This window comes from Notamacropus eugenii, chromosome 6 (assembly GCF_028372415.1).
Source record: "Notamacropus eugenii isolate mMacEug1 chromosome 6, mMacEug1.pri_v2, whole genome shotgun sequence".
Lineage (NCBI taxonomy): Eukaryota > Metazoa > Chordata > Mammalia > Diprotodontia > Macropodidae > Notamacropus > Notamacropus eugenii.
This window is the reverse complement of record NC_092877.1, coordinates 121379365-121667722: the sequence shown is the minus strand read 5'-3', so window position 1 is coordinate 121667722 and position 288358 is coordinate 121379365. Positions and strand designations below refer to the sequence as shown.

The 288358-nt window shown below is 37.9% G+C and overlaps 3 protein-coding genes, 2 long non-coding RNA genes and 3 pseudogenes across 15 annotated transcripts; 4 read left to right on the top strand and 4 right to left on the bottom strand.

The window, feature by feature from the left end:
* Window positions 1-976: 976 nt before the first annotated feature.
* LOC140511748 (UDP-glucuronosyltransferase 2B15-like) lies at window positions 977-7465 on the bottom strand. Its single transcript, XM_072620929.1, has one exon. The coding sequence runs from the start codon at window positions 2224-2226 to the stop codon at window positions 1504-1506; it is 723 nt and encodes a 240-aa protein (XP_072477030.1). The 5' UTR covers window positions 2227-7465; the 3' UTR covers window positions 977-1503.
* Window positions 7466-43056: 35591 nt separating this feature from the next.
* On the bottom strand, window positions 43057-46301 carry LOC140511747 (uncharacterized). The gene is made up of 3 exons (XR_011969658.1): window positions 46124-46301; window positions 45373-45524; window positions 43057-43937 (listed from the first exon to the last, which is right to left on the bottom strand). It is a non-coding gene; the product is annotated as an uncharacterized lncRNA (long non-coding RNA).
* A 39180-nt stretch (window positions 46302-85481) lies between these two features.
* On the top strand, window positions 85482-230229 carry LOC140511743 (UDP-glucuronosyltransferase 2A2-like). Of its 5 annotated transcripts, none has more exons than XM_072620924.1 (6): window positions 85482-86250; window positions 136143-136291; window positions 141130-141261; window positions 146590-146677; window positions 148392-148611; window positions 155445-158693. In XM_072620924.1, the coding sequence occupies exons 1-6, from the start codon at window positions 85497-85499 to the stop codon at window positions 155722-155724; spliced, it is 1623 nt and encodes a 540-aa protein (XP_072477025.1). In that variant the 5' UTR covers window positions 85482-85496; the 3' UTR covers window positions 155725-158693. The 5 variants fall into 5 exon arrangements, with proteins under 5 accessions (XP_072477025.1, XP_072477026.1, XP_072477028.1 ...); XM_072620925.1 differs by lacking the exons at window positions 136143-136291; window positions 141130-141261; window positions 146590-146677; window positions 148392-148611; window positions 155445-158693 and adding exons at window positions 212240-212388; window positions 217346-217477; window positions 223732-223819; window positions 225674-225893; window positions 227753-230229 and having other exon boundaries at window positions 85491-86250; XM_072620927.1 differs by lacking the exon at window positions 85482-86250 and adding an exon at window positions 94864-95431.
* Window positions 123625-127556, top strand: LOC140510813 (UDP-glucuronosyltransferase 2B31-like; annotated as a pseudogene).
* Window positions 159678-180836, bottom strand: LOC140511746 (uncharacterized). Of its 2 annotated transcripts, XR_011969657.1 has the most exons (5): window positions 180342-180836; window positions 176786-176946; window positions 171388-171541; window positions 170655-170780; window positions 159678-162504 (listed from the first exon to the last, which is right to left on the bottom strand). It is a non-coding gene; the product is annotated as an uncharacterized lncRNA (long non-coding RNA). The 2 variants fall into 2 exon arrangements; XR_011969656.1 differs by lacking the exon at window positions 159678-162504 and having other exon boundaries at window positions 168745-170780.
* On the top strand, window positions 201491-204182 carry LOC140511744 (UDP-glucuronosyltransferase 2B31 pseudogene; annotated as a pseudogene).
* Window positions 205835-211567, top strand: LOC140510812 (UDP-glucuronosyltransferase 2B31-like; annotated as a pseudogene).
* A 24138-nt stretch (window positions 230230-254367) lies between the features above and the next one.
* On the bottom strand, window positions 254368-287211 carry YTHDC1 (YTH N6-methyladenosine RNA binding protein C1). Of its 6 annotated transcripts, none has more exons than XM_072620916.1 (17): window positions 286860-287211; window positions 275729-275830; window positions 275047-275351; window positions 274537-274906; window positions 270277-270366; window positions 269714-269767; window positions 269086-269180; window positions 266713-266821; window positions 266520-266637; window positions 264847-264931; window positions 263442-263608; window positions 260751-260833; window positions 259391-259427; window positions 259256-259319; window positions 259082-259144; window positions 257609-257743; window positions 254368-255462 (listed from the first exon to the last, which is right to left on the bottom strand). In XM_072620916.1, exons 1-17 carry the CDS (start codon window positions 286885-286887, stop codon window positions 255220-255222), a joined length of 2148 nt encoding a protein of 715 aa, XP_072477017.1. In that variant the 5' UTR covers window positions 286888-287211; the 3' UTR covers window positions 254368-255219. The 6 variants fall into 6 exon arrangements, with proteins under 6 accessions (XP_072477017.1, XP_072477018.1, XP_072477019.1 ...); XM_072620917.1 differs by having other exon boundaries at window positions 254368-255444; XM_072620918.1 differs by having other exon boundaries at window positions 259256-259295.
* Window positions 287212-288358: the final 1147 nt, after the last annotated feature.

The window sequence follows — 288358 nt, the reverse complement described above, 5'->3', positions numbered from 1 at the left end:
ATACTTTCATGTCTATTAAAAAAAACAAATTAAAAACAAAAAGCAAAACCAAACCTATTAACTAGATTAAACAGTTTCTGGAAATAGCACCTAGAATAAGGAGAACTTTTCCTTTGGAAAACCAAATGCCCTCGACAGGGCTGGCAAGCCAGTTTAGCTGAAGCAGCAAAGAACTTTGAGAGAGGACCAGGGCATGGGCATGTAGGTAAACTTCTCACCTCCACTGTGACCACTACCTCTCCTCAGCCCATGATGGAGACAGCCTAGGACTGAGAGACCAAGAGTCCCAGGATTAGCAGCATCCCCTGCCTTTGAGAGCACTGGTAGTACATCCACTCTGCCCTCCAGCCCTGACTCTCAGCTTTCCCTGAGGGGAACAACCCCTGTGAAGAAGAGACCCACCATGCTTGCCATTATCAGCATCAATGGAAGCTTAATTGCCATCAACACACAGAGAAGCCCAAGACATAAGAACAGGAATGCATGCCACACCAGCTCCAACAACCACTGTCCAGGAAACCAATTTCTGTGGAGATGCAAGCTGGTGATGGGGGGCAGGCAGGTGTCTCAGTGGATAGAGTGCCAAGCCTGAAGTCACAAAGTCTCATATTACTGGGTTCAAATCTGGTCCCAGACGCTTATTAGCTGTTTGACCTTGGGTAAGTCATTAATGCTATTCTCCTCAGTTTCCTCATCTGTAAAATGAGCTGAAGAAGGAATTGGCAGATCACCCGTATCTTGGCCAAGAAAATCCCAAATGGGATCACAAAGAATTGGACATGACTGAACGACTCAACAACAACAAAAAAACTGGTGTCTGCCCCTGCAGGAGCTCTAATCCCTGCCTCCTCAAAGGCCACAGCTACTGAGGACCTCAGAGAGTAAGTGGTAAAGTGATTCCAGAGGGTTCAATATCAGAAATGGATTTGTTTTATATCAGTGGTAGTAACATCAAAGAGGATGCATTATCATCTGCTTTGCCACTAAACTTTGATCTCACTAGAAGCATGAGTCCTCTCTGTGGGACTTACAACTGAAACTTACTCTGGACACTATGTCCCTCACTGAAATGCTCCTGGAGGACAAGGGGCTGTGTGCTTTTCTATTTAGACTCCAGAACTAGCACAGTGTAATAGACATGTACAAGGTGCTTCATGAATGCTTTTACCCTCATTCATTGATTCATTATGCTAATTTCCCTGCTTTTCTGTTTTGACTGAAGATTCAAACTTTATTCTATTTAGCAACCATTAGATGGCAGTTTTCATGTTTTACGGACAAGATGGTCATTTTGTCACAAAACTTTCCATATCTGGTTGTAGTTTTTAAAATAAGCATCTGATTGTTTTCATGACATTAATTTTTTGTCTATTTACAATAAGATGTATAAAGACATCAGAGAATCACTGAACAGTTTTGACCTGTAAACCATAAAGGGAACTCTATGTCTTATCTTGAATAATGACTTGACTAACAAATCACTGTAAAACAGAACCCAGTCCTTCATATCAACAATCTGAAACCAAAAGTCAAATAAATGAAGAAAAGTATATTTTTCACCTGCTCCATAAACATCATCTTGTCAGTCAGTGTTGTCAGGGGTACAGGCACATAGGAAGGAGGCAATGAGAGTCCTCCACAGTATTTGCCATATGTATTGCTCATTGTGAGGCTGAGACTATAGATGAAGGGTATTCCAACTATCTCTGCTATGAGCTCAGCATAAGGAGAGAAGGCATCCTCAAGAACAACTTCATATTTGGCTTTCTTCAATGTCTTCCTAAGGTCTTTGCTGAAAACAGCACTCTCACATTTCAGTTTTGCAAGTCTTGAATACTCAAAAAACTGTTTTTGTAAGGCTGCACCATACTCTAATGCCAAAAGCATTCGAAGTTCATAACTCCAAAGCAAGACTGAGTTTTCAAAAACTGAAACCAAATCCTCTTGACTTATCTCCACAGGAAAAACCTCAACATGGAAACCTGATGAATGATCAGGATCAAAAAAAACAGTAGCTGAGGGTGTCAGCACAGTCACCTCATGGCCCCTCTGTACCAGCCCATCCAGGATGTTCTTTAAATTCATCCAGTGACTATACTCCATGGGCCATACCAAGACCTTCCCACAGGACTCACAACTAAAGCACCAGAGCTGCAGAAGCAAAAGAGCTGAAATCCATTTCTCCAAGTTCATGGTTGTTCCTGCCTCATCCCTTACTAGGTTCATTTCCTCATAAGTTCCTCCTTATATCATCAATAAAGATTAAAGAGTTAAAATTTAACTCATGTATAAACTTCATATCAGAAAGCCAGGGAAATTATCTTATCAAATAAAAGCAATTATCTGGTATTATCAAAGTTCATGTTTTGCACAACATTCATGGTTTTTTGCATTATTGATACTTTAATAATGGGAATTCTCCAGGGTCCAAAGAACAGTTATTAATCACTCTGAATTAAAATAGGAATAGTATTTTATATCTTTATGGAATATAGCTTTTATAGCAAAATGTTCTCCTTTCATTCTATCTCAGTTGTATCTCAAGCTTCCTTGACCTCAAATTTCAAAATGGGGCCTCTTACCATCATTGTCCTCTGAGGGGTAGCTGATGAAAAAGAGTTACGGATTGTCTCAGTAAGTTGTACATTATTGGGTTCCAAAGGAGGCCAATTCCTAATCCCACTGGGAAGAGTGCTATTATAAATTATTCCTCCACCATCATTGTTTTGAATCTCAGACTAGGAATGATTTTCTTCCAAGTGATTATGATGAAGCACATGGGCTTGGTGGCAGCTAAGTGGCACAGTGAGGAGAATGCCAGGCCTGGAGTTAGGAAGACTGACCTTGACTTCGTATGTGACTTCAGACACTTAGTAGCTATGTGATCCTGGGCAACTCTGCCTTGGTATACTAGATCCTTTCTGGCTAATTGCAGTATTTTTTTTTCCTTCACTTAGGAGTTCTCAATTTTGGTTGTAATATTCCTGGGAGTTTTCATTTTAGGTTTCTTTTCAGAGATGACCAATGACTTCTTTTAATTTCTACTTTACTCTGTAGTTCTAAGATATTTGAACTATTTCTTCATGTATATTCCTGGTGATCTACTGATTCTTAAACTATCTCTCCTGGATCTATTTTTTCCAGGTCAGTTGTTTTTTTTTTTTTTTATCCGATATTTAACTTTTTCTTCTATGTTTTCACTTTGGTTTTTTTTTTACTACATTTTATTGTATCTTGATATTTCATGGAGTCATTTACTTCCACTTGGCCAATTCTAATTTTATGGAATTATTTTTTTCAGTAATAGTTTCAGCCTCCTTTAGCAATCTATTCATCCTCTTTTCACAACTTTCTTCAATAGCATATTCCCACTATTTTTCCTCCCTCGTCAATACTTGTTTTAAATCCTTTTCTCTTTTTTTCATGTCTTTCTTTTACTCATCTGAGAATTCTCATCAAGTTTGTGTCTAATTTACATTTTTCTTTGAGGCTCTTCTTGTAAATGTTTTCAAGTTATTGTTGTCTGTGTTTTCAGTGTTTCATGTGATCTTCCCTGTCATCAGAGGAGTTCTTTAGGGTTGGGTTCTATTTTTGTTTACTCATTCTTCCAGCCCACTTCTTGCCTTTGGATTTTATATTAATGATAGGCCCTGCTTCTTTCTGGGGACAGTGTTGGGGAACGTCTGATCTGAGTTACTATCTTTTTATGTCCTTCTGTTGCTTTCAGACCTGAGCCTAAGGTCCTGCACATTTTCAGTGCTTCCATATGGTGGAATTCTTAAATTTTCTCTCCTGGATCTATTTTCCAGGTCAGTTGTTTTTCCAGTTAGATATTTTATATTTTCTTCTGTCTTTTCATTCTTTAGATTTTGTTTGACTGATTCTTGCTGTCTCACTGAGTCATTAGTTTCTACTTGCCCAATTCTAATCTTTATCAAATTGTTTTCTTCAGTTAACTTTTGCATCTCCTTTTCCATCTGTCCAATTTTTCCTTTTAAGGAGCTATTTTCTCCAGTTAATTTTTGTACTTCCTTTTCCATTTGACTGATTTTCCCAATTAGGTTTTAGGTTTCCTTTTCAATTTGACCAACTGTTCCTTTTAGGGAGTTATTTTCTTCAGTTAATTTTTGAACTTCCTTTTCCATTTGTTCAATTTTCCTTTTCAAAGAGATGTACTCATCAGTGAATTCTTTTTTCATAATTTTAAAACCATTAGCCAGTTTATCTTCTATTTCCTTCTTCAGCTGTTCCAGGAGAGCTGCTTGTGCTTACGAGCAGTTTGTAGTCTCTTCTGAAGTTTCAGATGGAAGTACAGTCTCAGCTCTGACCTCTTTGGTGTTTGTGTTTTGGTCCTTATTCCCATAGAAAGATTCTACAGTTTTTTCACCCTTCTACTTTTTCTTGTTCATGATGTTGATTGATTGTTGTGGCTTCTGGTTCTTTTAGTCAGAAGCTACAGAACTTTGTGTTGAGCTGATGTGTGAAAAAGCTAAAATCAGGTTTTTGTTTTGTGTTTCCCCAATCAACGCTGGGATTAGCTAGTTAAGTCTGGGGGAGGAGTGGTCTGGTCACAGGAGATCTTCTCAGCTGAAATGAGGGAAAGGCAAACTCAGGGGATGGTGATCCCAGCTTCCCTATTCACTTCCTGTTTCCTCTGGAGTGCTGAGGCATGCCTAGATGCTAATGCATGTTCCCACCCCTCCTAGGGCTCCTGTCCTGGCGCTGAGGCTTGTCTGGGTCCTAGTGGGAGTTTTCTCTACCCTGGGTACTCTGTCCTTCTGGTTTGCCTCTGCCACAGTAGGCGGAATCCCCCTTAGCTATTTTCCCTAGCCTCAAGTGTTATAAGACTATTGGCCACTTCTGCTGTTCCTGCTAATCCAGAATTTTTCTGTGCAAATATTTTATGGTTCTTTCACCGTCACCAAGGTGGGAGGAGAGAGCATTTACTGATCACTGCACCATCCTGGCTCCCAGAAGTTCAGGTAGGTGACTTACCAATGTTTAATCTGCAGGCTGAAAGTCTCAGGAGCTGCTGCACTGATACCTGGCGCTCAGCAGCACTCACTGGCTCAGCTAGGCTTGTCTCGCACCCTGGAGTGCTGCTCTGCCAGTTCAGCCCGCCTCTCTCGGGTTTCCCGGGCCACTCCCGCTGCGCTGCGATGGGTGCACTTCACCGTGCACTGGGGGCTCACCCCCGTGGAACAGATCCTTCCTGTGGATCTTGCAGTCTGTCCTGGGCTCCAAATCCATCACAATCTGTCTCCCACTGGATTCCACACCTCCAAACTTTGGTCAGATTCTCCTTTCAGAGGTATCTGAAGGAGTTTGTCCAAGAGCTTAGGTGAGTCATTGCTCTCACTCTGTCATCTTGGCTTCTCCCCCCTCAAAAATCTTAGTGTAGGTTTAAGCTTTGATAGTTTAAAACTCAGGCTTTAAATTTTAATAGCTTAAAACTTCATTAAGATTTTCTGACCCACATGCACATAAACATATACATATACTTCTAAATAGCAAACATATCCACATCAGGATATATGTACATGTATATGCCCATATATCAATATATGGATATGTTTGCTAATTACATTATTTTTATTTGCAGCTTCAGTCCTTCCACAACCAAACTAAATGAATCTATACTGCTTGTTGCAAGAGAACTCTCAAAGAGGCATTTTCAAGAAGATGGGGGTGAAACAAGGGTGTCCATTATCACCACTGTTGTTCAATATGGAACTAGAAACATTAGCTTTACCAATGAGAGAAAAAAAAATTGAAGGAGTGAGAAGAGCAAAGAAGAAATCTTAAGTTACCACTCTTTGCAGAGGGTATGATGATCTAATTAGAGAATCAAGAAAAAAACTACATGAAACAATAAACAACTTCAGCAAAGTTGCAGGATACAAAATAAACCCACAGAAATCACCTGCATTTCCATATGTCACCAACAAACTCCAACAGTATGAGATAGAAAGGGAAATTCCATATAAAGCTACTGTAGACATTATAAAATACTTGAGAGTCTACCCGCCAAAACCAACCCAGGGACTATATGAACACCAATACAAAACACTTTTCACACAAATAAAGCCAGATAGATGCAGTAGAGAGCACAACTGAGATGGCCTGAGGAGCAGCTAAAATTACCTCCTCTTCTCTAACAACTCTCCTCATTGCAAAGAATATTTTTTAGAAATCCTTATTAGCTCATGTTAAATTCTGAGCCTATGACCTGTGTCGTTTCTTAGGGACAGCTGAGTAGCACAGGACTGGAGTCATCAGACTTGTGTTTGAATAAAACCTCAGAAAGTTACTAGCTGTGTGAACTTCGGTAAGTCATTTAACCTCTAGTTACCTCAGCTTCCTAATCTGTAAAATGGAGGTAATAATAGCATGTACCTTTCAGGGTCATTGCAAGGGAAAAATGAGATAATATCTGTGAAGTATTTAGCACAGTGCCTGGCACACAGTAGGTACTATATTGGAGATTATTTAGTTTTACTATTATTCCTTTCTATGGTCAGAATAAGTAGAATAAACACTGTACTATGAGCTTTACAAATATTATGTCATCCAATCCTCACAATGATCCTCTAAGGCAAGTGGTATTATTATCCTCATTTTACAATTGAGGAAACTGAGGCAGAGAGGGGTTAAGTTTCTAATAATTGTCCAAGGCCTGATTTGAATTCAGGTTTTCATGACTGTAAGAGTCAGGGATCTACCCCACTGCACCTGACTACCTCAAAATCATTCATTTAGAGTAGGGGTTCTTAACCTGGGATCCCTGCATCCCCACTCTTCCAGAAACAGATTTATTTCATGGGGATGGTCTGTGAACTTGGATGGGGAAAAATGCATCTTTATTTTACTAATCTCTAACTGAAATTTAGTATATCCTTCAAGCATGAATTTAAAAGCAGTAACAAAATCATTCTGAAAACTCCATGTTTTGCACAAGATTTTCAAAGAATCCATGACACAAAAATGGCTAAGAATCTCTAATTTAAAGGGTATCTCTAGGTTAATGTAGGAAGCAATATGGGTAGGAAAACGTATTTCACTTTTTCAATTATTTCTTTTAGACTGCCAAAATAATCATAACTAAAAGGTAAAAGAGGTGAGATGTGAAAAAGGCATTTGTGCCAAAATCTTGGTTGTCTACTATGCAATGAACTTGTACTGGTAAGGGAAAAGCAAACTTGTCAACACAAATGTTTGCAATCACATTGCTTAAATACATTTCCACATGGATAAACAAAACAGAGTCAATAGTCTCCTAAAACAGGGTGACTATCCATCAAACAAGTCAATAAACTTTGCTAACAATCAACCTAAGGAGAATAAGTAGGTTCTGGAAACATCATCCAGAACTACAGGAAATCAGACTTTAGAAACCCTTTCCTGTGACATTCATGTAAATCTGCTTTTTTTCTGTCTTGTATGGATTCAAATTATACATTGTGAAGCAAAAGTATACCTCAGTTACATACATTTCATGGAAAGCAACGTCATTTTGACACAAATTTTCTGTCTCTGACTGGCTGCTGACCAGTATAACTCCTCACAACACTAAACTTCTACTCTTTCGCATAGGTCAGGCAATCATTGAGCAGGTTTGACATGGAAACTAGACCACGGGCTTACCTAACACATCACTGTAAAATGGATCCCAGTCCTTCACATCAAAATTCTGAAACTAAATGAAGAAAAGCAAATTTTTCATCTGTTCCATAAATATCATCTTGTCAGTCAAAAATGTTAAGGCTACAAGTACATAGGATGGAGTGGATAGGAGACCTCCACAATATTTTTCAATGGTATTGCCTATACTGAAGCACAGATTACAGACAAAGAGTATTCTAAGAATCTCTACGACAAACTCAGCACAAGAACACATAGCATCTGCAAGAATAACTTCATATTTGGCTTTCTTCAATTTCCTCACAAGGTCTTTAATCAAAACAACATTCTCACAATGCTGTTTCATAAGCCTTGAACCCTTCCAAAGCATTTCTTGCATTTCAGTCTTGCATGACTGAGCCATATTTTAATGCTGAACATTGACAACTAATAATGAAGCCAAATCCTCTTGATTTTTTACTGAAGGAAAAACCTCAGCATGGAAACCTGATGAATTATCAGGCTCAACAGAAACAGCAGCTGAGGGTGTCAGCACAGTCACCTCATGGCTCCTCTGTACCAGCTGATCCAGGATGGTCTTTAAAGTGATCCAGTGACTGTTTTTCATGGACCATACCAGAATCTTTCCATGAGACCCACACCTAAAGCAACAGAAAGAACTGCAGCAGCAAAAGAACTGAAACCCACTTAGACCTCAAAGTTATCCCTGCTTTATCCCCTACTAAGTTTATTCCATCATGAATTCCTGGTGCTATCACCAAAGGAATCACAAAAATAAAAAAATAGGTGATATCTCTAACTTCTTTAACCAAATAAGGAACCCATGTAAGGAGTCAATAGATGGCATAGCTTTAGCATCATTGGAGGATGACAGTGTGGAAATATGTCCCAGGCCCTCATTTTTCAGCTAAGGAAACTGAGGCTTAAATAACTTGCCCACCGGTTTCAGCCCCATTATTCATCTTAGACGTTTCCTTCTTCCCCAACAACGTCATAAACAAGTCTGTGCTGTACTCAGATATCTGATGGAGGGCCAGTGTGAAACAGGTCTGAGTAGCATCTCATCTCATCGCATGTTCTGTATGCTGCCTTCAAGCTGTAAAGAGTATTCTTTATTAAACTGCATTAGGATACCTTAACTTCTTTCCCTATGGCCTATTTGTTTGTTCTGTTGGCAAGGTGGTAGGTTTATCACAAAGTCATTCATTTAGAAGGTAACTGCTGCTAAATGTACAAGTGGAATGTGATTAAAACCATTTTTGCTTTACTTCTCGCAGATTCTCAAAGTAACTCCAACTCATTTTTTCAAATGAGTAGGGTGATAACAAAATCTCTCAGGTAGCTTCTAGAACAAAAGTTAAGTAATTCTGCTCCAATTTCCCTTGTTTCTAGCCTCCAATCAACCTTGACCATAGCAGTTAAGGCCTGGAACTGCTGGATGCCACAGATCCAACTAGGCATTTCTAATGGTCTAGTACAAATACCTGTGGACTGAACACCCTCAGATCAAGGCAAAGGGGGTTGTCCACAATGGGGGAGAAGGACAAACACAAGGACATTGTTATTATATTGATTAAATGTTTTGCCCCAGATGTACAAATATGCTATACTTTCATGTCTATTAAAAAAAACAAATTAAAAACAAAAAGCAAAACCAAACCTATTAACTAGATTAAACAGTTTCTGGAAATAGCACCTAGAATAAGGAGAACTTTTCCTTTGGAAAACCAAATGCCCTCGACAGGGCTGGCAAGCCAGTTTAGCTGAAGCAGCAAAGAACTTTGAGAGAGGACCAGGGCATGGGCATGTAGGTAAACTTCTCACCTCCACTGTGACCACTACCTCTCCTCAGCCCATGATGGAGACAGCCTAGGACTGAGAGACCAAGAGTCCCAGGATTAGCAGCATCCCCTGCCTTTGAGAGCACTGGTAGTACCTCCACTCTGCCCTCCAGCCCTGACTCTCAGCTTTCCCTGAGGGGAACAACCCCTGTGAAGAAGAGACCCACCATGCTTGCCATTATCAGCATCAATGGAAGCTTAATTGCCATCAACACACAGAGAAGCCCAAGACATAAGAACAGGAATGCATGCCACACCAGCTCCAACAACCACTGTCCAGGAAATCAATTTCTGTGGAGATGCAAGCTGGTGATGGGGAGCAGGCAGGTGTCTCAGTGGATAGAGTGCCAAGCCTGAAGTCACAAAGTCTCATATTACTGGGTTCAAATCTGGTCCCAGACACTTACTAGCTGTGTGACCTTGGGCAAGTCATTAATGCTATTCTCCTCAGTTTCCTCATCTGTAAAATGAGCTGAAGAAGGAATTGGCAGATCACCCGTATCTTGGCCAAGAAAATCCCAAATGGGATCACAAAGAATTGGACGTGACTGAACGACTCAACAACAACAAAAAAACTGGTGTCTGCCCCTGCAGGAGCTCTAATCCCTGCCTCCTCAAAGGCCACAGCTACTGAGGACCTCAGAGAGTAAGTGGTAAAGTGATTCCAGAGGGTTCAATATCAGAAATGGATTTGTTTTATGTCAGCGGCAGTAACATCAAAGAGGATGCTTTATCATCTGCTTTTCCACTAAACTTCCATCTCACTAGAAGCAGGAGTCCTCTCTGTGGGACTTACAACTGAAACTTACTCTGGACACTATCTCCCTCACTGAAATGCACCTGGAGGACAAGGGGCTGTGTGCTTTTCTATTTAGACTCCAGAACTAGCAGAGTGCAATAGACATGTACAAGGTGCTTCATGAATGCTTTTACCCTCATTCATTGATTCATTATGCTAATTTCCCTGCTTTTCTGTTTTGACTGAAGATTCAAACTTTATTCTATTTAGCAACCATTAGATGGCAGTTTTCATGTTTTATGGACAAGATGGTCATTTTGTCACAAAACTTTCCATATCTGGTTGTAATTTTTAAAATAAGCATCTCATTTTTTCATGACATTAATTTTCTGTCTATTTACAATAAGATGTATAAAGACATCAGAGAATCACTGAATAGTTTTGACCTGTAAACCATAAAGGGAACTCTATTTCTTATCTTGAATAATGACTTGACTAACAAATCACTGTAAAACAGAACCCAGTCCTTCATATCAACAATCTGAAACCAAAAGTCAAATAAATGAAGAAAAGTATATTTTTCACCTGCTCCATAAACATCATCTTGTCAGTCAGTGTTGTCAGGGGTACAGGCACATAGGAAGGAGGCAATGAGAGTCCTCTACAGTATTTGTCATATGTATTGCTCATTGTGAGGTTGAGACTATAGATGAAGGGTATTCCAACTATCTCTGCTATGAGCTCAGCACAAAGAGAGAAAGCATCCGAAAAAAACAACTTCATATTTGGCTTTCTTCAATGTCTTCCTAGGGTCTTTGCTGAAAACAGCACTCTCACATTTCAGTTTTGCAAGTCTTGAATACTCAAAAAACTGTTTTTGTAAGGCTGCACCATACTCTAATGCCAAAAGCATTCGAAGTTCATAACTCCAAAGCAAGACTGAGTTTTCAAAAACTGAAACCAAATCCTCTTGACTTATCTCCACAGGAAAAACCTCAACATGGAAACCTGATGAATGATCAGGATCAAAAAAAACAGTAGCTGAGGGTGTCAGCACAGTCACCTCATGGCCCCTCTGTACCAGCCCATCCAGGATGTTCTTTAAATTCATCCAGTGACTATACTCCATGGGCCATACCAAGACCTTCCCACAGGACTCACAACTAAAGCACCAGAGCTGCAGAAGCAAAAGAGCTGAAATCCATTTCTCCAAGTTCATGGTTGTTCCTGCCTCATCCCTTACTAGGTTCATTTCCTCATAAGTTCCTCCTTATATCATCAATAAAGATTAAAGAGTTAAAATTTAACTCATGTATAAACTTCATATCAGAAAGCCAGGGAAATTATCTTATCAAATAAAAGCAATTATCTGGTATTATCAAAGTTCATGTTTTGCACAACATTCATGGTTTTTTGCATTATTGATACTTTAATAATGGGAATTCTCCAGGGTCCAAAGAACAGTTATTAATCACTCTGAATTAAAATAGGAATAGTATTTTATATCTTTATGGAATATAGCTTTTATAGCAAAATGTTCTCCTTTCATTCTATCTCAGTTGTATCTCAAGCTTCCTTGATCTCAAATTTCAAAATGGGGCCTCTTACCATCGTTGTCCTCTGAGGGGTAGCTGATGAAAAAGAGTTACTGATTGTCTCAGTAAGTTGTACATTATTGGGTTCCAAAGGAGGCCAATTCCTAATCCCACTGGGAAGAGTGCTATTATAAGTTATTCCTCCACCATCATTGCTTTGGATCTCAGACTAGGAATGATTTTCTTCCAAGTGATTATGATGAAGCACATGGGCTTGGTGGCAGCTAAGTGGCACAGTGGGGAGAATGCCAGGCCTGGAGTTAGGAAGACTGACCTTGACTTCGTATGTGACTTCAGACACTTAGTAGCTATGTGATCCTGGGCAACTCTGCCTTGGTATACTAGATCCTTTCTGGCTAATTGCAGTATTTTTTTTTCCTTCACTTAGGAGTTCTCAATTTTGGTTGTAATATTCCTGGGAGTTTTCATTTTAGGTTTCTTTTCAGAGATGACCAATGACTTCTTTTAATTTCTACTTTACTCTGTAGTTCTAAGATATTTGAACTATTTCTTCATGTATATTCCTGGTGATCTACTGATTCTTAAACTATCTCTCTTGGATCTATTTTTTCCAGGTCAGTTGTTTTTTTTTTATCAGATATTTAACTTTTTCTTCTATGTTCTCAGTTTGTTTGTTTTTTACTACACTTTATTACATCTTGATATTTCATGGAGTCATTTACTTCCACTTGGCCAATTCTAATTTTAAGGAATTATTTTCTTCTATAATAGTTTTAACCGTCTTTAGCAATCTATTGATTCTCTTTTCACAACTTTCTTCAATAGCATATTCCCACTATTTTTCCTCCCTTGTCAATACTTGTTTTAAATGTTTTTCCCTTTTTTTCATGTTTTTCTTTTACTCATCTGAGAATTCTCATCAAGTTTGTGTCTAATTTACATTTTTCTTTGAGGCTCTTCTTGTAAATGTTTTCAAGTTATTGTTGTCTGTATTTTCAGTGTTCCATGTGATCTTCCCTGTCATCAGAGGAGCTCTTTAGGGTTGGGTTCTATTTTTGTTTACTCATTCTTCCAGCCCACTTCTTGACTTTGGATTTTATATTAATGATAGGACCTGCTCCTTTCTGGGGACAGTGTTGGGGAACGTCTGAGCTAAGTCACTATCTTTTTATGTCCTTCTGTTGCTTTCAGACCTAAGCCTAAGGTCCTGCACATTTTCAGTGCTTCCATATGGTGGGATCTTGAGAGAAGTTTGTTCACTGCCCTTCTGGCATGAACTTTGTAAGTTTCTGATCCAGATTTGAACCTGTTGAATTATGTGTAGTTGTGTTTCAGTAGCCTGCTGCTGGACTGAGTTATGTTATTCCGATGGGAGGTTGTATAGGTTCAATGACTAAAGGGCTTAATTCTCCTTCTGTATTAATTTCCTATCCTGGTTGTTCCAACTGTAAGTTTATGTGATGGGCTAAAGGTTAGATTGGATATCCTTTTCTGCTCTTGGGCTCAGACCCACACAGCTAAACTTTTGGAACTTGCTTTTTTCTCTGAACACAGCTAAGGTCTCCCTTGCTTATGACCTTGACCTCTCCTCTCTGCCCTAAAACACTGACCTGAAACTGGGCAGTGTGGGACCAATAGAGCCACCAGCTGGCACCTCTTCTGGTTCACAGTGTTGGTTCAGGTGTATTCTGGGATTTCTCTTTACTTCTATCCCTGATTCAGTCCTCTTCTCCTTGCCATCCCTGAATGACAGAATACTCCCCACTCTTGCCATGGGGAGGGAGAAAAATATTTAGAATGCATAATCTTATCCAAGTGAATTTTGGAAACTATCTTGCAATGGGATGTGGGAAAAAAATACTATTAATTGGGTAAAAAGCAATGACATGCAGAATGATGTCACAAAAACCTGGATAGACTTCCATGCGTTGATATATAGTGATGTGAACAGAACCAGGAGAATGTTGTACTTCTGAAAGTTATTATTGGATGAAGAATGGTGAATGACTTACCTCTTCGTAGCACTACATTGATTGGGTTGTTTTTTCTATGCCTTTTCCAGTTCATTTTACAGATAAGAAAATGTGGGCACATAGAGTTAAGGAACTTGCCCACAGTCACATTGTAAATAAGTTTCTGAGACCAAATTTGAACCCAGGAAGATGAGTCATCCTGACTAGAGACCTGGAACTCTTTCCACTGTGCTATCCAGCTACTCCTAGTTTATCATAAATTTACTTGGAAAAATGAAGATTCAAATCAAATGCATAACAAATTCAAGTCTCGAAAAGTACATTCTATGGAGAGTGGCAAGAGGCTGCATGGTGCAGTAGATGGGGTGGCTTGGAGTCAGGAACACCCTGCATGGAATCTCACCTCCAGTTCTTACTGGCTGTCTGGCTTGGAGAAAGTAGGTTAATCTCTTTGGGCTTCTGGTTCCTGTTCTGTAGAAATCAGTGAGGTAGATTCCATTTCCTCTAAGGTCCCTTCTACATGTAAATCATTGCTTTTTCTGAGGGGGTGGGTGGAATACAAAAAATCAATGAATGTATGAAATGATGAGGAGCCAGCTTAAACAGCGGGAAGACTAACATGGAGATGTATTTGTCTACAAGGCTATGGAGACATTGATGATTCTCCTGCGGTTATGACATTTGCCATGACTTCTGGCACACTGTAAAATTTGCAATCAGCCCTAGAGAGTTTGACTATTTCTTCCTAGCTACTAAGAGTGCTTGTAGATAGCACCCAACAGGCCAAAAACAGAGGCTGCGGGATAGAGGGGAAAGAACATTGCTGGGGTTAGAACACTTTGACTCAGATACTGACTCAGCTACTTGCTCCCTGGGTGACAATGACCAGGTACTTCTCTGCAAGTTGAGGGAATTGGAAGAGAGCAAGGAACCTTGGGATCTCTGAGAGAGAAGCTCAATCACAATCCAGTCCAATTTAGACACCAAAGGAACCTTTAGTATAACAGCCAGGGTGTTATCACACAACCTCTCCTTTAAGACATCCAAGGACAGGGAATCCACCACCTCCTAAGGCTGGTTATCAAGTTTGGAGCAGCTCTCATTGTTAGGAAGCATTTTGCCACACCAAGCCTAAATTTTCCTGCTTATAATTTCTACCCATTGGTTCTCTCAGTTCTCCTTTCTGGGGTCCAGCAGAAAAGGTCTAATCCCTCATCCATGTTAGCTCCTCCAACACTTGTACAAATGTATCAGGGCCTCCGTGAAACATGCACCTATGCTCTAGGACAAATATGCCCAGTTACTTCAATTGATCCTTTTTTGTCAAGGACCCAAGGATCTTCACCATCCTGGTTTCCTTCCCCTGATCACTCTCTAATTTGTCAATGTATTTATGGTACCCACAAAATAAAATAGATGATTGTAATTCTATGAAATTATTCATTTTTTCCCGAATAAATTAACATAGCAACAATTGAAAGAGAAACAGGTAAAAAACAATTTAGCAGTAGCAGACCAGAACTTCATTTTTCAGACCTCTGCATGTCTGTATATTTTTGTCCACAATACTTTGACTGGTTTCCTAGCACCAAAGGGATGCCAAAAAATTAACAAAAGATCACCCTCTACTTAAAATTTTCTGACAGGCATAAAGAATGTGCATTGTCATTGTGTTTGTTGGATTTTTAAGAAATCCCCCCAAAAGCAGTTAACCAAGTTGAAAAAAAAATGCCACTTTACAAGTTTTTGTAACCAGGTTTCTCTTGCCATAGATTAAAAGTAAGATTCTTTGGAAGATATAGCCAAGGGAAAGAAAAGATCATAGGAGAATGAATTAACAATTTTAAAAATTATTTTAATTTTGCAAAGCAATTGGGGGTAAGTAACTTGTCCAGGGTCATACAGTTAGAGTATGTGCCAAATATTAGAACAGATTTGAACTCAGGTCCTCCTGAATCCAGGGCATGTACTCTATCCATTGAGCCATCCACCTGCCCCAACAATTTTAATTACATAAAATTCAAAAGTTTTCCCACAATCAAATCCAATATAGCTAAGATGAGATGTGAAATATAACTGGAGAAAAATATTTGCAACATTTCTCTGACAAACGTTCCAGGATAGATAAGGAACTTACTAAAATGCAGCATTTTCCTGTGACTGTGTGCTATATGTATAGAAATGCTGTAGCATTTAGCGCAAGGTGAGATGATTCTGGATAGAAATGAAAGGGCTTCAGAGGGACCATGTTCAGGTTGGTGTTAGTCCCAACACAGCCAGAGAGAGGTTCTGCAAAGAACACTGGATATATAGTCAGAGAACCTGGGTCAAAATCCTGGCTCTTCTATGGACTATTCCTGTGACTTTAGGAAAGGCTCCATACTTCTCTGGGGCTGAGTTTCCTCATTTTACAAAAAAATGGATTGGGTTAGCTGTTCTATAAAGTTGTCTTCCAGTCCTGGAGCCTATGAAGAGAGTACAGATTTTGAATAGGAAAAGATGTTGAGTTTGCAGTGGGAGGGTTTATGTAAAGCAGGCAAGAGATAATCAGGTTCAAGGATCATGAAGGCCCAGAATACACAAGCTTGGGCCACATTCTTTTCAGAGACAGGTTCAGATGCAGGCTAGGATATAGTTGGAGCAGGCAATTTTTACACCAAAGACGGAACCAACCATTTACACTACTAATGATTTACTTCAGAAAAATTGCCCAGGACACAAAGGAATGCAATGAAAATAAATGAAAAGGCAGCAGCCAGAATCATTGAAATTGTACCTGACTGTCAGATCAACACAGGAAGGCCTGAAGCATGGGGAAGACCTTGAGAGAACTGGCACTGAAGGTTCTTATTTAGGAAGGCAAGGCAAAGGGAAGGCTGAAAGGACATAAGACTTCAACAGATTAGATAAGAATGCATGAATCACTGCTGCACAGATTAAACAGTGTTGCACCAAGCCCAGATTCCTATGCCATTCTTCTGAGGAATCCTTTGAAAGTTGCCTTGAAATCATCATACTTGTTCAGTTCTTTCCATTTCAAGTAGGTTTCTCTTGGACAGAGATTACATGCGCAGATCACTCAGGTACTAAGTGTCTGATGTACTAGGTATCTCATGAAATGTTTATGTTCACTCTCCAGATTGATCTGTCCCTCTTCAAAATTCCTAGAGCATTTGCACGAATACCCTATGTTGCCACAGGGAAATCATTTTATTAATATCTTATGTGTGTCTTTTTTCCTTCCCTATATTCATTCCAAACCTTACCCCTGTCCCAAGTCTCCAAATCTATATCCTCAGCTTGCTCATCTTATTTTATTTATTTAAATTGAAGGCACTTGTTTTCAATTTTCTCAACTCTTTTCTTCCACATTATTGCCCATTGCTTCCACTGACCCAGATTAAATCTCCCTCTATGCCCCTGAGACTACACTCTCTGACCCCTAGAATATTGTTTCATCAAATACCTTTCTCTTTCATTTTCCATATCTTCCATTTTACTCAATCTTTCGACAGTTACCCATCTCATCTATTGCCTCCCTTTTTTTGACTTTTTTTAAATTAATAAACACTTAGAACAGTTAGCCCACATAAGCTGTCTCTGCTTTCTCACCTATCACTTTATCCTCAAGTCATTGAAATCTGACTTCTTTCTCCAGTGTTCAAGTAACACTGATCTCTCTACTGTCCCTACTCTCTACATGTTATGGTGCTTTCCTCATGTTAAGACTGAAGAGCTAAGTCCTCTGCTTCAGTGCTTCATTGATTGTTTGGCTTGGACTGGACACTTCTAACCCTGGAATCTATGTTTTAGGATCCTGCAACCATCAAACCCTATTGACTAGCACAGGGGGGCTGAACCTGTGGCCTCAAGGCCATACGTGGTCCTCTAGTTCCTCAGGTGCAGCCCTTTGAATCCAAATTCCACAAAACAAATTACCTTAATAAAAGGATAGAGGCCACAGGTTCTCAACCCCTGCATTAGCTTCACCAGGCACTCAAGCACCTCCCATTGGAGGGAGCTTTTCTCTCCACAATGCCACCTGCTGGTTCCAGTGGGAAAGGGACTAGAATAGGATTTTGTCTTCTAGTTCCGCAAATAATCTGGGAGCCAAATTCCATCCCAGAAACAAGAAATTATCGTTCCAGTAGCAGTCAGAGTGGTGTTGCAAATAGACCACTGGATTTATAGTCAGAGAACCTGGGTCAAAATCCTAACTGTGCTGTGGTAACACTCCTATGACCTTTTTCTTTAGTTGTTTTTCAGGCATTTCTAACTCTTCAAGACCCCTTTTGGGTTTTCTTAGTAAAGACCACTGGAAGCATAAATAGGATTACGTGACTTGCCCAGGATCAACTCTTCCTGACTCCAATTCAGGCATTCTATCCACTGTGCCCTCTAACTTCCCTTGGACTTTAGGAAAGATTATAACCTCTGTGGACCTTAGTTTCTTCATCTATAGAAAGAGAAGTTTGGGTTGTATGATTTTAATGTTTTGGCAAACATTTCCCAATTATGTTTTATTCCTTTAAGGGAATTTCATAAGACTTGGGATCATGAATTTGACAGCTCTGCTCTGGGCAACTCTCCAGGAATATAAATTGCTGAGAGGTTGTCATTCAGTATGGATAGAGGGTGTTTACTCAACTGACAATTCCCTATACCACTGAAATCACAGTCCAGTCTCCATTCCCAGCCCAAATATTTGTACAGAACTTTCAGATTTACAAAGCACTTTGCTCCTGGTGAGCCTGGGAGGTGAATGATAATAATTATCTCAACATATTTATGGAGCACCTTAAGACTTGCAAATCCCCTTTTCCATAGCTTACAAGGTTGATATAAAAGATCTTTTGTATCTATTATCATTGTCAGCAACATTATTCCTCAACACTCAGCTCTGAGAATTTTCTCTATCTTCCATACCAGAAATACTCTCCCTCTTCATCTCTGCCTACTGCCTTCCCTGGCTTTCTTTGAGTCTCATCTAAAACCCCATATTCTACAGGAAACTTTTGCCAACACTTGTTACTTCTAGTATCTTCCATCTCTTAATTGTTTTGCAGTTTGTTTGTACATCTTTGTTGGCTTGTTTTCTCTCTCATCAGATTCTGAGTTCTTTGAAGGCAAGAACTGTCTTGTTACTTCTTTTTGTATCCCCGGTGTTTATCACAACATCCAGCACAGAGAAGGCATTTAATAAATGCTAACTGACAAACTAGTTTATAGATGCAGGACCAAAGTGGTTAAGTGTCCAAGGTCATGTATGAGTAACACAGCCAGGATTTCCTGGACCTTATGTTTAACATGCGTTTCATCATAATACACAACTGTTCCATGGAAAGTACATCGAACTCATTTTGCCAAAAATATGTATGTATTTGGCACATACCAGAGGAGATATAGGACTAGATTTGGAGTCAGGAATAATTGCATTTAAATCCCACCTCAGGCAATTATTGTGTGCTACCAGGAAGACACTGTCAACTGGAGAATCAATATATAATAGCACCAATCTCCCAGGGCATTAGGAAAATAGAATGGGAGAATACAAAGTTCTTTAAAAACTTCAAGAATGATATGTGTTAACTATTAAAGAACAGTGTAATTTTCTAGAATTAAGACAGACCAATACATGTATAATATCAACTCTGTTACAAAATTATCCCTAGATGGACTTTTATACTTTGCACTTTCTAGATACCTGTTTACTTTGGCAGCTCTCAATCCTGATTCTGGTTTTGAACTCTAATAACCCTAAAAAGCTGACTTTATCTCAGCTAGATTACATAGAGGAGGAAGATGGGGTCCTCTAATGTCATTGGCTAAATCTGGACAAAAAGATTCACCATGAAAGTAACAATTAAATGAGATGCATTAACATGTAGTCCTTTTGCAAACTGCATGGAAGACCTGGGCAACAGGAAGACTGGTGACACCTTTAACCTCTTCCTGTCTTTCTTATTTTCAATTCCAGGCTCATGTTATTTGTCATAAAAAGAATACAAAAATTTAAAGAAGACATGAAAAGTGATTTCAGAGAGCTGAGTAGGAGGAAAAGAACAAAAGCTCCGCACTCTTCATAGGTTAGGTTCAATGTCAAGGATTCTCAATTTAAAATTAGGTTCAATGTCAAGGATTCTCAATTTAAAGTTTTAGCATTTGGAGGTGGGTGATGGGGAGGTGGGTTAAGTGGTGACACAGAGGCACCAATAAAAGAATGAGTGATCCAAACCTGAGAATTAGCTCGTGGAATGAAAAATGGTCTATTTAGGGATCATAAAGCTGTATATTAGGACAGTTGAAACACAAGGACTCTGGTACTGAGAAGTGATTTCCATCAAGGATTTTTCTAATGAAAATGACTGGTTCTTGACTGGTAAATAAATAGCCCAGTTCTGCTAGATAAAGTTAATCTATGTCAGGAGTTTGCTTCCCTGCACTAAGAAAGCCTTCCCTTGAAACTTTTCCACCTCTCTGTATATTCTCAAATGAGAAAGTCATAGCATGGATTAGTGAACAGTAATCCACTTGAAAGACAGAGCTAAAAAGTGTTACTTTGTGCAGAACTCCTCTGAAAACAATCAGTCTTACCTAATGCTTCAGTAAAAAGCTTCTCCCATACTTTAATGACTGGAACTCAAAATCAAAGAGAAAGGAAAGCATCGTATTCTTCACCCTCTCCATAAAAGTCATCTTGTGTGTCAGTCGTCCTAGGGGAACAGGTACATAGGAAAGTGGAAGTGGAAGCCTTGCACAATATTTCTCCCAATTGTTCCCCAGCTGAACCAGGGACTGTGCCCAAAAGGAAGTTCAAGCTTCTCAGCTGTCAGACTCCCACAAGGACACAGAGCATCTGAGATCATTAAGTTATAACCAGTTTCTTGGAGCTTCTGCATGAGTTTCTGGTTGAAGACTGCACTTTCACAAAGTGATTTCAAAAGCTGATGAACAGAGCTTTTCTGCTCGTGGAGCTTCATCATTGCTTTCCAGTATGGAATATTTGGTGTCATATGAATCAAATCCTTCACAACAATTTCAAAAAGGTTTTTTTATTTCCTTTTCTTCACACAGTTCAGCCCAGAAGATGTTGTGGGTTCAATGAGAAGGGTAGCAGATGGCCTCGAAGGGGCGGCCCGTCGGGAGAACATGCGGCCTCGAGGCCACCGAAGCCGAACTTCATAGAACAAGCCTCCTTCCTAAAAGGATCTGTTCTGTCAAAAGCCCGCACCCGAGGACCCAGAGCGAGCGGGGCGGAGGCAGGGGGCTGGGAGGTGGAAGAAGATCAGGCCAGGGCCGCCGGCTCGCCCAGCAGGTGAAGGTGAGCCTAGAACTGCGGGAAAGGGAGGGAGGGGCCCTTCTGCGGACTGAGCACGGGGTGGGGGACTCGGGCCGGCCGAGTTTCCCTAACGGCGGGCGCCCGGGGGAGGGTCTTTACTTCGCAGGGGTGCGCTTCCTCACCTGCTGAGCGGGGATGGGCTCTCCGATTAGGGTCACTCCGGGGTCCCCCAAGGAATGGGAAGCAGGGGCGGCCCGCGGGGTCGGACTCCGCCTCGGGGGCACTAGGAGGCTACGGGCCCCAGCCAGCGTTCCCGCTCCGCCCCCGCTCTGTCATCGGGAGGGTAAAGGAGCCCTGGGCTGCCGGCTCTGGACGCGATGCCTGGAAACCCGCGCCCCAAGCCCGGGGTCCGAGGCCCAGAGCCCAGGGGGCGAGGGACGCGCGGCGGTCCCCCTGACGCGATGGCGCCCACCCTCCAAGAGAGGGCTTCGCTTGTTCCTCTGCCCCGGGGGATGCCTCTCTTCTGATATTAATTTCGTTTTGCATTGTGCATGATCCGACGTTCGTATTTCCTATGCTGACTCTTCCCTGTAGGAATATAAACGGAGGGCAGGGACCTCAGCTCAGTGCTTTGGTCCTAAATGCTTGTTGTCTGGCTGACAGACCGAAACTCAGCGCAGAAAAAAAGCTGTATTTCTCTCTACCTGTGGCTTTCTCTGTCTCTTCACGCACCTTGTGAGGGAAGATAGAAAGGTCAGAAAAAGCCGGGTACCTGGTGTCAAGGCATTTGCAGATCAGGAGACAGAGGAGACACCCAAGACGGGTAGCTCTTAGTAGTCTTAAGTAAACATTTATTAAGCATCAGCTAGGCACTGTGCAAAGTGTTGGGAATACAGATGCAAAGAAACAGGCGTAGCCTTCCAGGAGCTTAGAGGTGGTGGAAGAGAACATACAAAAGGGGCTTCTGCAGTCAAAGGTACTGATATGGCGACATGAAGGGAGAAATCCAAGAAGTCCCCAAACACTTCATCCCCCTAAGGAAGATGTTCTGAGTCCTTAAATGGAGGTTTTGGAGTTCTAGGCTCTACCCTCCAACCGGGGGGACAGAGCGTGGTGATGAGGTGAGTCCCAAGGCTTTTGGGATCTCTCAGGATGATGAGATTTTTCCCAATAATGAACTTCTTGGAGCAGTCCCAGCTAGGTGTGGAAAATGTCATTTGAATTGGCATTTAAAGGACTGGAGCTGTAGGTAGGAATTCAACTAATGAATAGGAAGGGTAGATAGTCCAGGCAAAGGCCCAGCTGGCAGGAAAGCACAATGTAGTTTAAGCAGCCTCTAAAATATATTAGAAAGAAGATTGGGACTTCACTCCAGGATGTGTACTTCAGTGGGTAAGGGATCAGAAAGGCCGGACTATGGGCTTACCTTTTACATAATTCCTTCCGAAATGATTACATCAGTGCCATATCTCATCTCTATTAGTATTTCCTCTACCGTCATTGACTGAAGCTCCTTAATATACACCCTATGCTGTGTGACCCTAGTTCAGAACTTCACATACATTCTCCTTTGAGACTCAACTAACACATTGGAGGATTTCCTTTTGTCTCTTTTCATATTTTGAAAGTATCTGGGCAGCTAGGGGTCTCAGTGCATAGAACATTAGCTCTGGAGACAGGAGGACCTGAGTTCAGATTTGCCCTCAAACACCTATGTGTGTGACCATGGGCAAATCATTTAGCCCTGAAAAAAAAGTAGCAGTTTAGCACTTGGGTCATCACTGTTACTCCTTGGCTGGCTCACCTTTTGTCCCTGACTATGTCATTCAAATAGTAATTGTTTCTTTTTGTTCTAGGAACCCTGAGGGTCTTCCCCGCCCAATTTGATTTTTTTTTTAATTAAATGGGCCATCCCTTGAGTAACTTAAAAAGCCTATTTATTCATTGAATGGGTGTATCTCACTCAAAGTGAGAATGTGATAAGACCTTTGCCTGAAAGGGCCAGGGTCTCACATTGCCTCCTGGGCCATCTCCAGTTGTCCTGATGAATATCATGCCACTGAACCCAAATGGCTCAGGAGAAGAAGGTGATGTTGGTGACCTTGTACAGCCCTCCCTCACTCAAATCAAAGTCAACTACAAGTCATGTCATCATCTTGATGTCATGGTCCTGTTGTAGAACAAAGGACAAACACAACAACAAAACAGAAGGCACCAACATAGTCACCATATGTCCCCTCTGGGCAAATTCATCTAAGATGCTCTTTAAATTAATCCAAGGACTATTTTCCATAGGCCACACCAGCACTTTCCCACAAAAAGAAAAGCTGAAGCAACAAGTATTCAACAAGCAGAACAGAAACCAACTTTTCAGACATGATGCTTGCATGCTTGTACATATTTTCCATGCTCTTCTGCCTTTAGAGCTAACAGGAGAAAATCTAGAGATAAGTCAATAAGGAAGCTAAAAATTAATCTTAATTCAATAGTTACCTGAGAGACATGGAAAATGTATGATCCCACTGTGCTTATTTTTTTTTATCATGAAGAATCATTTACTTTAGTAGGACAACAACAACAACAACAACGACAAAAAACCTTACAGGCTCTCTTGTCACAATGTGCCTCCCACCTATATGTAAAAATAGTTCAAATGTCCTGAGAAAATATAAGATAGATAGTATCACAGAAGATTAAAATGACACTTTGATTAAATAAGATTATTAAGATTTTCCATAAACAAATTTAACATAGATAAGATTAGAAGGGAAATATGTTAGAAGGGGGCTCTCAGAGACATCATTTCTCTGAAAAAGGTTCCAAGATATAAAAAGAACTGATTAACCTTTGTAAAATATTAGCCTTTTCCCAAGTGATGCTGTCAAAAGATATAAACAGACATATTACTTTCTTTCAATTTTTAAAAATTTTCTTTCCAAATTAATTAGTTCAGTTCCAATTCCATATTAGCCATGTCAACAGGCATTTTTAAAGGAAGAAATTCAAGGTTTTAATTTTTTTTCAAATGCAATCTTATAAAAAAAATCCAAAATACTAAGAATAAGAGAAATTCAAATATAATCAAACCTGAGGTTCCACTTGATATGCATCAGACTCACATAAGAAGACCAAAAATGAAAGTTAAAACGTTGGAAGGTCTATGGGAAAAGAGGCAGGAGCTGTTCATTGGTCCAAACACTTTGGAAAACATAAGCATGCCCCTGAAGTCACAAAACTGTGCATATGCTTTAAAATTCAGTGAAGCCACTATGAGAAGGAGAAAAAAAAGATTCGTATCTACAGAACTTTTTAGAGCAGCTTTATAGTGACAAAGAACTGGCAATGAGGGGGTTCCCATCATTTGGGAAATGACTGAAGAAATCATAGGATATAAATATATAAGGATATAAATATATAAGTGTAATAGGAGAATATTGTCCTATAAGAAGTGATCAAAGGGAGAGTTTCATAGAAACCTGCGTCTAAGAAATGATGGAGAATAAAAGAAGCCAAATTGGGGGAACAATTTTGTGACAAAAGCAACAGCATTATAAAGAGAAAATACTTTGAAAATCTTAATAATGAAGATCACTAATATGGCCAACCATAATTCATAGGACAAATGAAGTACGCAACCCACCTCTGGCCAGAGAGGTGATGGACTCAAGATGCAGAGCACATTTTTGGACATGGCCAGTATGGAAATTTGTTTTACTTGATTTTGTATATTTTACAATGGTTTTATCTTTTTTGTTTTTTCATTAGGTGAGTAGTGGGAAAAAGAGAAAAATATATTCATTGAAAAAAATGTAAAAAGATTTAACATTGAAAATAGCTTTTTTAATCATCCCTTGATAATGAAAATCAATTAAATTATAAAAACTAGGGAGATTTTGCTTCCCAAACATAGTCATTCCACTTTTGAAAAGTCCCAGAATAATTTCCAAATTAGAGGAATTGGTATCGTCCTGATTCAATTAAGTCCTAGGATACTGCAGAGCCTTCTGGGAGAAACCTCTAATGACTTAACAGAATTTGGACAATCCAAACATACAGGAAACTTCAAATGGATGAACAATGTCTATTGCCTAGATTTCAACTTGTATTTGAAATCTATAGAGTGTGTGTATCTGGGACAGAATTTTTCAGTCCTTGCAGTTAAGTCCAACTCTTCATGACTCTGTCTGGGGTTTTCTTGTAAAAGATATGAGAATGGTTTTCTATTGCATTTTCCAGTTCATTTTACAGATGAGGAAACTGAGGCAAAGTGTTACATGACTTGCTTAAAGTCATATAGCTAGTTTGTGGCTGAGGCTGGATTCACTCTTTCCACTGTACCAACAGAGTACAGGTGAAGAATGAGTTGGCCTCAGATTAATAGGCAAAAGAGAAAAGTCTAGATGGCTTTAGAGAAATTGTAGAACTACTATATTGACTAAAATCTTCGAGAACCATGGTCAATTTTTTCAGGATTAACATTCTACCAGTTTTGCTACATGGCAGAGAAATTCAGAATTCAACTGCCTCCAAAGAAGTTAAGACAACTATCTCACATGGTAAAGGAGACACTCATGGTAGATGTGGCAAGACCGCAACCTGTAACCAGAAAGGTACTCCAAAGAAGAATGGAGGTAAATACATTATCAGGGAAGCAGCATGAAAAGATTAGAACATGGGTTGGTCATGAAACAAGAATGAAGGATGATGACTGGAAGCTGGCAGGCTTCCTCTACAGAAGTACATCAGCAGGTTTAGGGTGACTAGACTAGATGGCCTTTGAGGTCTCTTCCAGGCCTAGATCTATGATCTTATGAATTTATAGAGTCGCCTGAGGACTTTCATTGAAAGGTTAAGTGTCTTGTCCAAGGTAACACAACAAGTGCTTCAGAGGCAGAGTTAGATCCTGAGTTTCTGGTAAAATAGAGAAGACTATCAAAGGCTAGTGGTGTCCTGAGGCTTCTGCACCCCATCTCAAATCCCTAAGGCCTAGTGTAGCACATCACATCTCATCTGCCTTCAGCATTTGCTCATGCAGCAATGACCTAATTGAGGTACTGGTCAAATCAATCAGTAAATTACTTTGGGCCTACTCATTGTGGAAAAGTAGCTTTAAAAACTGGTAAGCTACGGCTAAGCAATGTAATGAGACATCCAGAGTGGGTGTGGAATTAGTGAACACACAGGATAATCAAGTCAGTCTCTTTCTTTAACTATTAGATTCAACTGACTGGCTAGCAGGCCCATTTCCTCTTCATTTTGCAGAATAGAGACATAAAAGATGTAGTTAATTCACATTCCCATGGTGCAAATCACATATATCTGATAGCAATCCCAGACTTCATTTTTCACACTTTCAGCAAGGCCAGATAGAGGACAATATATCAGTTATTTATTGTGGGTTGTGGGCATGTGACAGTCATGACTCTAATGAAGCTTTGGTGTAAAATGAAAATCAAATGGGTAGAAAAGCTGTGCCATGAAAAAATGAACACCATGTAAGTCACATGGAAGAGAAGGATCTTTCTTAGGTCAGGGGTGGGAGTTGTTAGAGAACTGTTCTTTCTAACTGAGAGAACAGGCAGGAGCAATTTTGTAACTACCCTCTAGATCCTGGATCAGTATGACAGAGGTCTTATGTCATAAATCTGTCACATCGATGCCACACAAGGTATATAACATGCAAACATCTGGTAAGGGCCTCTTGAGTTTGTCCTTCTAGGTTGCCATATTTTCTAGAAACACTGGACTCAGAGCATTCAGGAAATTCTGAATATGTCAAGGACAAATCCCACCTTCCTACCTCCCCACTATCCAACGCAATTTGTTGTTTGTATCCCCAAATGGATTCGCTATGTGCTCTTAGGAGACAGGACAAATGTTACTCAGTCTGCACTAATCTTCGAAACTTTTGTGCAGTTGGGACCTTTGTACAGAACGCAGCTAAAATAATGGATTGAACAGGCAGAGGCAATGTAAGTCAGGCAGTTGAGCAGATAGGAAAATCGGTGGCTAAGTACTGCCTTGTGTGCCTTGACATCTTAGGCACAAGCAGTCCTTTGGGGTCTTTCAGAGTATAAGTCCTAACATGGGGAGTGAGTACTCTTAAAACCACGGTACCTGAGAGAGAATGAATAAATTTCTGGGTATTCCTTTGAAAGCTCATTTGAAGCAATGCTGGCTACATTCCTGCATCTGTCTGGTGGAGAGAGAGAGAGAGCGAGAGAGAGCGAGAGAGAGAGCGAGAGAGAGAGAGAGAGAGAGAGAGAGAGAGAGAGAGAGAGAGAGAGAGGAGAGAAAGAGGGGGCAGGGAGAATCTAGATTCTGGGAAGGATCCTTTTGAAATTGACTTGTAATCAGTCAGAGTAAATTGACATGAATAGCTGAATTTTGACCTGTCAAATCTAAAATTAGTTTATTTCCTAAAAAGAAAGAAAATGCATTGCTCTATCTGTTCTCTGTGTGTTTGTGAAGTGTTTTGTTAAATTGTAAATACAGTCATGCAGCGAGCCTGAGTAGCAAGGGCTGTGGTTGGACTTTCCCTTGGAATTCTGCTATCTCTTAATCTCCCCCTCTTGGTCCTTCCCTGATTACAGCAGCCTCAAAGGAGTGACTGGGCTGGAGGGAGAGAGAAAAGATGTTTTATTCTGTGGCTTGATTATGGTGTTAATAGAAAGTTTGAAATCTTTAAAGAAGTTGTTAAAAAGTCTTTCTTTCTGCATTCTAGAAACATGGCCAGGTTCTGTGAGGGTGAAAAAGAAATTTTTTTTTCTCTTTGTAGAGTATACACCTTAAAAAATGTGGTTCTACTGATAAGTTAAATTGTTTGGCTCTTAACCTCTAAGTCTCTATTTAAGGAACAAAGAAACTGGAGGAAATGGTGAGTATTTGGTTTATTTTGAAGGGGAGCATTTGGGTAGGATGGGGAAGTATTCCATGTGTTTGGACCTTGTACTCCCTTTCCCCTCGCTCATCCCACTTAAGAAAATATTTGGCCTGAGTAGGAAACCAATAGACAAAGTTATGGAATGTTATTGGATTTAAAAATTTTTAAATCATTTACTGTGATTTGTAGTTGTTACAATTTTTTATTAAGCTCCCAAACTTCATGCTTGGAAGTCACACTTTGTCAGTATGAAATTATTTAGGTCCTTTTGCCTGGGCAAGGAGGTTTGTTAATTAATCTGATTCAAACCTTTTTGAATCTGGGAAAGTCTTTCTCCCTCTGGGGAGTGGCAGACCTCACTTAAAGGAGGATCTCTTTTGTAATAGAAATTAGCAGAGTATAAATCAGGCAATCTGGAATGGAAAGCTGAGTTTTAATTTGATGAGACCTCAATGTTAAAATCTGTACTTTAGGTTTAAATTGGGGCAATGTATCTGATACCAGACTATGTGTGTAAAACTGAAATTCACTTTAGAATTTCAGTGATGTTTTCAGAAGCATTAATTCTATCCATGTGCTCAGACACTGTGGACAATGGGAAGGTTACCCATCCCAAAAGACTTACAGGCTAGAATGAGACTAGGAGAGCTGGTCTGGTGGACCTTGGAAGGGGGAGGGCAACTGGAGGATGACCTTTCAGTTCTTTAAGGAAGTACAGTAAAAAGAGACTATGGGAAGTTATAAATAAAGTTTTCTTCCAGTAGCAAGAGTATTTGGGGAAGAAAGGAGGGTTAAAATGTTTATCATTAATGATTAGAAATCCAGGTTTGATATGATTCAAGTTAAAATCTGTCCTTAAGGAATACAGAGCAGCATCTGAGAATGCTCTTCCTATCAGGGTTAAGCAGAAAGATATTGTTATTTGGCATTTATGATTGTAAAGTGTTTAATATAAGGGTGGGCATGTGTTAGATGCAACATTAATCTAAAGTAATTGTTACACAATATTTAAATTTAGAGTTTGTTATATAAAGCTTCGGGATTTAAAAAGGGCGTGATAAAAATTTAATAAGTTGTAACTTATATTTGGTTATAAATAAGCAGTGAAAATGCTGATGTTTGCTTTATAAAGAATTTTGCTTTATAAAGAATTAACTTCTTTGCTTTAAGCTAGAAGAGGAAACCAGTGTAGACAGTTGTGGAAGAACTGGATAATCTGATTAATGGGACTGAAAGACTTGGAAAGATGAGTAAGGGTTTTTTGATTGAAGATGGAAGTCAGATAAGAAGGTCTGAATAGTTCTGCATGGGTCAGTTTCAGATGGTTTTAGTAAGAAGTGAAGGTATGAGAAAGTATTTTAAGAAGAGAAAAAAAAATCACGTAGCTTGACTGGATAATTAATAGTTCAATCAAATTTGGGATGACTCCATCTGATCAGGATGATAAAGTGTGCCCACGTGGTGGTAAGGAGATGAATTACTGTGCAAGGTGATGTGGAAATGCATTCAGCTGAATGAGTAATGGCTTATTTTAAGTTTTCAGTAAATTTAAATAAGTTTAAATTTTTAGGTAATTCATCAAAATGTTGCTATATTAGGAACTACATTGTTAAATTAATGATGAATTAGTTTAAAAAGCTTTTATTAATTCTGTGTAAGAGATTCTGTGTTGCAGAATTCCCATTGAGAAAATGAGAATCCTTGGAAAAAATATGTAAATACATACCTATCTTTCTAAATCTATATCTATTTATCTATCTATCTATATTTATATATGAGGGTGATTTTCCATCCTGTTCCATCTAGAGATGTAATAAATATGTTAAAAAGCTTATATTTGCTGTTAAGAAAATGTTTTTTGTTATGAATCAAGTATTTACAAAAGTATGTTTGTAAAGGGAAACATGGACAAATGTGAAAAGGTCTTGGGTTTTTAGATCTTGTAATTTTTGTCAATTAGGTTCATGAGGGTTTTGTGATAAATTGTAAACTGTCCTTAAAAGAGAAAGATATTTGTTGTATGAAGAAATGTTTTTTAAAATCTTTTGTATGACTTTTGAAAGGCCTACCTACCTCATTTATATTTGTAAGTTAATTTGTTTTAATAACTAAAGGTTTTATGGAGGGGAGGGTTGGAAGATAAGGGACAAGATAAGAGAGACCAAGAATTTTATGGCTCCAGGAAGCTCTGTCATAATTGAAAGACAAAAAACCTTCTGGTCCCATCCCCCTTTCCTTTTGAAGTCCAGTCATCATAGAATGACTTCTTAAGATCTAATCTGAACTGAAGATGCTCAGAGAAGAGATGTTAACTCTTTCTATTGTCAAAGAAGAGGAGTGGCACCAGCCCCACCCAGGGCTTGAAGAGTGTAAAATGATCACCCAAGTGGTGAGACCCTTCACTTTGTAAAGATGTAATCTCAAAGTAAAGCGTAAACTGTACATGGAGCTCCTAAACCAGGAATTTGTTTAGGTGATAAATAATCTCTAGTGATTGGTTTTTAAAGCAAATATAAGATTTAAGATGCAAGTCCTGGTAAAATTTTTGATTAGTGAAACCTGTCATTTGGTGAAAGCTTCTAGGACCATTACTTATTGTGTCCTCAGTATGGGTTGGAATCCTTCTGTCTCAGTTTCCCCATTGTGTTCCTTTGAAAAGGAATGTTTTTCCACTTGATTATTTCTGAGTCTGACTATAAAGTGGAGATGTTATCCTATCAGGTCTTTGCTTTTCATCTACATGGCATCTTTCTACAATCAAGCAGATAATTTAAAATGTAAGCACAATGTAAGTAGTGGAATCTTGGTGTTTTCACTTAATTGAGTAAATGGGTATTCTGCTATGGTCTCGTGAAAGATAAAATCCCTGACAACATTCTTTCTGAGTTTTATGGAAACCAAAGTATAAATGTGATGTTGTATCATTGTTCCATAGAACAAGACAGGCATTTAAAGTTAACTGTAATTGTGTCTTATCTACAGAGGGACTGAGGAAGGAGTCCAGGGTGACCCAAAGTGGTCTGGGGATTCCAGGCATGGTCTTGATGGGAGTGTCCAGTAACCTGGAGAATTGGATTGATAGGGCATAGTGACATGCCTCTATGGGCCTCTAGAGAGCCAATTCACTTAGGACAAGGTGGGTTTTCTAAGGCCCTTTTAGACAATTGGGACTAAAACTCCTTGGGGGTAATGGACAAATGCCCCAAACTGGAATAAGGTTTCAACATGTTACAAAGACCAACTGGGTAAAAACAATTAACTGAATGAATTACTGAGACTAAGTCAGAGACATCTTTAGTTTGGAGAAAAGTATTTCATTCTAAGTTACTTAGAAGCAGGTAACCTCTGGTAACATTTGGCACTGATGGAAAAGTTCAGTGTTTCTGTTCTGATTTGAATTCATTTCATGAACATAAGTTGAAGTTAGTGTTTGAACTTATCATGTGTGTAGCTCATTCTTTTAGACTGAGCAGGGTTAGAAAGGTACAGAGTAGTCTGGAAAACAGATGTGAATCCATTAGAGAAATAACTTAAGGTTTTAATGCCAAATGTGATTTTATGATTATTATTTAATTAGGAATTTTAAAAAGTATAGAAAGCCATACAAGCTGCTGAAGACTTGCTTCAAAAGATATTCCTTAGCCAATGTGAAATTATAGTCGTATCTGAAACTGATTATTAGAGCTTGCTATTTTAAGATTTTATGGGACTATTAACTGACTGTTCTTCTGATCTAACTCCAGGTGTGGATAGCAAGAGAGATGGTCTGAGCCACTGATTCAAGGTGTCAGCATGCCTGTGAGATGCTGGTATGAACTGCAAGAAGGTGATCTCATGGGAATGTTGGGAGAGTGACTGTTCAGCCTGGGGTGAGGTACGATTCTCCTGACTCAGTTTCCCTACAGGCACCTAGCAAACTTTAAGCCTGGCTGAATGCCAGTTGACAGTCTACTCCTGCCTGGAATTGACATGAAGTTAGGAATGATTGAAATGAAGTTAGTGAAGACTTCTCACTGTTAAGAAAAGACTTTTAGTAGGTGATTAGGCCTAAGTTTTGGTTTCGCAGAAATTGTGGGACTTTTGGGAATATGAAACTTAAGCTACTCCCCTTGGGTTGCCATATCAGCATAACACAACCTCCCTTGGTTTGCCATATCAATATCCACATCAACATAATGCCTATTGGTTACTCCACTGATACCTTGTTCCCTATTCACAGGCTAGACTGTTGCATTTAGATTGTGAGCCTGCCTCCTAGCCAATGGGAGGAAAAGGCCAGCAGGAGGGTGGAATCTGCGTTAGGGCTATATAATCTCTATTTTTCCTTTCTGTAATTGCCTCACTCTCCTGATTACTTATCAGAGAGGAGATGTCCTTTCTAGGGAGATCGTAATGAAATCTTACTCCTTTCATCTACCTTCAGAAGTCTCTGATTTTTATTTGAGTTGGTGGTCTCTGACCCATACAGGGAGATGTTGCTTCCCTGAAATGTGGCAATTTCCTGTAATCAAACGTTTTGTAAGCATAATACCAGATCTATTAAATAATAGATTGTTGGTAGGGGAACATCTGAGGTTAAGTCTAAAATTAAGCTGTTAGGCTTAGGGCTTTAGACCAACAACAATAAGTCAGGGTCCTTTAATTCTTTGCAATACTGTGGTGACAATCAGGTCAAGGACTTGTGAAGTTAGTATACGTAGTTATTATTTTGTCTCAGTTGGTTAATGTTAAAAGAAAAAAGGTTTGTAGTCTATACTGTTAATACTTTAAAAGAAGCATCACATGACCAGAAGTTGGAATTGTTTTATGATGTGATATGTACTGTGTCAAAAATGATTATTTATTATATTTTTTTAAGTCCTGGAGCCTGTTATTAAATCCATAGTGAAATCTCACCTTCCTGATGAGGAAGTGAATAGTGAATTAACATAAAATGTTAAAACTAGATTCTAATATGAATTTCTTAAACACAACAATTGACCACAGTTCCAATTTTGATTTTGTAAGAGTGATAATTGAATAAAGCTTAGAAATGGTGATCTAAATTGCATTAAGGTCAGTTTTGTAGGAGAGTGGACATCTGGATGTCTACAAGAAGATAAAGGGAAGAAGATGGTGAGATGCTGTGCTGAAGATGGCTTGAATGAGCATCCAGATCAGAAAACTGCATCAGGTGATGTTCCTCCTCAGACTGCGGTATGAGATGGAACATCTGAATGGATAATTCATTGATCTACCTTTGCAATTTGCATCTCTATATCTGTACTTATAACAAGGGGACTGCCCCCTTGAAATTTGTCAAGGCATCAGTCAACTTTGCTCTCTTCCCATATTCATACAAAGCATGACAGATGAAGGGAAGAATTCATAGGGGAAAGAATTGGATTTAAGTGTGGAAACAGAAATTTTAATAAAGAAAAAGAGGGGGAATTTTGTGGGAAGTAAGAAAGTTGTGTTGTCCACATTCCTAAGTGACCTAGCACGAATAGATTAGAGATCAGAAACTAATGCACAAGTCCAAGGAGCTGTGTGAGGAAGGGCCTATCAAAAAGGAGAACAGGGAGACACATAGCTAGAGGAAGGTGTTGCAGGAAATCCAAAGTTGAGAAAACAGTATAAGGAGCTCCATCTTCCTGCATGTGTTGTCATCTTCCTGTAACCTTACTGGGGAGGCTACCCATGCATTCAGGGGGAATGGACATAGGATCAATAAAAGCTTTCTTGACTTCACAACAGGCATTGTTCTTTATTTAAGGTGAGCATGTTGCTCACTGTTGAGGGCTTGTAAATGGGCTTACTTCTAAAAGAAAACTTGTTAGGAATACACTAATATTATACCAGGTATATATAAGAATCTCTAAGGGAGAAGAAGTAAGATGGGGAATCCAAAAAGTAAGACACCAGGAAAGCAGAAATGAAATACCCCAGGAAGCATTCCTCAAAAATAGTCCTGTGGGAGGCTATGTGGGAATATCCCAGCATGTCAGTGGTACTGGAGGGTTTGGGAAGGATACCCTTTGTAAATTCACTAGAATTCAGTCAGAGTAAATTGGCATATGAAAGTCTGAGTTCTGGCCGGTCTAATCTTAATCCTAAATTGGTTTATTTCCTTAAAAGAGAAGATCTGCATTGCTCTGTCTATATCTGTTCTGTGTATGCCTCTGCGTGTTTGTGAAATAGTTAGTGTAGGTGGATTACGGTTTAAAATCAGCCAGTCACAAGAGTAGCAAGGACTACAGTTGGACGTTCCCTTGGAATTCTGCTTTCTCTCCCCATCTGTCTCCCTCTCTGTTTACAGCAGTCTCAGAGGAGTGGATGGATAGAAGAGAGAAAGAGAGAAAAATATTTTGCTGTTTATATGAAATGTTTTGAGTAAGAGTTGAAGTTGAAGTGAGTAAGAGAAATGTCAGGTCAGAATGAGAAAGAAATAAGGTATGTGCAGTTTTAAAAGGGCTTCAATCAAAGTCCACTAGAGAGAGGAGCAAATGAAAAAAAGGCTAGAAAGTTTTTAATATAGAGAGAAATAAGAAAGAAAGGGGGAATCTTTTGCCCTCAGGTCAATGAGGGGCAATGTTGTTTGTGTGTGCGTGTGTGTATGTGTATGTGTATAACAGGACACAACTGAAAGGTAATTTACTTCATTCTGATGATATTTGGAAGTGTAAGAAGTGAAGTGTCTCACTCCTAATTTAATGTTTAAGATAAGTTATAATTTATTATACTATTTGACACTAGAGCGTATGGGAAAAAGCAGGGAGAGATTCTGCTAGAAATTAGTGGAAGATTAGCAAACAAAAATCTCAAGGAGGCAGCCTTAAATGAAAGCCTGAGAGGATTTGATTTATAGATAGTTGGATGGCAGCTCCCCCTAGGTTCTAAGAATTGCTGAGAAGTAGAACAAAATTGAGTTTTGTTTTTTTTTTAATTTGGAATATAAAGGAAAGTGGAGGCAGTCTGAGTTTGAAAGATTAGGAGAGATAAAAGATTGAGTGAAAATATGGAAGATAAATATATATTTATGTATGATTTGGAGAAAGATGGGGTTCAGCAACCGGGGCCCATGTGCTTTCAGTCACTTTCTCTCCCTTCTTACTTTAGAGGATTTGGGTATGTTGAAAGAGTACAGGGAAATTATGTTGTTTAAGTACAAGGGGCTGAAGAGGAAATGTGAACCTGAATGTGCATTGAAATGTTAAGAGAGTATATGAATTTGTGGATTTCTCTTTTAAAAGGTCAAAGCTATTGGACTTAGAAATGTATGTTTATATAACTGAAAAGTACTTATTGTTATCTGGCATTAAGAAATTTATTAACTGCATAGCTACAGGAAAATTCTATTTATTTTAGTTTCCCATTCAGTAAGGTGCTGTTGGTGGAATTCACTCCTAGGGATATTATAAGGATCCCATGATTGTAAAAAGTGTTTAGCACAGTGCTTAGCATAGAACAAATGTTTTTTGAATGTAAATGGTTTAAGTTAAATATAATTGTTTTATGTTTGTTAACTTTATGTGGATTTTCTTAGATGTGAAATTTATGCCAATGGTGATGAGATGAATGATGCTCTGTATAAAGCAACATGGAAATACATCCGATGAAATTAAGGTTCCCAGATTGGTAATTAATTGATTTTGGTTTCAAAGTTTAAGTCCATGACAATTGTTTATGGTATTATTTCTAAAATTTTCTTTTATTGTTTAATTTGATAAACAACTTTATCATTTGTTTTGTTAGAAAAGGAATTTCTCTTTTTTATTAATTTATTTATTTTCAGTGTTAAATAATCACTACCATATAACTTAGATTTTATTCCCTCCCTCCCCTTCCTTTTCTGCTCACTCCCTCCTCTGTCCCCAAGATGGCATACAATTTTATATAGGATCTACACATACATTCCTATTAAATACATTTTCACCACAGTCATGTTGCATAAAGGAATTAAAATGAATGGGAGAAATCATATAACAAACCAAAACATAACACTAAAGAAAATGATCTGCTATATTCTGCTATTGAATTCCATAGATATTTGTCTGGATGTGGAAGGCATTTTGCCTTAAAAGACCACTGAGAAGTTTTTAGGTCCTTACATTGCAATGAAGCTCTAAGTCAAACAGAAAAAAAATCCTCCCACACTGTGGTTGTTGCTGTGTACAGATTTCTCCTGGTTCTGCTCCTTACACTTAGCATCAGATCATGAGTCTCTCGAAGCCTCTCTGAAGTCTTATTGTTCATTATTTCTTATAGCACAAAAGTATTCTATTACATTCATATACCATAATTCATTCTGCCATTCCACAATTGATGGGGATCCCCTTGATTTCCAGTTTTTGGCCACCAAAAAGAGTGCTGTTATAAATATTTTTGTACATGTGGGACCCTTTCCATTTTTATGATCACTTGGGGATACAGTCCTAGAAGTGATATTGTTGGGTCAAAGGGTGTGCACATTTTTGTAGCCCTTTGGGCATGGTTCCAAATCACTCTCCAGAATGGTGGGATCAGCTCATAGCTCCACCAACAATGAATCAGTGTTCCAACTCCCCCACATCTGCTCCAACATTTATCATATTCCTGTTGTGCCATGTTAGCCAATCTGATAGGTGTGATGTGGTATCTCAGAGGTGTTTTGATTTGCATCTATCTAATCAATAGTGATTTAGAGCATTTTTTCATGTGATTTTAATATCTTCCTCTGAAAACTGCCTGTTGATATCCTTTGACCACTTATCAATTAGGGAATGACTTGTATTCTTGTACATTTCACTCAGTTCTCTATATATTTTAGAAATGAGACCTTTATCACAGATACTAGTTGCAAAATTTCTTTCCCAGTTTTCTGCTTCCCTCCTAATCTTGGTTGCATTGGTTTTGGATGTGCAAAAACTTTTTAATGTGATCAAAATTATTCATTTTGTACTTCATAATGCTTTCTATGTCTTCTTTAGTCAAAAATTCTTCCCTTCTCCATGAATCTGATAAATACACTATTCCTTCCTCCACTAATTTGTTTATAGTATCAATTTTTATATGTGGATCTTGTACCCATTTGGACTTAATTCTTGCGTACAGTGGCAGGCATTGGTCTATGCCTAGTTTCCACCACAATGTCATCCAATTTTCCCAGCAATTTTTGTCTAAAAGTGAGTTCTTCTTCCAGAAGCTGGCGTCCTTGGGTTTATCAAATAGTAGATTGCTATATTCATTGCCTACTGTGTCTTGAATACGTAGCATATTCCACTAGTCTACCCTTCTGTTTCTTAGCCAGTACCAAGTGGTATTGATAATTTTTGCTTTGTAATGCAATTTGAGATATGGTAGAGCTAGGCCACCTTCCCTAGCATGTCTTTTCATTAGTTCCCTTGATATTCTGGAACTTTCTTTCTTCCAGTTGAATTTTGATATTATTTTTTCCAGCTTTTGAAATAATTATCTGATACTTTGATTGGGATGGCACTAAATAGGTAAATTAATTTACATAGAATTGTCATTTTTATTATATTGGCTCAGCCTACCCATGAGCAACTGATGTTTTTCCACTTACGTATGACTTTATTTCTGCAAAAAGTATCTTGTTGTTGTGTTCATATAGTCCCTGGATTTATTTTGTAAGGTGCACTCCCAAATATTTTACAGTGTCTACCCTAGCTTTAAATGAGATTTCTCTTTCTATCTCTTGCTGTTGGGCTTTGTTACTAATATATAGAAATGCAGAAGATTTCTGTGGGTTTATTTTGTAACCTGCAACTTTGCTAGAGTTGTTTATTATTTCAAGTAGTTTTTTGTTGAATCTCAGGGATTCTCTACGTATGTCATCATATCATCAGCAAAGAGTGATAACTTAATTACTTCTTTGCCTATTCTAATTCCTTCAATTTCTTTTTCTTCTTTTATTCTTACAGCTAACATTTCTAGTACCATATTGAATAATAATGGTCATAATGGGCATCCTTGTTTCACCACTGATCTTACTGGAAATGCATCTAGCTTATCACCTTTGCTTATAATGCTTACTGAAGGTTTTAGGTAGATACTGCTTATTATTTTATGGAAAGTTATTTTTATTCCTATGCTCTCCAGTGTTTTTAATAGGAATGGGTGCTATATTTTGTCAAAAACTTTTTCTACATAAATTGAGATGATCATGTGGTTTCTGTTAGGTTTGTGGCTGATATGATCAATAATGCTAATAGTTTTCCTAATATTGAACCAGCTCTGCATTCCTGGTATGAATCTTAGCTGATCAAAATGTATTATTCTTGTAATAAGTTGCTGTATTCTTTTTGCTAAACTCATTTAAAATTTTTGCATCCATATTTATTAGAGAAATGGGTCTATAATTTTCTTTCTCTGTTTTGGTTCTTCCTGGTTTAGGCATCAAAATCATACTTTTATCATAAAAGAATTCTGGAGGACTCCTTCTTCCTCAATTTTCCCAAGTAGTCTATGTAATATTGGAATTAACTGTTCTTTAAATGTTTGATAGAATTCACTTGTAAATTCATCCAGCTCTGGAGATTTTTCTCTAAGGAGTTTGTTGATGGCTTGTTCAATTTCTTTTTCTGAGAAGGGGTTATTTAAGTATTCAACTTCCTCTTCTGTTGATCTGAGAAATTCTTATTTTTTAAAATAATCATCCACCTCATTTAGATTGTCGAATTTATGGGCATAAAATTGGGCAAAGTAGCTTCTAATTATGGTTCCAATTTTCTCTTTTTTGGAGGTGAGTTCACCTCTTTCATTTCTGATATTGATAATTTGGTTTTCTTCTTTCTTTTTTTATCAAATTAACAGTGGTTTTGTCAATTTTATTTTTTTTCATAAAACCCACTCTTAGTTTTATTTAATAGTTCCAGAGTTTCCTTAATTTCAACTTTATTAATCTCTCCTTCGATTTTCAGTATTTCTAATTTGGTATTTGCTTGGGAATTTTCAATTTGTTCCTTTTCAAGCTCTTTCAGCTGCATGCCCAATTTATTGATCTCCTTTTTCTTTATTTGATTCATGTAGGCCTTCAAAGATATAAAGTTTTCCCTAAGAACTGCTTTTGCAGTGTCCTGTAAGATTTGGTCAGTTCTCTCATTATTGTCATTCTCTTGAATGAAGTTGTTGATTGTTTCTGTGATTGGTTGTTTAATGCATTCCTTCTTTAGGATTAGATTATTTAGTATCCAATTAATTTTATGTCTTTCTTTCCATGGCTTTTTACTACACATAATTTTTATTGCATAATGATCTGAGAAGGATGCATTGACTATCTCTCCTTTTCTACACAGAACTGTGAGGATTTATGCCCTAGTACATGGTCAATTTTTGTATATGTGCCATGTACTGCTGAGAAAGAGGTATATTCCTTTCTATCGTCATTCAATTTTTTCCAGAGATCTGTTGTATCTACCTTATCCAGAGTTTTATTCACCTTCTTATTTCTTGTTTATTTTAATGTTAGATTTATCAAGTTCAGAGAATGGGTGATTGAGGTCCCCCACTAGTATAATTTGGCCATCTGTTTCTTCCTGTAACTCCCTTAACTTCCCCTCTAAGAATGTGGATGCTATACCACTTGGAGCATATATGTTTAGTAATGATATTGCTTCATTGTCTATGGTGCCTTTTAGCAGGATATAGTTTCTTCCGTATCTCTTTTAATTAGATCTCTTTCTGCTTTTGCTTTGTTTGAGATTAGAATTGCTACACCTGCTTTTCTTACATCAGCTGAAGCACAATATATTCTGCTCCAACCTTTTACCTTTACCCTGTGTATATCCCCCAGTTTCAAATGTGTTTCTTTTAAACAATATAGTGTTAGATTATGGCTTTTAATCCATTCTGCCATCTGTCTCGTTTTATGGAAGAGTTCATCCCATTCACAGTTAGGATTATTATCTATGTCTTTCCCTCCATCCTCTTTCCCACCATTTGTATTTTTAGTTCTCCTTTCTCCCTTCCCCTCCACAATAGAGTTTTACTTTTTGACCACCACCTCCTGTGGTCTTCCCTTCCTTCTTTCAGCCCCCCTCATTTTAATCTCCTTTACCCTTACTACTTCCCTCCCTTTTGCCCTCCCCTACATTTTTTTTCCTTCTTCTCCTCCTACTGCCTATAGAGCTAGTCAGATTTATGTACTTAATTGTTTGTTCTTCCCTCCTTGAACCAAATCAGATGAAAGGACCTCTCAAACAATACTCATCTCCATCCTCTCTTTCCCTATACTGTAATATAATTTTGTACTTCTTCCTGTGATGTAATTTACCTTTTTCTACTTCCTCCTTTTCACATCTCCTGATATAATCCCTTTGCATACTTAAATCACAATTTTACCATCACATCATTTACTTTATATCCATTTCCTCTATCTATGTATATCCCTTTTATATTGCATAATATATGTACAATTCTCAAGATTAACAGGTGTCATTTTCCCTTATATGGAGGAAAACAGTTTGCCCAAATTGAGTAATAAGTTTTTCTTTCCCCTGTTTACCTTTTCATGCCTCTTTTGAGACCTGTGTTTGAAGACTGAATTTTCTATTGAGTTCTGGCCTTTCATCAGGAAGGTCTGGAAATCCACTATTTTATTGAATATCCATCTTCTTGCATGAAATGTTATGTGAACTTTGCTAACTGATCCTTGCCTGTTTTCCCAGCTTCTTTGCCTTGTGGAATATCATATTGCAATTCCTTTGATCTTTTAATGTAGAAACCGCAAATTCCTGTAGCTCCTCGATATTTGAATGGTTTCTTTCTGGCTGCCTGTAGTATTTTCTGCTTCACATGATACTTCTGGAATTTGGCAACAATATTTCTTGGGGTTTTTAGTTTGGGATCCCTTTCAGGCGGTGAACAGTGGATTCTTTTGATGATTATTTTGCCCTCTGGATCTAGCACTTCTGGGCAGTTTTCCTTGATGATTTCTTGGAAGATATTTTCCAGGCTCTTTTTTTTTTCATCATGGCTTTCTGGTAGGTCAATAATTCTTAAATTTTCTCTCCTGGATCTATTTTCCACACCAGTTGTTTTTCCAGTTAGATACTTTATATTTTCTCCTGTCTCTTCATTCTTTAGAGTTTGTGTGACTGATTCTTGATGTATCATAGAGTCATTACCTTCTACTTATCCAATTGTAATTTTCAACAAATTGTTTTCTTCAATTAACTTTTGCATCTCCTTTTCCATCTGTCCAATTATTCCTTTTAAGGAATTCTTTTCTTCAATTAGTTTTTGTACTTCCTTTTCCATTTGCCCAATTCTCCCACTTAGGTTTTGTGCTTCTTTTTCCATTTGTCCAATTTTCCTTCTTAAAAAGCTGTTCTCTTCAGTGAATTCTTTTTTTCATACTTTTAAAATCATTAGCCATTTTTTCTTCTATTTCCTTCTTCACTCTTCCAAGAGTGCTCTTTCTGCATGAAAACAATTCACAATCCCTTCTGAAGTTTGAGATGGGAGTAAAATCTCAATACTGACCTCTTTGCTATTCGTATGTTGGTCCCTGTCCCCATGGAAGTATTCTATGGTCTTTTCCTTACTCCTATGCTTCTTGCTCATAATGGTGAGGCTTTGTGTTTTGGCCTCTGGTTCTTTCAACTACAAACTAAAGAACATGGTGCTCAGTTGGCTGCTCTGAGAAAGCAAAGGACAGGTGAATTCTATTTGTGTTTGTGGATTGGCCCTGAAGCTAACTTTTTAAGTGTGGGGGAGAGGTGGTCTGGTCATTGTAGATCTCCTCAGCTGAGTTAGAGCAAAGGCAAGCTCAGTGCTTGGTGATCTGAGGCTGCATTAGTGTCTTTGAATATAAAAAAATGAAAAATGATTGTTACAATATGTGTATTTTTTAAAGAATATTTGTTCCATGTTGGGGAGAGTATGGGGAGTATCCTATGGGGACAATAACAGTCAACGACCTAGAATTCTGCCTACTTTGCTAATGGGGTTCTACCTAAAACCAATAAAAAATAGATTCATTCCAGAAAGCATCCTGGATTTGAGCACTTCCAGTATCAGAATGGTTTGGCATATACAGATGTCAAGGGTGTTTGACATACATTGGATTTGGTTCCTCTATGGCAAGAAAATCCTTCTACACCTCCCTAATCCAGCCACTATCCCACTCACCATAGTTCTTTCAAATCTATTCATCCTTTCAAAAACCTCCAAATTTCCCTCTTCCTCTCCCACAGATGAGATCCTTGACTTATATTTTATTGAAAAAATCGAAGCCAGTAGCTCAACCCCTTTTCTCCCCTCCTCCTCATTTCATATTACTCAACTGCCTTCCCCCACTATCTCCTCCACCCCAGTATTCCAGAAGAGATGGCCTTTCTCAAGGCAAACCCCTTTACATACACATATACATAAGAAATACTAAATCATCCTGTCTTCTCTTAACTTCAGTCTCTCCCTGTATACTGTATACTTTCTTACTGCCTACAGAAAAGACTCTATTCCCTCTACCCACAAAAAATCCTCATTTGATCCATCTATCGCTGTTGTCATCCTATCTTTCTTTTTTGTGGGCATATTTCTTGAGAAAGCCATCTACAATCAATGCCTACACTTCCTTCTCTTTCTTTTATGGACTTCTGCAAGCTGCCTTCCCACCTAATGAGTCAACTAAAAATGTTATCCATTGATACCAATGATCTCTTAATTGACACAGCTAATTGCCACTTATCAATACTCATCCTTACTGACCTCTCTGCACTATTTATCACTCACTTCTTGATATTCTTTTTTCTCTTGTGATAATTAAAAAATTTGAGAGACATAGTTTCTGGGTAACACAATTCCAAGGAAAAGTCCAACTGCATGCAGTCCTTGCTACTCTTGTGACTGGGTGCATTTTAAACCTTACACCACCAACATGAAATTCTTCACAAACACACAGAGACATACACAGAACAGATATATAGACTGAGCAATGCCAATCTTCCCTTTTAAGGAAAGAAACTAATTTAGGATTAAGATTACACTGATCAAAACTCAGACTTTCACATGCCAATTTACTCTGTCTGACTTCTAGTGAATTTAGGAAGGATATCCTTCCCAAACACTGCAGCACTACTGACATGCTCAGACATTCCCACATATCCTTCCAAAGGACTATTTCAGAGGAACATTTCCTAGAGAATTTCATTTTTGCTCTCCTAGTACCTTACTTTTTTGGATTTCCCCATCCTACTTCTTCTGCCTTAGAGTTTTTTTTATATATATCCTCTTTAATATTATTCTATTCCTGACATGTTTTCTATTACAAATAAGCCTGTTTAAAAAGCTCCCAACAGTGAGAAACATGCTCACCTTAAATAAAGAACAATGCTGGTTGTGAAATCAGGAATGCTTTCAAGAATTTTTACATCCATTCTCCCTAAATAGATGGGTAGCCTCCCCAGTAACGTTGCAGGAAGACTACAACACAACCAAGAAGATGGGGCTTCTTATACTATTTTCTGAACTTTGGATCTCCCATGACACCGTCCCCTGGTCATGCGACTCCATGTTCTCCTCTCTGATAGGCCCTTCCTCACACAGTTCCTTGGGCCTGCACATTAGTTTCTGACCTCTATGATGTCCATGCTAGGTCACAACTCTTATCACCTAGGAATAAGGACAATAGGACTTTCTTACTTCCTACAAAATTCCCCCTGTTTGTCTTTATTAAAATTTCTATTTTCACACCTAAACCCAATCAATAAGTACTTCCTCACATTCTTTCCCCTATGAATTCTTCCCTTCATTTATTACCCTTTGTATGAATATGGGAGGGGAATAAATTTGACCGATACCTTGACAAATTACAAGGAGGCAGTCCCCTTGTTATAAGTACAGATATACAGAATCAAAATACAAAGGTAGATCAATGAATTATCCATTCAGAGGTTCCATCTCATAGAGTATTCTGGGGAGGAATATTATCTGATGCAGTTATCTAGTCTGGATGTTCATTCAAGCTGTCTTCACCACAGCATCTCAGCATCTTCTTCCCTTTATCTTCTTGTAGAAATTCAGATGTCCACTCTCCTAAAAAACTGACATTAATACCATTTTAGATGACCATTCCTAAACTTTATACACTTATCACTCTTAGAAAATCATAATTGGAACTTTGGTCAATTGTCATGCTTACGAAATTCACATTAGAACCTGGTTTTTACATTTTATATTAATTCATATTCATTTCCCCCATCAGGAAGATGGAATTTCACTGCAGAATTAATAACAGGTCTCAGCACTTGCATAAATACAATAAATAAGCCTTTTAACACTGTACGTATAATATCATGAAACAATTCCAACTTCTGCTTATGTGATGCTTCATTTAAAGCGTTTGCAATACCGACCACAAACCATTTCTCTTTTAACATTAACCAACTGAGACAAAATAACTACATATGCTAACCTCACAAGTCCTTAACCTGATTGTCTCCACATTATTGCTAAGAATTAAAGGATCCTAATTTTTTGTTGTTGGTCTAAAATCCTAAGCCTAATACCTTAATTTTACACTCAACCTCAGATGTTTCCCTACCAGCAATCAATTATTTAATAGATCTGGTATTATGTTACAAAGCTTTTGATTATAAGAAATTGCCATTAAGAGTAGGGACATTTCAGGAAAGAAATATCTCCCTAATTTCATGTCAATTCCAGGCAGGAGTAGATTGTCAATTGCCATTCAGCCAGGCTTAAATTCTGCCAGGTGTCAGTAGGGAAACTGAGTAAGGAGAATCCTTCCTCAGACCACACTGTACAGACACTCTCCCAAACTTCCCAAGAGATCACCTTTTTGCAATTCATACCAGCATCTCACAGACTTTCTGGCACCATGGATCAACAACTCAGACCATCTCTCTTGCTATCCACACCTGGAGTTAGACTCAGAATAACAGTCAGTTAATAGTCCCATAAAATCTTAAAATAGCAATCTCCAATAATCAGTTTCAGATATGACTATAATTTCACATTGTCTAAAGAGCATCTTTTGAAGCAAGTCTTAGGTAGCTTGCATGCCTTTTCTAATTCCTGATTAAATAAAAATCATAAAATCAAATTTACCATTAAAACCTTGTTATTGCTCTAATTGGTTTCCATCTGTTTTCCAAACTACTCTGTCCTTTTCTAATCCTGCTCAATCTAAAAGAATGAGCCACACATATGATAAGTTCAAACAGTAGCTTCAACTTACGTTCACGAAATGAGTTCAAGTCAAAACAGAAACATTTAAGTTTTCCAAAAATGCCAAATTTTACCAGAAGTTACCTGCCTCTAAGAAACTTAGACTGAAATTTTTTTCCCTGAATTAAAGATGTCTCTGATTTAGTCTCAATAATTAATTCAGTCAATTGCTCTTACCAATGGTCTTTGTTGTAACATATAAAAACTTTATTCCAAGTTGCTGCATTGGTCCCTTAACCCCAAAGAGTTTTAGTCCCATTTGTCTGAAATGACGCTGCAAAACCTCACCTCATCCCACGTGAGCTGGCTCTCTGGAGGACCATAGAAGCATATCACTATGCCCTATCAATCCAATTCTCCAGGTTAATAGCCACTCCCATCAAGACCATGCTTGGAATATCCAGACTGCCTGGGATCACCCCAGACTCCTTTCTCATTCCCTGTGTACATAGGATACAATTACACATTGAACAATGATACAACATCACATTTATACTTTGGTTTCCTTTCCTTTATCAAATTATTCCCATAAAATTCAGAAAGAATGTTCTCAGGGATTTTGTCTTTCACAAGACCATACCATACCAGAGTATCCATTTACCCAATTAATTGAAAACAGCAAGATTCCACTACTTGCCTTGTGCTTACATTTTAAATTATCTGCTTAGATTGTAGAAACATGCCATGTAGACAAAAAGCAAGGTCCTAATTGGATATCATCTCCACTTTATAGTCAGACTCAGAAATAGTCAAGTTGGGAAACATTCCTTTTCAAAGGAATACAATGAGGAAACTGAGCTACAAGGATTCCATCCCAGGCTGAGGAGACAATGAGCAATGGTCCCAGAAGCTTCCACCAAATGGCAGGTTTTATTAATCAAAAATTTTACCAGGATTGACAACTTTGATTTTATATTTGTCCTAAAAATCAATCACCTAGTGGTTATTTATCACCTAAACAAATTCCTGATTTAGGAACTCCATATGCAGTTTACATTTTACATAGAGATTGCAACTTTAACAAAGAGAATTTTCATACCACTTGGGAGATCATTGTAGACTTTTCAGCCCCTGGGTGGGGCTGGTGCCACTCCTCTGCTTTGACAATAGAAAGAGTTAACATCTCTTCTCTGAGCATCTTCAGTTCAGATTAGATCTTAAGAAGTCCTTCCTTAATGACTAGAATTCAAAAGGAAAGAGGGATGGGACCAGGAGGCTTTTTGTCTTAAAAATATCACAGAGCTTCCTGGAGTCATAAAATTCTTGGCCTCTCTCATCTTCTCCCTTATTCTCCAATCCCCCATAAAACCTTTAGTTACTATAACAAATTTACTTACAAATATAAATTTGGTAGGTAGGCCTTTCAAAAATCATACAAACAATTTTTATAAACATTTCTTCATGCAACAAATATCTACATTTTAGAACAATTTACAATTTATCACAAACTCTCATGAACCTAATTTGAACTCAGGTCTTCCTGACTCCAGGCCCAGAACTCTAGCTCTCCCAGTCCACCTGCCCTTAGTGCCTGAGGCAGGACTTGAACAAGTCTTCCTAAATCCAGGCCCAGCACTCTATCTAGTACACAACATTGCCACTCTAAGGGAGGTATGTCAGCTTGGTGGGGGTGTATTAAAATACAAGAAGGGATGAAGCAGGCCTGAACTATAATGACTACAAGAGATGCTCAGAAAATGGAAAGAGATAAAACTTGACATAAGATTGGATTGGGAAAAGTCATGGATGAGTAGGAAATGTAAGAGTGAAAATGATGAAGAATGTGAAATTACTTTGGACTTATTGAAATTCTACCTCCTACTCTTATTAATATGTGACTGAAGTATGTGATTTAAAATGAAGTCAATAGTACCTCAGTGTTGTGGAGGTAAAAGATTTGCAAATATAAAGAATCAAATAAACACTAGCTGTCATTATAATCTACAGAAATTGGGGTAAAGGTAGGGTTTAGTGGGAGGTGATAAGATATTGAGTTTTTTGGACATATTAAGTTTGAAAGACTTCATACCCATGTGATTGGCAAAGACAACGAGAAGAAAATAACACATTTTTTCTAAGGGCTAAGGGAATTCAGAGACATTGATGAACTGCTGATTAAGCTGTGAAATTGGTCATTATGGAAAGCAACTCAAAACCATGCCCTTATATTAAACTGCTAGGACTATCCCCAAAATGATCAGAGAGAAAAGAAGTCATATGTACAAAAATATAAGTGCCCACGCAATACCTAATTAATGCTGTATAAAACATTATTTTGACATTAGAAACAGGTGAAAATGGAGGTTCAGAGGAAACTGGGAAGATTTCTATAAACTAATATAGAGTGAAGTGAACAGAATTAGAACAAATTATATAATAACAAGATTCAAAGAAAAATAACTTTGGATAAACCATGAGTCAAAAACACTTAATGGAAAGAAAACATTTACATAGCGTCTGTGTCCGACACTGTTCAAAGTGCTTTTTACAAATACTCATTGGATCACAAAATATGCATGTTTGGAGTATGCATGCTTATTATGGTTTGTTTTTGTTGTTTTAATTGTTAAGTGGGGATAGGGGATGGAGAGAAATAATCCTTAAATTTTTTTACTGTTTGAGGGGACCAGTCAGTCCATCCAAGTGGCCATATCTAGTAGTCAGAAATGCTGGAGTAAAACTATGGGGAAATAGTGAGAAATATAGATTTGGCAGTTATCTGCATAGAGGTGATTGGACAAAATCACAAAGGGAAAGCACACAAAGAAGGCAGCCACAAAAAAAAAAACCATTAAGGAATCATATTGCATGCATATTAAGGAGTCAGAAAGAGCCTAAAATTAGTATCATGGAGGTAGGAGAATGGCAGCCAGGAAGAGTGAGGCTATCTAGAAAAGTCCAAGGGACATGAGGGCAGAAAATGTCATTAGACTGAGTAAGAAGGTCATTAACCTTGGACAGAGATGATAAGACTGCAAAACATTACAGTCACAAGAGATTTGAATGAATGGAGGTGAGAAAGTGAGTTTGGGCTATATTAAAAAATTGAGAGTGAAGCAGAGAAATAGGGAAATTACTTGATAATGTGGCAGGTTCAAACAAAGATTTTTGAGCTCAGGTAAACTCAGCATGTTTAGCTTCAAAACAATTCGACAGTGGTAGGTTCTGGAGAGGATAAAAAGGGGAACAGGATTAAGAACTTAAGACAAGATCTCCAATATTTTGATACTGTTCTGGTCCAGTAAGGGCTACCTGGTTGACAACACAGGGAACTATATCAAACTAACATTTCTTTTCCTTTCCCTCTTGTGTTTACTCACTGCTCACAAATGAATGATTTCCACTTCAGTTTCTTACATAAATGCTTTTTTCCTTCCATCTTGCCTGCCTTCCAACCTCTGCTAAAGAAAATCCATTCCTTTTTCTAAGTCAAAGTGAGGCTGAGCATAACTAAAGAATATGTAATATCAAAAAAACAGGAAGCTTTAAGTTTGTGGAAATAGATAAAAGAACCAAAGGAATGCTATCAACTTCTAAAGCTCTCCTAAATCCCCCAAATTCCTAAAGTACCTCCATAACAGAGATAGAGTACCTCATACCCTCTTTGTTCCCAAGAATCAGCAACTTTGATAAAAACAAGAAAATTAACAAGAGTCAACATAACCTCTTCAGTTTTCCAGGTTTGAAAAGTAAAAACCTTTGAATTGACTCCGTCACCCAGGGTTAGTTTCTTTCTGCCCTTTCTTCCTCTCACACCACCAGATTTTTAGAAAGAGCTCATTGTTCCTGCAGCTTGCTGGGCTTCTCATTTAACCTCACTGGCTTTTGCTCTTGGCACTTAACCAGTTCTCCTCAAGGTGGCTCTTACCTCATTGCTAAAAATCCAATGTTGTTTTTGCTGTCCTCTTGCATTTCTACAGCAGAAGAGCATTCCATTCTCCTTGACACCCTCTTTTTTCTTCAGGACATCATCTGGGAAATGGAAGTGGAATAGATCAAGTGCCCAACAAGCAGCCTATAACGCCCATGAGTGTGACTTGGACCAGATTAAAATGTAAACCAGAAATATTTAACAAAGTAAATAAAAATGATAGGCAATAATAAAATTTAAAACCAAGTCAATATGCATCCCACAGAGATCCTAATATGTGGTTTAGTGACCCATTTCTAAGTTTGAGACCACTGGACTAGATGATCAATGGTTATCCAAGAAAAAAAGACAACCTGTTCATTTGTCAATATGGCTGCAGCATTGGAAATCTGACAATTAAAAACAAAAACTATTGATACTATTAGCAGGAGTGAAAAGACAAGAATGCTATTTTAGGTGGAAAGACCACAGAATATGAAGTCAGAAAACAAAGTTCAAGTTGCAGATTTATAGTTTATTATCTTCATGACCTCGGGCTAGTAATAGCTAATTCTTTGAGACTGTTTCAACATTTGTGAAAATGGGGACAATAATATTTGCACTATGTTACTCAGTTACAAATAAAGTGTAGCATAAATATGTGTTTTTATGTCAAGAAGTTATTACAAATTTAGGATATGGAAAATAAGGATCTATCTGACAAATCAGAAAGGTCTGTTAGGAAAGAGCTTTAAGCAATTGTACTTACCAAAGCAAGGAAGGAAAGCTACAAGAAAACTATCTTGGGAACATACTGTACCATATATTAGTCTGCAATGCAGCAGTTTTCCAAAACACATCAAACTTCAGATAAAGGGCACTCTCTCCTTACTCCTGATCTTGGTAGATAAAAGAACCAGCCTGGGTTACATTTCTAGTGTTGGAAACAGAAGAGGCAAGAAAAGGTTCCTGACGCAGGAAATTAAAATAGCAAACTTAGAAAATCTAACCTCTAAGATATGTTCTTTTAATGTCAAAAAATAACTTTCAAAAAGCTAAGAAATAAACACAACGGAAGTGTCAAATTTTACCAATTTATTTTTTGCATAAACCAAAACAAAAACCAAAAATCAAAAAATCAAAAACAAATAAACAACCAAACTCGGTAGCCATGCCGAATGTAGGAGTTTCTTCCGCTTCTGTCTTTTTGATATGCTAATTTAAGGCTAAATGAACAATTTTTAGTACTATTCCATGAAAATGATGAAATAATCTAACCAAGTTAACTAAATTTTTGGTACTTCTTATTGCATTTCTATTAGTACTGTCTGTAAGCATAATCAAAAACTGGCTTTAATATTGAATTTAGAAAAGCTTAGAAGCAGCTTGGAAGAGTAGAAATTAAGTAGCTTTAATGAAGGTTCATCATAGAAGAAATTCTGAACTAACCTTAGTCTAAGCAATTATTTAGCTTGCATTTTATCATGCTTGACAAATATGTCTAAAAATCACTTCTGGGGAATTGAAGGTCATCTATCTTATTAAAAATAAGAATTGCTTTGAACAAATTCTACAGTGGAAATATGAAATGGCTTGAAGCTGAATAATATCTGATATAATGAAAGGTTAAAATTACCCACAACCCAGAGAATTCAAAGCCATCCAGCCCCTCACATATTTGCTTTCAAGTGTACTTACTACTCGTTTATCTCTGTATCTTTCAGCAAGATATAGTTTCCTTCCTTAGTTTTTAATCAGATCTCTTTTTTTGCTTTTCCATTATCTGACATCATGATTACTACCCTTGCTTTCTTTGCTTCATTTGGAGCATAATCAATTCTACTTAAGCCCTTTACCTTTACCCTGAAATTATCTCCCTGCTTCAAATGTGCTTCTTATCAACAACATTTTGTAAGATTCTTGTTTTTAATCAATTCCCTTATCCGCTTCTATTTTATTGGTGAATTCATTCCATTCACATTTACATTTATGAGAACTGTGTATTTCCCTTCATACTGTGTCCCCCTGATTTATCCCTCTCTTTCCCTTACCCCCATCCTTTACCTTCTCACAAGGAGGTAATTTTTCTGATCAGTGCCTTCCCCCGTTGAACCTCCCTTTTATCAGTCCCCTTCCCCTTTCTCTTATCCTTGTCCCTTTTAATTTTCTTATATAGGAATACATATATTTCTGCATCTGACTGTGTGTGTATGTTATTCACTCTTTTATTAGAGTACAGTTTTATCTTTGCCCATCACCCCTATAAAACATCTCCCCCTCCATTGTAATAGCTCTTTCATGTCTCTTTTATGTGGGATAATCTACTCCATTCAATCTTCTCTCTCCTTGTTCTTCCAATGCAATCTTCTTTCTTACCCCATTTTTTTTGGAGGGAGGGTGTATCATCCTATCAAAGTCACCTTACATTCACATCCTCTGTCTACATATATGCCTTCTGCTTGCTCTCATAGTAATAATATTCTTAAGAGTTATAAATGTTGTCTTGTCGTATAGAAATTTAAACAGTTTAACCTTATTAAATTTCTTATGCTTTTTCTTGCTTGTTTCTTTTTTTAACCTTTTTATGTTTCCCTTGAGTCTAGTTTTTGGAGGTCAAATTAATTATTTTGCTCTTGTCTTTTAACTGGAAATGCTTGAAAGTCCTCTATTTCATTAGATAACCTTTTTTCCCCACTGAAAGATTATGTTCAATTTTTCTGGTTATGTGATAATCTTAACTCCTTTGCCTTCCAGTATTTCGTATTCCATGTCCTCTGGTTCTTTAATATGGAAGCTGCCAGATCATGCATAAATATGACTGTAGCTCCACAACATTTGAATTCTTTATATTTGCTTCTTGCCATACTTTCTCCTTGGTAAGTGAGTTCTAGAATTCGCCTATGATGTTTCTGGGAGTTTTCATTTTAAAATCTCTATCAGCCAGTGGTCAGTGGATTCTTTCCATTTCTATTTTGCCCTCAGGTTCTAATACACAAAAGTATTTTTCTTTGATAATTACTTGAAAGATGTTGTTCAGGGTTTTTTTGTTATTATTTTTCATCATGGTTTTCTGGAAGTATAATAATTTTTCCCCCAGTGGTTCTCTTACATTACTCTTATTTCATTACCCAAATTTTCTTCTGATTTTCTAATTTTTTTTTTGAATTTTCTAATTTTTAAAATCTTTTTAAAGCTCTTCCAGGAATTCTTTTTGTGGCTAAGACCAAATTACATTTTTCTTTGAGGATTTACATGTGGCTATGTTGACTCTATTGTCCTCTTCTAAGTTTATGCCTTGATCTTCCCTATTACCATAATAACTATCTATAGTCAAGTTCTTTTTTTTTTGTTTGTTTCATTTTCTTGACTCATTGTTTGCCTAATCGGTAACCAAGTATTCTTATATGAAATTTGGGTTCTTGTCCTGCACTATCTGGAGCTTTTAGTGCTGGGACTCAATTTCTTACTGCTGCCTTTCACTGTGTTCAGGACCTAACTCCTTACTTTCCCTGGTATGCTGTCTTTCATTCTAACTTGCACAAGGGGTGGAGTCTCCCTCTTAACATTTCCTGTGTGTAAAGATTTGCTGCTGGCCTGCCCAATGGGTGGGATCTTGCTGCTGGTTTGCTCTGGTAACAGTCTTTCTGGAGGCTGACCTTAGAAGAGGGATCCTGTTGCTGACCTACCCCAAGATGGGTCCCTGCTGCTGAACTGCTATGGAAACAGGGTCTCTCTGCTGGAAGGTCCCAGGACCAGGGTCTCACTGTTGGCTAGCCCAAGGGTGGTCCTTCACTGCTGGTCAACAGTGGAGTTAATGCCCTGCTAGTGGCTTGCGTTGAGGGATAAAAACCTCTCTGGCATGAGATTTTATTGCTTTGCACAGTTGGCTCACTTGCCTAGGGGGTTGCTGGCTTGCTGGAGCCAGGGATTAGCTGGTGGATGGCCTCAGGCTGGAGCCTTGCTGCCGGACCCTTGCTATGAGTCTGGCTGCTGCTGCTGTTGGACCTCACTCTCTTCCCATACTAAGAAAGACCTTTCCTCCTGTGCTGCTGAGCTGTTTCCCTGCTCCTAGATCAATTCTGAGTTGATTTTCAAATTGTTTGGAAGGGAATTTGGGAGGGCTTCTAGGGGTCCTTCCTCCTTCCACCATCTTGGTTCCACATGTCCCAATCTATTATTCAAGACTTATTTGAATTCAAATATATAAAATGCCTAAAATTGAATAAAAATATATTTGAATACAAATACATTCAAATACAGTAGATTCATATAATCTACTTGCCATTTCCCACTGGTAAACTTTCAGCAGAAAGCTGATATTTTTTTCTATTTCGCTACCACTGAAGAAAAAAGATTGAAGTAGGTGAGTGGCATGGAGTGAGGGATTAGGAGGAGGAGGGGGAGGTATTTTTTCTAAGGCTGGCCCTCTCATAATTCCATGCTGATCTATTTGTCATTGACATCATCAGAGATATTTGGCTGACTTTTTTTCAGTATTTTGAGTAATCTGTATTTAACTATTAAGTCTCACATGCCATGCTCTAGGTTCTAAAGTATTTCCTTTTATTATTAAAAACATTATTCTGTGGAGTAGTTCATTGGTTTTCCCAAAGTGTCAAAGAAGTCTTGACACACAGAAAGCTTAAGAACCTCTGTTACATTGCTATGAAAGTCTTGTTTACGCTGAGCCTAATTATTTCCTTCCACAATGTCCACCCAAAGTCTACAGATACTCAAAGATCTGATTGATTGCCAAGGATAGCTTTCAGAAAACTATAAACTTGATGAAGAATAATAATAATAAATTTTTAGCTTCACTAACCTCTAACTGAAATTGAGCAATTACTTTATTTATGTGTTAAAAAACAACAAACTGTTCTGAGAATGATGAAGGAGGCCATGAGTTTCACCAGTCTATCAAAAAGGTATATGAAATTAAAAAAAAAAAAAAAAAGTTAAGATTCCCTGCACTAAAGGCTGTCTGAGAAACTGAATGTTTGCTGTTTGGGTAAACCTATGTCACTAACTCTGACTACCATTTCTAAGAGGAATTTCTTTAACGAGAGCAAAACTCACAACAAAGGTACAAAAACAGCTCAGAAAACACATTCCAACTAATATCCTTACCAAGAGAGGAAATTGGCAGCAAAGAGAAAGGGTCAAGAGTACAAGTTCATTCACAAACTATTACAGAGGAAAATGAAAAAAAAATTGCCAGCATTGCCTAACAACAATTATAAAAATAGCAAAATGCAGTTGAAGGAAGGACAAGCTTGGTGCGGCATCCTGCTGAACTTGATCATGCCAAGACCTTTTGTAAATAACCCTAGAAGAAGGACAACAAAGAGATAGAAAATAGAGTAGACATGTCATAATTTCTACAGCAATTTTTTCTCAAGAGCCATAAGAGATAAATCAATGATTGGGAGATCTAACCTCTTAGTACTCATTGTTTATGAGAAGAAAATGCCAAAAGATCTTAGGAAGATGAAAACAGCAGCTTTACCAAGTAATTGGATATAATCTACCTTGGAGGTAAAAGAAATTATAAAGGGACTTGAGAAGCAATTGTCATGATCTCTCAGAAAAAGGGTAGGAAACACCACGGACAATATTTATTTTTCTAAAAAAACAACTGAGAAGACAACAGTGGTACGGTAGAGAGAATGCTGGATTTAAAGAGTCTGGATAGACTTTGGTTTGTTTCCCTCTGATACTTGTGTATTTTATAACTGTGGGCTAGTCACTCAACCTGTCTGAGCACCATTTTACTCACAAAATAAGATAATGCTGTAGTACCTACCTTTCAGAGTTGTTCTGACAGATCAAAGGAGACACTATATGCAAAGCCCTCTTTCCAAACTTTAAGCACTTATAGTGAAGTTGATTATGCCTGTTTTCTTCCCTCTATTAAATCTTTATGAGAATGTTCTATGTATGTACCAAAGTATCCTGGATTCAAAACAATATACATGAGAATGAACCAAGTAAGATTTTGTAGATGAGGAGTCAAGAAGGCAATAGGAACTGAAAATGAAGATGTCAGTAAGAGCATTCAGAGGCCAGGAAAGATTCAACAGCTCTATCCTGGAGCCCTCTGATTAGAGTAGGAGCATTGTTTGGCAGATGGAAGAAAAGGCTGGGAACCAGTGGGTTAGATGAGCACTGAATTCTATTTCAGTTTGACTACTGATCTTCAGCACTGGAAGGCACTCTAAGTTACGGGTGAGTTACTAAATTGCATTGCAGGGGGGCTTTTCTGCACTGGCATTCAATATACCTGTGAAGTCTCAGCTCCTGACCAAGTGTGGGAGGAGGTCGAGGAGGTGGGGAGATGATTCAAAGGGGCAAGAGTTAATCCCACTATTCTTCATTTAAATAATTTTGAATTATTTCAAAAATATGGTGGCTAGAGATGTACATGGGGGTCTCTAACACTACTCTCTGTGATAAGGAAGGCAGTAGCTATTCAAATTATAGGAAAATTTTTCTGAAGGAGTAATTGGTAGAATATATAAAAAATCATTTTGCAAGGAATTATTAGTTTCAGGGAAATTCCTGGCACCCAACTCAGCAGAGCTGGAGTTGTCCCAGATCCAGGAGATAAAGGGCATATAAAAGATCATCTGCACCCTGATCCTTAACAATCAGGTAGCTATATGGTGCAGCACAAATAGTATCAGATCTAAATTCAGGTCTGGGTTCAAATCGTGCCTCTGCTGTTTGTCATCTGTGTGACCTTGTACCAGTCACCTGACCTCTCTTTCCTCACTTTCATCATCTACAAAATGAAGGAAATGAATTAAATGATCACTAAGATCCCTTATAACTCTAAATCAGTAATTCTATGGCATATTGTTGACACACCAAGCAGTTACTCTTTCTCTAAATACCAATTCTAAGACACTTCTCCTTCTCCCCCTCTTCCTGTCACCAAGGATTTATAACCATTTGTCTGTTCCTGTATCATTTTTCTCAGACATCAAGCCCTGTACTGACTCCTTTTTGTGAATCTGTCTTAAAGGGAGAGACCTCTCGCTGTTCTGGTCCTGATATATGAGCTATACAATGAACTATAGGAAGAAAAAAAATATCAATAGGAAAGAGCTGCTTTTTGGTTTGACGTGCATCATGTAAGTCACTACCCTTCTCCCCAACCCCACCCCTGCCAGGAGATGACTATTTCTCAGTTAGCTGGTGAAAAAACCCTTCCCCCTTGAGGTGAAGAACATTGAAACTTCAAGCTCCTGTTGCCCATGAAAAGCCATGATACTTCTAAAGCTGTCAAGTACTGCTAGAGCAAAGGCAACAGACTTACAGTCAGTAGACACCTTGCCAGTATCTACTCCAACCTGTTCACTGCTGTGTGACCCCTATTAAGTCATGTAAGTGCTTGGTGCCTTAGTTTTCTCATCTTTATAAGCAAGGAGGTAGACTCAAAGGTTCCTTGAAGCTCTGGATTCCATGGTCCTATGATCCTTTCTTTTACAGATCAAGAAATTGAGGGCAAGAAAGATTGAATGATTTGCCCAATGTCACACAGGTCACAAGGGACAAGGCCAGGATCTGAACTCAGGTTTATGACTGACTCTACTAATCCTTCCATTGTGCCACTCTGTCTCACTTAGTTGAATATGACTTTCATTCTAATTTTTTTGGTCTGGTTTGCATTCATAACCTTCATTCTCTCAGGGCTGTAAGAAAAAACTGATTCTTTAAACTGGCCTCAGAATGCCTTACAATGAAATATACAAGACATGCTTCTTTCTAAGAGTTCATAGAAGGTTCTGGATATTCTCAGAGTATTCAGTCTCCACCCTCCCCTGCCCCCTACCTTCACTTAAATTAGACCAGAAATAGCCAAATTCCACATGGTTAGAGTGTAAAACTAAGGAAGACAAAAAAACACAAAAAGAAGGAAGTAGGATCAGAGTAGGGTTGCAACTCATCAACTCCTGAGGGCCTCTGTGTCTAATCATGGCGGTGCCATACTCAGATAGACACAGAGGTCAATAAATTGTCTGTGATGGGAGGCCATGTAAGGACTTGGAAAACCACATGTTAATGTTCTCATTTTTTATTGCATTTTTTTCACTTCCCAATTATATTTTCATCTGGTCCAGGTGCACTCAGGAGTATTATGGACCACATATGGTGTGCTGAAGTGTGAATATGGTATAATAGAATAATTCATGCTTATGGGTTGTTAACAGGCAACCATTTGGTATACCACAAAAGAAATGAACATGCAGGTGGAACTCAAATGGTTCGTAATCCATACAAAAGTTTCATTTTTATAACAACAGGGCAAAGGAAAAAGGAAATATTAGAAAAAGATGTGGCATGGGAGGGGGAAAGGTATAATATAGGTTGGAAAAGGACAAAACTCCTCCCCATGGAGAAGAGCAAGGTGATGGCAAAGGCCACATTTTTCTCCCTTGGGAACTGCTAGATTATGAAGATAGGATGGTCTGCTTATAGACAAGGATCCAAGATGCACAAAAGTTTCTCAACCTAGTGCAGACTGACTGACACCTGTCCTGTCTCCTAGGAACACGTAGGGAATCCAGTTTGGGATGCAACAATGCACTGTGTTGAATAGTGAGGAAGTGGAAGGGTGGGGTTTGTCCTTACATTCAGAATTTTCTGCATGTTGAGTCCAGTGTTTCTAGAAAATATGGCAACCTAGAAAGACAAGTTCAAGAGACCCCTTACCAGTTGTTGAAAAGTTATATAGCTTGTCTGGCATCGATGTGACAGATTTATGACATAGGGCTTCTGTCATAGTCATCCAGCATTTAGACGGTAGTTACAAAATGGGTCCTCCCTATTCTCTCAGAAAGCACAGTTATCCAATAATGACTCCCACTCCTGACCTAAGAAAGATCCTTCTCTTCTATGTTACTCACATGGTGGTCATTTTTTCAAGGCACAGCTTATCTACCCATTCCACTTTCATTTTACACCAAAGCTTCATTAGAGCCATGACTTTCACATGAACACAGCCCACAATAAATAACTGATATATTGCTCTCTCTCTGGCCTTGCTGAACGTGTGAAAAATGAAGTCTGAGATTGCTATCAGATATATGTGATTTGCACCATGGGAATGTGAATTAACTATATCTGCTGTGTCTCTACTCCACAAAATGAAGAGGAAATGGGACTGTTAGTCAGTCAGCTGATTCTGATAGTCAAAGAAAGAGACTGCTTGGTTATCCTGTCTGTTCACTAATCTCACACCTGCTCTGGATGTCACATTACATTGCTTAGCCATAGCTTACCAGTTTTTAAAGCTACTTTTCCATAATGAGTAGGCCCAAAGTAACTCACCACTGATTTCACAAGTACCTCAGTTAGGTAAATGCTGCATGAGGAAATGCTGAAGGCAGATGAGATGTGATGTGCTACACTAGGCCTTAGGAGTTTGAGATGGGGTGCAGAAGCCTCAGGACACCACCAGCCTTTCTTACTCTTCTCTATTTTACCAGCAACTCAGGACCTAAATCTGCCTCTGAAACACTTACTGTGTTACCTCAGGCAAGACACTTAACCTTGCAATGAATGTCCTCGGGAGACTCTATAGATTCATAAGATCGTAGATCTGGGGCTGGAAGAGACCTCAAAGGCTGTCTAGTCTAATCACCCAAAGCAGCTGATGTACTTCTGTAGAGGAAGCATGCCAGCTTCTACTTATCATCCTTCATTCTTGTTTCATGACCAACCCATGTTCTAATCTTTGCTTGCTGTTTCCCTGATAATATATTTTACCTCTATTCTTCTTTGGGGTACCTTTCTGGTTACAGGTTGCAGTCTCCCAACTACTATGAAGGATTTGATTTATATGATACCAAATATTCCATACTGGAAAGCAATGATAAAATTTCATGAACAAAAAAGCTCTGTTAATCCACTTTAGAAATCATTTTGTGAAAGTGCAGTCTTCAAGCAGAAACTCATCCTGAAGCTCCAAGAAACTGGTTATGATTATCAAATCATGATGATCTCAGATGCTCTGCTTCCTTGTGGGAGTCTGAGAGCTGAGAAGCTTGAACTTCCTTTTGGGCACAGTCCCTGGTTCAGCTGAGGAACAATTGGGAGAAATATTGTGCAAGGCTTCCACTTCCACTTTCCTATGTACCTGTTCCCCTAGGAAGACTGACACACAAGATGACTCTTATGGAGTGGGTGAAGAATACGATGCTTTGCTTTCTCTTTGATTTTGGGTTCCAGTCATTAGACAAAGTATGGGATGAGCTTTGTACTGAAGCACTGGGTAAGACTGATTGTTTTCAGGGGAGTTTTGCACTAAGTAATGCTGCTTTTAGCTCTGTCTTTCAAGGGGATTACTGTTCACTAATCCATGCTATGACTTTCTCATTTGAGAATATACAGAGACTGAAAAAGTTTCAGCAAAAGGCTTTCTTAGTGCAGGGAAGCAAACTCCTGACATAGATTAACTTTATCTAGCAGAACTGGCCTATTTATTTACCAATCAAGAACCAGTCATTTTCATTAGAAAAATCCTTGATGGAAATCAATTCTCGATACCAGAGTCCTTGGGTTTCAACTGTCCTAACATACAGCTTTATGATTCCCAAACAGACTGTTTCAGGGCCACCATTTTTCATCCCATGAGCTAATTTCAAGGATTGCAGCACTCATTCTTTTATTGATGCCTCTGTCACCACTTAACCCACCTCCCCATCACCCACCTCCAAATGCTAAAACCTTAAATTGAGAATCCTTGACATTGAACCTAATTTTAAATTGAGAATCCTTGACATTGAACCTAACCTATGAAGAGTGTGGAGCTTTTGTTCTTTTCTCTCCTACTCAGCTCTCTGAAATCACTTTTCATGTCTTCTTTAAATTTCTGTTTTCTTTTCATTACAAATAACATGAGCCTGGGATTGACAATAAGAAAGACAGGAAAAGGCTAAAGGTGTCACTGGTCTTCATGTTGTCCAGGTCTTCCATGCAGTTTGCAGAAGGACTAGACCTTAATCCTTCTCATTTAATTGTTACTTTCATGGTGAATCTTTTGTCCAGATTTAGCTGATGCCACTAGGGGACCCCATCTTCCTGCTGTATATAATCTAGCTGAGATACAGTCACCTTTGAAAGTTATTAGATTTCAAAACCAATTCCAGATAATTACACTGTTCTCTTATAGTTAACACATATCATTCTTGATGTTTTGAAAACAACTTTGTATTCTCCCATTCAGTTTTCCTAATTCCCTGGGAGATTGATGCAATAATTAAATTGATTGTCCCATTGAGGAAACTGAGGAAGACAGTAAATGTCTTTATGGCATGACACAATAAGAGCTAAAAGTAGGGTTTAAATGCACTTATTCCTGACTCTAGTCCCATATCTCCTTTGGTATGTAACTGCTAAATATATATGTATTTCTGGCAAAACGAGTTAGATGTACTTTCCATGGAAGAGTTGTGAAGTATCATGAAAAGCATGTTAAACATAAGGTCCAGGAAATCCTGGCTGTGTCATTCAAATGTGACCTTGGACATTTAACCACTTTGGTCCTGCATCTATAAACTAGTCTGTCAGTTAACATTCATTGTGTCTTCTTTATGTCAGATATTATGATAGACACTGGGGATACAAAAAGAAGTAAAAAGACAGTCCTTGTCTTTAAAGAACTCAGAATCTAATGAGAGAGAGAAAACAAGCCAACAAAAATTTACAAACGAACTGCTAAATGATTAAGAGATGGAAGATACTAGAAGTGGGAAGCGTTGGCAAAGGCTTCCTGTAGAATATGAGGTTTTAGTTGAGACTCAAAGAAAGCCAGGGAAGCCAGTAGGCAGAGATGGGGAGGGAGAGTATTTTCAGCATGGAAGATAGTTAGAGAAAATTCCCAGAGCTGAGAGATGAGGAATAATGTTTATGACAATAATAGATACAATAGATCTTTTATATCAACCTTGCAAATTATGGAAAAGGGGATTTGCAAGTCTTAAGGTGCTCCATAAATATGTTGAGATAATTATTATCATTCACCTCCCAGGCTCACCAGGAGCAAAATGCTTTGTAAGTCTGAAAGTTCTGTACAAATATTATGACTGGGGATGGAGACCGGATTATGATAACAGTGGTATAGGGAAGTGCCAGGTGAGTAAACATCCTCTACCAAAACTGATTGGCAACTTCTCAGCAATTTATAGTCCTGGAACTTTGACCAGAGAAGAGGTGTGAGATTCATGATCCCAGGTCTTACAAAATTCCTATAAAGGAATAAAACATAATTGGGATATGTTTACAAAATGATAAGATCATGTACTCCACCCTTCTTATTTTATAGATAAAGAAACTAAGATCCACGGAGGTTATAGTCTTTCTTAAATTCCAAGGGAAGCTAAAGGGCACAGTGGATAGAGTGCCCAGCCTGGAGTCAGGCAGAGTCTTCTTCCTGAGGTCAAATCCAGCCTGAGACACTAACTGATCCTAGGCAAGTCCCTTAACCTTGTTTATGCCTCCAGTAGTCTTAGGCAAGAAAACCCAAAAGGGGTCTTGAAGAGTTAGAAATGACTGAAAAACAACTAAACAGAAAGGTCATAGGAGTGCTACCACAGCACAGTTGGAATTTTGACCCAGGTTCTCTGACTATAAATCCAGTGGTCTTTTCACAACGCCGCTCTGACTGCTACTGGAACAATAACTTCTTGTTTCTGGGATATATGCCAGGGAGCAAATCCTTATTTTAGTCACTTTCCCTCTGGAACCAGAAGGTGGCACTGTGGAGAGAAAAGCTCCTTCCAATGGGGACTGCTTGAGTGTCTGGTGAGGCTAATCTAGGAATTGGGAACCTGTGGCCTCTATCCTTTTATTAAGGTAATTTGTTTTGTGGAGTTTGGATTCAAAGGGCTGCATTTGAGGAACTAGTGGACCATGTATGGCCTCAAGGCCACAGGTTCAGCACCCCTGTGCTAGTAAATAGGTTTTGATAGTTGCAGGATCCTAAAACATAGATTCCAGGATTAGAAGTGTCCAGTCCAAGCCAAGCAATCAATGAAGAACCGAAGCAAAGAGCTTAGCTCTTTGGCCTTAACCCAAGGAAAGCACCATAATGTGTAGAGATTAGGAACAGTGGAGAGACCAGTTTCACTTGAACGCTGGAGAAAGAAGTCAAGGTGCAGCCAAGGTGGTGGAGTAGAAAAACGCACATATACTAGCTCTTCCCTCACAGCCTAGAAAATACCTATAAAAAATGACTCTCAACAAATTCTAGAGCAGCAGAAGCCACAGAACGACAGAGTGAAAGAGATTTCCAGCAGAAGGTAACCTGGAAGACTGACAGGAAAAGTCTATTGCACGGAACACAGAGCAGAGCACAGAGCAGCCTTGACCATGAGGCACTGGTACTGGGAGGAACAGGACCAGAACAGGCTTCAAGACTATAATCCCAAGTAGCAGCAGAGCATCTCAGATCCCTCAAACCACAAGTGCCTAAGAAAGCGTCAAAGGTAAGTGAGAGGAATTTGCCAACTGGGAAGGAGGGGAGCAGGTTCCCCCCCTACCACCAGTCCCAGGCGGCAGCAGTAGCCTGTGACAGCAGCAGTGGTGGTGGCAGCTGCAACATCCATTTGTGAAGCATTCTTCCTAAAATCCCTGGGGGAATTGAGTAGCTTATCTGAGTTTCAGCCCTGAGCAAGGTCCTGGGGTGAGGAGGAGCACTTGGACCCTCTTTTGACAAAGGATTCAGAAGTCAAGTAACTGGCAGGGAAAATGCCCAAAACAAGGGAAAAAAATAAAACTATAGAAGGTTAGTTTCTTTGTGAACAGATATTTTCTTCCATCCTTTCAGAGGAGGAAAAACAGTGCATACTATCCCAGGAAGTCAAGGCTTCTGCATCCAGTACGTCCAAAATAAATATACAATGGTTCCAGGCCAGGGAGGAGATTGAAAAGCAAGTCAGCATCTTGCTAAAGGAGAAACAAAAAAAAAGTACTGAGGAAAATAACACCTTTAAAAATAGTCTTACTCAGTTGGAAAAAGAGGTCTGAAAAGTTAATGAGGAGAAGAAGGCTCTAAAAAGCAGAATGAGCCAAATAGAAAAGGAGGTTCAAAAGCTCACTGAAGAAAATAGTTCTTTAAGAATGAGAGTGAAGCAGATGGAAGCTAATGACTTTATGAGAAACCAAGAAATTACAAAACAAAACCAAAAGAATGAAAAATTAGGAGATAAAGTGAAATATCTCATTGGAAAAACAACTGACCTGAGATCCAGGAGGCACAATTTAAAAATTATGGGACTACTTGAAAGCCATGATCAAAAAAAGAACCCAGACATCATCTTTCATGAAATTATCAAGGAAAACTGCCCTGAGATTCTGGAACCAGAGGGCAAAATAAGTACTGAAACAATCCACCGATCACCTCCTGAAAGAGACCCAAAAAGAGAAACTCCTAAGAGTATTGTAGTCAAATTTCAGAGTTCCCAGGTCAAGAAGAAGATATTGCAAGGAGCTAGAAAGAAACAATTCAAGTATTGTGGAAATAGAATCAGGGTAACACAGGATCTGGCAGCTTCTACATTAAGGGATTGAAGGGCTTGGAATAGAATATTCCAGAAGTAAAAGGAACTGTGATCAAAACCAAAAATCACCTACCCAGCAAAACTGAGTATAAGACTTCAGTGGAAAAAATGGTCATTCAATGATATAGAGGACTTTCAAGCATTCTTGATAAAAAGACCAGAACTAAATAGAAAATTTGGCTTTCAAACACAAGAATGAAGAGAAGCATGAAAAGGTAAACAGGAAAGAGAAATCATAAAGGCTTTCTAAAGTTGAACTGTTTACATTCCTACACGGAATGATAATATTTGTAACTCTTGAGACTTTTGTCAGTACTTGGGTAGGTGGAAGGATTATACACACACATACACACACACACACACACAGAGAGAGAGAGAGAGAGAGAGAGAGAGAGCAAGAGAGAGAGAGAGAGAGAGTACAGGTTGAGTTGAATCGGAAGGGATGATATCTATAAAAAACAAAATTAAGGGATGAGAGAGGAATATATTGGGAGGAGAAAGGGAGAAATAGAATGGGGCAAATTATCACTCACAAGAGATAAGAAAAATCTTCAATGGAGGAGGAAAGGGAAGAGAGGAGAGGGGAAAAGTGAAGCCAACTCTATCCACATATGACTTAAAGAGGCAATAATGTGCTCACTAAATTTGGTATGAAAATCTATCTTACACTACAGGAAATAAGGGGACAAGGGAGGTCAGGGGGATGATAGAAGGGAGGGCAAATGGGAGAAGGGAGTAATTAGAAGTAAACACTTTTGGGAAGTGACAAGGTCAAATGAGAGAATAGAATAAATTGAGGACAGGGTAGGACAGAGGGAAATATAGTTAGTCTTATACAACATGACTATTGTGGAAGTCTTTTGAAAAATGACCCATATATAGCCTGTATTGAATTGCTTGCCTTCTCAGTGGGGATGGGTGGGGAGGGAGGAAGGTAGATAAGTTGGAATTCAAAGTATTGGAAATGAATGTTGAGAATTGTTATTGCATATAACTGAGAAATAAGAAATACAGGTAATGGGGTATAGAAATCTATCTTGCCCTACAGGAAAAGAGAGAAGATGGGGATAGGATAAGGGTAGGGTGGGGTAGAAGGAAGGGCACAGGGAGGGAAGGCATAATCAGAATGCAAGGTGTTATGGGGTGTGGGGAGGGGAGAGATGGGGAAAAAAATTGGAACAAAATTTTGTGGAAATGAATGTCGAAACCTAAAAATAAATAAATAAACATAAAAAAAGAAAGAAGTCAGATCTCAAGGACTTGAGGATAAAGTGGTAGGTGAGAAAGCAGAGCTAGCTCATGTGGGCTAACTGCTCTAAGAATTTATTAATTAAAAAAGTCAAAAAAAGGAGACAATAGATGACATAAGTAACTGCTGAATGAGTAAAATAGAAGATATGGAAAATGAAAGAGAAAGAGGTATTTGATGAAACAATATCCTAGTGGTCAGAGAGGGTAGTCTCAGGGGCATGGAAGGAGATTTAAGGGGCAATTGGAAGTTATGGGCAATAATCAGGTGCACTTTTCAGATGTAGAGAAAAAGATTTGAGAAATCTGAAAATAAGTGCCTTTAATTTAAATAAATAAAAAAGTAAGATGAGGAAGTTGAGGATATCAATTTGAAGGCTTGGGGCAGGGGAAATGTTTGGAACCAATACAGGGAAAGAAAAAGGCACGCATAAGAAATTAATACAATTATTTCTCTGTGGCATCACAGGATATTCATGCCAAATTCTTTAGGAATTTAGAAGAGGTACCGATCAATTGGGAGAGAGAATATAAAGGTTTCATGAGGTACCTAGTACCCCAGATACTTAGCACCTGAGGGATCTGCCCATGTAATCTCTGTCCAAGAGAAATCTAGAAGAAATGGAAAGAACTGAAAAAATATGATTTTTTTTAAGGCAACTTTCAAAGAATTCCTCAGTAGAGTGGCACAGGGATCTGGACTTGGTGAAACACTATTTAACCTGTTCAGCAGTGATTCATGCATTCTTATCTAATCTGTTGAAGTCTCATGTCCTTTTAGCCTTCCCTTTGCCTTGCCTTACTAATTAAGAACCTTCAGTGCCAGGTCTCTCAAGGTCTTCCCCATGCTTCAGGCCTTCCTGTGTTGATCTATCAGTCAGGTACATTTCAATGACTCTGGCTGCTGCCTTTTCATTTATTTTCAATGCATTCCTTTGTGTCCTCAGTAATTTTTCTGAAGTAAATCATTAGCAAGTGTTAAGGGCTGGATCCATCTTTGGTGTAAAAATTGCCTCCTCCATCTATATCCCAGCCTGCATCTGCACCTATTTCTGAAAAGAATGTGGCCCAAGCTTGTGAGTTCTAGGCTTTCACGATCCTTGAACCTGGTTATCTCTTGCTTTCTTTCTACAGATTCTCCCACTGCAAACTCAACATCTTTTCCTGTTCAAAATCTGTACTCTCCTAATAGGCTCCAGGACTGGAAGACAACTTTATAGAACAACTAACCCAATCCATTTATTTCTTAAATGAGGAAACTCAGCCTCAGAGAAGGTAGAGCCTTTCCTAAAGTCACAGGAATACTCCATAGACAAGCTAGGATTTTGACCCAGGTTCTCTGACTATATATTCAGTGGTCTTTGCAGAACCCCTCTCTGGCTGGTGTTGGGACTAACACCAGCCTGAACATGGTCCCTCTGAAGCCCTTCCATTTCACTCTATCCAGAATCATCTGGCCTTCCACTGAAATACTACAGCATTTGTATACATACACCACACAATCCCTGGAAAATGCTGCATCTTAATCAGTTCCTTATCTATCTTGGAACCTTTCTCAGAAAAATGTTGAAAATATTGTTTTCCGGTTATGTTTCCCATATAATCTTAGCTACGTTGGATTTGGTTGCGGGAAAATTTTTGAATTTTGTGCAATTAAAATTGTTGGGGCAGTTAGATGGCTCAGGTGACAGAGTACTGCCTCTGGATTCAAGAGGAACTGAGTTCAAATCTGCTCTAACATTTGGCACTTACTAGCTGTATGACCCTGGGCAAGTTACTTAACCCCAATTGCCTTGCAAATCAAAATAATTTTTAAAATTGTTGATTGATTTTTCTATGATCCTTTCTTTCCCTTGTTTATGTCTTCCAAAGAATCTTAAATTATTTTTGATTTATGGCAGGAGAAACCCGGTTACAAAAAAACGTGTAAAGTGCTATTTTTGTTCAACTAAATAAACTGCTTTTGGGGGGATTTCTTAAAAATCCAACAAATACAATGACAGTGCACATTCTTTATGCCTATCAGATAATTTCAAGTGGAAGGTAATCTTTAGTTTTCTTATTGATATCCCTTTGGCACTAGGAAATAGGTCAAAATATTGTAGACAAAAATATACAGAAAAGCAGAAGTCTGAAAAATGGGGTTCTGGTCTGCTATTGCTAAAACTTTTTATTATCTGTTTCTCTTTCAATTGTTACCAAATTAGATTTATTTAGCAAAAAATTAATAATTTTTTGTGGGTACCGTAAATATATTGACAAATTAGAGAGTGATCAGGGGAAGGAAACCAGGATGTTGAAGATCCTTGGGTTCTTGACACATAAGAATCAATTGAAGTAACTGGGCATATTTGTCCTAGAGCAAAGGAGCATGAGGCATGGGGTGAGGAGGAGGGAGGCTCTGATGGCTTTGTACAAGGGTTTGAGGAGGTAACATGGATGAGGGATTATACCTTTTCTGTTGGACCCCAGAAAGGAGAACTGAGAGAACAAATGGGTAAAAATTAGAAGCAGGAAAATTTAGGCTTGGTGTGGGGAAATACTTCCTAACAATGAGAGCTGCTCCAAACTTGATAACCAGCCTTAAGAGGTGGTGGATTTCCACTCCTTAGATGTCTTAAAGGAGAGATTGTGTGAGAACTCAGTGGCTGTTATATTGAAGGTTCCTTTGGTGTCTAAACTGGGCTAGATTGTTATTGACATTCTCTCTCAGCTATAAAATGCCAAGGTTCCTTGATCTTTTCCAGTTCCCTCAACTTACAGATAATTGAAGTGAGATGCAGAGAAGTAGCTTGGTCAGTGTCACCCAGGGAGCAAGCAGCTGAGTCAGTATTTGAGTCAGTGGTCTAACCCCAGACCATGTTCTTTCCCCTGTATCCCACAGCCTTTGTTTTTCTCCTGGTGGGTGCTAGCTACAAGGGCTCTTAGTAGCTAGGAAGAAATAATCAACTTCTCTAGGGCTGGTTGTACATTTTACAGTGTGCCAGAAGTAATGGCAAATGTCATAACCACAGCAGAACCCTTAATGCCTTCATAGCCTTGTAGACAAATACATCTCTATGTTAGAAATATCTTCTTCCTGTTTAAGCAAGTCCCTCATCTTTTCATACATTCATTGATTTTCTGTATTCCACCTACCCCCTCACAAAAACAGCGATTTAGAGCTAGAAGGGACCTTAGAGGTTATGGAATCCACATCCCTCCTTTCTACAGAACAGAAAACAGAAGCCCAAAGAGATTAACCTACTTTCTCCAAGCCAGACAGCCAGTAAGAAATGGCTGTGAGATTCCATGCAAGGACTTCCTGACTCCAAGTCATTCTATCTACTGCATCATGCAAACTCTTACCATTCTCCATAGAATGCACTTTTAGACAGTTAAGTTTGTTATTCATTTTACTTGAATCTTAATTCTTTCAAGGAAATTTATAATAAACTAGGAGTAGCTAGTTAGCACAGTGGGAAGAGTTCCAGGTCTCTAGTCAGGATGACTCATCTTCCTGAGTTCAAATTTGGTCTCAGAAACTTATTTACAATGTGATTGTGAACAAATCCCTTAACCCTGTTTGCCTCCATTTTCTTATCTGTAAAATGAACTGGAAAAGGCAATGGGAAATCAATCCAGTATCTTTACCAAGGACACTCCAAATGTGGTCATGAAGAATCTGACATGACTGAAACAACTGAACAACAAAAAGCAAATGGAATTTTTCACCACTTTCATTAATCCTCTAAAACTGATTAACCTTTAACAACTGGTTCTGTTATGCAACCAAAGCTAAATTTCAATAGCTTCCAGAACCTCATTTCAAAGTACTTATTCAATATGTGTTTTTACTGATGCATCAACATGTTCTTTTTAAGGTATAAGTTGAATTCTTCTGTTGCTTTCATATTCCTCTCTCTCTCTCTCTCTCTCTCTCTCTCTCTCTCTCTCTCTCTCTCTCTCTCTCAAAACATCAAAGGAAACATCACATCAATACCCTGGTCTCCTCCCATAGAATGAGTGGGTATTCATTTGCGAGAAGTCAGAATATTATGCTGAATTTGTTACATACTTATACACTCTCACTTAGACTCATTGATCATTCTTACTGAGGAGTCTTTATTTGATTCCTTTTTTTGACTCCCTATCATAGTCCATGCAATGGTTGTTCTGAATCAGCTTTGCCTTTTTTTCATCATCCCCAAACCCTTTCCACATGATTTCTCCTCCTTTTATCTGATAATGTTGAATCCATTAATTATGAATTTTCCTCAATTTCTTCTACTTCATCTCATTCCCTTTTATATTCAATCTGTCTGTCAGTCATTAAACATTTATTAAATGCCTACTGTGGGCCACTGGTAATAAAATGTGTGTATTGTTAGTAACAAGCCTCTGAAACCTACAATTGTAAGACTCATAGTTCTTTTACCACATTCTTCCTCATTTGTAGTGATATAGAGACTTGCTTTTGTCTCTATTGTAAGTTCTTAGAAGAGGAAACTGTTTTCTATGGCTTTGTATGCCTTTTATAATTCCAGTATCTCATAAATATTTCTTGAATTGAATTACTGGGTAAGTGTAGATGTGCAATATTGTGTTTCCTGGCTTACTCTTTCTATTTTAATTGTAACATTTATGAAAAGGAAGGCCAATACTTTTGATACTCTGAATTTGTGCCTTCACCTAACATATGTTGGATGAGGGAAGTGGAACTAATGTTTACATACTGGGGGAAGAGGGAAGGCATTGTTATAGAAGTACAAGTGGAGAAATTTTAACCCTTTTAGCCTCCATTTCCTTATCTGTAAAATGAACTGGAAAAGGCAATGGGAAATCAATCCAATATCTTTGCCAAGGAAACCCCAAATGGGGTCATGAAGAATCAGACATGACTGAAACAACTGAACAACAAAAAGCAAATGAAATTTTTCACCACTTTCATTAATCATCTAAAATTCATTATCCTTTAACAACTGGTTCTGTTATGCAACCAAAAGCTAAATTTCAATAGTTTAACCAGAATCTGGCTTCAAAGTACTTATTTAATGTGAATTTTTACAGACACATCTGCATGTTCTTTCTAAAGTATAAGCTGAATTCTTCTGTTACTGTCATATTAATCTCTGTCCTTTTATCTATCTATCATCTGTCTTCCTACCTACTTACCTATCTATCTGTCTATCTGTCTATCCATCTATCTATCTCTCCCTCTCTCTTTCAAAACATCAAAGAAAACAACAGACTGGTCTCCTCCTATAGAATGAGTGAGTATTCATTTGCTAGAAGAAGTCAGAAAATTACGATGAATTCATTACACACTTGTACACTCTCATTTGGACTCATCAGTCATTCATACCCAGAAGTCTTTATTTGTATCCTCTTTTTACTCCCTATCAGAGTCCCCACAAGGATTGTTCTGAATCACCTTTGCTTTTTTTAAAATCACCCCCAAACCCTTTTCAGATGACTTTTCTTCCTTTTTTACTGATAATGTTGAATCCATTAATTATGAATTTTCCTCAATTTCTTCCACTTCATCTCATTCCACTTTATATTCAATCTTTCTGTCAGTCAGTAAATATGTATTAAATGCTTACTGTGGGCCACTGGGAATAAAAAATACTTCTTGTTAGAAATAAGCCTCTGAAACCTACAATTGTAAATCTCATATTACATATTTACCATATTCTGTCCCATTTGTACTGATATAGAGAATTGTTTTTGTCTGTATTGTAAGTTTTTAGAAGAGAAAACTGTTTTAAATGGCTTTGTACATCTATTATAATTTCAATATCTCACAAATATTTCTTGAATTGAATTACTTGTTAGGTGTAGATGTGCTGTGTTGTGTTTCCTGGCTTACTCTTTCTATTTTAATTGTAACATTTATGAAAAGTAACATCAGTACTTTTGATATTCTGAATTTGTGCCTTCACCTGACATGTGTTGGATGGGGGAACTGGAAGAAATGTTTACATACTGGGGGAAGGGGGAAGTCATTGGACTAGAAGTACAATTGGAGAGATTTTCCTTTAGAAATTAATCTTCAGCTTGTCCCTTGGATTGCCTGTGTGTCTCAGAAGGCATCAGGCTCAGGCACTATGCCTGAAAAGTGGGTGTCTGTTCTGCTGCTGTAGCTTTGATGCTTTGGATGTGGGTCCTGTGGCAAGGTCCTGGTGTGGCCAATGGATTGTAGCCACTGGAGTGATATGAACAATTCTCAAAGAACTGGAAGAAAGAGCTCACATGGTGACTGTGTTAGTGTCTTCTGATATGTCTCTAACTGATTCCATTGACTCTTCAGGGTTGAACTATGAAATTTTTCCTACACCACACAAAAAAGAAGAAAGTGTGAACCAACTGGAAATTACTTTGTGTGGGATGACTAATAAAAAACCCACCTTATCATACTGGGAAATACTGTGGGAATTTCAAGAATCTTTTAACCAGTTGGTTCTTCATGTAAAATAAAGGTGTGAAAATGTAATCTTTAATCAGACACTTACGGAGAAAATGCAAAAAACTGGCTATGATATGCTATTGACTGATGCTGTATTTCAATCTGTAAATCTGATAGCTGAGAAGTTTGCAATCCATTTCATGAATAGTCTCTGGTGGAGCCTGGGGAATGCCTATGAGAAATACTGTGGGGGAGTTCCAGTTCTTCTTTCCTATATTCCTGTGCCCCTGGGCAGACTGACTGACAAGATGACCTTTATGGAAAAGGTGGAGAATACACTACTTTCTCTCTTCTTTGACTATTTCTGCTTCCATTCATTTGAGAAAAAGTGGGAGCAGTTTTACAGTGAGGTGTTAGGTAAGATGGATTTCTTTTTTCTGGACAGTTTTGGACTATCCTTTTCTTCAGTTTTGTCTGCCAAGTTGTTTATTGTGAACTTCACTACACTAGCTCAAGATTTTCTCTGTAGATCATAAAGATATTGGGAAAGATTCAAGCAAAACTGTTTCTTAGTACAAAAAGCAAGTATATCCCTGCATAGAGTACAAAGATTAAAGAAGACTACTTTAAATATAACATCTCCTTGGACTGGGATGCTATATTAGTAACAAATAATGCTCATGTAGTAATAATTAATCAATAACATTCATTGAAAAAAAACAATGATCTAAATCAATTTTCTTATCATTATGTGTTACTTGTATTTTCCCACTTCTGTTCCATCTTCACGAACCTGAATGTCTTCTCTTCTGATCCTATAGTCCTATGTTTTAATTTGTGTCTACAACAAATCTTAAGACTTGGGTGACTGACTGACTGGCTCCCCCAATTAATTACTCACTGCCACTGATCCCTACTTGCAACCTGAAATTCCTTTTCCACTGGGTTTTGACTATACTAGATGAGAGAATATTTGTATATTCATTCTGATTTCAACAACCTAGTTATCTAAAATCAGCATAGAAACTCTTAGTTTTAGAAGGATTTAAGGATCTACTAAGCCTTTTTGTTTAATGTTTTGAGTTATAATTTCTAGCCCCTCCTTCCTCTCTTCCCTGCCCCTTTCCTGAGACAGTAAACAATCAGAAATAGATTATATCTATACAATTATGTAAAACATTTCCATAATAGTCATTGCTGGGGATGGAAGCTCAATTCCATGTGGACAGTCTCCGGTGGGTAAAGGTGGGAACTTCTAAATCTTAGAGTTCTCACGAGGCCCCCCAGGAAACGACTGGGAATCGAGGTGAACCGAGCTATCTCGTGTATTTCCGCCTCTTCCCGTGAGAAACGTGATGGGAGAGAGCTCTCCCCGCCCTCGAGATTGTCCCGGATCGGGGCACACTATTGTTATCTAACAGCACGGTATTTAGATGCAAACTATGCGGCTGGAGAGCTTAAGTAGGATCAGGAAAGCCTGAAAGCTCTTTTGGGCGGAGGGGCCACGTGTGAGGACACAAGGCTCCGCTTTTCCTCTCTCCTCTCTCCCCTCCCCCTCTTTCCCCACTTACTTCCAATCTCTTATTGTAAGATCTTTGCCTCTTTGGGAGATCTTTCTCTCTCCCTCCTAAGGAAGAATTCCCTGCACTTGTAACCGAGACCCTGAAATAAAGCTCAACCCTTGTTCGACTCTGGAACGTCTCTTCTCTCATACGAGCATCCGGCTTGGCCAGCCAAAGACCTCAAGAGGTGAGGTAAGAAGACTCGGGTAGCCCACAGGCCTCTAGGCCTGGCAAGTCATCTTGTACAAAAAGAGTTGAAGAAAAGAAAAAATGGAAGAAAGAAAAAATAGCATGCTTTAGTCTGTATTCAATCAATATCAGTACTTTTTCAAGGGGCATGTAGTATTATTCATCTTTAGTCCTTCAGGATTGTCTTAAACCAATGCAGTGCTAAGAATAACTATGTCACACACCATTCTTCATCCAACAATAACTGTTTCAGAAATATAATGTTCTCCTGGTGTTGTTTACTTCCCTAAATATCAATGCATGGAAGTCTATCTAGATTTTTTTGAAATCACCCTGCTTATCACTGGTTTTTTCCCCACTTAATAGTATTTTTTTCCCAGTTGCATTGAAAGACAGTTTTCAACATTCACTTTTATAAGACTGTGCATTCCAGCCCTAGGAGCCAAGATGGCGGAGTAGAAAGGCACACATACGCTAGCTCCGAACCCACACCCCATAAAATATCTGTAAAAAAAGAACTCCCAACAAATTCTGGAGCACCAGAAGCCACAGAACAATGGAGTGGAGGAGATTTCTGTTCCAGAGGGACATGAAAACCTCTCACAAAAGATCGTTCATGCTGCGAACCTGGAGGCGAGCCCAGCCCTGCCTTGGCCGCGCGGCACCAAGAGGAGTGGATGCAAGCAGGCTTCAGGGATGGAATCTCCAGCAGCCACGTGGGTCCCTCCACCCACGGACCCCAAAGGTTGGTGAGAGGGTCTTCTCAGGTTGCCGAGAGGAGAGTGGGGTGCCCCCATAACTCAGGCCCCCTTGGAAGGCAGCAGCGAAGGTGGGAGCAGACCTGGGCTCCCCAAGCAGGCAGGAGCCAGGATCCATTGTTGAAGGTCTCTGCATAAACCCCCTGAGGGAACTGAGCCCATCAGGTGGCCCTGCCCCAATCTGAGCACTTGAACTTAATCTCACACTGAATATCAGCCCCACCCCCAACCAAGCCCTGAGGCTGGGAAGCAGCATTTGAATCTCAGACCCCAAGTGCTGGCTGGGTGGATCTGGAGGCAAAGTGGGTGTGAAGAGAATATTCAGAAGTCAAGTCACTGGCTGGGAAAATGCCCAGAAAAGGGAAAAAAAATAAGACTATAGAAGGCTATTTGCTTGGTGAACAGGTATTTCCTCCCTTCCTTTCTGATGAGGAAGAACAATGCTTACCATCAGGGAAAGACACAGAAGTCAAGGCTTCTGTATCCCAGCCCACTCAATGGGCTCAGGCCATGGAAGACCTCAAAAAGGATTTTGAAAATCAAGTTATAGAGGTGGAGGAAAAACTGGGAAGAGAAATGAGTGACATGCGAGCAAAGCATGAAAAACAAGTAAACACCCTGCTAAAGGAGACCCCAAAAAATGCTGAAGAAAATAACACCTTGAAAAATAGGCTAACTCAACTGGCAAAAGAGGTTCAAAAAGCCAATGAAGAGAAGAATGCTTTCAAAAGTAGAATTAGCCAAATGGAAAAGGAGGTTCAAAAGCTCACTGAAGAAAATAGTTCTTTCAAAATTAGAATGGAACAGATGGAGGCTAATGACTTTATGAGAAACCAAGAAATCACAAAACAAAACCAAAAGAATGAAAAAATGGAAGAGAATGTGAAATATCTCATTGGAAAAACAACTGACCTGGAAAATAGATCCAGGAGAGACAATTTAAAAATTATGGGACTACCTGAAAGCCATGATCATAAAAAGAGTCTAGACATCATCTTTCATGAAATTATCAAGGAAAACTGCCCTGAGATTCTAGAACCAGAGGGCAAAATAAGTATTCAAGGAATCCACAGATCACCTCCTGAAAGAGATCCAAAAAGAGACACTCCTAGGAACATTGTGGCCAAATTCCAGAGTTCCCAGGTCAAGGAGAAAATATTGCAAGCAGCTAGAAAAGAAACAATTCAAGTATTGTGGAAATACAATCAGGATAACACAAGATCTAGCACCCTCTACATTAAGGGATCGAAGGGAATGGAATAGGATATTCCAGAAGTCAAAGGAACTAGGACAAAAATCAAGAATCACCTACCCAGCAAAATTGAGTATAATACTTCAGGGGAAAAATTGGTCTTTCAATGAAATAGAGGATTTTCAAGCATTCTTGATGAAAAGACCAGAGCTGAAAAGAAAATTTGACTTTCAAACACAAGAATGAAGAAAAGCATGAAAAGGTAAACAGCAAAGAGAAGTCATAAGGGACTTACTAAAGTTGAACTGTTTACATTCCTAAATGGAAAGACAATATTTGTAACTCTTGAAACTATTCAGTATCTGGGTACTGGGTGGGATTACACACACACACATGCACACGCACACGCACACACACACACAGACAGAGTGCACAGAGTGAATTGAAGAGGATGGGATCATATCTTAAAAAAATGAAATCAAGCAGTGAGAGAGAAATATATTGGGAGGAGAAAGGGAGAAATGGAATGGGGCAAATTATCTCTCATAAAAGAGGCAAGCAAAAGACTTTTTAGTGGAAGGATAAAGAGGGGAGGGGAGAGAAAAACATGAAGTTTACTCTCATCACATTCCACCAAAGGAAGGAATAAAATGCACACTCATTTTGGTATGAAAACCTATCTTACAATACAGGAAAGTGGGGGATAAGGGGAAAACAGGGTGGGAGGGACGATGGAAGGGAAGGCATGGGGAGGAGGGTGCAATTCGAGGTCGACACTCACGGGGAGGGCAGGATCAAAAGAGAGAATAGAAGTAATTGGGGGCAGGATAGGATGGAGGGAAATATAGTTAGTCGTATACAACACGACTATTATGGAAGTCATTTGCAAAACTATACAAATGTGGCCTGTATTGAATTGCTTGCCTTCCGAAGGGAGGGGATGGGGAGGGAGGGAGGAAAAGAAGTTGGAACTCAAAGTTTTAGGAACAACTGTCAAGTACTCTTCTTGCCACTAGGAAATAAGAAATACAGGTAAAGGGGTATAGAAAGTTATTTGGCCCAACAGGACAGAGGAGAGGATGGAGAGAAGGGCAGAGAGAAATGATGGAGGAGAGAGCAGATTGGTGATGGGGGCAATTGGAAAGCTTGGTGTTTTGGGGTGGGGGGAGGGGACAAGGGGGGAGAAAATTTGGAGCCCAAAATTCTGTGAAAATGAATGTTAAAAGTTAAATAAATAAATTAAAAAAAAAAAAAGATTGTGCATTCCAAATATTTTTCTCCCTCCCCTTATTCCTTCTTAAGATGATGTGTAATCTGATATAGTTTATACATGTCCAATCATATTAAACATATTTACAGATTCATCATGCTGTGAAAGGATAATCAGAATGAGAGGGAAAAACCATGAGAAAGAAAAAAAGAGAGAGAAAACTGTATGCTTTGATTTGCATTCAGACTCCTTTGTTCTTTCTCTGGATGTGCACAGCATTTTTCATCATGAGTCTTTTGGAATTGTCTTAGATCATCATGCTGCTGAGAAGAGCTAAGTATATCAGACTTGGTCATGGCACAGTACTACTGTTACTGCGAACAGTGTTTTCCTGGCTCTGCTCACTTTACTCAGCATCAGTTCATGTAAGTCTTTCTAGTTTTTTTCTGAAACCATCCATTCATGAAGCTATTATCCTTCTTTATCGCTTTTAATTAGATCTGTTTGTGCTTTTGCTTTGTTTGAGATAATGATTGTTACCACTGCTTTACTTGCTTCAGCTGAAGCCTAATAGATTCTACCCCAGCCCCTTACCTTTACCTTATGTGTATCTCTCTGCTTCAAATGTGTTTCTTGTCAACAACATATTGTAGGATTCTAGTTTTCAATCCATTCTGCTGTATACTTCCATTTTATGGGTGAGTTAATCCCATTCGCATTTATAGTTATGATAACAAACTGTGTATTTTCCTCCATGCTATGTTTCATGTGTTTATCACCTCTCTCACTTACCCCCTTCCCTTCCTTCCTCACAAGTATTTTACATCTGATAACCACCTTTCCCTTATATAACTTCCTTTTTGTTACTTGCCCCTCCCCTTTCTATTATCCTTGTCACCTTTTACTTCCTTATAGCATAAGATAGATTTTTATATCCAACTGAGTGTGTGTTATTCCCTATTTGAGCCAATCTATTTGAGCCAATTTTGATGGGATTAAGGTTTAAGGATTGCTTGCCACTACCCATTTTCCCCTTTATTGTAATAAATTTCATTCCACTTTTTGTGTGGGATAATTTATTTCATTCAGATGACCCCCTCATTCTTCCAATACAATCTTCTTTCTTACTCCTTTATTTTGTTGTTTTTCTCGTTATTGTTGTTGGTTTTTTGCAGTATCATCCCATCTAAGTTACCTTACATTCATACCCTCTTTCTACATGTACTCCTTCTAATTGGTCTTATACTAATAAAGTTGTTGAGTTACAAATATTATCTTGTCATATAAAAATACAAACAGTTTAACCTTTTGAATTTCTTATGATTTTTCTTTCTTGTTTGTTTTTTTACCTTTTTATGTTTCTTGTGCGTCTTGTAGTTGGAGGTCAAATTTTTTTATTCAGCTCTGATATTTTAATTAAAATGTTTGAAAGTTCTCTCTTTCTTTAAATGCCCATTCCTTCCCTGAAAGAATATATTCAGTTTTGCTGTGTAGGTTGTTGTTGGTTGTAATCCTAATTCTATTGTTTTCAGGCACATCACATTCCAAGCTCTCTGCTTCTCTAATGTGGGAACTGCCAGATCATACATAAACCTAACTGTAGTGCTGCACTATTTGAATTATGTTTGACTACTTGAAATACTTTGTCCTTGGGAAGTGAGTTCTGAAATTTGCCTATGATTTTCCTGGGAGTTTTCATTTTACAATCTCTATCAGCCAGCAGTCAGTGGATTCTTTCAGTTTTTATTTTGCCAGCAAGTTCTCATACACAAAGGTGTTTTTGTTGATAATTTCTTGAAAGGTGTTGTCCAGATTTTTTGTTATTTTTTTTTTCATTTTGACTTTCTGGGAGTCCAATAATTTTTATATTATGTCTCCTGGATCAATTTTCTATATCAAATGTAGTTCCACATTTTCTTCTATTTTTTTTGCTTTTTATTTTGTTTTATTTTATCTTGATGTCTCATAGAGTCATCAGATTCCACTTGTTCAATTCAAATTTTTATGGAATAATTTTCTTCAGTGACCTTTTGTATATCCCATTCTGTTTTTTCAAGAGTTATTTTCCTTGGTAAATTTTTGTATATCTTTTCCTATGCTGTTGACTCTTTTTTCATGATTTTCTTCCATTACTCTAATTACTTTCCCCATTTCTTGTTCTACTTTCCTAATTTGCTTTTTAAAATTATTTTTAAGGTCTTCCAGCAATTCTTTATGTTTCTATAACCAAATTGTTTTTTCTATGAAGCTTCACATTTTGTAGCCTTTTTGACACTATTGCCTTCTTTTAAATTGAGGCTTGATCCTTCTATCACTATAATCACTTTCTGAAGTAAAATTCTTTTTTGCTTTGTTTTTGCTGATGTTTTTCTGCCACCCCCCCTCCCCATTTTCTTACTTTATGTTTTCATGTAAGAGTTTGACTGATCCTGCATCATCCTCTGCATTTTCTGTTGAAACTATGGATCATACTACTGGTTTTTACTGGGCTTCAAGGCTTAACTGCTTGGTTCCTCTGCAGAATGAACTTCTCTTCTCAGTTGAACTCGGTGGGCATGTCCTCCTCTGGGTCTGGGTCATTCAGGAAGGTTATGAGAGGAAAGGTGCCTCCATGGTTGTGTTTCCTCCAGCATAGCTAGAAGATGCCCTGTGGGGCAGTTTTGACCCATGCTGTATGGGTAAACCAGGTGCTCTTGGATAATGACAAAGACAAAAGATGCCTCCCCAGATATTCCTTCTGCCAGGTCAGGAAGAAGAACAGAATTACTTTACAGGCTACAGGGCTTGGTGGTACATGTAATTGTACTATTTTGCTATGTGCAGAAATATGTGCCAACCTGTAGAGAAATAACAAAGCTTGGTCTAGGGTTTGATGCTGTAAGTGATGCATTATCTGCATGAAGCTAGTAGCTCATATTTCCAGGTCAAGAAAGAGATCAGGAATTTAGAGCAAGAGGACTTCCAACAATGGTCAGAGGGCACCACTATGAGACAGGAAAAGGAAAAATAATTTTGTTGTAGATTGTGTGTATTAAGATTTTCACAAACTTTGATAAACTAGTTAAGCTAGATCATGTTACCCGACAACCCACACCAAAGTCAGGACTTCAATATCTCACTTATTTAACCAGTTATACAAGGACTTAAAATAGTATCAAAATTCTATCTAACAACGCTGGAGAGTGATTAATGAAATCATTTAGCCAAAACCTTAATACTTGCCTGTTTCTGCATTCCACCCAATACCCAAAATTCCATGATGTCTTTTTAGATTCTTTATTATTTCTGGATATCCAGGAATACCATCTGACCTCCTTCAGGTGGTCAAGAAGGGTGAGACTTGGAGGAAAAAGAAAAATAAGCCTAACTCACTATTTGCAACAATAAGAAACATCCACAGATACAACTAACCTCTGAAATGGGCCTAAGTGTACTTTCAGAGCATATAGAAATATCAGAATAACAAAAAGCAAAATGGCAGATATTCCTGGTAGAAAAGTAAGTACTGGGGGGCAGAGCCAAGATGGCAGAGTAGAAAGACAAAAAAACTGCAGGTTCTCCCCACACAGCCCATAAAACACCTATAGAAAGGGACTCAACAAATTCTGGAGCAGTAGAAGTGGAGAACAACAGAGTGGAGGAGATTTCCAGCCCAGGGTTACCTGAAAGGCTCACAGGAAAGGTTGGTTGCACTGACTGTGGAGCAGAGCTTGGAGCCCAGCCCAGCCTTGGTCATGCAGCCCGGCTCACAAACAGCCCTCAGGGGCAGAATCTCCAGTCACAGCAGCAGCAGGTCCACAGATCCCTCAACCCATGGGGGCCAAAGGTCAGTGACGAGGTTTTTTTAAGCTGGCCAGGAAGGGAGAAGGGCCTTCCATAGCTCTGGCCTCAGGCAGCAGTCAGCCGCAGAGGCCACATCGGCAGAAGGCAGGAGTTCTCACAGCAGCCCCTACAGCAGCCTGAGACCACTGCTGGATTGTAAAAACCCCTGGGGGCACTGAGAGAGCTGGTCTTTGTCTCACACTGAATGGTGGCCCTGCCACCACAACTTGACTGAATCCCACCCCCCCAGTGCTAGCTTGGCAGAACTGGAGGTCAGGTGCCTGTGGGGAAGAAACTCTGCTAAGATTTTGGGCATAAAAATCCCTCACTGAGCACAAATCAGTACACACTTGATTGAGCCACATTGGAGGAACTGATATCTTACAGGTCCTCAGAGTATACCCTACTCTTGACAAAGGCACCAAAAGTCAAGTAACTGGCTGGAAAATGCCCAAAAAAGGGGGAAAAAAATAAGATCAAAGAAGGTTACTTTCTTAGTGAACAGATATCTCCTCCCATCCTTGCAGATGAGGAAGAACAAGGCTCACCATCAGGGAAAGACATAAAAGTCAAGGCTTCTGTATCCCAGACATCCAAAATAAATATTCAATGGTCTCAGACCATGGAAGAGCTCAAAAAGGATTTTGAAAATCAAGAAAGACAGGTGGAGGAAAAACTGGGAAGAGAAATGAGAGAGATGCAAGAAAAGCATGAAAAGCAGGTCAACACCTTGCTAAAGGAGACCCAAAAAAATGATGAAGAAAATAATACCTTGAAAAATAGGCTAACTCAATTGGTAAAAGAGGTTCAAAAAGCCAATGAGGAGAAGAATGCTTTCAAAAGCAGAATTAGCCAAAGAGAAAAGGCAGTTCAAAAGCTCACTGAAGAAAATAACTCTTTAAAAATTGGAATGGAACAGGTGGAGGCTAATGACATTATGAGAAACCAGGAAATCACAAAACAAAACCAAAAGAATGAAAAAATGGAAGATAATGTGAAATATCTCATTGGAAAAACAACTGACCTGGAAAATAGATCCAGGAGAGACAATTTAAAAATTATGGGACTACCTGAAAGCCATGACCAAAAAAAGAGCCTAGACATCATCTTTCATGAAATTATCAAGAAAAACTGCCCTGAGATTCTAGAACCAGAGGGCAAAATAAGTATTGAAAGAATCCACTGATCACCACCTGAAAGAAATCCAAAAAGAGAAACTCCTAGGAACATTGTGGCCAAATTTCAGAGTTCCCAGGTCAAGGAGAAAATACTGCAAGCAGCTAGAAAGAAACAATTCAACTATTGTGGAAATATAATCAGGATAACACAAGATCTAGTAGCTTCTACATTAAGGGAATGAAAGGTGTGGAATATGATATTCCAGAGGTCAAAGGAACTAGGACTAAAACCAAGAATCACCTACCCAGCAAAATTGAGTATAATACTTCAGGAGAAAAAATGGTCTTTCAATGAAATAGAGGACTTTCAAGCATTCTTGATGAAAAGACCAGAGCTGAAAAAAAAACTGGCTTTCAAACACAAGAATAAAGAGACGTATGAAAAGGTAAACAGCAAAGAGAAGTCATAAGTGACTTAGTAAAGTTGAACTATTTACATTCCTACATGGAAAGACAATATTTGTAACTCTTGAAACTTTTAAGTATCTGGGTAGTTGGTGGGATTACATGCACACACACACACACACACACACACACAGAAAGAGAGAGCACAGGGTGAATTGAATAGGATGGGATCACATCTTAAGAAAATGAAATTAAGTGGTGAGAGAGAAATATATTGGGAGGAGAAAGGGAGAAATGGAATGGGGCAAATTATCTCTCAGAAAAGAGGCAAGTAAAAGACTTTTCAGTGGAGGGGAAAAGAGGGGAGGTGAGAGAAAAAACATGAAGCTTACTCTCATCACATTCGAATAAAGGAAGGAATAAAATGCACACTCATTTTGGCATGAAAACCTATCTTACAATACAGGATAGTGGGGGAGAAGGGGATAAGCAGGGTGGGGGGGGATGATGGAAGGGAGGGCCGTGGGAGGAGGGAGCAATTAGAAGTCAACAGTCTTGGGGAGGGACAGGATCCAAAGAGAGAATAGAAGCAATGGGGGGCAGGATAGGATGGAGGGAATTATAGTTAGTCTTACACAACATGACTATTATGGAAGTCTTTTGCAAAACTACACAGATATGGCCTATAGTGAACTGCTTGCCTTCTCAATGGGGATAGGTGGGGAGGGAGAAAGAAAGAGAAGTTGGAACGCAAAGTTTTAGGAACAACTGTTGAGTACTGTTCTTGCCACTAGGAAATAAGAAATACACGTAAAGGGGTATAGGAATTTATCTTGCCCTACAGGACAAAAGAGAAGATGGGGATAAGGGAAGGGAGAATTGTTAGAAGACAGTGCAGATTGGTGATAGGGGTAATTAGAATGCTCAACATTTTGGGGTGGGGGAAGGGGAGAAATAGGAAGAAAATTTGGAACTCAAAATTTTGTGGAAATGAATGTTGAAAAGTTAAACAAATAAACTGAAAAAAAAAAGAAGAAAGGCAAATACTGGGAGTCAAGATAGTAGGGTGAGAGGTATCACTTTTACCCAACTCATCTAACACACTTCCTTCACAACAAACTAAAAAATGCCATCTAATGTATTGAGATTGAGAAATCCGAGAAAAAGTCATAGCAAGCTATTGTTCCAGTCCAGGGCAGCTTAGAAATACAGACAGTGAGGGCAGTAGTTACTAGGGTTGGATCTGTGTAGGAGAACAATGCAGCAATGATAGAGGCAGTAGCCATAGCAAGAGTGGGGAGGATTCTATCATTCAGGGATGGTAAGGGGAAGAGGACTTAATCAGGGATAGAAGCAAAAAGAAAGTTCAGAATATACCTAAACCAACACTGTGAACCAGAGCAGGTGACAGCGGTAGCTCTATTGGTCCCCCATTGTCTAGTTTCAGGTCAATGTTCCAGGACAGAGAGGAGAGGTCAAGGTCACAAGCAAGAGAGACCTTAGCTATGTACTGAGAAAGAAACAAGTTCCAAAAGCTTTGCTGTATGAGTCTGAGCCTAAGAACATAAAAGGATCTCAGATCTAGCCTTTAGCCCATCACATAAACTTACATTTGGAATAACCAGGATAGGAAATCAATACAAAAGGAGAATTAAGCCCTTTAGTCATTGAATCTGTAAAACCTCCCATAAGATTAGCATAACTCAGTCTAGGGAGTAGTCTACTGAAACATAACTACACAGTCCAACAGGTTCAGACTTGGGTCAGGAACTTACAGAGTTCATGCCAGAAGGGCAGTGAACAAACCTCTCTCAAGATTGCACCACATGGAAGCACTGAAAAATGTGCAGGACTCTAGACTTAGGTCTGAAAACAGCAGAAACACATAAAAAGATAGAAGTTCAGCTCAGACATTCCCCAACATTTCCCCCAGAAAGAGCAGGGCCTAACATTAATATAAAATCCAAACTCAAGAAGTGGTCTGGAAGAATGAGTCAACAAAAAAAGAACCCAACCCTAAAGAGCTACTCTGATGACAGGGAAGCTCACATGGAACACTGAAAACACAGATAAATTGAAAACCTCTACAAGAAGAGCCTCACAGAAAAATGCAAATTAACATAAACTCAATGAGAATTCTCAGATGAGTTAAAGAAAGAGATGAAAAAAAAGAGAAATAAATTTTAAACCATGTATTGATGAGGGAGAAAAAGTTGTGGAAAAATGCTAGTGAAGAAAGTTATGAAAAGAGAAGCAATAGCTTGCTAAAGGAGGTTAAAACTATTATTGAAAAACAATAATTCTATAAAATTAGGATTGGTTGGCTCAGATACAATCCAGCTCAGACTCTGTCCAGCTGAGATTGTGTCTGGCCTGCTTGTGAATACAAGCATTACAAATGCTTAGGCTCCTTCAGAGGCGACCCAATTTGGCGAATTCTTAATAAACTTTGTTTTCTTTGGTTCTAAAAAAAAAAAATTAGGATTGGTCAAATGGAAGTAAATGACTCCATGAAACATTAAGAAACAATAAAATGTAGTAAAAAAAATGAAGTAGAAGAAATATAGAATATCTAAATATCTGATAAGAAAAGCAACTGACCCGGAAAAAAATAGATCCGGGAAAGATCATTTAAAAATCATTAGATTACCTGAAATATACAGGAAGAAACATTATATTTCAAAAAAGTGTAAAGGAAAACAGTCCAAATATCTTTGAACTAGAGATCAAAGTAGAAATTAAAAGAAGTCATTGGTCATCTCTGAAAAGAAACCTAAAATAAAAACTCCCAGGAATACTATAACCAAAATCCAGAACTCTTAAATTAAGGAAAAAAATACTGTTATTAGCTAGAAAGGAAGAATTCAAACACAAAGATGCTACTATCAGCATAACACAAGGGCTTAACAGCCATCATTGTATAAGATAGGAGACACATTTCTGGTATTCCAGAAAGCATATATCTACGATTACATTCAAGAATAACTCTTCCAGCAAAACTGCATATTGTTATATTGGATCTGGGGGTAAGAGTAAAGAATAGGCATTTATTGAATTAGAACAACTTCAAAGTAATCCTAATGAAAAGGCCTAAAAATCAAGTACTGTTCAAATAAGACACGATTAGAAATAAAATAATAAGACAGACAGTAGAGATCGTTACAGTGCATTCAAACATTGAACTAATATACGAAGGCAGAGTTGGTTGTTCATGAACTCAAGTCCATGCACTGTTGTGGTGGTTATTCAGTTGTTTTCAATCATGTCCAACTCTGTGATGGCATTTGGGGTTTTGTTGGCAAAGATACTGGAATGGTTTACTATTCCTTCTCCAGCTCATTGTTTAAATGAGGAAGCTGAGGCAAACAGGGTGAATTGACTTCCTCAGGATCACACAGCTACTAAGTTTCTGAGATCACATTTGAACTCAAGATCAGTCTTCCTGACTTCAGGCCTGGCATTCCACCCACTGTGCCACTTAGCTGCCATCAAGTCCGTGTGCTTCATGATAATCACTTGGAAGAAATCTTTTGGATCAAAAACGATGGAAGTGGAGGAAGAACTTAATATTAACAGCTTCTCCTGTGGGATCATAAATTGACCTTCTTTGGGATCCAACAATGTCCAACATACTGAGACTGGATGAGAGATGTACTCACAATACTTAACTCTTTTTCTTAGCTACTCCTCAGAGGACAATGCTGGTCAGAGGCCCCATCTTGAAGTCTGAGGTCAAGGAAGCTTGAGAAACAAGTGAGATAGAGTGAAAGGAGAGCATTTTGCTATAAAACTTTTATGCTTTAAAGAAATAAGATAGTATTCCTATTTAAAATCAAAGTGATTAAAAACTTTTCTCTGACCCCTGAAGAATCTCAATCATTAAAGTACCACTAATGCATAAGACCATGAACTTTGTGCAAATATGGACTTTGATAATACCAGCTAATTGTTTTCCTCTTTCAAAAAAATCATGTCATGTATTAACTTCTTGCCCACTTGGGCAAGACCACGTTTTGGCTAACTATGACTATTTGAATAACAAATTTGCACATATTAGTGAAATTTTAACCTTTCTGTTGATGATATAAAGAGGAGTTCATGATGAAATGAAACTAGTAGGTGGTAAAGCAGAAATAACCATGAGGTCTGAGAAATGGGTCTCAGTTCTTTTGCTGCTGCAACTCTGTTACTTTAGCTGTGGGTCCTGTGGGAAGGTCCTGGTATGGCCCATGGAGTATAGCCACTGGATCAATCTAAAGGCCCTGTTGAATGGGCTCATACAGAGGAGCCATGAGGTGACTGTGCTGACACCCTCAGCTACAGTTTTTATTGATCCTGGAAATTCATCAGGTTTCCATGTTGAGGTTTTTCCTGTGGAGACAATTCAAGAGGATTTGGCTTCAGTTTTTGAAAACTGGATCACACTTTGGAGCGAGTTTCGAAAGCTTTCAGCCTTACAGTATGGTGCAGCCATGCAAAAAATATTTTTTGAGTACTCAAGACTTATAAAACTGCAGTGTGAGAGTGCAGTTTTGAACAAAGACCTTATGAAAACATTGAAGAATGGCAAATATGAAGTTGTTATTTCAGATGCTCTATGTCCTTGTGGTGAGCTCATAGCAGAGATACTTGGAATACCCTTTTTCTATAGTCTGCGCTTCACCATGGGCAATACCCTTGAAAAATATTGTGGAGGACTCCCATCCCCTCCTTCCTATGTGCCTGTGCCCATGACCATATTGACTGACAAGATGACATTTATGGAGAGAGTGAAAAATATGCTTTTCTTCATTTACTTTGACTTTTGGTTTCAGAATTTTGATATGAAGGATTGGGATCAGTTTTACAGTGATGTGTTGGGTAAGTCTGTGGTCCCTTTATGGGTTACATGTCAAATATGTTCAGTGATTCCGGACATCCATATATGTGTCAATGTGATTGCACAGAAATTTAATGTCATGAAAAAAATCAGGTGTTGGAGTTTTTTTTAATTACAATCAAATATGGCAAGTTTTGTGACAAAATGATTCACTTGTGCCTAAAATGTGAAAACTGTCACCTAATGACAGCTAAATAGGCTTAGGCATGAATCTTCAATCAGAGTAGAAAGCAGGGATATTAGCATAAATGAATGCGTGCAGGAGCAATCATTAAGCACATGTTACATGCAAACAGCTGTGGTATGTTCTGGAGTCTAAATAGAAAAGCAAGACAGCCCCTTGCTCTCCAGGAGCCTTTTATTGGGAAGACAGAGTCAGTTTCAGGTGTAAGTCCCACAGAGACCTCCTGGTCCTGGTGAGATGGAGAGGTGGGGAAGATAGTGGCAAAGCAGATGATAATGCTTCCTTCTGATGTTATTGCCAGTGATACAAAATGAACCCATTTCTGATATTAAATCCGCTGACAGCACTTTGGTGGTGACCACTTACTCTCTGAGGTCTTCAGTAGCTGTGGCCCTTGAAGAGGCAGAGATTAGAGCTCCTGCAGAGGGAGGCACCAGATTTTTTGTTTTTGTAGAGTCCTTTTAGCCACATCCAACTGTTTGTGACCCTGTTTGGGATTTTCTTGGCCAAGATACTAGAGTAGTTTGCCCTTTCCTTCTTCAGCTCACTTTATAGAAGAAACTGAGGTCAACAGGCTTAATGACTTGCCCAGGGTCACACAACTCGTATGAGGCCAGATTTGAACTCAGGAAGATGAGTCTTTCTAACTTCAGGCCTGGCACTCTCCAGTGTGCCACCTCCGTGCTCTTCATCACCATGTTGCATCTCCACGAGGAATGATTAATGACTGTGGGAGCTTGTGTGGAACTAGCAGTGGCATGGGATGCATTGCTACTGTATGATTTCTTGGGCTTCTTTGTTGACGGCAATGATCTTCCATTAATGTTGACGGTAGCAAGGATAATGAGTCTTCTCTTCAAAAAGTTTGTTTCCCTCAGTAAAGGCTAGGTGAATCAGTGCTGGTGAGCAGGCTGGAAACACTACCAGTCCTCTGAGAAGCAGGGGATGCTGACAGTCTCACAGTCTGACAGTCCTAGTCTGACTCCATCGTGCGCAGAGGGGAAATGGTGGTGAAGGTGGGGGCAATAGTTTTAGTTACCTGCCATGCCCTGGCCTTCTCTCAAGGTGGCTTGTGCTTCAGCTAAGCTGACTTTCCTTCCCTGTTAATGGAATTTGGTTTTCCACAGTACAAGTTCTCCTTATTCTAGATACTGTTTCTAGAAGCTATTTACTGTAGCTGAGGTTGTTGGATTTTTTAAAACTTGAATTTTTTGAAGAAGTTGAAAAGAGCATGCTGAGTCCTCTATATCCAAGTGAAGAAATACATTTAATCAATATGATCACAATTACTTGTGTTTGTCATTCTCCCTATCGTGGACGACTTCCTCAGCCTTGACCTGAGCACATTCAGTGCACAGTTATTTGTACTAGATCGATGGAAATACCTAGAACTTGTCGGATTTCTGCATCCATCAGTTGCAGCCCTTAACTACTAAGGTTAAGGGTAATTGGAGGCTAGGTACAAGGGCTATTGGAGGGAAATTTCTTTACTTTTTGCTGGAAGTGACCGCAGAGATTGTTTTCACATCTACTCTTTTTTTTTTTTTATTTAACTTTTAACATTTATTTTCACAAAATTTTGGGTTACAAATTTTCTCCCCTTTTATCCCCTCCCCCCCAAACCCAAGCATTCTAATTGCCCCTGTGACCAATCTGCTCTCTCTTCTATCCTCCCTGTCTGCCCTTGTCTCCGTCTTCTCTTTTGTCCTGTAGGTCCAGATAGCTTTCTTTACCCCTTAACCTGTATTTCTTATTTCCTAGTGTTAAGAACGTTACAGTTGATCCTAACACTTTGAGTTCCAGCTTCTTTAGCTCCCTCCCTCCCCACCCCTTCCCTTTGGAAGACAAGCAATTCAATATAGGCCAAATCTGTGTAGTTTTGCAAATGATTTCCATACTAGTTGTGTTGTATAGGCCTAACTATATTTCCCTCCATCCTATCCTGTCCCCCATTACTTCTATTCTCTTATGATCCTTTCCCTCCCCATGAGTGTCGACCTCGGATTGCATTCTCCTCCCCATGCCCTCCCCTCTATCCTGCCCCCTACCCTGCTTGTGCCCTTGTCCCCCACTTTCCTGTATTGTGAGATAGGTTTTCATATCAAAATGAGTGTGCATTTTATTCTTTCCTTTAGTGGAATGTGATGAGAGTAGACCTCATGTTTTTCTCTCACCTCCCCTCTTTATCCCTCCACTAATAAGTCTTTTGCTTGCCTCTTTTATGAAAGATAATTTGCCCCATTCAATTTCTCCCTTTCTCCTCCCAATATTTCTCTCTCACTGCCTGATTTCATTTTTTTTTTAAGATATGATCCCATCCTCTTCAATTCACTCTGTGCACTCTGTCTCTATGTATGTGTGCATGTGTGCATGTGTGTGTGTGTACTCCCACCAAGTACCCAGAAACTGAAATGTTTCAAGAGTTACAAATATTGTCTTTCCATGTAGGAATGTAAACAGTTCAACTTTAGTAAGTCCCTTATGACTTCTCTTTGCTGTTCACCTTTTCATGCTTCTCTTGATTCTTGTGTTTGAAAGTCAAATTTTCTTTTCAGCTCTGGTCTTTTCATCAAGAATGCTTGAAAATCCTCTATTTCATTGAAAGACCAATTTTTCCCCTGAAGTATTATACTCAGTTTTGCTGGGTAGGTGATTCTTGGTTTTAGTCCTAGTTCCTTTGACTTCTGGAATATCCTATTCCATGCCCTTTGATCCCTTAATGTAGAGGGTGCTAGATCTTGTGTTATCCTGATTGTATTTCCACAATACTTGAATTGTTTCTTTCTAGCTGCTTGCAATATTTTCTCTTTTACCTGGGAATTCTGGAACTTCGCCACAATGTTCCTAGGAGTTTCTCTTTTTGGATCTCTTTCATGCGGTGTTTTGTGGATTCCTTGAATATTTATTTTGCCCTCTGGTTCTAGAATCTCAGGGCAGTTTTCCTTGATAATTTCATGGAAGATGATGTCTAGGCTCTTCTTTTGATCATGGTTTTCAGGTAGTCCCAGAATTTTTACATTGTCTCTCCTGAATCTATTTTCCAGGTCAGTTGTTTTTCCAATAAGATATTTCACATTATCTTCCATTTTTCCAATCTTCTCGCTATGTTCTGTGATATCTGTCTTTCTCACAAAGTCCTTAGCGTCCATCTGTGCCATTCTAGTTTTGAAAGAACTATTTTCTTCAGTGAGCTTTTGAATCTCCTTTTCCATTTGGCTAATTCTACTTTTGAAAGCATTCTTCTCCTCATTGGCTTTTTGAACCTTTTTTGCCAATTGAGTTAGGCTAGTTTTCAAGGTGTTAATTTCTTCAACATTTTTTTGGTTCTCCTTTAGCAGGGAGCTGATCTGCTTTTCATGCTTCTCTTTCATCCCTCTCATTTCTCTTCCCAGTTTTTCCTCCACCTCTCTAACTTGATTTTCAAAATTCTTTTTGAGCTCTTCCATGGCCTGAGCCCATTGGGTGGGCTGGGACACAGAATCCTTGATTTCTGTGTCTTTCCCTGATGGTAAGCATTGTTCTTCCTCATCAGAAAGGAAGGGAGGAAATGTCTGTTCTCCAAGAAAGTAGCCTTCAATAGTTTTATTTCTTTTCCCTTTTCTGGGCATTCTCCCCAGCCAGGGACTTGACCTCTGAATATTCTCCTCACACCCACCTCACCTCCTGGTCCTCCCAGCCAGCGTTTTGGGGACTGAGATTCAAATGCTGCTTCCCGCCTTAGGGCTTTTGGCGGGGGCAGGGCTGCTATTCAGTGTGAGAATTAAGTTCAGGTGGTCAGGTCGGGGCAGGGCCACCTCTCAGGCTCAGTTCCCTCAAGGGGTTTATGTACAGACCTTCCACAATGGATCCAGGCTCCCGCCCGCTTGGGGAGCCCCTGTCTGCAGCCGCCTCTCAGCTTCTATCTCCCGGGGGGGCCCGAGCCATGGGAGCTCCCCACTCCCCTCTCGACCCGCCGAAGAGACTCTCTCACCGACCCCCGTCACCTGTGGGTGGAGGGGCTTGTGCCTCCGCTGGAGATCCCGTCCCTGAAGCCTGCTCGGATCTGTACCTCTCGGAGCCGCCGCAGGTCTGGGCTGGGCTCCGCATCTGCAGTGAGACAGACCTTTTGCGAGAGGTTTGCAGGTCCCTCTGTGGGTGGAGGGACCCGTGTGGCCGCTGGAGATCCCGTCCCCGTAGCCCGCTCGGATCTTTTCCTCACGGTGTCGCGGCCACTGCAGGACTGCCCTCTGCTCCCAGTCCTGGCGCCCAGTCCGCAGCGCGAAGGACCCCCCGCGAGAGGTTTGCAGGTCTCTCCGGAACAGAAATCTCCCTCGCTCCAATATTCCATGGGCTCTGGGTGCAGAATTCACCGTGAGTTGGTCCCCTCTAGCCGTTCTGTGGGTTGTGGGTTCAGAGCTATGTGTATGTGCATCTTTCTACTCCGCCATCTTGGCTCCGCCCCCCCCACATCTACTCTTAAACAAATTATCAGTGTTACTTTGAGAATCTGTGAGAAGTAAAAGGAAAGAATCATTAATCATATTCCACTGTCCATATTATTCTACATTTATCAGCATCTACCTTCTAAATGAATAACTTTGTGATAAACATACCACCTTGGCAAGGGAAGAAATAAACAGGCATACATAGGCAATATACTATGTTTTGTTTCTTTGTTAGGTCTTTCTACTTTATTTGTATGATTTATGGAAAATAAGGGCAGTACTTCTAATACTCTGAGTCTCTGCCTTCACATATGTCAGACAATAGAAAGTTTACCAGAAAAAATGCTTAAACACTGGGGAAGTTAAGCTAGAAGTATGACTGAAGAAAATTTCCTTTAGAAATTAATGTTCACCTTGTCTCTTGGCTAGTCTGTGTATAGTCTTGCAGTGTGATAGAAGGCGTCAGACTCTGTACTAATGCCTGAAAAATGACTTTCTATTCTGCTGCTGCCACAGCTCTGCTACTTTGGGTGGGGGTGCTGAGCAAAGCTCCTGTGTTGGCCATTGGAATGCAACTCCTGGATGCATATGGAAACACTTCTTGAAGAGCTGGCAGAAACAGATCACATGGTGACTGTGTTAGGGCTGTCTGGTATGCGTCTCATTGATCCAACTGATTCTTCAAGCCTGAACTATGAGGTTTATCCTGTACCATGTACAGTAGAGGAAAATTGAGCTCATTGGATACTTCTTTGGGGGAGCTGATTAACAAAAGCACTAGTTTTTCACATTGGGAATGTTTGTGGCAGTTTCCTGAAGTTTTCAAACTTTTTTTTTTCCTTTTGAAAAATCCAAGTGTGAAAATGTAATCTTCGATCAGGCACTGATGGAGAAACCAGAAAAAACTGTCTATGTTGTGCGATTCACACATGGTGTGTTTCCATGTGGAGTTCTGAGAACTGAGATGCTTGAAATCCCTTTCATAAGTAGTCTCCAGTGGACCATGGGGAATGCCTATGAGAAATACAGTTAATCCTTTAAAACGGATTAAACTTTAACAACTGGTTCTATTATGCAATGAAAAACTAAACTTCAGTAGCATAAATTAGAACCTCATTTCAAAGAACTTATTTAATATGTATTTTTATTGACGCATCAACATTTTCTTTCTAAAATATAAGCTGAATTCTTCTGTTGCCATCATAACCATCACTATCTCCCTATCTCTCTCTTTCTGTCTAATCTCTCTATCTATCTTTCATAACATCAAAGGCAATACCAAATCAATGTCTTGGTCTGCTCTCAGAGGGTGACTGGGTATTCATTTGATAGAAGACTTAAGAAACTTATGCTGAATGCATTACATATTTTACACTCTCACTTGGACTCATCTATCTTACCCAGAAGTCTTTATTTAAATCCTTTTTTTGACTACCTATCATAGTTCCCACTAGGGCTGTTCTGAATCCCTTTGTTTTTTTTTTTTAAACCATCCCCCACTCCTTTCAGATGACTTCTCTTCCTTCTTTACTGATAATGTTGAATTCATTAACTTTTAATTTCCCTCAGTTTCCTCCACCTTATCACATTCCATTTTATATTCACTCTGTCAGTAAATATGCATTAAATGCCCACTGTGTGCCATGCATTGTCCTAACCACTGGGAATTAAAAAAAACCTGTCATTTGCCTTCCAGTAAATTACAATATTGAGAGAAATCATTTCTAATAATCAATAATTTGAGGAGACCCAGAGTTCTCTCATTCTGCAATCCTGTTTTTTAAAGTTCAGTCTCTTGAAGGACATGGCTGATAATGAGTCTGGACTAAATTTCTTGAACTCCACCCTGGCAGTGGCCTCTGTGCTCTGCTCAGTCTTGGATGGTACATACATGGCTCGAGGTGGTCTGGGTATAGAAATAAGTATGGCAGTCCAAGGTGAATTCTTGTCACTCTCAGTCCTTCATTTTAATATAGCCCACCTCCTGTTGTGTTACACAATCAGAGTTGATTTTTCCACATCTTCCAAAAGAATATATAAGCCCTGAGCCACTGTCATGATTGTCTGCTAATGACCATTTGGTCAAATGACCATCCTTTTATTAATAATATGCTGGCCTTATTAATAAAATAATTAAATTGCCTAGAAACTATTTCTCTCAAGCCTTTTAATTCCCATAATATAACAGGAAAAGACAATATGTAAAATGAAACCAGGAGGGTAGAGAGGAAGATAGCCTGAGCAGACATGATGTCCAAGTCTAGAGGACTGCTCCTGGGTGGAAAATGGAGATTCTGGGAGGAGTTTTCCATCTCTACCCTCTCCAGAGGGAGGGGCCACAGTGGCAGAGAGTATTGATGAGGTCTATGTGCCAGAGTATAATTGATGTTGCAGGATGAGGTTCCTGAGGGATAATGATGAGGTCTAGGGCAGTGCAGCCAGGTGGAAAATGAAGTCACCTTCTCTTCCTTTCTTCTTATCTTAGTTTATTATAGAAAAAAGAATACCGGCTTTAGAGCAAAAATAAGCATGGATCTGACTCTTGTTCTCAACACTTATTAGCTGTGTGACCATGGGCAAGTCATTTAACCACTCTTACCTTTTTCCTCATCTGTAAAATGCATACAATAATATTTGTAGTTCTAAATATCACACAGTTGTTGTTAGGTTCTGAAGCACATAGAGTCATTTGGAAATTAAAAAGACCTCTCTATATTTTAACCAGTATTCTTCCACATCAACCTCATTACATTCTATGACAAGTCTGACCTGACACTGACTTTATATGTATAATAGATATGAAATGTTTTGCTCTCTCAGTGTCTATGAGAGAAAGGGGATGGAGATAGAGAGGGGACTTGATACAGAAGTAAAAATTTCAAATAAATAAATGGATTGAATTATTCATGCTATTCTATACAATGGGGATGCCCTTGAGCTTTCTTAATTTGGTATTTACTTATTAATTTTTATATTTTAATTTGAGTTCCAAATTCTCTGCCTCTCTCTAGCCCCTCCCTCACCCTTTGAGATGACAAGAAATATGATATCCATTATACATATGAAGTCATAGGAAAAACATATGTTTCCATGCTAGTCGTATTGCAAAATAAAACACATTCACACACACACACACACACACACACACGCACACACACACACACACCAAGAAGCCTTAGTCAGAGGCTGATCTTTTCATTTAATTTCTGCTCCTTTCTGGAAATATGGTTGGGGTAAATACTTGAGGGTGGTTATAGCAGAGGGAAGCAATGAGAAGCAGAGGGCTCCTCAGTGGGAAGGGAGATAAGTAGGGAAGGTCAGGGAGGCTTTTGTATTTACCTGTTTCTTTTAATATTGCTTGATATCAGCCCAAATGCAGCTACCTGTCATTACGATTATGAGAAATTATTGGCTGTAGCCTATAGTAAAAAATTAAAAAAAAAATGCTTGGGAATTGTGGCCCATCCTCTGTGGTGTGGCTCCTCCAGTCTCCTGGTCAAAGCAGGACATCCCAGCTGCACATATGTGTAAGGGGCACTGACCACCACGCCATCTGGGATGCCATGGGCGGCAAAACATTGAAGCATATTGAAGGTCGTCCTCCTGTGGAGCTCACGAGTAAAAGAATGAGGCAGGAGGTATTGTTATCTTGATTGTTATATGTCTCATTCCAGCATGTCTCAAATGTGCCCTACGAACTGTAAAAGATACAATGATGATGCTTACTGAAAATCAGTTCAAGCTGAGAGATGTACAAACCCGTGAAGGTCATTGGGTCTAAAACAAAAAGGGGGAGTTGTAGGGGGCACTGACCACCACATCATCCGGAACGCCACACTGACGGACATCAGGTAAACTGAGTCCAGTGCAGGGAAGGGTGAACAAGATGGCGCTGGAAGGGACGGCCCCACCCCTGGTTTGTGTTTGTTACTATAGTTCCAGCTTGTGTTCATTACTACAGTTTCAGGTTTGTTTGTGTGTGTTACCATGGTTCATTGGGCTGGCTGGCAGAGACTATATAATCAGAGTGCTTGCTTGAATAAATCGGAGTTGCTTCATGACCCGCTCTCCCTCCTCATTCTTTTACTCGTGAGCTCCACAGGAGGACGAGCAGCCTGCTGGTCAGGCGTAAGACTTGTTCCTCTCGGTATGCTATGCTGTCACCATAGCAACTTGGCCCCCAAACTGGGGCCACAAGCAGGGGGAAGGAGCAGGAAGTTCAGCCAATGGAGTTAGGTCCCTCAAGAAACTCAGCTGAGGGAGTCAGGTCCCTCAGGAAACTCAGCCAAGGGAGTCAGGTCCCTCAGTAACCCCAGCTGAGGGAATCAGGTCCCTCAGTAACCCCCCGAATGAGTCAGGCTCTCCAGAAGCCTAGACAGTCAGGGCTCATAAAGTCCAGTGTACAGGAGCTATCAGGACAGGGTCAAAAGTGGATACCTGAACGTGACAGGAAACCGTAGCCTGTTTCTTCACTGAGTACCTCTGGAAGCGGATCCGAGAAGTGGACGCAGGAGAAGACGTGCACATTCAGCTCGAGTGAGACGAGGTGTAACTGTGAGTAAAATTGAAATGGGGCAAAACTCACAAAAGCTGAGTCAGGGTCAGTACACATTCTTTCTATATAACATGCTGAAGAATGTGTTCATAGGGGAAGACGGTAGCAAGGCAGCGCAAATGAGAACATTCATCACATCCTCACAGACAGCCCCATCAGAGTCAGAGAGTAGTACAAGGGACAATAGCCCAGAAAGGCAGCCAGCACCCATATATCCAAACTTAGAAGAGAGATGGAAGAACAGACAGATGGTGTGGTAGTCAGTGACCCTTACACATATGATTACTGAACTCTCTGCTTCTAGTTCCTGAGCTACACAGAGAGTCCCCAGCTCAGGTGCTGCTATAAAAGCAGCCCTGCTTTCTGTGGTTTAATGCTCAGCTACGAAATTGGGGCTTTAAACTCTTTCAGTGGAGAGAAGCAGACCTTTCCTATGCTTGACCATGAAACTAGAAAGAAAGCCTTATTTAGTCATTCTCTATCACAGAAATCCATAACCTGAGTCCTGAGAACCCTCACATTTCACAAGCCAGTAAAATTGCATTGAGAACAAATTAAATCTTTATTTTAATATTTCTATGATGAGAGATTCAGTAAGTCTTTAAGTCAGAATTCTTTTTCTTTGTAATCGTGTCTTTTGTACTTTGTCTTTAAGTCAATCAGCAGTCAATAAATATTGGTTAAGAATTCACTCTCTGCCAAGCCCAGTGCTACTCAATGGGAACTGTGTTCGTCCTTTGTTGCCAAAGAAGACCATGCCATCAGAGATATGATGATATGACTTGCACTGGATATTGTTTTGAGTGTGGGAGGGCTGTGCAGGTCACCAGCCTCACTTCTCCTCCACAGCCATCTGAATCCAGTGACTAGATATGCATCAGGATGACTGGAGATGGCCCAAGATGCACTGGGAGATCTTGGACCCTTTAGGCCAAGGTCTTTGCAGGTACTCACTTAGGGTGAGGCAACATCCATTCATTGAATAGGCCTGTTTAAGAAGTAGCCAGGGCCTGGCTCCTTTACTGAGACCAAGAACAAGAAAGACATCAGGCTGGGAGGGAAACAGCAACAGCAACCACTGATAATCACTCTAAAGCCAGGAAGGTGAAAGAGCTCTTGAGTAGCTCACAATCTAGTGAGAGAGACACTAAGCGTAAAGAGGGTTCATTAAAGCCGGATTTTAGCTGGGACTTGAAGGAAACTAGGGAAATCTGGATCAGAGATGAGGATGGCGACGATTTCTTCCATGGTGGATATTCAATGGAAAGGAGAAATAGACCTTCAATCAGAAGACAGCCTTGTTTGAATAACATCAAAGGGGCCAGTATAACTGGATCAAAGAGTACTGGGATGAGTGAGGGGAGAGGGATCAGATATAAGGAGACTGGAAATGTCAACAAGTCATGAAGAGCTTTGAACAACCAATACAGGGTTTAACATTCGACGCTATTGTTAATAAGGAGCTATTGTGCCTTATGGAATTGCAGGTGAGGGTGACTGTTGTTTAGTCATTTTCCAGTCCTGTCTGACCCTTGGTGACCCCAGCTGAGGATTTCTTGGTGAAGATCCTGAAATCGTTTGCCATTTCCTTCTCCAACTCATCTTTAGAGATGAGGAAAGTAAGACAAAGTTAGGCTAAGTGATTTGCCTGGGTCACATATTTAGCAAGTGATTCGGGTCAGATTGGAACTCAGGAAGAAGAGTCCTGAAGTTTTCAAGTGTTTATTTTTGTTCCTTTTGAAAAGTCAAAGTGTGAAAATGTAATCTTCAGTCAGGTACTGATGGAGAAACCACAAAAAAAACTGGCTCTGTTGTGCTATTTACACATGATACGTTTCCATGTGGAGTTCCAATAACTGAGATGCTTGAAATCCCTTTCATAAGTAGTCTGAAGTGGACCATGGGGAATGCCTATGAGAAATACAGTAGAGGACTCCCATTTTGTCTTTCCTATATGCCCATGACCCTGGGCAGACTGACTCACAAAATGACCCTTATGGAAAACATGGAGAATATGCCACCGTCTCTCTCCTTTGACTATTTCTGGTTCGATTCATTTCAGAAAAAGTGGGAGCAGTTTCACAGTGAGGCTTTGGGTGAAAGGGATTGTTTTCAGGAGTGTTTCGGACTCAGTGATTTTATATTCAGCTTTGTCTGCCAAGATGATTATGATGGACTTCAGTTCACTAGCTTAAGATTTTCTCCTTTTAGTTCATGAAGAGACTGGGAATGCTTCAAGCAACGTCATTTTTAGTAGAAAGAAGCAGATGTCTAGAATGTATAAAGAAAAGTGCCTAAAGTATAGCATCTCTCTCTAGAATGACTGGGATCCCATACTAGTAACAAACAATCCTCATGTAATAATAAATAACAAATAATATGTGTTGGAAAAAATTGACTTACATCAAATTTGTTTTGTATTTTCTTACTCATTATCTAACTTTGTGATCCCTCAATGTCTTGTGGTGTGATCCTATAATCCTATATTTCCAATTTCTGTCTACCAGCAAACCTTATGGCCTGGATGACTAGATCTCCCAATTAGTTACTTAATGCCACCAAGGCCTTCTTGCAACCTGGAATTCCTTTCCACTGAGCTTTGCCTATTCCAAAGAAAAGAATATTTATTTACTCAGAAAGAGTAAAACAGGACCCTAGCTCTCTGAAATTAGCACACAAACTTATTTACCTTTTTAAAATATTTTTATTCCTAACTGCTGCCATGGTTTCAAAGGACAAAAGTTAAGAAATGTCAAAATCTTCAGTTATCTGAAGATCTTACATGCAAAAGTTAATCTTTCTTGACTTATCTTCAGCCTTCATCACTATCTTTTTAAAATCACCAAATAATAATATAAATAGAAACTTCGCAAAAGAACTGAACTTTCACGTCACAGTGCTTAGATGGGCAAAGATGACACCCAGTCATAGAATTCATGTTATGGGGAATTTGGAATGTCAAGCAATCTAACACAGCTGCCATGAAGCTGTAAATTTGTCCAGCCATGATAGAAAATAGTAACTACAGTAATATAACTGATAACAGCCCCCAAAGTGTGCAGTACTCTGATTTGTTTTGATGACTAGTTTCCCTCCAGGAGCTCTAATAAGTCATTAGATCTCTCTGCTGTCAGAGAAGTCTGGGACAGTAGATGTAGAAAGTGAGATGGAAGACTGAAAACTCATTAGCTGTGAGGGCAAAGTTTTTTGATGAGGAGCTGATATTTGTAGGAACACTTTTCTGTAGTTTAGTAGATGAGTCTAGAGAATTAAGGGATTCAAGCAGAGCTTCAATGATTTTCCTAAGGTCTCTAGAAGCTCTGCTGTCTATCTTGTGTGTAAGTCTGTCTTTACAAAAAAGACTGGCAACTCCATGTTTTGTGAAAATTGAAGAAGGAAAGGGAAGAGGTTTGGAGAATATCAGAGCAGAATAAATTCAACATACAGATGATAGAGAGAGAGGGAGAGACAGAGGGAGAGAAAGAGAGAGAGAGAGGAAAGGAGGGAGGGAGGGAGAGAGAGAGATGGAGAGATAGATAGATAAAAAGATGATATCTAGATAAAAAGATGATAGATAGATAGATAGATAGATAGATAGACAGAGGTGAATTCATGTATATATGGACATAGATAGCTGCATTTCCATATAATTTGTTTTCTTTGTGTTTTTATGTGTTTTATTTTATGCCTTTGAATACATTATTTTGAGAAGAGCTCTATAGGCTTCCCCAAACAAGCAAAGGTGCTCATGAAAAAAAAAACGGTTAAGAACATTTTGTCCTAGCATACTTGCACAGGTTCATTCCAAAGAGAGGCGTGAAAAATTAAAGATGCACAAGCCAGAGAGAATGATTGCTGGAGTGAGGGACTGAGAGAAGGTGGGAAGAGAATGAATTCAAAAGCTACTGTTTCCAGTGAATTCGCCATCATTATTCCATAGGGAAGTCATCTCTGCTTCTTCTGAATCCTTAAAGCGCCAAGTTTAGAACACTAATCACACTCTTGCCATTCTCTAAGTAATAGTTATAAAGTTCTTTAAAGTATGAAAATTAGCACAAAATAGCTTATTCTGTGCTCACAACAATCCTGGATGTTATATTTTACAGATGAGAAACCTGAGGCAGACTGACAATTACTTGCTTACAGTAATACAGCTAGAACCTGAGGGTTTTTGAAAATCTCTTCCTAGATCTAGGTCCATTACCTCATATTATGAATATCCATAAGCTAAACACAACAACATCAGCCACAGGAATCCTCTCTGCTACTGCATAGCAACTAACAAGAAAAATCCTTCAGTTAATAGGCATTTATTAAAGACCCTGACATTGGGCTAACTGCTAAGAAAAGGAAGAAAGATTTTTTTTTAAAGTGAAAAATACCTTCAAGTTATGAATTTTCCTTGTAAAGGAGGGCATGACATGTAAATGCCTTTATAGGAGTCCAAAAGCTCAGCCCAAGAAGCTGGGGAACCTTCTGTTCTTTCCACTCCTGCTCAGCTCTCTGAAATCACTATTCAAACTATTCTTTGGGTTTTTATTTTAACTTATTGCAAATAACATCAGACAGGGGTTGAAAGCAAGAAAGATAGAAAAAGATTAAAGGTGTCACAGATTTTCAAGTCATATGAACAAGAGGGCTCAATTAACCTAGTTTACCCTGCTCATTTAGCTGGTGTTCTTGGTGAAGCCTTTTGTCCAGATTTAGCCAATGCCATTAGGAGCCCCAGTCTCCCTGGTCTATGCAGTCTAGCTGATATACACTCAGCTTGCCAAGGTTATTAGATTTCTAAATCAGAATTGGTATTGGGAGCAGCCAAGGTAAACAAGGGAGGACTGACTCCAAAACCTCCAAACAGGCCTTAATTATCCTGCAAAACATATTTACATGTTAGCCATGTTGCCAAAAAGAGAAAAAGGAAGTAAAAAAAAATTTACTTCAGTCTACATTCAGACTCCATCAGTTCTCTCTCTGGAGTTGGTTAGCATTTTTCATAAGTCCTTCAGAATTGTCTTGGATCCCTGAACTGATCAGAATAGCTAAATCATTCAAAGTTGATGATCACATAATATGACTGCTTCTGTGTACAATATTCTTCTGGTTCTGCTCACTTCAATTTGTACCAGTTCATGCAAGTCCTCCCAGGTTTTTTTGGAAGCCATCCTCATCATCATTTCATATAGCACCATAGTATTCCATTACAATTATATACCACAACTTATTTAGTCATTCTCCGATTGATAGCCATTCCTTCAATTTCCAAATGTTTGACAACATAAAGAGAGCAGCTAAAAATAACTCTTTACATATAGGTCCTTTCCCCTTTTTTTTCACCTCTTTGGAATAGATTCCTAATAGTGATACTGCTGAGTCTAAGGGCACATACGATGGTATAGCCCCTTGGGCATAGTTCCAAATTGTTCTCCAGAATGGCTGCATCAGTCTGCAATTCTGCCAACAGTGCATTAAATGTTCCAATTTTTCCATATCCCTTCCAACATTTGCTATTTTTCTTTTCTGTCATGTTAACCAAGGGCAACAAGATTGCACAGAGGATACTGTTCAGGGTTTAGAATCAAGAATACGCATCTTCATGAGTTCAAATATGGCCTCATATACTCGCTAGCTGTGTGACTCTGGGTTAAGATTTAACCCTGTTTGCTTCAATTTCCTCATGTGTAAAATGAATTGTAGAAGGCAATGGCAAACCACTCTAGAATTTTTGCCAAGAAAATCCCAAATTGAGTCACAAGGTATCAGGCTCAAATAAAACAATTGAAAGCAAGATGTTAGCTAATCTGGTGGGTATGAGTTAGTGCCTCCAAGTTGTTTTAATTCGTATTTCTCTAATCTGTAGTGATGTTGAGGATGTTTTTCTATAACAAGAGATAGTTCTGTTATTTTTTTCAAACTGCTTATTTATATCTTTTGACCATATGCCAATTAGGGCATTTCATGATTTATTCTGGCCCAATAATATTCCATTTCATTTACATAGCACAATTTATTTAATGATTTTACAACAGGACAACTCATTAGTTTCCAATTTTTGCCTATCTCCAAAAAAGCTCCTGAAAATATTATTATACAAATAGATATTTTTCCTCATTCTTTGCTTTCTTTGAGAGTTAAGGCATAGTAGTGGGATAGCCAGTTCAAACACTATGCATAACTTGGTACTTCTGGGGTATAGTTCCAAGCTGCTTTCCATAATGGCTGGTCCAATTTTCACTCCACCAATGGTAAACTAGTGTATATGTTTTCCTACAACTTTTGCAACATTCATAATTTTTCTTTTTTGTGGTCTTTTCTGATGGTCAGAAGTTAGAACCACTTTGTTTTAATTTTCTTTTTTCTAATTATTAGTGTTTTGAAATGAGTTTTTATAAAACATTACTGTAGTCAAAAATTCTTCCCTTCTCCATAAATCTGATAAATACACTATTCCTTGCTCCACTAATTTGTTTATATCAATCTTTATACCCAGATCGTGTACCCATTTGAACTTTATTCTTGCGTATGGTGTCAAGCATTGGTTTATGCCTAGTTTCTGCCACACTTTTATCCAGTTTTCCCAGAAGTTTTTGTTGAACAGTGAGTTCTTATCCCAGAAGTTGGTCTTTGGGTTTATCAAACAGTAGATTGCTACATTCATTGCCTACTGTGTCTTGAGTACCTAGCATATTCCATTTGTCTACCCTTCTGTTTCTTAGCCAGTACCAAGTGGTTTTGGTAACTGCTTCTTCATAATACAGTTTGAGATCTAGTAGAGCTAGGCTACCTTCCCTAGCATTTCTTTTCCTATTCAGAACCTGTATTCTCCTCACAGGATCCTGTATTGGAAGACAATTTTAGAGAACAGATAACACAATCCATATATTTATTAGATGAGGAAACCCAGGCCCAGAGAAGTTGGAGCCTTTCCTAAGGTCACATGGATAGCCCATGGAAGAGCCATGATTTTGGCCTAGGTTCTCTGACTATATATTCAATGGTCTTTGCAGAACCCTTCTCCGGCTGGTGTTGGCACTAACACAAACTTGTGCATGGTCACTCTGAAGCCCTTACATTTCACTCTATCCAGAATCATCTGGCCTTTCACTAAAATCTTACAGCATTTGCATATATATATTTATATACATATATATATATGTATACATATATATATATATGTATATATATATATATATATATATATATGTATATATATATATATCAGACAGCCACAGGAAAATTCTTCATCTTAATCTGGTCTTTATATATATTGGACCCTTTATCAGATAAATGTTGCAAATGTTTTCTGCAAGTACGTTTCCCTTCTAATCTTAGCTTCATTGTCCTTGGTTGTGGGAAAACTTTTGAATTTAATGTAATGTAAATAGTTGATTTAGACTTCTGTTAAATTTTCTACCCCTTGTTTATATCTTCCAAAGAATCTTAAATTATTTTTGATCTATGATAAGAGAAACCTGGTTATAAAAAAGATTGTAAAGGGGAGTTTTTATTCTACCAAATTAACTGCTTTGGGGGAGGGATTTCTAAAAAACTCAATAAACACAGTGACATAACACATTCTAAATGACTGTCAGTTAATTTTCAGTAGACATTAATCTTTGGTCTACTTATTAATATTCCATTCTACTAGAAAACAGGGCAAAATGTTTTAGACAAAAAAATACAAATGTGCTGATGTCATATCTGAAGAATGGGATTCTGCTCTACTGCTGCTAAAACTTTTTTTAATCTGTTTCTCTTCCATATGTTAGTACATTAGATTTGTTTATGAAAAAACTCAATAATTTTATAGCATCAAAATCATCTATTTTATCTTGGTACCATAAGTATACTGGCAAATTAGAGAGTGATAAACATAAAAAATATAATTGGCAGACAATTTTCATAAAAATTGCAGATGATTTTCAGAAAGGGAAAAGAATATAGACTGAATACCATAAAGATCAGTGGCAATGAAAGATGAAAAATATTGCTTGTGGCTTCATTAATTATGTCATTCCAGACCATCTCCATTTTCTTTTTATAGGGAAAATATAGTAGATCGGAACAATGTGACAGACAGAATGTAAGTTACATTTTACCAAAGCTTTTGATGATGTCTCTTGAGCTATTCATGTGGAAGAGATGAATAAACGTGGGCTACACATTATGTAAAGTTGGGTTTATTGGGAACTGATTAAATGGCTAGACCCACAGTTTAGTAACTGATAGTTTCAAAGCTACTTGGAAAGAGTTCTCCAGAGGAGGAGAAAGGCTTCTGTACTTGGCACTACACTGCTTAACATGTTCATAAATCTGTGGGTGACACACATCTGGGGGAAACAAGTAATTCAATGAATAACAGATCCTGACTAGTCAGCATCAAAAAATTCTTCAAATGGCAAATCACTGGACCAAATCCATTAAGATGAAAATTAAAGTCTTATGATTGGACTCTAAATGTCAGTTTCCCAATTACAAGACTCAAAGGTATTTGTGATACAAGCTCAACATGAGTCGATTGTGTGATATAGGAGATATGAAAACCGTTGTTATCTGGGGGCTGCTTTAAGAGAGAGGGGCCATCTAGAAAAGATTGCTGCACTGTAATCTGCCCTGGTCTGATAATATCTGGATGACTCTTCCAGAAGCCAATCACAATGAAACAGAGTTATCATGGACCTACATGAACCTCTTGAACTAGAAATAATTAGCTGGGAGATGATAAGATAGTGCAATAGGTGTGGTTACCTGTCCCGTGGAAGAAGGATTGAACGTTACAGGATCATAGATCAAGAATTATTTTTTGCTGCAAGAAGGAGATGTAGAGGCCAACTATTCTCATCTCTTCATTTTACAAAAGGAGCATTGAGGCTCAGTATGGTTAAGAGAAATTGCCCAAGGGCATACAGGTCCTAGGTCACAGAGCAGGAGTTCAAATCCAGGTATTCTAACTCCAATAAATAAGGAACTGTTACTGGAAGATATATAGCCATCATGTAAAAAAAAAAAGCTTCCTAAAAATTAATGCTTTCCAAAAGTGAACTGGTTGGTCCTAGAAAGCAGTGTTGAGAACCAGAAGAACCTCATTTATGGTTTTCAAACAAAGTTTGTATGGTGATTTGTTAGTCCCTTCCAAATGTGAATTGCTATAATTCTGTGAGTGTCTAAATGTAGGCATTGAGGAAGAGGGGAAAAATCTGTTGTTTTATGATAGACTGTGTTAACTATGCATATGGGGAGAATATAAAAGTAAATTGTATTTCAAACACACAATATACAACAAAATGCCTCATCCTAGAAAGAGAAGTGGGTGATGGTCCCTGCCTCTTCACTGTTAAAAGTAATTGTTGACTGTAGGGATGGGTCACAAGAAGAGAAATATTTCATAACAAAATTGGGAAGAGAGAAGTGTTATGCAGCAAGGTCACTAAAAAAAAAACACAGTGCTTTGCATTTGGGGAAACAGGCATTTTTTTCTACTTCATTTTTGGTATTTACAAGAAGGTTGAAACTTTTAACACACAAATGATAAGCAGCTTTGTTGTTTTGGGTTTTTTTTTTTTTCAATTTTCCAGGATAAATATTAGTTGATTTTTAACATATATAGAAGTGAATATTTAGGGAATAAAAGCAATCTTATAGACTGCAATATTTTTTTTCTAATGGATAATTTTTTTTAATTTATTTATTTGACATTCATTTTAACAAAATTTTGGGTTCCACATTTTCTCCCCTTTTGTCCCCTCACCCCCAAAACACTGAGCATTCTAATTGCCCCTATCACCAATCTGCTCTCTCTTCTATCATCCCTCTCTGCCCTTGTCTCCATCTTCTCTTTTGTCCTGTAGGGCCAGATAACTTTCTATACCCCTTTCCCTGTATTTCTTATTTCCTAGTGGCAAGAACATTACTCGACAGTTGATCCTAACACTTTGAGTTCCAACTTCTTTACCTCCCTCCCTCCTCACCCCTTCCCTTTGGAAGGCAAGCAATTCAATATAGGCCAAATCTGTGTAGTTTTGCAAATGACTTCCATAATAGTTGTGTTGTATAAGACTGACTATATTTCCCTCCATCCTATCATGTCCCCCATTACTTCTATTCTCTTTTGATCCTGTCCCTCCCCATGAGTGTCGACCTCAAATTGCTCCCTCCTCCCCATGCCCTCCCTTCCATCATCCCCCCCACCCTGCTTATCCCCTTATCCCCCACTTTCCTGTATTGTAAGATAGGTTTTCATACCAAAATGAGCGTGCATTTTATTCCTTCCTTTAGTGGGATGTGATGAGAGTAAACTTCATGTTTTTTTCTCACCTCCCCTCTTTATCCCTCCACTAATAAGTCTTTTGCTTGCCTCTTTTATGAGAGATAATTTGCCCCATTCCATTTCTCCCTTTCTCTTCCCAATATATTTCTCTCTCACTGCTTGATTTCATTTTTTTTAAGATATGATCCCATCCTCTTCAATTCACTCTGTGCACTCTGTCTCTATGTGTGTGTGTGTGTGTGTGTGTGTGTGTGCATGTGTGTGTGTGTAATCCCACCCAGTACCCAGATACTGAAAAGTTTCAAGAGTTACAAATATTGTCTTTCCATGTAGGAATGTAAACAGTTCAACTTTAGTAAGTCCTTTATGACTTCTCTTTGCTGTTCACCATTTCATGCTTCTCTTCATTCTTGTGTTTGAAAGTCAAATTTTCTTTTCAGCTCTGGTCTTTTCATCAAGAATGCTTGAAAGTCCTCTATTTCATTGAAAGACCATTTTTTCCCCTGAAGTACTATACTCAGTTTTGCTGGGTAGGTGATTTTTGGTTTTAGTCCTAGTTCCTTTGACTTCTGGAATATCCTATTCCATGCCCTTCGATCCCTTAATGTAGAAGCTGCTAGATCTTGTGTTATCCTGATTGTATTTCCACAATACTTGAATTGTTTCTTTCCAGCTGCTTGAAATATTTTCTCCTTGACCTGGGAACTCTGGAATTTGGCCACAATGTTCCTAGGAGTTTCTCTTTTTGGATTTCTTTCAGGAGGTAATCTGTGGATTCCTTGAATATTTATTTTGCCCTCTGGTTCTGGAATCTCAGGGCAGTTTTCCTTGGTAATTTCATGAAAGATGATGTCTAGGCTCTTTTTTTGATCATGGCTTTCAGGTAGTCTCATAATTTTTACATTGTCTCTCCTGGATCTGTTTTCCAGGTCAGTTGTTTTTCCAATGAGATATTTCACATTATCTTCCATTTTTTCATTCTTTTGGTTTTGTTTTGTGATTTCTTGGTTTCTCATACAGTCATTAGCCTCCATCTGTTCCATTCTAATTTTGAAAGAACTATTTTCTTCAGTGAGCTTTTGAATCTCCTTTTCCATTTGGCTAATTCTGCTTTTGAAAGCATTCTTCTCCTCATTGGCTTTTTGAACCTCTTTTGCCAATTGAGTTAGCCTGTTTTTCAAGGTGTTATTTTCTTCAGCATTTTTTGGGTCTCCTTTAGCAGGGTGCTGACCTGCTGTTCATGCTTTGACTGCATGTCTCTCATTTCTCTTCCCAGCTTTTCCTCCACCTCTCTAAGTTGATTTTCAAAATCCTTTTTGAGCTCTTCCATGGCCTGAGCCCACAGAATATTTAGTGTGGATGTTTGGGATACAGAGGCCTTGACTTCTATGTCTTTGCCTGATGGTAAGCATTGTTCTTCCTCATCAGAAGGGAAGGGAGGAGATGCCTGTTCATCAAGAAGGTAACCTTCTATAGTCTTATTTCTTTTCCCTTTTCTGGGCATTTTCCCAGCCAGTGACTTGACCTCTGAATATTCTCCTCACACCCACCTCGCTTCCTGATCCTCCCAGCCAGAGCTTGGGGTCTGAGATTCTAATGCTGCTTCCCAGCCTCAGGGCTTCCGCAGGGGCGGGGCTGCTATTCAGTGTGAGATTAAGTTCAGGTACTCAGGTTAGGGCAGGGCCGCCTGATGGGCTCAGTTCCCTCAGGGGGTTTATGCAGAGACCTTCAACAATGGATCCAGGCTCCTGCCTGCTTGGGGAGCCCTGGTCTGCCACTGCATCAGCTACTGCCTCCCGAGGGGGCCTAAGTTATGGGGGCACCCCACTCCCCTCTCGACCTGCCAAGAAGACTCTCTCACTGACCCCCGTCACCTGTGGGTGGAGGGACCCGCATGGCCACTGGAGATCCCGTCCCTGAAGCCCGCTCAGATCTGCTCTTCTCCGTGCCGTGGCCACGGCAGGGCTGGGCTGGGCTCCGCATCCACAGCGCGACAGACCTTTTGCGAGAGGTTTGCAGGTCCCTCTGGAACAGAAATCTCCTTTGCTCCACTGTGCTGTGGCCTCTACTACTCCAGAATTCGCTGTGAGTTCCTTTTTACCGATGTTCTATGGGTTGTGGGTTCGGAGCTATGTGTATATGCGTCTTTCTACTCCGCCATCTTTGCTCCGCTCCTCTAGACTGCAATATTAAGAACTGGAGATATACAATCTGTCCAAGAGGTTAATGCTAGGAAATCTTAGCCAGAGGTTGGTCTTTCCAGTTAATTCCTGCTCCTTTTGGGAAATAAACTTGGGGTGAATAGTTGAGGGTGGTTATAGCAGAGGGAAACAATGAGAAGCAGAGGGATCCACAGTGGGAAGGGAGGTAAGTAAGGAAGTTCAGGGAAGGCTTTTTGTATTTGCTTGTTTCTTTTTTTATTGTTTGGGATTGGCCCAAATGCAGCTACCTCTCATTAGGGTTATGAGAGATTATTGGCTATAGCCAACACTAAAAAACAAAAAACAAATGAGTGGGAGTGGTGACCCATCCTCTCAAATGTGTCTCCCCCAGTCTCCTGGTAAAAGCAGGTCATCCCAGCTGCACATATAGTTACTGAACTCTGTGCTTCTAGTTCATGAGCTACACAGAGAGTCCCCAGCTCAGGTGCTGCTATCAAAGCAGCTCTGCTCTATGTGTTTTAATACTCAGCTAAGAGCTCAGGGCTTTAAGCTCTTTCAGTGGAGAGAAGCAAACCTTTCCTATGCTTGATCATGAAACTAGAAAGAAAGCTTTATTTAGTCATTCTCTGTCATGTAAGTCCAAAACTTGATTCCTGAGAATCCTGAGATTTCACAAGCCAGAAAATTTGCATGGAGAGGAAATTAAATTTTTATTTCAATATTTGTATGATGAGATTCAATAAGTCTTTATGTCAGAATTCTTTTTCTTTATAGTCATATCTTTTGTACTTTGTCTTTAAGTCAACCAATCAGTCAATAAGCATTGGTTAAGCATTCACTCTCTGCCAGGCCCAGTGCCACACAACAGGGATACATGAAAGGAGAAAGAACTCTTGAGTAACTCACAATGTAGTGAGAGAGAAAGCATGCAAAGAACTAAGTACAAACAGGCTACATAGATGGTAAATTGGGAGAATTACAGAAAAGGGAGAGATTTTCAAAGTGGGATTTTAGCTGGGACTTGAAGGAAACCAGGGAACCCTGGAGCAGAGATGAGGGTGGAGTTGATTTCTTTCATGGAGGACATTCAGTGGAAAGGATAAACAGACCCTCAATCAGTCTTGTTTGAATAACATCAAAGAGGCCAGTGTGAGTAGGTCAAAGTAAGTACTGGGTTGAATGGTGAGAGAGGGATCAGGTATGAGAAGACTGGGAAGGTCAACAGGTCATGAAGAGCTTTGAACAACAAATAGGGAGTTTAATATTTGATGCTGATGTTAATAAGAAGCTATTTTGATTTACAGAATTGCAGCTGGGGGTGGTTGCTCTTTAGTCATTTTCCAGTCCTGTCTGATTCTTGGTGACCCCACTTGAGGGTGTCTTGGTGAAGATATTCGAGTTGTTTGCCATTTCCTTCTTCAACTCATCTTTAGAAATGAGAAAAGTAAGGCAAAATAAGCTAAGTGATTTGTCCAGGGTCACACATTTAGCAAGTGATTCAGGCCAGATTGAAACTCAGGAAGAAGAGTCTTCCTAACTCCAGACCAGGTATTCTATCCCCTCCACCACCAAACTGCTCCTGGGGTGAAGCTGTGACATGGTTAAACCTGTGATTTGGGAAGATCCCTCTGACAACTGAAAGAGGAGTGCCTTGGAGTAGAGAGAGATTTGTTCTCAGAAGGGCTGCATAGGTTTCACCAGTTGCCTGAGGTCCACGACATTGAAAAACTTTAAAGACCCTTGTTGTATAAGGCAAAGAATCTGTCATTCCCAGAGACTTACCTGTATGAGACTTTCCTGTCCAGAAAGTAAAGTCTAACCCTTTAGCAGCCTAGAATTTTCAGGACACAGACAACTAAGGACAACTTACAAGCACTTCATCCATTTTTTAAACCACTTCTGCTTATTCCCTCAGATCACATTCTCTGTACTAAAAATTTCTCTGAAAGTTAGACTGGCATTTAACTCCTGTTAAATTGCCTTATGGAGACAATTGCATGCTCCAAATTAGCATCAAGGATTTGTACCGAAGAATCCCATAGAAATCAGAAAAGAATGAGTACAATAGTTTTCCATAAGCTCTCCATTCCACCAAGGTCATTTTTGTCTCCCAAGCAAATAAACGGCAGCTGCGGAGATAAATAACAAAGGAAAGTAATGGAGAACCAAGAAGGCATCTCCCTGCACTTTAATTTTTTATTCCAGTTTCATGAAATGAATACATACATAGAATACATGGAATATACATACAAACCTACATACATACAGTTTATATATCCTTTTCTATACCTTTTTAAAACATTCTATATAATATCATATATATATAATATTTATTGTTAGTTGTAAGTCTCTGAACCCCAAAAATTGTAAGACTCATAGGGTATTTACCATATTCTGCCTCCTCTGTACTGATTTATAGACTTCTTTTTGTCTCTGCTACTAGATCATAAGTTTTAGAGCATAGATATTGTGTTTTCTATAGCTTTGCATGCCTTTTATAACTCCAGTAACTCATAAATATTTCCTGAACTGAACTTCTTGGTAGGTGTAGATGTGCTGTATTCTGCTTCTTGGCTTACTCTTTCTATTTTAATTGCAGGATTTATGAAAAGAAAGGCCAGTATTTTTGATATTCTGAATTTCTACTTTCACCTAACATTTGTTGAACAGGGGAAAAGAGTTCATTGGAAGAAATGATTATATATTGGGTGTAGGGGGAGGGTGTTGGGTGAGCAATAATATTGGAGAGAATTTCCTTAGAAATTAATCTTCAGCTGGTCCCTTGGCTTCTCTGTGTCTTCCTCCAGCATAAAGAAAGAGCAGTAGTGCATCAGAAGGTATCAGGCCCAGGCACTATGCCTGAGAAGTGGATGTCTGTTCTGCTGCTGCTGCAACTCTGTTACTTTGGATGTGGGTCCTGTGGGAAGGTCCTAGTTTGGCCATTAGGAGGCAGCCACTGGATTAATATGAAAACAGTTCTTGAAGAACTGGAACAAAAAGGGCATATGGTGACTGTGTTAATGCTATGTAATATATTTCTCTTTGACTCTGCTGACTCTTTGGGGCTAAACTATGAGATTTTCCTGTACCACAAACAAAAGAAGAAAGTGGAAATTACTTTGGGCAAGATAATTAACAAAAAACCTACTTTTTCATGCTGGCAAAGACTCGCGATTTCAAGAATCTTTTAACCATTTGGCTCTTTTTGCAACATCAAGGTTTGAAAATGTAATCTTTAAGCAGACTCTTATGGAGAAAATGCAAAAAACTGGCTATGATGTGCTATTTACAGATGCTGTATTTCCAAATGGAGATCTGATAGCTGAGAAGCTTGAAATCCCTTTCATAGTCTTTGGTGGAGCTTGAGGAATGCCTTTGAGAAATACTATGGGGGGTTCCAGCTCCTCTTTCTTATGTCCCTGTGCCCCTGGGCAGACTGACTGACAAGATGACCTTTATGGAAAAGGTAGAGAATATGCTACTTTCTCTCTTCTTTGGCTATTTCTTATTCCATTCATTTGAGAAAAAGTGGGAGCAGTTTTATACTGAGGTGTTAGGTAACATGGTTTTTTTTTCAGCCATGTTTTGTACTATCTTTTTTTTTCAGTTTTGTCTGCCAAACTGATTATCATATAGTTCACTACACTAGATTAAGATTTTCTGCTTTGTAGATCATAAAGAGACTGGGAAAGCCTCAAAGTCTTTCTTCTTATAAAAAGCAAATACATGACTGCATAATGTACAAAGATTAGAGAAAAGTGCCTTAAATACAGTATTTCCACGTAGAAGGACCATATTAGTAACAAATAATCTTCTTGTAGCAATAATTAATTAATATTCACTGCAAAAGGCAATGATCTAAATCAATTTTCTTATCATTATGTATGGTTTGTATTTTTCCACTTCTGAACCACCTGTATCACCCTTGAATGTCTTCTCTTCTGATCCTATAGTCCTACGTTTCCAATTTGTGTCTGCAGCAAATCTTAAGACTTGGGTGACTGGCTGATTGACTCTCCCCATTAGTTACTCGCTGACACTGATCCCTTCTTGCAACCTGGAGTTTCTTTTCCACTGGGATTTGCCTATACTAGATGAGAAAATATTTATATATTCATTTTGATTGCAGCAATCTAGCTCTCTAAAATCAAAATGGAAACCTCCTTTAGTATTTTTAGAAGGATTTGTCAAGGATCTACGTGGCTTTTTTTACTTAAATTTGAGTTACAATTTCTATCCCCTCCTTCCTCTCTTCCCTGCCCCCTTCCTGAGACAGTACACAATGTGATATAGGTTATATCCATATGATTATGTAAAACATTTGCATATTATTCATTTTGTACAAGAAAACGTGAAGAAAAGAAAAAACTGAAAGAAAAAGTGAAAAATAGTCTTCTTTAGTCTGTAGTCAATCATTATCAGTACTTTCTCAAGGGGCAGATAGTACACTAAGTCATTAGAACTTTGGGATTGTCTTAAATCAATGCAGTGTTAAGAATAGCCAAGTCATTCCCCATTCTTCATCCAATAATATTTCTGTTTCAGTGTACAATGTTCTCCTGGTTATATTCACTTCGCTATAAATCAATTCATGCGTGTCTATCTATGATTTTGTGAAATTATCCTGTTGTCATTGTTTCCCCCACTTAATAGTATTTGATTTTTTTCCAATTGCATTGAGATATTTTTCAACATTCACTTTTATAAGACTGTGAGTTCCAAATTTTTTTCTCTGTCCCCTTCCTCCTTCCCAAGATGACATGTAATTTGACAGACTATACATGTACAATCATATTAAACATATTAACACATTTGTCATGTTATGAAAAAGGAATCAGAACAAGAGGGAAAAAATCATGAGAAGGAAAAAAAGGAGAGAAAAATATGTGCTTCAATCTGCATTCAAACTCCATAGTTCTTTCTCTTAATATGGATAGGATTTTCTATCATGAGTTCTTTGGAATTGTTTTAGATCATGGTATTGCTGAGAAGAGCCATGTCTATCAAACTTGGTCACAGCACAGTGTTACTATGTACAATATTTTTCTAGTTCTGCTCATTTCAGTCAGCATCAGTTTAGGTAAGTCTTTCTAGTTTTTTTCTGAAATCATACATTCACAAAGCTATTGTTTCCTCTTCATCGCCTTTAATTTGATCTATTTTTACTTTTGCTTTGTTTGAGATCATGATTGCTACCCTTACTTTCCTTGCTTCAGCTAAATCCTATTAGATTCTACTTCAGTCCTTTACCTTTATGTTGTGTGTATCTCTCAGTTTCAAATATGTTTCTTGTCAACAACATATTGTAGGATTATAGTTTTGAATCCATTATGCTACTTGCTTCCTTTTCATGGGTAAGTTAATCACATTCACATTTATCATTATGATAACTAATGGTGTATTTTCCTCCATGCTATTTTTCATGTGTTTATCCCCCTCTTTCACTTACCATATCCTTTCCATTTTCACAAGTATTTTACTTCTGATAACTACCTTCCCCAATATACCCTCCTTTTCATTAGTTTACCCTCCCCCTTCTATTACCCCTGTCCCTTTTAGATTTTTTTTTATCCAACTGAGTGTGCACTATTCCCTCTTTGAGAAAATTTTAATGCAAGTAAGGTTTAAGGATTGCCTGACGCTCTCCATCTTCCCCTTTATTACAATAGCTCTTCCATGCTTCTTTTGTGTGGGATAATTTATTCCATTCAGTCTCCCCCCTCCTTCTTCCAGTACAATCTTCTTTCTTTCTCCTTTATTTTGTTTTTTTGGGTATCCTCCCATCAAAATCACCTTTTAGCCACACCTTCTGTCTATATGTACTCCTTCGAATTGTTCTTATAGTAATAAAGTTGCTGAATTACAAATATTATCTTGCCATATAAAAATACAAACAGTTTAAGCTTATTGAATTTCTTAGTATTTCCCTTTCTTGTTTGTTTTTTACCTTCTTATGTTTCTCATGAGTCTTGTAGTTAGAGTTCAAATTTTTTATTCGGCTCTGGTATTTTAATTAAAATGTCTGTAAGTTGTCTATTCTAAAATGTCCATTTTCCACTGAAAGAATGCATTCATTTTTGCTGAGCAGATAATTCTTGGTTGTAATCCTAACTCTGTTGCCTTCTGGCACATCATTTTCCAAGCTTTCTGCTTCTTTAACGTGGAATCTGCCAGATCATGCATAAACCCGAATGCAACTCCACAATATTTGAATTATTAATGTTTGGCTAATTGCTATACTTTCTCCTTGATAAAGTGATTTCTGGAATTTGCCTATAATGTTCCTGGTACTTTTCATTTTAAGATCTTTATCAGCCAGTGGTCAGTGTATTCTTTCAATTTCTATTTTCCCCTCATGTTCTAATGCACAAAAGTGTTTCTCTTTGATAACTACTTGAAAGATGTTTTTCAAGTTTTTTATTAGTTTTTTCATTGTGGCTTTCTGGGAGTCCAATCATTTTTATGTTATTTCTTCTGGATCTCTTTTCTAGATCAGCTGTCTTTCTAAGGAGAAATTTCACATTTTCTTCTATTTTTTTACTCTTTTGATTTTGTTTTATTGTATTTTGATGTCTCGTAGAGTTGTTAGTTTCCACTTCTCAATTCAAATTTTTAAGTAATTATTTTGTTCAGTTAGCTTTTCTACATCCAATTCTATTTTTTATGGAGTTACCTTGCTTAGTAAATTTTTGTATGTCTTTTCTCATGCTGTTGACTCTTTTTTCATAATTCTCTGGCATTACTCTAATTTCTTTTCCTATTTCTTCTTCTATTTTCCTACCTTAATTTTTCAAATTCTACTTGAAACTTTTCCAAGAATTCTTTTAGTTTCTATAACCAAATTGCATTTTTCTATGAAGCTTCATATTTTGAAGCTTTTTTGACACTTTTATCTTCTAAGTTTATGTCTTGATCCTCCTTATCACCACAATACCTATTTATATTTAAACTCCTTTTTTGTTTTGTTCTCGCTAATTTTTTCCTGCTTGCCTCCCATTAGCTGCTTTGTGTTTTTATGTGTGAGTTGGGCTCTGATCCTGCGCTGTGCCCTGCTTCTTGTGCTGGGACTCTGGATCTCACTGCTGGCTTTGAATGGTCTTAAGGCTTAACTGCTTGCTTCTTCTGGAGGATAGACATTTTTTCTGACTTGTACTGAATGCAGGCAGCCTCCACTGGGTATAGATCATTCAGAAAGGTCATGAGAGGAGGGTGCCTCCATGGCTGTGTTTCTTCCAGCATAGCTAGAAGATGCCCTGAGGGGCAGTTCTGCCCCATTGTATCTGGGTTACCCAGGTGCACTTGGGTAATGAAAAAAGCAAAATATGCCTCCTCAGACAGTCCTTCTGCTAGGTCAGGGAAAAGAATAGAATTACTTTACAAGGTACAAGGCATAGTAGGACATGTAATTATACCATTTTGCTCTGTACAAAAAATATCTGCCACCCAGTAGAGAAACAACAAAGCCAGGCCTGAGACTTGATGCTAGAAGTGATATATTATCTGGATGAAGCTAGTGGTTCATCTGTCCCAGATCAAAAAGAGATCAGGACTTTAGAGCAAGAGGACCTCCAACAATGATCAGAGATACCACTATGAAACAGGAGAAAGACAAATAATTTTGCTACAGATTGTGTGGATTAAGTTTTTCACAAACTTTTATACACTAGTAAAGGTCAGTCATGTTACCTAACAACCCACACTGAAGTCAGCTCTTTGATGTCTCACTTCTTCAACCAGTTATGTAAGGCCTTAAAATTTTAATAGTATCAAAATTCTATCTAACTACCCTGGAGAGTGGTTTATCAAATCATTCAGACAAAGTCTTAGGGTCTGCCTGCTTTTGCATGCCACCTAGTACCTGCAGTTCTAGAATGTCTTCCTTATTGTTTTTTCACATCAAGGAATACCATCTGAACACCTTCAGGACACAACCCAAGATGGGTGCTGGGCGCGTTGGCTAAAGGATGGGGGAGACTTAGTGGAGTAAGAATAATAATAATAATCTCACTATTTTTAAAAATAAGAAACAACAACTACAGACACAATTAACCTCCTAAATGGGATTACTGCAGTTAGAGTTCACATAGAAGGATCAGAATAATACAAAATGGCAAAACTTCCTGGTAGAATATCAAATATTCTGAATCAAGATGGTCAAGTGGGAGTTATCATTTTAAACACTTCATCTAACACACTTTTTGCATAATAACTTAAAAAGTGCAATGTACCATATTCAGATTGATAAATCTGAGAAAAAGTCATAACAAGTCATTTTTTCTAGGCCAGGGCAGCTTAGGTGAGGTCTGTGGGTATGGAGATTGTGTCTGTGCAGGAGAATAATGCAGCAATGACAGAGGCAGTAGCCAAAGCAAGAGTGGGGAGGCTTCTACCATCCAGGAATGGTAAGGGGAATAGAACCGAACTTGGGCTAGAAGCAGAAAGAAATCCCAGAATACATCTGAACCAACACTGTGAGCCAGAACAAGTGCCAGCTGGTAGCTCTATTGGTCCCACATAACCTAGTTTCACGTCAGTGTTCCGGGGCAGAGAGGAGATGTCAAGTTCACAAGCAAAGGAGACCTTAGCTAAGTACTGAGAAAGAAACAAATTCCAAAAGCTTAGCTGTGTGGATCTGAGCCCAAGAGCAGAAAAGGATCTCAGATCTAAACTTTAACCCACCACATAAGTTTATAGGTGGAATAATCAGGGTGGGAAAGCAATACAAAAGGAGAATTAAGCCCTTCAGTCATTCTGAACTTATAGAACCTCCCAAAAGAGTAGCACAACTCAGTCCAGCAGTAGTCTACTGAAACACAACTATACACAATCCAACAGGTTCAAATCTGAATCAGTAATTGAGAGAGTTCATGCCAGAAGGGCAGTGAACAAACCTCTCTCAAGATTGCACCATATGGAAGCACTGGAAATATGCAGGACCCTATGCCTAACTGTGAAAATAGCAAAAGGACATAATAGAAGCTCAGCTCAGACATACCCCCACCCTGGCCCCAGAAATGAGTAGGGCCCAACACTAACGTAAAATCCAAACTCAGCTGGAATTAATGAGCAAACATAAAAAGGACCCAACCATAAAGAGGTACTTTGATGATAGAGAAGCTCACAGGGAACATAGAAAACACAGACATTAATAACATGAAAACATCTACAAGAAGATCCTTAAAGAAAAATGTAGATTAGACACAGCCTCAATGAGAATTCTCAGTGTACTGGGAACCTTTAACTTATGTTAAAAAAAAAAAAAAAGGAGGTGGAAATAAAGAGAAAAAAACCATATATGGGTGAGGGACGAAAAATGGGGAAAATGAGTGCTATTAAAAAAGTTGTGAAAAGAGAACTAATAGCTTGGTAGAGAGGTTAAAACTATTACTGAAGAAAATAATTCCTTAAAAATTAGGATTGGCCAAATGGAAGTAAATAACTCCATGAGACCTCAACAAATCATAAAATGAATTTTAAAAAACTGAAAAAATAGAAGAAAAGGTTAAATATCTAATAAGAAAAGCAACTGACCTGGGAAAAATAGATCCAGGAGAGATCATTTAAGAATTGGATTACCTAAAATATTCATTAACAAACATCTATTTCAAAAAACTGTTCAAATATATTAGAACCAGATAGTAAAGTAGAAATTAAAAGAATTCATTGGTCATCTCCCAAAAGAAACCCCAAAATGAAAACTCTCAGGAATATTATAACCAAATTCCAGAACTTCTATGTCAAGAAAAAAAATACTGCATTTAGCCAAAAAGGAATAATTCAAATATAAAGAATTTACTATCAAGGTAACAGGACATAGTAGTCATCACCATAAAGAATAGCAGGAACATTTCTGATATTCCAGAAAACAAAGATTTAGGATTATATCCAAGAATAACCTGTCCAATAAAACTTATCATCTTATGGGGTGCATGGCTCAGGATAAAGAATGAGTATTTGCTGAATTAGAACAATTTCAAGTATTCCTAATGAAAAGACCTGAAAAGCAAATACTGTTCAAATAAGACATGATTAGAAATAAAATAATAAGACAGAGAGTAAAAGTCATTCCATTTCATTCAAACATTGAACTAATATACCAAGGCAGAGTTGGTTGCCCATGAACTCAAGCCCATGTGTTATTTTTATTGTTGGTATTCAGGTGTTCTCAGTCATGTCCAATTCTGTGTTGGCTTTTGGGGTTTTCTTGAAAAATACACTGGAATGGTTTACTGTTTCCTTCTCTACCTCATTATATAGATGAGGAAACTGAGGCAAACAGGGTGAAGTGACTTGCCCAGAATCACAAAACTACTAAATGTCTGAACATTTGAACTCAAGGTTAGTCTTCCTGACTCCAGGCTTGGTATTCTTCCCACTGTGCCACTTAGCTGCCACCAAGCCCATGTGCTTCATGATAATCACCTGGAAGAAAATCTATCCTAATTTAAGATCCAAAACAATGATAGTGGAGGAAGAACATATAACAGCAGCTTCCCAGTGGGATTAGGAATTGGCCTCCTTTGGAACCCAATAATGTACAACTTACTGAGACTGACTACAGCATGAACTCACAGTCCGTAACTCTTTTTCCTCAGCTACTCCTTAGAGGACAATGCTGGCAAGACACCCTATTTTGAAATCTGAGGTCAAGGAAGCTTGAGATACAAGTGAGATAGAGTGAAAGGAGAGTATTCTGCTATAAAAGCTACATGCCATAAAGATATAAAATACTATTCCTATTTAAACTCAGAGGGATTAAAAACTGTTCTCTGGCCCCCAAAAAATTCTCCAATAATACAAAACACGACGAATTTTGTGCAAAACATGAATTTGATAATACCAGCTAATGGCTTTTCTCTGATAAGAAACTGATACATGAGTTAAATTTTAACATCCTTATTGACGATATAAGCAGGAACTCATGAGGAAATGAACCTAGTAGGGGATTAGGCAGGAATAACCATGAGCTTGGAGAAATGGGTCTCAGCTCTTTTGCTGCTGCAGCTCTTGTGCTTTAGCTGTGGGTCCTGTGGGAAGGTCCTGGTATGGCCCATGGAGTACAGTCACTGGATCAATTTAAAGAGCATCCTGGATGAGCTGGTACAGAGGGGCCATGAGGTGACTGTATTGAACCCCTCAGCTACTGTTTTTGTTGATCCTGGTAATTCATCAGGTTTCCATACTGAGGTTTTTCCTGTAGAGACAACTCAAGAGGATTTGGCTTCAATTTTTGAAAACTTGATCACACTTTGGAGTTATGAGTTTCCAAAACTTTCAGCATTAGAGTATGGTGCAGCCTTGCAAAAACAGCTCTTTGAGTATTCAAGTTTTATAAAACAGCAGTGTAAGAGTGCTGTTTTGAACAAAGATCTTATGAAGACATTGAAGAAAGCCAAATATGAAGTTGTTCTTGCAGATGCCTTCTATCCTTGTGGTGAGCTCATAGCAGAGATACTTGGAATACCCTTCATCTACAGCCTGCGCCTCACAGTGGGCAATACCCTTGAAAAATACTGTGGAGGACTCTCATTGCCTCCTTCCTATGTGCCTGTGCCCATGACAACACTGACGGACAAAATGACATTTATGGAGCGGGTGAAAAATATGCTTTTCTTCATTTACTTTGACTTTTGGTTTCAGAATTTTGATATGAAGGATTGGGATTGGTTTTACAGTGATGTATTGGGTAAGTCTGTGGCCCCTCTGTGATTTACATGTCACACATGTTCAGTGATTCCCTGACATCCTTATGCTACTCAGGGTAAATGCGTAGAAATTTAATGTCATGAAAAAGTTCTTTGTTGTTTTTTTTTTTCAATTGCAATGAGATATGGAATGTTTTATGAAAAAATGACTCACTTATCCATAAAATGTGAAAATTCCCATTTCACGGTTGCTAAATTGTCTTTTAAGTCTGAATCTTTAGTCAAAATGGAAAGCAGGGAAATAAGCATAATAAATCAATGAAATGAGTGTAAAAGTAATTATTAAGCACCTGTTGCATGCCTGTTATACTGTGGTCTAAACAAAACAGCAAGACAGCCCCTTGCCTTCCAGGAGTATTTTAGTGGGAGAGACACCGCCCGGAGTAAGTTTCACTTACAAGCCCCACAGAGAGGCCTCATGGTCCTACTTAGATGGAGAGGTGGGGAGTATAGTGGCAAAGCAGGTGGTAATGCGTCCTCTTTGACGTTACTACCACTAACACAATTTCTGCTACTGAACCCTCTGACAGCACTTTGGTGGTGACAGCTTGTTTTCTGAGGCTCTTAGTAGCTGTGGCCATGGAGGAGGCAGGGATTAGAGCTCCTGCAGAAGCAGACACCAGAGTTTTTGTTCTTGTTGTTGAGTCATTTCGGTCATGTCCAACTTTTGTGACCCTATTTGTGATTTTCTTGGCCAAGATACTAAAACAGTTTGCCGTTTCCTTCTTCAGCTCACTTCATAGAAGAAACTACGGTAAACAGGCTTAAGGATAAAGGCAAATAGGTTAAGTGACTTGCCATGGGGCACTCAGCTAGGAAGTATCTGAGGTTATATTTGAACTCAGGTCTTCCTGACACCAAGTCCACGTTCTATCCACTGAGCCATCTAGCTCCCTCCATAATATATATTACATGTACACACACGTGTATATATATATATGTATATATATATATAAATATAGATATAGATATACAATATATATTATGCTGTTTATAATGTACAGTGTACATAATATATACCATATATATTACACAATGAATACATATACATGCATGCATTTTTACATCATCATTTCTTCCCCACAAAGTATTTGACTTTGTTTTAAAATGTAACTGTAATACACACTCTCATTGGCCTCACCACCTGAAGGTCAGGTGTATTAAATTTTTTTCTTCACCAGGGTTTTCCAGTGGTGTTAAGGGAATTGCAAAGTTATCTACGATCTTGGCAAATGACACTAAGCCTCACCAATGTAGTTCCTCAATTCTAAGAGATGTCCCTTGTATGCCGTTTCCACTAGCTACCAACAGTCAGATTAGCTTTTACACAGAAATGTTTACTCTGAAAAGTATAATCACAAAATGTACAAACTTATACCTGCAACCCATAGCAAGTATAATCTTCCACTACATGCATTGCCTCGGTCTCTTGAGGGGAAGGGGATTAGGTTCATAATTTAGCTCAGCTGCTATAGAACATGATCCACTTTCAAGTCCAAAATCCCCCTAGACTCAGACGTTCTGGCTTCTGAGGGGTTCCATGCTGGCCCCAGTGGCTGCACTGCACCACCCTGCCTGCAGTTCTGGTACCAAGAACACCATAGCTTAAACTTCTGGATCCAAGGGGATCACCTCCAGCACCTGAAACTGCAAACAAACAGCACACCTAGGCCCATTTCTGGAGCAGAGGAAAAGAGTAAGACCAAGGGAAGGAGTATCCTACCCTTCTCAGGTCATGGTGTCCATTCTGGGTACAATAGACAGGAATCACCAAAAGGGTGGAGCTGAACAGTGGAGAAAAAGAGGGGCTGAAAAGGGCAAATGACTCCACTTTGCCAGACTTAAATACACAGATACTCATTCAAAGGAACCTATTCCTCCCATGTGGTAGAGGATTCACCAGGATAGAGCATGTTAGATAAACTGGACATGTTCAAAAGACTTCTCTTAAGGGAATTTCACTCTATATTGGAACTTGGCATGCCCAGAGAAGCCAAGATTCTATAGTATTATCTATGTTTTATATTTTTATTTATTTTGTTAAATATTTTCTAAATACATTTTAAACTGGTTCAGATGGCACTTGTTAGTATTGTGAGTCTCATGTGCCCCCCATGTTTTTCTGCCTCTGGTCTACATTTTTGAGTGCGGAAAGGACAATAACATATAATGTCTTGAAAGATAAAATTGAGTGAAGTTATGAGGGTTTTAAAAGCCACGTAGAGGAAGGTATATTTTATTTTCAAAGCAAGAAAGACCATTGTCATTTACTGAATAAGGAAGTAATATGCTCAACTCTTTACTTGAGGAAATCCAACATGACCACTGTGTGAGGATGGATTAGAATGGGGAGAGATTTGAAAAAGGAAGATCAATTAGGGTCATTGCAATTGCTGAGATGAGAGCTGAGGAGGGAATGAGCTAAAATAGTGACTGTGGAAAGAGAAAATTGGTGCAAGAGGGTTTGTGAGAAGAGAGAATGGGGAAGATTCAAGAGATTCTGTGCAGATTAAAAAAAAAAGCAAGATGTGGCAACTGATTGGATATGTGATGGTGACTCCTTGTCATTTTGTAGTACCTAGAATATCATCTCAACACATTAAGCATGCAACCCAACACAGATTCTGGCTGCATTGGTTTCAGGATCTTGGTAAACCCAGTAGAACTACAAGTCTGAGCCAATATTAATATTCCCAACATGAGTGACATCTATATATACAAACTCATGCATAAGTGAGACCAGATGCTGTTTGTAAATATTGAAAATTATCTCAAAGCTCAGTACATTTTTCATTTTCACTCACTAAGTCAAATTGCAGGAATTTATGCCAGAACCAGTACTGCTAGAAGAAGTCATTTGATATGTTTAGAAGAGGCTGTTCCCATTTTTTTTCATTCATTGAACCTATTACATGAGAGGTCACAGTCAATTGTCCTTGAATCCAAGACAGTGTGCACTATGATACTCACTGGGGAGAATCTTGAATCCTGGTCTGAAAAGTCACAAGGACTGGGAAGGTTAAGGAAGATCTTCCAACAGGATCTCCAGGAACAGGATCAGGAATTGGAATCCTTCAGTTCCCAACCACAAGCAACTCAACAAGACAAACTGAGGGATGAACTGGTGTCACGATATGAGGAGACGACTTGTTCTCCAGAGCTAAGGCCCAGCAAGCAAGCTGTGCCCTAAGCTCAACATAACAACAGTCCTTTGCACTCACCCTCTGGAAAAATTATACCATATTATTTGTGTATTCCTTTGACTAGCACCATTTGTTTTCTGAGCTCAGACTAGTTCTGGTCATGAAGCCCTGCTAGGAATCGCACTGGTCACACTGTAGCTCGTACTCCCCATTGTCAGGCCTACAGCTCACTCTGCAATCATTGGTATAAGTATTGAGAGCCCCCAACTCGAGGGGCAGGGCCCCAGTACATGTCTAATTTCCCTCCTTGCATGCGAGCTGTTTCCCTCACTTTGAAACTAAATCTCTGTTCGATTCCTGACTCTCCTGTTTTTAGACTGCTCTGTCCAGCACTGGTCATGCACAGGTTGCAGAATGATCCAGTCCAGTTGACACTGGCAAATACAGATTCAGTTTTCTCAGGTTCTTCTGAGAGGACAATGCTGGTGAGATAGCTCCTCCTGAAATCTAATGGCAAAGAGGTTTAGGATACATTTTACAATAAAATCTATTTGCTTTTAAAGAAGCAATGAATGTCATTATTTAAGTAGTGTTAATATTTAGCCCCAGATCAAATTAAACTCTTCTATTATAATCCCTGGTCGAAGTACCAATTAATAGTTGGAACATTAAACTTTGTACAATCTGGCAACTTCCACATCAGATAAGTATCCTCCATTGACACAAAAGTTTTGCAATCTATTGACTCCCTGCTTAGTCATGGTCTTTTTATACCCTGTTATAAAACCAAAGGTTCCCTTGTTAGATAAAGAATTTAGAGATACCAGTTCAATTTTAAACTTTTTATTGGTTCATTTGGTGATTCAACCAAGAAATACTGATGGAATGAGAGCAGTTACTGGTAAAGCAGGAATAACCATGACGTCTGAGAAATGGGTCTCAACTCTTTTGCTTCTGGAGCTCTGTTGCTTTAGCTCTGGGTCCTGTGGGAAGGTCCTGGTAGGGTCAGGTAGTATAGTCAAAACACACAAGGATCAATTTAAAGTCCATCCTGGATGAGCTTATGAAGAGTGGCCATGAGGTCACTATGCTGACTCCCTCAACTAGTTTTTGTTGACCCTGGTAATTCATCAGCTTTCCAAGCTGAGGTATTTCCTTGAGTGAAAAGTCAAGAGGATTTGACTGCATTTTTGTATAACTGTATCATACTTTGGAGTTATAAGTGGAGAAAACTTTTAGCATTATACTACGGTGCAACCATTCAAAAAAATGTTTTTGATGAGTTCAAGGCTGGTAAACCAGTGTTGTGAGAATGTTATTTTGAACAAATCTCTAATGAAGATATTCAGGAAAGCCAAAAATGAAGTTATTATTGCAAATGTATGTCTCCTTGTGCTGAGCTCATACAGAGATTCTTGGAATGTCCTTTGTCTATAGTTTGTACTTCAGCATGGGTAATACATATGAAAAATGCTGTGGAGGACTCTCTTCCTCCCCTCCTTTGTGCCTGACAAGGTGACATTCATGGAGAGGGTGAAAAATATGCTTTTTCTTCCTTTATTTTGACTTTTGGTTTCAGAATTTTGATGTGAAGGATTAGGATCAGTTTTACAGTGATGTGTTAGGTAAGCCTAGGGTTCCCTCATGGTTTATATATATATGACAGGAGTATATAGTCACTCCACCATTTTTTACATATCTGGAGGTTAATTGGTTGGTGTTTAAAGTTATGAGGATTCTTTGTTTAATTATTGCTGATAAGAAATGGAATTGGTCTTTAACAATAAGATTTACTTAACTATGAAATATAGGTAACTGCCCTATTACTGATAATATTGTAGCTAAAGTCTTAATCTTTAAAACAGAAATATAAGTTCATAGAAATGAGTTAAACACCATTATTCAGAAGAAGGGTGTGCTTTTTATTAATTTGATATTAGGCATATGATTTATGTGGCCTAAGCTGAGGTTACATTGGCCACTCAGGAGTCAGTGCCTTAGGTGATTGGCATGGAAATTTTGACCTCTCAGTTTTTTACAGGCTCAGTCTGTGCTTGCAGAGTGGATGGGGACAGTGGCAAGAACTGTGACTTCACTAGGATAGGAAACCCCCTCTAGCAAGTTCCCTTCTTTTACACCTTAAAGATTTCAAGTCATCTGGAACAGTGATTTCTAGGCTGAAGCAGCTTTGAGTGTGCAACCTGTATGTGCCAGAGGAGGATTCTGAGCATAAGGCTTGTTAATTTAAGGCTGACTCTCTCCATACCCTCTAACATTGTTTACATAGTAAACAAGAAATATTTGGCAGCCCTCAAAAATCAGCAAAAATAATGAGAAAATGAATCCACATGTTACAATTTCAGGTTGTCTTGGCTTTTGTTTAGAGTTCTATGCAAAAACACATCCCAACCAGTTAAGAAAGTATGAGGGTTGTTGAAGGCCATGAAGCTGGGAGAGATTCCTTACCTGGGAGAAGCAAATGGGTCAGCTTTCTCACCTAAAGAAATAGATCAAGATTTTGGAGCAAAAATCACTATCAAACAGAAAAAAGAAAATTGTTGCTTAGTAGAAGAAGTATAGACTCAGAATATCATAAACATTGACACATGGCATTTGAGTTGACAACTCAGAACATGGTTCTCAGACAGAATTTTCTTTTTATTTTCTCTTATTTTTGTTATTTTACCCTTTAAGCATTTATTGTAGATCTTCAATTCTAGAATTGCCATTTTCCACCTACAGTTCACAAACCAAAGGAGTGGAATGGTTCCACCAGCTACCTGAGGACATTCTGGGTGTGCATTAGTACAATGTACTTTTCAGGTGCCCTGTCATTTTGTAGTACCTAGAAAACATAATTTCAACTCTTTAGGAATCCAGCCCAAAATGGGTGTCTGATGCATTAAGTGAAGGGATAGGCAGACCCAGTGGAACAAGAAATGTGAGCTGGTATGAATATTTCCAACAACGTGAGGTACTATTACAGAGAACACCCTATGAGTGAGGTCAGATGCCTTTGAAAATCATGGAAAATTGTCTTAAAACTCAATGAGACAAAGCCAAATTGAAAACATTTCTGTCTGAATATCAAATACAACTAGAACAGGAGATTATTATTAATGAGATTACCTGGGATGCTGGGAAGAGACTTTTCCCAAATATTGGATACCAGATCACAGTCTCAAGTCCATGATAATCAAGGGTAAACTATCAGGTCCAGGTCTCAAAGGCCACAAGGTTTGAAGAATTAGAGAAAGGGTTTCCAACAGGAGCTCTCCCAATGAGATCTGAAATTGACCTTCACTGGGCCCCAACCCCCTCTAACCCAATAACAACTACAGAAGGATGTCTTCAAAATTCATCAGCAATGTTTCTCTGGCACAGCAAGGAGCCAATGCTAGTCAATTACTCCATCTGGACATTCAAGTACAAAGACACTCATGACATCTTCACAATTTATGTACTTGCACTATGAAATCTGAGCTTGTTAAAAAAAAAAAACCAGTAAATGGTGTTCTCTTTTAAAACCTAAGTAAGTAAAACCATTCCACAGTTCCGGAAGAAAATTCTAGATTAGATTAGCAACATAGGATGTGAAAGTTCAATTTTGTTTGGAATAAACTTTTTTGCAATTAGCTAAATGTCCTCCTTTGACACTAAAGTTCATGACATGAATTAACCTCTTGCCAAATCTGTCTCCATTTTCCATCAATAACTTGGACTAAGGCTTTGTTTTTTGAACAAGGACTTGACACATTTCAGTTACATTCTAACTTCTTGGTCAATTCCTTTCTTATATAATACATTGCACCTTATAACAGGAAGCTAGTGAATTCAAAAAGGCAAAACCGTGAGATCTGAGAAGTGAGCTGCAGCTCTTTTGCAGCCGCACCTATGTTGTTTTAACTTTGGTTCCTGTGGGAACATTCGAGCATGGCCTACGGAATATAGTAATTGGATAAATATGAAGACCATCCTGGATGATCTGGCTCAGAGGAGCCATGAGGTTACTGTCCTGACATCTACAGCTTCCATTCTTATTCATTCTACCAAAACATCTCTTCTCAACTTTGAGGTTTATCCTGTGTCATTCATTAAAGAAGATGTTGTTAATAATTTTGAAAATTGGATTAAGGAATACATGTATGAGTTACCAAGACTTTCACCTTGGGAGTATGCTACAAAGATGCAAGGTGTGTTTTTTGCATCTTCAAAGGTTCTCAAACAGCTTTGTGCAAGTGTTGCTTTGAACAAAAAATTCATGAAGACATTGAAGGAAGCCAGATGTGATGTTGTTGTTTCATATGTTTTTGTCTTTGTGTTGAGCTCATAGGTGAGGCCTTTGGAATACCTATTGTCTACACTCTTTGGTTCACTACTGGCAATACATATGAAAAATACTGGGGAGGACTCCCTTCCCCACCTTTCTATGTGCGAGTGGTCTCGACAGAATTGACTGACAGGATGACATTCATGGAGAGGGTGAAAATATGATTCTCTTCTTTTACTTTGACTTTTGGTTTTAGAATTTTGACGTGAAGGACTGGGATCAGTTTTATAGTAATATGTTACATAAGCCTGTGGTTCCTTCATGGTTTACGTGGCAGGACTATACAGTCACTCCATCATTTTTTATATATTGAAAGGTAAATGGGTTGGTGTTTAAAGCTATGGGGATTCATTGTTTATTTATTGCTAATAAGAAAAGGAATTGTTCTTTAACAATACGACTTAGTTAACTATGTAACCTAGGTATCTACCCTATAGCTGCTACTCTGTGAGCTAACTTCTGAATCATTAAACCAGAAAAACAGGTTCAAAGAAATAATAGCTAAATGTCATTATTTAGAGAGGAGAGAATTTTTTAAAATTTATTTATTTAACTTTTAACATTCATTTTCACGAAATTTTGGGTTCCAAATTTTCTCCCCCCTTGTCCCCTCTCCCCACCCCAAAACACCAAGCATTCTAATTGCCCCTATCACCAATCTGCTCTCTCTTCTATCATCCCTCTCTGCCCTTGTCCCCTTCTTCTCTTTTGTCCTGTAGGGCCAAGTAACTTTCTGTACCCCTTTACCTGTATTTCTTATCTCCTAGTGGCAAGAACAGTACTCAACAGTTGTTCCTAAAACTTTGAGTTCCAACTTCTCTTCCTCCCTCCCTCCCCACCCCTTCCCTTTGGAAGGCAAGCAGTTCAATATAGGCCATATCTGTGTAGTTTTGCAAATGACTTCCATAATAGTCGTGTCGTATAAGACTAACTATATTTCCCTCCATCCTATCCTACCCCCATTGCTTCTATTCTCTCTTTTGATCCTGTCCCTCCCCATAAGAATTGACCTCAAATTGCTCCCTCCTCCCAATGCCCTCCTTTCCATTATCCCCCCCACCCTGCTTATCCCCTTATTCCCCACTTTCCTGTATTGTAAGATAGGTTTTCATACCAAAATGAGTGTGCATTTTATTCCTTCCTTTAGTGGAATGTGATAAGAGTAAACTTCATGTTTTTCTCTCACTCCCCTCTTTTTTCCTCCACTAAAAAGTCTTTTGCTTGCCTCTTTTCTAAGAGATAATTTACCCCATTCCATTTCTTCCTTTTTCCTCCCAATATATTTCTCTCTCACCCCTTAATTTCATTTTTTAAGATATGATCCCATCCTCTTCGATTCACTCTGTGTATTCTGTCTCTATGTGCATGCATGTGCATGTGTGTGTGTGTGTGTGTGTGTGTGTGTAATCCCACCCACTACCCAGATACTGAAAAGTTTCAAGAGTTACAAATATTGTCTTTCCATGTAAGAATGTAAATAGTTCAACTTTAGTAAGTCCCTTATGACTTCTCTTTGCTGTTTACCTTTTCATGCTTCTCTTCATTCTTGTGTTTGAAAGTCAAATTTTCTTTTCAGCTCTAGTCTTTTCATCAAGAATGCTTCAAAGTCCTCTATTTCATTGAATGACCATTTTTTCCCCTGAAGTACTATACTCAGTTTTGCTGGGTAGGTGATTCTTGGTTTTAGTCCTAGTTCCTTTGACTTCTGGAATATCATATTCTACACCCTTCAATCCCTTACTGTAGAAGCTGCTAGATCTTGTGTTATCCTGATTGTATTTCCACAATACTTGAATTGTTTCTTTCTAGCTGCTTGCAATATTTTCTCCTTGACCTGGGAACTCTGGAATTTGGCCACAATGTTCCTAGGAGTTTCTGTTTTTGGATCTCTTTCAGGTGGTGATCAGTGGATTCCTTGAATACTTCTTTTCAGCTCTGGTTCTAGAATCTCAGGGCAGTTTTCCTTGATAATTTCATGAAAGATGATGTCTACGCTCTTTTTTTGATCATGGCTTTCAGGTAGTCCCATAATTTTTAAATTGTCTCTCCTGGATCTCTTTTCCAGGTCAGTTGTTTTTCCAATGAGATATTTCACATTATCTTCCATTTTTTCATTCTTTTGGTTTTGTTTTGTGATTTCTTGGTTTCTCATAAAGTCATTGGCCTCCACCTGTTCCATTCTAATTTTGAAAGAACTATTTTCTTCAGTGAGCTTTTGAACCTCCTTTTCCATTTGGCTAATTCTGCTTTTGAAAGCATTCTTCTCCTCATTGGCTTTTTGAACCTCTTTTGCCAGTTGAGTTAGCCTATTTTTCAAGGTGTTATTTTCTTCAGCATTTTTTTGGGTCTCTTTTAGCAAGGGGTTGACCTGCTTTTCATACTTTACTTGCATCTCTCTCATTTTTCTTCCCAGTTTTTCCTCCACCTCTCTAACTTGATTTTCAAAATCCTTTTGGAGCTCTTCCATGGCCTGAGCCCATTGGGTGGGCTGGGATACAGAAGCCTTGACTTCTGTGTCTTTCCCTGATGGTAAGCATTATTCTTCCTCATCCAAAAGGAAGGGAGGAAATACCTGTTCACCAAGAAAGTAACTTTTTATAGTCTTATTTTTTTTCCCTTTTCTGGGCATTTTCCCAGCCAGTGACTTGACTTCTGAGTTTTCTTTCCACCCGCACCTCACCTCCAGATCCACCCAGCCAGCACTTGGGGTCTGAGATTCAAATGCAGCTTCCCAGCCTCAGGGCTTTAGGCAGGGGCAGGGCTGCTATTCAGTGTGAGATTAAGTTCAGGTGCTCACGTTGGGGCATAGTCACCACACAGGGTTCATTTCCCTCAGGGGTTTTATGCAGAAACCTTCAACAATGAATCCAGGTTCCTGCCTGCTTGGGGAGCCCCTGTCCATTGCCGCCCCCACTCCTGCCTCCTGAGGGGGCCTGAGTTATGGAGACACTCTGCTCCCCTCCTGGCAAGCCAAAAAGACTCTCTCACTCACCCCCCGCACCCGTGGGTGGAGGGATCTGCATGGCCACTGGAGATTCTGTCCCTGAAGCCTGCTCGGATCTGCTCCTCTTGGTGCCATGGCCAAGGCAGGGCTGGGCTGGGCTCTGGGTCTGGCGCGACAGACCTTTCCTCATTTTTTCAGGGCTCTCTGAAACAGAAATCTCTCCACTCTGTTGTTCTGTGGCTTCTGCTGCTCCAGAATTTGTTGGGAGTTCTTTTTTACAGATATTTTATGGGCTGTGGGTTCAGAGCTAGCATATGTGAATCTTTCTACTCCACCATCTTGGCTCCTCCCCCCAAGTATGAGAGAATTTTTTAAAATTGATATTTTCTATCTCTATATATGTGGCCTAAGCAGAAGGTACACTTGCTGCTCAAGCACCAGCGCCTTAGCTGATTAGCATAAAAGCTTAGACCTTTTAAGTTTTTACAGGCTTGGGTAGTACCTAAAGAATGGATGAGGATAGTGTCAGGAATGGTAACATCACTAGGGTAGGAAACTCCAGGAAACTCCCTCTAGCAATGCCCCTTCTTTGTACTTTAAGAGTTCAAGCCACCTAGAACGGTGACTTCTAGACTGAAGTAGCCTTGAGTTTGTAGTTGGTATGTGCCAGAGGAGGATTTTGAGCATAAGTCTTGCTAATTTAAAGCTGATTCTCTCCATACCCTCTAACATTGTCTACATAGCAAACAAGGAAAATTTGGCAGCCCTCAAAAATCAGCAAAAATAATGAGGCTGTCTTGACTGTTGTTTAGAGATCTATGCAAAAATATTTCCCAAAAATGTGCATACCCTTTGACCCAGCAATATCGCTACTAGGACTGTATCCCCAAGAGATCATAAAAATGGGAAAGGGTCCCACATGTACAAAAATATTTATAGCAGCACTCTACGTAGTTGCCAAAAACTGGAAGTCAAGGGGATGTCCATCAATTGGGGAATGGCTGAATAAATTATGGTATATGAATGTAATGGAGTACTATTGTGCCATAAGAAATGATGAACAAGAAGACTTCAGAGAGGCCTGGAAGGACTTATATGACCTGATGCTGAGTGAAAGGAGCAGAACCAGGAGAACTTTGTGCACAGCAATGACTACAGTGTGCAAGAGTTTTTTCTGGTAGTCTTGGAATTTTGTAATAACGCAAAAACTTCTTATAAAAAAAAAAAATCCCAAAGGTGGTTCTCAAGGCAAAATGCCTTCCACACTCAGAGAAAGAAATATGGAAGTCATTCACAAAATGTAGCAGATCATGTTTGTGTATGTGTATGTGTTTGTGTATCATGTTTTGATCTGTTATATGATTTCTTTCATTTATTTTAGTCTGACTACATAGTATGACTATAGTGAAAATATACTCAATAGGATAGTATATGTAGAACCTATACAGAATTGTATGCAGTCGTGGGGAGGGAGGGGGGTAGTGGGGGTAGGTGTGGGGGGGATAAAATCTCAATTGTATGGCAGTGATTGTTAAACATTAAAAAATAATAAAAAAATAAATAAAATTAAAAAAGAAGAAAAAAAAGAAAAAGAAAGCAATCAAAAAAAAAAAAAGTATTTCCTGACCAGTTGGGAAAGTATGAGAGTTGTTGAAGGCCATGAAGCTGGGAGAGTTTTCTTACCTGGGAGAAGGCAATGGCTCAACTTTCTCACCTGAAGGAATAAATCAGGATTTTGGAGCAAAAATCACTATCATACAAGAAAAAGAAAATTGCTGCTTAGTAGAAGATGTATAGATGCAGAATATGATAAACATTGACACATGGCAGTTTAGTTGACAACCCAGAACATGGTTCTCAAATGTAGAACTTTCTTTTTATTTCCTTATTTTTTTATTTTTTTTTATTATTTTACCCTTTAAGTGTTTATTGTAGATCTTCAATACTAGAATTGCCATATTTCCACCTAAAATTCACAAATGAAAGGAGTGGAATGGTTCCACTAACTACTTGAGGACATTCTGTGCATGCATTAGTACAATGTCCTTTTCAGACTCCCTGTCATTTTGTAGTACCTACAAAACATAATTCTAACTCTTTAGGGATCCAGCCCAAAAGGGGTACCTGATGTATTAGCTCCAGTGAAGGGATAGGCAGACACAGTGGAACAAGAAATATGAGGTGGTATGAATATTTCCAACAATGTGAGTTACTATTACAGAGACCACCCTTTGAGTGAGGTCAGATGCCCTTGCAAATCATGGGAAAATGTCCTAAAACCCATTGAGACATAGCCAAATTGAAAACATTTTGGGCTGAATATCAAGTACAACTAGAACATAAGATAATCATGAATGAGGTCACTTGGGATGTTGGAAGGAATCTATTACCAAATATTGCATACCAGGTCAGAGTCCATGAATTCAAGCCATCACAATCAAGGGAAGACTGTCAGACTCAGGTCTTAAAGGTCACAAGATTTGAAGTAATAGAGAAAAAGTTTCCAACAAGAGCTCCCAGAATGAGATTTGAAATTAGCCTTCACTTGACTCCAATAAGAACTACAGAAGGATGTCTTAAACATTCATAAGAAATTTTTCTCTAGTGGGCAGAGCCATGATAGTGTAGTAGAAAGAAGAACTTACTTTAACTTTTCCCCCACAGCCAATAAAATACTTGTAAAAAGTGACTCTCAACAAATTCTAGAACAGCAAAAGCCCCAGAACGACAGAGTGAAAGAGATTTCCAGACAAAGGTAATCTCGAAGGCCAACAGGAAAGGTCTATCCCATGGTACGGTGAGTGGAATGGAGTCCATCCCTGAGCATGAGACACCAGGAGGAATGGGACCAGAAGAAGCCTCTGGGGCAGAATTCCCAGCAGGGAGGGTCTCATATCCCTCAACTCACAAGTGCAAAATAAAGTTTCAAAGGTCAGTAAGAGGACATTCACAACTGGGCGAGAGGGGAGCAGGGTCCCCACCCAGCACTGGCCCCAGGCAGTGGCATCTATTTGTGAAACACTCCACCTAAAGCCCCTGGGGGAATTCTGCAGCTGGCCTGAATCTCAGCCCTGAGCACAGTCCTGGGGTGAGGAGGAGCACTAGGATCCTCCTCTTGACAAAGGATTCAGAAGTCAAGTAACTGGCTGGGGGAATGCCCAAAAAAGGGGAAAAAAATAAGACCATAGAAGGTTACTTTCTCAGTGAACAGGTATTTCCCTCCATCCTTTCAGATGAGGAAGAACAATGCATACTGTCAGAGGAAGTCCAAGTTTCTGTCTTCAGTACCTCCACAACGAATATGCAATGTGCTCAGGCCATGGAAAAGCTGGAAAAGTGAGTCAACAGCTTCCTAAAGAAAATAACACCTTTAAAAAAAGGCTAACTCAATTGGGAAAAGAGGTCCAAAAAGCCAATGAGGAGAATGAAGCTTTAAAAAGCACAATTAGGCAAATGGAAAAGAATATTCAAAAGCTCACTGAACAAAATAGTTCTTTAAAAGAGAGAGTGGAATTCAGGGAAGCTAGTGACTATGAGATAAACCAAAAAGGTAGAAAACAAAACCAAAAGATTGAAAAAATAGAAGATAATGTGAAACATCTCATTGGAAAAACAACTGACCTGGAAAATAGATCCAGGAGAGACAATTTAAAAATTATGGGACTACTTGAAAGCCATGATCAAGAAAAGAGCCTAGACATCATCTTTCATGAAATTATCAAGGAAAACTGCCCTGATATTCTAGAACTAGAGGGCAAAATAAATATTGAAAGAATCCACAAATCACCTCCTGAAAGAGACCCAAAAAGAGAAATTCCTAGGAATATTGTAGCCATATTCCAGAGTTCCCAGGTCAGGTAGAAAATATTGCAAGCAGTCAGAAAGAAACAATTCTAGTATGATGGAAATACAATCAGGATTACACAGGATCTGGCAGCTTCTGCATTAAGGGATCAAAGGGCTTAGAATAGAATATTCCAGGAGTCAAAGGAACTGGGATTAAAAGCAAGACTCACCCATCCAGCAAAAGTGAGTGTAATACTGCAAGGGGTAAAATCGTCATTCAATGAAATAGAGGACTTTCAAGCATTCTTGATGAAAAGACCAGAGCTGAATAGAAAATTTGACTTTCAAACACAATAATCAAGAGAAGTATGAAAAAGTAAACAGGAAAGAGAAATCATAAAAGACTTATGATTTCATACCACCATCATCAGTGCCTATGCTCACACCATGACCAACCCTGATGAAGTCAAAGAAAAATTTTTGAAAACCTAGAAACCCTTACTGTCAATATGCCAAAATAGGACAAGCTTATAATTGTGAGCAACTTTAATGTTAGAGTAGGCTAAGACTACCAAACTTGGCAGGGAGTCCTAGAGAGGAATGGAGTTGGAAAAAGCAACAGCAATGGTCATTTATTGCTGAAGACTTGTGCATCGCATGACCTTCTCATCACCAACACTGTCTTCCATTTACCTAAAAGCAATAAAACTTCATGGGTGCACAACTACAAGAGAAATGCCAGGAGAAGAACAGAGATCTGTGCACAAAGTTTGTAGATCTGACCAAGGCCTTTGACACTGTTAGTCGTGAGGGCTTCTGGAAAATTATGTAAAAATGTGGTTGCCTGGAGTAGTTCACCATTACTGTACATCAATTTCATGATGACATGTTTGCGTGGGTTCTGGATAATGGACAATGCTCTCGTGCCTTCCCAGTCACCAGTGGAGTGAAACAGGGCTGTGTGTTTACTCCCATGCTTTCTAGCATGATGTTTTCAGTCATGTTGACAAATGCTTTCAATGAAGATGAACACAGTGTCTAAAGAAATAAAATTAAGGGGTGAGAGAGGGATATATTGGGAGGATAAAGGGAGAAATGGAATGGGGCAAATTATCTCTCACAAAAAAGCCAAGAACAAGCTTTTTGAATAGAGGGGAAAAGGAGAGGTGAGAGAAAAAAGTGAAGCTTACTCTCATCACATTTGACTCAAGGAGGGAATAATATGCAGACTCAATTTGGTATGAAAATCAATCTTACACTACAAGAAAGTAGGGGAGAAGGGGAGAAGTGAGGTTTGGGGGAGTTGATGGAAGGGAGGACAAATGAGAAGAGAGGGGTAATTAGAAGTAAGGACATTTGAGGAGGGATAAGGTCAAAAGACAGAATAGAGTAATAGGATAGGATGGAGGGAAATATAGGTAATCTTTCACAACATGACTATTATGGAAGTCTTTAACAAAACTATAGACATATATATATGGCCTATACTGATTTGCTTGCCTTCTCAGGGGGATGGGTGGGGAGGGAGGAAGGAAGAGTATTTAGAAATCAAAGTTCTAGGAGTGAATGTTGAGAATTGTTTTTGCATGTAACTGGGAAATAAGGTGTACAGGTAATGGGGTATAGAAATTTATCTTGCTCTACAAGAAAAGAGAGAAAAATGAGGATAAGGGACGGGAGGGGGGTGATAGAAGGGAGGGAAGGTTGGGAGAAGGGGAAATCAGAATGCACAGTGTTTTGGGGTGGTGGGAAGGGAGAGATGGCGAGAAAATTTGGACCTCAAAATCTTATGGAAATGAATGTTGAAAACTAAAAATAAATATATAAATAAACTGGGGGAAAAATGTTTCAATGAGTACTTTGCTTTTGCTTTTTCCAAGTAAAGTCAATAAGCATTTATTAAGTGTCTCTTATATGCCAGGCACTATCATAAAGTCCAGGGATACAAAGAAAGGCAAATACAATATTGGTCCTCAAGAACCTCACAAGATAAACAAACAGTTGGATGTATGTAGGACAGATAGAATATAATCTCAGGCGGGGACACCGGCATTAAGAAGGACGAGAAAGACTTCTTTTGATCAACATGAGTTCGTAGTAACTCAGAGGTCTTCCCAGGAACTCAAAATCCTCCAGTAAGCTTCAACAGAAGTTCTTAATCTCATTATGATAATGATTTTTTCAGTGGTCAATTTCCTTTATTCTCCTATATATTTTGTTTTATGCATTTAAAAACATCCTTCTGAGAAAGGATCCACGTAAATATTTTGCTAGCCTGCCAAAGGTGTTCATGACACATACAAGGTTAAGAATCCCTGGCCTAGAGGTTTGAGCCATCCATGACAGAGCTAACTCCTTTTTTTCTTTTTCCCTTAGGAAAGCCCACTACATTATGTGAAACTATGGGAAAAGCTGACATGTGGCTGATTCGGACTTACTGGGATTTTGAATTTCCTCGTCCATACTTGCCAAATTTTGAGTTTGTTGGAGGACTCCACTGTAAGCCTGCCAACCCTCTTCCTGAGGTAAACCTATCTTGCAGTTTTCCAGTTTTAATCTCCTGCAAAAGATGTCCTGTTTTCTTTGCCCAATCGGAAGGAAGGGAGAGAGATAACAAACATTTATTAAGTCCTTACTATGTGCCAGAAATTGTGTGAAATGATTTACAAATAAAATCTCCTTTTATCCTCACAATTCTGGAAGGTAGGTGACAGTATTATTCCTCTTTTGCAGTTCAAGAAACTAACGTAGAGAGAGGTAAAATGACTTGCCCAGGGTCACTAAACTAACAAGTCTTTGAGGTCAAGTTTGAACTCTGGACTTCCTGACTCTAGGCCCAGCACTCTATGTACCATCAGATGCCTCAAGAGCATACAGAGCTGGGACTAAGGAGACCCCTGGTCTAGCTCTTCATTTGATTTCTGATTTTCTTTTTATTGTGTATGTGTTACAGTTATGGAGACACTGAAAATGAAAATTTATTTCCTCCCTTCTCCTAAATAAAGAAGGGAAGGTTTTGGATTCTAGATGTGGCTAATGTGGACAGACATGAATTTTTGATTGCTTTTTTTAATAACAAAGGAGGTTTTAAAGGATTTTGGTTCAGGGAGGAAGTGAAAATTATGTTAGAACTATGATGTTTTCAAAAAAGCAATAAAATAAGTGTAACAGGATTTGAGTTAATAAATCAATCAAACCATCTTTCCCCATTTAAACTGTGATGAGATGTCATGTTCTCATACATGTAAATTATCCTCAGTTAAATTAAATAAGATGCTATGCTCTGACACATTTATCAGGTATTCTTTAAGTATGAATAAGACCTAACTACCTCTGTTGGTAAAATAATAATAACAAGAACAGCAATCAATCCAGGCATTGATATAGCACTGACTATGTGCCAGGATCTATGCTAAGTGCTTTACAAATATTATCTCATTTGATTTTCACAATACCCCTGGAAGACAGGTGCTATCACTATGCCCATTTTATAGGTGAGGAAACTGAGGCAGAAAGGGTTTAAGTGACTGGTCCAAAGTTACAAAGGTAGTAAGTGTCTGAGGGTGGATTTGAACTTGTCTCCCTGGCTACTGGCCCAGTGTTCTATTCACTGCAGCACCTGATTTGATTGTGTGAGAGGCTGATCATACTATGTGGGTCTTCTGTAAAATAGAAAACCAGTTCAGAGGCCAAGATGTGGGTGGTAGTAGAGAGGAGGAAGAGCCACATCTGAGGCGTAATCTCTTGAAGAGATAGAGAATACCTTGCCATACAGAGATCTCCTCCTGACCATTTTTGGCTAGAGAAGTGCTGTGGGAGCCTCAGAGGGTCCCAAGGATTTTGGATTTCCATTCAGTGACCTGGCACAGTCCCCAGAACAAGCGATGTCAGCATCTACATTAGGAGTCAAGGACAAACTTTACAGAGATTCAAGGTTCTTTGAAAAACTCAGAAGAAAAACAAAGAAAACATTTCTAAGGGAAACATCAAAAGGGCTCCTGAAAGCCAAAGGATTTGCAGGAACTGTAGCCACATGTGCTCTTTAAGTTTTAGACCGCTTTCTCTTGCACTTTATTTATAGTTGCTAGATTATAAAGCACATGAAAGAGAGAAAGGAAGACTGGAACAGAAGATTGAGGCCAGATTGTGAAAGACTTTGAATATCAAAATACAAAATTTTCATTTTATTTTAGAGAAACTAGGAAGTCAGTTTTTAAGCAGAGGAATGACATTGTTTTGTTGAAAATTGATTAATAACAAAGGAGAGAGAGTAGAAAAGGGAGCACCAGTTGCAGTAAAGGTAGGAGGTGATAAGGACCTGAACTAGACTGGTGGAGAAGAGAGAAGGGGAAAGATGGAAAACATGTTGTGAAAGCAGAATTGATGAGACCCAGAAACTAATTGAATATTGGTGGGTGAGAGACAGTGAGAAATCAAGGAAAAGGGGAAATCATTCAAAGCAGCACGTGTATGAAACAACTTAGATTTTTTTAAAGACGTGCAAGAGGTGGGGAGGAGGAAAGCAGGTAAGAGGATAATAGGATAAGTATGTAAGGACAGCATAGCCATATAAGAACAATATCAGAAGGGCTGAATCTCAGAATGAGGTAAATGACCAGAATTCTAAGAGTTAACAAAAAAGAGATAGGACTCCTTACTGCTTGAAGGGGAAAGGACAATGAGGGCTGACCAAAGAGAGAAGAAAATTGCTTAGTTTTGATTTTGCCCCTCTTTTCTCATCCAAGAAGAATGATCTGTAAACTTTTTAAAAGCACAAAACAAATAAAATAGAAGGTTGGTTCTGCAGGATAAGACAAGATGAGGTAAATGATTTACCCAGGGTAACAAGATTAGGAAATATCAAAGGCAGATCTTAAGCTGAAGTCTTAACTCTTTAAATGGTTTTTCATGTTATATTTTTTACAAAACCATGCTGAAGTGAACGTCAGCATAGCTACTTTTGAACTCTGCCTGTGAGAAATCTGCATATTCGCAGAGACCATGATCCTGACAATACTGCAGCTCCTTTGACTCTGCTACTCACCCCAGGAACCTATAAAACTGGCCTTTTGTCTTTGCCCGAGGTAGGACTATATGTTCTATATAGAATGGGTATGCATAGAATATACTCAAAGGTAAATTATCTTAAAAGTAATGCAAACCAGGGAGAGCAAACAGAAAGTTAATATCCTAATCCCCAGTGATGTTTAACTCCTGGCCACTCTGTATATACAAGGATTGTACACAGTGAAACTGTAAAACAAGATTAATTTTATGGCCACAATTGAACTTCATGTTCCCTCCTCAACAGGAGTTTTTAAATTTTTCAATATATTTTTAAATGAACAAAAATCTGTCTTCTCTCCCACTTCCACTCCCTCACTATAAAAAAGAAAAGAAAAATAAATCCCTTGTCACAAATAAGTACAGTCGAGAAAAACAAATCCCTCACTTTGGCAATGTTAAAAAACTAGGTTCTTCAATTTATACCCAGAGTCCACCGCATCTATGGCAGGAGGTTGGTAGTATGTCTAATCATTTGTCCTCTGGAATCCTGATTGGTCATTGCTTTGATCAGAATGCCTTCTCTATATAAGGTTGTTGTCGTAGCATAAATTGCTTTCCTGACTCACTTTTTTCACCGTCAGTTCTTAGAGATCTTCCCAGTTTTTCTGAAATAATACTCTTCATCAGGTCTATTATATCAGTAATATTCCATTATGCATATATATATATATATGTGTGTACACATACATATTTACACATACACATACCATAATTTGTTCTGTCATTCCCCAGTTGATGGGTACCCCCTTTGAATTGCAGTTTCTTGAACAAAAGTGCTGTATAGCACTTATATTAACCTTTTTTGGTGTTGTGAATCCTCTTGACAGCCTGGTGAAACCAATGGATCCCCTCTCAGAATAATGTTTTTAAATAATAAAATATATAAATATGTAAAATAAAATACATAGAACAGTAAAGAAACCATTTTTATTGAAATATAGTTATTAGTTAAGGATTGTGGCATTTACCAGTAATCTCTGCTACAGGGAAAACTGAAGTCTAGCAGGTCACCTGAGTTCAAGAATTCTTGGTGTCCATAGTAAGTCTTATACGAATATATAGGGGAGTCACCAGGCTGCCTAATGGCAAATTGGTCCAAGTTAGAAAGAAAAAATGTCAATGTTCCTGTGCCCATCAGCAGTGTGACTGGCCTATTAACAACCATTTTACTTTTAGCCTGAGCAAAAGAGTTATCAAAATATATTTTAAAATACAAGTTCATAGACACTAGACTAAACCCCCTGCTCTATAGCCCCACCTTGTTTTAATTCTACCATGATTGTTCTTTAAAGGTCACATTTTAGTAATGAGTCAGTCACTGTGTGGCTGTGCTGTGTGTACAAGTTTTACCTCTCCATGAAGTACTTCCTATTTCCTCTAACCAGAAATAATTTCTCCCTTTTTAGATTTCTGATAGCACTTTGTTTATAACCCTGCTTTATAATTATATATTTGATTTTGTATCTGACTTTTGGGATCTGTCTTGCCTCCCCAGTGAGATTTTAGATGCCTGAAGAGCAGGGGTCATTGACTTTGAATAGCAAGTATTTACATAACATTTCATAAATTCTACAATTTTATCCTCAAAACAAACCTGAGAAGGAGATGTTATTATGATCCCCATTTTGCAGATTAGGAGACTAAAGCATAGCAGAGGCTAAGTGACTTTCCCAGGGCCACAAAGCTAAGAAGTGTCTTAAGTTGATTCTGAATTCAGGATTTCCAGACTCCAGGTCCACTGCTCTATCAACTTCCTTCTTAGAGAAAAGAGAATGGATAACCACTTGCCTTATGTGATAGGATTCCTATTCAGGTCCATACTGAACTCTGAAGTCCCTTCCAACTCTGACTTTCCATGCTTTACAGCTCTAGAGCCTCACACAGGGCTTCTCATTGTAGTTCGTCAATCCTTCACAAGAGCTGTCTATGCTCCCTTTGGCAAACAGCTTCTCTACACTTCAGTAGGCAATCTTTGATTGAATTGCTGTGACCATCAATAATTGTCAAGAATCAAAGGCAGCCAACCCTGATAATGAACTTCTGCAAACACAGCTAGATTGGTATGTGAATGACCTCATGAAGCCCTTATCTGAAGCCCTTTCAGCAAGCTAGCATAGTCTGAATATGCAGAACATACCCATAAGGCATCAGAAGAAGACTTCAGAGGTAAATACACATTATGCTTAATACAGACTTGTTACTTCATAAATGTTCATTACTTTGATAGAACTAAAGTGAATGATTTTTTGTATGCTGTTACTCTCCATCTGATTCATGATAAATCTTTACTTTACAGGAAATGGAAAAATTTGTCCAGAGCTCTGGGGAACATGGGATTGTGGTATTTTCTCTTGGGTCAATGCTCAAAAACCTACCAGAGGAAAAGGGCAACCTGATTGCTGCAGCTCTTGCCCAGATTCCACAGAAGGTGAGAGAAAGGAGACAAACTTCTTCTGCTACCTTGGTCTATTTGAAATTTAGAAAGAGTGCCTGCTTAGCAAGATTATCTATTTAAAAATTTGGGGAAGCAATTGGGGTTAGGTGACTTGCACAGGGTCACACAGCTAACAAGTGTCTGAGACCAAATTTGAACCCAGGTAAGTGAGTCTTCCTGATTCCAAGCCCAGTGTTGTGTCCACTGTGCCACCTAGCTGCTACATGAATAAATAAAATAAATTATAGATAATCTCAGAAGGAGGGCACCGAGATTAGGGAGAACTGGAAACTCAGTGTCACATAACTACCAGATTGCTGTCCCCTGATGCCAAGGGTGAATGGAGAATCCAGAAATTGGGCATGGCTATTAGTGCACATAAAGGCACAGAGAGGTCCAAGCCTATGAAGATGGAAAAGAAATCTCAAGGGTTGGTGACTAGAATCTCACTGGAAAGAACAATGGGGGTTGCAGGGAATATAAGTGGAATGTGGAACAACAGAGCAGACATGAGGAGCAGAGAAAGAAGAGGGGAGTGAGGAGAAGAAGGAAGAACATTGAAGAGGAAAGAGAAGCAGATCAGAGGGTCCTGGAGGAGAACAAAAGGTAGTGAGGAGACCAAATGAATGGAGAGAGACTGGAGGAGGCCAGAAGATGATGGAGAGTTTGGACAGGGGAGGGAGGTAACCAGAGAAGAAGGAGAGAACCTGAGGGTTCAGGGAGAACAAAGGAAAGATCAGAGGTCACAGACTTAGACTTGGAAGGAACCTTAGAGACTGGCCTTATGTAGTCAGACCTTTCATCTTACAGATGAAGAAACAGATAATGAAAGAAATGACAGGGCTAGCCCAAGGTTACCAAGGAAATGAGTAACTGAGTGAGAATTTAAACCCAGGTCCTTTGATTCTAATCCCAATATACTAGGAGGGGATAGCAAGGAAGAAGAAATTAAGATCATGGATGAGGAGGATAGAGAAGTACAGGTGAATGGGGAGAGGTTTAAGTGGCAGGAAAGAGGGTGAAGGGAGATGGCAGGTAGAGTAAGAAGGGGACCAGGAGAGCAAAGAGGCTGATGAGGTACCTCCTTAGCTTAACTATCATTAGAGGTATGGTCAGAAAACTCCTTTAAGTCCCAATAAAAAATCTGTCATTTAAAATCATTCTGAGTACTCTCCTTAGCAAAACTGCAAAGAAACTGTGAAGCCTTGAAATTTCCTGTTAGAACTCATAATGACCCTAATTTGTATGCGAATCAACTTAGGGAAAGATGTGAGTGATGCTGGTGAGTATTTTTCTACTTTCCTGCTATTACTTGCTGCCAAATAACAAAATATTGTTTCACTGGATAAAGTACCTAATACACTAGTTTCCTTTGTCATTATCGTAATGGCTGAAGTGAATTTGTGGTTGTTGATTTTAGGTTTTTTTTTCCTCAATGAGTTTTGGGTATCTCTCCTTCACTAGCAGAAAACATTTAGCTTGTTAGAACTGAGTTTTACAATTAAAGCACTGTATGAAGTGAAATTGAAAAGTAAAGGATTATTTCCTCTAGTTTCTGTACCCTAACATATTAAAATTCATTATATGTAACTACTGTTTGTGAAAGCATACTGTAAAACTATATACAGAGGTAGGGTAACTAGAGAGCTACTTGGAGGGGCTCTTAATACTTGGATTCAGTATAACTTGGGTTGAAGCCTTTTCTCTGAGGTATTCTGTTTGACTCTAGAAAACTGAGAGCCACAGTGGTTAGAGCACTGGTCCTGGAGTCAGGCCCTCGGATATTTACTACCTATGTGACCCTATGCAACTCGCTTAGCCCAGGGAGTATTGCATATAACATCAGATTCTTTTTCAATGTGTTAATTGGTTTTGTTGATTTTTCCCCCCTTTTTCTTCTTCTTAAAAAATTATTTTTGATAAGAAATGACTTTGTGGAAGGCAAATGGAAAAGATTATGAGAGAAATGTAAGTAATGTAAAAAATTAATTTTTTTTTAATTTCTGCAATCTCAAGGTGTTAGAATCAATCATCATCACTTCTATCACTGTTTTAACTTCCAAGTCTTTCTAAGACAACAACAGAAAGAAAAATCATTTGGTGCTGAATATTATCCTGCTCTGATCAAGATGGCCCATGTGTTCTTTTCAAAATTATTTTATTTATATCTTTTGATTTTAAGTCAGTTGACTCCCAAATATATTCCATCTCTTCCCCTTCTCGGTGATCTGTGCCTTGCAACAATGACTAAAAAAGAAAAAGTAGTTCAGTAAAACCATTCAATATGTCAACTGCGTATCACATTATATATCTGTCTCTGTATGTCTATTTATATTAAATTATTTATTTAGACCTTATTTATTTTAGACCTTAAAATAGAAACATGAATTTGAAAAAGGAAACTGGATGTTTCCTAAAGGAAAAACAACCTTATCAATAGAATAACCCTGTTGACTCAATATCTGTTCGGCCTAGAGGCCGAGAGCTACCCGAGTCTACTTACCTTTCGTTGAGGTCTTCGGAGGCCAACTGGATAAACGTATTGAGAGAAGAGACTTTCCAGAGTCAAACAAGGGTTAGGCTTTATTCAGGGTCTTAAGTTACATATGCATATGCAGGTGAGTTATTCCTTAGGTGAGAGGAATCCTCCTCCTCCCAAGGGACAAGGATCATACAGCAAGAGAATGGGAGTGGAAGAGGGAAGGGACCCTCTTCCCTCCAAGGGCCCCTCAGCACGAAGAGCCCCCAGAGGGGACTCCGCATCCAGAAGAAGGCCTTCAGGCTTTCCTGTCCCTACTTAAGTTCTCCCGCTGCATAGTTTGTACGTGAATACCGTGCGAGCTCTCAGCCCCTAGCTAATTAACAACAGGTGTGCTCAGACCACAGACCAATCTCAAGGGTGGGATGCTCTCCCCAGCAAGTTTCCCACTGAGAAGAGGTGGAAATGCACTAGATAGCCCGTATTTCATGCCTCAATTCCCAGCTGTTCACTGGGGGCCCTCGTGAGAACTCTGAGGTTTAGAGGTCCTCACTTTTACCTGCCCGAGACTGTCCACATGAAAACTGAGCTTACACCCCCAACAAATATCCTCATCTGTAAAACTAAGACCCACTCCAGCTCTAACATTCCAGGAATCTATGACTGTTTGGGGTAATGAACAAGGCAGGTGAGCATACATTCTATGAAAACCATCTCAAAGGAGCTATTCCAGTATTTTTGGTGTCATAGAACTTCCCCTGCTCAAAATCCTAGCTCCCTATTGTCTCTAAGGTAAAATACAGCCTCTCCATACTCAGACTCAGCCTTTAAAGCTGTCCACAATTTGGGTCCCACTTATTTTCCCAGCATTACTTAATACTGACCACTGGGGATTTCTTATCCTTTAGATTTCCATTGTAATAGAATTTAGCTGAATGGAGAATTGATAAATACACTACTTTCTCCAGTGTCAAATACCTTCTACCTGGCCTTTCCTTCTCAGTTCCCTGTTTTCAAGCTCAGTCCCTGAAAGCAATATGGTAGGCAGAAATAGCAGGAAGGAGGCAGTGTGGTGGGAAAGAGCCCTGGATTCAAACTCAGATTACCTGGACTTAAATCGAGTCTTTGCCACTTAGTAAGGGAGTGATCTGAGAAACTGGGGCTTCATTTTCCTCCTCTATCAAATGAGAGGGTTAGACCAGATGATCTCTAAGATTCTTTCCAGATCTAAAATTCAGCAATCTTACAACATTGCTATACTTTCATTTTGTCGGATGTCAGAGGATAGGACTAAGATGCAAAAAGGCACATGGATGCTTAAAATGAAAAACACTGTTTGTTTCACTTGCAATTAGTGCTATCCAAAACTGGAGTGCTTTTGGAGGATGGTAGGTTGAAGAACCAGAGTTCTTCAAGCAAAGATGGGCTGACCATTGTCAGTCAGGTAAATTGGAGAGAAGACAGACTAAAATGAATTAAATGTCCACCACGGTCCCTTCTAAATCTGAGATTCTAGAACTTTGTGATTCCTTTTGACATTGTAAAAAGAATCCTGAAATTGCAGTCAAAATGTAATTCTGAATAAAGTTATCTTATCTTTCTACAAAGAATGAATTTCACTCCAGTATTTCCCACTGCAGTAGATAGCGCAAGTATTAGCCTCATTTCACAGAAGAATAAAATGATTCAGACATGCCCAGTCACACAGTTAGAGTCTGAGCTAGTATTTGACTAGCTCAAGTTCAATATTCTTTCCATTGCACCACATGGTATGGCTCTATTTTTCTTGTTTTCAGGTTATCTCTCTTCAATTCATAATCCCCTACCCTAATAATCTTCCTGAAGCACATTTCTGATCATGCTACTCTGCTGCTCAAAATTCTTCACTGGCTCCTTATTGCCTCTAAGATAAAATACCAACTCTTCAGGCTGGCATTTAAAGCTATCCATGATTTAGTTCCAATCTGCTTTTCTACCTTCCCACATGCTAAATTCCAAACTGAATTTCTAGCTTTTCCCTGAACCTGGAATTCTGTCTTGCTGCTTCACAACTTTAGCCATCTCCTGTGCCTTTTCATTATTTCCTTTCAGAATCCTTATTTTCTTTCAAGGCTCAGTTCAGGAACTACCTCTTCTATGAAGCCTTCCCTGATCTCCCCTAGTAGTAACCTGTTCATTTATCTTCTCACTTTAATTCCTTGTTTGTTTTTTTACTCATTTGGATATGTATTGCATCCACCAGAAGGTTGTTGTAGGCTCCTTGGGGCCAGAGACTGCCTTTTATTTGCATTCAACAGCACCTAACTGGTGTTTTGCATGTATATAACATGCTTGCTGAATTGGATATGGTTAAGAAAATATTTTCCGAAGAAGGTGAATATAAGTTTTTCTCAACCAACATTAAAGCAAATCCATTTCCTAGGCAATGCTGAATTTTAATGTTGAGAGCCAGGATGACCCGCAGAATACATTTTTTTGTAAGTTTAATATTTGTCCTGTCTATTCTAATCCAATTCTGTCAATTGACTCAGGGAAGGTGCCTTAAATTCTATGTTCATCCCCTGCCCTCTCTGGGTTACTACAATTTTCTCATCTATTAAATGGGAATGGAAATGACAACAATGACCTTCTTAATAGAATATTTATGGAAGTTCTTTACAAAGGATAGATACAGAGTAGCATTGGTAGCTAATGCTTTAAATGTACTCACCACCTACATTTTGAGGCCTAATTTTCCTCAGTTATGAAACAAGAAGGTTGGACTAGATTCTCATTGAAGGTCTTTCTGATTTTAGTTTTATGATTCTAGACACATTGCACTTTTTTTTCTTTCATTTTGAAAGGTTCTATGGAGATACCAAGGAAAGAAGCCAGACACATTAGGTCCAAATACCAGAACCTATGACTGGATTCCTCAGAATGATCTTCTTGGTGAGACTATGGAGTAGAAACAGTGAAATTAATTAAATCTTCTCTTCTTGGTTCTCTTCCATTGTTGGGTGAGGGAGATGTCCATCTGCTCTATGAACCTCATTGTCAGTGCTGGATCGCTTTTCCAAATGAAGTATTGATGAAAATTCTCCTGGGTCTCTGGACTAATGACTTATCACTATGAGCCTTAAGCAACTCTATAACTAAGCAATAAAAAGATTTTAGTTTTAGTGTTTTAGTGGAAGAAATTCTTACACCTAAGAAATCATAGGTCTGATATTGTATGAAGGTTAATTCAAGGACAGTGCATTGACATAAGGTATTTAAAAAAAACTGAATGAATTAAGTTATATATTCATTCTTTATCAAAGTTATCAGTGACACCCTAAAAGTCTAAGGCACTCTAAAAAGAAGTGAAATAATTGATCAGGTTGACAGAAGATTGCAAATTAAATACAAAGAGTTATGAAATTCAGCTAGCCTTTCCCAGGTGTTTCCTCTCTCTTACAGCCTAAGGGGGGAAAGGGTCCCCAAAAGATTCCAATCTTTCTGAAAGTAGATAACTTAAATGAAGATAATGACTGTAATTTACTGAATTATTAAACCATCAACAGGTCTGCTGCTAGTCTCAGCCTCTACTATACTAAAGGCAGCATGATACAGTGGCAATATGTTGCATTTGGGGTTAAGGGATCTAGATTCAAATCTGGAGTTCCTATGAACTAGCTTTAGCCTTCATAAGTTATTTAAGTTCTTCATGTGTAAAATAAGAGGCTCTTGGACTACGTGAGTTCTGAGACCCCTTGTAGTTCTAAGTCTGTGATCTTATGGACAGATCAAAATGGTAGAACATTTGGATAAAGAGTTAAAGGATCTTTAACTTAGTTTTTTTCTTAAATATGGGATAACTGGTAATTAAATATCACTGGTTTCCCTTGTATTCTTCAGATAGTTTATGCTTTAAAAAACATTATTCTGATAACCAGGCCATAGGTTTAACGAGACTGCCAAAGGTATCCATAACACACACCAAAAAAGATTATGAACCTCTGTAATGAGACGTTCAAATCCTTCTAGAAAAATTACTCTAAGAATTAAGTCTATAGATTCTTTCAACCTTTTCAGGAATCTCAAGTTGTGGGAACATGTGGGAATAAATTATGACAGGTTCACAACAAAAAGAGAGTAAACAGATCTGGTAAAGTTTCAACCTTCCTATTTACTTATGTTAGAATAACAACTAAGAATTTAGTTGATTAATGTGAGTGAAAGTTCAAAGCGACCTGCTTTGTGTGTTCTTGTTGTGTTCAGAGAAATAGAGGTGAGTGGGTTGCCACAGAAATAGTCTATCAGGAAAATCCATGACAAGGAAGGGCAATTTTTCAGAGGCTCTCCTAAAAAAGAGGACTTTCTTCTCTGGTTCTCTCTGTGCACATTCTTTAAACATTCATTAAGAGATGCAATGTAAGATTTTTGGGGTCCACCTTCAGTTCCTTTGCTTAATAATCATAACTGTAGCCAGAGATCAACATGTAGACATTACCTCATGTTCTTCCCTAACACATTCAAAGTTTCAAGTGATTCCACTTTTATACCAGGTTGTTACATTAATGTCACTGCCTCAATGACTTATGATCTCCATTCTTTCTTCTGTTTTTTTAAATCCATCATAACTTAATTAAACTGATCCCTTTTCCTTCTGTTTCTATCCTAGGTCATCCCAAAACCAAGGCTTTTATCACTCATGGTGGAACCAATGGAATCTATGAAGCTATCTATCATGGAGTTCCCATGATAGGTGTGCCCATGTTTGGTGATCAGCCTGATAACATCGCTCACATGAAGGCTAAGGGAGCAGCTGTTGAAGTAGACTTTCATACAATGACAACTGCAGATATGCTTAATGCTTTGAAGACAGTCATCAACAACCCCTCGTGAGTATCATAATTCACTGCTTTCTTACCACTGATCACCTTACCTATCAGAACTGGGAACTGGTATAGTGAAACAAACATTTCAAATTGAAGAACCAGATTGAATTCTTGTAGAATGCCAGGCCTGGAATCAAGAGTTCAGATCTGGCCTCAGACCTTTACTATCTGTATAACCTTAGATGCGTAACTTCACCCCATTTGCCTCAGTTTCTTCCCCTGTAAAAAATGAGCTGGAGAAACAAATGGCAAACCACTCCAGTATCTTTGCCAAGAAAACATCAAATGGGGTCACAAAGAGTGGAATCTGACTGAAATGACTGAACCACTGTGTAACATTAGGAAAATTCATTTCACCTCTCTTAGGAGGTTGGATTAGATGATCTCTAAGATTTGGGGGGGACCCTAAATGTATGATCCTACAATCCTGTTAATTCAGTGTCACATTTTCAAAGCATTTATTTTCTTTTCTTATTTTTCTCTTCTTTGTCTCTGTTTTTCTTTTTCTTTTTTGAGAATGTCTCCCTATCTTGCTCAGGCTAGAAGTATATAGGCTGCTCAAGGACCAACCCCATTGCTAATTAGCATGAAACTTTTTAGCAATGTATTTCTACCCTTGTCCAGTTCTTCCCTTCTTAAACAGCTTAGTGGTCCCCTATTCCCAAGGTTTTACCAAGGATACTTACCAATCCATAAAAACCCTAGACTAAGCTGTCTTCTGGATGAAGCTTTGATGCATCACAAAGATGCTAAGCACCCAAGACATGCCACTCATCATCTTACTCCTTGGACATAATTGTCTTCTCACTTGCTTATTTAGTGATTGTTGTCTTCATATTTGCTAAATGCTGCCTGTTTTGCTGCCTAAAGTTGGGTAAAACAAGAAAGAAACAAAAGAGGGCACAGTTTACTCAAATACTTAATGCAGATTGTCTTTAACCCTTTTGTAGCTCAGAATTCCCAAAATCAAATGATCCACCACCCTAAGCCTCTCCAATAACAGGAGCTATAAGTGTGCTTTGCTTTGCTTGGTTTAAAAGAATTTATTTTGGGGTGGAGCCAAGATGACAGAGTAAGAGCAACTACTCACCTAAGCTCTTAGACAAACTCCTTCACATACCTCAAAAAAGAGAATCAGACCAAATTTTGGAAGTGCAAGATCCAGTGGGAGACAGACTGTGGCAGATTCATAGACCATGGCAGACTGGAAGGTCAACAGGAAGTATATTTTCCACAGAATTGGAGGAACATACAGCACACAACACAGTGTGGCCCCACCATGGCAGGGCTGAACAAGAAAGCCCCAGGGTGGTCTGAGGTAGCAGTGAAATGGTGGAGTGATAGCCCAGGGTAGGATTCTGGCAGAGCTGAATGAGTGAGAGCCACTGAGCCCCAGATATCAGCAGCAGATGCTCCTGAGACTATCAGCCTACAGATTAAACATCTGTAAGTCACCTACTTGAACTTCCAGGAGACAAAATGGTGGAATGATCAGTAAATGCTCTCTCCTCCTCTCCTTATAAACCTTGAAATAATCATAAAATATTTCCCCAGAAAAATTCTGAAACAGTGGGATTAGCAGAAGGGGCAAACAGTCCAATAGCACATGAGACTAGGAAAATCTCAAAGGAGTACTCCTTTTACTGGGGCAGAAAACTGGTGCTGTCCCAAATAGCACCACCTCAGCAAACCAGGAGGAGATCTGGAGCTCCAGTGGGGTGGAGCCTCACAACCACCAACACCAGGTCCCCTGATGTGCATCAGTGGTCCAGGGGAAATAAGAAGACACTAGGGCAGTCCAGGATCACCGAACCCTGAATTTTTCTTTCCTCTAGGTCAGCTCAGGAAATTGCCTGTGACCAGAACACCCCTCCCCCACACTTAACTAGCTAGCCCCAGGCTAATCTGGGAAAACACAAACAGAATTCACCTGGATTGCTTTCTGACACCAGCCAGCTCAGTACCAGGTTCTTTAGCTTCTAACTGAATGAACCAAAGACCACAATATACACAGCCTCACCATCATGAGTACCAAGAAAAGAAGGAAGGAAAAGATCATAGAATCTTTCTATAGGGAAAAATACCAAAACATGAATACCAAAGAGTTTGATATTGAGACTGTATTCCCATATGAAACTTCAGAAGGGGCTATGAACTGCTCGCATGCACAAAGAGCACTCTTGGAAGAGCTGAAGAAGGAAAGAGAAGAAAAACTGGCCAATGATTTTAAAAGTATGAAAAAAGAATTCACTGAAGAGAACAGCTCTTTAAAAAGGAAAACTGATCAAATGGAAAAGGAAGCACAAAACCTAACTGGGAAAATTGGACAAATGGAAAAGGAAGTACAAAAACTAACTGGAGAAAATAATTCCTTAAAAGGAATACTTTGGACAGATGGAAAAGGAGATGTAAAATTTAACTGAAGAAAATAGTTTGATAAAAATTAGAATTGGGCAAGTAAAAGCTAATGACTCTATGAGACATCAAGAATCAGTCAAACAAAGTGTAAAGAATGAAAAGATAGAAAAAAATGTAAAATGCCTAATTGAGAAAACAACTGACCTGGAAAATAGATCCAGGAGGAAAATTTAAGAATTATTCACCTACCTGAAAGCCATGATGAAAAAAGACCCTGGACAATACCTTCCAAAAAATCATCAAGGGAAATTGCCCGGAAGTGCTAGATCCAGAGGGCAAAATTGTCATCAAAAGAATCCACTGTTCACCTCCCAAAAGGGATCCCAAAGAAAAATACCAAGAAATATTGTTGCCAAATTCCAGAACTGTAAAGTGAGGGAGAAAATACCACAAGCAGCCAGAAAGAAACCATTCAAATATTGAGGAGCTACAGTCAGGATCACAAAGGACCTTGCAGCTTCTACACTAAAAGATCAAAGGAATTGGAATATGATATTCTGTAAGGAAAAGGAGCTGGGACTTCAACCAAGTATCAACTACCCATAAAAGTTCAGTGTAACATTTCAGGCAAGGAGATGGGCATTCAATGAAATAAGGGATTCACAGACCTTCCTGATAAAAAGACCAGAACTCAATAGAAAATTTGATCTTCAAACACAGGTTTCAAGAGAGGCATAAAAAGGTAAACAGGGGGAAAGCAAAACTTGTTACTCAATTTGAGCAAACTATTTGCTTCCCTATAAGGAAAGATGATATTTGAATGGTATATCTGTTATGAAATATAAAGGCGATACATATAGAGAGATGGAGCAGGTATAAAGTAAATGATGTGATAATAAAAATGTGATTTAAGCATGCAAAGGGATTTTATCAGGAAATGTGAAAACAAGGAAGCTGAAAATGGTAAATTACATCAAAGAAAGAAGTATAAATTTATATTACAGTAGAGGAAAAGAGGGGAGGGAGATGAGCATTGTTTGAAAGGTCCTCTCATCTGATTTGGTTCAAGGAAGGAACGACAAACTTCATTAAGTATCTAAATCTAACTAGCTCTATAGGCAGTAGGAGGGGAAGAGGGAAACAAAGGGGAGGGGAGGCTAAAAGGGAGGAAAGAAGTAGTAAGGGTAAAGGGCAGTAAAAGGTAGGGGGACTGAAAGAAGGAAGGGAAGACTGCAGCAAGTGATGGTCAAAAATTAAATCTCTTTTGTGAAGGGGAAGGGAGAAGGGAGAAATAAAAGCACAAACGATGGGAAAGAGAATGGAGGGAAAGACACAATAGTAATCATAACTGTGAATATGAATGGGATGAACTCTCCCTTAAAATGGAGACAGATAGCAGAATGGATTAAAAGCCATACTCCAACAATATGTTGTCTACAAGAAACACATTTGAAATGGGGGACACATGCAGGGTAAAGGTAAAAGGTTGGAGCAGAATATACTGTGCTTCAGCTGATGTAAGAAAAGAAAGGGTAGCAATCCTAATCTGAGACAAAGCAAAAGCAGAAATACATCTAATCCAAAGAGATAAGGAAGGAAACTACCATTCCACAAGGCACCATAGACATTGAAGCAATATCATTACTTGCCAGGCCTAGAGGCCTGTATTGGGCTACCCGAGTCTTTCTTACCTCACCTCCGAGGTCTTCGGCTGGCCACGCCGGATGCACATATGAGAGAAAGGACTTTCCAGAGTCGAACAAGGGTTGAGCTTTATTACAGGGTCTAGTTACAAGTGCAGGGGGGTCTTCCTTAGGAGGAAGAGGGGGAGATTTCCTAAGGAGGCTAAGCTTAAGGGATTGCAAGTAGAAGTACAAGCGGGGAGAGAGGGGGAGGGGAGAGAGGAAAGAAGAAAGCGGAGCCTACTGTCCTCTTGGCTCCTCACGTGCTAAGAGAGCTTTCCGGCTTCCTCAATCCTACTTAACCTTCAGCCACACAGTTTGCATCTCAATACCGTGCTGTTAGGTAACTAGGTGTGCTCCAATCCGGGACGACCTCGAGGGCAGGGAGACTCCACCCATCACGTATCTCCCGGGGAGAGGCGGAAATATCCGAGCTAGCCGAGCTAGCTCAGTCTGACCTTCTCGAACCCCCGCTGTTCATGGAGGGCCTCGTAAGACTCTAAGATTTAGAAGTCCCACTTTTACCCGCCCGAGACCGTCCACACGGAATTGAGCTTCCAATCCCAACAATTACTAAACATATTTGCTCCAAGTGATACAGCATTCAAATACTTAAAGAAGATAAGGGAGTTACAGGAAGAAATATACAGCAAAACTATACTTATGGAGACCTCAACCTCCCCCTCTCTGAACTTGATAAATCTAACCTTAAATTAAATAAGAAAGAAATTAAGGAGGTGAATAAAACTCTGGATAAGGTAGATATGATAGATCTCTGGAGAAAATTAAATGGGGAAAGAAAGGAATATATCATTTTCTCAGCAGTATGTGGCACATATACAAAAATTTACCGTGTACTAGGCCATAAAAACCTCATAATCCAGTGCAGAAAGGCAGAGACACTCAATGCATGCTTCTCAGATCATAATGCAATAAAAATTACATGTAATCAAAGGCTATGGAAAGATAGACCAAAAAACAATTGGAAACTAAATAATCTAATACTAAAGAAGGAATGGGTTAAACAACAAATCATAGAAACAATCAACCACTTCACCCAAGAAAATGACAATAATGAGGAAACCTACCAAATCTTAGGGGATTCTGCAAAAGCATTTCTTAGGGGAAGCTTTATATCTTTGAATGCCTACATGAATAAAATAGAGAAAGAGGAGATCAATGACTTAGGCATGCAACTGAAAAAGCTCGAAAAAGAACAAATTGAAAATGCCCAAGTAAATACCAAATTAAAAATGCTGAAAACCAAAGGAGAGGTTAATAAAATTGAAATTAAGAAAACTATTGAACTAATAAATAAAACTAAGAGTTGGTTTTATGAAAAAACCAATAAAATCGATAAACCTTTGGTCAATTTGATTTTAAAAAAAGAAAGAACAAAACCAAATTACCAATATCAAAAATGAAATGGGTGAACTCACCTCCAATGATGAGGAAATTATAACAGTAACTAGAAATTACTTTGCCCAAATTTATGCCCATAAATTTGACAATCTAAATGAGATGGATGATTATTTAAAAAAATATAAATTGCCCAGATTAACAGAAGAGGAAGTTGAATATTTAAATAACCCCGTCTCTGAAAAAGAAATGGAACAAGCCCTCAATGAATTCCCTAGGAAAAAATTTCCAGGGTGAGATGGATTTAAAAGTGATTAATTAATTCCAATACTGTATAGACTATTTGGAAAAATTGGGGGAAAAAGAGTCCTCCCAAATTCTTTTTCTAATACAAATATGGTTGTGATATCTAAACCAGGAAAAGCCAAAAGAAAGAAAGAAAATTGTAGACCAATTTGTGTAATGAATATAGATGCAACATTTTTAAATAAGATTTTAACTAAAAGAATACAGCAACTTATTATGAGAAAAATACATTACGATCAGGTAGGATTCACACCAGGAATACAGGGCTGGTTCAAGATTAGGAAAACTATTAGTATTATTGATCCTATCAACAACAAACCTAACGGAATTCATTATCTCAATAGATGCAGAAAATCTTTTTGACAAAATACAACATTCATTCCTATTAAAAACACTGGAGAGCACAGGAATAAATGGAACTTTCCATAAAATAATAAGCAGTATCTACCTAAAACCTTCAGCAAGCATTATATGCAATGGAGATAAGCTAGATGCATTTCCAATAAGATCAGGGGTAAAACAAGAATGTCCATTATCACCACTACTATTCAATATGATACTAGAAATGTTAGCTGTAGCAATAAGAAAAGAAAAAGAAATTGAAGTAATTCATATCTTTCCATACATATCATCCACAGATGATCTACTCAGCCCAATGGAATACTCCTATTAGGTCTTTTGACATTTTGTAGATACTAGTGCGGGGCTAAAGCTATTCCACTGTTTTCTGGTGCTCCTAAAACTCATAATGATTCCCATATGATTAGAAAGGGAGATTGACCAGTTCTATGCCCATGATGATTTTTCCCATATGATTCATAAAATAGATGCCCTACAGGAAAAAAAAACTTCATCAATAAATAACAAGAATCCTATTATCTGTTTTGCAACTTTTGATGAAGGAGAAGAGAAGAATAAATTCTTTCAGTTTCAGACACCAAATCACATCGTTCATACTTCATTTCCCTTGCTTCTCTTTAATAAAGAATTACTGTGTGGCTGGATTAGAAAGATGTTCAGTGTCCTTGACCAGCTCCTGATAGGAATATCTGCTGGGTAAACATTTTGTAGATATTCCAAGAGGGAAAAAGTGACTTACTCTCTTCTGCTTTGTGTATGTTTCCATTTCAGATACAAAGAGAATGCTATGAGATTATCAAGAATTCACCATGACCAACCCATGAAACCCCTAGACCGAGCTGTCTTCTGGATCGAGTTTGTGATGCGTCACAAAGGTGCTAAGCACCTTAGACCTGCTTCCCATGACCTCACCTGGTACCAATACTACTCCCTGGATGTGATAGGCTTCCTACTTGCCTGTGTGGCAACTGTTGTCTTCATAGTCATCAAATGCTGCTTATTTTGCTGTGGGAAGTTGGGTAGAAAAGGAAAGAAACAAAAGAAAGAATAATTTCCTGTGATACCTAAGGCTAAAGTTGGGGTATTGAAGAGGTGAGAAAGAAGCCTGGAGCATCTCCACCTTAGTATAATGTAGTCTAGCTGCAATGAGATTGAAACAAACTCCTCCTTTTCCCAATTCAGCAATATTTACATAGCTATTATTATGTGTGATGCATTGTAGATAATTCTAGAAGGAAATGGAAAGATAAGTAAGACAGTAGTCATCCTTAATGAGTTTACAATCAATGTAGAAAGATAAGACATGTACACAAATAATCAGAGTGGAAATTATAATGTGATAGGATATATACCCAAAGAAGCACTTTGAGAGATTTTTTTCTTTTCACTACCTACTTTGTGATATTAAAGTTTTTCCCAGGTAGACTGGGAAAACTACAATACCAGAGTCATTGGAAAATAACACCGAGGTACAGGAGAAAAAGACAAAATTCAAATGCAATTATTCTTCTGTACTTTACTTGATCTTGGTTGCCTGATTGTATTCTTTTGGTCTCCTATCTGTCCTTTCCACTTCCACAATTGTTATTTCACACCCTAGAATATAATTTCCAAAAGTCATTCAAGCACCTTTTAATCTTGATCTAAGAGGACAAACTTGACCCAAATCATTTCTAACCATAGCTTGATGCTCTAGGTCTAATAACTCAAATATCTGAGCTCTACTACAAACTTTGCTAAGTGACCATGAGGTTTCATATCTGTGGGGTTCAAACACTTTCCTCATTTGCAAAACGAGAAAGGAGCTCTAAGACTGGAAGTGGTCCAAAGACCAAGAATTCAGTGTTGACACTTTGATTTGGTAAGTATCTATGACATAGCTGGGTCAGGGCTGTGGAGATACATGGATGAAACTTACTGAAGAATAACTTTCATGACCAGAGTCCTCCAAGTCTACTTAAAATGTTTATCTTATTCTATGACATCAGAATGAATGATCAAAAGGTCTTAACTCCATTTACAAACCCAAAGGTCTGTTTTCTTTACAATATACTACTGAATCTCAAACATCACCAATGGAAATAGGACCAAAATTGTAAACTCAACATAGCTTCGGTATGTATTTGGTTTAAGGATACTCAAAATGCTGCACAGATTTTTCTGGGTGTTTTACAGAAGCTTTGTGATTGTCAGGAATTTATACCAAGGCAGAACATAACAGAACGTTGTCCTCCTTTTGCCATCAAACATTTCCTTGTAATATATGCCTTAGCTTTGAAAACTCAAGATGGCTCATGCCCATTTTCTATTAACTAAATTGCTATTCACATGTGGCCATAGGTATCCTTGATATGTGCATCAACTTTTTGGTTCAGCGTTCTCCTGTTCAAAGCTCATTATTATCTTCTTTCCAAAGAAGTAGCAGAATTTTCCTTTCATTCAAAGCAGGAAATTTGCTTTGGTTCATCTCTCTGAAAAGAAAGCATACTCCCACTTAGCCACCTTACAGATCTTTTCTGAAAAGTGATTTGGAGACTCCAAGTATAGGTGACTAGAAAATGAGCATAATTGTAAACTTAATTGTAAACTACTTGAGCTTTTCCTTTCCTGATATCTTCTCCCATTCTCTTCTTCTCAACCCTACCCTCCTGATAAGCATAAGATCAGGGAACTAATGACACTGAATACCTCAGTGCATTCCCTCAGTCATCAGATGAATTGGACTTACACACCAAACTCAGTAGAATAAAAAACTAAAAATCACTGAAAAAACGAATTCTGTTAATTAAGATTTCCAAGGCCCTACATTTCATGAAAATAATTTAGGAGTAAGTAGTTCTGGGCTTCAATTAATAAAAAACAGTAACAAAAACTTCTGTTTCTAAAGAGTATCTGTTCAATTACCAATCAAATGATCTAAGGTCATAAGATGCACTTAAAGTAATAAATGGCAATGGTAGTAGCTGTTTAAAAAGGATTTCTAAAAGATTTCTTCCACATTTCATTTTGACTAGTAATACCTAAATTTTCAGCAAAGTTAAATTACTCCTATGTCTTATAAGAAGAATTACACAGAATGCTTTTCTCTTCTCAGGAGATTATCTCCAAAACACTAATGGGAAAAGTGGAAGTATCTTAGAGTAAAAAGGAATACAAGAGAAAAAGTTATTGTTCACTAGTAGAATAAAACAAAATAATAACAAAATAAAAATCTTATGAGTACCATGCATTTATATTTTGTAAAATCATTTGTACTGATCAATTCCTAGACCATGATCAAAGCAATAAGACCCTGAAGGGAAGCATTGAATTTAGTTCTCTAGAAATTAAACTTTTACTGTCCTGTCAAAACAAGGGTGCTTTGTAAACCCCGTTCCTTAAAATCAATGGGGTTTGCAACAATTCTAGTTTAATCTTTTGATAGTGTTTGTAGCTAAGTTAAATCTGTTATACTTTCTTCAAATTTTAAGAATTAAAGGTGAACATGGTCCAAGGCATGTTATTTCATTGTAGATTTCTAACCATCATGCAGACCATATCTAACCAAGTATTTTTCTGAGTCTTATACTTTTCTTCTTATGGACAAATAATTACATAATGCTCCTTAAATTGTCTATCAGTGTGCTAATTATTTTGATTAAGCATTATATGTTTATGTCTTCAGAGAAAAGTGCATATACAATATATATATATATTATATATGTATTGCTGCTGGAATTTTTACAATTGTAATATGTATTTCTACCTCGTGAGGAGTTTAAGGTCTACACATGATACACTTTCAGAGGATCAGCGCCCTGCACTGGCTTGATTAGAAAGTGTAAATCCCTATATAACTTTCAAAGTCATTTTTCAAAAGCGTACTTAGAATTAATATCATTGTGACACTATTAATGTTACTTCTTGAACTTGACTGGAAATAGCAATATATGAATGGAAATCCTTTGTATGTTGATTTTTACATTAATATGCATAAAAGTACTGTAAATTCGTTTTCAAAGATTTTTTTTTTAAAAATGATTGTTATGGTATGTGTATTTTTTAAACAGTATTGTTCAATGTTGGGGAGTGGGGAATCCTAAATTCACTGGGACAATAGCAGTCAATTGCCTAGGTATCTGCCTACTTTGCTAATGGGATTCTACCTAAAACCAGTAGAAAATAGATTCATTCCAGAAAACATCCTGGTATTGAGCACTTCCACTATCAGAATGGTTTGACATATGTAGATGTCAAAGGTGTTTGACACAGATCAAATTTGGTCCCTCTATGGCAAGACAATCCTTTTACACTTCCCTAATCCAGTCAGTATCCCACTCACCATAGATCTTTCAAATCTTTTCATCCCTTCCAAAACCTCCACATTTCCCTCTTCCTCTCCCACAGATAAGATCATTGGCTTATATTTCACTGAAAAAATCAAGGCCAGTAGCTCAGCGCCTTTTCTCCCCTCCTCCTTATTTCATATTACTCAACTGCCTTCCCCCACTATCTCCTCCACCCCAGTATTCCAGAAGAGATGGCACTTCTCAAGGCAAACCCCTCTACATACATATATAAGAAATCCTAATCCATCCTCTTTTATCTTATCTTCATTCTCTCCCTGTATACTGTATACTTTCCTACTGCCTACAAAAAAGACTGTATCCCCTCTACCCACAAAAAATCCTCATCTGATCCATCTATCACTGTTGTCGTCCTATCTCTCACCTCTTTTTTGTGGGTGCATTTCTTGAGAAAGCTGTCTACAATCAATGCCTACACTTCCTTTTCTTTTTCTTCTGAGCGTCTGCAAGCTGGCTTCCCATCTAATGACTCAACTAAAAATGCTTTCCATTGATACCAATGATCTCTTAATTGATACATCTAATGGCCTTTTTTCAATTCCCATGCTTACCCCATTCAATCCCCACACCTCTCTGCATTATTTATCACTTACTTCTTCTTGATATTTTTTTGTCTCTTGTGACAATTAAAAAATTTGAGAGACCTAGTTTCCAGGTGACTTAATCATTTTATTAATAATGTCAGCAGGTTAATAAAAGCATGGTCATTTCTAAGGTTAATAAAAGGATGCTCATTTTGCTGTCTCTCTTAGACCAAAGACAATCATGGTGGAGGATTCACAGCTCATAAACCCATCAAAACAGTAGATGAACCATGAAACAGTAATTAAATCTAATTGGTTAATGTAATTAGAGGTGGATTGTTGTCCTTTCTTCCTGAAGAGGACCAAAATGATATCACCATGATAAAGTAAAATCTCAATGTGTCTGACTGTGGCTGATCAGACCAATATGAGCTCGAAATCCTCTAACTCTGGTTGAGCACAAATAGTCCATGTGAATAATTGGGGCAAATACCCCAAATTTGTGCATCTTACATTTATTTTGTGTTGTCTCAATTCTGCTTTTGTCATAGAACACAGTACCCTTTCTGATATGGGCATGCCATGCTGAGCAGTCCTGTGCCAGTGTCTCTGATGCTGCACAGTCAAATTCAAAGTTCTTGAGAGAGGCCTTGAGAGTGTCCTTGTATTGTTTCTTCTGACTATCATGTGATTGCCTGCCCCATGCAAGTTCTCTATAAAATAATCTTTTAGGGAAGTATACATTTTGCATTCAAACAACGTGGCCACTCCATCAGAGTTGTGCTCTTTGAAGCATAGTTTGAATACTTGGCAGCAAGTCCTCAAGCAAGGACTTCAGAGTCTGGTATCTTATCCTGCCAAGTGATCCTCAGAATCTTCCTAAAACAGTTCAAATGGCAGCGATTCAGTTTTATGGCATGGTGCTGGTAAACTGTTCATGTTTCACAGGCATACAACAATGAGGTCAGCACAATACCTCTATAGACCTTCAGTTTGGTAGTCAGTCTAATACCTCTTCTCTCCCAGACCTTTCCTCTGAGCCTCCAAAACACTGAGTTAGCTCTGGCAATGTGCGCATCCACCTTATTGTCAATATGTACATCCCTGGAAATTACACTACCAAGGTAAGTGCAATCCACAGCATTCAAAACTTCTCCATTTGTTGTAACCAATGGTTCCAGATATGGATGACATGGCAGTGACTGATGGAACACCTGTTTTCTTGGTGTTAATTATGAGGCCAAAATTAACACAGGCATCAGAGAATTGATCCATACATTGTTTCATCTTAGCTTCAGAGGCTGCATTGAGTGCACAATCATCTGCAAATAGAAAATCATGCACTCCCTCCACTTTGGTCTTATCTTGTAGCCTTTTCAAATTGAAGAACTTACCATCACTACGGTAGTTTACCTTGATGCCATGTTCATCCTCATTGAAAGTGTTTGACAACATGGCTGAAAACATCATACTAAATAGCATGGGAGCAAGCGCACAGCTCTGTTTCACTCCTTTGGTGACTGGGAAAGCACTAGAGCAATTAAATGTAATTGGTTAATGTAATTGAAGGCAGACTACATTAAAATGAAGGGCTGAGTATCTCTTGGATAGGGACAGTATCTCTATACCATACCACCCATAGCTTCAGTATATATTCAAAGAATATATACTCCACCCAAGCCTGACCTGAATACAATAGTTTCCCCTGGGTGGAGCCATAAATGAGAAAGTGAATCCAATCTCATAATCAGTAATGTCCTCAAGAACTGAAAATGTCAGAACTTTGTAGGGGGAGAAGGTGGAGCTCTGAATCTCCCCAAGATATTGTTTATTAATAATCATTACTCACATTCCACCATTTGATTCTTGAGAAGAGTAGTCTTCTTAATGAATTACTAACTGATAAGAAAAATACTTTATCAAGAGTTTCAAACTATGACAGGAGACAATATAAGAGGAAAAGGGAAAGATGGACATACACACACACACACACACACATGCATATATACTTTGACAAAGTCAAAGAGAGCAATCCCCTTTGATAAGTAGACTTTAGATATAAAAAGGCACAAAGAAAAAAGTAAAAGCAAAATAAAATTCATAAATATGTCTCCTTCTGTTTCTCTGGAAACACCTGGTGCAGTCCTATAGTCTGAGTTTGGTCTTAGAATTGGGGACTCTTAATTAGTTTGGATGCATCTCTTCAGCATTCCAGATTACTACCAACATGTGGTCAGCAGGGTTGATAGAAGGACCTAACAGGCTTGTAACTCATTCATTTTTTTTCACAGTACAATATTTAATCTAACATCTAGATTATAAGAGAAATTGCTTTTCTTACAATATAGCTGATAAAATTGTTAACAAAATATACAATATAAGAAAATTTAGAAATATAACAATATTTTTAACAATATTATATTTAAAACTTGAAACAATCCCATTACCATTCAGGGGACCTTAATTTAGTTGAATGTGCTTCCAAATTACCTTACATGGAAAATCATTCATCTCATCAACATTGGCATTGTAAACTGGTCATATCTAAAAACCCACATAAAGTTATCAAGCATGAAGCAATTACATCTAATCAAACATAACAAACCATTAACATTTAGATAGCATTTGCCCTACGTAAACACTTTAAAATCATGTGATTCTTACAGTATCCCTGGTAAGTAGGTTCTATTATCATCCCCTTACAGGACAGTAAACTGACTAAATAGAACTGTTTGGGGGTCATACAGCTAAATAACTTAATACCAAATAACAAATGTCTTTTCATTGTACTGTGCAAACTAATCACTTCAAAACAAGATAAAAATCAGTTGGATCCTTGCTTTACCTGTTATCTTCTGTGTGAGACACAACTTCTTCATGATGTTTCCCATTCTGCTGATTGTTATTCTGAAATTTTGGGAACAAGTTTCTCCGTTATATCTCCCAATTTTACCTCTTCTTCTGCTAGAAGATAATCGAATACCAGTCTATGTTCTTAGTGTCTTCTACAATCAATTTCTTTTCCTAAATTTGCTACAAAAGACTTTCTGGTATATATGGGGACCCTAGATTTCACAAGTCATATATTACACAATTTCTGTGGAAAAATAAAGTTTTAATCATTCCTCACAATTGGACCTCTTTTTTTTTAAATTTTTGTTTCTACATCCTTCTCAAATCTAATTAATTCTCCCTCATTCCCTTTTCCATATTAATTCTTCCCTTTATCCATCTCCCCTTTAAGTAAGTATACATTATTCTGAACAAATATAGGAAGGAGGAAAGGGAAAGCACTGAGCGATGCATTGACAAATCATAAGTCCTTTTAGTACGTACAGATACAGAGACCCAAAAGAAAAAAAGTAAATCAGTGAATTTTCCATTTAGAAGTCTCATCTCATACAGCAGTCTGGGATGATGATCTGCATCATGTGATGCAGTTGTCTGGTCTGGAAGCTCCTTCAAGCAATCTTCAGCAGGGCATCTTCCTGCCATCTTTTTGTAGAAATTCTCTTTCCTGTTTCTATTCTCCTACAACATTGATCCTGACACAATTTTAAATTATCATTCAAGCTTTATACCTTTAGTATTCGTATACAATATATGCTATTTCTCCTATTTTGAGACTCAAATATGGAAAAATAAGTGTTAGAGAATGATCCTATTCCTCTTGTTCTACCCTCAAAAATAATTTTTACGAGTCAATTTCCTCATTCTTGTTACTCCAATACCATATGTCCAACAACCAAATCTTATATGATTTTCAAAATCTCTCCATCAAATAAAGGTTTCCCTGAGAACTTTCCAGACCTCACAAACTATGAACTTTCTCCCCCCAAACAACCAGGTCATATATATATAGACCACGTCCATTCCTCCATATACTCCAGATCCGATGTTTGCTCTAACACCTAAAAGGTCTCTTTCGACTATCTTTTATAACCAATTTCCTTGGAGTGGGTGTCACATTTATTCCTCTAAATCTAGACCCTATTACACTCCAAATTCTCTTACTGTTTTGCTCCACTGTTTCCAGGGACCACTTTTCCTCTTACATTATACTCTTCCCAGACATCTCAGACAGACCAAATCCTCTATTTCTTTCAAATACCATTTAGCTTTGGTCTTCTCTCCTCAACACCTTTAGCCACACCTGAATCCTATCTCACAGTCTCCTATCTCTCCCCATGAAACCCTCTAAATCTTGGGGTACCAGAGAACAAACAGTGTACTTTTCCATTAACACAAAAAATATTCCACAAGATACATCCCTTTAGGAAAATTGTACTGAAATTTCTTTTCCCCAAACTAATGATGTTTTTAATTTAGGTTCTGTAACTAATATAATAACAGCTATATCCTTAATCACTTGTACCAATACCTACTCATTTTTACATCCTATTTTGAAGCATATACAGACTTTATTTCATACAGTCATATGTCCATTAGACACAGTTTATTATAGTAACTCTAATGTATCCCAAACTAGCCTATAGGATAATGATTCAACTTTCTTTTGTATGTGTGTTTCACAAACTTCTTTTCTCTTTATCCAATTGTTCCCATAGTATTTAGAAAGAATGTTCTCTTTCAGAGATCTAATCTTTCACATGAAAGTAATATGGGGTGATTACCTATTCAGGTAGAAACAGGAAGATCTCACATGCTTACACTGTGCTTATATCTTTTATTGACCACTTGCTCTGATCATAGAAATTTGCTACGGAAGGGGAAAAAACCAGGGACATGTGACACACCAAATATTATAGGATAAAACATCCTTGACTCTATTTGAATTCAGATAAGATTTATATTTCTCCAAACATGCAGTATCAATTCCACCTCCTAGCCAGACTCAGGAATAATCAGGTGGGAAATACTCCTTTTCAAAGGAACAGAATGGGGAAACTGAACCAGGAGGATCCCATCCTAAATTGAGGCTAAGATTGTCCTCACAGATTTTTTTCCAGATGCAGGCCTCTATCTGGTAACAGTACAGAATTACATTTCCTCTGAATAACTTGTGGCATTTCTCTCATCAATTCATTTAATACAGATAACTATACTCAAATTCAAACTCAAAACAAAATTAGTTATGGTCCCAAGAAACTTTTACCTTAAATAGAAAATTTCACTAATCAAAATTTAGAGTCAGATACAGTTATTTTTACTCTCATTGCATTGTAATAATCAGTAAAGATTTACCAGGATTCACATACATAAGGAATTCCACTTCACATCTTTCCTTCTCAAATTTAAATTTGTCCTTGTGTAAAACCGAGTTGTTAAAAGTCCTTTCTCTCTGTTGTACATAAGCTTGCAATTTGTTATCAAGTCAAGTTCATTGTTTAGGAACTTCACATCTAAAATAAGTTATTTTCCCAGGGCTGATGACCTTGCCCAGACAGAGGGTTTCCAGGGGTTTGACACATTTACAAAATAAGGAGAATCAACATGGACCCAAGGGAGAAACTGATATTGGTGCTCCTACTAGCCAACCCCCATACAAGAGGACTCTTCTGAATGGGCAGAATCAATGGGAATAAGGTTTTCACCCAATCCCCTCCTTCCCATACACTGTAATCAATCAACAATTTTAGGACTTAGCATTAAAACAGTAACCAATAGTATAATCAAATTGCTCTAACTATAACAAAAACAATAAACATCAAGTGACATCAAATGCATTTCCAGATCATATTAAAATTATTGATAAAAGGATGGGCTGTCTTACTCTTAATACAGATGCTTACTGGCAGACTTCTCTACTTGCAGCCTCCCCCTCCTCTTCCTTTTCCCAGGGCTGTTCCTAGGCTCAGACATACCTCCTTGACTAAAGAGGAGGGAGTGGGGAAGGGAATGACAAGATTGCTTCCTCCATCCTGGGTCATAAAATTTTCCTTGTCTCCCTTGTCTTGTGTCTCCTATCTTGTCATCCATCTTCCCCATCCTGTCTCCAGTCTCAAACTGCCATAAAACCTTTAAAAACTACTTCACTATTCTGAAATCTGTATACCTTTATATATATCATAACTTTTCAAATATCAGGGTCTAACCTAGCCTTCATGCCAGGATATCCCCACTGATTTCTTAATACCCTTTTGGTTATTTTCTTGTATGTAAGTTACTCTTCACAGATTTGTTTAGCAACTGTATATATACTTATACACCCATACTTACTTAAAGCTAGGTCACACATTGTTTACACTCTTCAATGGCTAACTAGATTTAAAAATTGACAAAATTTCTCTCATGATTTGTTTATTAACCATTTCTCTCCCATCAGGCAACAACCAACGGCCTTACTAAGTTTCAGTCTCCCACACTTAATTAAATCTTTCTTTTTCAGCTTCTGTGAGCAAAGAAATCACTTATGTCTTAGGGACCTAGAGAATTAACACATCCATCTTCATAGATTCTATGCATAGGGCAGCCTCTTCAGCCTTCTCAGCTGCTCATCTTTTCCCCATCACCTCAAATACTTCTCCTTTTTGGTATCCATTCACATCAATTATGACAGTTATATTTGATAACGTTGAGTTGACTAGTATCTGCCTTATCAGTTCTTCATGTATTTGTTTCTTCCCTTCTCTGTTTATCATTCCCCTTTCATACCAAATTTTTCTAAATACATAAATTACCACATACACATATTTGAAAATTCATAGTGGGTTTGGACCTAATTGTCATCAGTATCATATTACTGCAACAAATTACTTTGTAAGTCAAAATTTAGTAGGTCTTCTAAAAATCACACCAAAGATCGTACCAAAGATTTCTTCATAAAAGTATTTCCCTTTCTTAAAAACAACTTACAATTTGTCCTGATATTATTAACTACCACACAACTACTAAACTCTATTCACAAAGCTTTTGCACATAATGGACAAAATTTACAAAAGGAGATTTCACAAGGTCTTTTCTTTGCATAATTACCAAGTTTCCTTTCACAAACAAACTTTTGCAAATACTTGATTTAAACAATAACAATCTCACAGATTTCATAAATGATAGCAAAACATTTTTAACTGGAATTTCTTTTTAAACAAAGACAAAACTTGGAATTTTATGATTTCTTTAATTATAACACTTTAAAGTATTATAACATGTGATCAGAGGGCGCTATTCCTCATTTTTCTGTTCTTCTGATAATGTCACTATTAATTCAGTGATATTTAGGATACAAGAGAAATTTTTTTCTAACAAAAGTGATGATAGAGTTGTTTACCAATTATACAATAAGAGAAAATTTTAGAAATAATACCATAAACAATTCTCATGTACTTAAACTTTGAAATGAAAAGCAATTAATTCCCAATCTTCAGACCTTAATTTCATTGGATGTATTTCCAAATTTCTTTATACAGAGCATCATTCATCTCATCACCATTGGCATAAATTTCATATGTAATAAAATCCACATAAAGTTAACAAACATAAAGTAATTGTATTTAACTTAAAACATTTACATTCAAATAGCATTTTTTCTATGCAAAGTATTATGCCAAACACTTTATAATCATGTGATGCCCATTATATCTCTAGGAGTGAATTTCACCAACATCCCCTTACTAAATAGTGAAGTAAAGTAAATAGAACTTTCTTGTAGCTATACAGTTAATAAATTTCATAATGCTAAATAACAATATTTACATTTCAATTCTATAAATATACATTTCAAAGTCCGATATCCTTGGCCTTTTCAAAGAAAAATCCACAAATTCATATATTCTCTTAACATTTCAGTTCACATTCAGGTTCACATTTCCTCTTCAGCCCCTGATACTTAAACAACATCAAAATTTCCATGGACTCTTTCAAGAAACCCAAATCTTCTAAAGTAAGATAGTGGAGAGAGTGGCTGAAAGTTCATGGGCCCCTGTTGCCAACCCCCATCTTTCTCCAAATCATATGTGTGTGTGTGTGTGTATTACTACCTTCCATATTTTCATGCAAGCTTTGATCTCTCTCTCCTAATCTTTCAAATTCAGACTGCCTCCACTTTCCTTTATATTCCGAATAAATAAATAAAAAACTTAACTCAATTTTGACCTGGTTCTCAGCAAATCTTCAAACCTAGGGTGAGTTAATGCCCAAACATCTATAAAGCAAATCCTCTCAGTCTTTCATTTTAGGATGCCTGCTTGAGATTTTTGCTTGCTAATCTTTCACCAATTTCTAGCAGAACCTCTCCCTGCTTTTTCCCATATGCTCTGGTTTCAAATACTATAATAAATTCTAGTCTATCTTAAGCATTAAATTAGGAGTGAAATATTTCACTTTTCACATTTCCAGATATGACCAGAATGAATTAAATTACCTTTCAGTTGTGTCCTGTTACACACATACACACACACACACACACAGAAAAAAACTTTTTTTCAGTATGCCCCTCTTTGATCTGAGGGGAAAAGATTCCTCCTTTCTTTCTTATTTCTCTCTAAATTCAAAACTTTCTTGCTTTTTATTCCATCTACTCCTCTCTCTAGTGGACTTTGATTGAAGCCCTTTAAAACTGCATGTACCTTATCTCTTTCTAATTCCGACCTGACATTTCTCTTCACTTCACAATTCACTTCAACTTCAACTCTTACTCAAAACATTTCATATAAACAGCAAAATATTTTTATCTCTTTCTCTCTGAGACAGAGAGGGAAGGAGAGGGGGAGAGAAAGCAGAATTCCAAGGGAAAGTCCAACTGTAGTCCTTGCTACTCTTGTAACTGGCTGATTTTAAACCTTAAACTACCTACATTAAATATTTCACAAACACACAGAGACATATACAGAAGAAACATAGACAGAGCAATGCAGATATTCTCTTTTAAGGAAATAAACTAATTTAGGATTAAGATTAGACCGGCCAAAACTCAGACTTTCATATGCCAATTTAATCTGACGGAATTCTAGTGAATTTACAAAGGGTATCCTTTCCAAACCCTCCAGTACCACTGACATGCTGGGATATTCCCACATAGCCTCCCACAGGACTATTTTTGAGGAATGCTTCCTGGGGTATTTCATTTCTGCTTTCCTGGTGCCCTACTTTTTGGATTCCCCATCTTACTTCTCCCTTAGAGATTCTTATATATACCTGGTTTAATATTAATGTATTCCTAACAAGTTTTCTTTTAGAAGTGAGCCCATTTACAAGCCCCCAACAGTGAAAAACATCCTCACCTTAAATAAAGAACAATGCCTGTTGTGAAATCAAGAAAGCTTTTATTGATCCTTTGTCCATTCCCTCTGAATGTATGGGTAGCCTCCCCAGTAAGGTTACAGGAAGATGACAACACATGCAGGAAGATGGGGCTCTTTATACTGTTTTCTGAACTTTGGATTTCCTGCAACACCTTCCTCTATCTATGTGATTCCCTGTTCTCCTTTCTGATAGGCCCTTCCTCACACAGCTCCTTGGACTTGTGCATTAGTTTCTGACTTCTAATCTGTCCATGCTAGGTCACAAGCCTTATCACTTAGGAATGTGGACAACACAACTTTCTTACTTCCCACAAAATTCCCCCTCTTTTTCTTTATTAAAATTTCTGTTTCCACACCTAAATCCAATCAATAAATACCTCTTCATATTCTTTCCCCTATGAATTTTTCCCTTCATCTGTCACCCTTTATATGAACATGGGAAGGGAGCAAAGTTGACCAATGCCTTGACAAATTTCAAGGGGGCAGTGCCCTTGTTATAAGTACAGATGTAGACATTCAAAATGCAAAGGTAGATCAATGAATTATCCATTCAGATGTTCCATCTCATACAGCAGTCTGAGGAGGAACATCATCTGATGCAGTTTTCTGATCTGGATGCTCATTCAAGCCATCTTCAGCACAGCATCTCAGCATCTTCTTCCCTATATCTTCTTGTAGAAATCCAGATGTCCACTCTCCTACAAAACTGACCTTAATGCCATTTTAGATCACCATTTCTAAGCTTTACTTACTTATCATTCTTACAAAACCAAATTGGAGCTTTGGTCAATTGTTGTGTTTAAGAAATTCACATTGGAATCCAGTTTTAACATTTTATGTTAATTTACTATTCACTTCCTCATCAGGAAGGTGAGATTTCACTATGGAATTAATAACAGGCTCCAGAACTTAAATAAATATAATAAATAGTCATTTTTTTACACAGTACATATCACATCATAAAACAATTCCAACTTCTGGTCATGTGATGCTTCTTTTAAAGTACTAACAATATAGACAACAAACCATTTTTTCTTTTAATATTAATCAATTGAGACTAAATAATAATTATGTATACTAACTTCACAAGTCCTTGACCTGATTGTCACCACACTATTGCAAAGAATTAAAGGACCCTGACTTATTGTTGTTGGTTTAAAGTCCTACCTAACAGCTTAATTTTAGACTTAACCTCAGATATTCCCCTACCAACAATCCATTATTTAATAGATCTGGTATTATGCTTATAAAACGTTTGATTACAGGAACTTGCCACTAAGAGTGAGGACATTTCAGGGAAGCAACATCTCCCTGTATGAGTCAGAGGCCACCAACTCAGATAAAAATCAGAGACTTCTCAAGGTAAATGAAAGGAGTAAGATTTCATTACAATCTCCCTAGAAAGGGTATCTCCTCTCTGATAAGTAATCAGGAGAGTGAGGCAATTACAGAAAGCAAAAATAGAGATTATATAGCCCTAACACAGATTCCACTCCCCCTGCTGGCCTTTTCCTCCCATTGGCTGGGAGGCAGGCTCACAATCTAAATGCAACAGTCTAGCCTGTGAACAGGGGACAAGGTAAAAGTGGAGTAACTAATAGGCCTTATGTTGATGTGGATATTGATATGGCAACCCAAGGGAGGTTGTGTTATGCTGATATGGCAACCCAAGGGGAGTAGCTTAAGTTTCATATTCCCAAAAGTCACATAATTTCTGCGAAACCAAAACTTAGGCCTAATCACCTACTAAAAGTCTTTTCTTAACAGTGAGAAGTCTTCACTAACTTCATTTCAATCATTCCTAACTTCATGTCAATTCCAGGCAGGAGTAGATTGTCAACTGGCATTCAGCCAGGCTTAAAGTTTGCCAGGTGCCAGTAGGGAAATTGAGTCAGGAGAATCGTAACTCACCCCAGGCTGAACAGTCATTCTCCCAACATTCCCATGAGATCACCTTCTTGCAGTTCATACCAGCATCTCACAGGCTTACTGGCCTCATGGATCAGTGGCTCAGACCGCCTCTCTTGCTATCCATACCTGGAGTTAGATCAGAAGAACAGTCAGTTAATAGTCCTATAAAATCTTAAAATAGCAAGCTCTAATAATCAGTTTCAGATATGAGTATAATTTCACATTTCCTAAGGAACATCTTTTGAAGCAAGTCTTCAGCAGCTTGTATGGCTTTCTATACTTTTTAAAATTCCTAATTAAATAACAATCATAAAATCACATTTGGCATTAAAACCTTAAGTTATTTCTCTAATGGATTCACATCTGTTTTCCAGACTACTCTGTACCTTTCTAACCCTGCTCAGTCTAAAAGAATGAGCTACACATATGATAAGTTCAAACACTAACTTCAACTTATGTTCATGAAATGAATTCAAATCAAAACAGAAACACTGAACTTTTCCATCAGTGCCAAATGTTACCAGAGGTTACCTGCTTCCAAGTAACTTAGAATGAAATACTTTTCCCCAAACTAAAGATGTCTCTGATTTAGTCTCAGTAATTCATTCAGTTAATTGTTTTTACCCAGTTGGTCTTTGTAACATGTTGAAACCTTATTCCAGTTTGGGGCATTTGTCCATTACCCCCAAGGCATTTTAGTCCCAATTGTCTAAAAGAGCCTTAGAAAACCCACCTTGTCCTAAGTGAATTGGCTCTCTAGAGGCCCATAGAGGCATGTCACTATGCCCTATCAATCCAATTCTCCAGGTTACTGGACACTCCCATCAAGACCATGCCTGGAACCCCCAGACTGCTTGGGGTCACCCTGGACTCCTTCCTCAGTCCCTCTGTAGATAAGACACAATTACAGTTAACTTTAAATCCCTGTCTTGTTCTATGGAACAATGATACAACATCACATTTATACTTTGGTTTCCATAAAACTCAGAAAGAATGTTGTCAGGGATTTTATTTTTCACAAGACCATAGCAGAGTACCCATTTACTCAATTAAGTGAAAACATCAAGATTTCACTACTTGCATTATGCTTACATTTTAAATTACCTGCTTTGATTGTAGAAACATGCCATGTAGATGAAAAGCAAAGACCTAATTGGATATCATCTCCACTTTATAGTCAGACTCAGAAATAGTCAAGTGGGAAAACATTCCTTTTCAAAGGAACACAATGGGGAAACTGAGCCAGAAGGATTTCATCCTAGGCTGAAGACACAATAAGTAATGGTTTCAGAAGCTTTCACCAAATGGCAGGTTTCACTAATCAAAAATTTTACCAGGACTTGCATCTTAAATCTTATATTTGCTTTAAAAACCAATCACTAGAGATTATTTATCACCTAAACAAATTCCTGGTTTAGGAACTCCATGTACAGTTTACACTTTACATTGAGATTGCATCTTTACAAAGTGAAGGGTCTTACCACTTGGGTGATCATTTTACACTCTTCAAGCCCTGGGTGGGGCTGGTGCCACTCCTCTCCTTTGACAATAGAAAGAGTTGTCTCTTCTCTGAGCATCTCCAGTTCAGATTAGATCTTAAGAAGTCATTCTATAATGACTGGACTTCAAAAGGAAAGGGGGATGGGGCCAGAAGGTTTTTTGTCTTTCAATTATGACAGAGCTTCCTGGAGCCATAAAATTCTTGGTCTCTCTTATCTTGTCCCTTATCTTCCAACCCCCCCCCCATAAAACCTTTAGTTATTAAAACAAATTAACTTACAAATATAAATGAGATAGGTAGGCCTTTCAAAAGTCACACAAAATATTTTACAAAACATTTCTTCATACAACAAATATCTTTCTCTTTTAAGGACAGTTTACAATTTATCACAAAACCCTCATGAACCTAATTGACGAAAATTACAAGATCTAAAAACCCAAGACCTTTTCACATTTGTCCATGTTTCCCTTTACAAACATACTTTTGTGAATACTTGATTCATAGCAAAAACATTTTCTTAATAGCAAATATAAGCTTTTTAACATATTTATTATATCCCTAGATGGAACAGGATGGAAAATCACACTCATATATAAATATAGATAGATAGTTAGATAGATAGGTAGATAAATAGATATAGATTTAGAAAGATAGATATGTATGTACATCTTTTTTACAAGGATTCTCTTTTTCTCAGTGGAAATTCTGCAACACAGAATCTCTTATACAGAATTAATAAAAGCTTTTTAAACCAATTCATCTTTAATTTAACAATGTAGTTCCTAATATAGCAACATTTGGATGAATTACTTAAAAATTTAAACTTATTTAAATTTACTGAAAACTGAAATTAAGCCATTGCACATTCAGCTGAATGCATTTCCACATCACCTTGCACAGTAATTCATTGCCTTACCACCACGTGGGCACACTCTATCATCCTGATCAGATGGAGTCATCCCAAATTTGATTGAGCTATTAATTATCAAATCAAACTACATGATTTTTTTTCTCTTCTTAAAATACTTTCTCACACCTTCAGTTCTTACTAAAACCATCTGAAACTGACCCATGCAGAACTATTCAGACCTTCTTATCTGACTTCCATCTTCAATCAAGAAACCCTTACTCATCTTTCCAAGCCTTTCAGTCCCATTAGTCAGATTATCCAATTCTTCCACATCTTAACCATAACTGTCTACACTGGATTCCTCTTCTAGCTTAAAGCAAAGAAGTTAATTCCACCATTATAAAGCAAACATCAGCATTTTCACTACTTATTTATAACCAAATATAAGTTACAACTTATTAAATTTTTATCACGCCCTTTTTAAATCCTGAATCTTTATATAACAAACTCTAAATTTAAATATTGTGTAACAATTACTTTAGATTAATCATCTAACATATGCCCACCCTTATATTAAGCACTTTACAATCATAAATGCCAAATAACAATATCTTTCTGCTTAACCCTGACAGGAAGAGCATTCTCAGATACTGCTCTGTATTCCCTAAGGATAGATTTTAACTTGAATCATATCAAACCTGGATTTCTAATCATTAATGATAAACATTTTAACCCTCCTTTCTTCCCCAAATACTCTTGCTACTGGAAGAAAACTTTATTTATAACTTCCCATAGTCTCTTTTTACTGTACTTCCTTAAAGAACTGAAACGTCATCCTCCAGTTGTCCTCCCCCTTCCAAGGTCCACCAGACCAGCTGTCCTAGTCTCATTCTAGCCTGTAAGTCATATGGGGTGGGTAACCTTCCCATTGTCCACAGCGTCTGAGCACGTGGATAGAATTAATGCTTCTGAAAACATCACTGAAATTCTAAAGTGAATTTTAATTTTACACACATAGTCTGGTATCAGATACATTGCCCCAATTTAAACCTAAAGTACAGATTTTAACATTGAGATCTCATCAAATTAAAACTCAGCTTTCCATTCCAGATTGCCTGATTTATACTCTGCTAATTTCTATTACAAAAGAGATCCTCCTTTAAGTGAGGTCTGCCACTCCCCAGAGGGAGAAAGACTTTCCCAGATTCAAAAAGGTTTGAATCAGATTAATTAACAAACCTCCTTGCCCAGGCAAAAGGACCTAAATAATTTCATACTGACAAAGTGTGACTTCCAAGCATGAAGTTTGAGAGCTTAATAACAAATAGTAATAACTACAAATCACAGTAAACAATTTTTAAATTTTTAAATCCAATAACATTTCATAATTTTGCCTATTGGTTTCCTAGTCAGGCCAAATATTTTCTTAAGTGGGATGAGGGAGGGGGAATGAAGTACAAGGTCCAAGCATATGGAATACTTCCCCATCCTACCCAAATGCTCCCCTTCAAATAAACCAAATACCATTTCCTCCAGTTTCTTTGTTCCTTAAATAGAGACTTAGAGGTTAAGAGCCAAACAATTTAACTTATCAGTAGAACCACATTTTTTAAGTTGTATAATCTACAAAGAGAAAAAAATTTTCTTTTTCACCTTCACAGAACCTGGCCATGATTCTAGAATGCAGAAAGAAAGACTTTTTAACAACTTCTTTAAAGATTTCAAACTTTCTATTAACACCATAATCAAGCCACAGAATAAAACATCTTTCTCTCTCCCTCCAGCCCACTCACTCCTCTGAGGCTGCTGTAATCAGGGAAGGACCAAGAGGGGGAGATTAAGAGATAGCAGAATTCCAAGGGAAAGTCCAACCACAGTCCTTGCTACTCAGGCTGGCTGCATGACTGCATTTACAATTTAACAAAACACTTCACAAACACACAGAGAACAGATAGAGCAATGCATTTTCTCTCTTTTTAGGAAATAAACTAATTTTAGATTTGACAGGTCAGAATTCAACTATTTATGTCAATTTACTCTGACTGATTCCAAGTCAATTTCAAAAGGTTCCTTCCCAGAATCTAGATTCTCCCTGCCCCCTCTTTCTCTCCTCTCTCTCTCTCTCCCTTCCTCTCTCTCTCTCTCTCTCTCTCTCTCTCTCTCTCTCTCTCTCTCTCTCTCTCTCTCTCTCTCTCTCTCTCTCTCTCTCTCTCTCTCCCCAGAGCAGACAGATGCAGGAATGTAGCCAGCATTCCTTCAAATGAGCTTTCAAAGGAATACCCAGAGATTTATTCATTCCCTCTCAGGTACCATGGTTTTAAGAGTACTCACTCTCCATGTTAGGACTTAAACTCTGAAAGACCCCAAAGGACTGGTTGTGCCTAAGATGTCAAGGCACACAAGGCAGTACTTAGCCACTTATCTGCTCAACTCCCTGACTTACATTGCCTCTGCCTGTTCAATCCATTATTTTAGCTGCGTTCTGTACAAAGGTCCCAACTGCACAAAAGTTTCAAAGACTAGTGCAGACTGAGTAACATTTGTCCTGTCTCCTAAGAGCACATAGGGAATCCAGTTTGGGATACAAACAACAAATTGTGCTGGATAGTGGGGAGGTAGGAAGGTGGGATTTGTCCTTGACACATTCAGAATTTCCTGAATGCTCTGAGTCCAGTGTTTCTAGAAAATATGGCAACCTAGAAGGACAAACTCAAGAGTCCCTTACCAGATGTTTGCGTGTTATATACCTTGTGTGGCATCAATGTGACAGATTTATGACATAAGGCCTCTGTCATACTGATCCAGGATCTAGAGGATAGTTACAAAATTGCTCCTGCCTGTTCTCTCAGTTAGAAAGCACAGTTCTCTAACAACTCCCACCCCTGACCTAAGAAAGATCCTTCTCTTCCATGTGACTTACATGGTGTTCATTTTTTCATGGTACAGCTTATCTACCCATTTGATTTTCATTTTACACCAAAGTTTCATTAGAGCCATGACTGTCACATGCTCAGAACCCACAATAAATAACTGATATATTGTCCTCTATCTGGCCTTGCTGAAAGTGTGAAAAATGAAGTCTGGGACTGCTATCAGATACATGTGACTTGCAATATGGGAATGTGAATTAACTCCATCTTTTATGTCTCTATTCTGCAAAATGAAGAGGAAGACTGTTAGCCAGTCAGTTGAATCTAATAGTCAAAGAAAGAGACTGGCTGGATTATCCTGTCTGTTCACTAATCCCACACCCACTCTGGATGTCTCATTACATTCTTCAGCCATAACTTACCAGTTTTTAAAGCTACTTTTCCATAATGAGTAGGCCCAAAGTAATTTACTGATTGATTTGACCAGTACCTCAATTAGGTCATTGCTGCATGAGCAAATGCTGAAGGCAGATGAGATGTGATGTGCTACACTAGGCCTTAGGGATTCGAGATGGGGTGCAGAAGCCTCAGGACACCACCAGCCTTTCTAACTCTTCTCTATTTTACCAGAAACTCAGGACCTAAATCTGCCTCTGAAACACTTGCTGTGTTACCTCAGGCAAGACATTTAATCTTTGAATGAAAGTCCTCAAGCAACTCTATAGATTCATAAGATCATAGATCTAGGACTGGAAGGGACCTCAAAGGCAGTCTAGTCTAATTACCCCAAAACTGTTAATCTACTCTGATAGAGGAAGCCTGCCAGCTTCCACTTATCATCCTTCATTCTTGTTTCATGACCAACCCATGTTCTAATCTTTTCATGCTGTTTCCCTGATAATGTATTTACCTCCATTCTTCTTTGGAGTACCTTTCTGGTTACAGGTTGCAGTCTTGCCACATCTACCAAGAATGTCTGTTTTACCGTGTGAGATAGTTATCTTAACTTCTTTGGAGGCAGTTGAATTCTGAATTTCTCTGCCATGCAGCAAAACTGGTAGAATGTTAATCCTGAAAAAATTGACCAGGGTTGTCATGGGAATCAATATAGTAGTTCTACAGTTTCTCTAAAGCCATCTAGACTTTTCTCTTTTTCCTATTAATCTGAGGCCAACTCATTCTTCATCTGTACTCTGTTGGCACAGAGGGTAGAGTGAACCCGGCCTTACTATCTGTGTGACTTTAGCCAAGTCACTCAACACTTTGCCTCAGTTTCTTCATCTGTAAAATGAACTGGAAAATGCAATGGTAAACCATTCTCATATCTTTGACAAGAAAACTCTAGATAGAGTCCTGAAGAGTTGGACATAACAGAAATGACTGAAAATTCTGTCCTAAATATACACACTAATGGACTCGCTCTATAGATTTTCCATCCAAATACAAGTTGAAATCTAGACATTGTTCATCCATTTAAAGTTTCCTGTATGTTTAGATTGTCCAAAATCTGTTAAGTCATTAGAACTTTCTCCCAGAAGGCTCTGCAATATCCTAGGACTTAATTGAATCAGGAAAATACCAAGTCCTCTAATTTGGAAATTATACTGGGACTTTTCAAAAGTGGAATGAATTTGTTTGGGGAGCAAAATCTCCCTAGTTTTTGTAATTTAGTTGATTTTCATTATTAGAGGGTGATTAAATGAGCTATTTTCGATGTTAAATCTTTTAAAAATTTTTTTCAATGAATGTTTTTTTTCTTTTTCCCACTCTCAACCTAATGAAAGAAAAAGAGAAAATAATTTTAACAAATATACAAAATCAAGCAAAACAAATTTCCACACTGGCCATGTCAAAAAATAGATTCTGTATCTTGAGTCCATCACCTCTCTGGCAGGAGGTGGGCTGCATGCTGCATTTGTCCTCTGAATTACAGTTGGCCATATTAGTGATCATCATTATTAAGATTTTCAAAGTTGTTTGTCTTTATCATGCTGTTGCTTCTGTCATAAAATTGTTCCCCTGATTTGGCTCATTTTATTCTCCATCATTTCGTAGATGCAGATTTCTATGAAACTCTCCCTTTGATCACTTCTTTTGGGACAATATTCTCCTATTACATTTATATACATTTATCTACTATGATTTTTTCAGCCATTCTCCAAATAGTGGGAAACCCCCTCATTTTCCAGTTTTTTGACCATAAGGAAAGCTGCTCTAAATAGTTCTGTAGATAGGATGTTTTTTTCCTCCTTCTCATAGTGACTTCACTGAATTTTAAAGCACATTCATAGTTTTGTGAAGTTAGAGGCATACTTATGCTTTCCAAAGTGATTGAACCAATTAGCAGTTCTTGCCTCTTTTCCCATAGACTTTCCAACATTTTTACTTTTATTTTTGGTCTTCTACATGAGTCTGAATGATATGAAGTGGAACCTCAGGTTTGATTAAATTTGAATTTCCCTTATTGTTAGTATTTAGGAATTTTTTTATAAGGTTGGATTTGAAAAAAAAAATTGAAGCTTTGGATTTCCTCCTTAAAAAATGCCTGTTTACACGGCTAATATGGAATTGGAACTGAACTAATTAATTTGGAGAGAAAATTTTTAAAAATTGAAAGAAATATGTCTGTTTCTATCATTTAACAACATCACTTGAGAAATGGCTAATATTTTACAAAGATTAATCAGTTCTTTTAATATATTAGAACATTTTTCAGAGAAATGATGTCTCTGAGATCTCCCTTCTAATGTGTTTCCTTTCTAATCTTATCTATATTAAATGTGTTTATGGAAAAACTTAATAATTTTATTTAATCAAATTGTCATTTTAATCTTCTGTGATACTATCTATCCTATGTTATATTTTCTAAGGACATTTGAACTATTTTTACATATCGGTGGGAGGCACATTGTGACAAGAGAGCCTGTAAGGTTGTTTTCTTGTTGTTGTTGTTCTACTAAAGTAAACAATTCTTTATAATAAAAAGAAAAATAAGCACAGTGGGATCACACATTTTTCACGTCTCTCAGGTAACTGCTGAATTAAGATTAATTTTTAGCTTCCTTATTGACTTAACACTAGATTTTCACCTGTTAGCTCTAAAGGCAGAAGAACATGGACAAAAACGTACAAACACACAAGCATCACGTCTGAAAAGTTGGTTTTGGTTCTGCTGCTGTTGAGTACCTGTTGCTTCAGGTTGTCATCTTATGGGAAAGTGCTAGTATACCCTATGGAAAATACTCATTGGATTAATTTAAAGACCATCTTAGATGAACTTGCCCAGAGGGAACATATGGTGGCTGTGTTGGTGCTTTCGGTTTCACTTCTCATTGAACCCAGGTCTTCAGGGCTAAACTATGTGGTTTTCCTTGTACCACATGAAGAAAAGGAAATAGAAAAACTTTTTTGAAATTACTATGAAGGATTTGATTTATGCAATACCAAATATTCCATACTGGAAAGCAATGATGAAGCTTCATGAACAGAAAAGCTCTGTTAATCAGCTTTAGAAATCATTTTGTGAAAGTGCATTCTTCAAGCAGAAACTCATGCAGAAGTTCTAAGAAATCAGCTATGATTTGATGATCTCAGATGCTCTGCTTCCTTGTGGGAGTCTGAGAGCTGAGAAGCTTGAACTTCCTTTTGTGCACAGTCCCTGGTTTAGCTGGGGTAACAATTTGGAGAAATATTGTGCAAGACTTCCACTTCCATTTTCTTATGTACCTATTACCCTAGGAAGACTGACACACAAGATGACTTTTATGGAGAGGGTGAAGAATATGATGTTTCCTTTCTCTTTGATTTTGGGTTCCAGTCATTAGACAAAGTATGGGATGAGCTTTTTACTGAAGCATTAGGTAAGACTGATTGTTTTAGAGCAGTTCTGCACAAAGTAACACAACTTTTAGCTCTTTCTTTCAAGGGGATTACTGTTCACTACTCTGTGCTATGACTTTCTCATTTGAGAATATACAGAGACTGGAAAAGTTTCAACTGAAGTCTTTCTTAGTGTAGGTAAGCAAACTCCTGGCATATATTAACTTTATCTAGCAGAACTGGCCTTTAATCTGGGGCAATTGGAAGGAACAGGCCATTATACTGTGCACTTTTCAGATGTGAAGGAAAAGAGTTGAGAAAACTGAAAACAAGTGCCTTCAATTTAAGTAAATAAAAGAGTAAGATGAGCAAGCTGAGGATATAGATTTGGAAGCTTGGGACAGGGGTAAAGTTTGGAACCAACACAGTGAAGAAGAAAAGGCACACATAAGAAATTAATAAAATTATTTCCCTGTGGCAACATAGGGTATTCATGCAAATGCTTTAGGAATTTAGAAGAGAGATCAGTTTGGAGAGTGAATATAAACGTTTCCTGAGATACCCAGTATATTAGGCACTTAGTACCTGAGTGATCTGCACATGTAATCTCTGTCCAAAAGAAACCTAATGAAATGGAAAGAACTCACCAAATATGATTTTTTTCAAGGCAACTTTCAAAGAATTCCTCCAAGGAGTGCCACAGGGATCTGGACTTGGTGCAACACTGTTTAATCTGTGCAGCAGTGATTCATGCATTCTTATCTAATCTGTTGAAGTCTTATGTCCTTTCAGCCTTCCCTTTGCCTTGCCTTCCTAACTAAGAACCTTCAGTGCCAGGTCTCTCAAGGTCTTCCCCATGCTTCAGGCCTTCCTTTGTTGTTCTGACAGTCAGGTACATTTCAATGATTCTGGATGTTGCCTTTTCATTTATTTTCAATGCATTCCTTCATATCCTGGGCAATTTTTCTGAAGTAAATCATTAGCAAGTGTAAATAGTTGGTTCCAACTTTGGTGTAAAAATAGCCTTTTCCAACTATATCCCAGCCTGCATCTGAACCTGTCTCTGAAAAGAGTGTTGCCCAAGCTTGTGTGTTCTGGGCCTACATGATCCTTGAACCTTCTATCTCTTGTGTGCTTTCCACAAACTCTTCCACTGCAAACTCAGCATCTTTCCCTATTCATAATCTGTACACTCCTCATAGGACCCAGGACTGGAAGATAACTTCATAGAACAGCCAACCCAATCTATTTATTTGTTGAATGAGGAAACACCCCCAGAGAAGTTGGAGCCTTTTGTAAGATCACAGGAATAATCCATAGAAGAGCCTGGATTGTGGCCCAGGTTCTCTGACTATATATCCAGTGGTCTTTGAAGAACCCCTCTCTGGCTGGTGTTGGGACTAATACCAACCTGGACATGGTCACTCTGAAATCCTTCCATTTCACTCTATGCAGTCATCTGGCCTTCCACTAAAATCCTACAGAATTTGTATACATATGCCACGTAGCCACAGGAAAATGCTGCATCGTCATCAGCTCCTTATCTATCTTGGGAACTTCATCAGAGAATTTTTTCATATATTTTTCTCCACTTATGTTTCCCATCTAATCTTAGCTACATTGGATTTGGTTGTGGGACAATTTTTGAATTTTATGTAATTAAAATTGTTGGGGCACTTAGATGGCTTAGTGAACAGAATGCAGGCCCTGGATTCAGGAGGACCTGAGTTCAAATCTGCTCTAACATTTGGCACTTACTAGCTGTACGACCCTGGGCAAGTTACTTAACCCCAACTACCTTACAAAATTAAAATAATTTTTAAAATTATTGATTCATTCTTGTATGGTCTTTTCTTTCCCTTGTTCATATCTTCCAAAGAATCTTAAATTCCTTTTGATCTATGGTAGGAGAAACCTGGTTACAAAAAACTTGTAAAGCAGCATTGATTCCCCATTGCCTTTTCCAGTTCATTTTACAGGTAAGAAAATGGAGGCAAACAGGGTTAAGGGATTTATCCACAGTCACATTGTAAATAAGTTTCTGAGACCAAATGTGAACTCAGGAAGATGAGTCATCCTGACTAGAGACCTGGAACTCTTCCCACTGTGCTACCTAGCTATTCCTAGTTTATCGTAAATTTCCACTAAATTGACTGCTTTTGGGAGGATTTCTTAAAAATCCAGCAAACACAATGACAACTGCCATTTTTCATGCCTGTCAGATAATTTTAAGTAGAGGGTAATCTTTAGTTCATTTGTTGATATCCCTTTGGTACTAGGAAACAGGTCTAAGAATTGTAGACGAAAATACGCAGACACGCAGAGGTCTGAAAAATGGGGTTCTGGTCTGCTATTGCTAAAACTTTTTTTTACCAGTTTCTCTTTCACATGTTACTATATTGTAATTGTTTAAGAAAAATTAATAATTTCAAAGAATTAAAATTCTGTATTTTATTTTGTTGGTACCATAAGTGTGTTGACAAATTAGAGAGTAATCAAGGGAAGGAAAGCAGGATGATGAAGATCCTTGGGTCCTTGACACATAAAGATCAATTGAAGTAACTCGGCATATTTGTCCGAGAGCAAAGGAGCATGAAGTGGGGGGAGCAGGGTACAGGGAGGCCCTGATAGATTTGTACAAGTGTTTGAGGAGCCAACATGGATGAGGGATTAGACCTTTTCTGTTGGACCCCAGAAAGGAGAACTGAGAACTGAATTTCCAATGGGTGGAAATTACAAGCAGGAAAATTTAGACTTGGTGTGGGGAAATGCTTCCTAACAATTAGAGCTGTTCCAAACTTGGATGTCTTCAAGAAGATGCTGTGTGGTAACTCATTGGCTGTTATACTAAACGTTCCTTTGGTGTCTAAGTTGGGCTAGATTGTTATTGAGGTTCTCTCTCAGGTCTCAAATGCCAAAGTTCCTTGATCTCCTCCAATTCTCTCAGCATACAGATAATTGAAGTGGGATGCACAGAAGCAGCTTGGTCAGTGTCACCCAGCGAGCAAGCAGCTGAATCAGTATTTGAGTCAGTGTTTCAACCCCAGACCATGTTCTTTCCTCTGTATCCCACAGCCTCTGCTTTTGGCCTGTTGGGTGCTAGCTACAAGCACTCTTAGCAGCTAGGAAGAAATAGTCAACTTCTCTAGGGCTGGTGGTACATTTTACAGTATGCCAGAAGTCTTGACGAATGTCATAGCCACAGGAGAACCATCAATGCTTCCATAGCCTTGTAGACAATTATATCTCCATGTTAATCTTCCTGCTGTTTAAGCTAGCTCCTCATCTTTTCATACATTCATTGATTTTCTATATTCCACCCACCCCCTCAGAAAAAACAGCAATTTACAGCTAGAAGGGAGCTTTGGGGTTATGGAATCCACCTCCCTGATTTCTACAGAGCAGGAAACAGAAGCCTAAAGAGATAAACCTACTTTTCTCCAAGCCAGACAGCTAGTAAGAATTGGAGGTGAGATTCCATGCAGGGTGTTCCTGACTCCAACTCACTCTATCTACTGCACCATGCAGCCTCTAACCATTCCCCATAGAATGCACTTTTAGAGACTTAATTTTGTTATTCATTTTACTTGAATCTTCATTCTTCCAAGGAAATTTATGATAAACTAGGAGTAGCTAGGTAGCACAGTGGGAGGAGATCCAGGTCTCTAGTCAGGATGACTCATCTTCCTGAGTTCAAATTTGGTCTCAGAATCTTATTTACAATGTGATTGTGGACAAATCCCTTAACCCTGCTTGCCTCCATTTTCTTACCTGTAAAATGAACTGGAAAAGGCAATGGGAAATCAATACAGTATCTTTGCCAAGGAAACCCCAAATGGGGTCATGAAGAATCAGACATGACTGAAACAACTGAACAACAAAAAGCAAATGGAATTTTTCAGCACTTTCATTAATCATTTAAAATTGATTAACCTTTAACAACTGGTTCTGTTGTGCAACCAAAAGCTAAATTTCAATAACTTATACCAGAATCTCATTTTAAAGCATTTATTTAATGTGTATTTTTACTGACACATCAGCATGTTCTTTCTAAAGTGTAAGTTGAATTCTTCTGTGGCTATCATATTCCTTTCTCTGTCTCTCTCTCTCTCTCTCTCTCTCTCTCTCTCTCTCTCTCTCTCTCTCTCTCTCTCTCTCTCTCTCTCTCTCTCTCTTTCAAAACATCAAAGGAAACAGCACATCAATACCCTGGTCTCCTGCCATAGAATGAGTGGATATTCATTTGCGAGAAGTCAGAATATTAGGCTGAATTCATTACATACTTATACACTCTCACTTAGACTCATTGATCATTCTTACTGAGGAGTCTTTATTTGATTCCTTTTTTTGACTCCCTATCATAGTCCATGCAATGGTTGTTCTGAATCAGCTTTGCCTTTTTTTCATCATCCCCAAACCCTTTCCACATGATTTCTCCTCCTTTTATCTGACAGTGTTGAATCCATTAACTATGAATTTTCCTCAATTTCTTCCACTTCCTCTCATTCCCTTTTATATTCAATCTGTCTGTCAGTCATTAAACATTTATTAAATGCCTACTGTGGGCCACTGGTAATAAAATGTGTATTGTTAGTAACAAGCCTCTGAAACCTACAGTTGTAAGACTCATAGTTCTTTTACCACATTCTTCCTCATTCGTAGTGATATAGAAACTTGCTTTTGTCTCTGTTGTAAGTTCTGAAAAGAGGAAACTGTTTTCTATGGCTTTGTATGCCTTTTATAATTCCTGTATCTCATAAATATTTCTTGAATTGAATTACTGGGTAAGTGTAGATGTGCTGTGTTGTGTTTCTTGGCTTACTCTTTCTATTTTAATTGTAACATTTATGAAAAGTAACATCAGTACTTTTGATATTCTGAATTTGTGCCTTCACCTGACATGTGTTGGATGGGGGAACTGGAAGAAATGTTTACATACTGGGGGAAGGGGGAAGTCATTGGACTAGAAGTACAATTGGAGAGATTTTCCTTTAGAAATTAATCTTCAGTTTGTCCCTCGGATTGTCTGTGTGTCTCAGAAGGCATCAGGCTCAGGCACTATGCCTGAAAAGTGGGTGTCTGTTCTGCTGCTGTAGCTTTGATGCTTTGGATGTGGGTCCTGTGGCAAGGTCCTGGTGTGGCCAATGGATTGTAGCCACTGGACTGATATGAACAATTCTCAAAGAACTGGAAGAAAGAGCTCACATGGTGACTGTGTTGGTGTCTTCTGATATGTCTCTAACTGATTCCATTGACTCTTCAGGGTTGAACTATGAAATTTTTCCTACACCACACAAAAAAGAAGAAAGTGTGAACCAACTGGAAATTACTTTGTGTGGGATGACTAATAAAAAACCCACCTTATCATACTGGGAAATACTGTGGGAATTTCAAGAATCTTTCAACCAATTAATCCTTTTATGTAAAATAAAGGTGTGAAAATGAAACCTTCAATCAGACACTAAAGGAGAAAATGCAAAAAACTGGCTATGATATGCTATTGACTGATGCTGTATTTCAATCTGTAAATCTGATAGCTGAGAAGTTTGCAATCCATTTCATGAATAGTCTCTGGTGGAGCCTGGGGAATGCCTATGAGAAATACTGTGGGGGAGTTCCACTTCTTCTTTCCTATATTCCTGTGCCCCTGGGCAGACTGACTGACAAGATGACCTTTATGGAAAAGGTGGAGAATACACTACTTTCTCTCTTCTTTGACTATTTCTGCTTCCATTCATTTGAGAAAAAGTGGGAGCAGTTTTACAGTGAGGTGTTAGGTAAGATGGATTTCCTTTTTCTGGACTGTTTTGGACTATACTTTCTTCAGTTTTGTCTGCCAAGTTGTTTATTGTGAACTTCACTACACAAGCTCAAGATTTTCTCTGTAGATCATAAAGATATTGGGACAGCTTCAAGCAAAACTGTTTCTTAGTACAAAAAGCAAGTACATCCCTGCATAGAGTACAAAGATGAAAGAAGACTGCCTTAAATATAGGATCTCCTTGGACTGGGATACTATATTAATAACAAATAATGTGCATATAGCAACAATTAATTAATAATATTCATTAGGAAAAAAATATCTAAATCATTTTTCTTATCATTATGTGTTGCTTGTATTTGACCACTTCTGTTCCATCTCCATGACCCTTGAATGTCTTCTCTTCTGATCCTATAGACCTGTGTTTCCAATTTGTATCTACAGCAAATCTTAAGACTTCGGTGACTGGTTGTTCGGCTCTCCAAATTAGTTACTCACTACCACTGATCCCTGCTTGCAACCTGGAATTCCTTTTCCACTGGGCTTTGCCTATACTAGATGAGAGAATGTTTATATATTCATTCTTATTTCAACAACCTAGCTTTCTAAAATCAGCAAGGAAACCCTCTTTGTTAGAAAGATTTAAGGATCTACTAAGTCTTTTTTAATGTTTTGAGTTACAATTTCTTTCCCCTCCTTCTTCTCTTCCCTACCACCTTCCTGAGACCAACTGTAAACAATCAAATATGGATTATATTTATACAATGATGTAAAACATTTCCATAATAGTCATTTTATGCAAAAAGACTTGAAGAAAAGACAAATGGAAGAAAGAAAAAATAGCATGTTTTAGTCTGTATTCAATCAATATCAGTACTTTCTCAAGGGGAAAATAGTATGCTTCATCATTAGTCCTTTGGGATTGTCCTAAATCAATGTAGTGCTAAGAACAGCTAAGTCATTCGCCATTCTTCATTCAGTAATAACTGTTTCAGAAATATGACATTCTCCTGGTTCAGTTCATTTCACTGATATTCATTGATATATTATCAATGCATGTAAGTATATCCAGGTTCTTGTGAAATCATCCTACTTATCATTGTTTTTTCCCCACTTAATAGTATTTTTTCCCAATTGCATTGAAAGAGAGTTTCCAACACTCACTTTTGTAAGACTGTGCATTCCAAATATTTTTCTCCCTCCCCTTCTTCCATTCCAAGATGACATGTAATCTGATATAAGCTATACATGTACAATCACATTAAATGTATTTATGGATTCATCATGTTGTGAAAGAATATTCAAAATGAGAGGGAAAAACCACGAGAAAGAAAAAGAGAGAGAGAGAGAAACCAGTATGCTTTGATCTTCATTCAGACTCCTTCATTCTTTCTCTGGATGTGGACAGGATTTTCCATCATGAGTCTTTTGGAATTGTCTTAGATTATCCTACTGCTGAGAAGAGCTAAGGCTATCAAACTTGGTCACAGCACAGTGCTACTGTTACTGTTTACAATGTTTTCCTGGTTCTGCTCACCTCTCTCAACATCAGTTCATGTAACTCTTTCTTGTTTTTTTCTTAAATCATCCATTCATGAAGCAATTATCGTTCTTTATCCCTTTTAATTTGATCTATTTTTGCTTTTGCTTTCTTTGAGATCATGATTGCTACCCCTGCTTTCTTTGTTTCAACCAAAGCCTAATAGATTCTACCCCAGTCCCTGACCTTTACCTTGTGTGTATCTCTCTTCTTCAAATGTGTTTCTTATCAACAACATATTGCAGGATTCTTGTTTTGAATCCATTCTGCTACTTACTTCCATTTTATGGGTGAGTTAATCCTATTCACATTTATAGTTACGATAACTGTGTATTTTCCTCCATACTATTTTTCATGTATGTATCTCCCTCTCTCACTTACACCCATTCCTTCCTTCCTCACAAGTGTTTTATAACAGATAACCACCTTCCCCCAATATACCCTTCCTTTTATTAGTTCCCCTTCCCTTTCTATTATCCTTGTCCTTTTATACTTCCAGATAGCATAAGACAAAGCTTTACATGCAACTGAGTGTGTCTTATTCCCTCTTCAAGCCAATGTTGATGGGATTAAAGTTTAAGGTTTGCCTGCCACTAGCCATCTTCCCCTTTATTATAACTTTCGTGCCTCTTTTGTGTGGGATAATTTATTCCATTCAATCTACTCCCTCCTTATTCCAATACATTCTTCTTTCTTACTCCTTTATTTTGTTTTTTTTTTGCAGTATTTTCCCATCCAAGTTACCTTATGTTCACACCCTCTATCTAAAAGTACTCATTCTAATTGCTCTTATACTAATAGACTTGTTGAGTTACAAATATTATCTTGCCATATAAAAATACAAACAGTTTAACCTTTTGAATTTCTTATGAGTCCTCTTTCTTGTTTGTTTGTTTTTTTTTAACCTTCTTATGCTTCTCTTGAGTTTTGTATTTGGACGTCAAATTATTTTTTCAGCTCTGATCTATAAATTGAAATGTTTGAAAGCCCTTTCTTTCTTTAAATGCCCATCACCTCCCCTTAAAGGATATATTCAATTTCTCTATGCAGGTAATTCTTGGTTGTAATCCTAAATCTGTTGCCTTCAGGCATATCATATTCAAAGCTCTCTACTTCTATAATGTGGAAGCTGCCTGATCATGCATAAACCACACTGTCGCACTACACTATTTGAACTATGTTTGGCTACTTGCAATACTTTCTCTTTGAGAAGTGAGTTCTGGAATTTGCCTATGAAGTTCCTGGGAGTTTTCATTTTAAGATATCTATCAGCCAGTGATCAGTGGATTCTTTCAGTTTTTATTTTGCCTGCAAGTTCTAATACACAAGTGTGTTTTTCTTTGATAATTTCTTGAAAGGTGTTGTCCAGGTTTTTTGTTAGTCTTTTTTTCATCTGGCCTTCTGGGAGTCTAGTAATTTTTATATTGCCTCCAGGATCAATTTTCTAGATCAAATATCTTTCCACATTTTCTTTTATTTTTTATTACTCTTTTGATTTTGTTTTAATTTGTCTTGATGTCTCATAGAGTCATTAGTGTCCACTTGTTCAATTCCAATTTTCTTCAGTGAGATTTTGTACATCCTATTCTGTTTTTTCAGGCATTATTTTCCTTGGTAAAATTTTCTATATCATTCCCTATGCTTTTGACTCTTTTTTTCATGATTGTCTTCCATTACTCTAACTACTTTTTTCATTTGTTCTTCTTCTTTCCTAATTTGTTTTTTAAAATTTCTTTTATGATCTTCCAGAAATTCTTTTTGTTTCTATAAACAAATTGTTTTTTTCTATGAAGCTTCACATTTTGTACCCTTTTGGACACTTTTGTCTTCTTCTAAGTTGATGCCTTGATCCTCCCTATCGCTATAATCACTTTCTGTAGTAAAGTTCCTTTTTTGTTTTGTTTTTGCTAATTTTTTTCTGCCCACTCCCGTTTTCTTACTTTTTGTTTTTATGTGAGAGTTTGGCTCTGATCCTGCACTGTTCCTTGATATTATCAAAATTCTATCTAACAACACTGGAGAGTATTTAATGAAATCATTTAGCCAAAACCTTAGTATATGCCTGCTTCTGTGTGCCACCCAATACCCAACATTCTAGGGTGTCTTTTTAGATTCCTTATTGTTTTTCCATATCCTGAAGTACTGTCTGACCTCCTTCAGGATGCAATTCCAAAATGGTGCTGGGTGTATTGGCTAACGGGTGGGTGAGACTTCAAGGAAAAAGAAAAGTAAGCCTACCTCACTATTTGCAACAATAAGAATCAACCACAGATACAACTAACCTCTTAAATGGGTGAAATTACAGTTAGAGATCATATGGCAGAATCAAAATAACAGAAAGCAAAATGGCAGAAATTGCTGGTGGAAAAGGAACTACTGGGAGTCAAGATGGTAGGGTAAGAGTTATCATTCTTACCCAACTCATCTAACATACCTTCTTCACAAAAAAACTAAAAAAGGCAGTCTACCATATTGAGATTGAGAAATCTGAGAAAAAGTCATAGTAAGTTAATTTTCCAGCCCAGGGCAGCTTAGAAATACAGACAGTGAGGTCTGTAGTTACTAAGGTTGGGTCTGTTGGCTCTGTATAGAACAATGCAGTAATGATTGAGGCAGTAGCCATAGCAAAAGTGAGGAGGATTCTATCAATCAAGGATGGTAAGGGGAAGAGAATAGAAACAGGGATAGAAGTAAAGAGAAATCCCAGAATATACCTGAACCAACACTGTGAACCAGAACAGGTGCCAGCTGCTGGCTCTATTGCTCCCACATTGCCTAGTTTCAGGTCAGTGTTCCATGGCAGAGAGGAGAGGTCAAAGTCACAAACAAGGGAGACCTTTGCTGTGTTCAGAGAAAAAAACAAGTTCCAAAAGTTTAGCTGTGTGGATCTGAGCCCAAGAACAGAAAAGGATCTGAGTTCTAACATTTAGTCCATCACATAAGCCTACAGTTGGAATAAGCAGGATAGGAAATTAGTGCAAAAGGAGAATTAAGCCCTTTAGTCATTGAACCTATAGAACCTCCCATAAGAATAACATAACTCAGTCCAGGAGTAGTCTACTGAAACACAACTACACACAATCAACAGGTTCAAATCCGGGTCAAAACTTATAGAGTTCATGCCAGAAGGGCAGTGAACAAACTTCTCTCAAGATCCCACCCTATGGAAGCAAGGAAAATGTGCAGGGCCATAGGCTTAGGTCTGAAAACAACAGAAGGACATAAAAAGATAGAAGCTCAGCTCAGACATTCCCCAACACTGTCCCAAGAAAAGAGCAAGGCCGAACATTAATGTAAAATTGAAAATCAAGAGGTGGGCTGGAAGAATGAGTAAACTAAAAAAGAATCCAAACCTAAAGAGCTCCTCAGATGACAGGGAAGCTCACATGGAACACAGAAAACACAGACAATAATAACTTGAAAACATTTACAAGAAGAGCCTCAAACAAAAATGTAAATTAGATATAAACTCAATCAGAATTCTCAGATGAGTTAAAGAAAGACATGAAAAAAAGAGAAAAAAATTTAAAACAAGTGTTGATGAGGGAGGAAAAATAGTGGTAAAATGCTATTGAAGAAAATTGTGAAAAGAGAATCAATAGATTGCTAAAGGAGGTTAAAACTATTACAGAAAAAAATAATTTCAAAAAATTAAAATTGGCCAAGTAGAAATAAATGACTCCATGAAACATCAAGATACAATAAAATGTAGTCAAAAAACTGAAAACATAGAAGAAAAGGTTAAATATTTGATAAAAAAAAAATAATTGACCTGGAAAAAATAGATCCAGCAGAGATAGTTTAAGAATCATTAGATCACCAGGAATATACATGAAGAAACATTATAAGTGAAAAAACTATAAAGGAAAACAGTCCGAATATCTTAGAACTACAGAGTAAAGTAGAAATTAAAAGAAGTCATTGGTCATCTCTGAAAAGAAACCTAAAATGAAAACTCCCAGGAATATTACAACCAAAATCGAGAACTCCTAAGTGAAGGAAAAAAAAATACTGCAATTAGCCAGAAAGGATCTAGTATACCAAGGCAGAATTGCCCAGGATCACATAGCTACTAAGTGTCTGAGGTCACATGTGAAGTCAAGGTCAGTCTTCCTAACTCCAGGCTTGGTATTCTTCCCACTGTGCCACTTAGCTGCCACCAAGCCCATGTGCTTCATGATAATCACTTGGAAGAAAATCTATCCTAGTTTGAGATCCAAAGCAATGATGGTGGAGGAAGAACTTATAATAGCACCTTCTCCAGTGGGATTAGGAATTGGCCTCCTTTGGAACCCAATAATGTACGACTTACTGAGACTGACTGGGTCATGTACTCCCAATCCTTAACTCTTTTAAATCAGCTACCCCTCAGAGGACAATGCAGGTAAGATGCCCCATCTTGAAATCTAAATTCAAGGAAGCTTGAGATACAATTGAGATAGAGTGAAAGGAGAATATTTTACTATAAATGCTATATTCCATAAAGATATAAAAAAGTATTCCTATTTTAACTCAGAGTGATTAAAAACTGTTCTTTGGACCCTGGAGAATTTCAATTATTAAAGTATCAGTAATGCAAAAAACCATGAACTTTGTACAAAACATGGACTTTGATAATACCAGATAATTGCTTTTCTCTCATAAGAAATTTATACATGAGTTAAATTTTAACATCTTTATTGATGATATAAGCAGGAACTCATGAGGAAATGAGCCTAGTAGGGGATGAGACAGGAACAACCATGAGCTTGGAGAAATGGGTTTCAGCTCTTTTGCTGCTGCAGCTCTTGTGCTTTAGCTGTGGGTCCTGTGGGAAGGTCCTGGTATGGCCCATGGAGTACAGTCACTGGATGAATTTAAAAAACATCCTGGATAGGCTGGTACAGAGGGGCCATGAGGTGACTGTGCTGACACCCTCAGCTACTGTTTTTGTTAATCCTGATAATTCATCAGGTTTCCATGTTGAGGTTTTTCCTATGGAGATAAGTCAAGAGGATTTGGCTTCAGTTTTTGAAAACTGGATCTTACTTTGGATTTATGAATGTCGAACACTTTCAGCATTAGAGTATGGTGCAGCCTTACAAAAACAGTTTTTTGAGTATTCAAGACTTGCAAAACTGAAGTGTGAGAGTGCTGTTTTCAACAAAGACCTTATGAAGACATTGAAGAAAGCCAAATATGAAGTTCTTCTTGCAGATGCCTTCTCTCTTTGTGCTGAGCTCATAGCAGAGGTAGTTGGAATACCCTTCGTCTATAGTCTCAGCATCACAATGGGCAATACATATGAAAAATACTGTGGAGGACTCTCATTGCCTCCTTCCTATGTGCCTGTGCCCCTGACAACATTGGCTGACAAGATGACATTTATGGAGCGGGTGAAAAATATGCTTTTCTTCATTTACTTTGACTTTTGGTTTCAGAATTTTGATGTGAAGGCATGGGATCAGTTTTACAGTGATGTCTTGGGTAGGTCTGTGGTCCCTTTGTTGTTTACATGTCAAACCTGTTCAGTGATTCCCTGACATCCTTATGCAACTCAGTGTGAATGAGCAGTTTAATGTCATGAAAAAATCATATATTTAGGGGTTTTTTTTATTTGCAATGAGATATGGAAAGTTTTTGGCTACTAAATTGGCTTAAGTTTCAATGTTTAGTCAAAATGGAAAGCAGGGAAATAAGCATAATAAATCAATGAAATGAGTGTAAAAGCAATTATTAAGCTCCTTTTACATGCCTATTATTCCGTGCTATGTTCTGGGGTTTAAATAGAACAGCAAGATAACCCCTTGCTCTCCAGGAGCATTTTAATGGGAGAGACACTCCCCAGAGTAAGTTTCACTTATAAGCCCCACAAAGAGGGCTCATGGTCCTAGTTAGATGAAGGAGTGGGAAGTATAGTGACAAAGCATGTGATAATGCGTCGTCTATGATGTTACTACCACTGATACAAAACAAATCCATTTCTGATACTGAACAATCTGACAGCACTTTGGTGGTGACAGCTTGTTTTCTGAGGTTCTTAGTAGCTGTGGCCATTGAGGAGGCAGGGATTAGAGCTGCTGCAGAAGCAAGCACCAGAGTTTTGTTCTTGTTGAGTCATTTTAGTCATGTGCAACTTTTGTGACCCCATTTGGGATTTTCTTGGCCAAGATGCTAGAGTGGTTCGCCATTTCCTTCTTCAGCTCGCTTTATAGAAAACTGAGGTAAACAGGCTTAAGGATAAAGGCAAATAGGTTAAGTGACTTGCCATGGGGCACTCAGCTAGGAAGTATCTGAGGTTATATTTGAACTCAGGTCTTCCTGACGCCAAGTCCGTGTTCTATCCGCTGAGCCATCTAGCTGCCTCCATAATATATATTATATATACACACACATGTACACATATACAATATATAATATATATTATACCATATATAATATATAAGGTATATAATATATATTACACAATGCATGCATATATGCATGCATTATTTAAAACATCATTTCTTCCCCACAGTAGAATTTCATGTACTTGACTTTGTTTTAAAACGTATTTGTAACACACACTCTCATTGCCCTGACCACTTGAGGTGCATTAGATTTTTTTTCTTCACCAAGGTTTTCTGGTATTGTTAAGAGGATTGAAAATCCATGCTCTTGGCAAATGACACTAGCCCTCACCAATGTAATTCACTCAGTTTCAAGAGATGTCCCTTGTACCCCATTTCCACTATCTACAAATAATCAGATGTTTGGAAGAGATTGCTCCCATTTTTTCAATCATTGAACCTATTACATGACAGGTAAGTCAGTTGTTCATGAATCCAAGACAGTGTACACTATGATACTCACTAGGGAGAATATCAGACCCTGGTCTGAAAAGTCAAAAGGATTGGAGAGCTTGAGGAAAATCTTCCAACAGGATCTCCAGAAATAGGATCAGGAATTGGAATCCTTCAGGTCCCAACCACAAGCAACTGAACAAGACCAGCTGAGGGATGAACTAGTGTCATGATATGAGGAGACACCCTGTTTTCCAGAGCTAAGGCCCAGCAAGCAAGCTGTGCCCTAAGCTTGGCATAACAACAATCCTGTGCACTCACCCTCTGGATGATCTCAACCTCTGGAAAAATCATACCATATAATTAGCGTATTCCTTTGACTAGCACCATTTGTTCTCTGAGCTCAGACTAGTTCTGGTCATGAAGCCCTGCTAGGAATCACACTGGTCACACTGTAGCTCCTACTCCTCATTGTCAGGCCTACAGCTAACTCTGCAAACATTGGTATAAGTATTGAGAGCCCCCCAGCACGTGTCTAATTTCCCTCCTTGCATGCAAGCTGTTTCCCTCACTTTGAAATTAAACCTCTGTTCGATTCCTGACTCTCCTGTTTCTAGACTGCTCTGTCCAGCTCCAGCCATTAACAGGTTGCAGAGTGATCTAGTCCAGTTGACACTGACAGTTACGGATTCAATTTTCTCAGGTACCACTGGGAGGACAATGCTGGTAAGATAGCTCCTCCTGAAATCTAATGGCAAGGAGGTTTAGGATGCATTTCACGATAAAATCTATTTGTTTTTAAAGAAGGAAAGAGTGTGATTTTTTAAGTAGTATTAATATTTAACCCCAGATCAAATTAAACTCTTCTATTGTAATCCCTGGTCGAAGTACCAATTAATAGTTGGAACATTAAGCTTTGTACAGTCTGGCAGCTTCCATACCAGATGAGTATATTCCACTGACACTAAAGCTTTGTCCTCTATCAACTCCCTCCTTAGTTATGGCTTTTTTACATCCTGTTACATAAAACTAAAGGTTCCCTTGTTGGATAAAGAATTTAGAGATATCAATTAAATTTTAACATTTTTGTGGCTTCTTTTGGTGATACAACCAGGAAATCTTGATGGAATGTGTAGTAGCTGGTAAAGCAGAAATAACTATGAGGTCTGAGAACTAGATCTCAGCTCTTGTGCTGCTGCAGCTCTGTTGTTTTAGCTCTGGGTCCTCTGAAAAGGTCCTGGTAGGGCCATGTAGTATAGTCCATCAATTTAAAGTCCATCTTGCATGAGCTTATACAGAAGGGCCATGAAGTGAATGTGTTGACTTCCTCAACTAGTTTTTGTTGACCCTGGTAATTCATCAGCTTTCCATGCTCAGGTTTTTCCTTGATTAAAAAGTCAAGAGGACTTGACTGCATTTTTGTATAACTGTATCATACTTTGGAGTTATGAGTGGAGAAAACTTTTAACATTGTAGTACGGTGCAGCCATTCAAAAAAATGTTTTTTGATGGGTTCAAGGCTGGTAAAAGAGCATTGTGAGAATGTTGTTTTGAACAAATCTCTAATGAAGACATTCAATAAAGCCAAATATGAAGTTGTTATAGCAGATGCTATGTCTCCTTGTGCTGAGCTCATACAGTGATACTTGGAATACCCTTTGTCTATAGATTTAACCTCACAATGGGCAATACATATGAAAAATACTGTGGAGGACTCTCATTGCCTCTTTCCTATGTGCCTGTGCCCATAACAACATTAACTGACAAGATGATGTTTATGGAGCAGATGAAAAATGTACTTTATTCATTTGACTTTTGGTTTCAGAATGTTGATATGAAGGATTGGGATCTGTTTTACAGTGATTTGTTAGTCAAGTCATTATTCAAGATAAGAAATAAAGTTCCGTTTATGGTTCACAGGTCAAAACTGTTCAGTGATTCCCTGACGTGTTTATACATCTCATTGTAAATAGGCAGAAAATTAATATCATGAAAAAAATCAGATGTTTATTTTTAAAATTGCAACCAGATATGGAAAGTTTTGTGACAAAATGACCATCTTGTCCATAAAACATGAAAACTGCCATCTAATGGTTGCTAAATAGAATAAAGTTTGAATCTTCAGTCAAAACAGAAAAGCAGGGAAATTAGCATAATGAATCAATGAATGAGGGTAAAAGCATTCATTAAGCACCTTTTACATGTCTATTACACTGTGCTAGTTCCGGAGTCTAAATAGAAAAGCACACAGCCCCTTGTCCTCGAGGAGCATTTCAGTGAGGGAGATGGTGTCCAGAGTAAGTTTCAGTTGTAAATCCCACAGAGAGCCCTCGTGGTCCTAGTGAGATGGAAGAAGTTTAGTGGCAAAGCCAATGATAAAGCATCCTCTTTGATGTTACTACCACTGATATAAAACAAATCCATTTCTGATATTGAACCCTCTGACAACACTTTGCTGGTGACCACTTACTCTCTGAGGACCTCAGTAGCTGTGACCTTTAAGGAGGCAGGGATTAGAGCTCCTGCAGGGGCAGATACCAGTTTTGTGGCTGTTGTTGAGTCATTCAGTCATGTCCAATTCTTTGTGATCCCATTTGGGATTTTCTTGGCCAAGATACTAGAGTGGTTTGCCATTTCCTTCTTCAGCTCATTCTACAGATGAGGAAACTGAGGAAAAAAGCATTAATGACTAGACTCGCACACAGGTGCCATGAGGCGACTGTGCTGATACCTTCAGTGACTGTTTTTGTTGATCCTGGTAATTCATTAGGTTTCACACTGAGGTTTTTACTTCAGTGAAAAAGCAAGAGGATTCGGCTTCATTTTTTGAAAACTAGATCACACTTTGAAGTCATGAGTTGCCAAAATGTTCAGCATTAGACTATAGTTCAACCATGGAAGAAATGCTTTGGAAGGCTTTAAGACTTGTGAAACAACATTGTGAGAATGTTATTTTGAACAAAGACTTTATGAAGACGTTGAAGAAAGCCAAATATGAAGTTATTCTTGCAGATGTTATGTGTCCTTGTGCTTAGCTCATGGGAGAGATACTTGGAATGCCCTTTGTCTATAATCTGTGCTTCAGTATAGGCAATACCGTTGAAAAATACTGTAGAGGACTCCTATCCCCTCCATCCTATGTGTCTGTAGCCTTGACATTTTTGACTGACAAGATGACATTTGTGGAACAGATGAAAAATTTTCTTTTCTTCATTTACTTTGACTTATACTTTCAGAATTTTGATGTGAAGGACAGGGATCTGTTTTATAGTGATGTGTTAGGTAAGCCTGTGGTCTGGTTTACATGTCAAACCTGGTCAGTGATTGCCTGACTTATGTGAAAGAGTAGAAGTTTAATGACATGAGGAGTCATATTTGATCAGCAGCCAGTCAGAAAGGGAAAAGTCGTGCCAAAATGACTTTGTTTTCCATGAAATGTATGTAACTGAGGTATACTTTTATTCTATGATGTAAAATTTGAATCCATACAAAACAAACAAAAAAAGCCAGATTTACTTGAATGACACAAGAAAGGGTTTCTAAAGTCTGAGTTCCTGTAATTCTGGATGGTGTGTCCAGAATCTACTTACTTTCCTTAGGTTGATTGTTAGCAAAATTTATTGTGACTTCTTTAATGGATAGTGACCCTGTTTTAGGAGACTATTGATCCTGTTTTGTTTATCTATGTGGAAATGTGTTTAAGCAGTGTGATTGCAAACATTTGCGTTCACAAGTTCCCCTTTCCCTTACCAGTACAAGTTCATTGCGTAGTGAACAACCATGATTCTGATACAAATGCCTTTCTCACATCTCACCCCTTTTACATTTTAGTTATGATTATTTTGGAGGTCTAAAAGAAATAATTGAAAAAGTGAAACAGGTTTTCCTACTTTTATTACTTCCTACATTAACCAGCAGTTACTCTTTAAATTAGAGATTCTTAATGATATTTTTGTGTCATAGATTCTTTGAAAATCTTGTGTAAAACATTAACTTCTTGGAATGATTTTGTTACAGCTTTTAAATCCATAATTGAAGTAAATGCTAAATTTCAGTTACAGATTAGTAAAATAAAGATAAATTTTTCCCCATCCAAGTTCACAGACCATCCCCATGAAATAAATCCGTTTGTGGAACAATGGGGATGCAAGGATCCCAGGTTAAGAACCCCTACTCTAAAGGAATGATTTTTGAGGTAGTCAGGTGGTGCAGTGGGGAAGATCCCTGACTCTTAGAGTCATGAAAACCTGAGTTCAAATCTGGCCTTAGACACTTATTAGAAACTTAACATCTCTATGTCTCAGTTTCCTCAGTTGTAAAATGAGGATAATAATACCACCTGCCTTGGAGGATCATTGTGAGGATTAGATTAGGTAATACTTGTAAAACTCATAGCACAGTATCTACCCAGGACATAGTGGTGACATAGATGTTTATTCTACTTCTTCCAACCATAACAAGGAATAACATCAAAAATAAATAACATTTACCACAGCAACAACTGTGTGCAGGCACTATACTAAATGCTTCACAAATATTATCTCATTTCTCCCTCGCAACGACCCTGCAAGGTAGGTGCTATTATCACCACCATTTTATAGATTAGGAAACTTAGGTAGCTAGAGATTAAGTGAATTACCCAAGTTCACTCAGCTAGCAAGCTTCTGAAGTTTCATTCGAACATAAGTCTGATGACTCCAGTCCTGTGCTACTTAGCTGTCCCTAAAAAAAGAAACAGGTCATAGGCTCATAATTTAACATGACCTAATAAGGATTTGTAAAGGATATTCTTTACAATGAGGAGAGTTGTTAGAGAAGAGGAGGTAAATTTTAGTTGTTCTTCAGGCCATCTCAATTGGGCTCTCTACAACAGCTATCTGGCTTTATTTGTGTGAAAAGCGTTTTGTATTTGTGTTTACATAGTCCCTGGACTGGTTTTGGCAGGTAGACTCTCAAGTATTTTATAATGTCTACAGTAACTTTAAATGGAATTTCTCTTTCTATCTCTCACTGTTGGGCTTTGTTAATAATATATAGAAATGCGGATGATTTCTGTGGGCTTATTTGGTATCCTGCAACTTTGCTGAAGTTGTTTATTATTTCAAATAGTTTGTTACTTGATTATATTATCATACCCTCTGTAAAGAGTGGTAACTTAATTTCTTCTTTACCTATTCTCATTCCTTCAATTTCTTTTTTTTTCTCTTATTACTAAATCTAACATTTCTAATTCCATATTGACCAACAGTGGTGATAGTGGACACCCTTGTTTCACCCTCAATTTTCTTGGAAATGCTTGTTTGAGGGTTCTTTGGCAACAAGCAGTAGCGATTCATTTAGATTGGTGGTGGAATGACTGTAGTTGCAAATACAAATAAATGTAATTAGCAAACATATACATATATTGCTATATGGACATACACCTGTACATATATCCTGATGTGGATATGTTTGCTATTTAGGAAGTATATGTATATGTTTATGTGTAGGTTGTTCAGAAAATCTTAGTGAACTTAGAGAATACCAGAGATTCAAGTAAAAAACTGCTTGAAATAATAAACAACTTCGGCAAAGTTGCAGATTACAAAATAAACCCGCACAAATTTTATGCATTTCTATGTATTGCTAAAAAAAAAAATCCAACAGCAAGAGATAGAAAAAGAAATCCTATTTAAAACTAGGGCAGATACTATAAAATATTTGGAACTCTACCTGCCAAAGCAAATCCAGGGAATATATGAACACAATTACAAGACACTTTTTGCACAAATAAAGTCAGATCTAAGTAAGTGGGAAAACATTAGTTGTTCATGGGTAAGCTGAGACAATGTAATAAAAATGACAATTCTACCTGCAGTAATTTACTTATTTAGTGCCATACCAATCAAACTATCTGATGATTATTTTCTAGAGATGGAAAAAATAATATCAAAATTCTTCTGGAAGAACAAAAGGTCAAGAATGGCAAGGGAGCTAATAAAAAGAAATTCTAGGGAAGGTGGCCCGGCTCTACTAGATCTCAAATTGTAATATAAAGTAGCAATTATCAAAACCACTTGGTGCTAGCTAAGAAAACAGAAGGGTACACAAGTGGAATATGCTAGGTACTCAAGACACAGTAGTCAATGAATATAACAATCTATTGTTTGATAAACCCAAGGACCCCAGCTTCTGGGATAATAAAACTGGATAAAAGTATGGCAGAAACTAGGCATAGACCAATGCCTGACAGCATACACAAGAATAAAATCCAAATGGGTACATGATCTAGGTACAAAGACTGATATTATAAACAAATTACTAGAGCAAGGATTTGTGTATTTATCAGATTTGTGGAGAAGGGAAGAATTTTTGACTAAAGAAGAAACAGAAACCATTATGAAGTTCAAAATTGATTATTTTGATTACATTAAACTAAGAAGTTTTTGCACAACCAAATCCAATGCAACCAAGATTAGGAGGGAAGCAAAAAACTGGGAAAGAATTTTTGCAACCAGTGTCTGTGATAAAGGCGTCATTTCTAAACTGTATAGAGAACTGAGTCAAATGTACAAGAATACAAGTCATTCTCCAACTGATAAGTAGTCAAAGCATATGAACAGACAGTTTTCAGAGGAAGAAATTAAAGATACCTATAATCATATGAAAAAATGCTCTAAATTACTATTGATTAGAGACATGCAAATCAAAACTAATCTGAGCTATCATGTCACACCTATTAGATTAGCTAATGACAGAACAGTTAGATGATAAATGTTGGAGAAGAAGTGCGAGAGTTGGAGCCGTGAGCTGCTCCAGTCATTCTGGAGAGCATTTTGGAACAATGCCCAAAGGTCTACAAAAATATGCCTACCCTTTGACCCAGCACTACTGCTTCTAGGACTGTATCCCCAAGAGATCATAAAAACGGGAAAGGCTCCCACATGTGCAAAAATATTTATATCAGCCCTCTTTGTGTTGGCCAAAAACTGGAAATCAAGGGGATGCTCATCAATTTGGGAATGGCTGAATAAATTATGGTATATGAATGTAATAGAATACTATTATGCTATAAGAAATGATGAACAGGAAGACTTCGGAGAGGCCTGAAAAGACTTATATGATCTGATGCTGAGCAAAAGAAGTAGAACTAGGGGAACTTTGTGCACAGCAACAAACACAGTATGTGAGAGATTTTTCTGGTAGACTTGTAACTTCATTGAAATGCAAGGACTTAGCAACATTCCCAATGGTCTTTTAAGGCAAAATGCCTTCCATACCCAGAGAAAGAACTTTGGAATTCAATCACAGAATGTAGCAGATCATTTCTTTTGCATTACAATTTTAGTTTGTTATATGATTTCTCTCATTCATTTTAAGTCTTCTACACAATATGACTATAGTGGAAATGTATTTAATAGGAATGTTTGTATAGAACCTATATAAAATTGTATGCCATCTCCAGAAGGGAAGGGGGATGTAGCGGGGAAGGGAGGGGAAAAAAATAATCTAAGTTATATGGTAGTGATAGTAGAACACTAAAAAAAATAAAATTAATATAAAAAAGTCTTAGTGAAGTTTCAATCTATTAAAATTATAACCTGAGTTTTAAAGTCTCAAAGCTTAAACCTACATTAAAATTTTTCTATCACTCTGTAGTTTTTAATATATTTGTTATTTAGGAAACATGTTGATTTGTGAATGTGTATATATGTCTATATGTCTGCTATTTTAGAAGACATCTATATATCTATATATATATTGATATGTGTAAAGGATATATGTGCATAATATGTGTGCATATAATTATACATAGGGTATATTTTATGTGTATACATGTAGGTGTTGGCATGTGGGTAAGAGGTATAGAAGTTTGCATTGGATGTTGTGGAAATACATTGAAGCGCTGAAGGTTTATTTCAATTATGTTGTCAAAAACTCATTTTCCAGAAAATGTAATCCTTAGAAATATTTCTTTGCCTGAGGTCATACTTTTAATTCTTAAAGTGTCCTTAGAATCTCCATCCAATATTCCTTCTTCAGCTTTCACAGGAGCAGTTAGTTCACACTTTCCAAGTACAGCTACAACAAGAGATTATTGTTAAGGAAACCAGTTGGGATGTTGTTAAGAGGCTATTCCCAAATGTTAGATACCAAGTCTCACCCTCCATGAATTCAAGCTCATGATAATCAAGGGAAGACTGTCAGGCCCAGGTCTTAAAGGCCACAATGTTTGAAGCAAAGGAGAAAGTGTATCCAATAACAACCCCCCAAAGGGATCTGAAATTAGCCTTCACTGGGCCTCAACCCCCTCTAAGACAATAACCACTACACAACGATATCTTAAAAATTCAGCAGCAATTTTTCTCTAGCATACCAAGGAACCCATGCTAGTCAGTTACTCCATTTGGACATCCAAGTATAAAGACAACCAAGACACCTTCACCATTCATGCACTTTCACTATGAGGGCAGCTAAGTGGTGCAGTGGATAGAGCACTAGTGCAGGAGTCAAGAGGACCTGAGTTCAAATTTCACCTCAGACACTTGAAACTCACTAGCTGTGTGACTGGGCAAGTCACTTAAACCCAATTGCCTCATCCTGGGTCATCTCCAGTCATCCTGATGAATATCTGATCACTGGATTCAGGTAGTCCTGGAGGAGAAGTGAGGCTGGTGACCTTGCACAGCCCTCCCTCACTCAAAACAAAGTCAAGTGCAAATTATGTCATTATTTCTCTGATGGCATGGTCTTCTTCGGCAACGAAGAATGAACACACATTTTCCCTATGAAATCTCTATCTGAAGAAGAAAAAAAAAGTAAATGGAGTTATCTTTTAAAATCTGAGTAAGTAAAACCATTCCACAGTCCCTGAAGAAGGGTTTTGATTATTGTGGCAACACAGAAGGTGAATGTTCAACTTTGGACTAAAGACTTTTGTGCAAGTAGCTAAATATCCTCCTTTGACGCTAAACACATTGCTACCTATTAACCTCTTCCCAAATCCGCCTCCCTTTTTCTATCAGTAGCTATGACTAAGGATTTTTTTTTTGATAAGGATTTGACAAATCTCAATTACATTTTAACTTCTTTGGCAATTCCTTTCATCATATAATCCATAGCACCTGATAGGGGGAAGCTAGAGATTCTGAGAAAGGACAAACATGAGTTCTGTGAAGTGGGCTGCAGCTCTTTGGCTACAGCAGCTGTATTACTTTAGCCGTGGGTCCTGTGGGAAGGTCCTAGTGTTGTCTACAGAGTATAGTCACTGGATAAATCTAAAAACCATCCTGGATGAGCTGGCACAGAGGGGCCATGAGGTGACTGTCCTGACATCTATGGCTTCCATTCTTATTGATTCTACCAAAACAGCTCTTCTCAACTGTGAGGTTTATCCTGTGTCATTCACTAAAGAAGATGTTGTTACTCATTCTGAAAAATGGATTAAGGAATGCATGTATGAGTTGCCAAGACTTTCACCTTGGGAGTATACTACAAAGGTGCAAGATGCGTTTTTTGAATATTAAAAGATTCTCAGAATGCTTTGTGAGAGTGTAGTTTTAAACAAGAAGTTTACGAAGACATTAAAGGAAACCAGATATCATAATGTTGCTTCTTGCGCTGAGCTCATAGCTGAGGTTCTTAGAATACCTACTTTCTATACTCTTCCATTCATTACTGGCCATGCATATGAAAAATACTGAGGAGGACTCCCTTCTCCCCGTTCCTATGTGCCTGTGGTGTTGACACAAATGACTGACAAGATGACATTCATGGAGAGAGTGAAAAATATGCTTTTATTCCTTTACTTTGACTTTTGCTTTCAGAATTTTGATGTGAAGGGTTGGGATCAGTCTCGCAGTGATATGTTAGGGAAGCCTGGGGTTCCTTCATGGTTTACATGGCAGGACTATACAGTCACTCCACCATTTTTCATACATCTGAAGGCAAATGGGTTGGTGTCTAAAGTAATGGGAATTTTTTGTTTATTTATTCCTGATAAGAAATGGAATTGGTCTTTAACAATATGACTTAGCTAACTATGTAACATAGGTACCTACCATATAACTGCTGCTCTCTGAGCTAATGTCTGAATCTTTAAAGCAGAAAAATGCCTTCATAGAAATAACAGCTAAATGCCATTATTTAGGGAGGACAGCATTTTTTTAAATTGCTATTTGGTATCTCTCTATATATGTGGCCTAAGCTGAAGGTACACTTGCTGCTCAAGTACCAGTGCCTTAGCGGATTGTCATAGAATTTTTGACCTTTTTGGTTTTTTACAGGCTTGGGCAGTACCTGAAGAATGGACGGGGAGAGTGGCAGGACCTGTGACTTCACTAGTACAGGAAACTCCAGGAAACCCCCTCTAGCAATGCCCCTTCTCTGGAAGTTAAAGAGTTCAAGTTACCTAGAACAGTGACTTCTAGGCTGAAGCAGCCTTGAAGGTACAACATGTATGTGCCAGAGGAGGGTACTGAGCATAAGCCTTGCTAATTTAAGGCTGACTCTCTCCATACCCTCTCACGTTATCTACATGGTAAACAAGGAAAATTTGGCAGCCCTCAAAAACCAGCAAAAATAATGAGAAAGTGAATCCACATGTTACAAGGTCAGGTTGTCTTGGCTGTTGTTTACAGTTCTATGCAAAAATATATCCCAACCAATTAGGAAAGTATGAGGGTTATTGAAGGCCATGAAGCTGGGAGAGATTTCTTACCTGGGAGAAGTCAATATCTGCTTTCTTACCTGAAGGAATACATCAGAATTTTGGAGCAAAAACCACCATCAAACAGGAAAAAATAAATTGCTGCTTAGTAGAAGAAGTGTAGACTCAGAATATCATAAACGTTGACACAGGCCATTTTCGTTAACAAGCCAGAACATGGTTCTCAAAGGTAGAACTTTCTTTTTATTTCCTTATTTTTTATTTTATTGTTTTATTATTTTACCCTCTAAGCATTTATTGTAGATCTTCAATTCTAGAATTGCCATGCTTCCACCTACAGTTCACAAACAGGAATGGAATGGTTCCACCAATTATTTGAGGACATTCTGTGTGTGCATTAGTACAATGTCCTTTTCAGACACCCTGTCATTTTGTAGTACCTATAAAACATAATTCCAACTCTTTAGGGATGCAGCCCAAAAGAGGTGCCTGATGTATTAGTTCCAGTGAAGGGACTGACAGAACCAGTGGAACAAGAAATGTGAGCTGGTATGAACATTTCCAACAATATAAGGTACTTTTACAGAGACTACCCTATGAGTGAGGTCAGATGGCTTTGGGAATCATGGAAAATTGTCTTAAAACCCATTGAGACAAAGCCAAATTGTAAACATTTCTGGCTGAATATCAAGTATAACTAGAAGAGGAGATTATTATTAATGAGATAACTTAGGATGTTAGAAAGAATCTATTCCCAAATATTACACACCAGGTCACAGGCCATGAATTCAAGCCAATGATAATCAAGGGCAGACTGTCAGGTCTTAAAGACCACAATATTTGAAGAAACAAAGAAAAATTATCCAATACCAGCTCCCAGAATGAGATCTGAAATTATCCTTCACTGGGCCCCAACTCCCTCTACCCCAATAACAACTACAGAAGGATATCTTAAAAATTCATCACCAAGTTTTCTCTAGCATAGCAAGGAGCCAATGTTAGTCAGTTACCCCATCTGGACATTCAAGTACAAAGACAATGAAGACACCTTCACCATTCATGTACTTTTACTATGAAATATGCTCCTGTGGGGCAAAGAAAAAAGAAAGGGAACTAACTTTTAAAAGTTGAGTAAGTAAAACCATTTTCCATGAGGAAACCTCTTGATTAGAGTGGTAACACAGGAGGTGAATGTTCAACTTTGTTTGGACTAAAGACTTTTGTGCAATTAGCTAAATATACTTCTTTGAAACTAAACTCCTTGCTATATGTTAACGTCTTGCCAACTCCGCCTCCTTTATTCCATCAGTAGCTTTGAGGATTTTCTTTTTGATAAGTACTTGACGGATCTCAAACACATTTTAACTTATTTGTCAATACCTTTTTATGATATAACCTATAGCACATGATAGGAGGAAGCTAGATTCTGAAAAAGCACTACCCTGACATTTGAGAAGTGGGCTGCAGCTCTTTTGCTGCTGCAGTTGTGTTGCTTTAGTTGTGGGTCCTGTGGGAAGGTCCAAGTGTGGCCTATGTATGGAGTATAGTCATTGGATTTATATAAAGACCATCCTGGATGAGCTGGCACAGAGGGGCCGTGAGGTGACTGTACTGACATCTACAGCTTCCATTCTTATTGATTCTACCAAAACATCTCTTTTTAACTTTGAGGTTTATCCTGTGCCATTCACCAAAGAAGATTTTGTTACTTATTATGACAGATTGATTGAGGAATACCTGTATGAATTGCCAAACCTTTCACCTTGGGAGTATGCTAAAAGGATGCAAGATGTCCTTTTTGAATATTAAAATGTTCTCAGACAGCTTTGTGAAAGTGTTACTTTGAACAAGAAGCTTATGAAGACATTGAAGGAAGCCAGATATGATGTCTTTGTTTGAGATACTACTGGTCCTTGAGCTGAGCTCATAGCTGAGGCCATTGGAATACCTATTTTGTATACTTTTCAGTTCACTGATGGCAATACATATGAAAAAATGCTGTGGAGGACTCCCTCCCCCCCTTCCTATATGCCTGTGGTCTTGACAGAATTGACAGACAAGATGACATTCATGCAAAGGGTGAAAAATATATTTTTCTTCCTTTATTTTGACTTTTTGGTTTCAGAATTTTAATATGAAGGATTTGAATCAGCTCTAAAGTGATGTGTTAGGTAAGCCTGGGGGTTCCTTCATGGTTTCCATGTCAAGCGTATACAGTCACTCCATCATTTTTTATAAATCTGATGGTAAATAGGTGAATATCTGGGGTGGATAACCCCAGTTTGCATATCCTACACTTACTTTGTGCTGTCTGAATTCTGTTTTGCTTAAAGAGCACACACCCTTTCTGATGTGGGCACACCATGCTGAGTGGTCCTGTGCCAGCGTCTCCCATGTTGCACAGACAAATCCAAAGTTCTTCAGAGAGACCTTGAGACTATCCTTGTATCATTTCTTCTGGCCACCATGTGATCACCTGACGCATGCCAGTTCTCCATAAAACGGTCTTTTTGGCAAGCATACATTTTACATTTGAACAACGTGGCCAGTCCATCAGAGTGGTGCTCTTTGAAGCATACTTTGAATACTTGGCAGTTCAGCTTGAGCAAGGGCTTCAGTATCTGGTACCTTATCCTACCAGGTGATCCTCAGAATCTTCCTAAGACAGTTCAGATGGAAGCAGTTCAGTTCCATGGCATGGCACTGGTAGACTGTTCATGCTTCACAAGCATATAACAATGAGGTCAGCACAATGGCTCTGTAGACCTTCAGTTTGGTAGTCAGTCTAATACCTCTTCTCTCCCAAAATTTTCCTCAGAGCCCCCCAAACACTGAGATAGCTCTAGCAATGCATGCATCAACCTCATTGCCAATGTGTACATCCCTGAAAAGTACACTACCGAGGTAAGCGAACTTATTCACAGCATTCAAAACTTCTCCATTTGTTCTAACCAATGGTTCCACGTATGGATGGTGTGGTGGTGGTTGATGGAGTGTCTGTGCTTTCTTGATGTTAATTATTTGGCCAAAATTAGCACAGGCAGCAGAGAATTGATCCATACTTTGTTGCATCCCAGCTTCAGAGGCTGCACTGAGTGCACAGTCATCTGCAAACAGAAAATCGTGCACCAACACTCCCTGCACTTTGGTCTTGGCTTGTAGCTTTTTCAAATTGAAGAAATTGCCAACAGTACGGTAGTTGACCTTGATGCCACGTTCATCCTCATTGAAAGCATTTGTGTAGAGTGTGTTCAGGGAGGACTAGTGCTTTTGGTGTGATGGCTGCCAAGCCCTTTTCAGGGTTCTTTCCACCTTTGGTGTCCACCTGCTCCTCCTAACTTGCATCTGTGTCTCCAAGAAGCTGCAGCATGTGCGGTGGCCACACCCCAGTAAACCATCTTAGCAGACAGAACTAACCAGGTTGAGGGTAACCAAGGGTTCTCAAACCCATTGGTGAGTTAGGGGGGTGTCTACCCCAAACACGTGAAGTCTTCCTCTGGTGGAATGGGTGAATGAGAACAATTTGTTCCAATGGACATGAAGGCAGATGAAGTAGGCAATGTGGAGCACTTAGAGCTTGGTTGAACACCTAAGATGCCAGCGTCATCCACTACATCCTTAGCCATCACCAGCCATCTTGACTCTGTTCTACCACTGAACTATGGTGACTCTGGAGGAGAGAGTGAAGCAGACAACTTCATGTAGCTCTGCCTCACTTAAATCCAATTTACACACAAACCAAAAGACATCACCTATACCATTTCACTATTATGCCTCAAAGTCTTGTGGCAACAGCCAGGTATGAAGCAGCAGGTGCAGATCTACTGGGAGCTCTAGTCACAACCCTGCACACAGGCAGCCCAGGCCACAGGGTCGTTTTCTCACTGGAAGTAGGAGGGAGACTCAGCAACCCCTAGGTGTCTGAGCAGCCTTTAAAGGATTGCACTGTTTACCTCCTGGTGTGAGGAAGGAGGCTAGAAAAGGTGCCCTAAACATTGCCTATTTACCCAACCCTGTCCTGATTACCGTGGCAGGTAGGGAATGCCACCACGCCATCAAAAAACAAAAAAAAATGTACAAAATGTATGAAAACATCTGCAGAGATGATTCCACTCACCACCAGCACATAGAACATGTGCACACAAATAGACAACACACAATCCAGTAAACTTGAAAGAACTGCTCTTATCGCAAGAGAACTCAACAGGTATCTCATTGAAATAGTAGCCCTGAAGGAAACAAGGTTGGCAAATGAAAGCCAGCTTAGTGAAGTTGGAGCTGGATACACCTTTTTCTGGAGTGAGCTCGGTGAAGGGGAGTTCTGTGAAGTTGGCACGGATTTGCAATCAAAACTAATCAGCAAGTTGGTATGCACGCCAAAAGGAGTGAATGACAGGATCAGGACAATGTGATTGCCACTCACAAGAAAACACCATGTCACCATCATCAGTGTCTATGCTTCCACCATGACCATCACTGATGAGGTCAAAGAAAAATTTTGTGAAGACCTAGAGACCCTTATTGTCAATGTGCCAAAAGAGGACAAGCTCATAATTCTGGGCTACTTTAATGATAGAGTAGACTCAGACTACCAGACTTGTCAGGAAGTCCTAGGGAGGAATGGAGTTGGAAACAGCAATGATCATTTACTGCTGAAAACTTGTGCATCACATGACCTCATCACCAACACTGTCATCCATTTACCTAAATGTAATAAAACTTCATGGATCCACCTTCCCAGCAAACACTGGCATCTAACTGACTGTGATTTTAAGGAGAAGAGGCAGATAAGATGTGAGAGTGACAAAGACAATGTGTGGTGTAGAGTGCTGGACTGATCATAGACGTATCCTTTCCAAGTTAAATATTTGCATACATCAAAAACATTGCCCCCAAGGCAAAATGACTACAGAAGAATTAATGTCAACAAATTAGAGCTCTTCTTTGAGTGTGAACAGTTTGTTGCTAATTTGGAGGGAAAGTTGAGCCAACACATAGTGGACAACAGTGGAGCACAAAAGGAGTGGGAAGCTTTCAGAGATTTGGTGTACAGCACTGCATTTGCTCATCTGGGTCAGAATACATGCAAACGCCATGACTGGTTTGATGAAAATGATGGGGAAATTCAGAAGCTACTAAATGAAAAACAATAACTCCACAGGATTTACCAACAGGATAGTTCATCCACTTCTAAGAAGGCAACATTTAATTCCATCCAAAGCAAAGTATAAGCAAAGCTAAGAGAGATGCAGGATGCCTAGCTCAGGAAGAAGGCAGAAGAATTTCAGTTTTATGCTAACAGTAACAATCCAAAGTGCTTTTATGATTCCCTGAAAGTTATTTATGGACTGGGGCAGGTAGGTGGTGCAGTGAATAGAACACCAGTGCAGGAGTCAGGAGGACCTGAGTTCAAATCTCACCTCAGACACTTGACACTCACTAGCTGTTTGACCTTAGGCAAGTCACTTAACCTCAATTGCCTCATCCTGGGTCATCTCCAGTCATCCTGAAGATTATCTGGTCACTGGCTTCAGATGGCTCCAGAGGAGAAGTGAGGCTGGTGACCTGCACAGCCCTCCCTCACTCAAAACAAGGTCAAGTGCAAGTCACGTCATTATTTCTCTGGTGCCATGTTCTTCAGCAATGAAAGACAAACACTCATTTATGGAACAAAAACCTATGGTGCATCACAACCACACTGATTAGTGATATGGACATGATCCTAGAGGGATGGGTTCAACATTTCCCTAATGTTCTCAACAGACCATCATCAGTCAATGCTGAGGCCATTGACCATTTACCTCAGGTTGAAGTCAATCCCTCCTTAGCAGAACTTACAACTGAAGAAGAGGTTTTCAGGGTCATCAGGCTTCTTTCATGTAGCAAAGCACCTGGTGCTGATTCTATTCCAGCTGAGATTTACAAGGTAGGGGGACCATTGCTCATACAAAAGCTGACTAAAATTTTCCAGGTTATATGGCAAGAGGAGGTTATCCCCCAGGAGTTCAAGGATGCCTCTACTGTCCATCTCTATAAAGGCAAAGGGAATAGATTGTCCTCTGACAATCACAGGCAGATCTGTCTCTTAGTCACTACTGACAAAGTTCTTACTAGAGTCCTCCTTAATAGGCTGATCCTTCACCTGGAAGATGGAAGCCAGTGGCTTCAGAAAGGGCTGAAGAACAGTCGATATGATGTTGACTGCCCAACAACTCCAGGAGAAATGCCAGGAGCAGAACAAAGGTCTGTACACAATGTTTGTAGATCTAACCAAGGCCTTTGACATTGTTACTCATGAAGGCTTATAGAAAATTATGTCAAAATTTGGTTGCCCAGAGAAGTTCATCAATATTGTACATCAATTTCATGATGGCATGTTTGCCCAGGTTCTGGATAGTGAACAATGTTCTCATGCCTTCCCAGTCACCAATGGAGTGAAACAGGGCTGTGTGCTTGCTCCCATGCTTTTAAGCATGATGTTTTCAGCCATGTTGACAAATGCTTTCAATGAGGATAAACATGGCATCTAAATAAATAAAATTAAGGGGTAAAAGAGGAATATATTGAGAGGAGAAAGGGAGAAATGGAATGGGGCAAATTATCTCTCATAAAAGAGCGAAGAAAAAGCTTTTTCAATGGAGGGGAAAAGGGGAGAGGTGAGAGGCAAAAAGCGAAGCTTACTCTCATCACATTTGACTTAAGGAGGGAATACCATACACACTCAATTTGATATGAAAATCTATCTTCCACTACAGGAAAATAGGGGAGAAGTGGGGTGTGAAAGGGATAATAGAAGGGAGGGCAAATGAGAGGAGGGGTTACCTAGAAGTAAACACATTTAGGGAGGGATAAGGTCAGAAAACAGAATAGAGTAAATGGGAGGGGCAGGATAGGATGGAAGGAAATACAGGTAGTCTTCCACAACATGACTATTATGGAAGTGTTTAGCAAAACTACACATATATTACCTATATTGAATTGTTTGCCTTCTCAGTGGGGATGGGTGGGGAGGGAGGAAGGGACAGAAGTTAGAACTCAAAGTTTTAGGAAAGAATGTTGAGAATTGTTTTTTGCATGCAACTGGGAAATAAGAAATGCAGGTAATGGGTTATAGATATCATTCTTGCCCTACAAGAAAAGAGAGAAAATAGAGATAAGAGAAGGGAGGGGTGTGATAGAAGGAGGCGTAGATTGGGGGAAGGGGTAATCAGAATGCATGGTGTATTGGGGTGGAGGGAGGGGAGAGATGGGGAGAAAATTTGAAACTCAAAATCTTGTGGAAATGAATGTTGAAAACTAAAAATTAATAAATAAATTGGAAAAAAATTGTTTCAGTGAGCTTGCTTTTTCTTTTTCTAAGTAATGTCAATAAGCATTTGTTAAGGGTCTCTTATATGCCAGGCACTGTCATAAGGTCCAGGGATACAAAGAAAGGCAAATACAATCCCAGTATTCAAGGACCTCACAGGATAAACAAACAATTGGATATGGGGAGGATAGATGGAATATAATCTCAGACGGAGACACTGGCATTAAGAAGGAGGAGAAAAACTTTGTTGGAGCACCATGAGTTACTAAGAAATCACTCAAGATCCTCCAGTAGACTTCAACAGCAATTCTTAACATAATTTTCATAACAATTTTTTCAGTGGTCAATTTCCTTTATTATCTTATGTACTTTGTATTATACATTTAAAAACATTCTTCTGAAAAGGGATCCACATACACCAGACTGCCAAAGGTATTCATGACACACACACAAGGTTAAGAATCCCTGGCCTAGAGGTTTGAGCCATCCATGACAGAGCTAACTCCTTTTTTCTTTTTTCCCTTAGGAAGGCCCACTACATTATGTGAAACTATGGGAAAAGCTGACATATGGCTGATTCGGACATACTGGGATCTTCAATTTCCCCATCCGTACTTGCCAAATTTTGAGTTTGTTGGAGGACTCCACTGTAAGCCTGCCAAGCCTCTTCCTGAGGTAAACCTATCTTGTGGTTTTCCAAATTTAATCTCCTACAAAGATGTTCTGTTTTCTGTGCACACAGGCAAGAAAGGGAGAAAGATAACAAACATTCATGAAGTCCCCACTATGTGCCAGACATTGTGCTAAGTGATTTACAAATAATATCTCCCTTTATCCTCACAACTCTGGAAGGTGGGCGCTAGTATTATTCCTATTTTACAGTATAGGAAACTAACATGGGAGAGGAAAAGTGACTTGCCCAGGGTCACTAAGCTAACAAGTCTGTGAGGTCAACTTTGAACTCTGGACTTTGTGACTCTAAACCCAACACTCTGTCTATATACCATCAGATGCCTCAAGGGCAGTGGTACTGAGCTGGAACTCCAGGGACCCCTGGTCTAGTTCTTCATTTCTCACTACCTCACTGTATACCTTCAGACATAGATTTCTGATTTTCTTTCTATTTGTATGCATTACAGTTATGGAGACAATGAAAATGAAAATTTAATTCCTCCCTTTTAATAAAGAAAGGAAGGTTTTGGATTCTAGATGTGGCTAATGTGGACAGACATGAATTTTTGATTGCTCTTTTCATAACAAGGGAGTTTTTAAAGGATTTTGGCGTAGGGAAAACTTATATCAAAATGATGATGTTTTTAAAAAAATAATAAAATTAGTGTAACAGTCAAGCTTTGCCTTAATAAATCAGTCAAAGCATCCATCCTCATTTAAACTGTAATGAGAAGTCATGCTGTGATATATTTAAATTCTCCTCAATTAAACTAAACAAGAAGGTGCTATGCTCTGACCCATTTATCAGGTATGTTTAAAGTATGAACACGACCTAACCACCTCCTTTGTAAAAACAACAGTAACAAAAACAACAATCAACCCTGGCATTTATATAGCACATACTAGGTGCCAGGATCTATGCTAAGGGCTTAACAAACATTATCTCATTTGATTTTCTCAGTATCCTTGGAAGGCAGGTGCTATCACCATCCCCATTTTATAGATGAGGAAACTGAGGCAGACAGTGTTTAAGTGATTGGTCCAAAGTCACATAGTAAATGTCTGAGGGTGGATTTGAACTTAAGTCTTCCTGGCTTCAGGTCCCTTGTTCTACCCACTACAGCACCAGTTTTGATTGCCTCAGAGACTTGGTCACACCATATGTTTCTTCTGTAAAATAGCAAACCAGTTCAGAGGCCAAGATGTGGGTGGTAGTAGAGAGGAGGAAGAGCCACATCTGAGGCGTAATCTCTTGAAGAGACAGAGAATACCTTGCCATACAGAGATCTCCTCCTGACCATTTTTGGCTAGAGAAGTGCTGTGGGAGCCTCAGAGGGTCCCAAGGATTTTTGGATTTCCATTCAGTGACTTGGCACAGTCTCCAGAACAAGGGATGTCAGTGTCTACATTAGGAGTCAAGGAAAGACTTTACAGAGATTCAAGGTTCTTTGAAAAACTCAGAAGAAAAACAAAGAAGACATTTCTAAGGGAAACATCAAAAGGGCTCCAGAAATCCAAAGGATTTGCAGGAACTGTAACCACAGATGCTCTTTAAGTTTTAGACCACTTTCTCTTGCACTTTATTTATAGTTGCTAGATTATAAAGCACATGAAAGAGAGAAAGGAAGACTGGAACAGAAGATTGAGGCCAGATTGTGAAAGACTTTGAATATCAAAATACAAAATTTTCATTTTATTTTAGAGAAACTAGGAAGTCAGTTTTTAAACAGAGGAATGACATAGTCAAGCCTCTGTTTTGTCAAAAATTGATTAGTAACCAAAGAGAGAGAGTGGAAAAGGGAACAACAGTTGCAATAAAGGTAGGAGGTGATAAGGACCTAAACTAGAGTGGTGAGGAGGAGAGAAAGAGACAGATGGAAAACATGTTGTGAAGGCAGAATTGATGAGACCCAGCAACTAATTGAATATTGGTGGGTGAGAGACAGTGAGAAATCAAGGAAAAGGGGAAATCATTCAAAGCAGCACGTGTATGAAACAACTTAGATTTTTTTAAAGACATGTGCAAGAGGTGGGGAGGAGGAAGCAGGTAACAGGATAATAGGATAAGTATAAAAGGACAGCATAGCCATATAAGAACAATATCAGAAGGGCTGAATCTCAGAATGAGTTGAAATGACCAGAATTCTAAGAGTTAACAAAAAAGAGATAGGACTCCTTACTGCTTGAAGTGGAAAGGACAATGAGGGCTGACCAAAGAGAATAGAAGATGGCTTAGTTTTAATTTTGCCCCTCTTTTCTCATCCAAGAAGAATGATCTATAAACTTTTTAAAAGCACAGAACAAATATATAAAATAGAAGGTTGTTTCTGCATGGGATGAGATGATGAAGTAAATGATTTACCCAGGGTAACATGATTAGGAAATATCAAAGGCAGATCTTAAGCTGAAGTCTGAATTCTTTAAGTGGCTGTTCATGCTATGTTGATTTTACTCTGCCATGCTGAAATGAAAATCACTATAACTAGTTTTGAACTCCACCTATGAGAAATCTTCATAATCTTGAAGACTCTCTACCATGAGCCTGACAACAGTCTAGCTCCTTGGACTCTGCTACTCACCCCAGGAACCTATAAAACTGGCTTTTTGTCCTTGCCTGAGGTAGGACTATATGTTCTATATAGAATGGGTATGCATAGAATATACTCAGAGGTAAATTATCTTAAAAGTAATGCAAACCAGAGAGAGCAAACAGAAAGTTAATATCCTAATCCCCAGTGACTTTTAACTCCTGGTCACTCTGCATATATAAGGATTGCATGCAGTGAAACTATAAAACAAGATTAATTTTATGGGCCACAAATGAACTTCGATCTCCCTCCTCTATAGGAGTTCTTACATTTTTTTCAATATATTTTTAAATGAACAAAAATCTGTATTCTCTCCCACTTCCACTCCCTCACTCCTTTATATAAAAAAGGAAAGAAAACCAAATCCCTTGTAATAAATAAGCATAGTTGGGAAAAACGAATCCCTCACTTCAACAATGTTCAAAAACTATATTTTTCAATTAATACCCAGAGTCCATCATATCTATGGCAGGAGGTTGGTAGTATGTCTGGTCACTTGTCCTCTGGAATCCTGAATGGTCATTGCTTTGATCAGAATGCCTTGTCTTTACAAGGTTGTTGTTATAGCGTAAATTGCTTTTCTGACTCACTTTTTTCTCCATCAGTTCTTAGAGATCTTCCCAGTTTCTCTGAAATAACCCTCTACATCTTGTCTAATATATCAGTAATATTCCATTATACATATATGTGTGTATACATATATGTTTACACACACACATACCATAATTTCTTCAGTCATTCCCCAAATGATGGGTACCCCCCTTTAGTTTGCAGTTCTTTTCACAAAAGTGCAGTATAGCAGGAGTTATTAACCTTTTTTGGTGTTGTGAATCCTTTTGACACCCTCGTGAAACCAATGGATTCCCTCTCAGAATAATGTTTTTAAATAATAAAATACATAAATACATAAAATAAAATACATAGACTAGGAAATAAACCAATTTTATTGAAATGCAGTTATTAGTTGGGTATTGTAGCACATGCCAGTAGTTTCTGCTACAGGGAAAGCTGAAGTCTAGGGGGTCATCTGAGTTCAAGAATTCTTGGTGTCCATAGCAAGTCTTATACCAATATAGGGGAGCCACCAGGCTGCCTAATGGCAAATTGGTCCAAGTTAGAAACAGAAAATGTCAATGTTCCTGCACCCATCAGCAGTGTGATTGACCTATTAACAACCATTTTACTTTTAGTCTGAGCAAGATAGGGAGAACTAGTCTCGCTTTCTCTATATAGAGAGTTATCAAAATATATTTTAAAACACAAGTTCATAGACCCTAGGTTAAATCCTCTCCTCTGTAGCCCCAGCTTGTTTTTAATTCTACCGTGATTGTTCTTTAAAGGTCACAGTTTTAGTAGTGAGTCAGTTACTGTGTGGCTTTGTTGTGTGGACATATGTTTATTTCAAGATCCATTTCAAGTTTTACCTCCTCATGAAGACCTTCCTATTCCTTCTGACCAGAAATAATTTCTCCCTTTTTAGATTTCTGATAGCTCTTTGTTTATAACCCTACTTTGTACTTATATATTTAACTTTTTATCTGACTTTTGGGATCTGTCTTATCTCCCCAGTGAGATTTTAGACTCCTGAAGAGCAGGGGTCATTGACTTTGAATAGCAAGTATTTACATAACATTTCATAAATACTATAATTTTATCCTCAAAACAAACCTGAGAAGTAGATGCTATTGTTATCTCCATTTTAAATATTAGGAGACTGAAGCACAGCAGAGGCTAAGTGACTTGCTCAGGGTCACACAGCTAAGAAGTATATGAAGCTAGATTTGAATTCAGGACTTCCAGACTCCAGGTCCACTGCTCTATCAACTTCCTTCTTAGAGAAAAGAGAATGGATAACCACTTGACTTATGTGATAGGATTCCTATTCAGGTCCATACTGAACTCTGAAGTCCCTTCCAACTCTGAGTTTCCATGCTTTACAGCTCTAGAGCCTCACACAGGGCTTCTCACTGTAGTTCATCAATCCTTCACAAGAGCTGTCTATGCTCCCGTTGGCAAACAGCTTCTCTACACTTCAGTACGGAGTCTTTGATTGAATTGCTGTGACCACCAATAATTGTCAGTAATCAAAGGTAGCCAACTCTGATAATGAACTTCTGCAAACACAGCTAGATTGGTATGTGAATGACCTCATGAAGCCCTTAACTGAAGCCCTTTCAGCAAGCTAGCATAGTCTGAGTATGCAGAGCGTACCCATAAGGCATCAGAAGAGGACTTCAGAGGTAAACACACAGAGTATGCTTAACACAGACTTGTGACTTCAGAAATGTTTGTTAGCTTGATTGGATTGAAGTGAATGATTTTTTGTATGCTGTTGTTCTCCATCTGATAGATGACAAAGGTTTTCTTTACAGGAAATGGAAAAATTTGTCCAGAGCTCTGGGGAACATGGCATTGTGGTATTTTCTCTTGGGTCAATGATCAAAAACCTAACTGAGGAAAAGGGTAACCTGATAGCTGCAGCTCTTGCCCAGATTCCACAGAAGGTGAGAAAAAGAAGACAAACTTCTTCTGCTACCTTGGTCTATTTGAAATTTAGAAAGAGGGTCTTCTTAGCAAGATTTTCTATTTAAAAATTTGGGGAAGCAATTGGGGTTAAGTGACTTGCCCAGGGTCACACAGCTAGCAAGTGTCTAAGGTCAGCTTTGAACTCAGAGGACCAATGTTCTGTCCATTATGCCACATAGCTGCCTCAATTTGTTTAGCTTTTAAAGCCCTTCACAATCTACCTCTATCCCACTACAATCCAGCCAAATTGGTCTTTTCTCTGCTCCTAACATATAAGATTCCAGGTTCTGTTTCTGTTCCTTTCCATCGGCTGTCCTTCAAACCTAGCATTCACTGACTCCCCGCTCCCTCCTCACCAAGTGTCTTGTCTTCCTTCCAGACACAACTGAAGTACTACTTTCTGTATTGTCCCCAAATACTTCACTTCCTGACTGCATTTTAATTTTTTGTATTTATTCTCTTTATAATAATTCCATATGTCATATAATAAATGCACAATGCTTATTGATCTTCTGTATGTGCATGTATAATCTGGTTTGTACATAGTTGTTTGAATGTTGTGTTTCCCAATAGACTATGAGTTACTTGAGCAGGATCAGGGGACTTTTTGCCTTCCTTTCTGTCCTTAGCAGAGTGCTTGACACATAGTAGGAACGTGGACAACTTAACTGCTGACTGACTGAGGAGAGGAAGGAACAGAGAAAAGTAAGTTTTAAAGACAGACTCAAAAATCCCCTTAGGACTTTCCCTAGCAAACTAGCTGGCTAAGTGTCATTCACTAAAGTCGGAATTTTAAAATAATAACCTAATGCTAGAAGGTTTTCTTAGCTGACAACCCAGCAGGTATAATCTAGTCATAATGCCAACAAAGAGCAGGTGATGGTGAAAAATAGTACCTGAGTTTATGTGCCATGCCCTGGGCTAAGTGACTTGCAAAATAAAATAGTTAAATAGCATAGAAAGATAAGTGACAAGAATGTTTTCTCTACAGAGAATCCCACAGATTACCATATCCCTGGTAGGGAATGGGACCTACAAAGGGAAGTGAAATGAACAGGGAAATACATATGGCAGAGCAAACACACAGAGAAGGTCTAGTGAATATGTGAGGAGAGCACATACATAAGCAGCAAGTGAAAGGATACATAGATTCTGAGTTAGAGGGAACCTTAAAAGTTATCTGGTTCAATCTTTTCATTTTACACATGAGGTAACTTAGACTTGGAGAAGTTACATTTCTTGTCCAAGACCAAACAAGTAGCAGGCTGCAGAACTCCTACCTGAAGACAGGTTCTTTGTATCCAAAGCTGGCACTATTCCCCTGCTGCATCTTTATCCTGTATAAAGGGTTAGAACTTGAGTAGCCAGATCATATCAATAGCTGGGGCAACTCACACACATGACATATACATACGTACATTCATATACACATATATGTCATGTATATATGTATATATCATAGACACACATGTATAGTATATGTGTACATATATGGTATGTACATATACACATTCACATGTGATGCATGTATATATTTTTGTTGTTGTGTCTGACTCTTTCTAATCCCATTGTGGGGTTTTCTTTGCAAGGTTATTGGAGTAATTTGTCCTTTCCTTCTCCAGCTCATTTTACCGATAAGGAACTGAGGCAAAGAGGGTTAGATGACTTGTCAAGGGTCCCACAGCTAGTAAGTGTCTGAGGACAAATTTGAACCCAGGTAAGTGAGTCTTCCTGATTCCAAGCCCAGTGTTGTATCCACTGTGCCACCTAGCTGCTACATGAATAAATAAAACAAATTATAGATAATCTCAGAAGGAGGGCACCGAGATTAGGGAGAACTGGAAACTCAGTGTCACATAACTACCAGATTGCTGTCCCCTGATGCCAAGGGTGAATGGAGAATCCAGAAATTGGGCATGGCTATTAGTGCACATAAAGGCACAGAGAGGTCCAAGCCTATGAAGATGGAAAAGAAATCTCAAGGGTTGGTGACTAGAATCTCACTGGAAAGAGCAATGGGGGTGGCAGGGAATATAAGTGGAATGTGGAACAACAGAGCAGACATGAGGAGCAGAGAAAGAAGAGGGGAGTGAGGAGAAGGAAGAACAATGAAAAGGAAAGAGAAGCAGATCAGAGAATCCTGGAGAAGAACAAAAAGTAGTGAGGAGACCAAATGAATGGAGAGAGACTGGAGGAGGCCAGAAGATGATGGAAGAGTCTGGACAGAGGAGGGAGGAAACCAGAGAAGAAGGGGAGAGCCTGAGGGTTCAAGGAGAACAAAGGAAAGATCAGAGGTCACAGACTTAGAGTTGGAAGAAACCTTAGAGATGGGCCTTATGTAGTCAGACATTTCATCTTACAGATGAAGAAACAGAAAATGAAAGAGATGACAAGGCTAGCTCAAGATTACCGAGGAAATGAGTAACTGAGTGAGAATTTGAACCCAGGTCCTTTGATTCTAATACCAATATGGTAGAAGGGGAGGGGATAGCAGGGAAGAAGAAATTAAGATCATGAATAAGAAGGATGGAGAAGTACAGGTGAATGGGGAGAGGTTTAAGTGGCAGGAAAGAGGGTGAAGGGAGATGGCAGATAGAGTTGGAAGGGGACCAGGAGAGCAAAAAGGGTGATGAGGTACCTCCTTAGATTGACTATCATTAGAATTATGGTCAGAAAATTTCAAGTCCCCGACTCTCAGCAAAACTGCAAAGAAACTGTGAAGCCTTGGAATTTCCTATTAACACTCACAGTGACCCTAATTTGTACGAGAATCAACTTAGGGAAAGACTTGAGTGATGCTGGTGAGCATTTTTCTACTTTCCTACTAATACCTGTTGGCATGCAACAAAGCATTGTTTCACTGGAAAAAATACTGAATACATTAGTTTATTTTGTCATTATTGTATTGACTCAAGTGGATTTGGGGTTGTTGTTGGTTTCAAGCTTTTTTTCTTTTCCTCAGTGAGTTTTGGGTATCTCTCCTCCCTTAGCAATAAGCATTTAGCTTGTTAGAACTTAGTGAGTTTTACAGTTAAAGGACTGTATGAAGTGAAACTGAAAAGTAAAGGATCATTTTCCCTAATTTTTATACCCTACCATATTAAAATTCATTATACATAACTACAGATACTAGTGTATGTGAAAACATACTGTAAAACTCTATATACAGAGGAAGGGAAACTAGAGAGCTATTGGAGTGGCTCCTAAGACTTGGACTCAGTATAACTAGAGTTGAAGTCTTTTCTCTAATGTATGCTGTTTAACTCTAGGCAACTGGGAGGCACAGTGGCGTCAGGACCCCAGACATGTACTAGCCCTATGACCCTGGGCAAGTCACTTATCCCAAGGAGTATTGCATATAACATCAAATTTTTTTTCAATGTTTTAATTGATTTTGTTGATTTTTTCCCCTTTTCTTTCTTCTTAAGAAATTATTTTTGATAAGAAATGGCTTTGTGGAAGGCAGAGGGAAAAGATTATGGGGGCAATGTAAAAAAATTATTTTTTTATTTCCTGCAAATTTAAGGTGTTAGAATCAATCATCATCACTTCTATTAGTGTTTTAACTTCCAAGTCTTTCTAAGACAACAATGGAATGAAAAATCATTTGGTGCTGAATATTATCCTGCTCTGATCAAGATGGCCCAGGTGTTCTGTTCATAATTATTTTATTGACATCCTTTGATTTTATGTCATTTTATTCCCAATTATATTACTTCTCCTCCCCTTCTCAGTGATCTGTGCCTTGCAACGATGATTAGAAAAGAAAAAGTAGCTCAGCAAAACCATTCAACACATCAACTATATCTCACATTCTAAATCTGTCTCTGTATCTCTATTTCTATCTATCTATCTATTTATTTATTAAAGCTTCTTAGACCTTAAAATAGAAACATGAATTTGAAAAAGTAAACTGGATATATCCTAAAAGAAAAACAGCCTGATCAATAGAATGAACCTGTTGACTCAGTATTTTCATCTGTAAAATGAAGACCCCCTCCAGCTCTAACATTCCAGGGATCTATGACTATTTGGGGTAATGAACAAGACAGATGAGCATACCTTCTATGATAACAATCTCAAAGGAGTTATCCCAATATTTTTGGTGTCATAGAATGTCTCCTGCTCAAAATACTAGCTCCCTATTATCTCTAAAGTAAAATACAGCCTCTCCAGACTCAGACTCAGTCTTTATAGCTATCCACAATTTGGGTCCAGCTTACTTTCCCAGAATTACTTAATATTGACCACTAGGAATTTCTTATCTTTTAGATTTCCATTGTAATAGAATTTAGCTGAGTGGAGAATTGATGAATAGACTACTTTCTCCAGTGTCAAATACCTTCTACCTGACATTTCCTTCTCAGTTCCCTCTATTCAAGCTCAGTCCCTGAAAGTAATATGGTAGGCAGAAATAGCAGGAAGGAGGCAGTGTGGTAGGAAAGAGCCATGGATTCAAACTCAGATTACCTAGATTTAAACTGACATTTTGCCACTTAGTAAGGGAGTGATCTGAAGAATTGGGGCTTCATTTTCTTTATCTGTAAAATGAGAGGATTAGACTAAATTATCGCTAAGATTCTTTCTAGATCTAAAATTCTACATTCTTATGACACAGCTATACCTTCATTCTGTCTGATGTCAGAGGACAGGACTAAGATACAAAAAGACAAATGGATGTTTAAAATAAAAAACATCTTTTGTTTCTTTAGCAATTAGAGCTATCCAAAATTGGAGTTGTTTTGGAGGATGGTAGGTTGAAGAACCAAAGTTCTTCAAGCAAAGATGGGCTGACCATTGTCAGGTAAATTGGAGAGAAGACAGACTAAATTGGATTAAATTGCCATGAGGTCTCTTCTAAATCTGAGATTCTAGAACTTTGTGATTCCTTTTGACATTGTAAAAAGAATCCTGAAATTTCAGTCAAAATCTAATTCTGAATAAAGTTATCTTATCTTTCTGCAAAGAATGAATTTCATTCCAGTATTTCCCACTGCAGTAGAGAGTGCAAGTATTAGCCTCATTTCACAGAAGAATAAAATGACTCAGACATGCCCAGTCACACAGTTAGAGTCTGAGCTAGTATTTGACTAGCTCAAGTTCAATATTCTTTCCATTGCACCACATGGTATGGCTCTATTTTTCTTGTTTTCAGATTATCTCTCTTCAATTCATAATCCCCTACCCTAATAATCTTCCTGAAGCACATTTCTGATCATGCTACTCTGCTGCTCAAAATTCTTCACTGGCTCCTTATTGCCTCTAAGATAAAATACCAACTCTTCAGCCTGGCATTTAAAGCTCTCGATGATTTAGTTCCAATCTACTTTTCTACCGGAAGGTGCTAAATGCTAAATTCCAAACTGAATTTCTAGCTTTTCCCTGATCCTGGAATTGTCTTGCTACTTCACAACTTTAGCCATCTCCTGTGCCTTTTCATCATTTCCTTTCAGAATCCTTATTTTCTTTCAAGGCTCAGTTCAGGAACTACCTCTTCTGTGAAGCCTTCCCTGATCTCTCATAGTAGTAATGTGTTCATTTATCTTCTCTCTCTAATTCCTTGTTTGTTTGTCTTTTCTTTTGTTGCTTATTTAGATATGTATCGCATGCACCAGTAGATTTCTGTAGGCTCCTTGGGGCAAGACGCTATCTTTTCTTTGCATTCAACAGCACCTAAATGATGTTTTGCACATACATAACATGCTTGCTGAATGGGACATGGTCAACAAAATATTTTCTGAAGAAAGTGATTATAAGTAAGCTTTTCTCAACAAACATTAAAGCAAATCCATTTCCTAGCAATGCTGAATTTTAAAGTTGAGAGCTAGGATGGACCACAGAATACACTTTTTTTGTAAATTTAATATTTGTCCTGTCTATTCTAATCCAATTCTGTCAATTGACTCAGGGAAGATGCCTTAAATTCTATGTTGGTTCCCTACCCTGTCTGAGTTATTACAGTTTTCTCCTCTATTAAATGGGAATGGGAATGAATGACAATAATGACCTTCTTAATAGGATGTTTATGAAAGTTCTTTAAAAAGGATAGATAGAGAGTAGCATTGGTAGCTAGTGCTTTAAAAGTGCTCGTCACCTTCTTTCTCTGGGGTCTAATTTTCTTCAGTTATAAAACAATAAGGTTGGTCTAGATTCTCATTAAAGGTCCTCCTAGTCTTAGAATTTTATGATTCAGCTCACACTGCAATTTCATTCCTTTTTTTTTTTTTGAAAGGTTCTATGGCGATATGAAGGAAAGAAGCCAGACACATTAGGTCCAAATACCAGAACCTATGACTGGATTCCTCAGAATGATCTTCTTGGTGAGACTATGGAGTAGAAATAATGAAATTAATTAAATCTTCTCTTCTTGGTTCTCTTCCATTGTTGGGGGAGGGAGATGTCCATCTGCTCTACGAACCTCATTGTCAGTGCTGGAACAGTTTTCCAAGTGAAGTATTGATGAAAATTCTCCATACCAAGAAATTCAGTGGTTTATTTTATGAAATATTTCCAATTAATAGGAGACCTTGAGAGAAAAGTTAATGTATAGTGAAGAGACTTAGAATTTGGGAGACCTAGGTTCAAATTTGGTCTCTGACACTTATTAATTTTGTGTCTCTGGACTAATGGCTGAATACTATGAGCCTTAAGCAACTCTATAACTAAGCAATAAACAAGATCACTACCTGTTTTAGTGGAACAAACTTTTACACCTAAGAAATCATAGGTCTGATATTGTATGTAATTTAATTGAAGGACAGTGCATTGACTTAAGATATTATGAAAAAAAAACCTGAAAGAATTGAGTTATATATTCATTCTTGATCAAAGTTATCAGTGACAACCTAAAAAGCCTAAGGCACTTTAAAAGAACTGAAATAATTGATCAGGCTGACAGAAGATTGCAAATTAAGTACAAGGAGTTATGAAATTCAACTAGCCTTTCCCAGATGCTCCTTTCTCTTACTAACTAAGGGAGGAAAGGTCCCCAAAAGATTCCAGTCTTTCTGAAAGCAGATAACTTAGATAATGGTAGCTACTAGACTTTACTGAATTATTAAACCATCAGTAGGTGTGTTGCTAGTCTCAGCCTCTACTACACTAAAGGTAACATAGTACAGTAGAAATATGTTGGATTTGGGGTTAAGGGATCTAGGTTCAAATCCTGACTTCCTATGAACTAGATTTTGACCTTCATAAATTATTTAAGTTCTGGTGGCTTCATCCTCTTCATGTGTAAAATAAGAGACAGTTGGACTACGTGAGTTCTGAGACGCCTTCTAGTTCTAAGTCTGTGATCTTATGGACAGATCAAAATGGGAGAACATTTGGGTAAAGAGTTAAAGGACTTGAACTTGTTTTTTTAGATATTTAATACCTGTAATTAAATATAACTGGTTTCCTTTGTAATCTTCTGATATTCTATGTTTTAAAAACACTATTCTGATGAGGAGGCCATAGGTTTGACTCTACTGTCAAAAGTATCCATAACACACACAAAAAAATATTAAGAACTTCTGTAATGAGAGGTTCAATTCCTTCTAGAAAAATTACACAAAGGATTAAGTCTATAGATTCTTTCAACAATCTCATCATCTCCAGTTGTGAGGGAATGGGGAAAAAATTATGAGAGGTTCACAACAAAAAGAGAGGAAACAGATCTGGTAAAGTTTCAACCTAGCTACTTACTTAGGTTAGAAATGACAACTAAGGATTAAGTTGAATAAAGTGAGAGGAAGTTCAAAGGGACCTGCTTTGTGTGTTCTTGTTGTATTCAGAGAAATAGAGGAGAGTGGGTTGCCACAGAAATAGTCTATCAGGCAAATCCATGAAAAGGAGGTGCAATTTTTCAGAGGCTCTCCTGAAAAAGAGGCCTCTCTTCTCTGGCTCTCTCTGTGCACATTCTTTAACCATTCATTAAAAGATGCAATGTAAGATGTTTTGTGTTCCACCTTCAGTTCCTTTGCCTACCAATTGTAAGTGTAGTCATAGATCAGCATTAGACATTATCTCATGTTCTTTCCTAACACATTCAAAGATCCAAGTGCTCCCATTTTTATACCAGTTAGATAAATATCACTGCCTCAATGACTTGTAGTGTCCATTCCTTGTTCTGTCTTCTAAATCCATCATAACAATTAAATTGATCCCCTTTCCTTCCATTTCTATCCTAGGTCACCCCAAAACCAAGGCTTTTATCACTCATGGTGGAGCCAATGGAATCTACGAAGCTATCTATCATGGAGTTCCCATGATAGGTGTGCCCATGTTTGGTGATCAGCCTGATAACATCGCTCACATGAAGGCTAAGGGAGCAGCTGTTGAAGTAGACTTTCATACAATGACAACTGCAGATATGCTTAATGCTTTGAAGACAGTCATCAACAACCCCTCGTGAGTATTATAATTCACTGCTTTCTTACCAGTGATAACCTTATCTACCAGTACTAGGAATTGGTATAGTGAAACAAACATTTGGAGTCAAAGGACCAGTTTGAATCCTTGTAGCATGCCAGACTTAAAATCATGAGTTCATATCTGGCCTCAGACCTTTACTAGCTGTGTGACCTTGGACAAGTAACTTCACCCCATTTGCCTCAGTTTCCTCATCTGTAAAATGAGCTGGAGAAAGAAATGGCAAACCACTCCAGTATCTTTGCCAAGAAAACAACAAATGAGTCACAAAAAGTAGAATCTGACTAAAGTGACTGAGCCACTGTGTAACATTAGGACAAATCATTTCACTTTCTCTTAGGAGGTTGGAATAGACGGCCTCTAAGATTTGGAGGGGACCCTAAATATATGATGCTACAATCCTGTTAACTAAATGTCACATTTTCAGAGCATTTACTTTTTTTCTTATGTTTCTCTTCTTTCTCTCTGTTTCTATTTTCCTTTTTTGAGACTGTCTCACTGTCTTGCTCAGGCTAGAACAATAGTGGCCACTCAAGGACCAATCCCATTGCTAATTATCATGAAGCTTTGACACAATCTATTTCTGCCCTTGTCCAGTTCTTCCCTTCTTAAACAGCTTAGTGGCCTCCTATTACCAAGGACTTATGATATTGATGCTTACTAATCCATTTAGACTGAGCTGTCTTCTGGATTAAGTTATGGATGCATCACAAAGATGCTAAGCACCCTAGACATGACACTCATCATCTTACTCTTTGGATATGATTGGCTTCCTTCTTGCTTACTTAGCAACTATTGTCTTGGTAGTTGCTAAATGCTGCCTGTTTTGCTGCCAAAAGTTGGGTAAAACAGGAAAGAAACAAAAGAGGGCACAATTTACTCAAATACTTAATTCAGATTGTCTTAAATCTTTTTGTAGCTCAGAATTCCCAAACTCAAATGATCCACCACCCTAAGCCTCTCCAACAGCAGGGACTACAGACAGGTGTGCTCTGCTGTGTTTGGTTTAAAAGAGTTTATTTTCGGTAAGATAATATGATATCTGTAAAGCAGCTATCATCTTTGGCCACCTATTTCCATCTACAACATGCTACTGAATCTCTATAAGATGTTTATAGAATATTACACATAGTAGTCCCTTAATGAGTGTTTTAAATTGAATTAACGAAAATATTAGTGGGTCATAAATTTTTAAAACTACTCTTTGGAACAAATATTTCCAAATGTAATAGCTGCTTAAGTATTTCAGTCAAGCCATGACTTTATCATCCCTTCACAAGTGAAACTCACCTTGAGGGCTTCTCACCCTACTATTCACATCTTTCCATACACATCATCTGGAGATGATCTACTAAACCCAATGGAAGACTTCTATTAAGTCTTTTGATATTATGTTGATACTAGTGCAGGACTGAAGCTATACCTCTGTTGTCTGGTCCTCTTAAACTTCATAACGGTTCCCATATGATTAGAAATGGAAATTGACCAGTTCCATGCTCATGATGATTTTTCACATATGATTCATAAAACAGATGCCCTATGGGGGGAAAAAACTTCATCAATAAATAACAAGAATTCTATTTTCTGTCTTGCAACATTTGATGAAGGAGAAGAGATGAATAAATTCTTTCAGTTTCAGACACTAAGTCATATGGTTCATAGTTCATCTCCCTTGTTTATCTTTAATGAAGGATAACTATGTGGCTGGATTAGAAAGATGCTCCGTGTCCTTGACCAGCTCCTAATAGGAATATCTGCCATCTGACCACTTTGTAGATATTCTAAGAGGGAAAAAGTGACTTACTCTCTTCTGCTTTGTATATGTGTTTCCATTTCAGATACAAAGAGAATGCTATGAGATTATCAAGAATTCACCATGAACAACCTGTGAAACCCCTAGACCGAGCTGTCTTCTGGATCGAGTTTGTGATGCGTCACAAAGGTGCTAAGCACCTTAGACCTGCTGCTCATGACCTCACCTGGTACCAGTACCACTCCCTGGATGTGATTGGTTTCCTACTTGCCTGTGTGGCAACTGTTTTCTTGATAGTCATTAAATGCTGCTTATTTTGCTGTGGGAAGCTGGGTAAAACAGAAAAGAAACAAAAGAGGGCGTAATTTCCTCTGATACCTAAGGCTAAGGATGGGGTATTGAAGAGGTGAGAAAGGAGCCTGGAAGATCTCCACCTTAGTGTAATGTAGTCTAGCTGGTATGAGGTTGAAACAAAGTCCTCATTTTCCCTATTCAATAATATTTCTATAACTATTATTTTGCATGATGCATTGTAGATAAGTCCTGAAGAGATGGAAAGGTAAGTAAGAGAGTTTTCATCCTTAATGAGTTTACAGTCAATTTAGAAAGATAAGACACGTACACAAATAATCAGAGTAGCAATTATAATATGATAAGAGACACACCCAAAGAAGCACTTGGAGAGATTTTTTTTTCATTACCTAGTTTGTGATATTAAAGTTTTTCCCAGGTAGACTGGGAAAACTACAATACCAAAGTCATTGGAAAATAACATTGAGGTGCAGGAGAAAAAAACAAAATTCAAATGGACTTATTCCTCAGTATTCCCCTTGATCTTGGTTGCCTGACTGTTTTCTTTTGATCTTCTATCTGTCCTTTCCACTTCCACAACTGTTATTTCACACCTTAGAATATAATTTCCAAAAGTCATTCAAGCACCTTTAACCTTGTTCTATGAGGACAAACTTGACCCAAATCGTTTCTAACCATAGCTTGATGCTCTAGGACTGGTAACTCAGATACATGAGCTCTACTACGAACTTTACTGAGTGACCATGAGACTTCATATCTCTGGTGTTCAAACAGTTTCCTCGTTTGCAAAATGAGAAAGCAGCCCTAAAACTCGAAGTGGTCCAAAGACCCAGAATTCAATGCTGACACTTTGATTCGGTAAGTATCCAAGACATAGCTGGATCAGGGCTGTGCAGATACAAAGTTGCTCATAGTTGAAACTTACTGAAGAGTAACTTTAATAATAATTCCTCAAAGTCTACTTAAAATGTTTACCTTATTCCATGACATTAGAGTAAATGATCAAAAGGTCTTAACTCCATTTTTAGACCCAAAGGGCTGTTCTCTTTACAATATACTACTGAATCTCCACCTTTACCAGTGGAAATAAGACCAGAATTGTGTACTCACCATATATTTGGTATTTATTTGGTTTGAGAATACCCAGAATGCTGCAGATATTTTCTGGGTGTTTTGTACAAGCTTTGTGATTGTGAGGAATTTATACCAAGTCAGAACACGACAGAACATTGACCTCCTTTTGCCATCAAACATTTCCTTGTAGTATTTGCCTTAGCTTTGAAAACTCAAATTTGCTCATGCCCATTTTCTACTAACCAAGTTGCTATTCACATGTGGCCATAAGTATCCTTGATATGTGCATCAACCTTATGGTTCAATATTCCCCTATTCAAAGCTCATTATTATCTTCTTTCCAAAGAAGTAGCAGAATTTTCATCTCATTCAAAGCAGAAAATATGCTTTGGTTCATCTACCTGAAAAGAAGGCATACTCCCACTTAGGCACCTTACAGATCTTTTCTGAAAAGTGACCTGGAGACTCTCAAGTATAGGTGACTGGAAAATGAGCATAATTGCACTTAATTATAAACTATTTAAGATTTCCCTTCCCTGATATCTTCTCCCATTCTCTTCTTTTCAACCTCACCCACCTGATAGGCACAAGATCAGGGAACTAATGATGCTGAATACCTCAGTGCATTCCCTCAGTCATCAGATGGATTGGACTTACACACCAAACTCAGTAGAATAAAAAACTAAGATTCACTGAAAAAAAATTCAGTTAATTAGGATTTCCAAGGCCCTGCATTTCAGGAAAATAATTTAGGAGTAAGTAGTTCTGGGCTTCAATTAAAAAACAAATCTAAAGCTTCTCTGTTTCTAAAGAGTATCCAGTCAAACCAATTACCAATCAAATGATCTAAGGTCATAGGATGCTCTTAGAGTAATAGGTGGTGATGGTAGTATCTGTTAGAAAAGGATTGCTAAAGGATTTACATTTCATAGTGACTAGTAATACCTAAATTTAGAGCAAAGTAAAATTACTCCTATGTCTTATAAGAATTACACAGAATAATTTTTCTTTTCTCAAGAAAAGAGATTATCTCCAAAATGCTAATGGGAAAATTGGGAATATCTTAGAGTAAACTATAAAGGAATACAAGAGAAAAAGTTGTTGTTCACTAGTAGTATAAAGCAAAATAATAACAAAATAAAAATCTTATGAGTACTACGTATTTTTTTAAAATCATTTGTATTGATCAATTCTTAGACCATTATCAAAGTAATAAAACCCTGTGGGGAAGCAATGAATTTAGTTCTCTAGAATTTAAGCTTTTACTGTCTTATCTAAAACAGAGTGCTTTGTAAATCTTGTTTCTTAACAATAATGAGGTCTGCTGCAGTTCCAGTTTAATCCTTTGATAGTGTTTGTAGCTAAGTTAAATCTTTTGTATTTTCTTCTTATTTTAAGAGTTAAAGTTGAACATGGTCCAAGGCATTTTATTTCATTGTAGATTTCTAAACATCATGCAGATCATACCTAACCAAGTATTTTTCTGAGTCTTAAACTTTCTACTTTCTACTTATTGATATTTACATAATGCTCCATAAATTGTCTATCAGTGTGCTAATTAGGTTGATCAAGTTTATATGTTTGGAAGTTTTGGTAGAAAAGTGTATTCCAACAGCTCGAGAGAGAGAGAGAGAGAGAGAGAGAGAGAGACAGAGAGAGAGAGAGAGCTGTTGGAATTCTTACCGTTGTAATATGTATTTCTATCTAGTAGGAGTTTAAGGTCTACACATGATACATTTTTGGAGGATAAGCACCCTCTACTGGCTTGATTAAAAACTGCAAATCCCTACATAACTGAAATTCATTTTTTAAAAGCATACTTAGAGTTAATATGATTATGACATTATTAATGTTACTTCTTGAACTTAAGTGAAAATAGAAATATATTACTGCAAACCCCTTGTTTGTTGATTTTAGGTTAATATGCAAATAAGCATTGTAATTCACTTTCTAAAGATTTTTTCTAAAAAAAATTATTGTTATGGTATGTACATTTTTTAAAGAATATTTGTTTTATATTGGGGAGTAGAGAATCCTAAAATTCATGGGGACAATAACAGTCAATGGCCTAGATATCTGCCTACTTTGCTAATGGAGTTCTACCTAAAAGCAGTGAAAAATAGATTCATCCCAGAAAACACCATGGTACTGAGCACTTCCATGATCACAATGGTTTGACATATATAGATGTCAAAGATGTTTGACATAGATCAAATTTGATCTCTCTTATGACAAGATAATTCTTTTACACCTCCCTAACCCAGCCACTATCCCATTCACCATGGATCTTTCAAATCTTTTCATCCTTTCAAAAACCGCCACATTGAACAGTGCCAGGGGGGCAGAGCCACGATGGCAGAGTGGAAAGATGCACATATGCTAACTCTGCCCCAACAGCCCATAAAATACCTGTAAAGAAAGATTCTCATCAAATTCTAGAGCAGCAGAAGCCACAGAACAACAGAGTGGAGGAGATTTCCAGCCCAGGGTGACTTGGAAGGCTGACAGGAAACATCTGTCACACCGGAAGTGGAGCGGAGCCCAGTCCAGCCTTGTCCACGTGGTGTGGCTCTGGGAGGAGGACATGAGCAGGCCATGGGGGCAGAATCCCTGGTCGCAGTAGCAGCAGTTCGCAGATCCCTCAACCTACCAGTGCCAAAGGTCAGTGACAGGGTTTTTTCAGCTGGCCAAGACGGGAGAAGGGACTTCCCAGAGCTCTGGCCTCAGACAGTAGCAGCAGCATCCACGTTGGGCAGACAGCAGAAGCTTCCACAGCAGCTCCTACAGCAGCCCACATCATTGTTGGATCGTAAAACCTCTAGGGGTACTGAGTTGCTGATTCTTACCTCAGCCCTGTGTAGAGGCCCTGCCCCCATCTAATAATCCTGAGGGATTTCAGCAGGTGATCTTTTTCTCACACTGAATGGGGGCTCTGCCCCTGCAGCTTATCTGAATCTCAGCCCCCAGTGCTGTCTTGGAGGAACTGGAGGCAAGGTGGTTGTGAAGAGGAAACTCTATTACTCGGATTCTGAGCACAAAAATTTCTACTTGCTCCCGGACCAGTGTACATGCTGGACTGTACCATCTTGTAGGAACTGAGATCTTACAGACCCCGAGAGTATACCCTACTCTTGACAAAGGATCCAAAAGTCAAGTAACTGGTTGGGAAAATGCCAAAAAAAAGGTCGGGGGGGGGGAGGGAATAAGACTATAGAAGGTTACTTTCTTGGTGAACAGATATCTTCTCCCATCCTTTCAGATAAGGAAGAACAATGCTTACCATCAGGGAAAGACATAAAAGTCAAGTCTTCTGTATCCCAAACATCCAAAATAAATATTCAATGGTCTCAGGCCATGGAAGAGCTCAAAAAGGATTTTGAAAATCAAGTAAAAAAGGTGGAGAAAAAATTGGGAAGAGAAATGAGAGAGATGCAAGAAAATCATGAAAACAGGTCAACAACTTGCAAAAGGAGACCCAAAAAAATGCTGAAGAAAATAACACCTTGAAAAATAGGCTAACTCAATTGGCAAAAGAGGTTCAAAAAGCCAATGAGGAGAAGAATGCTTTCAAAAGCAGAATTAGCCAAATGAAAAAGGAGGTCCAAAAGCTCACTGAAGAAAATAGATCTTTAAAAATTAGAATGGAACAGTTGGAGGCTAATGACTTTATGAGAAACCAAAAAATCACAAAAAAAAAAAACCCCAAAAAATGAAAAAGTGGAAGATAATGTAAAATATCTCATGGGAAAAACTGACCTGGAAAATAGATCCAGGAGAGACAATTTAAAAATTATGGGACTACCTGAAAGCCATGATCAAAAAAAGAGCCTAGACATCACTTTTCATGAAATTATCAAGGAAAACTGCCCTGAGATTCTACATCAGAGGGCAAAATAAGTGTTGAAAGAATCCACTGATCACTGCCTGAAAGAGATCCAAAAAGAGAAACTCCTAGGAACGTTGTGGCCAAATTCCAGAGTTCCCAGGTCAAGGAGAAAATATTGCAAGCAGCTAGAAAGAAACAATTCAAGTATTGTGGAAATACAATCAGGGTAACACAAGATCTAGCAGCTTCTACATTAAGGGATCGAAGGGTGTGGAATATGATATTCCAGAAGTCAAAGGAACTAGGATTAAAACCAAGAATCACCTACCCCAAAAAACTGAGTATAATACTTCAGGAGAAAAATTGGTCTTTCAATGAAATAGAGGAATTTCAAGCATTCTTGATGAAAAGACCAGAGCTGAAAAGAAAATTTGACTTCCAAACACAAGAATGAAGAGAAGCATGAAAACGTAAACAGCAAAGAAAAGTCATAAGGGACTTACTAAAGTTGAACTGTTTACATTCCTACATGGAAAGACAATATTTGTAGCTCTTGAAACTTTTCAGTATCTGGGTACTGGGTGGGATTACACACACACACACATGCACACACACACACACATACAGAGACAGAGTGCACAGAGTGAACTGAAGAGGATGGGATCATATCTTCAAAAAATGAAATCAAGCAGTGAGAGAGAAATATATTGGGAGGAGAAAGGGAGAAATGGAATGGGGCAAATTATCTCTCATAAAAGAGGCAAGCAAAAGACTTTTTAGTGGAGGGATAAAGAGGGGAGGTGAGAGAAAAATATGAAGTTTACTCTCATCACATGATGAGTGTAGAAGGAATAAAAGGAAGGAATAAAATGCATGCTCATCTATCTTACAATACAGGAAAACCTATCTTACAATACAGGAAAGTGGGGCATAAGGGGATAAGCAGGGTGGGGGGGATGATGGAAGGGAGGGCATGGGAAGAAAGGAGCAATTTGAGGTCAACACTCTTGGGGAGGGACAGGATCAAAAGAGAGAATAGAAGTAATGGGGGACAGGATAGGATGGAGGGAAATATAGTTAGTCTTACACAACACGACTGTTATGGAAGTCATTTGCAAAACTACACAGATATGGCCTATATTGAATTGCTTGCCTTCCAAAGGGAAGGGGTGGGGAGGGAGGGATGAAAAAAAGTTGGAACTCAAAGTTTTAGGAACAACTGTTGAGTACTGTTCTTGCTACTAGTAAACACGAAATACAGGTAATGGGGTATAGAAAGTTATTTGGCCCTACAGGACAAAAGAGAAGATGAGGATAAGGGAAGGGAGGGATGTTAGAAGGGAGGGCAGATTGGTAATAGGGGCAATTAGAATGCTCGGTGTTTTGGGGTGGGGGGAGGGGACAAAAGGGGAGAAAATTTGGAACCCAAAATTTTGTGAAAATGAATGTTAAAAGTTAAATAAAAAAAATAAAATATAATAATAAAAAAAGAAATATTTAACAAAATTAAAAATAAAACATATATAATATTATATTTTAAAACTAAAAAAATAAAAAATAAAAATTATGGGACTACCTGAAAGCCATGATCAAAAAAAAGAGCCTAGATACCATCTTTCATGAAATTATCAAGGAAAACTACCTTGATATTCTAGAACCAGGGAGCAAAACAGATACTGAAAGAATCTACCAATCACCTCCTGAATGAGATCCAAAAAGAGAAACTCCTAGGAACATTGTAGCCAGATTCCAGAGTTCTCAGGTCAAGGAGAAAATATTGCAAGCAGCTAGGAAGAAACAATTCGAGTACTGTGGAAATACAATCAGAATAACACAAGATCTAGCAGTTTCTACATTAAGGGATCAAAGGGTGTGGAATATGATATTCCAGAAGTCAAAGGAACTAGGACTAAAACCAAGAATCACCTACCCAAAAAAACTGAGTATAATACTTCAGGGGGAAAGAAAAGTCATTCAATGAAATAGAGGACTTTCAAGCATTCTTGATGAAAAGACCAGAGCTGAAAAGAAAATTTGGCTTCCAAACACAAGAATCAAGAGGAGCATGAAAATGTAAACAGGAAAGAGAAATCATAAGGGACTTACTAAAGTTGCACTGTTTACATTCCTACATGGAAAGACAATATATGTAACTCTTGAAACTTTTTTCAGTATCTGGGTAGTTGCTGGGATTACACACACATACACACACACACATACACACACACACACACACAGAGCATAGGGTGAGCTGAATAGGATGAGATCTTAACTAAAAAAATGAAAGTAAGGGGTGAGAGGAATATATTGGGAGGAGAAAGGGAGAAATGGAATGGGGCAAATTATCTCTCATAAAAGAGGCAAGTAAAAGACTTTTCCATGGAGGGGAAAAGAGGGGGAGGTAAGAGAAAAAACATGAAGCTTACTCTCATCACATTTGACTCAAGGAAGAAATAAAATGCACACCCATTTTGATATGAAAATCTATTTTACAATACAGGAAAGTGGGGGAGAAGGGGATAAGCAGGGTGGGAGGGATGATAGAAGGGAGGGCAATAGGAGGAGGGAACAATTAGAAATCAACACTCTTGGGGAGGGACAAGGTCAAAAGACAGAATAGAAGAAATGGGAGGCAGGATAGGATGGAGGGAAATATATGAAAAGAAGTTGGAACTCAAAGTTTTAGGAACAACTGTTTAGTACTGTTCTTGCTACTAGGAAATAAGAAATACAGGTAATGGGGTATAGAAAGTTATCTTGCCCTACAGGACAAAAGAGAAGATGAGGACAAGGGAAGGGAGGGATGTTAGAAGGGAGGGCAGATTGGTGATAGGGGTAATCAGAATGCTTGGCGTTTTGGGGTGGGGGGAGGGGAGAAATGGGGAGAAAATTTAGAACTCAAAATTTGGTGGAAATGAATGATGAAAACTTAAGTAAATTAACTAATTTAAAAAGAAAGAGAAAGGTGCCAGCAGTGAGGGTAACATATTAAAAACAAAATTCTAAAAAATCATTTTTTCTATTTAAATTGGGGGAAAAGAGGAGACTCAAAAATGATAGAAAAATGATAGAAAGAGAGTGATGATGATGGATCCTGGAGACTAGACAAAATTATTTTACTTTTTTTTTCCAATTATTTGATTCTATTTTCTATGGCAAGATTATTATCTCTACACTGGGAAAAATAGAACAAAAATTGTTAATAAAAAATTGAAACCCAAGCTAAAAAAAAAGAGAAAAAAACTTCCACATTTCCCTCTTCCTCTCCCATAGATGAGAACCTTGACTTATATTTTACTGAAAAAATTGAGGCCAGGAGCTGAGCTCCTTTTCTCCACTCCTCCTCATTTCATATTATTCAAATGCATTCCCCCACCATCTTCTCCACCCCAGTATCCCAGAAGAGATAGCCCTTATCAAGGCAAACCCCTCTACATATATATATATATACATAAGAAATCCTAGTCCATCCTGTCTTCACTTATCTTGAGTCTCTCCCTGTATACTGTATACTTTCCTACTACCTACAAAAAAAGACTGTATCCCCTTTACCCACAAAAAAATCTTCATTTGCTCCATCTATCACTGTTGTCATCCTATCTCTCACCTCTTTTTTGTGGGCATATTTCTTAAGAAAACTGTCTACAATCAATACCTACACTTCCTTTTCTTTCTTTTCTGAGCTTCTACAAGCTGGCTTCTCATCTAATGAATCAACTAAAAATGCTATCCTTCGATACTAATGATCCCTTAATTGATACATCTAATGGCCTTTTATCAATCCCCATCCTTACTGATCTCTCTGCACTATTTTTCACACACTTCTCCTTGATACTCTTTTTTTCTCTTGTGACAATTAAAAAATTTGAGAGACATAGTTTCCAGGTAACTTAATAATTTTATTAATAAGGTCAGCAGGTTAATATAAGTATGGTCATTTCTAAGGTCAGGAGGTTAATAAAAGGATGCCCATTTTGCTGTCTCTCTTGGAACAAAGACAATCATAGTGGAGGATTCACAGCTCATAGATGCCTAAAATAGTAGGTGATTCATCAAACAGTAATTAAATCTAATTGGTTGATGGAATTACAGGTTGGTTGTTGTCCTTTCTTCTCCAAGAGGATCAAAATGACATCACCATGATAAAGTGAAATCTCAGTGTGTTTGACTGTATCTGATCAGACCAATACAAGCTCAAAATGCTCTACCACAGGTTGGGTACTGATAGTCCATGTGAATAATTGGGCTGGAAACCCTAAATGTGCACATCCTCAATTTGTGGTGTCATTTCTGCTTTTCTCATAGAGCACTGCACCCTTTCTAATATGGGCACGCCATGCTGAGCGGTCCTCAGCCAGTGTCTCCCATGTTGCACAGACAAATCCAAAGTTCTTCACAGAAACCTTGAAAATGTCCTTGTATTGCTTCTTCTGACCACCATGTGATTGCCTATCCCATGTCAGTTCTCTATAAAACAGTCTTTTAGGCAAGCATATATTTTGCATTCAAACAACGTGGTCAGCCCATTGAAGTTGAGCTCTCTGAAGCAGTTTGAATACTTGGCAGTTCAGCTTGAGCAAGGACTTCAGTGTCTGGTACATTATCCTGCCAGGTGATCTTCAGAATTTTCCTAAGACAGTTCACATAGAAGCATTTCAACTTCCTGGCATGGCACTGGTAGACTGTCCATGTTTCATGGGCATACAACAATGAGGTCAGCACAACAGCTGTGTAGAACTTCATTTTGATAGTCAGTCTAATACTTATTCTCTCTCATATCTTTCTTCAGAGCCTCCCAAACACTGAGATAGCTCTGGCAATGCGTGCATCAACCTCATTGTTGATGTGCACATAGCTGGAAAGTATACTACTAAGGTTAATGAACTTATTCACAGCATTCAAAACTTCTCCATTTGTTGGAACCAATGATTCCACGTATGGATGATGTGATGGTGGCTGATGGAGTACCTGTGTTTTCTTGGTGTTATTTATTAGGCCAAAATTAGCATAGGCATCAGAGAATTGAGCCATACTTTGTTGCATCTCAGCTTCTAGGCTGCATTGAGTGCACAATCATTTGCAAACAGAAAATCATGCACCGACAAGATAAAAACCAGTTGGATCCGTGCTTTGCCTGTTATCCTCTGTGTGCGACACAACTCCTTTATGTTTCCAGTTCTGCTGATTGTTATTCTGAAATTATGGAAACAAATTTCTCCTTTATATCTCTTAATTTCCCCTCTTCTTTTGCAAGAAGGTAACCTAGTACCAGTCTATGTTCTTAGTGTCTTCTACACACAATTTATTTTCCTAAATTTACTGCAAAAGACTTTCTGGTATATATAGATCCCCTAGACTTCAGAAGTCATACATTACATAATTTCTGTAGAAACAAAGATTTTAGTCATTCCTCACAATCTCACCTTTTTTTTTTCAAATTTTTGTTTCCACATCCTTCTCAAATCTAATTAATTCTTCCTCATTCCCTTTTCCATGTTAATTTTTCCCTTCATCTATCTCCCCTTTAAGTAAGTATAGATTATTCTGAACAAATATAGGATGGGGGAAAGAGAAAACATTGATCAACGCATTAACAAATCAAAAGTCCTCTTAGTAAGTACAGATACAGAGACCCAAAAGAAAAAAGGTAAATGAGTAAATTGTTCATTTAGAAGTCTCATCTCATACAGCAGTCTGGGATGATGATCTGCATCATCTGAAGCAGTTTTCTGGTTTGGATGCTCGTTCAAATCATCTTCAGCAGAGCATCTTCTTGTCATCTTTTTGTAGAGCTCCTCTTTCCTGTTTCCATTCTCCTACAAAATTGATCCTGACAGAATTTTAAATTATCATTCAACCGTTATACCTTTTTGAATGTTAAAGAATGATACTATTCCTCTTCTTCTACCCTCAAAAATATTTTTTAAGAGTCAGTTTTGTCATTCTTGGTACTCCAATACCATATGTCCAACAACCAAATCTTATATGATTTTCAAAATCTCTCCACCAAATAAGGGTTCCCCTGAGAACTTTCCAAACCTCACAAATGATGAACTTTCTCCTCCCAAACAATCAGGCTATATACATGGACTGTGTCCATCCCTTTATATCCTTCATATCCAGTGTTTTCTCTAACACCTAAAAGGTCTCTTTCAACTATCTTTTATAACCAATGTTTTTGAACTGTGTGTCACATTGATTCATCTAAATCTAGACCCTACCACACTCCAATTTCTCTTATTATTTTGCTCCATTATTTTCAGGGACCACTTTTCTTCTTACACTCCACTCCTCCCAAACATCTCTGACAGACCAAATCCTCTGTTTCTTTCAAATACCATTTAGCCTTGGTCTCCTCTGTATAACACCTTTTGCTGCATCTGAATCCTATCTCACAGTCTCCTATCTCTCCCTACAAAACCCTCTAAGTCTTGGGGCACCACAGAACAAACACTTTTCCATTAACACAAAAAATATTCCACAAGATACCTCCCTCTAGGAGAATTGTACTGAAATTCTTTTCCCCAAACGAAAGATGTTTTTAATTTAGTTTCAATAACTAATATAATAACAGTTATGTCCTTAATCAGTTGTACCAATACCCACTTATTCTTACATCCTTTTTTGAAGCATATAACATTATTTCATACAGTCATATATCCATTAGACACACTTTATTACAGTAACTCTAATGTATCCCAACCTAGTCTATAGGATAATGATTCAACATTGTGTTTGTATCCTTATTTCACAAACTTCTTTTCTCTTTATCCAATTGTTCCCATAATATTTAGAAAGAATGTCTTATTTCAGAGATTTCATCTTTTACATGAAACTAACATGGGATAATTACCTATTCAGATAAAAACAGGAAAATCTCATATATTTACATTGTGCTTATATCTTTTACTGACCACTTGCTCTGATCATAGAAATTTGCTATAGAAGGGGAAAAAAGCAGGGATATGTGACATACCAAATATGACAGGATTAAACATCCTTGACTCTAGTCGAAATCAGATAAGATGTATATTACACCAGCCATGCTGTATCAATATCAATTCCAGCTCATAGCCAGATTCAGCAATAGTCAGGTTGAAAATATTCCTTTTCAAAGGAACACAATGGGGAAATTGATCCAGGAGGATCCCATCCTACATTGAGGATAAGATTGTCCTCACAGCTTTTTTTCCAGATGCAGACCTCCACCTGTTAACAGTACAGAATTACATCTCCTCTGAATAATTTGTGGCATTTCTCTCATAAATTCATTTAGTACTGATAACTATACTCAAATTCAAACACAAAACAAATTAATTATGGTCCCAAGAACCTTTGACCTGAAATAGCAAATTTCACAAATCACAACTTAGAGCCAGATACAGTTATCTTTACTCTTATTGCATTGCAATAATCAATAAAGATTTACCAGGATTCACATACATAAGGGATTCCATTTAACATCTTTCCTTTTCAAATTTAAATTTGTCCTGGTATAAAAGCAATTGTTAAAAGTCCCTCCTATCTATTGTACATAAGCTTGAAACTTGTTATCAAGTCAAATTCATTTTTCAGAACTTCACATGCAAAATAAGTTATTTTCCCAGGTTGATGACCTTGCCCAGACAGATGGTTTCCAGGGGGCTTGCCACATTTACAAAGCAAGGAGAATAAACATGGACCCAAGGGAGGAGCTGATATTGGTGCCCCTACCTGCTGACCCCCATACAGGAGGACTGTTCTGAATGGGAAGAATCAATGGGTATAAGGTTTTCACTCAATCCCCTCCTTTCCATACACTGTAATCAATCAACAATTTTAGGACTTAGCATTAAAACAGTACCTAATAGTACAATCAAATTGCTCTAACTGTAACACAATTAACTTCAAGTGACATCACATGCATTTCCAGATCATATAAAAATTATTGATAAAAGGATGGGCTGTCTTACTCTTAATACAGATGCTGACTGGGAGACTTCTCTACCTACAGGGCTGTTGCTGGGCTCAGACACACCTCCTTGACTAAGGAGGAGGGAGTGGGGAATGGAAATGATGAGATGAGATTGCTTCCCCCATCCTGGGTCATAAAATTTTCCTTGTCTCCCTTGTCTTGTGTCTCCTATCCTGTCATCCATCTTCCTCATCCTGTCCCTAGTCTCAAACCACCATAAAACCTCTAAAAACTACTTCACTATTCTGAAACTTGTATAGAATCATCCTTTTCCAAATATCAGGGTCTAACTTAGCCTTCATGCCTGAAGACTCCCACTGATTTCTTAATATCCTTAATTATTTTCTTGTATATAGGACACTCTTCATAGACTTGTTTAGCAACTGTATGTATACTTATACACCCATACTTTCTTTAAGCTAGGCCACACATTGTTTACACTTTCCAATGGTTTACTTGATTTAAAAATTGACAAAATTTTCCTCATGAATTGTTTATTAACCATTTCTCTCCCATCAGGCAATAATCAACGACCTTGCTCAGTTTCAATCTCCCACACTTAATCAAATTTTTCTTTTCAGTTTCCATGAACACAGAAATCACTTTTGTCTTAGGTACCTAGAGAATTAACACATACATCTTCATAGATTCTATGGACAGGGCCACCTCTTTAGCCTTCTCAGGTGCTAATCTTTTCCCCATCACCTCAAATACTTCTCCTTTTTGGTATCCATTCACATATACTATGACAATTATATTTGATAACATTAAGTAAGCTAGTACCTGCATTACCAATTCTTCTTGTATCAGTTCCTTCCCTTCTCTATTTATCATTCCCCTTTCATACCAAATTTTTCTAAATATATAAATTACCCCATGTGCATATTTGGAAAATTCATGATAGGTTTGAACCTAATTGTCATCAGTATCAAATTGCTACCACAAATTAGCTTATAAATTGAAATTAGTAGGCCTTCTAAAAATCACACCAAAGATCTTACCAAACATTTCTTCATAAAAGTATTTCTCTTTCTCAAAAAACAGCTTACAATTTGTCTTGATATTATTGACTACCACACATTTCCTGAACTCTCTAGTCACAAAAGCTTTTGCACGTGATGGACAAAATTTACAAAGGGAGATTTCACAAGTTCTTTTCTTAACTTTCATCAAGTTTCTTTCACAAACATACTTTTGGAAATACTTGATTTAAACAATAACAACATCACAGATTTCATAAATGTTAGAAAAACAATTTTAACTGAAACTTCCTTTTAAACAAAGACAAAACTTGGAAGTTTATGATTTCTTAAATTGCAATACCTTAAAGTATTATAACACATGGTCAGAATGCCCAATTCATAATTTTTCTGCTCCTCTGACAATACAATTCTTAATCCAACAACATGTAGATTACAAGAGAAATTGCTTTTCTAACAAAACGGATGATACAGTTGTTTACCAAATTATACGATAAAATTTTAGAAATAATACCATAAACATTTATCATGTATATAAACTCTGAAACCAAAACAATTTAATTACCAATTTGGGGACATTAATTTCATTGGACATATTTCCAAATTGCTTTATACAGAGCATCATTCATCTTACTACCACTGCCATAAATTTCATATCTAAGAAAATCCACGTAGAGTTAGCAAACATAAAGCAATTTTATTTAACTTAAACCATTTACATTCAGATAACATTTGTCCTATGCCAAGTACTGGGCCAAACACTTTTTACAATCATTTGATCCCCATAATATCCCTAGGAGTGAATTCCACCAACATCCCCTTACTGAATAGTAAACTAAGGTAAACAGAACTTTCTTGCAGCCATACATTTAATAAATTTCTTAATGACTAATAACAATATGTACTTTTTAGTTATATAAATATACCTTTCTAAGTCCAACACCTTTGGCTTTTTCAAAGGAAAATCCACAAATTCATATATTCTCTTAACATTTCAACTCATATTCAGGTTCACATTTCCTCTTCAGCCCCTGATACTTAACATCAAAATGTCCCTGTGCTCTTTCAACATACTCAAATCTTCTAAAGTAAGATGGGGGAGAGAGTGGCTGAAAGCACATGGGCCCCTGTTGCCCACCTCCATCTTTCTCCAAATCATATATGTGTGTGAGTCTGTGTATGTGTACCTTCCACACTTTCACTCAAGTTTTTATCTCTCTCCTAATCTTTCAAAATCAGACTGCCTCCACTTTCCTTTACATTTAAAATAAATAAAACAAAACATAACTCAATTTTGTCCTGCTTCTCAGCACTTCTTACAACCTAGGGGGAGTTAATGACCAACCATCTATAAGTCAAATCCTCTCACTCTTTCTTTTTGGCTGCCTGCTTGAGATTTTTGTTTGCTAACCTTTCACCAATTTCTAGCAAAACCTCTCCCTGCTTTTCCCCATGGACTCTAGTGCCAAATACCATAATAAATTGTAACCTATCTTAAGCATTAAAATAGGTGTGAGCATAAAATTTATGTAATTTATGGCAGTGGTAGTAAGATGAATGATGCTCTGTATAAAGCACTTTTCACATTTCCAAATATGACCAGAATAAATTAAATTACCTTTCAGGTCTGTCCTGCTACACACACACACACACACACACAGACACACACACACACACAAAAACTTTTTTCAATCTGCCTCTCCTTGATCTGAGGGAAAAAGAATCCCCCTTTATTTCTTATTTCTCTCTATTCAAAATTTTTTTGACATTCTTCTATCTACTCATTTCTTTATTGGACTTTGATTGAAGCCCTTTTAAAACTGCACATACTTTATTTCTTTCTAATTCTGACCTGACATTTCTCTGACTCACTTCAACTCTTACTCACAACCTTTCATATAGTCTAAACAGTAAAATATTTTTCTCTCTCTTTCTCCCTTCTATCCATCCACTCCTCTGAGACTGCTATAAACAGAGAGAAAAGGAGAGGGGGAGAGAAAGAGATAGCAGAATTCCAAGGGAAAGCTCAACTGCAGTCCTTGCTACTCTTGTGACTGGCTGCATTTTAAATCTTACACCACCAACATGAAATACTTGACAAACACAGAGACATACACAGAACAGATATAGACAGAGCTATGCAGATCTTCTCTTTCAAGGAAGTAAACCAATTGAGGATTAAGTTTATACTGGTCAAAACTCAGACTTTCACATGCCAGTTTACTCTGACTGACTTCTAGGGAATTTAGAAAGGATATCCTTCCCAAACCCACTAGCATCACTGACATTCTGGGACATTCCCACATATCCTCCCAAGGGGAGGAATGTTTCCTGAAGAATTTCAATTCTGTTTTCCTGGTGCCTTACTTTTTTGATTCCCCATCGTACATCTTCTCTCTTAGAGATTCTTGTATATATCCTGTTTAATATCAGTCTGTAATGGACAAGTTTTCTGTGAGAAAGGAGCCTGTTTGGAGAACTTTGTGCATAGCAACAACCACAGTATGCAAGGGTTTTTTCTGGTAGACTAGGAACTTTGTTGCAATACAAGGAATTTAAAAATTCCTAAGGGTTTTTTAAGGCAAAATGCCTTCCACATCCAGAGAAAGAACTATGGGATTCAGCTGAAGAATGTAGCAGATCATTTTCTTTTGTATTATGTTTTGGTTTGTTATATGATTTCTCACATTCATTTAAATTCTTCTACACAGCATGACTATGGTGAAAATGTATTTAATAGGAATGTATGTGCAGAATCTATATAAAATTATATGTCGTCTAGGGGAGGGAGGAGGGGAGGGAGGGGAAAAAAACCTAAGTTATATGGTAGTGATTGTAGTACACCGAAAATAAATAAAATTTAAAAAAGAAAGAAATGAATCTGTTTAACAAGCCCCAACAGTGAGAAACATGCTCATCTTAAATAAAGAACAATGCCTGTTGTGAAATCAGGAAGCTTTTATTAATTTTTACGTTGATTCCTCCTGAAAGGATGAGTAGTCTCCCCAGTAAGATTACAGGAAGACTACAACACATGCAGGAAGATGGAGCTTCTTATTGCTGTTTTCTGAACTTTGAATCTCCCATGACACCGTCCCCTGGCCGTGTGACTGCATGTTCTTCTCTCTGATATGACCTTCCTCACACAGCTGCTGGGCCTGCACATTAGTTTCTGACCTCTAACCTGTTCATGCTAGGTCACAACCCATATCACCAAGGAATGTGGACAACAGAACTTTTTTACTTCCCATATTTCCCCATGTAGATTCTTCCTACACTACCGTGTGGATGCCTTCCACAGTCCAATGGTCCTAGACCACTCCGATATTTACTCAACCCTAGATTTTGTAGGATACCTCCCCCACTGAGAAGGCAATACTTCAGCAGTCAGTTTTCTTATCCAGCCCCATTTACAAACTTATGCAATGACCACAGTTTCTATGCCCAGGTTATATTTTTCTGTTCACCTCTCCTTTTCAATTTGCCTCAGGTTTCTGCAGTTGGTCAGAGAGAGTGTTCACACCCAATACATGAGGACATTAAAATTAATGGGGCAAGGCTTCTCCTCCTTTGAAGATAAGTGTGCACTTAGTCCTATGCCTATAAATTTTCCCAACTTATGCACCAAAACAGTGAGAAATAACTCATTCATGCTCAAGAGGAGTGAAGATAAAAGAAATAAATTTATTAACACAGCTGCAGTGGTAGGTGTCTTGTTGGATGGACACACTCTCCAGAAGCAAAAGTAAGCCTTAAAAACCTATGCCTGACTGCAAAGTCCCACTCCTGTCTCCTCATTGGCTGGGGATACAGGGTACAATTTTCTGATATACCTACTACATAGTTCCCATTAACCTGTTTTCCCCATCCTACTACATGTGTTGTATGACCATTTAAATGAACCTTTAGCCCTCCCAGAAGAGGAAAAGTTAATACTCATGAGATTATTACACATGAGCATTCCAAGCAAGACTTAACCTTTACACTGCTTAGCTAACTTCTCTCCTTTATTATGTCTCCCATTCTGCTGATGGTTATTCTGAATTTAAGAAAACAAATTTCTCCGTTATATCTCTCTATATTCCTTCTTCTGCTGTTAGAAGATAATCTAGCACCAGTCTATGTTGTTAGTGTCTTCTACTTTCAACTTATTTTCCTACATTTGCTGCAAAAGACTTTCTGGTATATATGGATCTCTAGATTTCACAAGTCATATATTACATAATTTCTGTGGAAATAAAAGTTTTGATCATTTCTCACACACAATGGATATTTATTCCAAACATTTCATACTATGGGATTCCCTGCAAAAGATTTCAAAGTGACAATATATAAGAAGAAGGGATTGCAATATGTGGTCCTCCATTTTGATTTCTCTTAACACTCAACTCAATTTTTTCAATTGACTTTCAAACTGAACAACAAAATTTTTACTCTCAATTTTTCTGCTTAAAACAAAATCTAACTTCCTCACACTCTCTGAACATGCTTTCACAGTCTAGAGCTGGCACAAAGACACTGAGAGCAACTATTCAAAGACTGGAGGAGTTTGGAGTACATGGGCTTGCTTCTGCATGCTGCTGTGTGCGGGGTTACATACCCCATTTGTTCCCAAGCCTTCTTATCTACCTTCCATATTTTCACTGAAGCTTTTATTTCTTTCTACATCTTTCAAATTCATTACTCAAGATGCTTAACTTTCCTTTGCTTTCAACCATATTCCAGATTGCACACACTATTGTTAAACCAATGTCTTATAACAACTCTGTTTTCCCAGGCTATGGAGTTCACTTCAACCCAGGTTATTCTTTTCATTAATCTGCATGTGACAAAATTTAGGTGTTCTCTAGGACATCAAAGAACTCCAAATCCCTCATTCTCCCAAAAGAGAAACTTACGCTGTCTATTCTTAGTCCCAATATATATGAAGAAATTTGTGATACAAATTCTTTTAAAAAAAAAAACATTAAGATGATTTTAGTGATTATAAAAACTTTTAGGATGCACACAAGAGCAGGGGTTCTGGCTGTTAAGGTTTGGGATGTTCAGGATGCTGAAATAGGGACACAACTGGGTCCTGCCTGAATGAAATCGACCCAAGCCCTCTTTCAGCCAAAGAAAAACAAAATTTATTAAAGATCCACCATATTGGGTAGAATCTTAAGGAGCTTCACCACTGGCTAGACTCTTAAGAAATCTGAGCACCTTCATGGAAACAGTATGGGTCCTATATACAGAAAGATTGTGGAAGGGATCTGGGGTGGTCTAGTAGTCTGAGAGAAAAGGTCTAGGGAGGGTCTTGAAGAGGAGTCTAATGAGGACCTTGATGGGATTGGGGTGACTACAGGTCAGACTCCAGGAACTAAGAGAATGGGAGTAAGGGTGGGAAGTAACTAAAGGCTACCTGGAGATAACAGATAATATTAGGCAAGGTTAAGAGGAACAGATTTGAACATAGATATTTTAATAGTATTAAAAATGGGAAGTAGGCCACGTCAATCAGTAGGTAACAGAAAATGGAGGGCTAGACTAGATGAAGGATAACAAATTTGGGTATGAAAAAGCCAGATCAAGAGGAAAGATTCAAGAAGAGGTCAAGTGGGCTCCCAGAACCCTTACCCCCATCATGACTACTGCCAAACCCCATTAATATTACAAAAACCTTGACTGCCTACTAGTTTTTCAAATTAAAAATCACACTTTTGTCTCACTTCTTTATACTTTTTAGAATATGGGGTTATTTACACTTAAAAATTTACAAATCAAGAGAGCTATATTTCTCTCACAATTTTCACCAGCATTACTTACAAAAACAGCTTTTACAATGTTAATATACATTTTAAACAAATTGCTGAAGTACTAGAATGATTACATTTATGACTATGGATATAAAAGCCATGATAAATGTGTCTTACAAGACAAAAAATTTGTTTTTCAAATTTTAAACACATTGTCCTTTCTGGTATATTGGGGGCTGGAGGTGGAAGAGACAATTCCCTAGGTTTAATTTAAACATCCTAAAGTGTCTTTAAATGGCTCATTAATTAACCTTATTTAAGATAATATACTTCCTCCAAAGAAACAGTTCTTGTAGGCTACAGCCCAACCTGTAGCGTGCTTAGTTTGGGATGTTATCAGCTTGGACCCCAAGTTAAAGCCTCACAAAAGGAAAACAAACAAACAAACAAATTTGGTGCTTGTACTGAGAGAGCACCAAGCTTTTTCAGTTCCTTTACTTAACAAACTAATCTTAGAAAACCTCACACAACACAGAGGCAAATGGAACACAGCCTTAGTGACTCAGAAAGCAAAAAGTTGAGAAAGAAAATGACAGACAAGAACATACAGTTCACTCTTATAATGGCCTTAGTTGTGATATGGAGGCCTGTTAAATGGAACTCTCCAAAGCTCTCTTTGGCAGAACACTACACCACTTTGTCAGAAGTCTAGGGCTCTTCTACTAGAACTCTCTTGCAAGAGATTTTGGACCAAGCTTGTTTGACAGCACTGAAATGTACAAGACCCCATTCCACAGAGCATTCAAACCTCCCAGGGAGCCTCTCTAAAATGTTGTGGGCACAATAGCAATCAATATGTCTCAGCTCCCGTGCTGAGGAGACCACCCCTTACTATGTGAAGTAAAAATTCAGAAAGGATGTAGTTCAAACACTTAGAACAGATATATGGACACATATATATTTACCCAGAGATGATCAAAAGTTAGAATCAGTAGTTTTAGGTTGAGGAGAGTCAAAATCTCAAAGAGTTCCGCCGGAAAGACCTCTTGAAGAAATCTCACCATGAGTTCTTGCATGAGAGGTTATTTCACGCGAGACTTTAAAGTAGACCTATCTTGTTTCCTTTAAAGTCCCCTTCTCTGGCAACCATAACTGTGATTATTAAATAGTTTGAGAGACATAGTTTCTGAGTAATTTAACCAGTTTACATATATATATATATATATATACACACACACATATATAATATACAGATAATATATATTATATATAAATAATACATAAGTTTTACATATATATATATATATCCATCAAGTTATAAATAAAAAGGATCATCATTTCCCTATCTCAAATAAATCATTACAGAGGACTCAGCTCATATACTCCTCAAAACAGTAGGTGGTCCATCAAACAATAATCAAATCTAATGTGATTGGAGATGGACATTATCAAAATGGAGGGCAGAGTATCTCTTGGATAGGGAAAGTATCTCTATACCATATCACCCATAGTTTCAGGCTATCAATTCAAAGAATCCCACATCCCACCTCAAGTCTGAGCAGAACACAATAGCTTCCACTAGGGTGGGGCCTTGAAGAGAAAGTCAGTCCATAATCATCAACAGTATCCTTAAGAACCAAATTTCAAGTCAGGACTTTCTAAGGGGGGGAGGGTATAATCTCCCCAAAGATATTAGTTATTAATACTCATTTCTCTAGATTTTTGCAACATTGCTCTTTCCTGGTTCTCCTACCAATTTCCTTTTTAGTTCCCTTTCCTGGATCTTCATCCAGGTCATCATACCTGCTATACGTGGGTGTCCTCCAAAGTTCTATCCTGAGTGCTTTTCTCCCATTTTTCTATTTGACTGGATGGTCTCAAGTCCCATGGATTTAACTGTCACCTCTAAAAAACTGTCTTTGAGATCTATTTGTCCAACATCAACCTCACTCCTGACCTCCAATCTTGCATCGCCAGTCACCATTTAGACATCTTGAACTGTTCTTTCCCCCATTGGACATCTTTCCCTCCAAACCCTCCTTTCTTCCTTATAGGACACCACCATCCTCTCCCTGTCACTCAGGCTCACAACATAGTTGGCATCCTTGATCTTCACCCTCTCAGTCCCATATCCAATCTGTTGCAAGGACTTATTTGTACCTTTTGAGACATCTCATATATGCTGTTATTTTGTCCTCTGAAACACACAACACTCTGATGCCGATCCCCTCACCCCTCACATGTAGACTGTTGCCTGTTGGTTGGTCTCCCTGCCTCAACTCTCTCCCTACTCCAGTCCATCCTTCTGTACACAGCTGTCAAATTGATCTTAAAAGGGAAGATCTAACCATATCACCTCTCTATTCAATTAAACTCCAGTACCTCCCTACTCCAGGATCCCCTTTGGCTCTCAAAGCTCCTCACCTATCCTTCCAATTGTCTCTACATATTCTGATATTTAAGAATTGCTCATCTTCCCAGTAAACATTCCACATCTGGGTTCTGAGCATTTTTACTGGCTATTTTCCATGCCCAAATTCTCTCCCTCCTCATCGCTACCTCCTAGTTTTCTTCATCTCAGCTAAAATCCTACTTTCAGCAAGAAGCCTTTTCTAATCTTCCTTAATCTAATGGCATCCCTCTAAAATAATCTCCAATTTATCCTTTCCTGTCTGTAGGTGTTTACAAGTTCTCTCTCCCATTAGATGGTAAGCTCCCTAAGAGCAAGTTTTTCCCCCTGCTTTGTTTTTTGAATTCTTTGTATGCCCTGTATTTAGCAGTGTTGGGAACACAGCAGGCATTTAATTAAATGCTTGTTGACTTGTACCAGTTTCCCTCTACACTATCATCTACTCAGATCCTTTACTCCCCTGTCATATCACTGATCCTACCTTGCCAAACCCCAACCCTGGATTAATCTCATCTGCCTCCATATGCTCCTACGAAGAGCTGGGGAAAATCATTAGACCACTTTGAGTGGGTCCACCTACAAAGTTGTTACATAATCTCAACTGGGCCCTCACTTAAGCAAGGAAATTCTTTTATATCTCTTTAATTGATTCACTGCCTCATTAACAACAAAGGAGATTCCCTATCTTCTCTTTCAGCACACTCCTTCATTCCACCCTCTCCTCTGAATGAAAAAGTAGAGATCCCCTATTCTTATCCTGTCCCATTCTTATTTATGACTCTCCTCTTCAATCCATCTGTTTAAGTGCCTTTTACGGGCCTGGCATCGCACTAAGACCTTCACAAATATTATCTCATTTGATCCTCATACAACTCTCAGGGATAAATATTATTATTTTCATTTTACAATTGAGGAAACTGAGTTTAAATGATTTGCCCAGGATTACAAAGCAAGGGTCTAAAGCCAAATTTGAACTCAGGTCTTCCTGACTCCAGGCCCAGAACTCTAGCTCTCCCAGTCCACCTGCCCTTAGTGCCTGAGGCAGGACTTGAACAAGTCTTCCTAACTCCAGGCCCAGCACTGCATCTAATACACAAGATTGCCACTCTAACGTAAGAAGGTCAACTTGAGGGGATATCAAAATGTTGAGAAGGGATGAAGCAGGCCTGAACTATAAGGACTACAAGAGATGCTCAGAAAACAAGAGATAAAATAAGAATGGATTGGGAGAAGTCATGGATGAGTAGGAAATGCAGGACAGTGAAAATGATAAATGTGAAATCACTTTGGATTTATTGAAATCCTACCTCCTACACTAATGTGACTTAGGCATGTGATTTAAAACGGAGTTAATAGTACCTCAGTGTTGTGGAGGCAAAGGATTTGCAAATATAAAGAATCAAATAAACACTGTCATTATAATCTACAGAAATTGGAGCAAAGGTAGGGTTTAGTGGGGGGTGAGAAGGTATTGAGCTGTTTTGGATGTAGTAAGTTTGACGGACCCTCATACCTATCTCATTGGCAAAGATGAGAGGAAAATAACACATTTTTTCTAAGGGTTAAGGGAATTCTGACACATTGATGAACTGCTGATGTAGCTGTGAAATTGGTCATTATGGAAAGCAACTCAAAACCATGCCCTTCTATTAAACTGCTAGGACTATCCCCCAAAATGATCAGAGAAAAAAGAATTCACGTACAAAAATGTAAGTGCCCACGCAATACCTAATTAATGCCATATAAAACATAATTTTGGCATTAGAAACAACTAAAAGCGCAACTTCAGAGGAAACTGGGAAGATTTCTGTAAACTAATACAGAGTGAACAGAATTAGAACAAATTATATAACAACAAGATTCAAAGAAAAATAACTTCGGATAAACGAGTCAAAAACACTTAATGGAAAGAAAACATTTATAAAGCATCTTGTGTCAGGCACTGTTCAAAGTGCTTTTTACAAACACTCATTGGATCACAAAATATGCATGTTTGGAGTATGCATGCTTATTATGGTTTGTTTTTATTGTTTTATTGTTAAATGGGGATGTGGGGGGTATAAAGAAATAGTGCTTAAAATTTTTTTAACGTTTGAGGGGACCAGTCAGTCCATCCAAGTGGCCATATCTAGTAGTCAGAAATACTGGAGTAAAGCTGTGGGGAAAAGCTGAGAGACATAGATTTGGTAGTTATCTGCATAGAGGTGATAATTACATCCATAAAAATGGATGAAATCACAAAGGGAAAGCACACAAAGAAGGCAGTCAAAAACAAAACATTAAGGAATCATATTGCACACATATTAAGGAGTCAGCAAGAGCATAAAATTAGGGTCAGGGAGGTAGGAGAATGGAAGCCAGGAAAAGTGAGGCTATCTAGAAAAGGCCAAAGAATATGAGGGCAGAAAACGTCATTAGACTGAGCAAAGGGGTCATTAACCTTGGAAATAGATGGTAAGAGTGGGAAAGGTTACAGTCATAAGAGATTTGAATGAGTGGTGGTGAGAAAGTGAAGTTTGGGCTATATTAAAAATTTGAGAGTGTAGGAGAGAAATAGGAAAAATTACTTGGTAATGTGGCAGATTCAAACAGATTATTGAGCTCGGGTAAATTCAGCATGTTTAGCTTCAAAACAATTTGACAGAGGTAGGTTCTTGCAAAAGATAAAGGGAGAGGATCAAGAACTTAAGACAAAATCTCCAATTATTTTGATACTGTTCTGGTCCAGCGAGGGTTACCTGGTTGACAACACAGGGAACTATGTCAAACCAACATTTCTTTTCCTCTCCCCCTTGTGTTTACTCATTGTTCACAACTGAATCATTTCCACTTCAGTTTCTCATATAAATGCTTTTTTCCTTCCACCTCGCCTGTCTTCCAATCTCTAAGGAAAATCCATTCCTTTTTTTAAGCCAGTGACCCCGAGCATAACTAAAGAATATGCTATGTCAAAGAAACAGGAAGCTTTAAGTTTGTGAAGATAAAAGAACCAAAGGAATGCTATTAACTTCTAAAGCTCTCCTAAATGTTCAAAATTCCTAAAGAACCTCCATAACAGAGAGAGAGCACCTCTTACCCTCTGTCCCCAAGACTCAGCAATTTTGATAACACCAAGAAAATTGACAAGAGTCAACACAACCTCTTTAGCTTTCCAAGTTTGAAAGGTAAAAATCTTTGAATTGACTGTCACCCAAGGTCAATTTCTTTCCACTCTTTCTTCCTCTCACACCACCAGATTTTTAGAAAGAGCTCATTGTTCCTGCAGCTTCCTGAGTTTCTGATTTAACCTAATTGGCTTCTGCTCTTGGCATTTAATCAGTTCTCCTCAAGGTGACTCTCATATCATTGCTCAAAATCCAAAGACGTTTTTGCTGTCCTGTTGTATTTTGACAGCAGACTAGCATTCCATTCTTCTTGATGCCCTCTTTTTTCTTCAGGATATCATCTGGCAAATCAAAGTGGTATAGATCAAGTGTCCAACAGATAGCTTATAGCACCCATGAGTGTGACGAATCAGATTAAAATGTAAACCAGAAATATTTAACAGTAAATAAATACGATAGATAATATTAAATTTCAAAACTAAGTCAATATGCATCCCACAGAGATCCTAATATGTGGTTTAGTGATCCATTTCTGAGTTTGAGACCACTGGACTAAATGATCAATGGTTATCCGGGAAAAAAAAAACAACCTGTTCATTTGTCAATGTAGCTGAAGCATTGGAAATTTGACAATTAAAAACAAAAACTATTAATACTATTAGTAGGAGAGAAAAGGCAAGAATGTTAATTTAGGTGGAAAGACCACAGGATATGGAGTCAGAAAACAAGGATCAAGTTGCAGATTTACAGTTTATTAGCTTTATGACCTTGGGCTAGTACTGACGAATTCTTTGAGACTGTTTCGACATTTGTTAAAATGGGGACAAGAATATTTGCACTACATTACTCAGTTACGAATAAAGTGCAACATAACTATGTACTTTTATGTCATGAGATTATTACAAATTTAGGATGTGGAAAGTAAGGACCTGACAAATTAGAAAGGTCTGTTAGGAAACAGCTTTAAGCAACTGCACTTACAAAAACAAGGAAAGAAAGCTACAAGAAAACTATCTTGAGAACATACTGAACCACAAATTAGTCTGTAATGCAGCAGTTTTCCAAAAGACATCAAACTTCAAATAAAGGGCACTCCCTCCTTACTCCTTATCTTGGTAGATAAAAGAATCAGCCTGGGTTACATCTCTAGTGTTGGAAACAGAAAAGGCAAGAAAAAGTTCCTGACACAGGAAATTAAAATAGCAAACTTAGAAAATCTAGCCTCTAAGATGTGTTCTTTTAATGTTAAAAAAAAAAAAAAAATAACTTTCAAAAAGCTAAGAAATAAACACAACAGAAGTGTCAATCTTTACCAATTTATTTTTTACAAAAAAAAAAACAAAAACAAAAACAAAAAACAAAAAAAAAAAACAAAAAAAAACTGGTAGCAATGTAGAATACACGAGTTTCTTCTGCTGCCATACACAAAGGTTGTGAACATTCCAAGCCAATGTATACATTTTGGAGGAGAAAGCTAAACAATAGCATTGACCAAAATGCTACTGAACATAGGAAGATTCTCTTTAAAAAGGTTAAAAATTAGATATCAATAATGTCTTCTTAATATTGCTTTCATCATTGAAGACTGCAAAAAAAAATAAAAAATGTGACTGACTTTACAGAATAAATTTTAAAAAACAAAAGAAAAAAAAAAAACCAAGAGGCTGCTACAACACTGCCATAAAGTCAAACCATCATACTTCAATATTTGCATACTTGATAGCAGCATTATTTTCACCGAACCGAGCGCAACTACTTGTAGGAAAACATCAAAGTAATATATCATGGCAGTTATCCATCAATATCCAAAAACAAAAACAAAAAACAAAATAAAAACAAAAAACTCTAGGAGGAACACACTATGTAAGCAGATGAACACTTATGGAGAATGAACCAATATCTACATTCTTGACTTTTCCATTCTGCCCCAATAAGAGTGTCAACTCAAATGTCAACTTTGTGCATTTTTTTGGCTGATTTGAGTTTTTCCAGTTCTCATATACTGCATGCTTGGAACAAAGAGGGTCATAATAAAACCTTTTACACAATGAACTTTAAGTAGACATCTGAAAATAAATTTACTACTTGTAAACACACAAAAAAAATACAAGAATTTTTTTTGTTGTTTTTAAACAATCAGTGCTTCAAGACACATTATCTTCTGTATCGTCCTCTCTCCCCTCGGTCTCTGTCCCGATCACATAATCGCTCTCTCTCTCTTTCTCTATCTCGTCCTCGATCCCTATCTCTGTCTCTTCTGTTATCTCGAGGACGATCACGCTCTCTCTCTCGATCTCTTTCACGGGGTCTGCTTCTTCGGCCACTAACAACCGCTTGTGTTCGACGAAGGAAATCATCTACCCGCATATCATAATCATGCTGAAAAGAAGATAATATCTTAAACTTAGGTAAATCTGAAGGCTTGGAATAGAAATAATAAAGTTCTAATCTGTAGAAAAATTTTGGGGGGGACAGGTTCTAGGAACTCTTCACTTCCTATTAACATATGGAACTTGATGCCTGACAATTTGCTAAAAACAGAATTTAAAATGTGCAAGTGCTTGAAAAACCTTTCTTGTACAATGCTACAGATGGAATATACAAAAACCTTCACTACTAAAGCATTCAAGTCATTTCCCACTCAACTTCCAGAAACACATCCATTATCTTTTCAAAAATTTTATGGTTAGAATAATAACTTAGCAATCTTCTTCTACCACCACTCATAAATTCCCTCACTGAACTGAAGTGAAATATTTCAGTCTGCAAAACCTTGGGTTTGCTTTTTTCTCTTATCTAATTCCACCCACTATGTCACAAGTAACAGTGTGCCTTCTTCACACAAAGCTCAAGATTTTTTTTATCTTTGAGATACTCTATGAAAACTGCCTTCCTGAAGCTTTTCAAAGACAGCCTACTGCTACTAATGGCAAAACAAAGAACACGAAAAGATTAATGAGAATAGCAACTACCACTGGCATGTATGCAGTGTTTTAAAGTCTGCAAGGCTCTTTTATATGTGTATGTATAAGTATATGTATATCCTTTCATTTGATTTGTCACACAAACTCTAGGAAGTGCTGTTATCTGTATTTTACCGATGAGAAGATGAAAAGTGGGAAATTATGTAATCTGACCAGGGTCACAAAGCTTGGAAGTGTCTGAGGCAAAATTTGAACTTAAGTATCCATGATTTCAAATTCAGCACTATGACCTGTACCACCAAGCTGCCTCATGAAAACATTTTAAAGTAATGCCTGAATTTAAGGTACAGTCAAACAGACTTTGGAATGACCCTCGAACTACAAATTGGAATTAAAGAGATGATGTGGAAAAAGAAAAAGGAGTTTAAAAAGTCAAGGTCAGACAAGATTGGAGATTGCTCATGAGAAAATTAATACAAATGTTACTTAGTAAGATGTTGGCAGAACTAAGTTCAACCCTCTGCCTCTTTCTGTTCTTATTCTTATGCTCCTGGCTCCCAAGTCACTTATCTGGGTTGGGTTTCTTGTTTCCTCCCTTCACAAAAAAGTCAACTAGAATATCTGGAGCAAAAGATGTGAAACAGAGTAACTTAGTTTGCCTTGTGCACACATACTTTATGCAAATGCACAGGACAAGCATGAAGTGAACCAAAAAAAGGCATATTTATTATGATGAAATGTGAATGACTCAGCACAAATCTAATACTACTGGAAAAAACTTCAATTTCCATGTGCTACTGATGATGGGTGGAAACTGACCTTTGTAGAGAAAGAAAGGCACAGTTACAAAAATAAAAGTATATTGTATGTTATTCCTGACAGAATAAAATATCAATATTTCAAGTAAAACACCATGTTTTTTTTTTTAATTTCCAAAATACATAATAAAATATTAAACTCTACAGTCCTTATTACCTGGGCTCTATCTCCTAAAAACCCAGAAATGTCGTAATGGGGCTGACTTCTAAGTAACACTCAACACTGTGATTCTTCTGAAGTAGTATAAGACATTACAAACTAATATGAAGAAGAAAGAATATTATGAACTAAGTTCTATCTTTTTTGATATGCTAATTTAAGGCTAAATCAACAATTTTTAGTACATCCCGTAAAAAAATGATGAAATAATCTAATCAAGCTAACCAAATTTTTGGTGCTTCTTACTGCATTTCTATTAGTCCTGTCTGTAAGCATAATCAAAAACTGGCTATAATGCTGAATTTAGAAAAGCTTAGAAGCAGCTTGGAAGAGTAGCAATTAAGTAGCTTTAATGAAGGTTTCATCAAGAATAGAGCAAATTCCAAACTAACCTTAGTCTAAGTAGTTATTTAGCTTGCATTTTATCATGCTTGACAAATACATCTAAAAATCACTTCTGGGGAACTGAAGGTCATCTATCTTATTAAAAAGAAGAACTGCTTTGAACAAATTCTACAGTGGAAATATGAAATGGCTTGAAGCTGAATAAAATCTGATATAATCAAAGGTTAAAATTACCCACAACCCAGAGAATTCAAAGCCATCCAGCCCCTCACATATTTGCTTTCAAGTGTACTTACTACTCGTTTATCTCTGTATCTTGCTTCATGGGGGACTGGATGATGTCCTGAGTAAGGGGGGTGGGTTTGAGGAGGTGGAGCATGGTGCTGATAGTAAGGATGATGTGGTGGTTGTTCAATTCCTGGATAAGGGGGCTAACGGAAAACAAGTTTTCATAAGCAGCTTTCTCAATAAACAATATGTTTAAGTTTTCCACCTTAGCATATACATTTCAGGGGAAAAAAAAGTAAATTAACTTGCATCTACAGAATATTATTTATTTTCCAAATACTAGGTTATTTCTCAAAAACTTTTTAACCTTATCTATAAGCACTATAATTCTAACTTCTTGTATTTTGAATTTACAAATGTACTTAAGACCATTCTCCATTCTTACCTAATTTAATGTAATAATGACTAAAATAACTTAAGACTCACCACAGCAGGCAATGTACAAAAGTGGCTTACAAATATTCTCATGTGATCCTCATAACAACTCCAGAAGGTACAATTATTACCCCCATTTTACAGTTGAGGAAACTGAGGCAAACAGTAGTCAAGAGACCTGGCCAAGATCAAGGGAGCTAGTAAGTATCTGAGGCTGTATTTGAACTTCGACCTTCTTCACTACAGGCACAGCACTCTTTGTACTGCACTACCATTACCCTCTGCCTTATAAATGGATTCAGAGTCATGAAAATCTAGGTTCAAGTTCAGTCTGACAAATACTATGTACTTATGAACAAATTACTTAGACTCTCAGCATTCCAAGCAACTCTTTAGGATTATAAATTGCAGAACTGTTGATTTGCATTGGTAGAGAGATCACAGATCTCAACAAGCATGAAAATGCCACTACTGGATGAAAAACAAAGTAGATGAAGCCAGTTTTATATTAGCTTCTCAACAAAAATCAGCAAAGATGTAAAAACTGAAGTTTTATATTTTCCAAACTGTATTCAGTATAAATTTTCAAATTTTACTGGTATTTTCATAAAGCACTAGAGAAAGAAGACATATCCCTGGTGGAATAAACAAATTGCTTCACTTACCTAGCTCCTATTACTCAAAAAATAAGTTTAATTAACAATGTCTCAAACATCCTCTACAACGTAAACTTTCACCATAATTACAAATTTATTAAAAAAAAAAAAAGTCACCAGAAGCAAGGAATTTTAAATTAGGGCTGGTTCAGTGTTTAAGGTAGAGGAATATCTGATTTTGCAAGTCATATTAAATTATTTTCCTCATCCAAAAAAAGCATATCTGTTTCTATTGTAAAAGACACACACATACTCTCTCTCTCGCTCGCTCTCTCGTATATATATAGATATATATATATGTGTGTATATATACATATATATATATATATATATATATATATATATATATATATATAAACTGGAAAAAATTACATCTTTGTCAAAAGCACATTAGCACTGCAACTAAAAACTAAATATTTTTTAATAAATCAAGATGTACAGAATACAAACCATTCCCTGCCATGGTGGTGGTGGTCCCATGTTGTGAAATTCTCTCACATAATCATTGTAGGACTAAAATGAAAGACCACAATGTTAATATTAAATAAGGTAATGTTTTAGAACTGAAAATGAACCATATACCAGATTTCCCCATATTTTAAATGTAAAGTATAAAATACTTACCCCATTTAGAAAAACATCTCTGCGAACTCCTGAAAATCGTCTGTTGGGAATAAGATTTGTGAAACTAAATTCAGGTATTTCATAAATCAGTTCCTAGAATGTTGCTGAAAATGAATCAAAAGAAACCCAACTTACCTATCTACTTCTTGATAGCGTGGATCCTTTAAATACCCTGTTTAAACATCAAGCATTTTAGTAAATCAAATTTAGAATTTTCATGTTCATCAATAAAACTGCCTTTCCACTCAACTTTAATACTCTCTGAATTAAATGCAGCCATTGCAATTTCAATACCACCTAAAACTATCTCGAGTGTTGCTGATATTACGGATAGTAAGAAAGCAATTAATTATCTGGTTAAGAGAACTATGAGCTTCTGAATACATTTTTACATTGATATTCTGACACATGAAAATATGGCCAGTTCCTAACAATGAGGGACATAATATCAAGGGCTAGCATGGGAAATATCTGAAATCAAACTTTAACACAAATGCTTCTATTTCCAAATTCGAAAGAATAGGCAGATAAATGATATAAACCCTGACAATTCAACAGAAGACATAAGAAAAAAGAAAGCTAGAGAAATAAAATGCAATGAATTGAAAGACAGAAGAACTAAATTATAGTAACAGCTCCTCCATTGACAGTGGAATTCCATTCCATTAAGGGAGTCAATTTTTGTGGGTCCTAAGTTGACTCACCTTTAAAAATGGGGGTTGGCTACAAAATCAATAAGCCCCTTTCCCCAGCTCTTCAGAGTTTAACAAAATCTATAGTTTTTTTGACAGTTTTCAAATTTTTAACAGAGGTACTATGTATAAATTTACGAGAATTATCAATTTAAAAGAAGAACTGCATCTTAGAAATGTTAAAAGAACTAAAAAATTTCAGATGAAGAAAAAAGAATAAACATTAAACTGCGTATCTTCATGCTTTGAGATCATAAAATTTTAAAGATTTTTACAGGATTCATTAGTCCTACCACCATTTATATAGAAGAAATCTTATTACAGCAGCTCTCACTATAAATTCCTCTGCATTTTCTCCCAAAACAGTTATAGGCTTTTAAAATGATTCTTTAGTTTTCCTCCCTGTGGCACAGACATAGCATCTAACATATAGGATTAAAAAAAATAATTTAATGTATATTTTTAACTTTATATACTTCTATAGTAAAGAGAATGTATGTTTCATTTCAATGTCAATGAAAAATAAACTGACAGGCTGGAGAGAAAAGTTTCTTGTAAATAGAAAAAAGCATTAAAATTAGTACTGCTTATATATACTGTTTATAATGATCTGCATTGGTCCTGAATTTTGAATCCAATTATAAAGGACATAAGGCAGTAAGAAATAACAATAATAATTTCCATGATTTAATTATTCAGATCTTTCATTTTCCCAGTTTTAAATTCTTACTGCTGCATAAGCACTATAATTCTAAAATAATTCTAAAAAGTCAAATATATTTGCATGATTGTAAGATATTAACCTGGTCTTTGATGAAACTCAGGAGGATAGTCAATCCTTGGTTTCTTTCTGCTGTTATGAATATCATAATCTTCTGGTCGACGCCTATACAAATTAGACACATTAGACATTAAACCGAAACCTGTTTTGAGAATGGGAAATATTTGACAGAAATAAGCAAAAAGATCAGGCCATGGTTTCCTTTAGGGATTATTTCTCAAATTTTAGTTAGCTTTAAATAAACCTAAAGTTTTTAAATCTTCATTTCTTTCAGCCTTTATCAGTATTATCACAAACCATACCCTAAACTTTACTGCTGGAGGTAGAGCTACTTGTCATGCGGATGTCTCATGCTAAGTAAGACCAGACACTTGGAAAGAGAAACCTGCTCAAAACATGTAAAGTCACATTTTAGTATTTCAAACACAAGTATCAGTCAAACTGAGTCAAAGAAAATTCAATATTAATTTTCACAACTATTCTAAATAAAATCGCAATTCAATACTCTTTGTTCCCACCACCACATAAATCAAACCACCTATATTTTATTACAGATGTAATTACAAACACCAGCTTTAAATTATGTAAATTATGTAAAGTGTGAATGTGAGTGTCTGTATGTATGTATGTATGTATTTATTTGCAGTATTGTTTTCTTTTCAAGTGATCAAATAGAAAAATATGTGTAGGTTAAAAAAAAAAACTACCTAAGTAAATTTATCTTCAAAGCCTTTGGAAAGATCACTTATCTTATGGATAGGTGTCTAGCAGTCCTTAAGGGCATATTTTTTTTATTTTTATTAGGCCTTCACACAAAAAGAAAACATCTGAGAGTTAATATGGGCAGTTCATTATGTTGGGTTTTCTTTGGGACAAAAATAAGCAGAAGCATACCTCTTCCCCTTAAATCTCAATGTCATTATTATAGGGCATTACAAAACACACTGTTTTACTTCTAGAGAATGACTCTAAAAGATACCTCAAAAGAGGGAGAATTCTTAGTATTTATCCAAATATTCAGATATCAATATGAGATGTTCCTTCATCTACATTTTTCCTTGATATTAAAAAAAAAAATCAATATGTTAAACTCCAACCAATTAACACTTTTTTTTTCATCAACCATCTGGAAAATGACTAATCAACATTTGCTTCCACTTAACTGACTTTTCATCCTCATAACAATTCTCAATACTTATACAAACTGCAATAAAAAAGTGAAGAAATGTAAGCCTCTGAAAAACCCAAATCCTCCCCCCCAACAGAACAAAGCAGTTGCATCTACAGTAAATATGACTAAGAAAATTAAAAGCTGGCGTAAAGAATAAACATACCGCTTTCTTGTAGTTTGGGGAGTGCATTTACGACCGGTATAAAACATGATAGTAACAGTTCATATAGTAGTCCAACTACTGACTTTAAGCTGTAAGCCACATACATAAATGGAGGCCCTGGCAGGCTTGAGAGAAGGTGTGGTGGTGTAATATGTATAGTTTGCAGTCCATTGCAAAACTGAGGTAAAAACTTCACTTGTAAATACTTTATTGCACTGGAAACCTCTTAGTTTAAAACTTCAAAAGACATCTTGGTGCTCAGTCCTTTTAGGCCAAAAATAAGGGGGCTCTGCCAGGTTTCCTCCTACCTATTCGATAGTGTCCTTTTAAAGCTCAATGAAATAGGGGCTCTTGTTGGATATCTGTACCTACCACAGGATGTTTCCTCCAAAAGGAAACTTAACCAAAGGTTTCATCCCATCAAACCACACATCCAATAGTCTTTAGCAGAAAACTTTAGATTTATCTTTATGCAAAGTGGCTACAGGGGAAGGTGTTTGGTAGAAGGGCTTAAATCAGTCCTTTGCAAAGACTTCTCCAATTCTGTAACAAGTTATACCCCCTTTCTCCTGGAAAATGCTGTTTAGTTCATAAAGCAGTGATCAATAAACCATGACGATCCTCTAAAAATATTTTAAGTCCGCGAGTACTGCCAGCATCTGGAAAAGTTGTAAACAGACACAGCAACAGCCATTCTTTTTGGGTTGTTGCCGGGTCTCCCAGGGCCACTTCATCTGATCCCCTTTGGAAAGAACCTATTGTTTTCAGAAGCTCAGCAAGATGTATGAATTCAGTGGTTACATGTTAGAGAATATTTGGCAATGGGGTTAACACATCACGGTGACACAATTTGAAACAGTCCCAACAATGCTCCTCTTGAATATCAAAATAACTTAAAATATTTATCCTCTAAATGAGGTGCCATCTTCTGAAAAATTATTAGTGATCCATTATAAAAGTCCCATATCTGATAAGGCTTATCCAGAGACACACCTGAAAGAAAAGGCTTTTACAAAATATTAACAACTTTTTTCATGTAAACTTTTGCTTCCTCCTCCATTCTAGCCTGTTCATAGCAAATCAAAGCCTACCTCACTTCAATGTTATACATTGTATTATTTGTAAATTATCTAAACTAGGTATCACTTTAGCAAACATTTTTTTTCTGCATAAGGAAAGATCCCCATTTTCCTCTTGAAAAATGACTGAGACCAAGGTGACAATGTGAAATCCTCAATGAAGCCACAAACTAGTCCATGCAGCTTGATTTGAGGATTTTCTCTCTTCTTTACCGCAGGGCAAACTTTTGACGAATCACATTCCTCCATCATGTTATTCTGATACATGTGCCTATTATCAGTCCAAAGAACGTTTCTAACCTTCCCACATCCCGGACTGGTTCTCGACGGGAAGGACGTCCTCTTGAACGGGGCTGTGAATGCATTCTTCTCTTGTGACGCATTTTATGAATGACCTGATACAAGTCAATACTTTCATCGGGGGGAAATAGAAGACAAAGCTGGGTTCCACATTCAAGCTCAATTTCCTGGAATAGGAAAGTAGCGATTTACAAGCTGAAAACAGGAATAAACTTTCAAAAGATTTGTAGTATTTTCCTGAGGTTTTTATAAACAGAAACAAGTTGAGACAGAAGCTTTAGTCCCATGGTTAAGGATCAAGTGTGGTTCCATTAAGCTGCCAACTCTTAAGAATTTCTTTTCAGTTGTATTTCAGTTATTACAGAAGGGGTGACCACTGATGGAAGGGAGATACTTGATTGGGATCACCACAGTTAAAAGTAGCACAGAAAGTTCTTTGTTGATAACTGATTGTTATGATCACAGTTGCAGAAAAAGGAATATTCCTTTTATGCAAAATACAAAAATGTCAAGTCAAAGTTATCACCTACGATGGAGTCCAAACACAGAAAAAATGATAATCCCATTAACTTACTAAAATTAATAACCTAACTCATGAGTAGCAGTCACAAATCAGGTCAACTTAACTCACGTATTCATTATAGTTTGTTTTCAGTGAAATTTTCATAATTATAAACTAATGAAAGAACTACACTTTTAAATATAACTCGGTGTTTTTCAATTAACACTTAAGATTATTCAGAGTGAATGTAACGTAATTTTCACTTCTGTATTATTAGTTTATTTAAGCACTGACTGAAAATACTTAATTTTATTTCTGCTTCTGAAATGGAGAAAATTATTAGGATATTTATGGTTATTTAAAACCAAAACATTTCTTCAATCCCTCTTCAAAATACTTTATGTATAGTGACATTGTAAAATTAACCTTTAAAGAATTTTTCCATACTCTATATTAAAATACATTTCACTAAGCTTCATTTTAGTCAGTAAATTTGGAAGTTATAGAATCTATGTGTCAGAGAATCTACAAAAAGGCAAAGCAGCATCCAGGCTTCAAAAGATAAAAACCTCAAGTCTTAATTTCTTAAAGAGTTTCCCCAGATTGTATTACCCCAGAGCATCACAACTGTTATGATGTTAAGGAGAACACATAAGTTAACATCTGTGATTCTAATTAAAATAAGTATTAAGCTCTGAAAAAGAAAGCTTCAGGTTGTGTTGTTCATTCTTATTTTCCTCTGTACTATTTTAAAGACATTATTTTTTGAGTTGTAAAACAGAATTAAAAAATACTTTAATACTGAAGCAAAATGGCTTTTGATGAGGATTTATAAAATAAGAACTTAAACACAAACCACTTGTTGTTTTAATTTCATTAAAAGCTTCAATTAAACTAACAAACCTGTCCATCGCGTCCAATCTTAACTGGCTTATGTTCATTCCAAGGATTGGTAAGGTGAGCAGATTTAGTGAAGGGCAATTCACGCCTGAATATAGAAGTATCATCAAACACATTAATTAATTGTTCTTAGTAAAGGTCCTTACACAAAACAGTTTATTTCATTCCCATAGTAAACTAATTTAAACATAAGAAATTCCATTTTTAATATACGAAAATGTAGGGAGATTATTTCACAAATAATGACAATTTGTAAAACTAGATTGCTCAGCTGACCGAGGACATGACAGAAATGCTTGCTTGTACCTAGTTTTTTTTTTTACATCATCCACAAATGGGCAGAAGTGATCATAATCTCCACAATTGGGCAAAAAGTTGTCACGCTGGATTTCAGTAATACAGAACACTTGAGTTATATAGACTTAAATATAATGTTGATGTGTCACATAGTAATATAAAATAAACTTGTTATTGTATTATATATCTGTCAATCATCTTATAAGCTCATTTAGTGGTAAGAACCACAAAGCAGAAAGCAGCGGACTACAAACTGACAAGTTTGAATTCCAATCATGGTTCTGGCATTACTCTTAACTTGGGTCAAGTCACTCAGCTTCTCGAAATAATTTTAAGACACCTTCCCTTCTAGTTATTAAAAAAAAAAATTTCATGCTTCTATCTCTATCTTATACTTCTGCAAACCCCTGTGGCTCACTATATAGTAGAAATAAATAACTCTTGGTTGAATGATCATCAATGAAAATGAAAGGAGTTCACAGAATTTATCTCCTTAATAGATGAGGCAATACTAAATGATGACAGTTTACATACATTTTAATTTTACTTAAAAATATGAGTCTCTCATATCCTCAAAAGAGTGAAGTAACAAGAAGGTTTCTATATATGACAAAATATTCAGAGTAGCAATTTGGTAGCCAAAGAAAAAAAAAAAGAAAGATGTACCATTTATTACTTCAGGATACTAGTTATGAAATCAGAACAACTGGGTTCAAATCCCACCTCTCTTACTTACTATCTATATATTATTCTTGGGCAAGTTCCTGGGCCTAACTTTTCCAATAAGTAAAAGGAGGAAGTTAAAACACCTACATAGCCTCTGAGGTCTATTCATAATCACAGAAGCCCAATTAATTTTGACATAATGAATCAGATTCAAAATTCTGGCTCTACTATGTACCCAAGAAGAAACTCTTAGCCTGTTATCATCTATAAAATAGGAGAGAGGAGAGAGGTATAAAATAAAGTAAGGTCTTCTCTATCTCTAATGCCTATGCCTATGATGTCTGTCTTATAATATGCTCTCATACTAATAAAGGAAGTCTTAGAAACACAAAAATTCTGATTAAACCCAACATATGCAAATTCTTTCAATGTCCTGTATTCTATTTCTAGATTATAAAAGGTACTGAATAACTGGAAAAACTATGCAAATGATTTTCTTTTTTGTACTAGAAGTATTAATTGTCCAAATTCCGAAATTTCAGGAAAGGTATCATTTGGCAATAATTTTTAAATTAACATTAATTTTAAATTTTTACATTAACATTAAATTAACATGAAAGAATTTTGTAAGTCTGCATTATAATCATTTTAAAAAACTAATTCAAAATTAAGGAAATTTAATCTTTTAAAAAATTTTAAAGTTTATAATTTACCTGCAAATCCAGTCAATTTTAAAGACACCTCCAAGCATTTTAGCATTCATTCCTGCAGGCAGAACCCAATGTATAGGAGATCCTCCATGATGGGACTCCGAAGAGAGTCTTGCAAAACCTGAGTAATTGAAATAATAATATAATAGATGCTAGCTCAAAAAACTGGTCTTATAATAAAAATTAATTTTTTTACCTTGAAATTTTCCACTCTCTCTTACAGAAAATATCAAAATAACACTTCTTGCAGATCTGAATGCAGCATTCAACTTCTTTTCATTTACTGGAAGTGTTGACCATACACCCTACAACATAAAGAACATGAAAGTGGGTATTTAAAACGCAAGAAAGTACACAGTAAAAAACATTCTGAGCCAGTGTATCACAAAATCAAACAGTTATAGCTGAAAATTGTCATTTACTTTGATAATTATAAAATAATCTGATTCTTATTAAATCAAATCATTTAAAATGTGGCCAGATACTAACCTGCTTCCCCCCCTTCCCCTCCTTTAAATTTTTTTTTTTTGGTGGGGAGGTGCTTATAAGGACTTTGGTTAACTGGGTAGGGAATGGTATAGGTGTATACTTAAAAATACATAGAAATAAAGGTGAGGAAAAGCAAACACACACATATATACATACACAAAGAGTATATTCGTAGTATATTTCATATAATTAGCTTCCTTTGTAATCTTGAGTATTTTCTTTTATATATTTAAAAATATTATTCTAAGACACTGATGGGGTTCACCAGTTTGCCAAAGGGGTTCATGACCCTAAAAAAGTGGGGCTAGAGGAATACTGTGTTTGTGTTATACAATCCGTTTATGGTTTTTTTATGGAAACCCACTATAAAGGAAATAATCATCACTTAACTTGTAGCTTAAAATTTTTAATTCAATTTTTCATATAACAAAGTTTACTTCTTAACAGGAGTGCGCGCACACACACACACACACACACACACACACACACACACACACACACACACACACACACACACACACACACACACACACACACCCCTGTATCTCTCCTAAAATTACCTGGACAATAATGCAAAAAACCCATTCCTAGGGTACTACAACCAATCATTTTAATACATCATTCTAATGAAAGTGTATGTGGTGGACAAAGTTGCAGGGAGCACTACTTGAACCCCAAAGGTCTTTCCTTCCTTTCATACAAAAGGTATTCTAACATTGGTGACTACCTAAGTTCTAACCCTTAAGTCTGAAAAGGATCACTGGATACACTCAGACTACCTTCTTGATGCAATATGCTCTTATCAATCCTGACTGGCTAGGATTAAAAATGTTAGAAAAGTTTCAATGAAAGGTTAAGTTCTTAGTTTAGCTCGCAATACAATATGCTTTATAAAGTTAATCCTTTGGAACCATGAATGAGACAGTTTTAAGTAACAGATAAAAAAAACACTGAACTTAATAAAATAATAAAGAAGTTTCCAGTTCCTATAACATTGTCCAGTTTCCTTTGAAAGGCATTCTCCATTTATTCAAGGTTTCTTGAGCACATAATAAAATGAATGCACAAAGTTAAGCACATATAAAGATAAAAAGAAATGCTAGGTCTTTAAAAGTTCATATTCTACCAATAAATGAAAAATATAATTAGGGGGTGGAGGGCATGTCTACTGGGGACCTTAAAGACTCATTCTATTTTTCTATTAGCTTCCAAAATAGTCACTAGTCTTCTAACAAAGCAATGCTTGACTGTTTTATTTCCAAACAATCATTCACCTTAAACATATAAGCTTTATTTTTAAAGGTCTATTAAAAAAAATTTTATTTTCAAAATGTTCAAAATTGAATGAACCAAATACAAAATAATAATCTTAAAAAAAAGTCTCCTTTGGAAAAAGATGCCTTTTTAAAATAATCATAAGATTCCCCACCAATAATAATGATGCTAACAGCATATAAGATTAGCAGCATTTTTATAGCATCCATAATATGCCAGGTACTATGTTTAAGTGCTTGAAAAATATTAGGTCATTTAATGTCACAACCACCCCATGAGATAGAGGTGTCATTATTATCCTCATTTTACAGCTGAAGAAACCAAGGCAAACAGAGATTAAGTTGCCTGTCAAAGGTCACACAGCTGGAAGTATCTGAGGTCCAATTTGAACTGGGGTCTTCCTCACTCCCGGTCTAGCATCATCTACTAAAACTGATCTAAGTTTTAAGAATTACCTTCTAACTGCAATGTTCTTAAAATTTTATACAATGTAGCTGTTATAAGGCCCTTCTGGCAAAAAAAAAGTTCCATCACAATGCCCCAGTGAAGAGCTATATTTAGTAACATTTAGTTAACATAGTAACATAGGTTCTTTAACCACAAGCACAGGACATATACTTTTAGTTTTCAACTGGCTACAATGTAAATTATATAAAGTTGAAAGATTGTTACTCTTTATAGTTGAGACTATAATATTTAAATCGTTTTTATGTATATTTCATATTTTACCTTATTGTAAGAGGGAAAGGTCAAGTTCACGTACTTAGAGAAAGTTTATAGAAAAATTTTTCAACTGATGCTGTACCTTGGCTTTAGCAAGAGAGACATTCTCATGGTTGTTACTCTTTATAAGGAAGAATCTTGCATCCTGAAGAACATACTTAAGTTTACTTGTTTGGTCTGAAAAATAAATTCCAAATTAAGATGGAACTACTATCATACCAGGTTTTAAATTCAATTTATTCTAGTTAGCCCTCTAGACCCCAACTAAAGTCTTGAAAATCATGAAAACCCCCTCACACCTGGAAAACTATGCAACAGAAAACACAATGCAAAGCTTCAGAAAAGAAAAAACATGAAAGCCAAGAAACTTAGTGATGTTCCGATACACTGCTATTCTGCCAAGTGTCAAAGACGACTCTTTAAAAAGGATTTTAACTGTACCACATATGGTTTAGGTATTCATGAGAATAAAAATTATTCTAATGCCTATAAAAGCATATGACGGAAAAATGTTTTCTGTTGTGCTAAAATAACATGAAGTAACAAATCAAGATAAGGCATTATAAACTTACAGTAATGCCAATTTTACAAATATATCGGAACATTACTACTTTATAAATTGTTAATGAAGTACAGACAAGGCAAAACAATGACTTATGATGCGGCATGCATTAAAAAGTTGTTTGTTTGTTTTCAAATTTAAATGATACCTTTTCGGACAGCACGAACGGAAGATGATAATTTCTCATGCTTCTTTTCTGAACCTGTATTTAGCCAAAGTACATTTGTTCAGATTGAGCCTTAATAGAGATAAGACACAATTTCTACAGCCTTGTCACATATAATTCTCATTCATGACAAATTATCCTTCCTTGCACACCCACACACACAAAAATAATACTGTTCAATGTGCACGAGTGTTTTGTTTTTTGGAGTTCTTTTGTGGGTTTTGGTTGGTTTTTTTCATCTATATATTTGAACAGTTTCACACTCAGAAAACTAGTCACTGAATCATCATCTTCCAAGAAAAATAAAAGTGAAAATATCACTTAAGCAGTAACAGAACAGCATTAAAATAATACAGGAAAAAGCTTAGTTTCCCTTAGAGTAATTTATTACACTGAACATGCCAAAAATCAAAACTAACTGACATTAACAACTTCACACTAAACTAGTTTCCACACAGTATTTCTATGTCATTGCATTTTTAGTCCATGTATTAAAGTTATAAACATGATAATAATCAGTAATAAAAACAATCAAAAGGAAATACCTGCATAGGATTCTGATGCAGAGCTTCCACTTCTATCAAAAACAATTGGAGATATGCCTCTGGCTCTCTTCCTTTCTTTCTTTTTCTCATCTAAAAAAAACCCAAAATAATTAGGAAAAACAGTGTAATATCTATTATAAAAACACAGGTGCTACATAATACAGTATCAGTTACATAGCAGGTCCTTACGCACCCCCAAATGAGAAAACATTATTACTATGCGACTTGTCTATTCCTCAACCTTCCCAAATGTATATTCTATATCAAATATACAGTTTGTAAAGAGGATGATAAAGACCATTAAAATATCAAAGAATCACTGGATTTTGAGAAAGAATGAATTTTAGAGATAATCTTGTCCAACTTCCCTCATTTAACAGATAAGAAAAGAGAATTAAGAAAGTAATTTCAATAAAATGAAATCTGCCACCACACTTCTGGAAATATCTGGTGTAAATTTTCGCTAGCAAAAAATGAAATTTTAAGACTTGGAAAAATTAAAAAAGTCAGAAGCCCTGGTTTCAAACTGAAGTTTGCCACTTTACTATGTTAGGTAATCAATCCTCAACCTTGATTTCTTCATCTGTAAAGTCGTTAATATTACTTGTGCCAACTATCTCACGGAATTGCTCTGAGAAACTAATAAAAACAACGAATATGTAAAGCATTTGGCAAACCTTAATGTACCAAATGTAACCTGTTGCTATGTATATCAACCAAAACTCAGTAAGTGTTTCATTGGAATGTTGAATACTAGACAACTATCCAAAGTGATGATATAAAAATGAGATAACTTTAAAAAGACGTTTTTCAGAAAACAGAAATAAAAAACCACAAATGGCATGGATATGTGTAAATACAATTTATCTCCCCAAATTACCATTCCTTTTTCATCCACTACAATTCTTCCCAGCTAATTTAAGGCTTCTCATTACTTTGTTATTTTTATTCTGTTGTGTGCTCTAAAATTTGATGACAACTATAATCAAGATCTGTTTCTAGAAAAAGAGGTTCATGATTTTTTTTTTAGTGCTTTCTTGTCCTTCGTGGACCTCAGTCTTTCTCAGAAAAGGTAGGAGCAGAGCAGCTTCAGATAAAAATCTCCCCCTAAAATGTGAAAAACAAAATCTAGCTATAAGTATTCCTAGAGTAATCTGTTAATTAAAGCTGACATCCATAAGTAGAAGTTTTGATTTTAAGGGGGGGTCATTTCTTCAGATAAAACCCTGTGATAACATGGAGTATTACTATACATCAGAATTAAAATACAGAATGTTAGAGCTTAAAAGGACTGTTGAGATTGTGTAGTTCAAATCCATTCATTATACAGCTAAAAAACTGAGGCCCAAGACTGTGACTTGCCCACATTGACATAGAGAGTTGGTGACAGAACCAGGAAAGAATCTAGGCCTGCTAATTCCTGATAAGTACTCCTTTCATACTACTTTTTCCTCATTCTAATAACTCTCTGACTTCAGATAGGTAACAAGGATATGGAGCAAACAGCATTTAGCATGAAAAGGTGGTATTAAGAGATTTCAAAGGTGAATTATTCTATATTAAGAGCTAAATTATATCAGAAATCTACTTAATCTTAGTGAACAATTGTTTTATGAGTCATACTGATTACTTTTCTACAATTTGATCGCAAATTCAGCCAATAATTATAAAGCCCCATGCTTACATTGTACTGGAAGAATCAGACATAAAGAAAGGTAGGGTGTGTGTGTGTGTGTGTGTGTGTGTGTGTGTGTGTGTGTGTGTGTGTGTGTGTGTGTGTGTGTGTGTGTGTGTGTGTGTGTGTGTGTGTGTACACACATATGTATACTAAAAATAGTAGTATGTGATGGGGGCAAAGGAGAGATTCAACATGCGCTAGAAAAATTCGAGGAGATACAAGTCCTGTCAACTGACAGGATCATAGAACTAGAAATAGTGCTTGAGTTGAGACTAGAAGGAAAAGAACAACTGAAAGGCAGAGAAGCAGCATGGAATAGTGGAAAGACGACTGAATTTAGAGTCAGAAGATGACTTGGGTTCTTACTCTATCACTTGTGGTCATTAAACCTCATTGAGCTTCAATTTCCTCAAATGTTAAAATGAAGCAGTTAGACTAGGTGTCCTCAGAGGTCCCTTATATTTCTAAATCTGGGATCCTATTATCTTAAGGAATATATCTCAGGAATAGAGGACACTACGTAAAAATTTAGAATAATAATCTAGGTTCCTTTCCTTTCTTATCTCCTGTAGCTTCCATATTGTCAAATAGAATGTTCCAAGCCTCTGCAAAGTCTGCATCTAACTCCTTTAAATGGCTACAAATGATTTGTACTTTAGTCCCATCCCATGAAACAGTAGAAGATTTCCACCCTAGCGCTTAAGGGCAGGGAATTTTTCTGTCAAAAAAAATCAAACATTTTGCATATTTCAGATTGAATTTATAAAATAGTTCAAAGAAAACACTGTCCTCTGCCAATACATACAACACACACACACACACACACACACACACACACACACACACACACATATATACATACAACAGAAATTTGAGGATGGGGAACCTACTATCACTTTCCAACTTTCATTTTCTTGGGCTAGCAAACCTGATTTAAGATTTTAAGACTGTCCCCAAACACCTGTGGCTATATAAAAGTACTAATAGTAACTTCCACTGTGATGTGGAAAAAAAAAATAAGCCAAATTAATAAGGTACTGCAAGGCCCTTTCCCTGGGCCTCAACAGCATCAGACAAAGCATTAGTAATAGTGTCACTCAAGAGAAGACATAATTCATATTTAAATGTCTACTAGCAAAATTTTATTTTTAAAAATCAATTTAAGAAATAGGGCTTTCCCAGAGATAAAAGAATATTTACCTCACTTTCAATTAAGAAAATATGAATCTTTAATATATACACACTCACAAAAATAGAAAGCTATAAACTGGTAACTCATTCTCATCTCCTTCATCAACTGTACACCCTTCCTTCTTCCCCACCACCAATAACAACTTTGCCAACATAGTGAATTACTATGAAATTTCAAAAGTAAACTAATTATGATTGATATAGATTATGAATCTAGGCATCCAAATGGGTCTTCTACACACAAATGGTTAATCTGCATATCATTAAAGGTCTCAGGCAGGGAGAAACTGTTTCATTTAGATACCAAATAAACCTAGTGAAGGTTCAAATTAAGTTCCTTAACTGAAAAGTAAGTTTTCCAGGAATGCATCCCTTTTGAGTAGCTAATAATATATTCTATTAAAACTGTCTTATTAAAAAAAAAAAAAAAAAAAAACTGTCTTATTATCCAAGTTTACTTAGTTACAACTTACTTCCAAAGCCAGAAATTTCTTCTTGATAAAAGTTTTTTAAAAAGTTACTGATGTATTCCATAAAAGAAAATTACTTCCAAAGCAGATAATTAAAATGCCTTTTTAATTGATCACAAACATTATTTATGATAAATCTACTTTCATATAGCAAATACAACATTCTCTAGGCCCTATCTATGAAGCACTCATTTATTACAAGTATTGATGCCTATACAGAAAGTAAGAAGTGGGAGAACTAAACTAAACAATAGGGTATAGCAGGTGTTTTACAGTTAAAGTCACTATTCTTCAACTCACCGTAACCCATTTCAATTCAAAGACCTAGCCATTTCCTCTTAAAGAATGTAGGAGTTAGAACATGAAGATGCAACAATATATACCAATTTCCTTGCTATATTTGAAGAACTTTGACAATTCACTACAAAAAGGGAAGGCATCCTCCATTATTTAGTTAACACAGGTTGGCAGTGTAATTTCTAGCAATGCACTAAAAACTTTATTCACTGTTGTGAAATTATTTGAAGATAATGTAACATAATCGTATATCTACTTACATACACACTCAAATCTTAATTGATAATATCCTGGAAATTGCATGAAAGGTAAGCCAATAGTCAATTTGGGAGGCTGTCTGGTATTCTGAAAAGAGTGACGGATTTCGAGCAAGAGGACCTGCTTTCAAATCTCAATTCTGTTACTACCTGTGTGACATTGGTCAGGTCACACCAACTATCTGGGCCCTCAGTTCTTCATCTGTAAAATGAGGGGGTTGGACTAGATCCCTTCAAGCTCTAAATTTAAATACTATGATTGTCCTCTTGAAGTCTATTCAGTCAGTCTGGATGCATTCAAGAAAAAAAAGCTAATTAAATCAATGTTAAAAAAAAAAAAGTATTCATTTGCAGCTGTAGCATATACCTGATCCATCTGTGCCAGAACCAGATCTGACTGACCCATCTGTGAAAGATACAGACTCAGAATCAGAGTCACTGGCTTCACTTCGGGTATCATAGTCGTTTCCCTCTTTTTGGTCTCTTTCATCTTGCTCATATTCTTCTTCATCCTCCTCCTCTCCATCTTCTTCTACCTCTTCTTCATCTTCCCCATCATCATCATCCTCTTCCTCTTCTTCCATTCCTTCTTCCTCATTCTCACTGTTGTTTCCCTGTTCTTCAGAAGAGCCACTGCTACCAGTCTCATGGTCAGAGCCATATTCTTCAGAGTTTACCTCTTCTTTAGAAGAAAGGCTTGATCTGCTGTGCCGTCTATCCACATCATGCCTAATTCTCTGATGTTTAAAGAAAAAGGGAATCAGCAGTCATATAATATATACCATCAGGATGCACAAATAGTTCTAAAAGAATACGCTTCATTCACAAAAGCATCAGAGAATTGTTTTCTTTTTATACTTGCAAAAATGTTTACTACCTGTGAACCATCTGGTGTGGAAGACTTGGCCCTTCTTTCAGGATCCCTTTTCCTGACACAAGTCTTTTCAGGTTGACTTTTATATGGCTCTCTGGAACTGCCACTTGATAAACGGGTCTTTCGTTCAGACCTCTGGTAATCTTCATTTTTATACTCTGTTACTGGCTTTCCTTTTGTACTAATTATTCTTTTGTTATTGCTAATAGATGAGCTAGGTGGCTTTGGCATCAATTGTCTTGAATGTACAGAAGGTTTTTGTCTCTTGCTTTCAGTAGTTTCTATTCGGTCACTTTTTCTTTTTGAACCTTAAAAAGAGAATTTTAAAAGCTATAAACACTTTAAATGTAATGCATATATTTCACAGGGAAAAACAAAAAGAGTAAGACTTCTCAACAATAATCATCTGTAAGAATAAGCCCTGTCGACTAAAATATATTATTTCAAAATACCCTGAAAATCAGTCTCTACAATGATTTCTAAGAATGTCTTTAACTTGAGAAATTTCACACACTTCTTATCTACAGAAAATTATTCTTGTCTAGCAGTGTGCTCTTCCATGCCCTCAAATGTGCTTCTAATAAATGCCAGGTATAAGTCAAAACTCTTTTTTTAAGCAATCAAAACATTTACATCTGCTTTCACTAGAGCTATTTTCCTAGAAAACAATGAAAAATTCCCATACCCTTTTTCTCATTTTTATCTTGTTCACTTTCAGGGTTATATAATTCGTCATCCTGATCAGGTACTTCAGTCAAAATATCATCCAGAACATTAAGTTCTCCATCTAAAAAAAAGGAAAGAAAGAGTAAATATCAACAAGTATGTACTAAGTGCTTACTATGTGTTCAATACTAGGGTAGCTGATGTGAGGGAACAGAAGTGTAAGACAAGGCCCCTGCACCAAAGATGTATATAATTTAGTTGAGGAGCCAGAATTAATACCAAAAACAATCAAGGCAGGACAGAATTAGTAAAAGACTTTTGTGCTGTAGGAATTCAAAGAATGATAAATTAATGCTTAAGTAATTACATTTTAAGATTCCATGGAAGAAGACAAATCTGAATTGGATAGAATTTGTATAGGGAGAACTTAAATGGGGGTTTACTGATAAGCCATTCAAAGACAGGGAAGCAGAATGATCAAAAAGCACTGGCAAGAATTAGCACTTATGTGTGCTGTCAAAGTAAAGATACTGACTTAATTAACGTAAAAGATACTCATTAGGAAGACTGGGCAATGTAAAATTGGGTAGATAGTAAAAAACAAAACAAAAAACTGCTTCTGGAAAAAGAAGACTTTAGTACAGATCATGTGGGATCTTAGGCAAGTCTTTTCACTTCACCTCCCCCATCTACAAAATGAGACTAATGACATAATTTCTAAATCTTTTTCAGCTTGAAATATATGATCTATGAAAGGCAAAAAAGAATTGCTATTCAATGTACTGAGAAAAAGGAAGGTATTAAGGGCTGAAAAGAGGTCTAAATAAATCCAACTATAAAGAGAATAGATTGGAAAACAACAGATTCAGAACTATCATTAGGAGACCATTAAAGCTAACTGAGTATGAGGTGATGAAAGAGAGACTAGAAAGTGGAAGAAGAGGAAGAAACAGACTGGAGATGTATATTGTGAAACAATAAGCAACAAGATAAACTGAGAAATCAGATTAAAAGATGAAGGACTCAAAAGATGAATCCAAGGCTTCAAACCTGGATGACTGGGAAATTGATGGTAATCAGCCCAAAGATGTCACAACTGCAGTGAGTGGAAACAGTTGAGCTCTCCAAGTGGAAAAAAAAAATTAAAGCCAGAAAGTCAAGAATCAAAGTAATTTAAAGGAGTTAGAAGAGAAACCAGATAGGAAAGAATGAGGAAAATGTATTGCCACGAAAGCCAAAGGATGAAATGAGTATTTCAAGAAGAACATCATCAATCACGCATCAGGTTGCAGAGCTGAGAAAAGGCCCCTGGACTGGGCAAAGCTGCTGAAGGTACTGTGGTTGGTAGGAATCCAAAACACTAGAAAATGAGAAGAGATTAGGTACATAAGTAGTGGCAAGAAGGATGGAGAAACATCAATAATAAAACAGATAATTGTGATAATACAGAATAAAAGCTTTTACAAAAATAAAATCAGTGAAGAAAGGATACTACAGAATGGGAAACAGATCTGTTTTAAATATCACTGACAGGAAATTTACACAAACATATAATATCATTCCTTACTGGATAAGTGGCAAAAAGGATGTGAACAAAATTTTCAAAAGAATTATACACTATAAATGGCTACACAAAGAATTCTCCAAACGTAAAACAAGAGAAATGGAAATTAAAACAATGCTGAAATTTCACCTCACATCATACAAATTGGCAAAGATGACAGTACAGGACAGTCAGGCTGTGGGGAAACAGGACCACTGACAGACCATTTGTGGAACTATAATGTGGTACAAACATTCTGAGTTTCAACGCAGAATTTTAAAAGGAACTAAGCTGTCTCAATTCTTTGACCCAGCAATCCTGTTAATAAGCATATACTCCAAGGGAAGTCAAAGACACACACCAAAACATACTAAAATATTAATTGCAGCATTCTTTGTGGTAACAAAGAATTAGAAACAAAGTACCTATCAATTGTGGAATGGCTGAAAAAAAAAAACTGTGGCATACAAATGCAATGGATGTTATTTTGCTTTAAGAAATGACAAAGGATTCAGAGAACAATGATGGAAAGATAATTATGAACTGATATAGTCTGAAACAAACAGAACAAAGAAAACCACATGTAAATTGGCTATAATTGTGTAAACAAAAAGTTCACTAAAAGGAAGTTTAAGTCTGAATAGTAAAAATTTTAAAAACCACCACTACCACAATAATAACAAATAATGAATGTCCCAATGAAAAAATAATGAAACACATCTCCTCCCTAATGGTAGAAAAGGACACCTCCTTTTGAACAGAAGGTGCTGAAGGAGACAACTTTGTCACAAGGCAGGATCCAACAGAGAATAGGTTATTGGGGTGAAAATGACTGATGTGAATACAAAAAGCATTAAAACATGTTACTTTTATAAGAGTAAACAGCTTTCAATATATTGTTAAGGATGAGAGGTAGATGCAGAAGACTGGGGGGGGAAAGTGACTGAATGGTAATAAAAACAGATAAGGAGAAACTGGAAATATAAAGATAAATATGGGGGCAAGGGATCCTATTCTAGATGTGATCACGAACAGAGAGGGATTACAGACACAGGGGAGGTGAAGCATTATTATAGAAGAGCAGTAACTCATCTTTCCCTTTTTTAAAAACAAGTGTAGTCATGGATGAATTTTTAAGAATTATGTTTATAGTTGTTTCATGATTCCTGTCAAAGTTTTAGATGTGAGTTTTGCCCTAGTTTTAAAATGGAAAGAAAAACTGGGAAGAATTTGTAATTTCTATATAACCTAAAGGATCATTTTCTCTTACATTAGTCCCTATTTACTGGCTCCTTCTCAGCAACAGCCAGGTCCATCTCTCCTTTACTTGAAGGACAAAAGTCTTTTGACCTCGACATCTAGTCAGTCATCATCCTATACCACTTTTTTTTCACCAATAAATTATATACTCAAATGCTTTTACTTCCTCACCACCCACTTATTTGTGTACCATTACAATCTAGCTTCAAATCCCAAACACTCTAGTAGAACAGCTCATTAAAAAATCAACGACTACAAGTCAATGGATTTTTCTCAGTTCTCATCTTTCTTGGCCTCTACAGTTTTTGACAACACTGGGTTTATAGAAATAAGTTGCCACAAAGTGTGCTACTATACATTAGGATACACAAATCTCATCAATCATTTTTTTTTAAAATCTGTGCTCATATGCTCGGGGAAAATCATAGATTTTCAAAAGGGAAGGACACCTTACAGGCCACCTGGTCCAATACCTTCAGTTTACAGATGAGGAACTAGGCCCAGAGATATAAAGTGACCTATCAAAGCTGATGTAGATATTAAGTAGCAGGTCCATGCTTCAAATCCAGGTCTACTACACACACATACACATACACACATACACACACACACAAACACACTAGCTTGTATAAAATTTTCAGCAATTTTAATCCAATATACACAGATAAGCAATGAACTTGGAATTTGGAACCCTGGTTTTACATCTCTGCCACTAATTTGCTTCATATCAATACACAATGAATAAACAGCATTTTTTAAGCCCTTACTTGCTATATACCATGTAAGTGACACAGAGCTAGTTCAAGAACTGTAACCCAAATCTTTGGACTTCTAGTTTAGTGTTCTTTTCAATACGCCATGCTGACCAACAGAGGAATAGGAATAGGGATGAGTTCTGAATCTGTGATTTTATTGGTATATAGAACTCTAGATTAAAGACATTCTTATTAATCTAGGGCCTAGAACCTTCCAGTCTTAGAGAATGGCCTAGACTCTAGGCAACTAGAGCACTAAGAAATTAAGTGACTTGCCAGACGTTGCCCAGCCATCATCAATCAGTAAGTGACTGAAAATGAACACAAGTATTCCTGGTTTGGAGGTCAGTTCTCTATATACTACGATACCATCCCTCAATATAAACATACATACACACACACACACACACACACCCTAAATTATCAAATATACAACACTACTCTCAAGATAGGATTCACATTCATCTCCCTCAGTCAGAATATGTAAAAACAAAGCCTAGAAACAGCAAGAAATCCCAAACTAAGAGTCAATCTAATACAAATGATTCTATGAATTTCTGGGTCCTAAAACTCAAGATTCTTTCACTTTCAGACACAACATGATCTAGAGCCAAGAACTGTTATCTGTTCCAAGGTAATAGCTTAAGTGTCCTCACCTGTCTAGCATAACTAAGACCTCTGAATCCTGTAGACCATTTGGTTCCTCAGGGATTTTGAAAGAAATATGATCTTACCTGATTAAGGCCTTTGAGGGGTTTTGTTGTTTTTAAAAGAGGAAACTGAGTTCACATAGAGCTAATTTTCTGCTTTATACTAGGTAGTAAAACATATTAGACAGTAGATAATTATAGCCACTTTTGAATGACAAATGTGATAAACAATGGCTGTTTTGTTACTCATGCAGTTCTCTCAAACTAATTACATAATTTTACTTTTCTAGCTCAAGTTGTGTTATGAACATAATTACTTTTTCATAATGAATGCAAAACATACACCTGAACTCTACTACAACATAGATGAACCTGTAACAGGTGGATGCATCCAGGACCAGAGAATCTAATAGGGTTCAGTTAGTTACTCATGAACCTTTGATAATATGGTAAGGTGGACCCACAGCATAGATCCAGGACACTATAGCGAGGTTTCCTTATGGTAAAAATTTCGGTATCGATCAATTTCATAAAGCAAAGAAAATACAGCATAAGGAATAAGCAAGTCAATGTCAGTAAGTCTTCAACCCCACTATTTTAGTCACTTTGCTGAGTAACATGGTAGGAAGATGTTGCTCCTAAGGACCATCACAAAATGGACTTGATTTTTACAATCAGATGCTAATAACATCATGACTTGAGTAACCTTTCAATTGTTTCTCCATCTTTTGACAAGTTGAAAGTACTTCAAATACTTCCAATCTACTGAAACTTTCTTTGTTCTACTCATTTTTAAAGTTCTCACTAAGTAGTCAAATAACTTCATTTTGAAAAAGCGTAGATCAAGCTTAAAAAGCTAGACATGGCATCTAATTGTGTTCATGTTACTGATCAAGAAATTAGGGGCCAAGGGAGTTACAATGATTTGCCTAAGCTAACAAGTAGCAAATGGCAGAAATGGGATTGGACCCAGGTCTTTTGACTCCAAAACCAACAAAACCCAAACTTGTGACAAGAGTGGGAAAAGCATTTTCACAAAGATGTTTTAAAGATGTCTTATCTCTTGTGTATTCAATACTCTTTTAAGGTAGTAAAAATTAACCAAAACGAGTGTCTGTTGACTGGGGAATGGAGGAACAAAATTTAATTTATACATTTAATGGGATATTTTTGTGCTCTCCCCCACAACAGAAACAGGAATTTCAGGAATGGGAAGACTTGTATAAGTAATACAGAATGCAGAAAGCAAAACCAAGGAATGATAAAAACAGAAAAATGTGAACATAACTACTTCTTGGCTGAGGGGTTAGAATGGATATAAATGAGGTAGTCAGAGTCCCAATGTCAATTGCCTTTACTAAAATAACAGATTTTTGATCTGGAAGGGAATTTAGCAATTATTCTAGTCCAATTTTCTCATTTTACAGATAAGGAAACTGAGGCCCCAAGAAGCTAAATGGTTTGCACAAGGTCACAGGGGTAGTTAAGTAGAAGGGGAAAAATTTGAACCAAAAGCCTGATTCAGAGCAGTCTTTCCATTGCTCTACAAAATATTTGTCTTTATAACAAGGAAAGATTCAAATGGAGGTGGGTAAAAGAAAAGGTAACAAACTTTTTTTTTTAAAGGCACATATCTTCTTCCAGCAATCTGTGAGAATAATAATTTTTAAAATGTCAGAGTAGAGACAGGAGTTTTGTTGCTGTTGTTTCATTGAAGTCTTGTCTGACTCTGAACTCATTTGGGGTTTTCTTGGCAATTCCTTCTCCAGCTCAGTTTTATGTGTGAGAAAACTAAGTCAAACAGTGACTTTTAAGTGACTTCCCAGGGAGATTTGTGTTCCAATCCCAACTCAGACATCTGTCTTTGCCAGATCCTCAAAAGTCACTTCTATGAACCTTAGTTTCCTCATCTGAGGAATAAATAAGGGACATTTTCAATGTTTATAATACAGAGCTGTTCAGGAAATGTTATGTAAACTTTAAAGTGCTTTAAAAATGTGAGTTTTGTTAGCCACTTTAATTCAGGCTTACCTGGATTTGAGCTCTATGGTGATAAATTACAATAGCATAGTCTTTAGAAAAATAAAAATAAATTGTCTCTCTTCCAAGATTAGGAGACCGTAGGTTCACAATGAGAGGAAGAGACTTTAGAAGTCATCTAATCCAACCCTCCCTCTCTCTTTGCAAATGAGGAATCTTAAGCTTAGGTTAAGCAATTTGCCCAAAATCACATAAATAATAAGTGGTAGAGCTTTGTTTGGAACCTCAGATCCTGGACTCTGAATCCAGCATTTTTTTCCAATGTATCTGGTTGTCAGGCCTACCTAAATTTGGAGAGATTCTTTTTTGGGGTGGTGGTAATGGACCTATAACTCCCCAAGATCATATCAAGTCATTTGCTTAGAGGATAGTTGGGGGAATAGAGAATGTGTGAAGGGCAACAATGGATGGAATATTCATACTAAGGAAATCACAGATGCTTAAAATACTTAAGTGAAGTATAACTGATGCAGTAAGAGAAAATTAAGCAGCCACTATTTTTAAAAATACTTTGCCGTGTAGTTTGGGTTTGCTATTCAAAATAAAATAGCTGAAACTAAGATTCAACTATTACCACAAAGCTGATAAACATAGTTCTATTTAAAAACAGCTCCAGTACCTTCTAAGAGTTTGACTACATGGAATTAAACAAAAAAAAAATCACCTGCACTATAGAAATTAATCTACTTAACATAATTTTATAGTTTATGTGAGGTTTTCTTTTTTTAAAAGTTTGTGATGAATCTTTATGATCAAAGGGTTTGCTGAATTCAGTAACTTTAAAATAAGACAGCTGTCAAACATGGCACAGTTAAAAGATCTTCGGACACTGTCAGGAATTTGGAGTTTTAACTGTCTCTAACATTAATCAACTCCAAACTAACTACTTAATTATTCTTTGCCTCAGTTTCCTGATCTGTAAAGATGTCTCCTAGCTTTCAAGGATTAAGAATCTAGTAAAAGGTATATACTTAAGTCACTGGCTCTTCTGGTGACCTATAAACATTAGCCAACTTAGAAAAAAATCTATCTAGGGGAAATACAGGTAGGCACATTCATTTGAGAAACTATAAGTCTCTGGGACAAAAAAATCTTGTCAGTTTTCAAAGACTGATCAATTATACTACTGAGAGTGATATCAATACCATGCCAATACTCAATTATGACTCATCCCTGAATTGCTCTTTGCTATTTCCCTTTACCCTTCACACACACACACACACACACACACACACACACACACACACACACACCTGTAAAAATAACAGCTCAAAGTGCTTTATACACATTATCTAGCTTAATATTCACAATAACCATGTGAGGTAGAGTTCAGAAGGAAGCATGACTATCCTCCATTTCAGGAGATGAAAACTAGAAGCTAGGAGAGATTTTGCCTTGCCCCATAATCACAAAACTAAATTTAAGAGGCCTAGGTACTAAAATCCATCTTTCCTATTTCAATATTCAGGACTACAACCCAGAAATTTGCTGTATCATCTTTTCATATTTAAAACTTCTGACTATACAGTTTTTGAGCTGAACTAAGAGTACTTAAAGGCAATCTCTATTTTATATTCTTTTGGTAAGAAACTGAAATTTTAGCTATGTGTATTTCTAGCCTCCAATGTGGCTTAGCAGTTAGTTTGTAATTTACAGTCTGAGAGTTACTAGTGCATTTGAAAAGTTAAATGACTTGCCCATTTAGTTAATTTCTGTGACAGGGAGTCTTAAATCCAGGTCTAGTATCAACTATTCCAAGCTGCCTCTTTTATTTATAGGTAAAATATCATTTCCACCTTCAAACTCCTTTTCTGTCTTTTGTACTTCTACATTAAATGGGAGCAATGAAATTTAAGAAAGTTTTAAATAATATAATGACCTGAGATTCACAATCTCAGAAAACAGTGATTTAAGAAAAATCCAAAGGTTACCTGAATTACACCCCATTACCAAAAATCTAGGTTTTTTTTTTTTTTTTACACTTTACTCATCACATCTTCCCAAATGAACCAGCGTTTCTCAAATGGTGCTCTACATTCCCATGTGTGAAGAATAAGGGATAGTGGTGATGATGCACTTTAAGTGGCAAACCTACTTTCTACATGTCAATTTTTCAGCACAAAAATTATTTCTTTTGCTCCAAAATCCTTCCTTGCTCAGTAATCAGAGGTTTGAAGAACTTATTTCAAGTGCCAAAGTGGTCAAAATTAGTTTGAGAAAGCTTGCTATAAAAGTTTTGTGTGTGTGTGTGTGTGTGTGTGTGTGTGTGTGTGTGTACGAAATGGATCCCTTTGGCACTCTGGTGGAGACTAGATTCTCCAGAATAAAATGCAAAAAATAAATAGGATTAGAAAGAAAACCAATTATGTTTCAATAGTTATCAGAATGTTAAAAAATGACCAAATTCATGGACTCCCAAGTTTTAATAACAGTTATTTGACTTTGGCACTGTGTTAGAGACATAAAAGCATATGACATAAGCTTTGCTTTCAAGAAATAGTCTAGTTGGGAACAAGAGTAATAAACAAGAAAAACTGAAAGTAGAGAAAGTAGATGTCACTACATTAAGAAATGCCATTGGAATTAAAAGAAACCATAAATGTGAGCCAGGGAGGGAACAAAAATAGTCAAATAAAGTTGAATGAAATAAGTAGAACTCCAAAAGTTGGGCCTGAAGGATGCCTAAGATTTAGATGAATGAGGAGGAAGAGAAAGATTATTTTAGGCTACAGAAGATGAGCAAAAGGCACAGAAATGATAATTATAACCTTAAGAGAAACATATGAGAATCCTGGAGGTCTCTGCTAGAGAGCAAAGAGAGATAAGATTTAGACAGGCTGGAGGAGAGGAACATCATTAGAAGTCTTTAACATTTAATTTTTTTTAAATGCTGGGAAGTGACAATACTAAAGTTGTTTTCATGGAGATTACTCTGGTAGCAGATGTTGTAAGAGACTGGAGTCAAGAAACCCAGGTAGAACCTCTTGCAATAATCCAAGAATTAAAGTGAAAGGGGCACTGTGGCAATGGGATTTCTAAATAAGGACATAACCATGTTGAGAGAAAAGTCAAGATTTTTAGTCTAGGAGACTTGAAAAATGATGGTACCTCTGTCAACAACAAATTAATACTGAAAGTGAAGTGAGACAAGGCATCAAAATGAAAAAAGGGGATCAGATAGATGTAGATTTAGGAATCTTCAGCACAACTCAAATAGTTGAAACCATGTAACTAGATAAGCTCTGTTGGGAAAATGTGTCAAGAGCAAAGCAGAGGGTAGAAGAAAATAGAGCCTTAGGGGACATCCACTGTCAAGGAAGAGAGTGCAGAGAAAGTTCCACTGTTGTTGTAGGCAGGTAATTAGGAAAAGTGCAGCAGCAAGAAGCCAAGGGAGATCCCATTACCTACAAGAGGAAGGGGAAGGGAAAAGGAATAAACATGTAGGTAAGGCCTATTATGTGCCAGACATTTTACCATTGTTATCTCATCCGACCCTCAATAACAACCTGGGGAGGCAGGTACTATTACTAACCCCATTTTACAGTTGAAGAAACTGAGGCAAATGACACTTAAGTGACTTGCCATGGATCATGCAAGCTATTAAGGGTCTACGGTCACATCTGAATTCAGATCTTCCTGATTCCAACCACAGCTATCTATTGACTAAGTCACCTAGCTGCCTTTTGCAGAAAAGCAAACAGAAGCTGAGAATAATTTGCTCCATATCTTACAGGTAGCAAAGACTGGACAGAAACCCTGCCAGATCTTTTGACTACAAAGCCAGTGTTCACTCTATTATACCACACTGTCTCTACTTTCAAAAAGAGATCACCCCTCAAAAAGAATCAAAAATAAGAAAAGTCAAAGGTGCAAAGGAAGAAAGCTGGATTGATTCAGAGGATCTGGGTTCAGATGCCTGACCTGTCACTTACTGGTTATCTGGCCTTGAAAGTAAATCACTTGAAATGTCTGAATTTTAATTTTCTTATCTGTAAAATGAGGTTGGTCCAGATGACTACAAAATTTCCTTTCCACTGTAATTTGATTTAATAGATGTCAAAAATAGCAAGAGTTATTGTAAAAGAAAAGTAATTATCAAAACCTAAACTCTGTATGCACCATATACATATCCTTGATAATCTAGGCTGGTATTTTTTGGCTTTCTGACAATGAAATGGGAGGGAGAAGAGGGGAAGGCAATCTTTCAAGTCACGAAAAGTACCAGGTTAGAAAAAGTCACTACCGAATAAAACTACAATATCTGAGTATCTGTGTATGTGACGTGTGTACGTGTATCGATGAGATTTGCCCATAGTTAACCTCAAGACAAACAACTACTAACGAAATAAAACAGCAATAAATCCTGCCACATTCCCGTTTACTTAGAATTCTCTAGACAGGGATATGTATTCAAAGAGATTTCACAATCCGAGGAATTTCTCTGGCACAACCGAGGTCTTTATAATCCGCTTTTTCACGAAGGAATAGGGAAATCTGAAGGGGAGGGTGGAAAGGAAAGGTCAGGTAGAGTCTACGCAGCAGGCCGAGAGGCCTCCACGGGCACCCAGACAAATTCTCACCCGTCCTTTTCCTTCTCCAATACCACCCCGGGCAAAAATGGAGCAAAAACTGCTCCCGGCGCAGAAGGGCCAGGACGGGAGAAGAGAAAAGGAGCTTCAATGGAAAGGAGAGCGACTAAAAGAGGCCACGCCGAACGAAGGCTGCTAGGCCTGTCCTCCTCCCAGCGGGCTGGGGAGTCGGGGGTGGGGGCAGAGTGACCCGAGAGAAGAAACCCCCACCCCCCCTTGTGGAACGAGGGGGGCGTTCAGGGCCGGGGGGGCCCACCGCGGCCTCCCGCTCCTTCCCCCCCTCCGGGCGCCGTCCCCCTTCCTCCGCACTCACCTTTCTCCTCCCGGCTGTCGGCCGCCATTGCCCCTAGGATGCAGCTCCTCCTCCTCCTTCTTTTTCTCCAGCTGCCGCCGCCTCAACGCGGTCCGCGCCGCCGCCGCCGCCGCCGCCGCGCGCGCCCGTCCGTCCGCCCTCCCGCGAGACCCGGGCCTCCGCCGCCACCTCAGCCCCCCGAGCCCGCGGCCGGCTTCGCTTTTGGCCCCTTCCTCTCTCCCCACCTCCCCCCGCTTTTCTTCCTAAGGGCCTTAGCCGCTACCTTCTCCTAAGAGAAGCGGGCCGGGAGGGGGAAAGGGGAGGGGAGAGGGAGGGGAAACAGATGGCGGCTGCGGGCGGCGCTAAAATGGAGCCTGGCTTCCTGCGTGAGACAATCCCGCTCCCACAATGCTCAGCGCTGTTTACGCTTCGTTCCTCTCGGCCAACGTCACAGTGCGGGGAGAGAACGGAGGAAAGGGGGACGGGGTGACGTTACTGCGCAGCCTCCTTTCCTCCCCGGCGGCTGGGGGAGAAAGCTTGGGCTCGCCTCTTCCTAGAAGCCTGGGCCAGTCTGGTCGCGACGGCAGCGCGCGGGGAGGGGCCGGAGGGGCCGGAGGGGCGAGACCCACCTCCCCAACTCTTCCTCGGGACTCCTCCCCAGCCCTCCCCCAGCTTCTCCGGAGCTAGGGCTCTGACGTAGACCGAGGGACGGTCGGCCCAGTCCGGATTCAGCCGCCCCGGGACTCCTCCCTAATGCGGGGCCGGGAGGCCCGGGTCGGGGCTGGAGTTTCTCCCGCAGTCCCTTTTGTTCCCGACGCTTAAGCACTGTCCCCTCTGCAGCACGTCTTGCGCTCCTTCTTTCTGATCGCAATCGTGCTCCGGGTGCGACTCGGCAGGAGGTCTGCGAACTTGACCTCGAGTGCCCCCGGAGGCCCCGCTAGGCGCCCTGGTCTGCTCTGGGGCCCAGGGAAAGCAGGCTTCTTTTTGTTCTCTAGAAGGTCTGAGGGCCGCCCTGTTAGTAACTGAAATGGCCTGGCTTTCCTGAAGTTATTGCGTTGTGCTCTCCCCATTTAAAATTAGAATACCCTAAGGGCAGGGCCAATTTTTGTCTTCCTGTATATCCCTTGCCCCTAGCTGAAAAAATCTCTGTGGCTTCTCCTAGCAACTAGGCCTCGGGCATAGGTCGTCCGTCCTGTAAAGCTGAAAAATTGGGGCTTAATTAAATCATCTCCGACACTCTTTAACCTGGCAACCTCGGAAAAATCTCTCGAGTTCGCAGTGCAACTCTGATTTCCTACCGATGCAGAGTATATTTGCTTCCTCCAATGAAATCACAAGTCTGGATAAAACAAAATATATCCCTTTGGTAGCACGAAAAAAGTGTAAGTTAGAGTGACAACTCTAGATCTGTCTCTGTTCCAGTCTAGGGGTGCTGGGAACTCCAAAATGAAAGAGTACAGGGCAAGGGTCTGCCTCGAAAGAACTCAACCACACAAAACTTCTTTCAGTCCAAGCAGCGA

Coding starts and splice junctions, on each gene's coding strand:
- LOC140511748 (XM_072620929.1), bottom strand. CDS start 2,226: ATGAACCTAGTAAGGGATGAGGCAGGAACAACCATGAACTTGGAGAAA.
- LOC140511743 (XM_072620923.1), top strand. CDS start 191,705: ATGAGCCTAGTAGGGGATGAGACAGGAACAACCATGAGCTTGGAGAAA. Junction 212,389..217,345: donor CTGCCAAGCCTCTTCCTGAG/GTAAACCTATCT, acceptor TTTTCTTTACAG/GAAATGGAAAAATTTGTCCA. Junction 223,820..225,673: donor TCCTCAGAATGATCTTCTTG/GTGAGACTATGG, acceptor TTTCTATCCTAG/GTCACCCCAAAACCAAGGCT.
- YTHDC1 (XM_072620916.1), bottom strand. CDS start 286,887: ATGGCGGCCGACAGCCGGGAGGAGAAAG. Junction 260,834..263,441: donor CCAGTCCGGGATGTGGGAAG/GTTAGAAACGTT, acceptor TAATTTGTATAG/GCGTCGACCAGAAGATTATG. Junction 259,145..259,255: donor GAGATGTTTTTCTAAATGGG/GTAAGTATTTTA, acceptor CTTTCATTTTAG/TCCTACAATGATTATGTGAG.